Consider the following 241,774-nt stretch of genomic DNA (forward strand, 5'->3'; position numbering starts at 1 on the left):
CAGTGTTATGCATTCAGTGCTTAGTATTTGAAAACATCTGTGTTTTGATGGAAATATGATCTCAATTTTGATTGACCTTTGTAAACCTTCTACACTTCAACTTATTTGGTTTTGTGCAAATTGGGAGATTTATATTTCTTCTTCCTCATCTCCCATATTTAAGTAATTCATTGTTGCTTCTACTTCTTTAGCATCCTTTTTTCTTACCAGTCTCAGCTGTATATCTCCAGAGCAAGCCCCAGTTACACTGTGCATTACCTGCTGCAACACCTTTTACTTGAGCTGTTACTTTAAAAATGCTGTCATTGAAAGCCATTTTCCTGTCCCTCTGTTTGACTCTGGTCTTTCCATCTTTGCAAACTTGCCATCTGCCATCTCATTAGACTTCAGGCACAAAGCATTACACAACCGGTGTATTTGCCTCTCAAATCTTGCAAAGACTCTGAACCTAATCAGATTGTTACTGTCCTTTTTGGGGAAACTGAGGATAAGTGGGCTATCTATGTATTGTGTTACTAGATCAGGTTGCAATAGAGTTGCAAGTCTGTGTTAGTATTTGCAGCTTTATAATTATGTCTCCCACTGTGCGATATCAAAATTGGACTGAGCTGTGGCTGGAATCCAAGTTATGGGGATTAGCATTCCCATGCCCCACAGCTGAAAGGACATTTTTCACTGGATTGTTTAATTTATAGGTAGTAGGATGAGAAAGTGCCCACTGTGGTAATGTAGTTTGATACAGAGCTTCACAATTGTCTGTCTGAATTTGCATACTGATCAAGTATATCCATTTTACCAGGTGACCCCATTCTGTACCAGTGACCCATCTTTATCAGTGCTTCCCAGTCCTCAAAACTGTGTCATCTACAGGCTGTAGCCATGATAATTTTACCTTTTCTCCCAGATAACCAATAATAACAGTAAACAGTAATTAGAGAAAGCAAAAAAAACTTACTAATATTAAACATCACATGTTATAGTTCAAATTAATTGTTTCTTAACCTCTGCAATACTTCCAGTTTTGTGCTAGTCAAAATGCTGCACGATACAGAGTCAGCTGTTGTACAGAAGTGTCAGAAAGAGTACTCCAATCTTGGAGTCTTAGCAAAAGCAACAGTGAGTTAGCAGGTTCTATTTTTGTCATGTTTCTATTGACAGACAATATTTTTAGTACATTTTTTAAATTCTGTATTAATTAAAATGTATCAGTGATTAATTGTGTTAGAATCAATTTCAAGTTGATAAATATGTGATTATCTGGACTGCTCACCTTTTAAGTACATGTTCAACATTAGCTCTGTTTCCAGTTTTCTGAAACTTTTCCAGTGTTCCAACAGTCACTGAAAATCAACAGTTATGGTTCAGATAACTCTGAACTCTCTAGTTCTTTAAAACTTTTAAATGTGAATTATATTGGCCTACTGACTTTTAAAAAAATGTTGTGGGCTTTCTGTCTTTTTTTTTCTTTTTTTCTTTTCCTGGTATTTCTATTATATCCTTGCTTAGGTTTTGCATGAAAGTTGTGCAGTTATCTTCCTGGAATACCTAAATCATCTCAGTTTTTCCTCTGCAGATACAGACCAGAAATAATAACCATATGATGCCTTTTACTAACATTGTACTGTATCTGTGTGGCCATGGTCTATATGGAATATTAGGAACCTATTTTTCCTAATGTATGGAAAATCTTCTTATTGTCCATATCCCTACAGACCATAGATTTCTCCTTAGTGTAGTTGGTTTCTGTACTATTTTTTTAAAGTTTACAATTTCAGTTTATTTTTATTGCTAACAGTTGCTAGCTTCTTCCATTTGTGTATGCATTTTTTAGAGATATAGACATACAGACAGATCTTTGCTGTTGTCACATTTCTCTGAAAATGGCTTTGTTTTCAAATATTTATTGATGACCCTAAAATGTTTTCTACTGCCATTCACATTTTTCTCCTGGGCAGCTGATTCACTGATTTTAGCAACATAAAATTAGCCTTTAAAATGCTGACAGATATATAAATACATGTACTTATATTAGTAGCTTCAGTATCCTTCTGTTCACCTATGAAAATCTCAAATTAGAGTTTCTTGTGGCTTAACTAGTGCTACGTTTTCTTTCAATGTCCAGTTCTTCCTTATCTGTGCAGTGTCTTTAGAATTAAAAAAAAAAAAATATTGTTTTACTAATAATTATTATCAATATTTCTATTTCATTAGTGGTACTTTGAAATTGAAAAGTTGGAAGAATAAACATGGATACATTTTGTTCTCACTAGGAGTGGTTGTAGTCCATTCCCTGCATTTAAACTTCATTATGTTATTCATATGTTTCTCAGACGCAGTGCCCCTGTGATAATACAGCTTTCTAGCCTACACATTATGAACCGGTTCTTAAAATGGTGATCACCGTGCTCACTAGTGTGATTGATATTTATTAACCCCCACACTGTATATTGCTTCGTTTATCCTTTAGGACATTGATTTGTAAGCATTCAATAACTTTGTTGTTGTTGTTGTTGTTTTTAGCTTCTCAGTGACTTGGAAACAAGTAATACCATTTTTTACAAAGACTGAGACTCCCCTTCCGTTTCTTTGCCCCCTTGATTCTTCCTAAATAGTTGAGACTGAGCGTGAAGTGGAAAGTTACAGGTATGCCTGAGTAAACCTTCCAAATTACAGGCTGAGGTCAGGCAAACTCTGAGCAGTATCCTAACAGTTCTTTCAAATGAGAGCAAATAAAGCTTCAGACCTTGTAAAATATTTAAAGCTGTGTGAAACTCAGCAGTTTTTGTTGGCAAGAGTTCTGACTTTGCTCTGGCTGCAGTTTGCATAAGGTTTGCATACACCGAGAATTCAAAGAAAAATGTAAGAGGAAACTCAGCTTAAAGTATTATGTTTTTGATAGAAACCTCAAAGCAAATATTTTTGATGACTTTCACTAAAAATCTGATATTGGCATAAAAATTATTCACACTTTGGTCCAGGTTTTTCAGAAAGTTTAGAATTGTTTTCCCTTTCATGGATGTAAGCAGCAGGAAAAGTGGATGAATCCTATTGAATGGTATTAATTTAGATAATTTGACAGCTCTTAAAATATTGTGGCCTTTTACTTTGAAAATTGTGACTCCACCACCATGCTCATGTGGAGACTCTTCCGTCTCATAGCAGGTCTGAGTTTGATCTGCAGGAAACATAGTATTAAACCCTGGGAAGACTGAATTCATCTGGCCGTGCAAAAGAATAGAGAAGGAAATAGCAGCTTCCTTTAACTTCTCAGTACAACAGCTTTGAATTGGTGAAGAGGTGAAGTTGAAAGATGTGTCTTTAGATTTCAGTTCAAGGAGTTTCATTTATTACAGTAAGTGTGGTGCATGTAAGATCACTAAATTCAGCAATCGCTGAGACAATAGAATAAATCTTCTCAAGCTCATTCATGCAAGACAGATGGAATGAAAATATATAGTTTGTAAATGAGGTAAAAAATATAGCAGTATCCAAAGAGAGACAAAATTAATTGAAGCTTTTTGTCAGTTCTTAGAGCAATAAATGGCTCCTTGTCATGTACTTTCTTGTATTCTCAGATACAAATTCACATCTGCTAGTGATGAAACAATATGGAAATCTGGAGGTGTATATTGCATACAGCTTCCTTGTACACACACTAAAACACATTATCACGAGTCAGGCTTCTTTAGGTTCAGTAAACCAGAGCCTTGAAAAAGCTATGTGTTTCAAAATGTCAGAATAATCATTATTACCTTCTAGCAACAGGTGTGAGAGCAATACAGAATACCTACCCTACCTGCTCTGGTTGGTGTCACAGTCAAAATTTAAGCAGCAGTTCCATCATGACTGTGATGCCTTTTTTTCAGGTTGGAGGTCTCTGGATGCTGGGTGTGGGGCGTGGGGGGCTTTGCAACTAGATTTTTGTTAAGGCTAATTAGAAAAGTGTGGTGATGTAGTAGCAAAATGTCCCTTGAGGTCCAGCAGATAAATTGTTTAAAAATGTTCACATAAATTAGTAAAATGTTCATAAATTAGAGATTAAAACAGTGTTCCATTTATAAACCACTGCATTCTTAACTTCCTGAAGGAAAACCGAAAGGGAAAGCCAGGATGTTTTTCATACAAGAGCATCTACTTCTTAATGTCAAGTAAAATATGTATGACAGAACATTTCAGTGAAGCCCAGAAGTATTTTGTCCTTTCTGGAAAATGTTAACATTAAAGCAAACCAGTTTCTGACATTGAACAGTTAAAAATCAAGTCAGTTCCTCACTTCATTCTTTATTTTCCTGCCCAGTTTACATTCTCTAACTAATCTGGACTTTATAAATTTTAAAAGATATATGTGGAAGTTGGAAAAACACTTGATCAGAAGAATACTGTGAAAACCAATCTTCCTGTAAAAAGAGACGTTCACAGCTGTCTAGTAGCTTGTTATTTGATTTTTAAAAATATTTTCAAATTTCAAGGGGGAAGATTATGGTCAGATGACAAGGAAAACCAGATGGAGTAAATGATTGTAAGTACAAATGCTGTTACCAATCCTGAAACAATTACAGGAGAGCCTAATTTTTTAATGTTTTAAGTGTTTTATAAAGGAAGTGGTCTACACTTGTTCTCAAACTTTATAATTTTTAAGTCTTTTTAAAACAAATTTCTAATTAGAGGTGGATGTCACTGTATTTAGATGTACATATTTTAATTGTATATAATTCATTACATCATATCGATAGATTTTGTCTCTCAGTGGGACAAAATACTACAAAAGTGACAGAAACATAGGAGTAATTTATAAATAATCCTAAACTTCTTGTTATATTTACAGAATTTTCAGGTGAAAGGCCTGTAAAATGGCACAATATTCAATGTGCCAATTTGCAAGAGGTATGGCTTCATCTGGAGGTGCTCAGTCAGGAGGTGATTCTGTGATTCTGATGTAGATGTGACTTCATTCTTTATTCGTGTTACTTCTTACTTTACACTTTTTACAAATTGTCCTTATAGATATCAAATGATAGTTGTCTTGTGAATAGTGGCCATATATTATCTGATTTTCTCCTTTCTGAGCTCTAAAGGACAAAGGCAGTGAAGAAGGAAGTTTTTTACAGAGCCGCATTGAGATTTCTGTGTTTATAATAATTACTTTATAAAGGCTCTTGCCTCCCTTCTCCATAAATGTGCAGTTGATCTTCATCACATTCTTGCTTCTGGCATCATCTCTCATTTAGATCTGTTGTCCGCCTTGGTTCTGCGCTCAGTTGCACCCTCTCATTGTATCTATGCATTGTTCAGGGGTCATTCTAGCAACTACTACTGCATCCTGAAGTCTTCTGTTTCCTCATTATTGTAAATCTCTCTCCTGCTCAGTGACCTTGGACTTCTTGCAGTCAAGGGCTCTGGGTTATATTGCCATTGTCCTCTCTTTCTTTATTTATCTATGTTGTGATGGCTGTCCAAGTGTTCTTAACCTTCCCTTCTCCTTTCCACTTCTTCAGTCTATCCAAAACTACCCTTTCCTCCAGCTACAGTGTTCAAGTCCCTTTCTCTTTTCCTGATATCAGTGGATGGTTTGTTTTCCATATCACTTCAGCTGATTCAAGCTGGTTTTTAAACTCAAAGTTGTCTTTCTGCTCATTTGTGTATGTGGGTAAGTACAGGTGGCAACAACACAAGCAGTTAAGCTGAGTATTCTTCATGCAGAGTTAGGAAATAAGAAATGGTCTTCCATCTAAGCAGAGATCAAACTGTTCAAACTCTTCAAACATTATTTCAGTCTGAGTGGGACTTTTGGTCAAATACTTAAAACCAACTAAATATAGAGCTGTTATTTTAAATTGTGTAGACAAAGAAAATTAGTCCCCAACTATTGTTGGAGCCAATATTGTGTTTTCAAATTTGTGCAAAGGATAAACCGTACAAAACAAAAACTGAACATACTTATTTCTGACAGCTGGCAGTGTTAGTCATGAGCTGAAACCTATTTAGGAACTTAAAGATTGAAGACATCTGCTTATCTAGATGCCTTTTATGAATATTTTACAAGAAACAATGGACTAACAATTAAAACCTAGGCAGTTAAACTTTATTCATGTGTGCTGAAGCTTATTAATATAGAGTTGTAGTACTTTTGATAACTGATTTTGCTTTGTGGTGTAACTTGCACGTTTTGACCTCAAAAAATTAGACACGAAATGTACTTCAAACAGAGTCAAGAAAATGAAAAAAAATTGTTAAAAGTGTCCATGAATCACAAGAAAAGAGTTACACTGAATCTCAAAACTGTTGGAGACTCTAAAGCTGATACATTTTAATGGTTACATGTATATAGCTAGCTACAATACCTATAAGAGAAGGCAGGAACCAGCATACTTCTGGTGCAAACACTGACTTCAAGTATGAATACTTCACAGGGGCAGTGTGAATATTCATGTGATTTTTTAAAATTCCATTTTAAAATTATCTAAATGAAGAGCAGACAGGAAATATCCAAGCTAACAAATACAATTTCACTTTGGAATTTTAAATATCAAATACAACACGCTCTAGAAGATCAAAATCTAGAAGATCAAAATGCTGTCACATTGTGACAGCAGATTTTTAGTAAGTAATTTTTTGTAGAATATTTTCTTAAATTTTCTGTGTGAATGTGGTGATGTAAATTTTCTTCTATTTTGGATTCTCCCCTTTTTAAGTAGATGTAATGGGTTTTGCTTCTTTGTACCCTTTACTTTCAGATCCTCTCATGAAAGAACTTGGGTGAATTAAAGCAATGAAATAAAATAAAAAGCCTTAAAAAAGTGTTGAGGTAAAACCACAATCCTGAAAACTCAAAGCAGAAAAAAAGCACTTAACAGTTGCACATAAAGAAGATAATTAGAAAATAAGTATGCAGGTGTATTATTACCTTTGACCTTTCTACATATTTGAGTTTATCTGAGTATTATAATAAAGCTCAATTTTTAGAGGGATAAATGGGTATGACTTCATTAATTCCCAGGGAAATTTTCCTACCAACATACAGCGTATGTAAGGTATGAAAATTGGAATAGTTAGCTGAATTAAAAAAAAAAAAAACAAACCTGCAAACTATTACTGCCTGTCTTGCACATTGTAGAAGAAAATAAGAACTCCAGATAAACTTTGATTTAAAATTCTCAACTAGTAAACCCTATTACAACATGGTCATGAATGTCAGCAGAAAATTCAAGATTCCCGAGCCATTTTTAAATACAAAATTTGGAAGTTCAAATTGATGAGGAAAGCTGAAGTTACAGTGTCAGTCACTTTATATCATCCCAGATTTTGGCTTTACAAGCAGTTATATTAGGGCTGTAATTCAGCAAACAACTTTAGCGTATGCTTAGGTCTTCTTCACATAAAGGAGATTTAAGCATGAGGTTATGCTGTATATATAGATGCACATCGATTTTAAAACTTTGTCAAATTAGGATGACATGTTGAATTAGAACTAAATCATCATTATTCTCTAATGGTTTCCAAGATTTCATTTAAATTATATTTTTTCTGACTTACATTTTACAAATTATTTTTAGGATGGGTTGATTTTTCTAGTAGTCTGCTAGCAATAACAGTCTTTAATTGCACTGAATAGTAGATTTTCTGTTTTATTTATTTTACACATTTGAGATGAAAAATAAAAAGTCTGACTGGGCTAGAAATATTTTTTATGGTGTAAGACTGCTGTGTATTTATCCACATGCATTCTATGACTTTCAAAAAACTCTGCACAACCTATGCAAAATGATATGTAACATCAACCTGTTTCATACAGAGTAATATCTTTTTTTACTTTATTAGAAAAAAAAGATGACTATGTGTAAATATTTGGCACCTGAACTGCAGTAATTTATAGCACAGACTACTTCCATCTTTCATTTTTGTGATCTGTGTTCAGAAGGTATGTATAGGGGCATTGACAAAACTTTTTCAGAGCTATGGCTTTTTATAATGTTAGTAGATAATGTAAAGTTATATATTTGAGAGTGAGAAGGGAAGTAAGCCTCTAATATTTGCTCCTACTAGATGTCCTGTGTTTAGTATTAATTGTGTAAGAAAGGTTTCTGATCTTACAAACCCTAAACCTGGATTAAAAAACAAAAAAAATACAGTCCCAGTAAATGAGAAAAATATTTTTATTCCACAATGAAATCATAGCTTTAGTTAGCAGTATTAGAATTGACATTTATAACATATCATACTACCTTTTTGAGTTAGACTAAATAAATATAATATTTTCATCAATTATACATTTGGTTGTATGGCAGATGTGCTGATTATTCTTCCCTTGTCTGGAAAAAACCTTAAGGAAGTTGATACGGAGCTGAAACAGGCATAGAGACAAGTAAATTGCCAAATGTAAATTTTTTTGCCAGCAGCTTCCTTAGTCAAGCAAATCAAGTACCATTCTATCAGCACTAAAATCAGACAGCTTAAGACTCTGCTGCCATTTTAAAATTTTCCCTAAGCAAAGACACAGTAGTGGAAAATCCCCAGCTTGGAGGAGGGGATAGAGAAAAAGTAATCATTTACCTATCACCATGTGTGCCTGTAACCAGCACCAGCTTTCCAGGTACTCCAGCCCCCGGTTACAGAATTCAAGTGTGGAAAAGGATCAGAAAAACATGAAATAGAAGATTAGAAATGTGGGTTTGGGTTTTTTTTTTTTTTTTCATAAAAGCTCAGAACTGCAGCATAACTACCTCGTAGCCCTCAACAAACAAGATATTGTTAATTTTTGTGCAAGGAGGGAAACAATGAGGTTACTGTACATGCACCTTTCACTCCCCTCTGTGATGTAGTATTTGGTCCCTCTGAAACAGCTGAGACACAAAGAAAAGCTTTTGGACAAGCATCACTGAGTAAGGTCAGGGCATGACTGATCTCTGTGGCACATTACTGTGACCATGTAGTATAAATACTTAGAAGACCCATCTTGTTAATGCATTGGCTCATTTAGATGGAGGTCCATGCTCCTCTCATGTTCTGAGGCTCAGGTGGTTGCCTTAATCCCAGAGAGCAGAAAGCGATGCAATGCTACACTGAAGCCAAGGAGCGAGACTCCAAGCAGCGCCCATTTCACCACCCTACCCCAGCATTACAGTCCCTTCCCTGTTTTGTTGCTCTATATGTCATACAGGCACCTTCCTCATGTTTCCAAATGTGTAGTTTCCACCTGGTGAGATACTTCATGTCTTTTAGTCTCTGTGCTCTACTAAAATAGATATGATATTGAACAAAAGGGGATACCTTGAGGCAAAATTTCTCTTATCATCATGGTCTCCATTATTTCTGGAATTAAATCCCAATATGTATTTTCTTGAGAGACATTTTACTTCACTGGGTTTATCTTCACTGTGGAGTTCATTAGAATCATAAGGCACATCCCTCTCCATTCACTCAGAAATCTTAACTCTTCTTTCAGCTCAGGGTGAACTGGCTGAGAGCTGAAACCAGCACATCTCACCAGCAGCTGACACAGTTGTTCTGTGGAACAGTTAGTGGATCATTTCAATTTCCATTGCTAGGCCTTCTACCAGTAAGGGCATGAGATCTTCAGTGGTTCACTAGGAAGGATTGTGTCGAATGGTTTGGTTACCTGCAGTGCCAAGAACGTGGGGATTTCTTTCCAGAAGGGAAACTTCTATGCAAAGGAAGGTAGCAGCAGCACAAACAGAGCAGCTCAATGCTTCCAAGTCACAGCCAAACTCAGCTGAAGTAATTGGAGCCATCCATCAGTCTTCTGCTCTGCCGGGCCACCAGAAATCACTGCCTCAGTAGCAGGACTGTTGTTGGTTGCTGAATAGAACTGTTTTATTTTTTTCTTAGCTGCATTAGTCCATAGGCCACTGTATTAACACAGTCACTGACTCAAGTTTGCATTAACGCATGAACTCTGGACTGTGGTTGCTGTGTTCAAATACCAATTGGAGAATTCCTGCACAGCCTGGGCAGCTACAGTGGGGTGTTAGCCACAGCTGGTAAACCCCTTTGCAGCTTCCTCCAGCATACTTAGAGTAAAACCGCAACTGATTTCAGCTTTTGGTAGAGCACTGTAGTGACATGAGTCAGCTGTTCTATGGAACAGCTGTTTCATGAACAGTTCAGCCACCTTCATAGCAGGAATGGGCCAAAACAAAGATGGAGATAACTTTGTCAGCTTTCTTTATTCATTGGTTTGAGGCCCAAGGTAGGCAAGTTAACATGACAAGATAATCTCACTCTTTTAATCACCCTTAACAAGACAGACACAGGGACTGATCTTTTCAAAATATGGCTCCTATTAGCTGCATGAATTTGCAGGCTTGATTGCTGTCCTGAAGACAATATAAGAGCTAAAGAACTGCCAAGATTTATTCTTCAGGCATTTCAAGTTTTACATACACATGGGTACAGTTAGGTTACAGCCTTTGGAAAAGCAAAGTAATTAAAGTGGTACTGATCAGGTGCTTTCCAGGTAAACCCATCCCATTGTATGTTAAGTAGTGTGTTATAGGAAAAATAAAAGCGAAAACAACAACAACAAAAACAAACATGAAAAACAAAACAACAATGACACACACCAAAAAAAAAAAAAAAAAAAAAAGAACCATCAGTAAGCCTGACTTATTACCAGAAGTTGCTGTTTGCTGTTTGCTGTTAGCCATTTCTAAGCGATTTATCAGATCACATTTCCTTCCTTCACAGCATCTCCTTTATGAGGAAAGGCTGAGGGAGCTGGGTTTCTTTAGTTTGGAGAAGAGGAGACTGGGGGGTGACCTCATTAATGTTTATAAATATATAAAGAGTGAGTGTCACAAAGATGAAGACAGGCTCTTCTTGGTGACAACCAATGGTAGGACAAGGGGTAATGGGTTCAAACTGGAACACAAGAGGTTCCACTTAAATTTGAGAAGAAACTTCTTCTCAGTGAGGGTGACAGACACTGGAACAGGCTGCCCAGGGAGGTTGTGGAGTCTCCTTCTCTGGAGACATTCAAAACGTGCCTGGACACCTTCCTGTGTAACCTCACCTGAGTGTTCCTGCTCCGGCTGGGGGATTGGACTCGATGATCTTTGGAGGTCCCTTCCAAGCCCTGACATTCTGTGATTCCCATCACCTCAGTAAATTTAGTCTTACTGATTGGTATGACTATTTAGTTAGTTAATGGCAGAGTGTAAATAAATGAGCACGAGACAGGCTTTGCATCTTTCTCTTTTTCTGATGTGTGTTATGCAGTAGATTCTATTATCAATCAGAGAAGAAATACTTTCCTAAGTTTCTCGGGCATAACCCACAGAGATGTCCTATATAACAAGCAGTGATACAGAAGTCACATAGAAAAAGAGAGAAATGCTTTGTCAGTTTAAGGGTACAAAACAGAATGGCATAAAAAATAGATCAGGTCAGATAAAAGAAGTGTAGTTACTTAAACTTCAACAGTTGATCTAGGAATAATATTAAGTAGGTATTAGAATTCCTAATTCTCAGCTGCAAATTCTTTAAGTTCAATATCTATTTAGATCCTGCAATAACATGTACTAGTCATTTGATATATACACTGACTTCAACAATAAGCTTGAATAAGTCACTATGTGGCATCTTCTGACCTCCATAGTCAGGAAGACAAGTAATCAGCCAATCAATTAAAATTGTTTATTGCTCCTTTGATCTGCAAAGTGTCAATATGCTTCAAAATATATGTAAACTTTTCTGACTGGAAGGAGATATCTCCCTGTCTTCACAGATTTGAGCCCCAAAACAGGTAGGTTAAGTAGGGAATCCCTTCAGTTATGAAAAGACAATCCCACAGTGTATTACAAACTAACATTTGTTACATTTGTGTATGTGCTTGAACAGGAAAAACCGTCACAGGGCTTTTACTTTGAATGAGCTCACTCTATGTGATTGATGTTGTGCCTTCTTATATTTAACCACACGAATCAAGATTTTTCACTATTTGAGGCAGCACAAATAAAACATTGTTTCTAGTAATGTATATTCTACCACAATACAGCTGTATCAACAGTCTTGTATTTCTTTGTTTCTCTATCTTTCACTGGAGAACACAATTACAGAAAAACATGGTGTTATAGATACCCGGGACCCTGGGCAGTAGAAGGCCACAAATCAATACATTAAGCCAGTAGCAGCTAGAAGGAGAACTGAGGTTGCAAATTCCCGGTTCTCAGCAATATAAAGTAGTAAAAGAACGTTATTGAAAAATACACTTTTTGGAGTTAAATTTATATGGAGGTCATGTACCCAAAGTTATGCAATAATCTTATTGTGAAACAGTGAATGATCCTGAATTCAAGCAAGACTTATGAGTAGCAGAAGCATGTAAATTTGGCATCAGTTTCTTCCTGTTGTTCAAATATTTATATTTGAAAAATAATCAGTAGGCTAGAAGGAAACAGGAAAACATTGAAGATGTTACCTTGGCTCTCTTTATCACTGACATTCTCTGGAATAAACAAAGACACTGGAACTACTGATATTATCAAGGAATATATATCATTCACATTTATTAAGTACATTCAGCTTTTTAGTTAAACTTGGGCAATACTCACAGGTAACACTGATTCTCTTTAGAGGAACCTGAGTTTATAGGTAGCATTTAGAACCCAATAAATTTGATTAAATGTGAATGACAGAGGAATGATTAAATGAATAGGAAAAAAAATAGTACAGTGAAAGTAGCACAAATGTAAAACTAGTGAAATAGTAACAGTAGGAGAGGTGCATATGAAATCACATTAAAAATAGCAAAAGGAGGGAATTCTTTAATGAATGAGGTTTTCTAAACGTGTGTAAACCTAGGTTGTAGAGCTTTGTCAGAGAACATAAATAGTTGTACTTCACAATTAACTGATCAATTTTGGTGCCTGTTGATGTCAGAGGGGATTTCTTCAGTGATACCTGAGAGACTTGGACCATTCCCTAAAAGTTAAAACTGACAAATAAAATGGATGGTGTGTATTAATGAATGGCAGAGCATAAAGGGATGAGTGTGGTAACAATCTTTTAATATGAATGAAACACTGCTTAGCAGATGTTATAACATATACTTAGAGCAGGTGTTCTATAATACTTCTTTTCCTAATGATTAATGATTTTACTAATATCAAACCACTTCGCAGTTACTACTTAATGTGATTATGGAGACAACTGAACATTCTTTCCACTTCATATGTGGGATACTGAGACAGGAAGCTGATTCATCAGTGAAGGCCAAGAAGAAACGTCAGAGAGGAGCAGAACATAAAATTGTTTAATTCTCTACAGAAATCTCACTCCACAGGAGTGAGCGAACAAATAAAAATATCCCTCCTTTATGTCTCTTTGAGTTTGCATCTTTTCTTGCCCCTCCATACCCATGGGTATCTTTCATGTAAAGCTGTTCACCTTGCCAACTTCCAAACAGGAAAAAAAAATACTGGGTTAAATGATACCATTGACTACACAACAGTTCAGTAAGGAGGAAAAGAAGGCCTTTGACACTGTCTCCCATCATATACTCCTGCAAAAGCTGGTAGCCCGTGGCTTGGACAAGTGCACTCTACGCTGGGTTAAGAACTGGCTGGAGGGCCGGGCCCAGAGAGTGCTGGTGAATGGGGCTGCATCCAGCTGGCAGCCAGTCACTAGTGGTGTTCCCCAGGGGTCAGTGTTGGGTCCAGTCCTGTTTAACATCTTTATTGACCATTTAGATGAGGGGATTGAGACCATCAGCAGCAAATTTGCTGATGACACCAAGTTGAGAGGGAGTGTCAACCTGCTGGAAGGCAGGAGGGCTCTGCAGAGGGATCTGGATAGACTGGAAAAATGGGCTGATTCCAATGGGATGAAGTTCAATAAGGCCAAATGCCAGGTGCTGCACTTCGGTCACAACAACCCCCTGCAGCGCTACAGGCTGGGCGCAGAGTGGCTGGAGAGCAGTCAGACAGAAAGGGACCTGGGGGTACTAATTGACAGGAAGCTCAACATGAGCAATCAGTGTGCCCAGGTGGCCAAGAAGGCCAACGGTATCCTGTCCTGTATCAAAAATAGCGTGGTCAGCAGGACAAGGGAAGTGATCCTTCCCCTGTACTCTGCATTGGTGAGGCCACACCTGGAGTATTGTGTTCAGTTCTGGGCCCCTCAGTTCAGGAAAGACATTGAAGTGCTGGAGCGGGTCCAGAGAAGAGCAACACGACTGGTGAAGGGACTTGAACATAAGACCTATGGGGAGAGGCTGAGGGAGCTGGGGTTGTTTAGTCTGGAGAAGAGGAGGCTCAGAGGTGACCTCATCACTCTCTGTAACTACCTGAAGGGAAGTTATAGCCAGGTGGGGATTGGTCTCTTCTCCCAGGCAGTCAGCAATAGAACAAGGGGGCACAGGCTTAAACTCTGCCAGGGGAAATTTAGGCTGGATATTAGAAAGAAATTCTTTACAGAGAGAGTGGTCAGGCATTGGAACAGCCTGCCCAGGGAGGTGGTGGACTCACCGTCCCTGGAGATTTTTAAACTGAGATTGGACATGGCACTTAGTGCCATGATCTAGTAAACAGACTAGAGTTGGACCAAGGGTTGAACTCGATGATCTCTGAGGTCTTTTCCAACCCAGTCAATTCTGTGATTCTGTGATTCTGTGATTCTGCTCTGTCTCAGTTGTGCGGCAGAACGTCTTGTTTCCTGTGAAAACCACTGTGCTGTTGTGCAGTGCTGCACGTTCTCCTGAAAAGGCTCTGTGCCCTTCTGGGAGGCTGCGATACACTTCCATCACACCACGAGTCAAGGCCACCTTTCCAGATTTACTCTTCTCCTTTCACTTTTGACCTACAGAGGCATGCAATTGTCTTTAAAGCTAAAAATCAAATGTTAAGGGGAGAAGATACTGAAGATACTTTTTAAAATCTCGGAATATTTGAACAGTTACTCCCTGTTTTTTTCTTTTAGGCAGTGGGAGCTAGCAATACTAGTTGGACTTCCCTTGCTCACACCAATTGGAAGGAAGGTGCAGGCTGTGGTAGTTTATTGTCTGTCTGGGAAGCTGCTAATTCTTTTTTGCTTTTTCTTGTGGTCTTGACTGTCCAGGTTATCTGTGTTAGGGCAAACCCAGTATCATTTGTATTTATAGGCAATCCCCTTTCAATGGGAAGAAGATAACAGTTGATGAGATTACAGCATAGATGAAGAAAGTAATTTTGGATGAGAATGCATTTGAAAAGAAATGCTTCTCTTGCTATGGAAATGTTTCAGATCATTAACATTGATTGGAAAGGAAATACAGCTATGAAAGGAAATACAGATACAGGTTTATCTGTGTGAACTACCATACTCTAAAGGCACTAAAGAAAATTCTAAACAAGCAAATTCATGTAATTAAAACAGCTTAGCCATAGCACAGATCTTTGCTGTTGTTGCCACCTCACTGTAATATACTGGCAAGGCACCATGACATTCCATGTGGACACTCAGAACAGGTTCACAAGGCCAGGGGTTGGCTGTTACTCTTGAAGAAGTTGAATGTTGCACTGACTGTCAGAGGGTAATGAAGATTCATAGAACAGTAACAACAGTTTCTTTTTTTCTATTTAAGAAATCCTAACTACAAACTATGATGTTGGAAAGGTAGTCAGCAGAGATGGGGAAAGGAAAAAAAAAAATAGGAGATTCTCCTATAGCTGTGAAAGCATTCATTTAAATGTGGTATGAAGAACGGTACAAAGGATAAAAGGATACCTTTGGAATACAAGTGTTTAATAGAAAACTGGAAAGTTAATATAATTTAGGCTTTTAATAAGGTGGCTTAGATGATTCCATGTCTGAAAGTATTAGAAGCCATAGTACTTCCCATCATAGAGCTAGCTCTGCTTCAATACTTGTGACTCTGCTTATGATGTCTTTGGTTAGCATTTCCTTTGCCTTGAGGAAAGCTCAACAGTTGAGCTTTCAACTAATACTATGACAGATTGTGAGATACCAAATCCCTGTTTTTCTTACCATTCGTTACACTGCTTACTTTAGTCTTCTGATGATAAATATATCCACAGGCTCACCCTTGTACAACTCACTGCTGCATAACATGTGGTATTTGTTCTGTATGGTCTTCCTGACTAACAGTTGTGACTTTTCCGTAACGTAGCTGTGAACAGAGAGCACATATTTACAGCAGGTGCACACTCCTAGATGGAGCTCTTTCTTTAATTTGGGTTTGCAATGTTGTGTCCAGATGTGACATCGATTAGTCCAGCTTACTTCCTTTGAAGAAGTAAGCCTTTGAGTTCTGAGTACAGATGCACTTCTGCCTCAGAGGAGAGGTGAAAAAGCACAGAGGATGAACCAGGCAAGGAAAAGCTCATATTCTGCTCTCATCGAGGAACCGAAGCTGTTAGCCACAAAAGAGGAGTGGTATGCACACCTAAAGAGACGTAGTGAAAGGGTACAATTTATTTCAACCAGGGAGATGCAGAAAGTACCTGCTTGTGTTCTTAACGGGGTTCTGCATGCATTATTTTCAAAAAGTTATGCGTGATAAACCTTTGGGAATCCTAAATCCTATTTATTTCTTTGGAACCCTTGCCACTTGATGGAGTACGAATTCAGGGCTTTTAGATTATGTGACTTTGTTCTCCGTTGGATTGAAAGTAGACTGAAGCAGTAGTGCTTAGTAGTTGGATTTCAATCCCTGTCCTTGACCTGTCTCCTTTGCTTGTAAACCTGTAGTTTTCATTCGTCATGTCTTGAATTGTTTTTCTCCAAATCCTTTCTTTATTTCAGCACCCTCTTGTTGTTCCTTTCCCTATAGGTGAATCACTTTCGAGGAGGAATGTTTGTGCAGGTGGTTTCATCAGTTGTTTTGTCTCCCTTACCTCTTCCCAATCCACCTTGTTGTTTTACCCTTTTACCTAATTATTATCAGGGTATGCTCAGGTCTTTAGTGGAATTCACCTTATAAATGAAGTCAGGAAATAAATAGTTACAAAATCATAGTATCAGAGGATCCATGTTTTGATTTGAAGCAGAAATAGTTTCTTTACGAGGAAAGACATTTTTTTACTAGCATGTTACTATTCTTGACATCCTGTAGGGAAGTTACACAGCTTCCCAAATTAAAAGAAGTCCAATATTTCATAAAATGCTTCACACAAGTCTAAATCTAGGACTTTATAGAAACCAGATCCTGTTTCAAGGCTGTTATTTTTAGACATATATAAGATAAATGGTTTGTTATTCTGTCCATGAAAGTATAAGAGGCAGGTGCTACCCCATAATACCTCAATGCGGAATTTGTTCCTGCCTCTTGTAAATGCACATGTGATTTATGCTTGGGTCATAGAATGTATCCCTTATTTATTTATCAGTTTATATAATGTATTATTCCTGTATATAGTATCTTCTACACTCTTATTACTATATTGCTAAAAATATGTCTTGTGGCAGAGAGTGCTGTTAGTCCACCCTGGAATGAACATTTTTGCTCAGTTTTAAGTTTTTTATTTGTTCAGTTTCAGGATTAGCTGCTGTTACCTGAGCTGAGCTTCCTGCCGGAACACTCAGCTCTCTATTATACAGAGAGGTAGGTATTCTTTTGACTCAGGACCTTTTCCCATTTGGTTGAATAGTCAATTGACTGGCTGAACTGCCAGTTGCACAATAGGGTATAACACTGGCCAGTTCTCATTTCTCACTAGTTTTACACAAGCAAATGAACTCCATCATTGTTTTCAATGAAGTTAAGTGCAGTTACAGGGAAGCAAAGGGGCAGGGAGGGAGGGGGTGGGAACCACAGTTACATGTTTTACAATGCTGTCTTTTTATTTATCCTCAGTAACTGTGTTTTTTATTATTTGCATTTCTCTGGCAACTTATCTCCAGCCATACTGAGGAACTCTGCAATGACTCTTAATGAATTAAACTGTTCTGGACTATAGTGAAATCTGACAATATCCACTATTCTTATTATTATCTCAGTTTAACCAAAAAAGGAAATGGATAAAACATCTGGGATGAGAAGAGACAAAACTACTTGCCTTTCCATGCTGAACTTGTTCTGCTTCATTTCCTCTGAAAAGAATATAAATGCTTCTCTCTTTCTCCCTGATTTTCTTTTCACTTGCTGATATGTTACACAAAATCCCAAACAAACTCTCAATCCCCACATTTGCCATCAGTCCCAGTGACTCACTTCAGGCTTCCAGAATTTGTATTCTCTCTAACCTTGAACAGCAGCTTTTGCTTCCAGCCCTCGCTTTGTGTATTATCCTCCTTGGCTCTCTGATTTTCCTGGAATAAAGGATAACAAAAAGCCACCATTTGCAACTTAGTTCCTGTTTGTGTTTTTCTAATGATGAAAAACTCACCTGATAAGTTCACAGATTCCACTGTAGCAATGTTAATTACAGTAATTTTAATATACTGTATGACAAACTACCACATAAAAATATATTCATGCAGAGCTACTTCATTTAGGGTCTTGTTTACTCTAAAACACTATGAACTGCCAACTGTGAGTTGTTAGCTACTTGGTCAACTATGAACAAAGTAATATAAAGATGTTGACACTAAAACCAAAACAAAAATAAATTACTCATTGATGGGGAGATTATATCAGCACAGTAGCTATTGTGGGACTTGATGATGTTTCTCTGCTCAGTAAAAGTTTATCCAGAGCAGCAAAATCAGACTTGTGACCTCTCTGTGTCGGCAAAGTCCACCAGCCACTGCAGGATGTGGACAGTGACCTTTCTCTCCTTTGTGCTGAACATTAAGAAACCCTTCAGAGACAGGCAGAGCAGCTGGACTTAAAAGTTGCCACTCCTGTGGTAGCCCTGGCATTTGCATGTTGGGGTCTGCAAAGGAGGGAAGACCTCTTGTGTTTAGTGCCTGCTGATGTGGTACAGCACTGACTGAAATTCAGTTTCCCCTTTCTGGGACCTGCCTGTTTGTTCACTGTACACACTGCCATAGCATACAATGCTGTGTGGCTGTTGCATGTCCTCTGGTGGGATCTGGAGCCTTCAAAGGGGCAGTTGATGGCTCTTTAGCACCTTCTCTGCCCCACTGTGCCTGTCCCCACATACACCGTCAGAGGGTGGTACCAAGGTGCTGTCAGTCACATCCTCCCCTGCACCGGGGCAGGGTGACTTCACCTCCACCAGCTGAGGGGCAAGGGGGATGGGACCCTCGGTTGATTGACAGGGCCCTCAACCGGACCCTGAGTCAATTGACAGGGCCCTCAACAAAGGAGGTGCCAAGAGTGGCTGAAAAGCTTCTGGACAATTTATAATGACCACAGCCAGACCTGACCAGGCTATAAAATGGGGTCCCCACTGAAGAACCACTTGGAGTGGTCTTCTCGGAGCAGCGGGTCTGTGAACTGGAGCCCGCCCCTTAGACTGGGACACCGTCTAAGGAGACTTCCTGGGATTGAGTGCACCTCACCTCCTTGTTTGCTGAGTGGTTGTCTTTCTCTGCTGGTTATATCCTTGAGCGAGCCCTCACCTAACCCAGGTGAGGGATTATTTCTTCTGTGTACCCTCGAGTGAGAAGCCTCTGGTTTTGTTGCTTGTGAGTGAATCCGTGCACACTGAGGAGCCTCATTATTTTTATGTGGTCATACCCCAATAATCTCCTCAACTGGTCTCTGAATCTGTGCTCAACTGTTGTTGAGCACTAAAGAATTTGTATAAACCCCATTTCTAGCCGGTTTATTTGCTATACTTTTCTGACTAGAATAAAGTCTGGTTTGGAACTTGTTTTTTGCCTAAATTGACTTTTGGGGTGCCTCTCTGACAAACGCACTCTTGAAATTACCCCCAAAAGGGAAGGAAATGGAGGGATATAATTATTTATCAGTTACTATGTGTGAAATACTACACTTCCATTCCACAGGGCTTGTCCACGCTGTTTTCAGAATTTCACTTGACTTAGGCTTAAACAGACCACATTTTACTTTGAGTATCAGCTTCATATGAACTCCAAAGGGTTCAGACTCTAAAAATATGGAAATATGAATTCCATATTAGGAAATCTAGTCCACAGGATAAGCCTGGGGAATTTAATGCTGCAGGGAGTCATCAAAAAACAGTGTCTGGATTGTGTATATACGTTTTATTTTTAAAGGACTAGGTAAATAAACTCTATTTAAGCAAGGTAAAAAAGGAAATAAATAACATCTCATGTTTCACATCACAAAGCAGCCTGGTTACCTGCTGCAAGGAAGTAGAGTTTAATAAATTTAAGAGAATTTAATAAGGTTTTGAACTGGTTCTTGTTGAAATCAAAAGTATTTCTCCAGCTTTAATAGAACTTATATGGTTCTGGCTCTTAGATGCCTCAGACCCAAATTTCTATTTCTGTGGAGCATCAGCAGTTGACCATGGCTAGCTAGTTGATTTCATGTATTATATTAACAACAAACGAATCTAGTGCTTTTAAAAAATTACTAAGGAATCACCTTTGAAGTGGAGAAGTGTTTTGCCACCACTCTTGGAAAAATACTGTTTCATTTACTTGGCTGTTTTGTAGTTTTCTGAAATTGAGACTTTTTTTTTAATACCCAGATTTTGAAACGTGGAATTAGATTTGGTCAAGGGCACTATATATTTTTGGCTTGATCGTATTCAAGCTTGACTTAATTGCACCGTTACAAAGGGACCTTATGGCTTATTCCTTTTCCACTACATGAGTAAATGAGGACTGAGTTGAAGAATACATCTGCCTACTTATCATGGGAGCAGTACTACCTATAGCATATTTGAATAACTGAAGTAATACAACTCTTGTACTCAGAAGAGGACTAAGGAATTTCCTCTGAATGTTTTAAGAAGCAAAAGAAGTGAGAAGAGATTGTTCTGCATCTGCTAAAAACTAAGGAGCCCTGACAGCTGGAGCAGCTTTTGCTATTCATTGACTTACAGAATAATAGGTTATATTGCTAAAAGGGGTCATCCTGAACATTTCATGATCTCTTGCATAGCACAGGGAAAGAATTTAACTTATTCTTGCCCTGTGATTCAGGAAGTCGCTTTGTATTTGCAAAGCACCAAAAAAAAAATCAAATAAAAATGCGGTACTATGACACTACAAAACAATTGAATTATTCTTATAGTTCAGTCATTTAATGTGCAAAGAATCAGAAAACAATTGATAATAAATGCTAGTTTTGCCTGAAGTCTGAAGTAATCATCAAAAGTCTCTGTTCTACTGCATGATGATCTGCTGACGGCTCTTGGCAGCCAAGTTGTATGGAAACCCTCACAGGACCACAGAGGGCACTATTCTATCCTTGTTCCAAAATATACGAAGGGTGCAATGGTCTTTATATTGATCACTGTGGTTCTCTTCGGGAATTGCTCCTCTGACATAACGAAGTGGTGAAATATATTTTTTTCTGTCAAATTCATCCATTTGATCTTGTCCTGACAGATAAGTGAGGGCTTGTACTCTGCATATTCTTGTCCTTAAGATTTATTTTCAAGGCATAATTATATTAGTAGGATAGCCACACTCACTATTAATCAGCATTATTTTATTTGAAGCTAAATGAAACCTTGTTGACCCTTAGCATTTACTCAAACGGGTATGTATAATTCTAAGACACTCATCTAACTCAGGCATGCAGCTGCCTTTCTCTTTCCTCTTGAATTCTTTCAGTCAGCTCAGGAAACAATTATTTTCTAGCAGTAGGTTATATAAGTAGAAACAGAAACACTCACTGAAGCTTTAAGAAGGCATTTCCCAGTTGTGCGAAGTGTGCAAAAATACCTGAGGAAGCTTTAACCTGTAGAGGAGTGAAATATATTAATCTATGCAGAAATACGTATTCCTGCAACTGTAAAACTTCCCTACACCTCAGTTATTAAGGGCTCATTCTGTTGTTTTGCACTATGCTACAGAATACAATGCATGTAATACCCCTCACCAGTATTAAAACCTCTGCAGAACACATGATCTGCCTGTGTTCTTTAGATAAGCAAACCTTAGGACAGACATTGCGTTTCATTAAAAATGAAACAGTACATTTATAATTGATTTTCAGAAGCAGTATCTGAAGATAAGGATTATCTGTGAAACTTTCCATTAGCAGCGAAATATATGACTCATATGCTTCTTACACGGTCCCCCACAATATACATCTCTCTAAACTGGAGAGATATGGATTTGACGGGTGGACCGTTTGGTGGATAAGGGATTGGCTTGCAGCCCAGGATGCCGATCGTATCTTGGCCTGCATCAAAAGCAGCGTGTCCAGCAGGTCGAGGGAAGTGATTCTGTCCCTCTGCTCCACTCTGATGAGACCCCACCTGGAGTCCTGTGTCCAGCTCTGGAGCCCTCAGCACAGGAAAGACATGGACCTGTTGGAGAGGGGCCAGAGGAGCCACAGAAATGATCAGAGGGTTGGGACAGCTCTGCTGTGAGTACAGGCTGAGAGAGTTGGGGTTGTTCAGCCTGGAGAAGAGAAGGCTCCAGGGAGACCTTATTGCAGCCTTGCAGTACTTAAAAGGGGCCTCTAAGAAAGATGGAGACAGACTTTTTATTTTAGTAGAGCCTGTAGCAATAGGACAAGGGGTTATGGTTTTAAACTAAAAGAGGAGAGATTCAGGCTGGACATGAGGAAGAAATTTTTTATAATGAGGGTGGTGAAACACTGGCCCAGGTTGCCCAGAGAGGTGGTAGATGCCCCATCTCTGGAGACATTCAAGGTCAGGCTGGATGGGGCTCTGAGCAACCTGATCTAGTTGAAGATGTCCCTGCTCATTGCAGGGGAGTTGGACTAGGTGACCTTTGAAGGTCCCCTCCAACCCAAACTGTTCTATTATTCTACGATTCTTTGAAGATGGAAAGTGCCACTGTTAATAAAACTAAAAGTTAATTTGCTGAGCCACTCATTTCTGATTTCCAGGATGCCTAAGGAAGGTGGATAACCTGGAATGAATGCTTTATTTCAGAACACATTTTGGCTGGTTTTGGCTTTAGAAATGTACGTAGTTGAAAAAGACACATCTGAAAATAGAAGCGGTTTAATAACAAAAAGTGTGCTTTGTTTGTCATCTCATTTTCAAAGTATTAATTTTTATTAGACTTACCACTATCATCGATCAGCTAGTAGAACTTATATTCACTTCACTCAGCTTTGGAAATGTCTTATTGAATCTTGATAGGGTATGCGAACTGAGGAGTGGTGATTAACAGCTTAAGTGTTCCAGGGATGTTCTAGGACACAAACATTTTAGAGTAAAAGCATTTTTGCAGTTAAGTTGATAAACAAAAAAATACCACAATCACTCAAGATAAAGGTTGCAGAGTTCATATCACAGAATCCAGGAAAAGAAAATATGGTCTTTCTAACACCACCACTACTACAACTGATCTTTACTTTCTGTTCCTGTTTCCCTGGTGAAATATATAGATTACTACCTTTGTACACCTTGTTTAATAAATTCCAAAACCCAGTTAATATAGCCACTTTTACTTACTGATGAAGCATAGATGTTGTTGTTTTTCTAACATAAACTTCACAGCCTTAAGGCTAAATGGCTTCTACGTTCTACACCATTTTGAAGTTAAAGGTTGCCTAAGTAAAAGAGTTTGAAATTATGTGGTTAATAATGATAGTATTTAAACAGTTCAAATTATGTGTGAAAGTGTCTGTTCTGTACTAAGATCACTGAAGGAGGAGTTACAGGATTTTTCACTCTGGAGTGGTTCAGATTTTCCAGACTAGAGTAAGGGGACATAACTGATTTGCTTTTCATAGGGAAAATTTTGTTTCAATTCATTTTTTTTTAAATAGCATAGCTTGTCCAAAGACTTCATCCCTGGCCTTTAGTATTAGTGTTCCATTTGAAAATCATCTGAGAAAGCCTTCAGAAGTATTATCTGGGTGAGAAGGCACAAACCTACTGCAAACAGTGTTTTCACTTTAAGACACATTCTTCATAATATTTGTTATTAAACGTAAGTGGCCTGTTAAATTTGTGAAGTTTCTGCTACTCAAAAACAACTTGACATAAAATTCAAAACTTCATGGAGATCTCAAATATTACACAAACTACAACATGAGACTTACATGTGGGTCTTGTAGCTCATTGTGCATCTGTATTTGATTAGAGGTCTGATGGTAATGAGCTCATTTCCTATTCCAGGAGGAAAGAGAGTGCAATACAAACAGAGAAGAGAATGAAAACTCAGTGAAAGAGGAGTGTATTAAGCAGACTCAGATACCAACAGAGAACAGAATACTTGTTAACAGCAAGGCACAAACCAGATATTACTAACTAAAAGCACAGTATTTTATAATCAGTTTCAAAGACTTCTGTTCATTACTGGATTTATTAAATATTCATTTAATTTGTGTTCTAATCAGTTTTCTCTTGGTTTCCCAGATGTTTCTTCCTGATTGCTTTTCATTCTTCTAGTTCCATCTCTGAACTAGCTCCTACAGAAGCCTTTGAGGTGGCTGTTGACATGTCTTGAGGTCAGGCAATGGAGAAGACAGAGGACTGCTTCAAGTTCTTCTCTGGAAGAGCAAACAAGACAGCCCCTGCCCTCATCCTGTCCCACTTAGCACAGCAGGAGTTTTTTCTTCCATTTATCCTTCAGTTTTGTTTCAACAATTACTGGAGGCAGGTTAATTAAATCCAAGTCTGTTGTACATAGCATTAAGTAATGTTAACACTGTACTAGAATATCTATTACAGAAACACTGGAAAGTTGCCAGGGCATTGAATGGAGCTAATTCTGCCATGTGACCTAGAGCTGAACGTACAGTATTTTAATAGCAACATTGCAGCACAGTGTCCACGATCTGATTTTATACTTTGTAATGTCATGATGCTGTTAACATAACAGAAATTAATTGGATGAGGTAGTAGACGAAGAATACCAAAAAATAAATATAGTTTCAGTTCTTTAGTGCAAAATATGTATTACAAATAGATTCAGAAGGGCATATATTCCTTTCACAAGTAAGTACACAAGAAGCACTGCACATGCACATTCACACAGACATACATCTTTGGAAAATGTGCTCTTTTAATAGAGTGCATTCTCCCAAATCTTACATAGTACTACTAGTAAGAACGGACTTTATTTTTATAATGTCTTTCATTTTTGGACTTAAAAGTCCTTGGAGGATGATATAACAAACATAGAGTTAATTCTGAACTGCCTGTTGTCTCTTAGTTTTTAATAAGTTTGATTTGGCAGCTCTGGGCATAAAAAATAGATGCATATGTCATGAATGAGCAACATGCCTCAGAAGTCAGTTCATTTTCCTGAGCTGTTGGTTAGCAGAACACCACATGGCCTCAAACTGTTAAAAATACTTTTGTTTTGCGCTGCATGTTTGTTCTGAAATACCATAGTGGAAACGTAAGTAGCAACTTCGTGCCAAATACATCCCTCTCTAAGTTTCAACAGTCTTCACCAAGCTTTGCACCTCCTCCTAATTCGGTGTCAGGCAGCCATGCTGGGTGACCCAGCAGGGCTCAAAGCTTTTTCCTTTTCCTTCTGTGTAACTGTGCCCAAGTTAGGAGCTAGATCTCACTTACCAGCCCTGAGGCTGCCGTAAACATCCAAGCACTAGTTCTCCCCGTCTGCGTAAGCAGCAACTAGAGCTCGCAGCAACTCACGCCCTCTCACCACCTTTGTGCCTCCTTCACAATTCAAAGACCGTGTGTTTTGCAGCCCCAGCTCTCGCTGCCTTTGTCGTTGGGACACGTGGAAGGACAACATGCCATGAGTACTCACAACGTAACTGGCACACACTCAGTTACCTCACTGAGCTCCCAGCTGTTTGGCTGTTCTGCCACACAACTGCAAGCAGGCAGGCCAAAAGTTCTGACACGCAGACCCCTCTCAAATGCATCACTGGAAGCGATCTGAGAAAAGAAATGTGGGAAGGGGTTAAAAATCAGTAAAATGTGCCACTGCACTAGGCCAAACTGAGCAATGTGAACTGCATTATGGGAAATCAGTAAAGGGCAATGACAAAAGCACTAAGAAAGCTGCTTTGTAAAGTATTTATTCATTGAAACTAGTTGTCGGCTGTTATAAAAATCTCATGTTCATTCTTTTGTTGTTTAGATGTGAAGAACAGAAATGTCGCAGCTGCAGGGTGCCATTATAGACTGTATTTGTTCAGGAGGGTGGGGAGCAAGGTGACAGATATCTTATGAATGATATCATCTCCTAAAAATTTAATAAATGGAGGGTGCTTTGAGCACAGGATAGGTGCCTTTTGGTCAAGTGATTAATATACCTGAAAATGTAAAATGACTGTATTGTGCTTGCTTTATTCATGTTAAGTAAGGAATTATCTGAGATTATATTTGGATAAGTAGGAGTCATGTGAGTGCATCATGCTGACATTAACAAAATCTGTGCTATCCTTGGAGAAAGGAACAGATCTACAAGGGAGAGTGCCAGCGCTGCCAATGACAGCAGGACACATGCAGGCATTTTCAGGGCTTTAACTGAACACTAATTGCAAACATTTGGTTTTGTTTGTTATAACCGAGCATTCACAAAAATGTTAGACTCAAAATTAGATTCTAATGTCTTTGGTCTAGAGTTCATAGTTACTTTGTGTATAAAAGAACCTCGTAGAAGCTTGAAGAAATAAGGAATTTATCTTGTGACCTAGCTAAGACTATGGCACAGCTAACTTCTCTGCTTTTTACTTTTCTCTCAGTCCAAAATTAATTTCACAAGGATATGATGAAAAACTACTTATGGAGAAGCTAACTGTTGGTTAATTTACATTTTCATGAGTGAAATATGTGTGCTTTTTCATTTCCAAACAAATTATTTTGACTTTTTTTTACTTTTAGTTTACAGTTTCAAATGATGTTTTGCACTCGCTTGGCTGTCACAGTGTATTAAAGATTTTATTATTTGAAGGAGTTCTGCAAGGAAAATGAATATGGGATTAACACGAGGATGTGAGAATGGTGATGCCGGATTGGACCACAGCATCCTGTCTCCAGTAGTGTCCAGCAATGGATGCTGAAGCTGAGAACAGGACAAGCCAATGTGATGCTTCCTCAGAATATCCACTCCTTCTCCAGCAGCTGTAGTTAGGAACATCTAATGATCCCAAAAGAATTCTATACAATATATCACATGGAGTGTTTTGACTGTCTGGAGCTTAATGATGAGAAAAGGGTTGAGTGTTTGTTGGTACGAATCAGCGGAAAGGCCAACAAGGCAGATATCATGGTGGCAGTCTGTTATAGACCACCCAACCAGGATGCAGAGGCAGATTAAACATTCTACAGGCAGCTGGGAGAAGTGTCACAAGCACTAGCCCTTGTTCTTGTGGGGGACTTCAGCTAACCAGAGGTCTGTTGGAAATACAACACAGTGGAGAGGAAAAGGCCAAGAAGTTTCTGGAGTGTGTGGAAAAGAACTTCCTGATACAGTTGGTGACAGAGCCAATGAGGGGAGGTGACCCATAGACCTGTGAAGGACTTGTGAGTGATGTGATGGTTGGAGGCCATCTTGGGCACAGCCATCATTAAACTGATAGAGTTTTCTATTCTTGAAGTAGTCAGGAGGGGCCTTAGTAGAACTGCTACCTTGGACTTCTGGATGGCAGTATTTGGCCTGTTTAGAGGCTGGGTTGACCGAGTCCCTTGGGAGGAAGGGCAAAGGAGTCCAGGAAGACTGGACATTCTTCAAGAAGGAAACATTTAAGGTGTAGGAGCAGTCTGTCCCCATGTGCCAAAAGATAAGCTGGCAGGGAAGAAGACTGGCCTGTCTGAATAGAGAGCTTCAGCTGGAACTCAAGAAAAAAAGAGAGTTTATGACCTTTGGAAGAAGAAGCGGGGAACTCAGGAGGACTACAAGAACGTCAGAAGGTTATTGAGGGAGAAAATAAGAGGGACCAAAGCCTGACTAAAGTTGAGCCTGGCTACTGCTCTAAAAGAGAAAAAACTCTGCTTCTGTAAATACATCAGCAACAAGAGGAAGGCTATGGAGAATTTCCATCGTTTATTGGATGCAGGGAGCAACACAACGACAAAGGGTGTTAGGGAGTGGCTTAAAGATAAAGGACATGAATCCATGGAGCAGTTGCACGACCAGAGTTTGTTCTAATAAGAGTTTTGTCCTAATATTTGTTCTAATAAGAGTTCTGTTCTGATAAGTTAGCGGTTTGTTATGATTTAGGAGCTTAGCATAACTAGGCCTCAATGCCTCAATAGGCCTCAGTGGAAACTGCTGGTCATTAGGAGAAATGGCAAGGGCACAGTGACCTTGACAAGTATTGGAAACAACTCTGGCGAGGTGGGAGCTGAGGAGGCGTGAAACACGCGCGGCTAGCTAGCCGCTGGTAGGAGGGTTGTGCAAATGTAACTTTCAGGTCTAAGCCAATCAGCAGGTGACAAGTATGCATAATTACTGTAACCTGTATAAATATGTGTCGTTGACGGCAAAAAAGTTGAACAATGCATTATCACTCACACTGAGTCGACCTAGCTTGTTCCTCCGCCGCTTGCAACTGGTGCCCGAACAGGGACCCTCGACAAAAAGGGACTATTATGATTACAAGAGCAGCAGATGCAGAGAAGCACCGGTAATCGCAGCAACCGGGGGGTCAAGAGCGACTGAACGCTGGTCACACGGCGTGTCGTTCCGAAGACCTGAGCCATCCGAAAGGGGTTCACCGTCTGCAGTGGCTACAACAAAGGGCTGCAACTGGTGCCAGAATAAGGGAGGCATGAGCAACTGGTGCCAGAATCAGGGAGGCATCAGCGATAATTATAGGGTAAGAGTATATTTCATGACGCATATATATGTAAATAGTGTATAAGTGCTGGCGATATGGATCTCGAGGTAGCCCCACATTTATTACAGCGCTTTTTAGAAAAGCGGGGAGTAGGCTGTATCAAGCATTTAGCAGGATCAGTAAAGTAAGGTAAAGTTAAGTAAGGTAAAGTTAATGGTTGTTTTCAGAATCCGGATTCTCTTTTTGATGTTAGTGAATGGCGAAAACTAGGGGATGTGTTATGGGATATGGTTATAGATGATGATAAAGCAGTGCAGAAATTAATGAAACCATGGCGGTAAGTTGCGAACAATATAAAGCGCTATCAGTTAGAAAAGAGTTTAGCCGCAGTCGCAACGGAGCGACTTGGGGGAGAAGGAGGCATACTGACAGGGGCAACACCAGCTAATGATATGTTGTTTGGGAATGACCGCGTCCCAATACCCCCTAGAGGTATGCCAGTTACCGTAACTAAAAAAGTAAAAGCCGAAGTTGCTGGTTCTGGAAGCCTCCCCCCAATCCCTCCGCAGCCATGCACCCCCCCAGCTCCTCCGCCACCGGAAGGGGAGGAGGCAAGTGAGCCTACAGGCGCCATAATGAAGCCGTCGGAGCTGCAAAGGCGGGCCAGAGTAAAACTGATTAATTGGAGAGAAATAATGAAACAAGCAGCCGAAAACGAACAGTATGATATCATTGGGGACCTAACTAGCGCTCTAGCTTTTCCTGTTCAGTTTGAAACAGTTGATGATGACACGCTTCAGGGTTCTTATAGCCCATTGAGCTGGAAGTTGTTGTCTCAACTGCGTAGCACAGTGAATGAGTCTGGGTTGCACGGGGAACCCACAAAACAATTACTAAACTATATCTGGGGGGGAACCCTCCTATGTCAGGAAGATATTAAGGTCATCATGAGGATGGTCATGACCCAGTCTCAATTACTGCTCTGGCAAGCGCATTGGCAGTGCTATTGTGAAATATCAGCGCACCACCCGAGAAATCCAAATGATCCCCTTTATGGAGTAACTGCTGAACAATTAACTGGGACGGGGGGGCGGTTTGTTACTATTGACACCCAACTTCAGTTAGGGCCAGACATTTGTCTTGAAGCCATGCGAACGGCTCAATTAGCAATAGGTGCAGTAAAGACCTCCCCCGCATCGCCATCATACATGGCTATAAAGCAGGGCAGAGAGGAGCCATTTGCGCAGTTTATTGACCACATAACTGCAGCCATAGATCAGGCAGACATACAGGAACGGATGAAACCAGCATTATTAAGGCAGTGTGTTTTAGAGAATACCAATCAAGCCACAAAAGCCATAATACTAACATTGCCAGGAGAACAGATGCTAGATCGTATGAGTAGGGTGCCGGTGGGGCCACAAGCGATGCTAGTGGAGGCAGTGAGGGAACTAGGGAAAGATCTAATACAGGCCCAGCAGCAGGCCTTTGCAGCCCTAGCCCCTTTACATCAGACTGAGAGGCAACCCCGATCTCCCTTGCGCCGAGGGAACAAATGCTTTCGTTGTGGACAAGAAGGACATATTCGTAAAGAGTGCCGTGTTCGACAAGTTTGGTGTGAGAACTGCAGAATGAACAATCATAACACCATAGCCTGCGGGTGGTCAGGAAACGTACAAGCGAGTGCGACGAGCTGCCGCGTGACGACAACAGTGGCGGCTCCCGTTCAGCTGGATGGGACCATGCCCTCAACTCCGCAGCAATGCCAAGCACCAGCTCCCAGGTCCAACCCATTCCTGCCAGCACCTTGCGCCCAGCCACAAAAGGGAGCCTCAGCCTAGACCTGGCAACAGCAGTAGATGTGACATTAATAGATCAGCGCTCGCAAAAGATCCAAACGTGCACTCTGGGACCAGTATTAATTAATGGAAAACCACAAGGCGCACTGCTAATTGGATGTTCATCCAGTGGAATAAAGGGACTTTTTGTTCTACCCACGATAATTGATGCGGACTTTAAAGGGACAATATCTATAGTTGTTCAAACACTACTTCCACCGGTGCATATCCCAATGTGGAGCAAGATTGCCCAGCTATTTCCTCTTCCTCACCTGACCGAGGACATGGAGGCTTTGTCAACTGCAGATAGAGGAACAGCTGGATTTGGGTCTACAGGAGATCTCATTATGCTGACCATGGCTATGAATCGCCGACCAGTGACTACAGCCACCCTGTGTGTGGGAGGCGAACAAATTAGTTTGGAGGTATTACTGGACACTGCGGCCGATCTTGCCATTATCGATAACAACTGCTGGCCTCATCACTGGCCATTGTTACCTATGGCCAGGGGGATTGAAGGAGTTGGCGGTCATTCTTCGGTTTTGCGCAGTAAAGACCACGTACAAGTTGTTATTGAGGGAAGGACCGCGTCTACTTATATTACAGTGATGGCTCTGCCTCAGGGAGTCAACGGACTGATTGGTCATGACGTGCTAGACCAGTTAGGTGTCATTCTCACCACCAATCGACCTTTTTAGCAGCGGCCACTGCAACATGGGCTTTCCCGATCCCACTTTGTTGGTTAACTGATAAACCAGTCTAGGTCAAGCAGTGGCTGTTGAAGAAGGAAAGCCTTGAAGCAGCACATCAGCTCATAAAAGAACAGCTAACGCAAGGACATCTCCAGTTATCTACTAGCCCCTGGAACACACCCATATTTGTTATCCGGAAAAAGTCTGGAAAATTTCGTCTATTACATGATCTCCGTGCTGTAAACACCCAAATGCAAGCTATGGGAGCATTGCAACCCGGTTTGCCCAACCCAGCCATGCTACCTGAACATTGGCATCTTCTGATTGTGGACCTCAAGGACTGTTTTTTCACAATCAGCTTGCATCCAAATGATAGCCAGCGTTTCACATTCACGTTGCCATCTATAAACAGAGAAGCACCTGCGCAACGATTTGAATGGGTGGTTCTCCCGCAAGGAATGAAAAACAGTCCAACGCTATGCCAGCTTTTTGTTGATAATGCTCTGCGCCCCGTGCGGTTTGCTTGGCCCGAAGCAATCATTTACCATTATATGGATGATATATTGATAGCCCAAGAGCATCCTTTTACAAATCAGCAACATCTGTTCTTGTCCCACGCATTACAAAGAGAAGGACTAGTCATTGCGCCCGAAAAAATCCAATCATCAGCCCCGTGGACGTATCTTGGGTGGCGAATCTCTGAATCTCAGGTTCGACCACAAAAATTGGAAATAAAAACTGATATCCGGACATTACATGACGCTCAAAAACTTATGGGTGATTTACAATGGCTACGCCCAGTGGTGGGGATTTCGAATGATGATCTCGAAATCCTTCGACCTCTGCTCCATGGTGTAGATCCAGCTAAGCCCGTGCATTTATCAACTGAACAGCTGCTTACTCTGCAGCAAATTGCTAACCAAATTACTCAGTGTTGGGTCGATTGTCAAAACCCTAAGTTACCAGTGGACTTAACTATCCTCAATGGACCTTCTCAGCTCATTGGTGCATTGACACAATGCAAAAAGAAAAAGGGGGAGAGCGTCCGTGTCCTAGAATGGCTGTACACAAAACTGCAGCCACAGAAGTCAATCCAGCAGAAACTAGAAAATTTAGCGGAACTGATTAGAAAAGCCAGGACACGTATTTTACAAATCACAGGAGCTGAACCAGGAATTATCCGATTACCTATAAAAAAGGACATGCTAGAATGGTGTATTCAAAAATCCGAGGACTTACAAATTAGTTTGCTCTCTACTGCGCAAGAGATTGCAGTGGACTCAGTGAAATCACCAGTGTTAAAATGGATCAGTCAAAATGAGTGGATCATGCCACCAAAAAGAAGTGAGACACCCTTACTGGACGCAGTTACAGCCTTCACAGACGCCAGAAAGAAATCAAAGCGTGCAGCAGTTACCTGGATGGAGGATGGAGTATGGCACCACCATATTTTGTCGGCCGTGCCGGGAGACTCATTACAAACACTGGAGGTAGCCGCGGTCGTCTGGGCTGTCCTCCGATGGCATGATCAGAGTCTTAATGTAGTAACAGACTCATTGTATGTTGCTGGAGTGCTATACAGGATAGAAGATGCTATAATTAAAGATTCCAAAAATCTTCGCTTGAATGAGCTCTTTCGTCAACTTCAATCTGCCCTCCAACAACGTCAGAAACCATATGCAGTCATCCACATAAGGAGTCACATGTGGTCTCAGGGTCTGGGTGAAGGAAACCAGAGAGCAGACCAACTAGTGACGCTCACCATACCCGTAAGTGATTTTGTCAAGGCTCAAGAAGCCCATAATGCCTTTCACCAGAATGCTAAGGGACTGAGAAAACAGTTTAATATCACTATGGATGAAGCAAAAGGGATTGTGAGAGCATGTCCTGAATGTAGTCATCATGGACCAGGTCTAGGCATTGGGGTGAATCCTCGCGGTCTAGGCCCATGCGAGCTCTGGCAAATGGATGTCACTCACATGCCAGAGTTTGGTCAACCTAAGTACCTGCATGTCACTGTAGATACATATAGTCATTTTGTATGGGCAATTCCTCAGACCGGAGAGAAAGCAATACATGTAATCTGACACTTGACGAGCTGTTTTGCAGTAATGGGAGTGCCTCAAAAATTGAAAACAGACAATGGTCCAGCATATACCAGCGAAAAATGAGGAAATTCTGTCAAATGTGGGGGGTTTCACATATCACTGGTATTCCTTACTCTCCGACGGGTCAAACTATTGTAGAGAGGTCTAATCAGACTATAAAGAGGTATTTGCAGAAATTTCGCGACGTTAGAGACATACAGGAAAGAGTCTCTAAGACCTTGTTTGTAATGAACTACCTGTGTATATTTGGGGACTCTGAGGTAGTGCCTGCGAAGTGCCACTCTGGGGTCCCTAGCACCGGTAAACCACACGACATGAAGGTCTACTATCGAGATTTGTCAACAGGGAAATGGGAAGGGCCTGCTGAAGTACAATTTATTGGCAAAGGTTATATGTGTGGGCTAGATGCACTAAGGCAGTTTTGAACAGTCAACTACCGAAAACATCTGAGGGCGAAGAATCCGCACAGTCCGTCAGAGAAAGATGTGGCGACCTCTGTTTGTAATGTTAAATTTGTATATAGTTACCGGGTTTGTGAGTAGGTCCTCGTTTGACCCTTGGGAAAATGTTTGGGTAACCCTTGGGAGAGCCGCAAATAACACTACCTTCTGTGCAAGCTTGGCAACGCCAAGTGCGCCTTTTATTACTTGCTTAGTTGGTGTACCATTGAATGACAGTTCCTATGGCCTCTTCGATCAATCGCTCTCTGAGCATCAGCAGGAATACAAACGCCCCCCCCTAAAAAAGAATGGGCTCCAAGACTTTCTCGACCAACCTGTAGACTGGCAGAAGCTTCCTTATGGTCCTGATCCACAAGAAATTGAATTGGTAGACTCCTTAAATGCTTTCTACTTCATATTCTTTAACAGCTCGAAAACCATCTGTGCAGTAGGAAGTTGGCACTGCAATCTTACCGTGACTCCAGTCTCCCCAATAGGTAATGAGACACAATTGGAGAACTGGTGGTGTCAAAAGGTCCTACATAATAAGAGTCACGCAGTTGGTGTCTCCCATTTCCCTAAACGTCTACTTGTGGGGTGGTTTCTTATTTGTGGCAACCGTGCCTGGAATGGTATACCAGCCCAAATGATGGGAGGTCCATGCACGATTGGTCGACTTAGTCTTGCTTTACCACATCATCACCCAAACAAATCGAACGCAGTGAGATGGAAAAGAGAGCTTGCACAGACCCTTGATAACACCTGTGATGATAACGTACAACTCTGGAATAAATGGGAAGTGATATTTGCGTCCTTCTTTACCCCAGGCGTCGCTGCCGCCCGAGCACATAGAAACTTAGAGACGTTATCTTGTTGGGTAGTGAAACAAGACAACCTTACCAGTAGAGTGCTTTCAGATTTAGCAGAGAGCATGAGTAGTGTGCAACATGCCGTGTTACAAAATCGGATGGCCATTGATTTTTTGCTCCTAGCCCATGGCCATGGATGTGAGGACTTTGACGGTATGTGCTGTATGGATCTAGAAGATAAGTCAGGATCAATTCACAAAGAAATTAAGCAGTTAATAGATCACTCGCAGAAAATCAAAGAAGACGTAGGGCTGTTTGGCCTGGAAGGCCTCACAAAGTGGCTGGGACTGGGAGGATGGATCAAAGGCCTCTTGCAAGGTTTGTTAGTTATTCTGATTGTTATAGTTATTGGGCTTTTGTGTCTAAGTTGTGCCTTATCTTGTATTAAGAGAATGTTTGAGCGCGCGCGCGCATTAGGACAAACTCTTCTCGTACAAAAAGAAAGAGGGGGAATTGTTAGGGAGTGGCTTAAAGATAAAGGACATGAATCCATGGAGCAGTTGCACGACCAGAGTTTGTCCTAATAAGAGTTTTGTCCTAATGTTTGTTCTAATAAGAGTTCTGCTCTGATAAGTTAGTGGTTTGTCATGATTTAGGAGCTTAGCATAACTAGGCCTCAACGCCTCAATAGGCCTCAGTGGAAAATGCTGGTCATTAGGAGGAACAGCAAGGGCACAGTGACCTTGACAAGTATTGTAAACAACTTTGGGGAGGTGGGAGCTGAGGAGGCGCAAAACACGCGCGGCTAGCTAGCGTGTTAGGTAGGAGGGTCGTGCAAATGTAACTTTCAGGTCTAAGCCAATCAGCAGGTGACAAGTATGCATAATTACTGTAACCTGTATAAATATGTGTCGTTGACAGCAATAAAGTTGAACAATGCATTATCACTCACACTAAGTCAACCTAGCTTGTTCCTCCACTGCTCGCAAAAGGGTACTGAAAAGGCTGAGGTACTTACTGCCTTCTTTGCCTCAGTCTTTAATAGTCAGATGAGTTGTGTTATGTGTACTCAGCCCCCTGAGCTGAGAGAATGGGACATGTAGAAAAATGAAGCCCCCATGGGCTGCTACACCACTTGCACACCCACAAGTCTATGGAGCCAGATAGGATCCATCCAAGGGTGCCTAGGGAGCTGGTGTAAGTGCACACCAAGGCACTTTCCAACATTTACCAGCAGTCCTGGCTAACCAAGGAAGCCCCAGTTAGACTGGAAGTTGGCAAATGTGACACCCATCTACAAGAAGGGCCAGAAGAATCATCTGGGGAACTACAGGCCTGTCAGTCTGACCTTGGTGCTGGGGAGGGTTATGAAGGAGATCATCCCAAGTGCTGTCACATTGCACATACAGGACAACCAGGTGATCAGGCCCAGTCAGCATGGGTTTATGATAGGCAGGTCCTGTTTGACCAACCCAACCTCCTTCTCTGACAAGGTAACCCACTTAATGGATGAGAGAAAGACTGTGGATGTTGTGTACCTAGCCTCCAGTAAGGCCTTTGACACTGTTTCCCACAGCATCCATCTGCAAAAACTAGCAGCTCACGGCCTGGATGGATAAAGAACTGGCCAGATGGATGGGCCCAGAGAGTTGTAGTGAATGAAGTCAAATCCAGCTGGCAGCTGGTCACGAGTGGTGTTGCCCAGGGCTCAGTATTGTGGCCAGTTCTGTTTAATCTCTTTATCAATGATCTATATGAGAGGATCGAGTGTGCCCTCAGTAAGTTTGCAGACAACACCAAGTCAGGTGGGAGTGCTGATCTGCTTGATGGTAGGAAGGGTCTACAGAGGGATCTGGGCTGAGGCCAATTGTATGAGTTTCAACAAAGCCAAGTGCCAAGTCCTGCACTGAGGTCACAACAACCCCAGGCAGCACTACAGGCTCAGGGAAGAGTGGCTGGAAAGCTGCCTGGAGGAAAAGGACCTGGGGGTGTTGATTGACAGTGGCTGAACATGAGCCAGAAGTGTGCCCAGGTGGCAAAAAAAGCCAACAGCATCCTCGTTTGTATCAGAACTGGCGTGGTCAGCAGGACCAGGGCAGTGATCTTCCCCCTGTACTCAGCACTGGTGAGGCCCCACCTTGAATCCTGTGTTCACTTTTGGGCCCCTCACCACAGGAAAGACATTGAGGTGATGGAGAGAGTTCAGAGAAGGGCAATGAAGCTGGTGAGGGGTCTGTAGCACAAGTCTGATGAGGAGCAGCTGAGGGAACTGGGGCTGTTCAGCCTGGAGAAAAGGAGGCTGAGGGGAGACCTTATCACTGTCTACAACTACCTGAGAGAAGGTTGTAGTATGGAGGGTGTTGGTCTCTTCTCCCAGGTAGCAAGTGATAGGACAAGAGGAAATGGCCTCATGTTGTGCCAGGGAAGGTTTAGATTGGATATCTGGAAAAAAAAAGTTAACAGAAAGGGTTGTCAGGCATTGGAACAGGATGCTCAGGAAAGTGGTGGAGTCCCTGGAGGTGTTTAAAAGATGCATAGATGAGGTCCTTAGGGACATGGTTTAGTGGTGGACTTGACAGTGGTAACGGTTTGACTTGATAGTCTTGAAGTTATTTTCCAATCTAAATGATTCTGTGATTCTACTGCAGTAGAGATAAAACAGCACACTTCAGCATTTATGCCTACACAGACTGAGGGAAAATTACTCAACATCTGCCTGCTCTTGGACTTCTTGAAGCTTTTTATGTGCAAAATCTGTCACTGGCTGTGGTGAAACTAGATTAGACTGGATGTATGGTTCTCATGAACTTTTACCAAATTACTACCTTTTTGGTTTGAACTAATAGGATTAGAGGCAGTTCAACAACAGGCTTGCAATATAATGGCCTAAAATCGCTCGCACGTGAACTGAAGAATTTCGGACTGTTATCATTTGAGTGAACAACAGGAGACACAGGCCTGGTTTGTTGCGCACTGCACTTGCTACGCAGTGCATGTGGAAGGAGAGGGCCATAACATCTTTTTCTTGGTGACACTACATTTTGTTCATGTCCGCCTGCTTTGCTTGATGTTTCGTCTTCTATTTGAAAATAAAAATCAATACCAAGTGCAGTATAAATGGTGCTAGGCAAAACCTACAGTTCCTTTAGAGGGGAGAACATAGGTCCTTCATGATGAAATCACCGATTAGGGCAGCAGCACCGGGGCTTTCAAAGGCGTCGGCTTTACTGAGTGCACTTCTATGCCGTGCCGCGTGTCGGGCGGCCGGACAAAGGCGCAGGTGGTGGGGCTGGCACAGAGACGCGTTGAAGGGCAACGCGGCGGTCGCACCTGCTGCTCGGTTCCCGCAGGCCGCTGTGCCCCGGGCCCGGCTCCGGCCCGCGCCGCCACCAGCACCGGAGGCAGCTGGCGGCCCTCAGCCGGCCTTGCCCTCACAACCTGCCGAAAGCCTCGAAGGGTCCGTTCCCTCAGTGCCACCGGGCGGCGGGTGGGACCCCGGCGGCCTGAGGAGCGGCAGGGAGCAGCCAGACACCGTCGGCGGCGAGCAGCCGAGCCAGCCCGGGCCGTGCTTTCCCTGCGCCGCCACGGCCGCCAGCCCCGCCCTGCCCGCTGCCTCAGGCGCCGGCCGGCACTAACGCCCCCGCCAGCCGCGGCAGCAGCCAGCCTGCCCCCGCGGACCCTCACGCCCCGACCCACAGAGGGGTTCGCGGGCGGGCCCACCCCTCCCCGCCCGGCACACGGCGCTGCGCCCACTCGCGAGTGAACCCCCCGTGTTCTGTCTGCCCTTGCCGGTGAATACCACGCAAGCCACTCCGACCGCTTCTCCGACCGCCCTCTTATGTTAATCTCCCGGGCTTTACATATCCCCTCCCAACGGCCGGCCCCGCCAAGAGCCTTCCCCGGGCTGTTAGCGCAGCGCCGGGCGCTCTCAGTCCCCGCTGCAGCGCGGCCCGCCGGGCGCTGTCCCGCGGCGGCCCCGGCCGTTGGCGGCGGTTACGGCGCGGCCGTTACCGTTCGGGGGCAGCCGCGAGGGCTGCTCGTTCCCGGGCCTCGCCTGCCCCGTTTTGAAGGCGGGGGGATGGCCTAGGGAGCAGCTGATAAGGCTATATCTCAAGTTTGAGACCCAACTACGGATATTATACATACATATATGTACATCTGAGGGCCTCATAATGAGAAACCAGCCAATTCCCGCTTGCGAAGGGTATACAGGTATACAGCATTCCTATGCAGGTGATGACTTCTCAGTCAAAGCTGGGCACGGTGCGAAGGCTAAGCCTGACCTTCCTGAAAGAAGAGCCTGGCCCAGTGACCCCTGGGCTCTACACCGAGCTGCTCGCCTCCAAGAACGGAATGCCCACGGGCCTTGCAATGGCAAGTTAAATCCCAAGAAGGAATGCTGTACAGGTAGGTTTTGTTGGCTAATATATTTTGCATGTCTCCTCTGTTGCCCCTGCAAGGAAGTGTCTGGGGAAATGGGATGAACACAAAGAATGCACACAGTTGGTAACAGCATTGGGGGTGATGCAGAACAAGAGCTTGGCTGGCTGTAGTTTCTTATTGCAGGCTTTTAGTAGCAATGTGTCAGGAATCTCCAATTTGTATTTTAGCTGAAGAAAAGACATTACCAGATAATGTATATTTGGGGGTTTAGTTGTAGAGCATCCCAAAGTGGTCTCTCTGTGTTTATTAGCCTGTTGACTTCCCTGTCATTTAAACTTTCTGCAGGTTTCCAAAATGTGTGGCCTGACAGCAGGCAGAGACAACGCGTGTGTTCCCGTCCATTCCTGCCCTGCCCCGCGCAGCTGGCACTGAGTGCAAAACTGGCTCAGTCTAGCTCCTCAGAGAGATGCCTGACTACAGGGGTGGGCAGCAAAATCCTTTATCATCTGGGTAGCGAGAAGGGCTAACAACTGCGAATTATTTACATGAGATTGTAATAGTAATGTTTTTTAAGAGCATGCGTAAAGAAACAAGTGCTAATATTAAGGACATTTTGCAGATGATGCCATCAACCACTTCTTGCCATGCAGGGTGATGAGCGAACCCAGAACAGCAAGAGGAAGCATGCACTTTCAAGGTCTAAACCTGACGCTGTGACAGATATAGTTTGGAGTGCCCAAAGTTAATTTATTGGTCAACCAGCCTTTCAATTTGTGCTTAGTGTTGAGCACATATAGTCTAATTTACTTCCATGGCTAAAATTCAAGGATATATGAGTGTTGTTGGATCACAGTCTGATCACTTGTACAGTTCCATTTCTGCACAAAAAACTGAAGTGTTTCTTCTATGCTACTTCATAGAGATTTATGAAATGTAATATCTGTACAATGCCCTACGAATTTTATTGCACTTGCATTGAGCATTTTACAGGCTTTTACGATAGACTAAAAATGCTGAGCACTGGAATGTTGGAAGTCTCTAGTGTTAATAAAACAATTTTTGATTCCCTATTTCAGCATAGTACTGGTGATCTAGTGACACAGTTACTTCTGGAATTGCATCACTGCTAGAATTACATTGTAGTGATGAGACTCCCAAAATATTTTCTTCACTCTAATGTTTGAAATAGAGCCAACTGGGTTTCATTTCTCTCAGAAATGATGTTAAAGTATTGCCGGGACAGAGATTTTTCTGTTGTTTTAATGCCTGTTTATGTGTTGCCACATAAAGATGAGGCTATGCTCTACAGAGATGAATGGGCGGGACATACGCTGTATTTATAAACACTTCTGCAGGCTGTCAGCTTGTTCTTTTTTTGGTTGTTTCTCCATGGATAACGATAAGTATGATAATTTGTAAATCCTATATGCTGTTATATAAATACATCACGGAAGCTGAGAGTAGTAAATGGAATTGTTTGGGTAAAAGAACCCTTTCCACAATGATCAAGAAATCTGTTATTTAGAATGTCTGGCACTAAGAACAGTGACTGAAGAGAGGGTGAACATGCTTCAAAAAATTAGAGCCTGATTCTGCACAACTGTGCCTGGATCAAGAAGCCTGGTTCTCATAACTGGCCTCACTGATGACAGTGAAATTATTGGTGTGGATTATGAACTATTTATATGACAAAGAATGTACAACATTGGCATCTAGCAGTACAGTAAAGCTGTCTAGGACAAATTCTTCCATAAGTTTTATTTTGCAATAGTCAGTTGGATTAAATATTTCCTTTCCTGAGTACAGTGAATGGAAACTCAGTTCTTTGACCATGCACTCTCTGTTGATCCAAAGAGGGATGTGTGAAGTTATTCATCACTGCCCCAAACTCCATTTACAGGATGCTATCTGAACCCAAGATAGGAAACATACACTTCATATTTTATACAGTGTTTAAAGAGCATGCAATGCTGTGTTCAGCAGTCTCTTCATGAGTCACCGAAGGACCTTCACTTCTGTAGCAAGCACAGCCATGCGGCCAAACATCTGTTGTATATGTTTAAGTTCTCTAGAAATAAAATTCTCAAGAATGTTGTTTTTCAAAAATTGAAAGGCTTTGTCCAAAATTTCCTCTCAATATGTTTAAAGTACTTTAATAATGCTGAAATTATTTCTTCTCATAAAACACTTCAGCATGATTTTGGACCCATTATTTAGAACAATTCCTATTGAAGATTTTTGGAAAATCATTATTCATGAGAACTTGCTGCAAACTTATTGATTCACTGACACTTTTCAACAGAGGAATATTGTAAAAGAAAAAATTCAATTAGCTTACAAGTCTGGAACTATGATTAAGGTACTGAACTTGAAAATTTGTTGCCTGTATAGCAACATGCATCTCTGGTACCTCTGCATATGGAAAACTCTTCTGATAAGCATAAGAGATTTGACCATATTAGACTTTCATATGATTTATGACCCTGATGTATTTTCCCATTTGTTTTTATTTACCAGTTAAAAAAAACCCACCATGTAGGTATAATGGATTTCGATGCAAACAATTTAATCAATCTGTCTCACAATGTCTTAGCAAAAAGAAAAAAAAAAAAGAAAAGTAAATTTGCTTGGAAAATCCTGCTGTCCTGGCATTAAAACCGATCTCGATTTTTAAGTGAGTTGTCCTAGAAAGTAGAGATTATACGTCATAAGCAAAAATCAAAAGAGTGAAGGGTAATAAACATGAACCAGAAAGCAGGTTTCCAGGTCCATATTTAGAGCCTTAAATCAGTGACCTGATTTTTTTAAAGATGCTGAGCAGCCAGCTGTGCGCGTGAATTCCACCGGTGCTCTCAACTGCCCAGTGCTTCCACAAACAGACCTGTTAGGATCAGCAATGCAATATTCTTGAAAGCTTTTCCTGTATGTCTTAAAATTGGTCAGTTTGATTAAGTTGGGTGTCTAAAGTACTGGTTTAGGACATCCCCATTTTGGCTTGTGTCATCTTCCTAATTTAAGTTTTGGCAGAGGAAGGCCTGGCGTATGTAGTGAGGTCACTGAGGGACCTAAGATGTTTGCTGGCAGCCTTGTTGCACTCTCGCTTGGCTGTGAACTGACTCTATTTTTATGTTGTGGAGTTCGGTGAGTATTTATAAAACAAAAGCCATGATTCTTCTGTAGGTTTGGCAAATCCTGTTCTTAGACAGAAGATTTTTATGACACTATTCTTTCACCTCTTTTTAGATTAAAATGATCCATCTCTGGAAATACTGACAGATGTCTTTTGGTAGGAAAGAACAGAAATAATATTTAAACATGAGTCCGAAATTGGATAGCAAAGTATTTTGTTATGTTATCCTACTCCATATTTCCATTATATGTTTTTCTCTTCTGCGTGCTATTGCAGTTCTATTATCTAAGTATAGGTAGTTTTCTGTGCTTTCACAGCATATTGAGCAAAAGTCCATCATATTAGTACACAGTTTAATTCTGATGGTCCTTGAGGCAACGTGTTAATGGAGAGATGATCAGCTAGCCTAGTCAAAATAATTATTTTCTTTTTTATGGAACTATACTAATTTCTGGATCTATGCCTTCTACTTACATGCTAGTCCATTGTTACTTTCTTTTTCTTCATGTATATTGCCACAAAATACCAGGCACAATATTTTATTTCAGTGTTTTTTTTCAAGTAATGGCTGTAAACAGCATATATTCATAAATGGAAGAGGCAAAGCTCTCCCTTGCTTTTTTATTTTTTTTTCCCCCTTAATATTTTAGTAATGTAAAACTATCTCTGTGGATGTAAAAAAGTGTTTTCTTCTCAACATCTGTCCCAATGACATGATCCCATTGAGCTAATTTGTCTGCGAAATAAACAAAATGGCAGTGTTATATGCAAGAAATTGGTTTTATTGCTTTACTTTATTTGGTTTGATTTCTGTGACTTGGGAACCAGCAATATAGGCTGTAACAACAGAATTTAGAAGTGTTTCTGATTTGATTTTTGCAATTTATAGCAGTAATATACAAAGCTAGTGAAATTCACAGTATAGCATATCTCAGAGCACAGAAGCTTGCTAATATTGCATCATAGCTTTATCTCTTGACAGGATAAAATTATAACCTGGTTATAAATTTCCATGTAGTAGTTTTTCTGTGTTGTGTAATGCTTACAAGGAGGTTGTGAGGGAAAACTGGATGCAGTTAAGTTTTGTAATTCAATGATATTATTTGGAGATTGTACAATCTTCCAGAATCTTATTCTGTTTGGGAAAATAATGTTTGATTAAGAAGTATTTGGTTGGTTGGGTTTCTTTTTACCACGTAAAGTAAAAATTGTAGTTTCTGTTTTAGAAGTAAAAGTATTCCTATGAAGTGCAATCAGATTGCTACAAAAACCAACGAGGTACAAGTTGTTATTTTAATTTAAGAAATTATGAGAAAAATGTTATTTTTTACAAGTCAGCTTTTGTTATCAGTGTTACATCTTTGCTGGCAGCTATGAACTACTGGGTGGGTTTTTTTCAGATTTTTGTGAAGGATTTAATTTTGTAGCTAAACCAATCTGAAATATCTGTTTGGATGATTGGTAGTTATTTGTAAAGAGTTGTATAAATTATACATAAAGTTGTGGAGATAGTAGAACCTCAGTCAAAATCCACTGGATTGGCATTAGGTCTTTAAAGAAATTCTCTGTATGAAGCTGTTGAAAGAAACAAGAGAGACATGAGAATCCTGCCTCTTAACTGGTCAATGGTACTCAATTGACAATTAGAATAAAAAATGCTTATTGCCAGCTCTGTGGTGGAATATTTTAAGTACAGTTTTTCATATGGCTTTCAGCTAGGCCTAATTTTAAAATCTAATACAAAGAGGAACACTATGTAACGTGTCTAACCTTACATTTTATTAGGCACTAGGTTAATTTACTAAAGTAATTAGAGCTTTATTCAACACTGACTAGCTAGTCCCTGAAGAAGATGTTGTTTAGTCACTAAGCTGGAATTAAAAAACGTGCCTGATGTGTTGCGTAACTCTGATATGACAGAAATCAGTTTTGTAATTAGCTAAAGGGGATCACTTCCCAATGAAATAGATTTGATCAGAACACAAATTTGAATGAGAAAAATCAGTTTCTGTATGTCCTTTCTACAATAGTGCTAAGGCTTGAGGAGAACAATATTATTCACATGTAAGAACTGTGCTGTCATACTCTGATGCCTGCTTTTTAATACTTTAATGCATGTATAAAATCAGTTTGATTTTTAGATTTGATGGATGCTCACAACTTTAACTGGAGTCAGCCATCCTGAGTCATATGGAACATTCTACTGCTATTTCTTATAGATGTAGGTTCTTAACTTTAGTTACAAAAATGTAAAAGTATTTGGTATGAATATGAATTAAAATGTTTTAAGACTTCTGCGAAGTTTGGTAGAGATGAATATGCAACGGAATTTATTTTCTTTTTAATCCAAAAATGTAAAAATTAACTGTTTAAAAGTCAGCTTTTGCTGAAATAATAGATTCCTATGTTATCCTCTTAAAGATTTGAGGGTTTTTTGCTTTGCTTTGGAATGACTGTCAGCCACTTTTAACCTATGACTTCAGGCATATGACCGCATGAACACTGGAGAGAGATTTGAGGTCATATTCTCTCCACTGTGTCCTTAGCTCTCAAAGCTTAAGGATCGTCAATCTGTTCTCTAGGCAGGATGGAACAGGGGTAATAACAACTCTAAAATTTTCAAAACCATCAGTGTCCTGTTTATTTTCTAATCTGTAAATTTTGTGAAGTTTCTACAACTTCAGGAAAAGCAATAGCTATAGAAGTGAAGACTGGAATGTCACAGCAAACTCTGTAGGACCCATACATTCCTCACAGATAATGCTGGCTTTTGGAATACAAATGAAGTTGATGAAAGCAATTTTACATTATTTCTTGCACATCTTTCTGACTAGTGCTTTCTTGGCTTAGGCAGCAGCCAACAATTATTTTTCCATCCCTGGATTTTATTTTGAATGGAACCCTATAAATTTAGCCTTCATCTGGGCATTGAACAACTGTCATTTGCCAGTTGCCCACTTGAACAGTGCTGGGCAGAGCGCTGAGCAGAGTGCTGAAGCCAGGATGTCCATGCTGTAGAGCAGAACACACCGGGCACCAGGCCTGAGACCCGTGTGTGTTCCGTGTCAGGGAGCTCAGGTTGGAGCACGTTTGATTGTGCTTCTGTGCAGGCCAGGAGGCTGGAGCCAGGTGGCCCTGCAGATAAGATCTCAAACAAAGGAACTGCACGTTTCTAATGTGTCTTCTGGGGAGGCGCTTATTTTGAACTCCAAATGCAGCAAACATTAGGCCAAGCCCTTTCTAATTCAGCAGCTTGAAGGGAACTGTGGGGAGGAACAGAGGGTCCAATTTTTGGTGATTATTCACAGGCAGGCAGACAGGTTCTGTCTGGACTCTTGGCTGAGGCTGGTGGATTATTCCAGTCTCTGCAGCCAGAGGCAGACCATTTGGCAGGTTCTTCTGGTAATTCCTTCAACAGCCTATTTTATCCACAAGTACCAGACTGCTGAGGACTGGAGTGGCCCAGTCGCAAACTGGCACTAGCCAGCCGTGTCTGTGTCCCGTTGGTGAGGAGGAGGAGCAGCTCCAGCCCACCCTTTTTCCGTCCTGCCAGCCTTGGCTGCTGCTACTGCTGCTTCCCTGGGACAGTCAGGCACTGCCTGGCTGCATGTCCCCCACTGCTGCTAGGAGACAAGGGTGCAGAAGGGCTTCTTCTCCCAGCACACAGCCACCTACCCTGGCAGACACAGCCTTAGGGCAGAGAATGACAGACAAAAATGCAAAGTTGCTCACCAGTGTTAAAATTATCACATTGACACAATTATGGTAACTCCTTGATGACCTCGTGTTACATCCACAAGTAATTCTGCATTACTTTTTCTGTGGGGATTCATGCTTGAATATCTGAGAAGTTTTAAATGTAATTGGAAATTGATGCAGAGGATACACATTAACACATCATATTTTTTAAACTGTTATGAATGCTCTTTTTGAGTAGTGAACATCTTACTGATGAGCTACACTGAATACTTTTCAGGAATTACAAAAGGTTTTCTTGATTTGGGTAGAAGCAATAAAGAACTGTAAAAATTATAAATAACCATGGCAGCATCAACAGCAGCTGAGTAAATCTACAGATGACAAGTAAGATTTCCCTTTAGCTCAAAAGCAGTTCATGGGATATATCTTTCATATTTACTGCAATATCAAAATATGGGTATTTATCTTTAAGAGGTACCATGGTAGCCTAGCTTCACATATTTCTGTTAGTAATCAACTAGTTACAAAATTTTCTTCAGGAACTTCTGGGTTTTAAAGTATTGCTGGAATTTTGTCGTTTAAATTGTAGTGAATTTTCCTAATTCCTTCAAACTCCCTACAGCGTTTTAGCTCCAGCAAAAGTTAACTCTGTGATAGAAAGTCAGTTCCTTTTTCACAGCAATTCACTCTTAGCTAATTAATTCCATGCTTTAAAGTAGTAAATATACCTTTAAAAATATTGCTAACTACTGAGGCCTGAGAGGTACTGTAGAGAATATGAAGGCATCTGTAACCATGCTTTAATTTTTTTTTCCTTAATTCAATAAGAAGTATATTTTTAAAGGAGACAAGAAAAAAGCCTATTATATTGAATAAATCATATTTCAGTGAACTACTATTGTCTATGTGTGCCACTCCCCTCTAGTGAATAGAAGTGGAATTGCTCCATTTCATGCCATGCCATGGACCCACAGCTGCAACTAGACTATGGAAATTTTCTTCAGCTTTCAGTGACAGAGAGTTACCTTTTTTGGAGCTGAACAATGTGATTATTTTTCTGCTTTTTCTATCAAGGACAAACCAGACCTTCATTGCAAAGCATACCAAATTTGCTAAATTCAGTCCTTTGGACACACATAATGCCCAAGTAAATATAAAATTAACTTCAACAACAGCAAAATGGTATTAGTTATTACTGCTGTGTCTGTATATCACTGGGTTTCAGTAATAGTTTAATGCTTCTTGCCCCTGTTTACATACAGGCAGTTTTTATTTTAATTTAGTAATTTTAACTCCTGCATGATAGGTTGACGTTTGCTTTATTAAAACATTAAGTAATTGATAACAATGCTAGAGTGGTTTGGTCAATGACAGGTGTGCAAGCCAAGATAAAAATATATTCTCATGTGGACATTTTTGTTGAACAGGTAACAGAGGAAGCCAGCATTATAAAAATGGTGTGTACATGATAAATATTCCATCAAATGTCAATTTACAAGATACCAAGTGTGGGATTTCTCTGGCCAAAAACCAGTCATGGAGCTTGGCAGTTACTGTGGTCTGTCTTTATCATCCATGGAGAGAAATACATGCATTTAAGTCTCTATTAATCTCCTAATGTACAGAACTAAAATACATTCATGTTCAGAAGCTGATTGTGTCTATTGACTGCACATTACAAACATCTCAAGCTAGCATGAGGTGAATCCTGTATGCGATAGTCTAAAAAAATTTATGTGTCTGCTTCTTGCTCTTTAATTTTGACATCTATTGGCGAAATAAAGGTGTCATTAATTGATGGTACTGGTGAAAACAGCTTATTTTTTTACACTGACAACCAAAATTATGTCATTAGAGCTGCACAGGCAGTGAAGGTCTCATTCTTAGCAAAGTAAGTAGCCCAAAGAAGTCAGGTAAGACATAGAAGTGAAACCTAAATTAAGAAAAAAATTGATGTGAGGCAGCTGAAATATGTTTCATTAAAAAACAAAACAAAACAAAACAAAAACCCAAACAAATAAAGAACACCACACACAAAACAAAAGAACACAGATCCAAATTTGTTTTCAGTCATACCTAAAAAATGCAGACGTATGCTTCAGAGTAGAATTTGCTATACAGAACTTCATATGCTTATATATCATGCATTGAAACTGACACTAGGCATTCACTTACCTGAAGCCTAAATAACGGGCAGTGTGAGAGGCCAAGTGCAATACATTTTCTTGCTTTCCTTTTGGAATCACTTTGCATTTCACATCCTTGCACTTTTCTGAGAACCAAAGCTGCAGTTCACCCTTGTTCTTAAAGTATGGCAGATATTTGTAAAGGCTAAAAGCATTTATTTTTTCTTTTTTAACTAAAAGAAGTGTAAAAAAATGATGCCAAACCATGCAGCATCTAGTTATGCAAAACTCACTCTAGGATTTGATGACTTTAGCATTTTTTTTTAATTTTATGCACTGTGCTGTACATGACTGCAGCTCTATATTTTCTTCCTTTGTGTAATAATAAAAGGATAAAGTCCTGCTTGTTATTGCACAGCACTTTGAGAACTGTAGTTCAGAAGTGCTATTACAAAATTGTTATTAAAAATTATATTTTCTCTTTTCCAGAAAGATCAGTGATTTCCCAGCCAAAATTTGTTTTTGAAAAGAAGGTCTGTCCTTTGAAGGTAAAAAGCCTTTTTTTTTTTTCCATAATTGATAAAAAATGCTTAGAAATGAGAATTCTGTAGACAATGATCATAAAAGTAATAAAATATTTTCACCCAAGTTAAAACTTGTAATAAATGGTCCCAAAATAGAACAAGGAAGAGTAGAAACTAGAAACAAGACTGCTTTTGATGCATATATGCTGGATTGATATACTTTGTGTCCTGGCCTAGAAGACGGCTGTGCTATTCTCTCTGAACTTTCCACACTTCTTTTTTTTTTTTTTTTTTTCCCAGCGGCCAGCAGAAGACCCAGTTTGCGAAGCTGAAAATGGTAATAAACACTTTGTTGAAACAGTATAAAAATACACTGGGTTATTCACAGCTCTGACTGTTGCCTGTGAAAATAGTATTTAGACCCTTACTTTGTATAAGCAGGGACAAACCCCTGTTGGTAGATTAAGACTATGTGGCTTGTAGAGCCACCTACTATGTCCTAATATATATGTCCCTGTGTTACCTTGAGAATTCTTCCATCTTTCTTACCTCTCATATTTACCAGAAAGCCAAACTCCATAAGTCCTGAAAAGTGGCCAGGTATTTTCTTCACCTGTATGAGTTCGTATCTGCCCTTTTCTATTTGTTTAGGCTACACTATAACGCAACTTCTCATTCTTAAAGTCTTCCAAGCCTATGGGCTATTAACTGATTCTACATGGTTGATTTAGGTTCCCTGACATTAGCAGAAATAAAGAAGATTCTTTGGGCTTTGTGCCAGGTGTTGAAAAGCCTTCTTACCCTTAGGTACTGCCTTAAAGCTGTTCTGTAAGTCATTCCTAGAATTTATTGTGTTTATGGCTTAGTTCTGTATCATAACATTGTGTTGAGAGCTCCTGCCAGTCTGTGCCTGCAGAACATTATATTTACTTTTCTCTAGATTTCCTTAGTTGTTCCAGAAAGCGTGCAAGATCATCATCTTTTACTTTCCAGAAGCCTGACTCTCAGTCTAACACAGGTATGCTGTTTAGCTCCAGTCATGTTTTAAGTACTCTATTTTTTTAAGTAAAAATATCTTAATTTTACATACTTACATAATATTGCGTAAAGTAGTAAAAAATCTGTATATTTCATATCATTTCCTTGAATTGCTCACACAGTCAAGGGAGGAGGAGGGCTGGAAAGAAATTAGATTCCCTGGTTTGTGGAAGAGATCAGTGTTTCCTGGTCAATTCCAGCAGTTTCCAGAAGGGCTTCTCCTTCCAGCCGACCAACAGCTGACCTGTAAGGCCCTTTAGGGACTGTGTATTGCTTCCATAGGAAATGAACACAAGTCACTGAGGCTACTGTGCAGAAGGGCTGATCTGTTTCTTACAGTGTTTATTTGACATATACATGGGGCCAGAGAATTACTTCTGAATTTAGGCATTAATATGCATACACTATATTTCATTTTATCTTGTTATGTGACACACATGAATGTAGCTAAGAGGGTTTAAGATAAGCTAAGTTTGGTTTACTCTGAAAATTATACTGAGATCATGCACAAAAAATCATAGATATGGTAGAAATTTTAGGGTATTCCTATACCAAAAAATAAAGTAGCACGCAGATGGAAGCTTGAGTGACTGACATCTTGATCATCCACACTGCTTAACTGACAGCTCACTCCCTGGTTCTATTTTGAGTCTCTCCAACTGATGGTCTCCAAGACAGAACTGTTACAGAGTGGACTAGCCATAAGCAGTGTGCCTGAGCCAGGCTGTGCCCCTTGGCCTCAGAGACCTCTTCAATTCTCCAGCATGGGCATAACCTAACAGTCTACTTCAGAAAGCGGGTAACTAAGAGATAATAATTTATTCTACTGCCAATGAAGGCATGACATCAAATTGGCTAACCTGAAAATTAATCTTTTTTTCTTTTTTTGTCCAAACAAACAGTAATTTCAGTCTCTTATCCTTTCAGATACAACTCTTATTCAGAAAAGAGGGAGATCATCTTCCTTTTCCATCCTTCCTACCTTCCCTCCGTTCCAGCCAGGTAATTTAAAAACCAACCAACCAACCAACAAACCAAATAAACATTTATGTATAAAAGTCGGTATTAGCTAAAATAAAGAGATGTACAGAAATGCTCTTTCTGCAGGACAGAGCTGGAGTGCATTGCACTAGGCTGGCATCTGGACAGAAGAAAGCAATATCTTAGGAGGAAGACTGTCAGTTCAGTAGAGTGAAACTTTTTTGCATTTGGTGTTAGGGAGTCCTGCAGTGCTGGGGAGAAAGCTTTGAATGATTTGCAAATAAGTGTTTACACAGTGTGGTACAAATTATACTATAAAAAACAGAATGGAGTTCGAGTTACTACATGAATACTTGCAATTTAATGGTGATGGTTCCTATAGGAATATCATTTTCTAGCCTGGGAGCCTAAGCAGTGTCCCTCAGAGTATTTTCCCACTTATTAACAATGGGAACAAAAGAGTGGTGTTGAATCCTGGTTGATGTCTCTTACCAGAGACAGGTCCTTGACAGATATTGGCATAGAGGATTTCTAAACAGTCTTACGAACACTCACATTGTTACAGCAACAAATCACACTCCATCTGCAATGACAAATAGTGATTGTGTGTAGAGTATCAGTTGTGTCATTTTATGGGATGTGGTACATGGTCACTATCACTTTATGGCTCATGTTTGGCATCTTTATTAAAACAGTGAAAGCATCAGTTAGTGCACTGCCATCATTACAGTTACTTATGAAAGCCTCTTCACCAGAACAGAGCGGGGTACATTTATTTATTCCCATGTTCTTGGTCCTAATTTACTCAGCTTAAAAGTGCCTAATACTGGATCAGATAACATTGCCATTTCAATAGCTTTTGCAAACAAGCAGCACCTGGTTTTCAAAGCTGATGAAAGATTTTATGACTTTAAAAGATCCATTAATATCCAAAAGATATCTGTTTGACATAGCCAGAAAACCCATGGTTATTTCTGTGCCTAAGTCCACCCACCTGTAAAATGGAGACAGTGACAGTTACCTTGAAGATCTTGTTTAGATGGATAGGTTGGAATATTGCTAAGGTACTACCAAATTAGAAAGGGGTTACAGAAACATGAATGTAAAGTTTATACATAATTAAACTTTGCTGTTACTCATTATTAAAGTTTGAATTCCTTGTTCTGTAGTAAACAAGAATAACATATTCATGACCTCAGCTCTTCTTCAAAGAAACCCTGACTTGATCAAAAGTACAAATGAAGGTAACTGTCATTGCAATATTTGTTTACTGTAGTTCCACAAAGATGTTCTTAACGGACACAGAAGACACAAAAATGACAACTCTTCTCTATGCTGAGTGATAGGGTAAATATATTTGTGAGGTTCATAAGTTCTTTTTAAGACACTGTAAATATCCTGTGAGTTCTGTTCTGAGCCTCTGTTCTAACTACTTAATTCCTCAGTGGACTGTATATAACCTTGAATAGTGAAATTCCACATTTATGACTGAATAACTGCTCCTGAACAAGGCAATGAAGAACCTTCTTGGTGTCTGCAAGAAGAAGATTAAATTTGAAATATCAGAAGACAGGTCTAACACAAAGCAATAAATATAAAGATATATTTAAATACTTAAATACAAATATACTTTATAAATATAAATATGTATGTACATAATGCATAACGTTTTTATTCTGATAGCATAACAGGGGCTGGTGTCACTGCAGAGTTGTGTATTTTGGAAGGGATTTTTTCAGAATATGTAGATAGTAAACAACAACAAGCATTATTTCAATATGCTATGAAGCTTTCAGTTAAAGAGGCTAGACACATAGGTATGAAATAAATGTGAAGAAAAAGACTATGTTTAAATATTTTGTCTTTGTATTTTGCAAGGATCCTTGTCACAAAGTCAGTTGCGGAATGTCATTAGACCTGCCATTTTACAGCCCCCACAAGCCCTGACCTGTTCTGAAAATCCTGTACTATCTCTAGTGACTAAGAAAGAAACACATGTTCAGGTAAAAAAAAAAATATCATAATTTTACTGGCTAATGTATGTTTAGAGCTCAAATTAAAACAAAACAAAACATTATTGTTTTAAATCAGTTATTTATTCCACTGCTTGATTTTCAAGACAGTTCCTGTACCAGTTTCGGTGGAATCAATGGATCACAGACATGGTGTGAACTGTCAAGCTCAAGCTGACTGTGTTTGGAAAGACATGTCTTCTGTGGACAAATCAGCTTTGAGGGGTCTTTTAGATTTTGTATATTTACAAAGTAACATTTTAGCATTTTGATTAAGGTCACTGGCTTAGTACACAGCTAGAGCAAGCTCTGCCAAGTACACACACACACCCCAGTGACTCTGGACTTGTAGCAGATGTTTATTGCAGAAAATACGTTTGGTCTAACTAATTTGTCTGGTTTTATTATTCCTAGCTATCTGAAGACAGCTATTATTCCTCAGCTGAGAATTCAGAAAGTACTGAAAGAGCAGTGAAGTCATCTACTAGCATGGATCTTTCTAGCTCTAAAATAACGCGGTAAGTTTTTTGTTTATTATATTTCTAGAACATTTTGTCACTGGGCCTATGGCATGCCCTTTTGTCATACACGTCTAACATGGTACCAAGCCAATCCTAGCTACACCCACACAGTGTTCACCGATGTTTTTGGGTGGTGGCAGGATTTGTGGGTGCTAACATGAGCTCCATACACCATAAGAAGTAGACAGCTTCTGGGAATTAATCTTTGTGGGACAGTTTGTTTCTCATTAGCAATGCTCAAGCCAGAAACTATTTGCCATCTCCTGCAGCTTCGGCAGTTCAAAATACACCCTGGTTTTCAAAGTTTACAGTTATTCTTGAGTTGCTTTGGAGAACTCTTTTCTGATTGCGTAGCTGCTGTGTCTCATAAGCGAATACAGAGAAACTCAGGAATTACCAAAATATGCTGGAATTACCAGCATTTTGGACACAGAAGACATGAAGAAAACTGTACAGGACTGATTTGGAAAACAAGGTGAATGCTGCAACTGATGCTCTACTTCCACGCACACGCCAGAATTTCACAGCTAGCTGTGATGACTGCTATAGGGTGGCATCTTTGTGCAGACATGGGCTGACCAGCACGGACCTCAGAATTTCTGCATGAGGAAGCTGACTTCCTTGGACTCCCACATTGTTCCATGCTCTTGCCTCTGTAAATGACTGGAAGATCTCATCCTGGTCCAAAAGGAAGCTATTGCCTCTCTCTGCAGGCTGGCTAATTAGAATGTTCGGTCTGTGGCTAGCTGGCAGGTTATCTTGTGGGTATTAATACTGCTTGCTGGTGGTTGAGGAGGGGCTTTTTACCTGGAAGTTGTGAGCAACAGGAATATACCTGGTATCAGTTAAGGTGAAAGAATGGCAAAATTGTTGAAGTCACAGATGGCATATTTATGATGTTGACTCCTTTACCTCTCCCACTCAAAGAGTCCAGAGAACGTCTTAATTGTGAAGGAGTCTATTCCAGTCTTCTTCACAGCTGTATGGGCCACAGATAAAGGTTCCTGCACACAATATTTGGGATGCACCGTGCCAGGTTCTGAGGAGATTTGGGATTTTTAGATGTACAGACAACTTAGATTCTTAATCCTTATCAACAAGAGTATCACTAGAGGACAGGCATTCACTGTGATTTTGGAAGAGACAGTCTGTCCTTTTCTATCACAATTAATGCTATGATTATGACCTGTGAGGACAACATGGAGCCACACAGCATGCTGGAATTTTAGCAGATTTGGAATGATGGTAATGCACATGATGGAAAAGCTAAAAGGAGGATACCAATGACTTAAAAATCAGTTGGTATTGATATTCATAGTCTATTTACTTCTGTCACCTGCACAATATCTAGGAAAAGATAGGTTACTGGCTTTCTCTTCTGAAGTAGATAGATAATGAAATGCAATGCAGTGTTTCAGTGCTGACAAATTACAAGACTTAAAAGCGTTTATGGTATTTCTTATCCCTTTCTTTTTTTAAAGAGAAATTGCCAATCTGCTTGGGGTATTTGTGCCTTATTAATTCTGTATATTACAATTGTGGTAAATGTTGGTTTATTTGATAAGCTGAAAATTAATTTAAAGACTACTAGGTGCTTACTTCTCTTCTGAGATAGCAGGGGGGCATAAGTGCTATTCTACTTGTCCATATTAAGTGTCTGACGTTCTAAAGTACTTCAGTAAAGTCTTTTTGGCATAGCTATTTGCTCATACATAACTTGACAAGTATTCAAACAAACAGCTATTAAATTCCATATGCTTGCTAAACAATACCAAACACTGCAGCCAGAACTGATCACTACTAAGAAAACAATTTTCTAGATTTGTTTTTAATCATCAATCAAGGTGTAACTATTGACATTTATTTACAAAATAAAATGCAGAAAGCCTAAACAGCAGCAATTGCTCCTGCCTGCGAACATCCCTTTTACTTTCCCTCCTCTTCCACCTCTTATTTTCTATGTGATATGGTTCTATATAGAGATGAATGACAATGGTTTTTAGCCCCCTTCAGTTGCTGCAGCTGTCCATGTGCCAGGAAAACACCAACAGTTCCATTTCCTGAACTGTCTGTAATAATGAACTGAAAAGTAGAAACTTGCAATTTCTTGAGTCTGATTAAAAGCTTGGAAATGAGATTGTATTCTAAGTGACAGAAATGTAATGCTGGGAAAACACAGGCAGCTGGTCATTCATTCAGCTTTGCACAAGTATTTGCTTGGAAAACTGGAAGGGTTCAAGGCCAGCACTGGAACTGGCAGCTAACCAGACCCTTCTGGACACGGAGGAGGACAGTACTGAATCTACTCCCTTTCTGTAGTTCCTTTCCAGTATCTTAACGACATTTCTGCTTCTCCCATTCTTCCTTGTTAGAAGTGATTTCCTGAATTCAGTGCCTCCATTTTGCATCTCCATGGCAATATCATCCGTGGCACACTTTGTTCTTGCCTTGCAGTGACAGAAGAGTATTGAGTTTTTAATAAGACTTTAAGGCTGGCACCTTCAGTTAACTGTCTGGAAGAAGAAAGTTCGTGCACTGATTAGTTTTTCCTTACATTTCTGAAAATAATCAAAACCTGTTTCCCACATTATTTCTTTGAAACAAGGCTTTAGGTTTTGGTTTTTAGCTCCTCAGGAGTGCTATCCTTACCGATTTGCTATTGGTGCAGTCTAGAAGTAGCAGATGAAATTTCAGAATGGAAATTGATCACAGTTCAGTGAATTTTAGTGAGGACTTTTCTTAACGATAAGAAACTCTTTTAAACACGCTTCAGATTCCCTCTTCATGGCCCAAAACACATATGGAAGGCTACAAGGCTGAAAAGAGACAGGTTTTCTGATTTCTCTTTCTTATTTATTCTTAGTCTTAGCAATACATCAGGCATAAGAATGTCAAGGATATTTTTTGTTAAGTGTAAAATGGAGACAGCTTATACTTGAAATTCCTTCATCCTATGTGAGATTTCAAGCACACTCTAGTTGTGAACACAGAAACTAAGTTGATCGGGAAGAGCAGATAATTTGCTGAAGTATGCAGTTTGTGATACAGCATCAGATAATTTTCCTGCCAAGTCATCCTTCTGGAACTGAAAGAGACAAGAATTTGGATAGTTTTGCTGTTGCCAGCAAGAGATGCAGTGATTAAGCTCTACAGAACGTATGAAAAACCTATACGCCGTTTGTCAAAATAACCCTAAAACCCAGCAGCAAGAACAACTTCCACACTGAGAGGTTTACAAGGACTTTTCTAGCAACTTTTATTTAAAAAAAAAAAAAAAAAAAAAGTAGCTATGTATTTAGCAGGTCAAGTCACAACTCATATCAGAATATTCTTGAATGCAATCCACAAGTCTTATATTTTTTACAAGTTGTAAATTGCATCCACCACGTTTTCTTAAATCTTCTTGAGAAGTAAGAGCCTAACTGACAGTAGTTAAACTCAGGGTGGAAATGCAAAAAAAGTGTTTTATCTGGAAAACCTGAGACACTATGAAGAAAAAAGGGACAGAAGAGAAGAAACACTATTGTTGTTTTAATGTAGCTTTTGCCAAAACCAGTCACACTCAAGGAACTCAAGATCCTAAACATAAAATTATTTATCTGCTGTACAAAATTTTCTCCCAAATTTGTATCCCTGAACTATAGTTGGCCAACACAAAAGGCTTCCAAGTATTGAGTTTTCTTCACTTCTTATTTTAAAGGTAGCTATGGAACAGGTAATTGAAAACCAGAAAGAAGATCTTTCTTTCCTGTTTTAGTTATAGCTCATCATACACCAGCTGCTATCATACCTTTACATTTTTGCAGTATTTATGTAAATTGAAAGTATGAGCCTTTCTAAGATGCTAGGTGGATGAGCAAGGAGGCCTTGTAAGGCACTGGAGAGTACCAGTGCTGCATGAACATGAAGGGATAATTGTTAATTGTTGGTAGTCTTTTGGTGGAGCATAAAGAAACAGGCAAACAAAGGTAATTCATTAAAGTTTCTGGAGTAAGACACTTCCCTTAGAAGCAGGAGGCATGTTGTTTTGCTTCTTGTTCTTTGCTTTTAAGGAATGTCCTTGATAGTACTAATGAAACATAATATGATACTCTAATCTCTGTTCCTTTTGTGAAATATTATGCAGAGAATACTTTCAAATTCTCTTGAACAATTTGTCTGATTGCTTAAGTGGTCATTTTTGTTTTTCTTTAATGTAAGATGTGGTAGGGTAAATGCATGAACTTATTTGTATTCTTTACAAAGTTCTAAATAGTTCTAAACCACATTCTTATGTTATTTTGTTCCCACAGAAGTCAGTTGCTGGTGGACAGAAGTGTACAAAACAGCAGCAATTCTGATTTTGTGTTTGGAGAAAACATGGTTGAGAGAGTTTTGGTAAGATTCGTGAATGCTGGCAGACATTTTACCAAGGTTAATGTCCTTATAAATATAATTGTTTTCAGAGACTGATTCTTTTTAGCTCCTCCTGTTCTTTTAAAGATGTGAGTAAATAGGATTCCAAGGACTGTTGATGAGAAAATAACTAAATATTTACTGTAGGAGGGGTAGGCATCCCTATCTTCCCTATTCTAGATAAGTACTCTAATTACTAACTTATACCACTATTCACTTCTTTACTTTTGCTCATTTTTTGACCTGAAAAAGGATTGTTTATATATTCTATGTAAAGTATGACAGTCACAAAATGAGATAAAAGAATGTGGTTCCCACCACTCTAATGGTTTCCATCATAACTGTTAAGAGACTGGAGAAATCAGTATGAGGTGAAAGCTGAACACCCATCCTGGATGCTCTCCATGTTAAACTACATTGTGCAAGCTGTGAGACAGCGTAGTGGATCAAGTCCTGAAGGAAAATCAGACAAAAATGTGGTTCCCAAGCTAAAGACTACACCATTTAAAATGGAATTGAAATGCAGTTTCTAGTAGAAGTAGAAAGAAAATAGTATGCATATCTTAAAGTGTAAAAGTTTGGCAAATGTAGGTCAGGGTTATGACTTCTGACCAGGATTTAGTTATAAGGTAGCATTGAACCGCTGAGCATTGTCAGGAGCCAGAAGCATTTATTTATTAATAGACATGCCTAAGAAACTTTATCTGCAAAAAACTGAAGGTCATGGGAATTTTTAGTTCCTCTGAGGTTAAGTTTGTGGTCTCTGGGAGTTTTAAACTATTTTTCTGGGGCTTAAGTGCTTAAACTGGAAATTAGATGGTAGTTAAACATCTAAGTCCTTCAGTGGATTTAAGTCCTAGTCCAGGATCCATACAAAGAGGCCATTCTTCTTGTGGAACAATGATGTACCCGTTTTAGGACAATAAAATTACTTCCGCTAGAGACTGAAATTGTATCATCAGGGTCAATTTTTACACTGATGATATTACAATTGCTAATCTTCAGCCTAGCATGCATTAAATGATTGAGTGTTCTGTTGGCTAGGAAGTAACATTACCATTTTATTTAAATAGGAATTTTTATTTCCCCTGTTTTTCTCTAGAGTCCTGAAAAGCATCCCAAGCCATGTAATGAAGTTGATTTATACAAAGGAGAAGTAACATCCATGCACATAGAATCTTTTTATGTCAGTCCACAAACAAGTAAGCATAGTTGGCAAACAAGTACAGCTTTATTATTGTGTTTCACTGTGTCTTGGAGGATGTCAAATGAGTGGTGGTCAATAGTTTTCATCTATTCTTAAGTTATCCAGTCAATAGCACACTTGCAGTGTGTACCAAAGTCTGTGTTCCGGTGGCAGCTACAGCTTGATATATGAAATTTGAATTGGACTAACTTGAGAATGAATTACCTAAGTTACTCAGGAAATGACAGTTTTACAGATTATTAGTATTTATTACAGATTATTATTATTTATTATTTGAAAAAAAATGCAGTGAACTTTGTGAATGCCTTTTGGACAATATTTTTGAACAATTGTAAGATGTCTGCTGCTTGTATTTTGTTATTGCACATGTAAATTACTTTGCCACACTTTCATCCTAATTGTAGGATTGCAACTTCTATACAGGCAGATTTCAGGGATTGTTTGTGACTTGAGTGCCAGCTTTTCTATTAGGAAAGCCACGTAAACCTAGGCTGTGAGGGAATCCCAAATTGGCCCATATCTTGAGCCCTCTTGCCAAATTTTGCACCTCCTTTTAGTAGTGCATGTATTGTATCCTCTTAGGTTATATGAACATTCTTACGAGTAAAAAAAACACAAATAAAAGCCTGTGGAAAATTTATATGGATTGTGCAAATATACACAATTCTTTAGCAATTTTGTTCCTCTCAAATCCTGTCCTTTCATGTGACTTTCAAATACTTGTTGTATATATATTACTATTCTGAATGTTGAGACATGTGGTTTTCGTTATTTATTAATCTGCACAGCAATGTGACAGACCGGTCTCATCTAGAAAATCAACTTCTAATTATTCAGGGCTTGTTTCTGCAAGTTGTACCTTGGGGCAAACCCCTGCAACTGCAGAGAATCCTGTTCAATTCAAAATGTGCCTAAACAGGTGAGACATTTTGCAGTATTCCAGCCTTTTTCTTTTTGTGTTCTATTTGCTGCTTTGGTCAAAAACTTACTAATAACACTAAATAATATCAGACACCACAGGAATTACTGAAGTCACAGGCCATCCTCTGTGCTAGTTTTGTTGTCCCGAAAATACATGCTGCACAGAAGGGATTTCCTGTGTGTAGTGTTTTTGTTGTTGTGGTGGTGGTTTTGTGTGTGTGGCCTTGGTTTGGTTTTTATGTTCTAGTTTTGTGTTGTTTTTGTTTTCGTACAGCTTTGTTGAGGAATGCAACAGTTACTGAATCAGCAGCTGCTTTTATTTCCAAGCCAATGGAGAAAATTCTGTTAGATAAAGTTGAAGTTATAACTGGAGAAGAAGCAGAACACAATGTATTACAGGTGTGTATTTCATAAAGCCTTGATAGTGAGCAGTTTTGTTGTTGAAAAGATCTATTACAGATTGCAGCAATCTGAAAATAACCTATTGACATTTAAAGTTTTCACTTTTTTTAAGATATGCTTCTGCTAACCCATTTTTCTGTAGGCTCAAATATTTTATTTTTCATATGATATTTATTAATTTTATAGTCCCTTTCAGTAAGTGACTGCTTCAGAACTCCATTCTACAGCTATATTTTATAAGTATGTACACAGTATACCACCAGTAAATAAAACTTCAAAACTGGAAGTGCTTTAGGATTTTATTTAATGACAACATCTTTTTTGGGAAAAAAAGCAATGTGTTTTCAAAGTAATTAGTTGTATAATTCATCTTAAATATTCATTATCTTTCTGGCCCAGCAGGCCAGAGTCTTGCTATTCTTCAAACTGTTATAGTCTCAGAAAATAGCAGTGATGTACATGATTTTAAAAATCTTAGCATTGAAGTTACATTATTTTATCATTGATTAAATCTTCTGCCTTGTCAGAACATGAAAGTTTTATTCTCTTTGAAGTACTACTCTCCTAGTAGTGGTACGGATATTCTGGGCTGCATCCTTTTTCTAATGTGTGAGGGAGTAAGATTGTAGAACACTTGCAACAAATGCTCCTGTGTTAGTGGATATCACAGATGAAGAGTTAATGAAGATGAAATAATTGAAAAAGTAAACTGGGATTCATGATGAATGTTTTCCATGAGGAGCAGAAAGTTTAGAACAGATCTGGGGGCCATTTTGATTTTAAGTTATAATGGTGACATAGCTCTATAACTGTCTTTCTGTACATGCATACAGGTGTATGGAAAGCAGTATCAAAAGGTTTAAAAACATAAAGCATTAGAACTGATACAATTAACATTGGCTGGCAATTTCCATCCTGTATTTCTCTTTCAGATCAACTGCAAGCTCTTTGTATTTAATAAGCTTTCCTTAACCTGGACTGAAAGAGGCAGAGGATCCCTGAGGCTTAATGACACTTCTAGCAATAAACATGGAATGTTGCAGTCAAGGCTAAGTAAGAATTAAGAACAAAGTAACACATCTGCAAAACACTAAATGACTTGTACTATTGCTGACCAGAAAAATCACAGAATCACAGGATGCTCCGAGTTGGAAGGGACCCACAAGGATGAGAGTCCAACTCCTGTCCCTGCACATGACAACCCCACAGTTCACACCATGTGTCTGAGGACATCGTCCAGTCTTTTCTTGAACACTGTCAGGTTTGGGGCTGTGACACCTCCCTGGGGAGCCTGTTCCAGTGCTCCACCACCCTCTGGGGGAAGAACCTTTTCCTAATGTCCAACTTAAGCCTCCCCTGGCACATCTTCCTGACATTCTCTCGGGTTCTGTCATTGGTCACTAAAGAGAAGAGATAAGCACCTGTCCATCTTCCTCCCCTTGTGAGGAAGCTGTAGCTGTGGTGAGATCTCCCCTCAGTCTCTTCCAGGCTGAACAAACCAAGTAACTTTAGCCGCTCCTCATATAGCTTCCCCTGCAAACCCTTCACCAACTTCATAGCCCTCTTCTGGACACTCTCCCTTAGTTTTATATCCTTTTTACCCCGTGGCGCCCAGACCTGCACACAGTGCTCCAGGTGAGGCCGCACCAGTGCAGAGCAGAGCGGGACAATCACCTCCCTGCGCAGCTGGCAATGCTGTGCTGGATGCACCCAGGACACGGTTGGCCTGTTTATTCCAGAACATTTTAAACCAAGTACCTAGCTTTACTGAACCCAAGTTTCTGAGAGTCTTTTTAACATTGCCTGATAAAGTTAGCTGTGGTATGGATTGAGGCACTGGGCATTTTTCACTCAGTTTGTACACCCACACTTGTGTATGTTGTTATGTTCTGTGTATTTCTACAGCAATGTATTTCTAGCTCAGTCACCAGTCTGACAGTTCACTCTTTTTTTATTCTGCTTTTCTAAAAGCACTGTTTCAAGTCACTTCTGGAATGCTGTTTTTACTCTGCTGTCAATTTTTGTACTGTATTGCACAGTTTCAGCAGATTATTTGCTTTCTGTGGCAAATGTATTGAAAGAAACTAATATATTTTGGTATTTAAAAGAACAATAATTTAAAAAAATCTCACTGTGTCAAGTTTTAAACCAAACTGAAAAGTATAACTAATTAAAATAGTAGTTGTATACATGTGCTAGAGAAAACTGCTGAAGTATAAATAAAGATGGTTCCAATGACTTATCATATAAACCTTCTTATTTTAGTTATGCGAAATCAAGGCAATTTAAGACTGATTCTCAACACTCGACTCTGGGATCAAATGGTTATAAAAAGAGCAAACAGAAAGAGCCTTTGCTTCACTGCAACAGACCAAGAGGACCACTCGGTTCAAGTATTTCTTATTCAGGTAAGCAAGAGATTAAATCCCCACCCAAATCACCATTTCATCTAGGATTTTAAAGACGTGCTGAGACTTTGGCTTTAGCAAATGGCCTTTTATGCTCTGACAGGCTGTGCTTAGCTTATGGTTTTTATTATTAAATAAACTAAAAGTGCTGTCCCTTGGTATTTAAAAAAAATACATATGAAGATGGGATATGGCCTTAGGACAGATATTTCTTTCACATTCCAGTCATATGCAGCACTTACTCTTTCTTAGAGAAGCAACACTGTAAGCATTTCTACACGGGCAGTTACATATTCATAAGCTACTTTGGTACAAGCAGCAGCTTTCTGCCATGGTTTTCAACACAGTGCTTGCAATAATCCATTCAGTGTAGGACCTCCCTTTCTCAATTGAGGAAAATACAGATTTTGCGATGTCACCTTTTGCAAGACAATAGTCTTGGGAATTCTGGTTTTCTTTGTATGGTCTGTTCACTTCATTGGCCCTCAGCATCCAAAAGCATTGTATAAGGCACATGAGAGTTCCTACTTGTTTCTTATATATCTGCTTTATGAAATAATTGTCCCTGACTTTTCTAATTTTTTTTTTTAAATTTTTATTACTATATTTTTGGCCTGTTGTTTTTAGGTTATATTGTCTGTCCCTACTTGCTCTTAAGAGAGCAAATTCTAGGAGTGTACCCTAGTGCATTTATTGTGTGATCTGATGAACAGTTATACCATATTCAGTTTATCCACCACTTTTATACTTTTGAAAACCCTCCTCATCCTTCTCTTCAAACTGAAGACTTTGGAGAGGTGTGGATTTGACGAGTGGACTGTTCAGTGGATGAAGAACTGGCTGGCTGGTCACACCCAGAGAGTAGTGGTCAATGGCATGATGTCTGGATGGATACCAGTAACAAGTGGTGTCCCTCAGGGGTCCAAACTGGGACCAGTACTGTTCAATAACTTCATCAATGAGACAGTGGGATCTAGTGAACCTTCAGCAATTTGTGGATGACACCAAGCTGAGTGGTGCAGTTGACACTCCTGAGGGACAGGATGCCATCCAAAGGGACTTGGACAAGCTTGAGAAGTGGGCCCATATAAACCTCATGATGTTCAGCAAGGCCAAGTGTAAGGTCCTGTACCTGGATCAGGGCACCCCTGGTATCAATCCAGGCTGGGGAATGAAGGGATTGAGAGCAGCCCTGTGGAGAAGCATTTGGGGGTATCAGTGGCTTAAAGATTGGACATGAGTCAGCAATGTGCACTTGCAGCCCAGAAGACCAATAGTATCTTGGGCTGCAACAAAAGAGCTTGGCCAGCAGGTCAAGGGAGGTGATTCTGTCCTTCTGCTCTGCTCTGCCCTGGTGAGATCCCATCTGGAGTCCTGTGTCCAGCTCTGGAGCCCTCAGCACAGGAAAGACATGGACCTGTTGGAGAGGGGCCAGAGAAGCCACAGAAATGATCAGAGAGCTGGAACAGCTCTGCTGTGAGTACAGGCTGAGAGAGTTGGGGTTGTTCAGCCTGGGGAAGGCTTCAGGGAGACCTTATTGCAGCCTTTCAGTACTTAAAAGAAGCCTATAAGAAAGATGGGAACAGACTTTTTAGAAGGGTGTGTTGCGACAGTACAAAGGATTATGGTTTTAAACTAAAAGAGGGGAGATTCAGGCTAGACATGAGGAAGAAATTTCTTACAATGAGGGTGGTAATGTACAGGAACAGGTTGCACAGAGAGGTGGTAGATGCCCCATCTCTGGAAACATTCCAGGCCAGGCTGGACAGGGCTCTGAGCAACCTGATCTAGTTGAAGATGTCCCTGGTCATTGCAGGGACCTATAAAGGTCCCTTCCAACCCAAACTATTCTCTGAATTCTTCGTAAGGTGCTGCATCACACCCTTGCTGACTTTTGGTGCACTTGTTTTTACGTTATTTAATTCTACTGTTGACCAGAATTGAACATAGTACTCGGGACATGGCTGTTAGAAAGTGTTATGCACTGACAAAATGCTGCCTTGTCTACTCAGTACCCTTCTCGATGATGCCTATCTGTTCAACAGTAGCAGCAGAATCCATGGTATCTTTAAACTTTGTAATCACATATATTTTTTGTAGTTAGGTCTAAAAATTCTTATTTATTCTGTAAACCAAAATGAAAGACATATATTAACATTTCAGTATTTTATTACTTCTGGAATAATATTCAGGAATTGTCTAGACTCTAGAGTATCAAATACTCAGTACATACTGAGGCATTCTTCAGGAAAAATAATAATTTTTAAGCTTATGTTTGTTGTAACTACAGAGAAAATAATCTACAGCTACAATATAAAACTCAGACCACTTAAAGAAACCTTACAGTATTTGTATTTATTTCTGAAATGAATTATTAAATGTAAATCTTAAATGTATTCTTTTATTTAAAAGGACGAAATACAGCTCTTTTGAAAACTTCTAAGTCACATTTTCTGTGGAAAATAGAGATTCTTCTCAGTGAGTTTGGACTGTATGCATTTTATATTCTGCAGGCAAGCTCAAAAGACACTGGATGCCTGTATGCAGCAATACATCACCGCCTTGTGGCACTGCGAAGCTCTTCTGAGCAAGAGACAGATGGTAATCAACTAGACACAGAATCAGAAATAGCTTTTCAGCCATTAAACTGTGATAGTGATGATGAAGATGATGAGGAAGTAACTCAAGTGAGCAGCAGTGGATCTGGTAAGCAGAAATTTTCCTGGGAATGCTGTAATCCTTTCAGGGTATTTTCTTGTAAGCAATGAAAATTGTACACTTTTTTTTCCCCATGTTGCGTGCAACTTTTATCTGTTATGCCTGTTCAGGTATAAGAGGGTAATTCCTTTTAGTATTTTAACTTACTACTGTTAAAATGCCAGGTTTTGCCATATCATGTATTTACACATCTTTATAGCAGTGAAATACTCTTTTGACAAAAGGTTGAGGGTTAAGAAATTTTAATATTATCAAGCTTTACCTAAAGGTTTCTTCAGTATATTTCAGTAGAAATAACTATGGGTATTGAGATACTAGTTGTTACTTGGGCAAGTGCAAGCTGAGTCCACTCACATCAGTGCTTAGTTACTAATGGCTTCCACCATAATGTGTTTGCTAAGATATTTATTATGCAGTGGTTAACTTGATTTAGAACACTGATTCTTGACCAGCTGTAACAACTGCCTCACTAGGAAATTTGCAAGTCAAGATTTACACAGCAGTTTTGCCAGCTTTCTTCAACATAAGAAAAATGTAGGCTCCTCAAAGGGAAGAATGCAACTAAAAAAAGATAATTAAGGGCAAGCTGCTGACTTAATCCTACCCAAGAAGTGGTAAATACAGCTCTCGAGGCTGAGGTCACATTTGCAGAAAGCAAGGCAGAAAGAGCTGTCAGGCTTAAAAGCTTTTCTGTCTTAGCTAAAGGCAAGTCACATTTATGGGGTAAAGTCTGTGCTGAACTATAACATTGGATACAGAAGCTGTGAATTATGTTCAATTTTCTAACAGGACTACAGAAGTCTTGTTTGAGTTGTTGCTCATAGCGTTAGTTTCCCTCTGCAACTTAGTAACATACTGTCCTTAAATTATAAACTCTTCCATTTAAAAACTATTCAGTAAGAATCAAATCATGTATGAGTAACAGCTATGAGTGACTGTTTTCTTAAGGAACCAAGTCTTTTTCCTCTTGAGGAAAACAGATTGCAGCTTGCAGTGTTTATTCTTGTTATTAGTTGTGATTTGACTACATTTCAGTAGCATTCAGTGGTCTAAACAAAACATGATGCTCTTATAAAACATTTTCTTGCAAATACCTTTTTTCTGTTTAGGAAATGGGAAAATTCTTAGCTCTGAGAAATCCCTGGATTGCTCCCAGATAATCAAATATTCTCTCTGTAATTCCTAAATAGTCTCTTTTGACTTTAAAAAGAGTTTCTGGTAACTTGAATGCTCTGGATGGAGCTTGATTCCGTTCCAGGACTACTCATGATAAAAACTCTTTGTTCTTTTAGGGTAAAAAAAAGAGGGGGGGGGGGGGGGGGGGGGCGGTGAGCAGGGGAGGGAATATCAAAGCAGTGTAGGAGCACATATTAGCAAGTTAAAGATTTATGTTGATTTGCAGAGACTTCTAATACAAATATTCGGATGGCAGCCAGTGAACAGATTCTGAGATGAGTGTCAGGTGATGTTTTTTCTTGACCTTTCAGTTAGTGTCTTTCATTCCTGTCCAGTTACTGGCAGCAGTTCTAGTAATCCCTTTCAAGGGATTTGCAGTGACTTCTAGGATTTCCTTCTTATCTTAATCACTTCTATTATTCTCAGAGCCATGAGATTTTAATTTTGTATAGATTTCAGATACTGATATCTAAGTCCCACATCACTTGCAGCCATTCTTATCTTATACATGCCTCTCCCTGGAACTCCCATTTCCAAAACAGGAAGAAAAATATACCTGATGGTTTTGGAAAAGGTGAGGTCAGTTATAAATATCAACATAAAAATGTCAATTTGGCTGCAACAGATCAGATCCTGCATATTTAAGCACATTTGTTTAAATCTTTCATTCTTATGCTTTCATTTTTATTAACAGATGTGTGTAAATAACTTCTTATTTTTTTGATGTAACTCAGTTTCAGAGATTGCCTCTCCTTAAGACTACATAAAGGTTAAGAAGCATAAGTTCTCAGCAATTGTTTTATTATAATAAATAGAATTAGAAAGTATGCTTAGATTTTGTTTCATTCCATTCTACCTGTTCTATCTCAAAAACCCCAATGACAGTTCTTTCTTTTCTTAATGTAGACAATTTCTTTCTCATTAAACTCAACTAACACAGTTCCCTAGATTATGCTACATATTTCATGACACTGTAAAGGGCATGAAAAATAGACTAGAACTATCTTTAGTGCCAGAGACTGAAGAATAAAGCAAATATGTTATACACTATAAGTGAAGCATTATGAACATTGAAGTGATTCTATATGTTTGCAAGACATTTTTGCAAGAATTTTTTACACAGAATTCTTCACATCTACAGAATGTTAATGCTGATTAAGGACAGTGTATAAGGTAGTAGATATATTTGTACCATTTTACAAAGTCAGTACAGACATTTATTCCAATATTTTTAAAATTCTTAATCAAATTGCTTTACTTTCAAGTAGTGATGTTAATTTCATAAAGTCCACAAACAATAAGTTGCTGTACCTGATATTTTATCAGATCATATTTCACCAGTTATGGCTTGGATATTTTTACCAACAAATGGCTCTGTAAATCTAAATGGAGAAAAACAGAACAATGCATCTTTAAACAGATTTTGAGAGTAGATAGGATCAATAACTCTCTGTGAAGTATTTATCTTTTCCCACTGACTACAAAGTGAGCTGAGGAGATGAATTTAGACTAGACAGCCAACTTCAAAGCTGACCAAAGTCAAGCAAATCTCCTCTTCTGTTTCTTTCATTGCTAATTCATTTCACTGCTATGTATTGTAACTGTTTGCCTCCATTTGGCTTTGTCTAGCTGAGAAAAGATCAGCGGAATTCTTTATTACACACGTGAAAAATTTTCACCCTAAATAATTTAACGAATAAAACAGTGAAAAACGCTAATATGACAATTTGGGAATGACTGGACCAAGAGTGCTCTCTCTTGAGGGAAGTGCCACTGGCCTCAGACACTTGCATGACTCTCCCATTTTTGCTCTCCTTGGACTTGTAAACCTTAAATCCTTTCCTGTGTGGTAGATCTGCTTCAACAGAGCAGAGACTTCCCCTTAGTCAGGCATATAGAATAGTCTGGTAAGGAAGTATGCTCTCCTTCCTGGTAGACAAGGAATTGCACCAGGTCTGTGTCTGGCGCGCATTCTGCAAGGAGGAACAATGTCAAACTGTTGCCACTACTATCTCTTCCTTTGCTAACAGATCTCAACTGTATGTTTGGGGCTTTCCTGTCTGTTGGAAGACCTGTATCAGGTATCTGTGCAGACAAACTCTTCTGGTCTTGTTTTCTAAGCACCTTGACTACAGGCAGTTACAAATTCGGCATGTGGGAGTACTGAGTGGCACTGCTAATATGCATAAATTCCATATGTAGTTACTGGATAGGCAGTTCTCTGATGTAGACACTGTTCAACTCTTGCAGGGTACTCATATCTTTCCATTAGCAGCAAGAACAAACAGAGAGTCATGCTGCCAGATCATGGGTCTGTTATCGCCTCAACACCTAAGCTTGCCATTGGTAGCAGGTGATCTGCTTAGGCCCATAAGTGACTAAGATGTCTCTGAAAATGTTATTCCTTGGATTTGACACTTCTAAGAGATTTTTCCATGTTTTCTTCATAGCCATAAGGAGATTCTGTCCTTGCTCCAAAATAATGTGTTTTGTTTACATTTAGAAATAAGTGCTGTTTCCATCACGGTCATCAGAAATAGTGGAAGGTCCTTAAAAGTGTTGTAACCCCATTAAGTATTTAGAAAGAACAATTATTCCTTGAGAGACACAGGGCATTTCTTTCACAGGGGAGTAAGAAATGTCAGTTGCAGGGGTGGAATAGCAATAGGCAGGGTGGTTCCTATGATTTCCATCCTTTTCCCTTTACTCATTTTGCATGATTTTTTTTTATTTTTATCCCTGAGCGGGTACACAGAACCTGGGAAAGTACATGAGAGGGACAAGGATGACAGTGTCACTAGGCAAAGAAATGTTCTGTGCACAATATCTTATGCTGCACCTCACTAACAACTTTCTCAAACCTTCTCCTAAGTTCATCCTGATTGAGAGATCCTCTCTTTGCCTGAGGTGCCCTCTCTTCCCTGGCATGGAATTTTATTTTAGAAGCTGTTAGGGTGAATTCAAAGATGCTGGAGTTTAGAACTAGGTAAGTCCCAAGAAGTGTCTCCATACATAGCCATAGAACTTAAGAGAAAACCATAGTGTGCAAAGACATAGTGTGTCCCATACGGGTCCACAAAGAATTGCATAGATTTTGGAGACTACAGGAACTGAGAGCCAGACAGTATCATTTCACAGGTGTGCAACCTTTGTTTTATTTTAGATACATTTTCTAGTCTACTATACATAACACCTCCCATGTTGGCCTTATTAGGACTCTCATCTGCCAGTGTTTGTCAAGATTAAAAATGTTACAAGAGCTTTTTCTGGTTTTAAGTAAAATACTTTTGAAGTTCTTAAAGGAACTACTGTTGAGCAATACCATAGGAACTCCTGAAAAACTGCCATCTGTGTTTGACATTTCTTGTCAATTTAATTTAAATTCTTGACAATTGTTAAGGATTCTAATTCACAAATCTAACACACACACACACACACACACAGAGACACACACATAGCTGATAGTGATTAAAACCGATTAAAAGTTAAGAATTAACTTCTTTGTTGGAGTCCAAGTTTCTGTATTGTTTCTATCAGATATCAGTAATGTCTAAAGCAGAGAAGAAAAGACAACTTCTGATTTTCTTTGAATTCTGACATACAGGACAGAGAGGGGGAAAACAGATTTAATATTCTGACAAATGCAAGGCCTTTCATTTCACCTCTAAGAGGTTTAAAACTTTTTTGTGAGAATATAGCACAGGACAGATGGTAGCAGCAAGTTTTAAGCAGATACTGAGATAGTGATATTAAGGTGTCTTGACGTTAGTCAGTTAAATCTACTTTCTGCAAATGATCAAAGTTGTAGATATTATAACCCCAAACCACCTCTGGTTACTTCATAATGATAAATGAGTTATTTGAAGATACACTGGATTTCTCACAGTTTATTGAGCATCTGTTGTGAAGTGTTAAGACAGTGTTCCCTGTACACAGTGAGATACATTGCCCTCTCTAGACATCTGAGTCCTTAGTGCTTATGTGCTTGTCTTTATTGACACGGGGGGGGTCACAGTCTTCATTCACTATTCACATGCTCAAATATTTGTCAGTAATCCTGTGTTATCTAGTTAGATTTTACCTAAACCACAAACTGATCATATCCAAACTTTAACCTATTGCTTTGGTATTATGAAATGCCAAGTTGTTTCAAAACATGAATACACTCACAAGATTTTGTAAAAATTCCTTTTCAGATCATTCTAGATGGAACCGCGGGCAATCTGTAGTCTGCTCATGACGCCTACCAGAGGTTACAACAGCATGGCTGGGAACTCATCTTCCCAAAATACCTAAGCTGACTCAGGCTGCTGGCAGGAAGAAATCAGGTGCATTTTGCTTTATGACTTTTAACCAAAGATTAACTTTAGGGACAGCTTAAATTTAAAGCATTGAGAAAGAACTTACAATGCAGTTTTGAGGATTCCTGTTGGTCTGCATTGCACTGAGATGGGACTGACATAATGGCTTCCAACATTCAAGAAGTGTTACAAAGGCTTCAGATTTTAGAACTAAATATATGTAGATGCATTATTAAAGTAAGGAATTTTATAATGAATAAATGCTTATTCATCATATTGATGGATAAAACCACATAACCATGAACTAATAATATAAGTGAAAAAATATTTCTTATGTTTCATCTGTTATTTAAAAGATAGATTTGGAAAGAGTTAAATCGGACTTCATTGAAAACATTTATTTAAAACTGTGGTAATGTTCAGCATCCTGTTTGTAAATACATACAAGCAGAATTGGGAGTGGCAGTTTAGCATAACCAAGGCTTATAGAAACCAGCCTTCATAAAAAAGGGGGGTTTTGTTGTTTGTTTTGAAAATATCTGGAGTTGTATATAAGTTATAGAATTTTGTTAAAGTGCAAAGAACCATGATCTGCCTTTACAGCCACAGCACCAGGAGAATTCACCATGAAGAACTGCAAGCCAGTTCTAGAGGGCATATGAGCTTCAATATCTAAAACTGTATCATCTTGCACTCATTAACACCTTTTCAGTTCCACAAAACAAGCACTTGCACTGTTAATGGTCCACTTGACATACACAGATAAATGCATGCACATTATAATTGGATATCTGCATAAAAATTTATCTTAAATGTGGGAGATTATCTATGATTACTTCTGCCTAAACTGTAGCTATCTCTAAACAGCATAATTCCTTGAGAGAGATGAACATTACACATCCTAATATGTGCAATAATCCAAACAGTGCCCAAGATACTCTGTAAAAGTGATTCCACAAACTACTGCCTTCTACCTAACCATTCTCATGAGTACAGACATCATTTATGCTGTGTTTTCTATTCATTCTGTCAAAAGATAAAGAAAACAGTCTGTAATAATTCTGCTGCAAGTCTCTGCTGCCTGTGTGTTGTTGGTTACCAAGTATTATTTCTTTGTCATCCTCATAGCTGAAGAAATGTTCTGAAATATCTTAAGTCCCCTTAATTAAGGGAATTTTAACAAATTCTCAGTCTTGAAACTGCATCACACCTGAAGAGTCAAAATACAATTTAGTTTTCCCATCTGAACACATGTATGAAGTTGGAAAAAAAGCAGCTTCTTCCTGAATTCTCAGAGCCCTGCCAAGATTTAACATCCAGATGAAGCTGAACTAGCATCTGGATCATGCTGAGTCCTAAACAGCCTGCCAAAATTAGCACTTGTCTGACGTTGATTTAGCATCTGCATGACAGTAAGCTTAAGTGGGACTGGATTTTTGCCTTCAGGAAAAGGAGAGTGCTTCACAACAGAGCACCAGTATCAAATATTGGAGCACTGCAATTCTGTTTAACTCTTTAGTATGCTGATAACAAAAATGTTCTTCCCATAAGTAGCTATACATTGTGTCCTTTTCTATCAGCCTCATTCCTGACCACAATAATATGTGCCTCATGAACCTTCATATTTCATTGCTGCAACTGATACTCAGGGACAAAGCTCCATGCTATAAAAACTTCAGCAGTTGTAAACCACATCAGCCCTATGTATTTAGCAACAGGTCATGGTGATAACTTTGCCCTGGAGTTCAGCTGGCTTTGCACTAAATGCAGAGTTTGATTTCAAAGTCTGTCCTGATAATCAAAGCCTTCTCTGAAACATGAATTAAGTACTTGAGTGTCGTGATATCCCTCTAAATTCTACTATACCTGTAAAATCCTTGGCAAATGAAGGAGAGCTCCAGAGCAGGCACAACAGAACTTTTGCAGACACAGGACTTAAACTTTGTCATTTGCTCCCACGCATAAGTAGCAAGGCTTATGATCATTAAAAAATAAACCAACCTTTGATCTGCCTCTTCCCAAAATCGTTACCTGTATACACAAGTATACACACAAAACCACATGACCATGCACACACTCTCAAACATGAAGCAGCATTTTCTAAAAGCTGAGGACGAAAAGAGATGTTTAATTACTTAGAAGAGTTTGGATACTGTGGTAATAGAGAACATGTAAATGCATGTATGTGCAGACCTATTTATAGTATGAACTTTTACTCTTGAGATCATAATACTTTATTTTATTTAGTCTCATTGCACTAAAATGCATTGTTTCTCAAGACTGAAGGCATGTTAACATGTAATATAATAACTTGGTTTTAAAAATGTAAAATTTGTCACTTTATGACAGCCAGAGCAACAATTTCTATGCCTGAAAAAATAAACAATTTTCTTACAGCTGTAATTTCCATCTAACTAGTTGTCTTATTTTGTGTCCCAGTTAATGTTTCCTACAGACAGTTCCTTCCGTGCTGCAGAATTTCAAGCCTGCTTTCCTAAGAAAACAAGAATTAAACAGTTGTGTACTCGGTCCATCTACCTGTCAGTCTGTTCAGTTTCAGAAAAACTGGATGGGAGGTAGAAAGCTCAAAGACAATTTAAGTGCTTAAGGAAAACTGGCAGTTGTTGAGTGACAGAACTCAGAGTAAAGTATCCTTTGAGGAAAAAGTTTCAGGATAAGCTTGGTATTTTCTGTGAGGTTTGTGGGGTTGAGTGGTGCATTCCAAGGTGCAGCATTTTTGGGGGGGAAGGAGAAAGGTAAACCATGGAAGGACTGATAGCTCTAATTACTGTGGCCTGAAGAGGAGTATAGGGCTATGACCCAAATCCCTATGAAACTAGACATCACTAATTTTGCTGTTTGTGGAGCAACCTGTCCTTTTTTTTTTCCCCCCCTCCCACATGACTGTTATTTATTTATTTATAACAATTCCCAGTGATGGATTTATATACATAAGGAAAGCAGAGCTGAAAGCTCTTATGTATTACTGCAGTAATAATTTTTAAAAGGAAGGAAAACAATTCCTCATATAAGGATACACATGCATCTGCTGCTAAGATTATGAGTTTCTGGCAAAATCTACATGGATGGGTTAGCCTAAATGGCTTATTTTATGTCCTGGAGATGTTTGCATCTCTTCCTAAATCTTTCCACTCAGGTTTTCATGTAATCCTCTTTAGTGACCTCTGAATTAGTTTTCGTGAACTGTATGTAGTGTTTGGTAATGTCTCCATTGAATAAAGGAATACAGGGGAAACATTTAGCACATTTGATATTGCTTTCAGTGCGACTGACAGCCTGTACAACACATACAGGGAGAGAAAGAGCATCCTCTTTTCCCTAGCTGGGTTTTAGAGTACTGACCAGTGAGGCATGCTGGCAAGAAAATCTAGAAAGAAGCATACACTGCCTGTTCTACAGCAGCTGTCTGTCTAAAAAGTGGAGTTTGGATTTCTGAGTTGCCTTTCACAAACACTGAAGTTATTCTTACAAAACAATGTGTCTGCAGCTCTTCGAGTATATTCAAATTGCTTCTGAAATGTAGAAGTCAGCTGTGTCAGTCTACTTCAGGGAGGGAGTTTGCATAAGCAAAGACTGGGAAGAAAAGTAAATTTCTGTTAAATAAAACATTCTGATAGAAGCGTGGACAAGAAACCTTGCCCCTTGTCATTAGTTTTGTTTCAATAATTTGAATTCACAAGAATAACTACATTTATTCTTCTTTCTTCTGAAGCATCATCCTCTATTTTTTATTTATGAAGCAAATTATACAACCCAACTATGTAATCATTGATGAGGGTACATACGTTGCAATCAAAATGCAAGCACACATGGATAGAACCTGGGATCAGAAATTCAATTCGACTACAACTGCTAATGTGTTAATCTGCCTGATTTGTAAGATTCTGACATGTCACACAAGTGATATGTTCTCTAAGCATTAGTCTGGAGTTTTCCTCTGCATAATCAGAATTAACAGCTGTGGTCAGCTGGGCTTAAAATCTGAGGACTCAGTTTTGTGAAATGTTACCATGATGGTCTGTTTACCTCCTCCTCTGAGAATGCAACCGGCACTGATAGCATTATCATTTTCAACACAAAGATAGCACTATCATTTTCAGGTATCAGTAGCACTTAGGGACATATAAAAAAAGCCTAAATGATTGGATTAGTTAATTATATTTCTGGTTATTAATTAAATGATCACAAGAAGGCATTACTCACAGACTTCAACAAGGAGTAGAAATGAACAGTTGTCCTAGATTGTAACAGGAGTAGAAGCAATATGTGAATTCTTTTGGATGAAAAAAAGGCTACATTTGGATGCCAACTTATGTAAAACTGTTGGTACAATTGTGCATTGACAGTTTTGCAGCTAGTATAATGACTTAGTAATAATTTAGTGTTTACATAGGAATTTTTCCCGTTACATTATTTTGTAAAACAGAACTGACTATTTTGTTATATAAGCTTTTTCAAAAAGTCCACTATGTAACTTGAAGAACGTAGAGCAAAGGATGCCTGGTTTTCTATGGATTTGTGTCTTGAAGTTTAAGTCATGTATTATCACTCCTTGGTGTCTAAAATGGGCATTACTTATATACTTTTGGTCTCCAGGATCTCATTTTAACTACTGCTTTGTACAATCGAAAAGTTAATAGTTACACAAAATGAGGCATCTCCAGGTTAGCAGAGGAATTAGGTATATTTAATTACTCTCCTGGTAATCTAGTTTGTGGTAGCTTCATTGAAGGCTAAGCTAATTAGCAGAGAGAAAATCCTCCTACCCATCAGTAAAGACTGGATGGAGCTTTTGTATTGTTACACAAGAGGAGGGAAGAGCTGAACAGCTTTAGCTGCTCTCCTGTCCTGTGACTGTCTTAGCAAAGAACTGTAGAAGGGCTGCACTGTCAGGTAAAAGCTGCTGCTTCAATCTCTCTCCAGCCAGAGGCCATGACATCCCCCAGGGAAAAAACACACACAAGGTGAGTAAAGTGTGCATAAATGAGGCATTTAGTGCAGAAGTACTGTCTCTGAAAGCCCCTACCTGAAAAGGCAGTTAAAAACCCCACAGTATTTCTAGATATCTTGCTTACACTATCAAAAAATGATCAATTATTTATTTTTTTTTTTTACGTGGACTTACAAAACAGACTCACATGCATTCACAGCACTGCTGCACAGGTCTTTTCCCAAACCTGCTGCTGCTACCTGTTCTGCACTTCCTCGTCCATTGTTACCGATGTAATAAAGACCAGAACAGTCATGATACGAGACAGACTTCTCAAACTACATTTCTTATCAGATACTCACAAAATGTGGTATGTAGTAATTTTAGAACAACCAACCTGTTGTGTCTTTCTAACTTTTGAAGTCCTTTTCCTCAGAGAAGTTTTAACAACGAAGCCAGCCAGCTTCCCAGCCAGGCGCCTCAATCACAGAATGTCAGAGATTGGAAAAGACCTCCAAATATCATCTAATCCAATCCCCTGCCAGAGCAGGAACACCTGGATGAGGCTACACAGGAAGGTGTCCAGGTGGGTTTTGAATGTCTCCAGAGTAGAAGACTCCACAAGCCTCCCTTAGCAGCCTGTTCCAGTGTCTGCCACCCTCACTGAGAAGTTTCTTCTCAAATTTAAGTAGAACCTCTTGTGTTCCAGTTTGAACCCATGTCCTATCATTGGTTGTCACCAAGAAGAGCCTGGCTCCATCCTTGTGGCACTCACCCTTTACATATTTATAAACATTAATGAGGTCACCCCGCCGTCTCCTCTTCTCCAAACTAAAGAGACCCAGCTCCCTCAGCCTTTCCTCCCTTCATCATCTTTGTTGCCCTACACTGGACTCTCTCCAGCAGTTCCCTGTCCTTCTGGAACTGAGGAGCCTCACCGAGGTCCCCCTCAGGATTTCCACAGTCTGGCAGTACCGATTCCTGGCGCCGCCAGCTCACACACACACACACACACACACACACACACACACACACACACACACACACACAGCCGCCTTCACTCCGCGCAGTGTTACCGCAGGCGGGGGCTGAGCGGCGACCCGGGGGCGCACCCGGCAGCTGCGGACCGGGCACCTCGCGCAGCGCGCCAGCCTACGGGCCTCGCGCCCCGTCCGAGCGCCGGCGCCGCAGAGGGGTGTCGGGAGAAAGGTGCCGCGCGCCCGGCGCATGCGCAGTTCCTACTCCCGATGCGCGGGACAGCGAGCACTCGCCACGCGCTCCCCCCACCTCCCCGTCCTCGGGTCAAGCGCGGTTGGTCGAGCAGAGCGCATGCGCACGCGGCTCCGGGCCCGTCTCGGGAGCGCTCCGCGCCTCTCCTGCCCCGCCCCTGCAAAGGGCGGGTGTCTAACGACGCTCTTCCCTATTGGTGGAGGCGGCGCCTGCGCGCGAGGAGGGGCGGGGCCCGCGGCGCGGCGGTGCCATGTGTGCCGAGCGCTGCCCGGGCGCGGAGTCCGCCTCACAGCGGGGGCAGCGGCCGCCGGGCAGCGCTGCGCTCTCCCGCCCGCAGGCCCCTGCCCCGGGCGGGGAGCGAGCCCGGGCCATGTGCTCCGTGCGAGGCTTCCTCTACGGCTACTTCTGCCTCGCCAGCCGCGCGGCCACCCACCGTGCCCTGCTGCTCTGCCAGAGGGCGGTGGGGACCTCCTCCGCTGTGCCCGGGCTGCCGCTGCTCGGCGGTACCCGCCGGTGCCTCCTCGCCCTCCGCGGGCTGAGTCCCGCCGCCCGCTGGGTGGCGGCAGGGCGTGGGGCGGCGGGGCCCAGGCCGTGCGCGCCGCGGCGGCGGGACAGCAGCGGACTGGGGGCGGCGGGTGGCGGGTTCCGGCCGTCGCGGGTGGCGGTGGTGGTGAAGACGACGCGGTACGAGTTCGAGCAGCAGCGGTACCGCTACGCCGGGCTCTCCGAGGAGGATCTCAAGCAGCTGGTGAGCGGCGGGAGGGGGCGGCGGTCCCAGCCTCCGCGGGCGCAGCCGCCGGTGTGGCGGTGGGTCCGGGAGCAGAGGAGCTTGAGGCGTTCCCGGGGCGGTGCGTGCGCTGCTCACCGGGCCGGGGCGCCCAGAGTGGGCCTGGGGCTTCCCCTCGCCTCGATGCGCGGGGCGGCACCGCGGGCGCGGCCGCTGCCGGGGGGCTCTGCCCGTCCCGCCGCCTCACCGGGCCCCAGAGCTCGACTCTGGGCTGGCGAGTGGCACTGCCGCCGCGGTAGCCCGGGAGGGGCGCTCCTAGCGGCGCCCCTTACCCATTCTCCCTTCATCTGTTGCAAATTACCGAGGGATTTGTGTAGTAAGCGCGTTTGGGTTTTATCCTCGGAGTGATTCCAGCAGCCTTCAGTAAGTTACAGGGTTTTTTCTCTTGCAGCGTGTAATATAAAATGTGTTTAGAGAAGTGCATGCTGAGAAAAGCACTTCGTTGTGAAAATTACCTCTGAGACTTAGAAGGGACTCATTCCCATTTCTCCCGCCCCTTTGCTCTGTCACCTTGCCTTACTTCATTCTCCAGGTATTTTTCTAAAAACTCCTCCAGCTGAGCAGCCAGATCTGTTATTCACATCCGTCTTGCTCCAGTTTTTAGAAAAGCCCATTTATTTGGTCTTTAAGAAACATTCAGCACAAAAACAGGTAGCTGTTCCATCAGTGAAGGTGTGCTAAGGAAAGGAGGTATCTCTGAGTGCTGGTGTACACACCCAGTGACTAGTGTCTTCATCTCCACCAAGCTTAGTGACCCCATCCTGTTCTCCACATCCCTGTGACTGTCTCCTTCCGGTGCTCATCTGCTGCTGGTGGAAATAAAGCCTGGTACCTTACGGAGATACTTTGGTTGCCAGCAGTCCAGGTCATGAGCTCATATTCTTGTCTTTATCCTGAATAAGACCCATTAATTTGTGTCTGTCTGGTCTTTGGTCTCTTACAACTGGAAATGTTGTAGACCTCTACGTGTTTGCAGTGCTTGGGTTAAACTTGAAAGTGTGTGTAACATACATAGCAGGGACAAATGCTGTCATTGCATAGCTTTGCTTTGCAAAGCGCTAGGATAAAAAGTACAGTATCTAAAGCAAGATTGTTCTTAAATTTTTCAGCGTACTTTGGTCATCCATCTCCTGTGGTATTACTGTCCAAACATTTTTACTTCTTTTGTAAAGCTCTAGTCAAATTTTGTATGGCACCAAATTTAACATGTAAACATCAACGCCTGTTCTTATTCTCAGCTACATGTAGGTTCCTGTTGCTGACATGGTGCTTCCTTTCATACGGTAGCTGTGGAAAAGCAACGTATTTCACAGCTAATCTCTAAGACTGGTTTTTGACTTTTTTAAGCTGCTTTTGAAGAAGCTTTTCTTGCTCTTAAGTGTAGAGAACCAGGTTGTCCTTAGTGCACAACTAAAACCAGGAAAAACAGAATGTTTGGTCACCTTTCCCTAACCGCATCTGTACAGGCAGGAATGGGACAGTGAATTACTAAGCAAGCAGTGTCCTCAGCATTGCAGAGTCCTGAAGGTGCTTCTGACTGAGTGTAACAATAGTTGCAGTTCCTCTTCTCACAGGAATGCAAGTTTTGCATTTTTGGTAACCTGTGTCTGTCTGAAGGTGCATTTTCAAAAAAGTGAACGCACATTGTCTGACTGCAATAGGTGCAGAAAAACCTTAGAGCTTGTCCTTTTGGAGGAACTTGCAGGTATAAGATAATTTTCCATATATAGGAGAATGCTAGAATTTTTATTCTAGGACTGGTGGTTTTTAAAATCTAGCTTTCCTGTGGAAATACCTCTGCGTGAGGGCTTGCAGCAATAAAACTCATGATGTTGCCAGGTAGCCTAACTTGCTTGTCTGTGTAGCAATATCAAGTTTGGCTCTTACCATGTCAGTGGGAGTACGAAGATTTGCTCAAGAACACACTGAAAAGCTCTTCCAGAATGTTATCTTTTGAATTGTGAAATAAGAGAGTGAAGGAATTTTCCTTACGGCCCATTTCTGAAATTTTTTAGCTGACCTGTAAAAGTTTCTCTGTTTACATTTTTACATTCTATTGTGACTCTGATCTCTTCCCCCCGCCCCCACCTCAAACTGTGTGAGCTAATGGCAGCCTCAGTAAATAGGTTGGGTGAAGGTTCAGGAAACTCTCACCCTCTCTGCTGTGGGCAGAGATCACTTCTTAGCGGAGTGATTGTTGCAAAGTGTGCCTGGCCCTCTGTGCTGTACTTTGCAGGCAGCTTGGGAAATGCAGTGCCTTTTGCTTCCTGAGGCTGGGTGTGCTCTGTGCTCCCTGTGCCCCTGCTTCTCCTGGGGAAGCTTCAGATGCTGCTCCCAAGGCTGCTGATCCCGGAGAAATGGGGCCAGAAGCTGCCCTTGGACCTGCAGCAAGTCCCTGCTGCTGCCGCCGCCCAGGGTGATGCTGGGTTTATCCTACAGGTTATGAATTGCAGCTGCCGTGCATGGGGACACATGGGGGCTCGGTGGCCAAACAGCTGTGCAGAGGGCAGGGTGGGTGTCCAGGCTTCCAGGACAGTATGCTGTCGGGGCAGTGGCAAAGAGTGAAAGCAAAAGCGCATGGGAGAGGTTTGGGTTGCCTGATGCTGTTAGCTAACCCAGAGGATGGGTTGGTGGGTGGGTGTGTTACATTGCAGGTGCTCAAGCTCTGGTGACCCTGGAGCTGGCTGGTGGTGTGACAGCATGGAGATGTGAGGGGGCCCATACCACAGATCTTCAGGTGTCCAGATGCTAACTATCTGAAATACAGAAGTTCAGTTTCAAGGCAATGTTAGAGGCTTATATTTGAGAAGCTGTACCTGGGCTTGTTTGCCTATTGCTTGCAGTTAGAAGAGATGTTTGCAAGTTCCTAGAAGATGACTGATGTCTCTATTTGGAAGCTTCAAATTTTAGTATAACATAAACAATGATCATCATGGGCTTAAGCAGTTGTGCCTGGTGACCGAAACAGGAGAGCAGACCTGAACATAGCTGTTGCAGTCAATGTGTTCGTGTAATAAGACAGAAAATGCAGAAAGTCACTCAATGCAGAAGTGACACTGCATGTGTGCCTTTGGGCACTCATCCTCATTAAATGAAATTTGTTCCATATTTAAGAAGGCTGAAGATGAATCATTGGTATGCAGCAATAGATATTGAAATATGATACAGATCATAGCATGTATCGTATATATGATATATTCTATAAATCACAGCATACTTAAAGAATCAGAATATCTGAGTATCAAAGTTGGCTGGCTGGTGCTTCTAATGGCAACAGTGGCCCTGAGCAGCTGTGGCCTAAATACTTCTGTGGCCTTGCTTTTGGGCACACCAAGTGACTTGTACTGTACAAATGCTACTAAATGTTGCAGAGTCAAAGCTGCAAGGTCACAATTCACAAATTCTTTCTCTGTGCAAACAGATACCAGGGTGGCGAAGAAGCAGTGTGGGCAGCAGAAGAACAGAGCAGTTGGGGAAGAGATGGAGAGCAAGGGTGAACACTCTTCAAATGAAGAGTGATAGATCTGTGAATGATTAAATCTTTCATTGCATCTCTATGCAGATGTTATACATGCTTGCTCCAGGTGGTTGTTTTTATATATCTTATGGCAGATGCTTACACACAGGTCTTCTAAACCTCTTTATAGCTGTACCTAATCACATCTGACTATTGTAATTAGTATTCTAATTCTGAACTATTTTGAAAATTGTAATTGAGTGCTCTGAATGCTGTTGTCTAGGGGAGGATTTTAGAGTCTTTAGTTCAGAAGGGAGATTAGAGACCTATAAAAATGAGAGATTTCTCTTCTAATACCAGGAAAGGAAATGCCCCCAAATGACCCAGCACTTTAAAAAGAAGTGTTGCATCACTAAATTCTGTGCATCAAATCACACAAGAAATAGTTTTGTTTTCCTTCATGAGATGTAACGAGACTGTGGGATTTCTAACACAGTTACCAGCTTAAAGTTAAATAAAAATATAAGTCATTTTCTTAAGTCCCTACAAACAGTTTGCTTACCACAAATGACAGCAATTTGAGTTTCGTCTGACCTGGTTATTTGGATTGGTGTCTAAATACAGCTGGTTATGAAAACGAAAGATCCAGTCAACTAACAAGGCTGCTGTATGTCCTGACTCTTCATTTAACTCTCAGCAAACCCATGCAGAGCAAGCATTGCTGTTGTCCTTACGTAAGCTAAGAGAGCTGAATATGCCAGTAGCATTAATAGATAAAGCTAATTTCCTGAGTCCTGTTTTTCCTTGATAGCGCAATTGAGATACAGCTGGTGACTTCTCAGTGCTGGAAGGTGTCTAGGGAAGATCAATGATTTAGCTGTCCAAACACACTTCATACGTGGTTTTAATTACCTTTGAAAATGTCTTGTCAGATGAAAAGTTGTTTGTTTTGGTCTTGAACAGGGAAAATTATTCAGTGTGGACCACAGCTGATATTCTGTTGTGGCTGGTTAATGTGCCTTTATTTGGAGTGGAGAGGGAGAAGGAGTTGGAGTTTGGGACAAGTTTTGGCTCTTTTGGACCACTGCAACAAGTTGGTAGGGATGGTCATCTCGGAAGTGTGAAGTTCATGCAGCTTTCTTGAAAACTGGTATGTGCATAGAGAAGAGGTAACCTGTCAGCAGGATGTTGCCTCCTCTAAAAGATGCAGAACATGAACTTCGATGTCCTGAGCAGGGCTGGTCCAGGGGGAGGAGAGCTTCAGCTGGAGCTCCTGCCGCCTGGTGCACCAAAGCAATCCCACAGAACTGTGGAGGATGGGGAAGGGGGGCTGTATGGAGTGTGGAACACCTTTCCCCTGCCTTCCCCCCCAGTTCCTAATTTAAGTGTTTTTAGCACCAGCTGTTACTGATCTGCACGTTAAAGTTGTCGTGTTTGTTAGGAAATTCTCTATTGGGATAAATGTACTATTTTACCTGTAATGTGATAGGTGATTTTTTTTTTTTTTTTTTAATTACCAAAAAAAAATATTCTTAACTACCTTTGACATGAAAGGGTGAAAGATACATTTTTAGTATTGCTTTTGAATTACCTTTCCTAAATACTAGTTTTTCACATTTGGGAATTTCACAGTACCACCCCAAGGTGGGGTCTTGGAAACTAGCCAGGTATTTCATTCTGAGTTTCCTGTTTTAGAGAGCTGTGCTTCAACCCAGGTGTGTGTGATCCACTAGAACTCTAATTACAAAATGTTACCCAAGTATTTTCAAAACACCAGGATTTTTACAGATACAGGGAAGGTAGCAGAAGGAAAAAGTATTATGCAAACTTCAAAGTTCAGCAGAATTCTAATTTTAAAATTAAATCAGATAATTCAGCAGTGTCTTCAAAAATTGTGTTTTGTTTTCTTAAAAAAAACCACAGTTGAGCTATTCTAAAAAGCAGTAAGTACTAGGGTATTTACTCCACGTTCTCTTGTGGATCCAAATGTACAGTGGTACATTTGAAGGTAATATCTTTAAATAGAAACTTATTTAATGAGTGAAGTGGCACTGTGAAGCTTTTTATCCTTCTGATGAATTCAGACTACCCATCTCTGCTTATGTTTTAATGTGAATTATTTCAGTAGATGTTCCAGGGAGCACATAACAGTGCTTAAAAACTGTTAGGACTGTTGTTAGCTGTACCTCACCCTGAAAAGGCGTCATCTCAATCTACTGAATTTGAAGCATTCAGGACAGAGGTTATAGTGCACCAAGGTTATATAAAGGTAAAGACACTTCTTTCAGAAATAAAATTTTTGAGCTAATCCACTGAAAACTTGGATGTAAATGTTTTTCAGGTTACACAATCTGTGTACAGTTGTTCATCTTTACATTTGAAATTGGGTATACTTGAATCAATGTTAAGTAACTTCAGTTCCATCTGTTTTTTAAAAAAGTTCCTCCTAGGTTGTCATTCTGTCGTAAGAGGAGTCTGGAAAATGATGGAAACAAATGGGATGTACTAATTCATTTTTCCACAAGATTTGTTTTTTCCAGCAAGCTATTCTAGTACACTCAGTCATATATAGCAAATAGATGCAAAAGTATGGTGTTCCAGTGTACCTGAATTAAAATTCCTGGACTCTCTCACCAAGCACCTGATAGTATATACAGCTGAAAAAGAGCACTTTTTGGAAGTGATGTTAATAATTGTTTTAAAGTAGTTATCTAGTTGCAATTCATGATATGTTGGTATCCTGCTGAATTAGTGAGAACTGAGTGATTGAATTGCCTGGATTGCACTGAATTTCTAGAAACTTACCAGTGCAAGAAAGTAGTTACAGCTCTGTTTATAGTTAACACAACAATTTGCTCTGCATTAGCCGTTGAATTAAAACCACTATGTGCATTCCTCAGTTGTGGTTAAAAAGACAATATACTTAGATGTGGTAGATGAAGAATTAGAAAACAGTTTGTGGCATTTTTACTTTTGTTTATGTACAGATCAAACTCTTGCCCCAAAGCAGCATTTCTGTAAAGCTTCAGGAACATAGCATTGCTAGTTTCACACTCCACGTGAAGAAATTATTCAAGTCAGCTGCTACAGAAGTGATGTCATACGAAATGCTACAATATACAATCCCCTTGATATTCGTTACTCTACAGCAGATATAGAGGCAGCATTTGAAAGGCTGCCATGGCTGTCTATTGAAAGCTAGGGGTCTAAATTGCTGAAGAAAACAGTGAGGAAAGTGTAAGCAAAAAAATTTCCTAGCTCAAGTGGCACGCTGGGCTTCTACAGCACGAGAGATGACACAGAAAACTGGTAGAAAATGAGCAAAAGGGCAGGAGCAATATTGGAAACAATTCTGAGCAATCAACAGCTGGTTAGTAAATGAGGTAACAGCAGACAGGCAGGAGTGTTGGTCAGATAGGACCAGCCTACTGCCTTGCCTTTGTGGTAGGTATTGACCTACTGCATAGGTTAACCTACCACAGTTTTTTATAAACAAGCCATTAATGGCCTGTGTAATGTCTAATAACCCAGGCTGGGAAGGGAGGCAGAACTGGGCTGAGAGTCTGCAGCTTGTGGTGCAGCAGTGGTTTGTAACTGAAGACTTGATTAATGTTTAAAGCTTTGTAGAGAACGTAAACCTGAGCCTAAGTAGGGCTGATTATCCGTAGGACTTTGTTTTGGGAAGCTGCATGTTTTGCTACTGCTTTAGCTAAGGTAAATGATTATTATTAAAGCCATCCTGTAAACAGTGCTTGTGGATTGCATTTTTCTAACTGTTATCTGAAACCAATCATTTTAAGTCCATTTGGGATCTGCAGGTGCTCAGTGAAACTGATTCTCAGGTTCACTTTGAGAGGGCTTCAGAGCACTCCTGCTAGTCTCAATTACCTGGACCAAAGGTCTCTGAAATAACTGGATGTCCCAAAATGAGTAAATCTGCTAGTACTGCAAACGTGATTTTGCTTAAACCTGCCCTGTTGTTAGCGAAGAAGTTGAGCCGGAGGCTTATCAAATAAAGCATGAATTCACTGACGTCAAGGTTTAAGGACCTTGGTTAACCAAGGTTAAGGAGGATGGAATTTTTCAACAAAAACTAAAATTCAACTGGTGTTTTTTTTCCCAAATGTGGTGACCCTACCATGTCTCTTTTTTTCCTCTAGCAACACCATGCAATATCAGACTTCATGTGAAAGCAAGTAGGAGAGCACACTTCCCCTTCTGAGAAGGTTAATTCAAGAAACTTCTGTGAAAGCAGAATCACAGAATCGTAGAATAGTTTGGGTTGGAAGAGACCTTAAAGATCATATGGTTCCAACACCTATGTCTTGGCAGGGTCACTTTGCACTAGACCAGGTTGCTTAAGCCCCATGCAACCTCACCTTGAACACTCAGCCTGTCCTCACAGCAGAGCTGTTCCAGCCTCTGATCATTTCTGTGGCTCCTCTGGCCCCTCTCCAACAGGTCCATGTCTTTCCTGTGCTGAGGGCTCCAGAGCTGGACACAGGACTCCAGGTGGGGTCTCACCAGAGCAGAGCAGAGGGGCAGAATCACCTTTCTTGGCCTGCTGAACATGCTGCTTTTGATGCAGCTCAAGATACTATTGGCCTTCTGGGTTGGAAGTATGTATTGCCATCTCATGTCCCATCTTTCATCCGCCAGCACCCCCAAGTCCATCTTGGCAGGGCTGCTCTCAATCCCTTCATCCCCCCGCCTGTATTGATACCAGGGGTTGCCCTGATCCAGGTGCAGGACCTTGCACTTGGCCTTGTTGAACATCATGAGGTCCACATGGACCTGCTTTTCAAGCTTGTCCAGGTCCCTCTGGATGGCATCCTGTCCCTCAGGTGTGTCAATTGCACCACTCAGCTTGGTGTCATCTGCAGATTTGCTGTCATATGTATAAATACAGCAGCTGAAGCTCCTAAGTGATAATTGTCATGGTAATTCTCCTCTAGTTAGAAGGAATTACAGGTGGCATGCGGTCCTATACTTGAAGTGAAAGTTGGTGTGATACCCAAACCTGGACATGTGTTGTATTCAGCCACCAAATTCAACTCCCCAGTCAGTTTCAGCTGATGCTGACAAACCCACTGAATGTTCAGGATTGCTGTGGTGGTGCATCAAGGAAATCCTCTTCTGTGGAGCACTTGAAATGTGTCTCTGAAGTGCAGATTTCCACTTGGCAGGTTCTGCCATGGCTAACTGCTCAGTTTATCTTTATCTCTTTTGTCTTCTGCATTTTAAGATTCAGAAGCTAAGTCATGCTTTAATCCTATTTGTTTGTATGTGGGTTACATTACAAATAGGAAAGCTTAGTAAGTGATTTGAGCTCTTAGAAAGTTCAGTGTTTGTCTGACCTGTGAAGAAAACTGGATTTTTTTAACGTGACAGATGAAGATTTAACTTACCTAGTGGTTAACACTAGAATATAAGAAATTTACTTGCATGCAACTATAGGTGCCAGTCTTTGGCACTTAAGCAAATATTGAGTCAGTGTTTCTTATTTGTCAGGGAAGCTGAGGAGTGTATTATTTGAGGCTTGTGCTATATTCAGAGCTTTTCTAGTGTAAGTTCAAAACCTAATGCTTTTGGAATTTTTTATTTTTCCATTTTCCTGTCAAAAAAAATGCTTTTTTCTTTTAAAACTGAGAGAACTAACTTTGTCTATACCTAGGAAGGGGGGCAATTTCTTTGATAGTGCTGTACTCTGCCGAGAAATTATTAGATGTTTTTGTCAATGTCATAGTATTTTCATCTTCATGTTAAACTCCTGTGTTCAGCTGTTGCTTTCTAAATCCATTTGTTTGGTGGTTCTTTCTGTAAAAATTAGCCAGATTGGCAAGCTGTAATCTGTTCTTGTTTCCCTGCTGGGGTGCGTGCGTGGGCGGGCAAGTTCATTGTGGAAAATTAAGAGAGCAATAATTTCTAGATCTGTGTGGTTTTTTGTTTGTTTACGTTTGTTTGTGGGGTTTTTCTGTTGTTTTTTTTTTTTTCTAGTCAGATATTTAACAAGCAACTGATTGGTACACTGAGGCATTAATTCCACCTGATGCAGTGGCACTTTAAGGCAAGATGAAGGTTAGTGCTGTCAATCCAGGATTAGCATAATAAAAATAATATGAATATATGTTTCATATATGCATATGCATATATAGGCAAAATAGATTGGGAAGGTTCTTGTTAATCTTGGTGTACTAAGATGAGATGTAGAAAGTGGTGGATTCACATTTGCATTCTGGACAACATTCACATTACTCTTTTGAGAGAGCATGCTGTTCTATCCTAACGCCTGGGTTAGCAATGCCAGTGAGAATTGGCTGTAGCTTTTCTTTTTCCCATTTGCTAACTCAAGGATCATAATCCAAATATGTGGACAGCAGTGGGTATTTGGGTGTTATTTGGCTTCCTGTTTTTGTTTTTTTTTTTCCATATTTGTGGCTACAAACCATGTCCTCTTTGTGCAGCATGGCTCCTGGAGGGCCAGCATTACCAAAGGACAGTAGACCCAGCGTCCAAACCCACTGGGGTGAGGCTTGCCAGAAGTGAGACATAAGGCTCCAGGAGGAAGGAGCTCTGTGAAAAATTATCCTTTTATCAAAAAAGGATCTGGCCAGAAGATACCAGAACTTTTTTAGGCATTCAGTCTAGACCTTTTGTCCTTCATTCTCCTAAGGAAAAATAGCTCCATTATAGGGCACATTCTGCTCATCTGAGTGTGTTTTCAAGTGCAAGCTCTTCTGGAAGCCTGCTTTGCATCACATCTCTGCTGTGAGGTTTAAGAATGCTGGGACTGTGCCTGAATATATTTTTGGCCAGTTTGTCCCTGTTTTCTTATGCTAATGTACTTATAGCTACAATAGTTCTCTTGTAAATATTAATACATTTTATTTTACATTCTTGTGGGCTGTTGAGGTCAGATTAATAGGCCTACAGTTGCTCTTGTTTCTTCCCACTCTTCGTGAATACTTCTGCTTTTGAGAACTTCCACTAACGCCACCTGTAGCTGACTACCCTTGTGCTCTTATGTGACATTTCCTGCACATTTTAGCCTTATTTTTCTCCTGTTCCAGGAGCCTCAGCAAGTGGGACTTGGCAAACAGCATGCTTCCTGTGTGTTTGCAGACCTAGAGCTGATAACTTCTGTTCATCGGTACTTTTCCTTTGCTCTTACTGATCTTTGCAGATAACTGCTGGAGGGAATTACTCAACCTGCAGTGCGGGGCTCCAGACTTGTGTGTGGCCCCTCACGTAGGCTTTTACAGCTTCCACACCAAGAAATGCCAAGTATTCTGCAGTTTGAAGGTCCTGAGCTCTGTAGGAATAGTGTTTTTATTTTCTCACCGATGTCTAGAGGGTCATTCTGCAGTTTCTGGAAGAATATTGCTAAGTTGAAATGTTGGTATTTTGTAGTATACTCCTTTTACTGACCTGACAGGCTTCTTCCCATTCTTTGTTATTTTTTAAGTTCTCTGTGTTACTAAAGTAAGTTTTGCAGAAGTGTATAGTACTACACCATGACACTTTATTAAGGATTTTTTTCCATTTTATGAGGTTTTCTTCAGTTTCATAGGCCAAACATATCCTCTTATTCCATGGAAGGAAGTGACTTTTAATAAAAAGGCTAGTGGTGAAATTAAGTAGAAGGATTATTTTGGATGAGAACTTTTTGCTGTGAAATGTCAGAGCTCTGTTGTTTCACTTCATTTAAGTCTTAATGAGGATTTTAAAAAACAAAACCCAAAGAAACTACCTTATAGAAAGCTGCTTACATAGGTGTTACCTGACGTTTGGTATCTCTGTTTTTCTTCAGGTAGACTTGGTGCTCAGATCAAATTGTTACTCCATGCAGTTTCAAATGCCAAATAAACTCAATATGTGTGTGTCGCAATAGCTGTTTCTTCACATTTTAGCCAAGAATGGCAATACTTGTTACAAAGACACCTGCTCTGTAAGACTTTTGGACTTGCTTTTGAATGTTTAAAGTGGAGGCTGGCCTGTCAGACCCTTTCCTTTTGGAAGGATGACCATGACAATTGTAAATCAGAGCTTCCTCTGAAGAAAGAAGTATTTGCATGTTGTCTTCATGCAGAAGCTAAAACCAATGGGCCTTTTTGAGGGGTGGGTTGGTAAGACCCAGGCCTGGGTTCACAGGCCTGTCCGATGAGTGGGCTCAGGAGCCAGACTCTCCTGCAATCTGGGGTTTTTTGTACATCACAAGTTCCTCCCAGGCTCTTTGGGGAGGTGATCATGTACACAGCAGCTCAACCATCTGATCTTTGCCTTCAGCTCTTTTAGACCAAAAAGGAGGTGGTGGTCTGTGATTTATCTTGTTCTTTATCCTTGGTGCAGAGCTCTTTTAAGGAGTATTTGTTGTCATTTCCGTGTTCAGGTCCTGGCTGTGAGGCAGGATCAGAGGCAGTAGGCTCACACTGAAACAGAGGAGGGTCTGTTTGAACATTGGGAGACACTTTTTCACTGTGAGGGTGGCTGAGCACAGGGACAGGTTGCCCCCAGACGTGGTGGAGGCTCTGTCTATGAAGGTCTGAAGCTTAAAGACAGGGTCCTAGGCAAGTGGTTCCAGGTGGCCCTGCCTGAGCAGGGGGCTTGGACCAAATGATATCCAGAGGTACCTTCCCACCTTAGCCACTCTGTGGGTCTGTGGCCTCTGGCAACAAGGGCCGTAGGCACTTCTCTGCTTCTTTGGAGCAGTTACACGAAAAGCAGCTGATGATCAGCATTCCTGTTCGATATACTTGACTGTGGTTAGGCTCCGGCAGGCTCTCACTTTGTGGGTGCTTAGATGAATGGACTGGTGAGTTATTTATCTCTGAACTAGAGGGATGAGGCTAGAGATGAGCAGCATGTTTTTAATCTCTGGAGCCTTTTGCAAATTAGGACGATTCATTAACTCCGTAGATGTATCTTCACCATTTAAACTCAAGGCCCTATTTTGTTGCTTAGTGATACCTGCTTGCCTGTTCTAGAGATAAATTCAAAGAGGAGACCTCTACCCATATGATGCTCTGTGGTGCTGCTCTTAGCAAGAGTGGAAGTATCCCTCGAAATTCTTCAGCCAGTCATGAGGATACAGACAGTTTATTTGCTAAGCATCTTCTTCTGCCTTGTGAAGACGTTGTTGAAATACTTTAACACACCTAAGGGAAATGTAAGTTACAGAATAGACACTGTTCCGCACTAGTGACACTACCTGTACCTGTCCTTGCCCGTGAAACGTTATCTGTAGGCTCGCCACTGATATTGGTGACTCAAGGGCCTGAACATGATCATACAGAGATTCATTACACTCTCTTTGTTTTGAGAGTGAAGCTCTTTGACCAAGTTGAAAGATAGCATGCTGACAAGTTAGCCAAATAAATGAGGTACATAAAATGGCAAGAAGGAGTTTTTGGTACCTGTTGTGTGTGGAAATAGCAGCCTGAAAAACGTATGCTGCAGCAGCAATCTGCTTTTCAGGTGCTCGTCTTTCATTCATGGCAGATATTTCTAGAGGAGGCATGAATGGGAACCCTGATTTTAGCAGTACAGTTGATTTTTTTGAGGTTATTTGCTGTGGATTTCTTGTTCTTTCTGATAGTAAAGCAAGGTAAATTTGTGCTTCAAATATATAATTGAAAATCCCTCTTCTAGCAAATTAGACCTATGGTGCTCAGATGTTGCCTGTAGGAGGCAAATACTTTCTTTTCTCCTTTCCACTTACTTTTTTCTGCCCCAAATGGATCATGAGAGGCTGACAGCAGACCCTGCAATGGGCAGAGCTGTAACTGGCCATAGCCCTGCATACTGTTTCCCTCCCCACAGCAGGACAGGAGCACCGTTCAGGTTCCCTGTGCAACACCATGGGCGCTGGAGGAGCGAGATTTGTGCAACCATGGTAGTGGGGAGTAGAAACAAGGAGTGTAGGTCTGTGAGGCAAAGTGATGGCACATAACACCCTGTACCACAGTAAATCAGTATCAACAGGTTTTCTCTGGTTATTTTCTGATCACTCACGTGCTTATCTGTGTGTGGGACTAATCACGGCTGGAAGCCACTTCCATTTCTGCCTGTTGGGTGTTGGTGGCATCCCCGCAAAGTCCAGGAGCCGCTCTGCTGGAGGCAGTTTCCTGATCCCAGCTGTAAGACCACCTAAAGATTTTGTTCTTGCAGGTCAGCTGCTGATTGTAAACACTGTTAACAGGACTATGATGCAGTTCCAGAGCAACCAGTTCCATTCTTTTCTGCAATTCCTTCAGCACTGAATCTTTCTTTTTGCTTAGCTCATGGTTGGATTACTTGACATCAACAGTTTTGGGTGGAGAAAGATTGCATTTGTTGGGCATTGGATTGCAGTTAACTGTAATTGTCATATCTTGCCAGTCCTCCCCGCTTTGCTGTGGAGTTCTGTGGTGTGTGAGTCTTTGTGGAAATGGAATTAGATGTGGCTCTCTGGCACCATTTTCTCTTGGAAGGATGTGCAACAGTGAGTAAAGGCACTTGAGTAAGTTGTTGGAAGTGCTTGTTCAAGGTATCTGGCACAGATTAATTTCTCTACACAAATGCTAGGAGAAGTTCTGGTTTTAACTGGTCAGGGCAAAGGAAGCAATGGCAGTATAATTGGAGAATAACTCATGCTAGAAGGAGCCTCAGGAGTTCATCTAGTCTAGCCTGCTGCTGAAAGCAGGATCACTATTATTATGAGAATGTATTTATAAACTCATTTTGCTTAACATCCCTTCCATGCTCTTCTACTTGCTTAATCTCCATGCAAACTTGTATCGGGCAGTACCAGCCCCACATGAGCACATGATAAGTGAGGTGAAGAATGAGTGCATACAGATGGTGACTGAATTACTTGCACAGAAACCTGTTTCAAAAAAATCCAGTCTTCAGCCAGCAGTCTGATCTGCCTGCTCATAAGAGTCTGTCTATATGAACTGCAAAACATTCATATGGTCTAAAAGGTGTGTGAAGATTTAAATTCTCTGACTTTGAAGAAGAATGATGCTAAAATAGAACTGCTAAATACTGTTTATGTTGTTATTGCTATGAATTTGTTTGAACAATCTGGTTTATAGTCCAGGGGACTGTGTCAAAGGTAGTAGGTAGAATGTCCTTACGCTTTTTTTTGACACAGGGGATGTGTCACCTTTGTCACCACTTGGCAGTCTGCCATTTCAGCTTAAATACAATTAGAAGGTTATTTCTCTAGGTATTTCAAAGATACATGTTTTCTTAATTATTGTTCCTGTTGCATTTTCTGTTGTCCTCTGTAGCACAGTGTTTTTAACTCTTCAGGTAATTAGCTGTTTGTCTATGTGCTTTTAGCACATGATAGGAGTGTAGTTACTATAACTATTTTATGTAGATTTACCTAGGGTTAAATTACTTAACAGATTCAGGGAACACAGAGTGTCTGAAGTGGCACAGAAGACAGTGTAGCATACTTGTTTGCATATTTTTGTAGAGACCTTGAAAGGTCTGTGATTTGTTGGCTGCTGTGGCCATGTAACTCATTTAATGAACCAGTCAGTGTGAGCTGACTGGTATGTATAGAGGTGTAACTAATGGAATTCTTATAAAAGCATGTGTCTCTACTGAGATAAGATACATGGCTTTTTTATAGCTTCAATTTGTGTTACTCAAGAGCATTTGCTGTAGCGATTAACTTCAACAAAATCAATTTATGTCTTGCAGCTTGCCTTGAAGGGATCTAACTATGCTGGCCTGCTGGAGCGGCATCGCATTCATACAAAAAACGTGGAGCATGTTGTAGAGAGTTTACGGTAAGAATGTATGTATGTTGAGATTTTCAGACAAAGTGCAAATATCCATTGATTGCGTAAATCAACAGAAGGAAGCTTTGTGTTACAAACTCTAATAAAACAAATACAGAAAACAGGGTGATACAGATCAACAGTCATCCCTGAAACAATCATAATGTGGACTAGCTCAGTTCAGTTAAGTAACACACCGTGTTATACTTTGAAAACACAAGAAAAAGATATAAAGGCTTTGTGTGACTGTCAAATGCTTATAAGCCAAATAGCACTGTAAATAGTGTCACTAATTACATATCAGTTTTTCAGAAGGATGTGACAGGAAACAATATAGGATACACTCAGGCTTTTTCTGCACTTTGTAGGAACGAGGGGATAGAAGTTCGTCTTGTAAAACGTCGTGAATATAATGAAGAAACAGTTCGGTGGGCAGATGCTATTATATCAGCAGGAGGTACGACTTTATGGAAGGGAAGTATTTGTTTCAGTATGTTTTCATGCGTACTTTTTAAAAAAAATTTGCAGTGCATGAAGCATCTGCACATTTTGAATGTATGCACATTTTGAAAACAAATTGGTCATCTAATTGTCAGAAAATATGACACAATGAAGTGGTTGTGACCGTCCTCTCTACCTCTAGTATTTAAAAGTGTAGCACTGGGAAGTGAATCCCAGTGCATGGCCACTTTGGAAATGTTCAGTATTGTTTTGTGTAAAATAGTATAGACTGTGGAATTTACTATAGTTTTCAAATAAAGAGGATAAAATGCTTTCTGTCATATGATTATACATAGCCCTAAACAATACTCTTTAGCTTTTTGTATGCGAGATGGAGATTAATGTACTACCTTTTCCTGCCCTTGCTCAAACTGTCTTTCTTGCTTCCGCACTTAATTCCAGTGACTGTAGTATCTAGTTGGATGGTACAGGTAAATGTCTTTTGAGCAGTCTCAGAAGCAACTACAGCTAACCTGATTGTTTCTTTTTAACATTGGATTGCAGTAGTTCGTTCAGTTATTTTTGTGATTTGCTGCAAATACTGCAGAGTGTTGCTGGGCTCTGACATAATGCTCAGTCATATGTGGCAATTCAAGTTGACCAGGCTCTGTCTTCTTGAAGCGTCCTAATACACTCCTGTAGAACTCCTCCAAAGAGCTCCTCCAAGCTGGAGATTAAAGTGCTAGTTTGACTGTGGCAACATCTGTCATGGTTATGAGGCAAGCAGCTGGGAAATGATATATCATCAGGGGGTTTCAGAGGTTGTGTCTTGGTGCAAAGACTGATCCAGGTTATTGCTGTCCTTCTGTTTAACGTACAGGACATAATATCAGTAGCTGAAGAAGCCAATGACACTGAAAGAATTCTGTTTCAACATCTTTGTCTAAGACTTCTTTTCCAAGTGTGCTTATTTGGGGCCAAATAAGACCTTTAAATTGTGCCTTCTAGGATGAAAATGGAAATTGAACAAAAGTAATTGTGTTCATATGATTCACAGTAGAATTTAGTATTGTTTCTTGTGTCCCGTGGCTTTGATTAGCAATACTTTATACATTTACTTTCTTAAAGAATTTCTCTTACCAGCTGATAAACATAGAGAAATTTCCATAAATCTCTTTTCAGACTTGCTTCTGCCAAATTCAGTTGCCCAGGCCTGTGTAGCTGTTAGAGAAGTAGTACTTTTTCCAATCACATTTGTCATCTTGAATTCAGTTGTCACTACACCACTTTGAAAGGGGTTAGTAGTTTTGTGGTCCCATTTTATTTCTGTGCAGCTTATGTGACCGATTATTGATACAAAAACATGTAGTGATAATGCTGCAGGAGATGTGAAACTATTTTCTTTTGGGATATCAAAACATGAAGTGAAACTAACTTTGGTTCTGCTTTTTCTGTAGGTGATGGTACAATGTTGTTGGCAGCCAGTAAAGTCTTTGATAAATTTAAACCAGTTATTGGAGTAAATACTGATCCTGAAAGGTAAAAGCACATCTGGGAAAGCTATGCTTTATTGAATATCAGGCACAACATACATCTATTTCCATTATGCATGCCTCTGGCATTTGGCAGCATAAATGTCTTTTTTTTTTGTGGATTGTAGCTATCAAATGAACCTGTTGTTTTATTAGAAAAGTTTCCACAATGAGTTATCCTATCTTGTCTGAGAGGACATTAAGGGGTATTGGATAAGCATGACTGTGTTAAACTGCTACAGCTGTTTTCACACACCAGTGTAACAGCACTTGGAGTTGGTTAACTCATATTACTGACCAGAAGTTTGAGGCTAGAGATGGCAGTATTGAACAGGGACAGGAAAAGGGACTTAACAAAAGGAACTAACAATGTGGTGCCTGAACACAGAGAAACTTGGTTTCTCTATGAAGATGAATCCTATTGGAAATCTGATAGGGCCTCAGATGAAGTTTGCTTTGGTTTCTTCATGTAAACCATGTCATAGCTCGGAGGACGCAGTCTCCTCAGCTGGTTAATGGCATTTAGTTGTCCTATTATAAACTGCACACAAGTTGCATCCACCTAGCTGTGAGATTGATTTGGGCAGGTGGATACAGTGTTTTAGTACTGCCTGGTTGGTATAACCTTCAAAAGGATGACAAGCAAAACTCAGAATTCACCAAGGCTGTGTCTGCTGAGATTCCCAGATACAGATTTCTGCTTTTGATATTACCAGTTAATTTAATCTTAGTAGGTAAGAAAGTGCTGGCCAGAAGTTTTCATTCCTTCTGTGTGTTACTTCCAAAACTTTTCAAATGCTGTGAATAGATGTTCTCAAGCCTGAATAGCAGGGTTCAAATAACAAGTGCCTTCAAGTTATCAAATATCACTCATAAAAGTGGAACAGCATTTAGTCTTCTGGCTTTGACATGAGTTTCGTTTGATCTTAGGCATGTTGGTTACCTGTCTCGTATCACTAATTTGTGTGTAAGTGGAAGAAATTTTCTTTCTAACTTGCAAGGTTTATTAAGCTTGAATTCCTTGCCAAGAACTATGCTGACAGGAACTATATTAGTTACCTACATATTCCTGCAGGATTACTGTCTGGACAGCCAGTTTTTAGAGAAAATGTGGGAGAAAGATCTTACATTTCACACGTACACCCTAGGAGCTGAAAGAGGTGTGTTGTTGCTGATGTGCTGTTATGTAAGAATAGTATAGATTCACAAAGATCAAAACCTAGCTTTGCTTTATGTAACAGAAAGAGGCGTTTGGTTTGGTTTATGTTCTAAAGATGCCAGATCTTAATAGTTATACTGTCCTTTTCATTGTCCTTTTTTTTCTTCCAGATCAGAGGGTCACTTGTGCTTGCCTGTGAGATACACGCATTCGTTCCCTGAAGCACTACAGAAGCTTTATTGTGGTGAGTTCAGGTAGGATTCACTGATCTTTGGTTTTCCAGAATCTGTTATCGTTGTCAAATACATAATGATGTGCAGTTCCTAAGCAACAGATGATGCTTAGTGAAAATCTTAATGCCTCAAATAGTGAATTCTATGTAGATGTTTACCATGTTCAAAAATGAGTTTATGGTCAGGAATGAGATTGGAATAGGAAGTATAAAATTGACTGTCAGTTCCAGTAAAAGGACTTGTTATGACCATCAGTAATGGATTTTATTTTCTGACTTAGCAAATGCATAAATTAAGAACTGCATTGTCATAAAGGCTGTATTGGTTTACATATTTTAACACTCAAATTCGTATGTAGTAGAGCGGTGTGCCATGCTGATAGAAGCTAATGAAGCATATATGGCCAGTGTGTTGCATCTGGGGTTTTGGTGATTAAGGTGGAGTGGCTACCGTTTTGTTAAAAGATTAATGTAAGGCAAAGCTGGTTTTATGCTGAAGATAGCTTGATGTTTTTAATACTAGATATTCTTAAAATAGAATCTTACTTGAATTAAGAAAGAAGCAAGCTGAATTTTAAAGGACAGACTATGCGTAAAACTTCCATAACACCAGGGAAGAGTTTTTAAAGAACTGTTTAAAAAGAGACATTGTTCTGTGGTGTGTTAACATTCCAGAATAATTTTATGATAGTTTATGATGGCAAACCTTCAAACAGAAATAAGCCATGCATGTGAAAATATATTGCAATTGGATTTTATTGATGCTTCTGGCATATTTGATTTGTAGCTTGAAGTGTAACTGTATTTGTTCCAAGTTCTAAAATGAGGTGAATACAGTCATTTGGATTGATTATAGATAGCTGAAGAAGTTTCAATAGGTACTACTATGTGTAAAGGTACTTTCAAGTCACATATTCTGAAACTCAGAAGGCAGAAGCTTTTATCTCTCCATCATGCTAAGTTGCTTAGGTAAAGCTGGTAGGGCTAATGCAGATAACCTCCCTTGGTAATGTGGCACTTCCAGTGTTTTCTTGGGTACCATATTATATTTTTGTTGCTGACACTGCTGTCTTGTTGCTCATGATGGAGCTGAAGGCTTGCCAAAGTGAAACAGAATGGATCTCCCTGCTTATTTTTTCAGAATAATAGGAACTGATATTCCTAAGCAAGGACCTGAGCAGGTGTTTAACTGGGCAGTTCTCAGATTTATTTGGCCCTAAGGAAACTTCAGAATAGGTAGGCAACTGGAAGAGCCCATCTGGAAGAGCTTCTGGTGGCTCAGAGCTCCATAAGGATGGTGAGGTGCCAGAGACTGGAAAAGGGGGGTTGTCTTTTCTCCTTACCCTTGAAGTGTCAGACACTTCAGTGCAGCAGTCTGCCTAGGCACTTCCCTGTAGTCCCATGAAACAAACGTCATCATTGATTTATAAAGGACAAACTGTATCAGACTGTGCATGTTTGTTTTTTGGTGGTAAATCGTTTAACAGGATCTCAGAATAGGAGTATAATAAGGGTACAAATCCCATCAATACCTCCTGTAGGAAAAATTGAAAAATTTGAATGTTGTAACAGCTTAAGGAAGAATGCCTTTTATATCCTTGTCTTTCTTCAGTTTAATTCATCTTAAACATCCTAACGTTCTTACGTTAGGAGAGATACTTAAAGTATGAGGATACTTGTAGCCCTTATGTATAAAAAGGTTTGTTTTTCAAACAAACAATGGTAAAAATACATACATTGCTGTATAGATTCCTGAGAGCTTTTTGTTCTCAAAATCGTCGCATCAGTCATTATTTCCTAAGTTAGGATCCCATGCCTAAAAAGATTAGTTGTTATCTATAATGTTTGTAGACTACTTTTGGCCAATGTCCTCTTATTTCACATATACAAAAAAAAACTTAGGTAGCAAATTCGTAAGTGTAAAGTATTTACATTTTAGTATGATTAACATTCTAAATGCAGAAATGATAGTGGAAGCTATAAAACTTGAAACAGACTTTGAATTTATTTAAGTTTTAATCTTAAGATGCTCTGCTTTGAGAGTGAAGACACTCTGATCCCATCTAATTTTGTAATGAATATTTCAGGTACTGATACCGGCTTCTTTCTTCCCTCTAAGGTGGCAGTGGCGGCAAAGAATCCGACTGTATCTTGAAGGAACTGGTATTAACCCAGCCCCTGTAGATCTGCATGAACAGCAGCTAAGCCAAGAGCAGCACAGCAGGGCTCACATAAATGAAAGATTCCAGGATCAAAGTAAGTTAAAAATCTGACGAGAATGTAATCACTTTGCGATGAGAACTTGGAACAGGAGATAAAGATTTTTAAGAGCTGAAGTATTTCAAGCCTGATTGCTGTATTTGAGAGACACGGAGAGACAGCTCTAATTAGCTGAAGACCCAGATTAAGGTATATTTATTCTGGACTGCACACTTAGAACCAGCTTTCATTATTAACAGTTAATTTAGAGATGGTTTTAAATAGTATCTGCTGGCAAAACACCTGAGCTTTTTTAAAATGCTGTGGTTTTAGGGTATCTGCAGACACTTCGAGTTACCACATGAACATTTTACCATGCATTTAGCTGCTCCACACTAAAAGTTGTGTGTCAGTGTGCACGTGCGCTCTTAACTTGTGCTAAATTTGAGGTAGGTTACTTGAGAATTGAAAAAGCTGGTCTCAGACGGCCAGCAAGCAAATGAGAAATGAGAATCTCTCCCTGGGCAGTTCTTTGGTCATCAGACACCTTGGACTGTTTTATGAGGGCTCGAAGATGCATGGTTCTATCCTTAATCTGTGTCTACCACTGCATTTCCTCACTGGGAAGTCCTTAGGCAACATGAACATTAACAAAATCTCCCTTAATTACCCTGTGGTACAAACTCTAATTCTTGGAACTTCATCAGAACTGTCTGTTAAGTCACTGTCAGTAAATTTGACTAGGCTGTAAGAGGGACTGACGGAAGAGAAGACTTCAGTCTGTCTGATTGCTCAGTGAGTTTTCAGGGCAAGCAATGTCTGAACGTAAGTGCCTTTGCCTTACTGACCCTGATTCAAATATTTGTAGTCTCCAGTAAAGGACATTGACTGGGTACGGACTAATTAATCAGTGAAAAATTGAGTCCTTGAGGAAAGTAGAGCACTAGGTCTAGAAAACAAACCAAGGCAGCAGAGTGTGTCCTCCAATGACTTGTGAATTGTTTTGAAAATCCATGGTTTAGAGCCATGATTCAAAACTGTTATATTCAATATCTGCAGGATCTGACATTTCTGGTCCACATCTTTTACCAGTGAGAGCACTCAATGAAGTCTTCATTGGGGAATCTCTTTCCTCCAGGTATGTTTGATTGTTTGTTGTTGCAGCAAGGCACAATTTACTTAATTTCTTTTTATGACATTGCAATGGGCAATCAATGATGGGATGTCTTTGCTGTCAAATTTCAGTTCTAGTCCTTGAATATATAACACTAATTGTATTGTTGCTGGTTACAAAGAGTATTTTCAGAGACGTAGGTGCAGCGATGTTAATCTCTGGTCTTCTGCTCTCTGTCTGGCCATTCTTTCATCATTCCTGGCTGTTTCCTTTCCTCTTCATCATTTTACTCCTTTCCTGGTTAGTTAGTTGTTAGTTAGTTGTTACGTACCCAAATACCTTCAGTTACTGTCTTTACAGTGGATTGAAGATTTAAACTGCCTTTTCTCCTACATCTCTTCTTAAATATATTTTCATAAGCTTTTAGCATGACCAAGCAGAAATAACTTTTGACATGACTAAATACTCCTTTCCCTACCTCTCTGTCACTAGAGGCAAAGGTATCTGCCTGCCTTTGGCAGAGGCTTTGTTACTGTAGGAAACCATTTATTTCCTTGTAAGAAACCAGTCTCCATCAAACCTTGGTACTGTGTTATCCAGGATACCTTTGACTGTTCTTTCTGTCCTGACTGAAGATCAATCCATTTTTACCAGCCAAATGATAACAAGAAAGATGTGGGAAATGTGACTGGGGCTGCGGGAAAGGTGTTCAAATGTGATCTGTGGTCAGGACTTGGCCAAGTTTTTACTTGTATTTTCTTTTTATTCTGTATCTTTTTTTTTTTTTTAACTTTAGAGAGTAACATATTCTTGTGTTTGTACAGTGCCTGGAACACTGGGGTTGCTGCTGGAAACAGTATTAAATGTTCCATGAGTGCTTTATTCTCCGTCTGGACTGCAGCCTCAGACTGGCAGAAGGAATTAGTCTCAAAAAGATACAAATTTTGCTCTCTACTAAATCAGACCTAATTTTGTCAAGATTGTAAAAAGTTTCTTAAACTTACCATGATAGAGGAACAGAAAGCTGCTTTCCAATGCCTTAGAATAGCCCTTTCCTTCTAAGTGTCACAAACACATTGTGCTTTTTTGTTCCCATGTGTCTGAGAAGTATTGAGGGAAACAATGCCCGTAGGAACAAATCTCTCGTGACAGATTTTCTGTTAGTAGGGCCTTACACTTGAAAACTAAGTAATGATGTCACAGAGATGAATCTTCTGTAAAGTTCAAATACACTCATCTGCTCTGTATTAAGACAAAATTACTCTAGATGCTTCTGCTAAAGTCTTATTCTGCATGTCAGTTAAGAAAACAAGAAAACTGAAAGAAAAAAAACCAAACACCACCACCTTTTATGTGTAGCTTGCAAAAATTATCTCAAACTGAATGAAGCTATGCACCTGTGTTCTTAATTTGCTTCCAGTTCTTTCATCTTCCCATCTTATCAAGAGTAAGTACATAAAATGCTCTTAGTTACCAAGAATCTAAACTATTTGTCACCAAATATTCTTCACCTAAAACACATCAGTAAGCTCCTTTTACTGAGAACAGTGAAACTCAGTTGTGCTGAACACAGTGAATGTGGTGTTTTTCTGAGGGTACCTATTAATCTGAAGACCACGTCATACTGTTTGAATTAGGCGCTATGAGCAACTTCAGTTAATAAATATACACTGGGATGTTCTGAAGCTTAGCGAGAGATACTATTTGGTCTCTCTAGGCCTAGCATTAGGAATCCCCTGATACATAATACCATGCAGAATGATGATTGTGCCCCAAGACTTACTACATTTGAGTTTTAGGAAGAATTTGCCCTGGAGAGAAATGTGAGCCTGCTGACTGTTGTAAATCTAAAACTGTTTGTGAAGAATCACAGTGGATTTTTAATTACTGAAGTGATGAAGAATTCAGCTTGAAGCCATGGTATTACTTACTGGTGTTGGAGTCCCTAACTTCTTAGTGTTCACTGATGTAGTTGTATGAGACCCAGTCACAGCATAAACACAGTTTTTTGGTAGTTCAACAATTATGCAAACAAGGTAATGTATTCGTGGTTTCATTTGTAAGTCCAGCAAACCCTGTTTGTGTACAGAGCTATTCCCAGATGAACCACAGAGGTTTTTGTGCAGAATTTAATTTGAAAAGTAGCTCCAGAAATACTGCTTAAAAGTTTATGCTGCAAATCACTTTTATCCATTGTAAAAGCTGCTATAAAACAGTGAATCAAAAGTGGCTGCCAAATCGGAAACACTGTGCGAAGTGTGTGAAATTGTCATCCAGATTTGAAAGTAGCCCCTCTAAATTTTTATGTGCCTGATAAGGCTATGTGTTCTGTCTTATTCAGGGAGAACTTTAAGTCCTGCAAACCCAGTTTTAAATTCTCGCTTCATAGGGCATCCTATTATGAGATATCAGTTGATGATGGTCCTTGGGAAAAACAGAAGAGTTCAGGGCTTAATGTGTGTACTGGAACAGGATCAAAAGCATGGTGAGTACATGCTCTACATATTGCTGCTTTGATACAAAAAGTCACTTCAGATAAGCTAGGTGAGATGGACCAATTTTGCTTAAGTATTTTGTCCATATTGATACTCTCTTGGGCTATGGGTAACAGTGCATGTCAGTTTTATCCAAATATTCTCACAGTTGGTATGGTTCAGAGCTGTCTTGGGTGTCTGAGAAAAGCAGAGCACCCCTCATTCGTAGGTATGGAGAGAAAAGCTGAGAGGATGAGGAGCTCAGGCATTGGGACAGAAGTTTACCTTAGGTGTAGCTTTTAATGAAAGTGGTTGCATGCCGCATGTGGAGGTGAATGGTTGGGGGTGGCAAGGGGAGGAGATTCTGCCCTGACCTGAACTACTCCTGTTGGTTAAAATGAAACTTCTTAGATGAAGTAGCTCAGAAAACTTCAAAAATCTAAGCTCCAAGAACAATGATAAAACCTGTACTTGCAAACAGTGTTAAATGTTTTCTGGCATACCTACTGTCCATTCTTCTTCCAAGCCTCTTGCTTCTTTCAGACTTCATTGAAATGGCGTGGTCTCCTTGCCAAAATATTCCCACTAGAAAAAGACAGGCATATCTAACTGAAGCTGTGCTAGCTTAATCAAAGGGATAAATTATCTTCAGTTTAAGCAAGCTGCAAGTCTAATAAACTTAGTTTTGAGTTGCAAAAGAGATGTACAGTGAGAGCCTCGCTAGTTGTGCTTATAGTTTAAAGTTGTACAATAGGCCTCGGATCTATGTGGCAAGCTAAGATGAACTAAACCAAGCTTTTAATGAAATTCAAAAATGAATATTCATGCTGTAACCATGGTTACTAGGTTTTACTCTTCATTGTAATTCAGGATTTTGCATTCAGTCAACATAACTTGGTCCTGGAGGCTGCCCAGGATGAAATTGGCAGACTGTTAGGGGAACTTTCCTAGCATTCAGTACCTTGGGAATGTACAGTCTTAGTTCAAAGCTGTTCTTATGCATTTCATTTGCTTATACACTCTGTACTGAGCAATCCCAGAAGCAGGGACCCAACTCCAGGATTGCCCATCTCCATTGCTGGAAGCAGAGTGTGCTGCTGAACTTTTCTAAACCAAGGCTCAGACTCAGCAGAGTCGTCTTCCTTAGCCTGTGGTCTGGGAACTCTCCTGGGATTTCAGACCTCCTTGGCCTGAGAGGCATTTAAATGTCCGAGCTGTTCCTTCAGCTGCCAAAACTTGCATGAAAGAATAGTTGAGAGAGAACAACTTCAAACTGTGCATCTCAGTTTCTTGCTGGTATCTACTCAGGCTTGCAGGTAGGCAACACGTGAAAGAGAAGGAGCCTCGGACAAGCACCATCAGCAGCTCTGAAGTGTGTTATGTGTATGGTGGATGACTGTGGCAGTCTGAGATGTTTTACTGCCATGACAGAAGTGCTGGAGTGAGGATTTTAAGCTGTACAGAGACCTGGGCAGCTGAGATGTTCACGGTGCCGGTGTGCTGAGGCTGTGATTAGTAACTAATTTCTTTTGATCTTAGGCGCAGGAGGGAGGCTTTTATCAGAGTTTAGACTTGGTTCAGATTGAGGTTTTATTTTGACTTGGGCATGCAAATGTGGCAAATGCAAAAGTGCCTGATCTAACTGTTTCTTTTCTATATACACTGATTCTTGTGAGATTCAAGCCCACACCTTAGGATACAGACAAAGAGGCAGAATATTTGTTAAGAAGTGTTGGTTTCATAAATGAGAACTAGCAGAAGAAATTAATTAGCAGGAGATGGATAGAGGAGATAAGAACACACACAGTCTGTAGAATCGTTATGGTTCAGTTTTTCTAATGCAGACTTAAATCAGCAATTATTTGGGTTCTAAGGCAGGAGGATTATTGATAAGGAGACTACATCCTGTGTATCATGCTCTTCTTTCCTGAAGACTTCACTTAATGGATTCTTAAAGTTCAGAAAGCCACAGGTCAAGCCATGAGTAACTTTAAGGGATTTATTTTAAGAAACTGATGTCTGCTCACATCTAATAGCATTCTTTATTTTTTCTTTCTTCCTGTTGTTGGACATAGTTGTTCTTCTATATGCAATGCAAGTTTTGGTTTTGTTTTGTTTTTCTCCCAAGTTGTGTTGCTTATCAAACAAGACTTCTACTTCTCTGTCTAGGTCCTATAATATTAACAAGGTAGCACATCAAGCTGTTGAAGAGATCCTTAAGATAGGTGAGTGAACAGTGTGGCATTACTGGCCAAGTTTATATAAAGATACACCTATCTAATTGAGGCTCTTTCTCTTGGCTCAACAGCTAAAAAGCATGGAGGTTTGAATATGCCATTGAACATGGAACTAGTACAAAAAGGTCAGTGAAAAAGGCAAGATTTCTTTAAGATATCTTAGTTTTGACCAGTTCCTTTTGTTTATATTCTTAATATTTGGCACTGCTATCAGTATTTTAGTGTTCCTGCAATATTAGTAATTCTTACAAAAATTATTTAGGCACATTTGGTGCAAAATGTGTGACTTGATATAAAAGCACTTATTTAGACTTTTGTATGTGCAGATCTTCAAGAGATTTGAGACACTTTAATTGCCTGAAGAGACCTGTTGAGTTTTCATCATGCAATAGAATGGAAAGGAATCGTCTGTGAAGTTAATTTTTTTTTTTTTTTTTTTTTTTGGATGAAGGCAATTAAATTATGGCAAGATTTAGTATTCCCTCTTGGTAGGGAAGCTGCTGTTTCCTGGAGGAATGTGTATTTCTGAGAATAACTAATTTTCTCTGCAAAAAACTAATGGCTGATTTCTCTATTTACAGTAACAAATGATTACAATGAGTCCCTTCTCTACAGTCCAGAAGAACCAAAGATGTTTTTCAGTATTCGAGAACCTATTGTAAACAGAGTTTTCTCAAGTACTCAGCAGCGTGGCTTCTCTTCAAAGTAAGTTTTGGCTGCAGCAGACACTGAAGAGTTGTGCTTATCAATGTTTATAAATACCTCAAGGGTGGGTGTCGAGAGGATGGGACCAGACTCCTTTCAGTGGTGCCCAGTGACAGGATGAGGGGCAGTGGGCACAGAATGAAGCACAGGAGGGTCCATCTGAATATGAGGAGAAACTTCTTTACTTTGATGGTGCCAGAGCCCTGGAACAGGCTGCCCAGAGAGATTCTGGAATCTCCTTCTCTGGAGACATGAAAAATTCACCTGGACACGTTCCTGTGCGATCTGCTCTGGGTGAACCTGCTTTAGCCAGTGGGTTGGACTAGTTGATCTCTAGAGGTCCCTTCCAACCCCACCATTCTGGGATTCTGTGTGTTTGTCAAAGTATAAATAATCCAGGGCTTTTCCTTGAGGTGTTCCAGCATCCAGTTTGTGTTTTGAGGTGCTTGAGTGTTGTTCTTAGAACAACAGGAAGAAAATGTTTCTGTGTTATGTTACGCTTTTTTAATGTTTGAGCCATCCACAATCTTACAGAATAAAAAACTGTCATTGTGCCCAGTTTTGGGTGTGTGCCGTTTCTCTCGGTGTGAGACACAGGCATTGACAAACCGGAGTGAATTCAGGAAAGGGCCACTGAGATGACTAGGGGGTTGAAATACATGGTATATAAAGGAGAGACTCAAAGGGAGCTCTTGTTTAGCCTGGAGGAGGCAAGATGAAGCAGGGTGGACCCAGTTGCTGTCTTCAGCCACTAATGGATGGTTGTAGAGCTGACTGCCTTCAACTCTTTTCAGAGCAGAATATGAGACAACAGCCATGATTTTATAGGATGTAAGATTCTGATTAAAAAAGGAAAATAAAATTACAATGAGAACGGTCTGGCAGTAGAGCAGGTTACCCGGAGATTCTGCTCTCACTGTCCTTGGAGATACTCAAAACTTGACTGAGCAAGGGCCTAGGCAGCCTAACCTGTCTTTAAAGTAAGACCTGCTTTGAGTGAAAGGTTGGACTAGATGCCCTTCCAAACGAAATTATTTGGTAATTCAGTTAGGGCATTTGTGCCAAGGAAGGTTTAGATCAGATATTAGGAGAAATTTCTACCTGGTACATGTTGTCAGGCATTGGAACAGGTTGCCCAGGGAAGTCGTTGAGTCACTATCCCTGGAGGGGTTTAAAAGGCACATAGATGAGGTTCTTAGCTCTTGATACTAGATGTATTCCCATTGCTCTTATTTATCTTATTTATCTTTTCTGAGATAGTAGCTGCCCAGAGAGAAATGGAGGAGTGGAACATGCCTTTATGTTCTTCTGCAGCGTCCAGACTTTGCTGTGTTCTGGTGATGCACTGACCAGTTAAGCTTTGATGGCTGTGTTCCCAAGCTTTTCAAATTTCTTCAAGATGTGTCTTCATGAAAATTTAAAATCACTGGATAATTGCTGATTCAGTTTTGGAGATCAGAACATTGTCTAGACCAGGGACTAAGTCAGAAATTGTCAAGCACATCCATGTGTGAGCAGTCTTACAGCTGCTCTGGCGTAACTGTTAGTTCTCATCCAGCAATATGAAAAAAGTTTGGAGAACTATTTATTTAACAGTGTTCTTACTTTCTGCATATGTGAAAGAATAAGTTCCAGTGCTTGATTTCATTTTCCTTTTAAAGGTAAATGAAGAGGAAGATGGTTAGTAGCAAGTCCTCTAGTTCTGTCTGGACTCTGCTAAGTCTATAAGAACAACTGTTAGGTTGGGGGATTATAGCGCTTGGTACAATATTCTTCTCTTAGGAATGTTGCTGTGTGATTAAGTATTTACTGACCCACGCACATGAATGTCCAAGAACCAATCTTCTTGCTCAGATAAGTGCTTGTGTGAAATACTTTTATTTTTTAAGCTGTTTCTTGAAAACTTTTTCTTATTTTTGCAGAGTGTGTGTCCGTTCCCGTTGTTGGGATGCATGTATGGTTGTAGATGGAGGAACATCTTTTGAGTTCAATGATGGGGCGATAGCATCTATAATGATTGATACAGAGGATGCACTGTGCACTGTTGTGCTGGAAGAATGAAGGAGCCTAGTGTCTTCTGCTGAAACAATTCTGGATCCAGAAAGGGAACTCCTGGGGATAGACAGCACATCACAATGCTGCATTAAGTTGGAAGTTGGCCTTTTTGGATGCAAGAGCATTTGGAGGAAGCTTTTCATTCCTTTGGGTTGGGGATATCTTAGCCTGATATTTAAGCTCTTTTTGCATCTGGTGTAAAAGAAATATATCGGAAGTCTTACCTCTAACTTCAGTGAAAATGGACATTTTAACCTGTAAGGCAAACATGAGAAAAAGCTCTTTTTAAACACAGGTAGATAGGTTAGGTATCAAGGCAGTAGCATTAAATACTGAGATGTACAGTTTTTTAGTAACAGTCTGGGACTGATGTAACTAAACACCTTCATACATAAAACTTTTGTAGAGAAGTTGACTGTCAATCTGGTGATCTGATGCAAGAATATATAGATTTTGGTAAATTCTGATGTTGATGTAATAGAAATGAAAATACAAACCTTTTGTATTCTTTTCAAAAATTTTACAACTTTGTAGTTTCATACAACTTGTGACAATTTTTTTTTTCCTTTTCCAGTATTTTTTCTACTTTGTAGATGTTCATGAAAAGTCTGGTTTAATCATATCTTGAATGAGGTGACTCTTACCTTTTCCCTTTGGCTAGAAAGGGACTTGAAACCCAAGGGTGTTCTTGAGCCCTTTAACATGAATATACAAAGTATAGGAGACACGTTGAAGTAAGATATATTCGTTCACTGAATAAGTTAGCTAGCTAGCAATGTTCAGTCACAATAGTGTATGTAGGTGGCTGTCATTAAGGAAAATATTTGGCCTTATTAAGTTGAATGGTTTGGAATTTTAGGTTCCAAGTTTCTTTGTAATTGAAGAATGCAGTGTGCTGGTAGTTGGAGCACAAGTTAGTACCTGTATGTCTCCCAGTGTTCCAAGTATGAGTCTTTAACTTCCCCACAAAGTTTAAATTTCCAATCTTATGCGGAATTCTACTGATAATTAGTTGGCAACAAGTTAAATTTTACATGCCCGTAATCATGTGTTAGGTAAGCAAGTTGATAGTAGAAAAAAAGGCTCTTGGAGAAGAGGAAGGGACTTTTCAGACAGGTTTTTTTAGAGAAGCTGTGAACTATGACTGCCTTTCACAGTCTGTGCTGATAATTACATAGATGAGAGGGCAGAATTTGACAAAATGAAGGTTCCTGCAGCAGGAACACTTCTGCTACATGACTTGAAACAAATATGTTTTGTCCTGTCTACTACAGATTATTTCCAAAAGTGAGTTTTCTTCCCACTGCTCTTGAATGAAGAGACTTCTTTAACAGATGTTCTCAGGTCTAATGGAAACATTTTCTGGTGTGGCTAATCAGTGTATTTATTGCCAATCAAAAAATGTAAACTGATCTTTATAGGTGAAGGAAGTGGATAAAGCATTTTTCCTTCTGCTACTGAAGTGTTTGTACTCACTATAAACCAGAACTTAGAGGAAATAGATTTAACAAGACCATTCAATTCTAGGAAAATGTGATACTGGTAGAGCTCTTTGAATAAGCTGTCACTGTTTGTGTACATTTCACCTTTTAAGTGTGCTGTAGATTGTTATTTACACTGTCTGCTTGAGTTATCAGGATTGCAGACAAGAAGGGGATAATCAAAGTAACCAAATACTCTTTCAAAACTATGTGCGTTCAGGAACTATCACAATACAGCTCTTAGTGTCTAAAATATCTGCAAAATTGGTATAAAGGTAGAGATGCAAAAGAGTGATCTTTCTTTAGATAGTTGGATGCACAAAGACCAGGCTGTTTTAATTATTCCTAATCCATCTATAACCACTTAAGGATGGTTTATGTGCCTCTGTCTAGTACACTAGTCAAGATGCTGTTAAGATTAAAAAAAACCCACCCAACCCACCAATGCCAGTAAAACTAATTTATGACTTCCTATGACTTTACCACTGTGTTAGATCAGCAGTTTAGGTATTGAAAGTGTCCTTGAAAACCTGCGTAGACAAATTCACAGCAGAAACCCTGTCCCCTACTCGGAGACATTTGTGTGCTGTCATGCTTTCACAGAGACCTATGAGTCTGATCAGGGTACATACCTCTTAAAGAGGCCTGTCATTCCTTATTACAAACATTGAGACTAAAAGACAGTGTTTTCAGGCCCTACAGAGCCAACGTATGATCTGCTTTAGGGCTTAGTAAGAGATTTCACAGTCAAATTCCTAACTTGCTTAGCAAAATGTAAACTTGATCTACTCATGAGTGGCCTCTACTGGTTTTATCTGTATTTAATTGCACTTCTGTTGAAGCATTTACTAGTGAATGCTTGGTTTATAACTAGGATGATTCAGAGATCTGTAATAGATGAACAGTAAACAGCTAGTTAGAATTGTAGGATCCTTTATCACAAGGGATTGCAGTACCGAGAACTTACCTGGTAGACAGTATTCCATGACAGGGCTGTTTTTCTGGTTTAACACTGATTTAGTCTGCCTGAACAGACAGTGAACTCTGCACCTCTTATATAAGCTGAATCAATCCATAGTATTTTCGTTAACTGCCAGTCCACACTGTGTTCTGCTAAACTTGACCTATCATTCTTGGCTTTTTTAAAAAAGTGGTGTTTATACATTATGTAATAAAAATTAAAAACTTAATAGATACATGAAGGTGTCCTGTGCCTTATTTCAGAAGTGTTTAAAGTGCTCAGCTTCTCACTTACTGTGCCGTTTTTTAAAATAGTGGTTTTTAAACTTTAATACTTTAGGTAAAACACAGAGCTTATCTGTGCAGCAGTTTTTGGTATGAGTTGCCTGGAGCTACCAAATGTTTTTTTCAGCTAGGAAAAGGTCAGTGGTACACCCTACCCAGAGGACTTCCATTATGCTACACTACATTATCTATATATTATATTACATATATATTATAATGCATATAATATATATTATTATCCTATATTAGATTGTTATGTTATATTACATTATGCTAACTCACACTATGCTACAGCTGCCATCATAACGAATAGACCTGCAACAGAAATGTTCAGCCCCTTCCAAAACTGAACCTGGTACTAATGTATGGCTAAAGCCATACTACTATCCCAAAGCAGCCTGTTAAATGCTAAATGTATAACACCCTGTCCTCTAAACCACCACTGTTCAGACATTGCTTGGACAAATCTATCTTTTTTTTTTTTTTTTTTTTTAATCTCATGACACAAAAGTGGGACCAAGTCAGTAAGTGTTCTCCAATTCATCAGTCACTTTGTACAATATAGCAATTCCTTAATCTTTATTAAATGCAAGAGAAGTTGTATTGTGTTACATTGTGCAAAGGGAGAAGAAGCATTTACAATAGTGCTGCAAAGATTTTTTTTTTTCTTGAAGCAATTTAAGGCATAAACCGAAGGCTGCAAATTGTGAAGCAGTAGAATATCAAATATCCAGTATCCCCAAACCTCCCATCACTTCTCCACTCCCATCTTTCATAAGATATGTTGTCCATTTACTCCTCTCTAAGGGGCAAAAGCCCATTAGCAACTCAAGTGTTACTTACACTCTGTTTAATAAAAAATGAAACAATTTAGAACAGATTAATGAGATAGTGCTGTGTTTTCTACACTATAGAAAAGTGAATTCAATATAAAACTAATACTCGTACAGCTTTCCACAGTAAGTAATCTGTACAACCAGGGATTTATTCCCGAACTCTTCAGACTGTGATGGTAAACACTACAACTAGGCAACAGCTATACAGTAAAGCTGTAGGGTAACCTAAAACATCTGTGATTAAATTCACCACTTGCTCACTCCATCCATGGGAACAGCTGCACACTCATGCGCTATGCAGGGTGCAAGTTTTGCCCTAGGACTTATCAACTAACACACCTGCTGGAACATTCTGGGTTTATGCATTAGGGCCCAGATCAAAGTTTTATTTAAAGTCATTGCCCATCCCTTTCCTTAGCTTGGTTTTGTTTTATTTTCATTGTTGGTTGGTGTTTATTTTGGCTTGGTTTCATTTTGTTTTGGACAACTACTCAGCTTTCCATCTGACTTTAAAAAAAACCAAACCAACATTAAACAGTAGTGGTCAGTGTTACAGGTACAAGAAGTTAAATGATACAACAAACAAGCTATTCCAAAAGAGAAATTGATGTCAATAGCACCAAAGTATCTCTTCCTTTCAGTGCTCTTATACTGTGGTCCCAGGTTTTTTTTTTTGGTCTGAGATCTAGAAGCATTTGAGCCCTCCTGCAGTATTTCTGCCAACTCATCAGTTGCAGTTTAAAGATATTACTCTTTAAAGGAAATAAGATAATATTTTTAAAAAGTTTTATCTGCTATCAAGCTACAGAAGCTACATAGAGGTTTTGTAATATCTGATCAGAAAACCTAGCACCACACCATGAAACAATTGATAGCCAGCATCTACTTTTACAGATCCTTGTTCTGACTGAGGTTTTCAGATTGTTTCAGATTGTTTCAGATTGTAGATGTTACCTGCTAAACTTCAGTGTAGCTCCTTTATACCACATCTTAACTTGTACAGTACTGAGTTGTCTCTTGTCTGCTTTTATGTAGACATCCCTTCCACAATTTACTGTTTTCAGGTTTGGTGAATTCAGACTCAGTCCTCTGTTCCTCTCCTGAACAGCAGGTAGCTTCTTATCTTACTGTACATCTTGTTCAATTAAGGATTTGAATAGGTTTAATATGATGATTAATTTTGCGTTCTGTAAACTCAGACCAAGACAATTTTTTTAGAACCCCTAATAAGATATCTAGCACCTCTACAAGCTGTTTCAGGAGTTTCATTGCTGGTAAGAGTTAACCAAAAACACCTTTAAGAACACCTTGGAGCAACAAAAGCCCCATCAGAACCTGCAACAGTTGCCAGAGGCTGACACTATTTAATTACCATGACTGTTTCATAATTTTATTTTTTAAAAAAAGCTCTCCTGTAAAAAAAATGACTTAGAGAAAAATTCTGCAATTGCTCATAGATCATCAGATCAGGTCACCTAAAGACTTTAAGTAAAAAAATACTGTAAAAATATTTATGAAACTACATTAAGGCACTAAGAAGTTAGAATGCTTTTTACAAAAACAGTACTATGATTAAAGGTGCTCCAGCACTCTGTTTTGTAAGGAGCTTCACTACATGCAGTGTGTCCATTGCATCCAGAACATTGTACATGATCATAAGCCACTAGGATTTGTCAGTGTCAATCTGCATTTGATACCCCAAATCTCATGGTTCTTTTTACTGCCAACAGTTGGCCTTGCAATAGTTGTAAAATGTGAACAATTGATCTTCATGTCAGGAAGTGTTTCCTTGAGAAGCTGTAGAGAGCTATCAGTCACTATTCCAAATACCTGAAGAGTCTTTAATGTTGGAATTTCACCAAGTTCTCTAGAAGGAGAAAAATAAGAAACTAATCATTAACCTGAACTTTTTTTTTCCAGTCTGTAACCAAACTACATAACTGCATTTCTACTATTTTTTTAGAAGAGAACTACTTAAGCTAAATTCCCCTTCCCACTTCTTAAAAGCACATATTTAATTGAAACTAGTTCTCCGTACTGGTAATTCAGGAAACTGGCTGAATAAAATGCTTCTTGCTGTTTCTCTCAGACACAGTGAAAACAAACTGGTTCCTCCCGTTCCATTTCCCTGGACTTAAATATTTATAGCAAGTGGAAGGAACTGCCTCACATGAAGCTTCAGGCTGTTGTTCAGAGGACACAAGCCCCTAGGTACTATCAGTCTCCAGTTTGCTGGGACATTTTGGAAAGCAGCCAGCCCTGGGTTCGTGATTGCTTCACGTTTTCCCAGTCATCATGTGAACTGTGAATCTGTAAGCAAGTAATGGACAAAATCAAAAGGCAGAGGCACACAAGCTTATGACAGCACACACTGCTACAGAAAACGTTCTTCAGATTCCCATTTTGAGAGTCCTGTTCCTCTCAAAACACCTTGGGGTTGATCATTTACTTAGGATTGACATCCTTCCTGAGAGGATTAAGGTGGATAGCTGCTATACTAATAAAAGGCAGGAAAAACCCACCAAGTAACTAAGCTGTGTTTCAGCGGCAACAATAACTGACACAGCTGCACACAAAAAGCAAAGGAATATAAAGAGATTAGCTAGTCAGCAAGTACTGTCAGCTCTGGTAACTCTTCAAAGGACTACACCTTCCTTGCATAACTGAAAGCCTAAGGTTGATACCGGCCCTGGTCACTGGCAGGACTGGAACCTCCAGCTGCACCTCTCAGCAATGAGCACCAGCAGTATCACGCTATTGAAGGAAGACACGGTGCACACACTGAGCAGCAAGTTCCATGGGCACAGACTGACATCATGGAAACCTTATCTCAGATACCTTTGGTTCCAGTCTGGATTCTCAACGGTACACACTAACAGTCATTTTATCTCAGTTCCTTCTTCCTAATTCCTCATACCAGTCAGTTTTTCAAAACAGTACTTGCAATTTTAAACCTAAAATAAAGCAAGCTTAAATTAACTTACCTTCTGTATGAACAGCGAACTAAAGCCATTTAAAGATTACTTACACTAATGCAGCAGGTGATATCTGGTAACATCGGCTAAGACACAGATGTTCTAGAAAGATGAGTTGATGAAAATACTGGAAGCACTTAGGCTTCAACATCACACTGTCGCTGTACATGAAAGCATATGAAATAGAGGTTTAAGTACAAAGCAGCAGTAAATTTGGTTATTTCCAAAATTCAGACAGAGAAATTTAATGAATATGAACTTCTCATGCCATGAGAATATAATTACTTCACACACTGAGATTTCAAAATATTTTAATTGGCTAGGTCAAAATCAAAATATACCTTTTTTTTTTAAAATGGTTCTATGACCAAGTAACAAATTTGTATCAGAGCTGAACTAAACCCTCTCTAGAATGCTAAGCTCATTAACTGTATGCATCTGAATATTTCATTCCACTCTACCTATTGCCTACAATCACTTGTTAGTTAACAAATCCTATATATATGTACATAATATTTAGGCTAAGGTAATAAATACATCTTCAAGCTAGTTACGTGCTCCAGATTAGGTCATGCCACATAGCATAAAAAGTGTTTTCTGGTTGTGCAATCCTACACAATCATAAATTACTGCTATGTAATTCCTTCACTGCAACAGAGTTTGTAATCCCCTGAACCACAGGGATTTAGGACTAGCTCCACAAGTCTTCTTACCTTAGATCTAAATGGGTGAGGAAAGGACATCTTTCCACCAGCGTTTTAACGTCTGAAAAGAGGTCACATAGAGTCAGTCCATCTTTCAGTAATAAGACAAACATGCTTTATACAGCATACTCACTTCCATATACATTTGTTCATATCTTCTCTACTGGACCCCCACAATTTTGTTAAAAAGATACACATGTAAGATTTAATACAGTCTGCCTACCAAGATACATTACAGGGACTTTTTTAATCCTCAGCAAAACAGATCCATTTTGCCCAAAGAACTGATCATAAAAGTCAAATGCACCAGCAACTTAACAACTGAATAATTCAAACAATACTCATGTAGAAATCTACCAAGACAACAACCAGAAGAAAATTTATGGCCTGTTGTTTTATCCTATAGTGGGATAAAAGCTTGCCATGCTGCTATTTACCTGCCATTTGTAGATTCTGTCTGTATCCACTTAAATTTAATTGGATTACTTTTGAAGTAACATGATTGACTGCTGCTTTGACATGGGTGGCTGTGAAGTCACACCAGGACAAGTTCAACTCCTCCAACCTACACACAAATGAACAAAGAGTTGTTTGGAAGAATAACTGAAATACAGTTTGAGTTCTAATATTATCTATTACAGTTGATACTTTTAAGGCAAAAACTTTTAACATGTCTATTACCAACTTCCTGTATTCATTCCTAAAAATTTCACTACAATTAAGGACTGGAACATGTTGCCCAGCGAGGCTGTGGAATCTGTCTTTGCAGGTTTTCAGGATCCAACAAGAAAGATCCTCATCAGCTTGGCCAGTCCTGAATTTAGGCCCTGCTCTGAACAAAGGGTTAAAGTGACTTCCCAAGTGACTTCCAACTGGAATGATTCAACAAAATCTTAGGAAGTGAAATGGTTCTCTCTCAGGACTGCCAAGGGGAGACACTGTCTTTTCATCTTGCTTCTGGTGCGTGACCTGAATCTGTTACTACTGAACAGATGTTCACATTGAGCAGAAAAAAGGCTATCCTTTATCAGCCTTGGTCAGATGACCAATTAATCCTAATTAGGATAAAATACTTCGTAGTTTCATATAAGCACTGGCCTTAACTCTCTGTGACCTTAACTCTCTTTTATATGCTTGACTACCTATAGCCTATCACCATTCCTGGCTGGGACAAACTGTTTTGTGAAGTTGTTGTAATCAGAGGACAAAGACAAAATGAAGAGCACAAGAGTCTTTAGCTGGCAATCTCTGCGTAAATGAAAAAACAAACAGTTAAGTTGACACTAGCATTCCTAGGATCAGGTTTGCCATCTGCTGTTCACTGTGCACTGTACAGATTGTCATTCTCTAAAGAGCTCATGATCCAAGTAATGAAACCAAGCAATAGAAAGCGTTATCTACCCATGAGAGGCAGAGAAAGATTAGGGCTTTTTCTGTCCATTAACTTGCAACTTGATTAAAAACATGCTTTTGCAGAAGTAAAGATTAAATAGATTGTCCGGCATCTCACAGGAAGTCAGCAGAAAGATCAGGATATAAATCCCAGATTGACTGAGGCTCAGTTCAGCAACTTCCTGCCAGATGGTTTAATTATTTGAGCTGTCAATCTAAACACAGTGCTTCATGAAATAGAAGGTTACTGAAGGACTCTTCTATCATGGATGGAAAGGCACAATGTTTTCTGCCATTCATGCTGTACTCTGCAAAAGGAGCTCTGGGATTCCACTTTTCAGTTTCAAAAAAACCCACCATACTTACACTTCGTGAGGACTACATACTGCTTTCATGAAGAAAATCAAATTTACATTATAATCAAAGGAACGTAAATGGGATTTACTCACTAACAAGACTTCCTTTAAGGATGATTAAGGAAACTCATGAAAAACTACTGGAGTACGTTTGTCCTATTAAAGAAGAAAATAGCTTGATAGGGAGAAACTACCTGACTGTTCAGCTAACAATCAACTGTTAGACATCTAGGAACACAAACAGGCTAATAAAAATGATAGTTAAGACAAGTACAATTGAGATGTCTATGGAAAAAATAAAAAGTATCATTTTTCTCAGAAATGGAACTAAGTAGGAATGGCAAAAACTATTTTTATCTTACATAGAACAGCTGCTCAACATCAGCTCCAGTGCTTCTGCAGAAAACCCTGAGCACCCACAGAGATTCAGTCGGATCAAACTGGGATTCTTAGCTATACTCCTGTAGAGAAGAAAAAAAAAAAGGTCTGATAAAATTTAAATGTTGGAACATTGCTTGCATTGCTAGGATGTGTCATTAAGAGCCAAGACCCCAGCACATAATTATTTGTTAAACAGGCCCCACTGCATCTTTAGCAAAGTGACCAGCCTAAGATTCACTAAGGATCTCAGCTCTGTACTTGCTGCATCACAGTAAAACTTTGAAAGGGATACTTACCTGACACTCCTGAAAAGTTTGCGTATTTATAAACTACTAAGTTTAAAAGGAAACAATTTATTTTCATCTTCTCCTATTATATGCCATTAAACACATACCACAGAATAATAGAATAGTTTAGGCTGGAAGGGACCCTAAAAATTATCTAGTTCCAAATGCCCTGCCATGGGCAGGATCACCTTCCACTAGACTAGGTTGCTCAAAACCCATCCAACCTGACCTTGAACACTTCCAGGGATGGGACATCCACAGTTTCTCTGTGCCAGTGCCTCCCCACCCTCATGATGAAGAATTTCTTCCTTCTATCTAATCTAGATCTCCCCTCTTTCAGTTTAAAGCCATTACCCCTTGACCTATCACTACATGCCCTTGTAAAAAGTCCCTCTCCAGCTTTCTTGTAGGGCCTCTTTAGGTGCTGGAAGGCAGATATAAAGTCTCTCTGGAGCCTTCCCTTCTCCAGACCAAACAACCCCAACTCTCTCAGCCTGTCCTCACAGCAGAGCTGTTCCAGCCCTCTGATCATTTTCACAGCCCTCCTCTGGACATGCTCCAACAGGTCCACATGCCTCTTATGTTGGGAGTCCCAGAGCTGAATGCAGTATTGCAGGTGGGGTCTCACCAGAGTGGAGTAGATGAGGAGAACCATGGCTTATTAGAGGTGACTGTAACTCTACAAAAGATAAAGTAATTACCCCATTTCTAAAGTCACACTTCTGCAAGATGGAGGTTATTCCAGAACAAAACATGCTGTGGGATGAGACTGCAAGCACAGAGGGGTGAGGTGAATCAGGCTCTAAATTGATAAGCTTGGGGGGTGGGGTCCAAAGTGGTGATGCTCACGCAATCATGTCCAACTAGGGAACACGCCAGACCAATCAGAGTAGCGACAAACATTCCTTAGCTGCTCCCAAGGATGAGAACCAGAGGGCCAGCCACCTCAAGGGTACGCACAGCTGCAGATTTTCTGTACCCCTGATGAGGAACCCGCATGCTTGAGTACTTAACTGAAGTGTCTGTACACCAACACGTGTAGCATGGGGAATAAACAGCAAGAATTTGAGATCTATGCATGTTCACAGGACCATGACCTCATTGCTATTAAGGAGACGTGGTGGGACAGTTCACAACTGGAATGCTGCTACGGAGGGCTATGTACTTTTCAGGAAAGGCAGGCCAGCCAGGCAAGGTGGAGGAGTTGCACTTCATGTGAGAGAGCAACTTGAATGTCTTGAACTCCGCCTGCATAGGGGGACAACAAGTGAGTTGAATCTTTATGGGTAAAAATTAAGGGACAAGCTAACAAGAGGGACACTGTTGTGGGAGTTTACTACACGCCACCAGATCAGGAGGAGGAAGCTGTTGAGGCTTTCTACAGACAGCTGGAAGTAACACAGCTAAGCACGCACAGTCCAGGAGGCTCCTACAGATCATTGGCGACAACTTTTTGACACAGATGGTGGTGAAGCCGATGAGGAGAAGCATCTTGCTAGACCTTGTTCTAACAAACCAAGAATAATTAGTTGGAGATGTCAAAATTGGGGGCAGCCTTGGCTGCAGTGACCATGAGATGGTGAAATTCAGGATCCTGTGTGGAGGAAGCATGACAATAAGTAGGACTAAAACCATGGACTTCAGCAGGGCAAACTTTGGCCTCTTCAGGGTTCTGCTTAGAAGAATCCTATGGGTTTGGGCTCTAGAAGGCAGGGGGGTCTGAGAGAGCTGGCTAATATTCAAACATCACTTCATTCAAGCTCAAGACTGATGCATCCCTATGAACAAGAAATCAAGTAAAGAGAGTAAGAGGCCAGCATGGATGAGTAAGGAGCTCCTGTCAAAACTCAGGTGGAAGAAGGATGTTTATGGAATGTGGAAAAAGGGACAGACCACCTGGAAAGAATACAAGGAGACTATTAGAGTGTGCAGGGATGCAGTGATGAAGCCCAAGCTTCACTTGGACTTAAACCTCGCCAGGGATGTCAAAGACAACAAGAAGGGCTTCTTCAAGTACATCAGCAGCGAAAGGAAGGTTAGAGAAAATGTAGGTCCACTGCTGAATGAGGAGGGTGCCCTGGTGACAGACAATACAGAGAAGACAGAGTTACTGAATGCCTTCTTCGCTTCCATCTTTACTGCTAAAACTGACCCTCAGGAATCCCAGACCCTAGAGATACAAGAGGAAGTCTGGCAAAAGGTTCCCTTGCTTGAGGAGAAGCAGGTTAGAGATCATTTACACAAACTGGACATGCACAAACCCATGGGCCCTGATGGGATGCACCAAAGAGTGTGGAGAGAGTTGGCAGATGTTATTGCTAAGTCACACTCCATCATCTTTGAAAGGTCTTGCAGAGCAGGAGAGGTGCCTGGGAACTGGGGGAAAGGCAACATCACTCTAGTCACATCAGTGTAAAGGTCATGGAATAGCTCATTCTGGGCATCATCTCCAAGCATGTGGAGAAAAAGAATTATCAGGAGTAGTCAGCATGGATTCATCAAAGAGAAATCATGTTTGACCAATCTGATAGCCTTCTGTGATGGTATGACTGGCTGATACACAATGGAAGAGCAGTGGATATTGCCTACTTTGACTTCAGAAAGGCTTTTTACACCATCTCTCACAACCTCCTCATAGGAAAGCTCAGGAAGTTCAGGCTAGATGAGTGCACAGTGAGATGGATCATGAACTGGCTGGATGGCGAGCTCAGAGGGTTGTGATCAATGGAACAAGGTCTGTTTGGAGACCTGTAGTTAGTGGGGTTCCCCAGGGGTCAGTACTTGGTTCAGTCCTGTTCAGCGTGTTCATCAATGACCTGGATGAAGAAACTGCGTGCACCCTCAGCAAGATTGCTGATGACACCAAGCTGGGAGGAAGGGCTGACGCACCAGAAGGCTGTGCTGCCATCCAGAGAGACCTGGACAGGCTGGAGGACTGGCCAAGGAAGAACCTGATGAAGTTCAACAAGAGCAAGTGCAGGGTCCTGCACCCGGAGAGGAATAACCCCAGGCACCAGTACAGGTTAGGTGTGGACCTGCTGGAAATCAGCTCTGCAGAGAAGGACTTGGGAGTTATGGTGGACAACAGGTTGACCGTGAGTCAACAATGTGTCTCTGTGGCCAAGAAGGCCAATGGTATCCTAGGGTGCATTATCAAAAGTGTGACCAGCAGGTCGAGGAAGGTTGTCCTCCCCTTCTACTCTGCCCTGGTGATGGTGCATCTGGAGTTCTGTGTCCAGTTCCGGGCTCCCCAGTTTAAGAAGGACAAGGAATTACTGGAGGGAGTCCAGCAGTGGTCTACAAAGATGACGAGGGGCCTACAGCACCTCTCTGATGAGGAGAGACTGAAAGAGCTGGGTCTGTTCAGCCTGGAGAAGAGAAAGCTAAGAGGGGATCTTATCAATGTTTAAAAATATCTCAAGGGTGGTTGTCAAGAAGATGGGACCAGACTCCTTTCAGTAGTGCCCAACAATAGCATGAGGGGCAATGGGTACAGATTGAAGCACAGGAGTTTTCATCTGAATATCAGGAGAAACTTCTTTACTTTGAGGGTGCCAGAGCCCTGGAACAGGCTGCCCAGAGAGGTTGTGGAGTCTCCTTCTCTGGAGACATTCAAAACCACCTGGACACATTCCTGTGTGATCTACTCTAGGTGTAGCTGCTTTAGCAGGTAGGTTGGACTAGATGATCTCTAGAGGTCCCCTCCAACCCCAACCATTGTGTGATTGTGTGAAGACACATGTCCAAATAGCATCCCCCTGAATGCATTTGTTTGAAAGACCAGAGCAGACATGTAGTTGGCCCAACCTGGAAAAACCCTTACACCCGGTGTCTATATTTGTACACAAGGCAACAGAATTCCATCACTGCTGCTAATTAGTACGAAGTTTTCCGATACTTTTAATCTGGTATCAAAAGCCAAACTCTATTGCTTTATTTGTGCCTTTTTTTTGGCTTCTCTGGTGTGAAGAAGGCATCAGAAAGCCCAGAAGTAAAAAGCAGAGACCTATGGTCTCTGGCATGTCTACAACCACCTGATGTGATTGAACAGCAGGTTGACCACACACCTGTTAGTGTCTTTCCAGTTTAACCAAACAACAGTTCATGTGCTTGACAGAATCTAATTTTCCAAACACTCAGTGTGGAGTCCAACAAAGAAGTGAGAAACCACACAGAAGCAAAACAAGCATCTAATGGGAGGGCTGCTGAGACCCTTTAAAATAAAAAGTAAACTGTAACCCAAACACAAAGTTCTCTTTGGAGAACAGAAAATGGAAAATAAAAGTAGATCTGCTGTACAGCTTGCTGTGAGAACAGCCAATGGACACATAAATCCTAGAGAGATGTGCAAGTTCTCAGGCTCCCACTACTTTGGGGAATTAAAAAAAAGCCACCAAGAAACACTCTTCCAGAGGAGTGTTTCCTCCTTGTCTCTTGGAGGACAGAGAGGAAAGAGGCCGCTCACTCAGCCTGCCAGCTAGCTCTGCGGGGTGCCATTTCAAAAGCCTACCACAATAAGCAACTCTCAACTGCATTTGTTTGCCAGCCTTGCACAAAATGATAGCACCAAACAAGAGGTATTTACTGAATATTCCCAAACATGACACTCACTTGATGATGTCATCAGAAAGCACTAGTCCCTCCAAGCTGAGGTTCTGCAGCCTTTCACACCGACAAAGAATACTCTGGAGATCTGCAACAGACACTGTGCAGTTCGACAAATCCATATGTTGAACTTTGAGAGGTCTAAAAAAAGGAGAAAGACTAGTTACTGAAATTGCATTCAAACCCACTCCACAGATTCCCCATACCACAAATAATACACTAAAACAATGCAAAGTTTGAAGAAAAAAATTATACTGTTGTATTCAGCTGCACACTGGACATACTACTAAGCTCACTGGACCTACTGCTAAGCTACCAGCCAAAACTGCACAACCTCTATCTTCAAGAAATTTTCAAGATTCATCATAACAGCTGAAAATATATCCTGCTGGAGTTACAGAATTCTGTTGAGTTTCCCATATTAAAATGCTGGAGATGTTGGCAATTCATGGTTCTACGAGATATAAATTGCAAGTGGATAATAGTTCTTGATATTTTCAAAAATGGCATTAAATTGGTTTTAAATAACTGTCAGGGGTGAATGCAGTTCCTCTTACTTGAAGACCTGCCTAACCACTGATCAGCTGTTCCACACTCCAGAGACAGCACAAATGCTACTACTGGTGGAGACCTTGAAACCAAAGATCAAGAGATACTTGAGATGTAGTTTCAGGATCCAGAACACAAAGAAAAAGCCTTACTTGCTCGTTTTAAACAGCGGATTCCACAAACATGATCTTGGGCAACGGAACACAGTAACACCTGCAGGCAGCAACCGTCCAATCACTCCTGGCAGCAGATTTCTACCAGTCAGATCAAGAGTCTGCCACAGAGATTCATCAAACCTAAGGCACAGAATTTTACTTGTTAGTGAGTTATTAAGGGTCAGCGCTATGAGTACAACCACAGTGTCACTAAAGACTGAGAGGAGGGAAGCCATTTAATAGAACTTTCTAATGTTAAAATGCGAGCTGCATTTGATTATACATACATTTAACCCACATAGAGCACAGATTGAATTACATAGGAATAAACAAGGCGAGAACCAGAACATTTATCAGTCTATTGAAGCAAAGGTTTTCTTATTGCTAAATGATGAGAATACTTACGAAAGATGATGCCATCTCTTGCAAATCTGGGAAACTTTCAACAAATCATACAGGGGCAAATAAGCAAAGATTGCCAAAAGCAATTCATCTGGAAGTGCATCCCAAGAAACACCTTTAAGAAAAGAGGAAACATGTTCTAATTAAAGCTGATCAAATGCCTTGTTTGGCTTGGTTGCTAAAAACACCTCTAGTCTCTGAAGGCTACACTGTTAGCCCACTACTCATCCCCCTTTCAGTTCTTCATTGTAGGCTGAAGACGTTACGGCAATCTTTGCCTTCTTATGTCTAGCATATGCCAAGCTTTTTCCTTAAAACACGCATGCTAAATATGACCCCCCAAGAATTATCTGATCTGAAAGGACGTGGTGTGATCTCAACTTCTCATGAGCAGATAAAAGGCTCCAGAAGGTGTTACCATTCACATGGGGATTTCTGGGTGGATTGTACTGGGGATGGCAGTGCCAATAATCTATATTCATCTGGCAGCTGCAGCCACATTTTGTGAAGAGCCTGGCCCTGCTTGGTATGTGAGCAAAACATCTCCTGGAATGGGCCCCCTGAGCAGAACAACAGATGCAGCTCAAGGCCATGCTGGACCAAGGTGCCACACAAGTCCCCAGCAGCAAGGACTGACACAGGGACATGCAGCACAATCCCCAGGCACACACAGGCGGGCTGGCAGGGCCCAGCAGGAGACGACCATGGCTGACATGGGTCACAGTTCTGGAGCCAGACACATCACCTCTGCTTAAAGGCTTGTATAAAACAGGACTTAACGGCCCAAGCCAGAAAGCGACCAGATTTAGAAGTCATATTCTTCTGGGAGAGAGCAAAAAAAGCAAAGAATATAGTACTAATGACTTGTGATGCCCACTTTCCATCTCTACTGAAGAGCCAATGAAACCTGGACCAGGATGATGGTACCTGACTCTGGCTCTCGGAGCAGCCGAGGCCGGCGCACAATGACAAAGTCTCTTTCCTTCTCCTTCACCTTCTGCCGTTTCTGGGGAGGACAGGGTGACACCAGCAGGTCCTGTGGCGTGTTTTCATTGCCCAGCTTGTCCTTCTTAAGGACAGACACTCCCATGCCAGAGAGAAACTCCGAGGTCTTGCTAGAGTCCCAGTCCCAGGTGAAGCTGGTGGAAACATTGCTGCTGGAGGATGGGATCTCCTGGAGGTGTTTTCTGAGGACACATCAAAACCCACCAGATCTTAAGGTACCCAGACTGACACCGACCACGGGATGGGGCTCCCTGTACTGCAGCATTTCACAGTCACAGGTAACCCACGTCCCCGTGCAGGGCAGTAACTCCAGCTAAAGCCGTGGGTGCCTGGCGCGCATGGAGCGGGCACAGCGGAGCCGTGCGCCCGGCCGGGCGGCTTCACGCTACCAGCCGCCCGAGGACGGAGCGGCGAGGCGAGCAGGGCGCTGACCAAAGAAGCCGATTGCGGCGGCGCAGGCCGCGCAGCGCCGGGGATCCGAACGCGGCCCCGGCACCAGCCGCCGCAGAGGGGCGGGAAGGGGCGGACGGCGGGAAGGCGCGGGGGGTGCGGGGCGGCCCTGGGCGCGCAGCGGGGGCGCCGCCGCCGGCGGGAGGCCCGGGGCCGGTTCCCGCTCCGCCCGCCGCGGGACCCCGCGCACGCTGCGCCTCCCGCCCGGCCTTGGGCGCGCAAGTCCCCGCTGCCAGGCACCTCGGGGGATCCACGCACGCACCCCCGCCCCGAACACCGGGGGGCCCTCAAGAACCCACGCGCGCTTCCCCGGGACCCGTGCGCGCTCCCGGCTACCGGATTCCCACGCACACCCCCGGGCAGAGGGGGAAACCGCGCACGCCTCCGCGAGAGCTCGCGCACAGCCCGGGCCCCACGCGGTTCTCCCCCGGCCCGGCAGCGAGGATGGCGCTGCGGGCGGCGGGCGCTGCCCGTCTCCCCGTACCTGTGCATGGCGGCGGATGCCCCGGGGGCGGCTCCGTGCGGCCCCGCGCTCTGCAGCTCCGCGCCGTCCCGCCGCGCGCGCGGGGCAGCCCCAGCCGGCCGGAAGCCGGTCGGCGCCCGCCGCACAGACTGCCGGGAGTTGTAGTTCGCCGCGCGCGCGTTCACGGAATCCCAGAACGTCAGGGATTGGGAGGGACCCCAAAGATCACGTAGCCCCATCCCTGCCGGAGCAGGAACGCCTGGAGGAGGCTACACAGGAAGGTGTCCAGGCGGGTTTTGAATGTCTCCAGAGTAGGAGACTCCACAACCCCCCTGGGCAGCCTGTTCCAGTGTCTGTCACCCTCACTGAGAAGTTTCTTCTCAAATTTAAGTGGAACCTCTTGTGTTCCGGTTTGAACCCATTACCCCTTGTCCTACCATTGGTTGTCAACGAGAAGAGCCTGGCTCCATCCTCGTGGCACTCACCCTTTACTTATTTATAAACACTAATGAGGTCACCCCTCAGTCTCCTCCAAGCCAAAGAGACCCAGCTCCCTCAGCCTTTCCTCGTAAGGGAGATGCTCCACTCCCTTCATCATCTTTGTTGCCCTGCACTGGACTCTCTCCAGCAGTTCCCTGTCCTGCTGGAACTGAGGGGCCCAGAACTGGACACAATATTCCAGGTGTGGTCTCACCAGGGCAGAGTAGAGGGGCAGGAGAACATCTCTCGATCTACTAACCACCCCCCTTCTAATGCACCCTAGGATGCCATTGGCCTTCCTGGCCACAAGGGCACAGTGCTGGCTCACGGTCATCTACTGCCCACCAGGGCCCCCAGCTCCCCCTCCCCTACGCCGCTCTCCAGTACGTCGTTCTCTAACTTGCACCGGAACCCGGGGCCAGGGTGCCCCCGCGCGGCGGGGCCGTACCCACAGTGCCTTGCGCCGCCTCCGGGGCGGGGCCATGTGACGTCAGCGCCGTGGGGGCTGGCGGGCGGGTGTCGAGGGGCAGATGCCGGCGGCGGCCCCGCTCGGCCTGACGCGGAAGGAGGCGGGAGCGGGCGCCGATTCCTGCGTGGCGATCTGAGACCTCGTGCGGAGGCCGGCGGCAGCGGGGATGGAGCGCGGCGGTGACCCGCGAGGGACCGGCTGCTGAGCGGGGGCCTCTGCCTGCGGTGAGGGAGCGAGGTGGCCCAGCGCACCGGCGGGCGGGGGCGCGGGCCCTGCGGCGGGAGGGCCAGGCCGGGCTGGGCCGCGGCGGAGCCGCAGCGCCGAGTCACGGCGGGGTGAGGGCGGCGGCCTGTGCCAGAGCAGGCCTGGCCGGGCGGGTGCAGCCATGGCCCGGGTCGCGAGTGGGGCGCCCCGGGGGCGTCCCGGGTTCCCTCTTGAGGAGGCGGTGAGGAGGGCTGGGCTGGGGCAGGGTCTGCGGGAGGCCAGGGGAACGGCAGGAATCGGCGTCTTCATGTTTGTGCTCATAGCCGCTATTTTTTTCCGTCCTTCGGGGACTCCAAGCACGTACGTTTAGGACATGCAGGTTGGTGTTGGTTAAGCGTACATAGACCTTGATTCTGAGCCCCTTACAGGGAAGTGGATGTGCAGAGGTTAGCTTCACCAGCTTTAGTGCAGTAGCAGTGTCTGGTTTGGAAGACCAGAATCCGGCTGACAGTGACATTTTACCGTCGAAGGTTTTCCTGCGTTTTTGAAACGCCTTCACTGTGAAGGCCCGAAATTGAGAGACTGCCACTGTATTCTGGTCCTGTCTCTAAGCATGATAGTTTAAAGTCTGCAGTTTGTTTGTACCATGTTTCAGACCTACACCAGGCTTTCTTTCAGTAATGCAGCTCTTCAGGCTTTATCTCCAAAGTACTTGTTTTGAAATTGGTGGGGATGGAAAACTAATTCTGAATACACCTACTACTCCACTCTTAGTCAGCCGGTTGCTTGTGAATGCTGTCCTTTGTTTACAACTTAATGATGGAGAGAACTGCCTATAAAATTTTAGATGGTAATAGAATGCAGGCCAAATTGTACACAGCTATTAAGTCACATATGGACAATGATGTGACTCAAATCAGCATTCATATAATCTTAAAAAAATGTGTTAACTGTTTCCAGCTTTAGCTAAAGTCATGGAAGAGTTGTCTAAAGGCTATTTAAGTGGATAATCACATGAAAGAAAGGTGGTATTTTTAGTTTTAAAAAAACAAGCTGCTTATATTTAACCTGTTCTGCAGCCTCTTTGTTTTCTTTGTCAGTATTTTCACTTTTCTCTGTTAATACATGGGAAATTGAAAGAAGAATTTGCTGAAGGGGATAAAATCCAATTATTTTTTAAAAAGCTCTGGATTACTGAATAGTCTTAAGTTTGTCTTAATGCTACATTAGGGTTGTAATCGTGTGATTGACTGCCCTACTGGTACCTGTGTTCCGTGCTTCCATGACCTGTAAACTTGCCACTTCTGCTTGAGCATACCCAACAGATCCCTACTCAACCACGCAGGTTTCCTGGCTCCCTTCATTGACTTCCTGCGTGTGGGGATGCTCTGATCCTGAGCTTGGAAGAGGCAATCCCTGAATGCCACCCAGCTATCTTGGGCCCCTTTACCTTCAAGCAGCCTTGCCCATGGGATTTCCCCCAGCAATTGCTTGAAAAGGCCAAAGTTAGCCCTGCTAAAGTCCAGGGTTGCAATTCTACTTATTGCCCTGGTCCTACCACACAAGATGCTGAACTCCAACATCTCGTGGTCACTACAACCCAGGCAGCCCTCAACCTTTACTGCTTTGACCAGACTCTCCTTGTTAGTGAGGATGAGATCCAGCAGCGCTCCTCTCCTAGTTGGCTCCTCCACCATTTGCATGAGAAAGTTCTCATCAATGCACTGGAGGAACCTCCTGGACTGTGGCTGGCTGGCTGAATGGTCCTTCCAGCAGACATCAGGGAAGTTAAAATCCCCCACAACAACCAGGGCCTGAGACTGTGAGGCCACTCTCAGCTGCCCATAGAAGGCCTCGTCAACTTCCTCAGCCTGATCTGGTGGCCTGTAATAGACACCTACAACAATATCACCCCTGCCAGCCTGCCCCTTGATCCTGACCCATACACTCTCAACTTGCTCCTCATCCGCTTCTGGGCAGAATTTAGTACATTGTAAGTTCATGATTATTTTCTTACATAGAGAGAGAGCACCTCCACCACCGTGCCTGGCTGGCCTGTCTTTCCTGAAAAGGACATAGCCATCCATGACCACATTCCAGTCATGTGAACTGTCCCACCATGTTTCTGTAATTGCCACTGGATCGTAACCTTCTGATTGAACACAGGATTCTAACTCCTCCTGCTTATTCCCTATGCTGCGTGCATTGGTGTGCTGGCATTTCAGGGAGCATGCCGAGCACACCGATTTCTCTCTAGGGATAAGGGATACAGGAGGCCACCTGGTCCTCATCGGTTCTAGAATGCTGCCCCACTGGGACAAGCCCAGCTTCAACCCCATCCCCCTTCGAGCCTAGTTTAAAGCTCTCCAAATGAGCCCAGCTAATTCCTGCCCCAGCCTCCTTTTACCCCTGCGAGATAAACCTTTCCCGCGTGACACTGTCCGGACTGGAGTCTTATAGATCCAGCCATTATCAAAAAATCCAAAGCCCTGCCTGTAGCACCATCCTTGGAGCCAGTCATTTACAGTCTGAATTTTCCTGTTCCATCCCACATCGTCATTCGAAGATGGAAGGAGTGAAGAGAAGATCACTTGAGCCCCGGAGTCCTGCACCATCCTTCCCAAGGCCTTGAAATCGTTCTTCATTCCCCTCAGACTACAGGAAGCAGCTTCCTCCCCATCTGTCTGGAAGACCAGCAGTGGGTAGTAGTCTGTTGGGTGCACCAGTTTGGGGAGCTCTCTAGTGATATCCTTGATCTGGGCACCAGGTGGACTGCAAACTTCTCTATTAATGAGGGTCAACCCTGCATATTGGGCCCTCTGTTCCTCTCAGGAGGGAATTTCCTATTACAATTACCCTTCTTTCCTTCTTATTGGAGGCAGTCTTGAGTTGTGGAGTCAACTGCCTCTTCCTAAGTGACCTTGCAGGCAGGTCTGGCACCACCTCCTCACCTACCACTTCTTCAAGATCCAGGGCCTCAAACCTGTTATGTAGGGGCACCTGGGGAAGCAAAGCAGGTGGGGAGGGGGGCTGCCCGTGACACCAAACTGGAATACACTTCCATCCCTCATCGTCTTTTCGGTTCCCTACCTCTGCCCGACAGTGATGGGGAAGGGGCTGTTTCGGGACTTCCCCCTCCGCCTGAGGGGGCAGGAGGTCCATCTCCTTTTGGGGGGTACCTCCATGGGGCCTTTCCGACTGGCATGCCAGGATGTTACTCCACCAGTCGATCTCCCTTTCGCACTCCCTGATGGTCCTCAGTCTCTCGACCTCCTCTTTAATTTTCAGCACCATGCTGAGCAGATCTTGCACCTGCTCACACCTCACACAGGTGGAATGCTGGCCTCCCTCCCCCGGCAGCAGCAGGCTCTGGCACTCCCTGCAGCCAGAGACCTGAGCAGCCACAGTTCGGGGCAAAACCTCAGTCTGCGTTGCCAGCTTTAGCTTTAGTTAAAGTCATGAAAGAGTTGTCTAAAGGCTATTTAAGTGGATAATCACATGAGCTGAGTTAGGGCAGCAGTTTAGTATTTTTTGGTTGTCATTAACAGATACAAAACTTGTTTCCCTAAAATTGTTATGCAATCATTTAAATGTTTAATCAGTTTAAAATATTTTCTTCTTTGCAGTATAGTTGAAATTGCAAGTATTAATAAAATATCAAGTAGTATATAGACTGACTGTTGTTTATTGGAAGAAGAAACCTATGCAAATTATGTTTTCTTGATTCATTTCAGAGATAATTTCTCCCAAATAGTGCAATCAGATAACTTCTCTGGTCAGTTTTCTCAGGCAGTTCATGATTATTTTCTTTCTTAACATAGTTTTCTCACTGTGCTGAGACTAAGCAGCTCTTTGTCTGTTGTCTACTTGTTAATACTTACCTTTCCCCAAGCTGCAAGGGTCAGTGTGTAATAAGGAAATAAAACACAAAACGAAATTCCTCCCCAACAACACGCTAAGCAGACTTGGATATGAAAATGGCTGAAGGATTTATTTAGATTATTGCTTTAATTTTTGTTCTTTTTCAAAGATTTCTAAAATATGAATGTAGCCCATTTTGTTGTTTAGAGATGGAAGTATCGGGGGCTTTTATTGTGGGGCAGTTGTGTCAGTCCGAAAAGTTTAATCATGTCTGTAAAGTCAAATCTTACTTCAGGATTCTTAACAGCATAGTTTTGCAGAGGAGGGCATGATTCACAAACTTATCACAGGTGTTGTGGCATACTGTTTTGCTAAGTGAAATGTACTGGAAGAAACAATGGGAACTAGCAGGCTGACAGAATGGTAAAAGTTCATAATTGAACTGGCCATTAATATTTTGATGGAAATGGCAGCTTTTGGTTTATACTTGCCTCTGAGTTGTGCATTCAGATTGAGGTGGGATATACTGTTGCCCAGATGATTTTTTCAACATGCTGTGGCTCTCACTCAATTTTGCCCGGTACTGTCTTTGATATCTCTTTCATAGTTCGGTAACTTTCTTGATGACAGTTTTTTTCAGATGTAATTATGATGTTGAAAATACAGAGTAAGGCAAGGAAATGTCTAGCTGGTTGGTTCTTCAAGTGGTTTACCTAAGTATCCAAGATTTCTAGAAATGTAACTTTTCCAAATTGTTTTGGTTATCTTTATGTGAGAACACCTGAAGAAGAACAACAAAAGTCTATAGTATTCAAGAAATTACAGAGGTACCCAAGATAGGAAAGCCAGAAGCATGATGACTGTCTTTATGACTAGTTTTTAAGCACAGGGAGACCTGCAGACTAGTCTGCTTGCTTTTAGATTCCTGAAAAGAAGTCTGGAACAAAAGCTATTTCTAACCATCTAGAATATAATAGCTGAGTAAAAGACAGCTTTGGTTTGTCAAGGACAGACTGTTGAAATAATCTAACTTATTTCACTGATAGGCCTGCTATATACAAGAGGATCAGCTGATGTCTTGTATTTGGTCTTTAATAGGACTTTTGATTCTGTTTCTCACGATGTTTTTGCTGGGGAAGAACAGTTGGGAACAGCTGCTGTTGTGATTAAGAGGCCAGTCACTTGTCAAGTACTCTTGATTATTTTTTGCAGTTTCCATAATGAAATAATGTACTTACTGAAACTTAAGGCACAAAGCTAGGAGGTATTGCAGATGTTTTTGAGGGTGGTAGTGAAAATCAAAATGCCTTGAAGATTCAGAAGCTTGTGGAAGGGGAAAGGATACAAATGAGTGGTGTGGCTGTGCTTAAGCAGGAGTATCAGCTACACAAATACAGGATAGAGAACAATATTGTGTTTTGTAGAGGGAAGTAATTCAGAGAGCATAATAAGCTGAACACATGAAGGGAGCATCATGCAGGTTATACTTCTGTTTATACATTTCCATAAGGCATGTGAAGCGATGTTTACCCTCAGTTAGGCCTTTTCAGGCACTGGCTGGGACACTGCGTGGGTTATTAGACTGACTGGACCAATTATTAATACATTAGTCTTCAAAATGAACAATCTGCTGGTAAAATGCTTTCTTGGAAAGTCTGAAAATAATAAAACTGTGGTACAGTCTCATCTGGGATTTCTGATTAAAGGGCTATTGGAGTCCACTTCAGTGAGACCAAAGTTCCTTCTTCACAGATACGCACTACTCTTTTTAGCTCTTCCTTAAGAATATAATATTCAAATGTTAAATTAAATGTTAAGCTCTAAGAAAGTGTGTGGTGTTTTGTTCTCTGATGTTTCATTTAGTAACTTGAGTATTTCTTTGCCAGGCAGAGTAGTTTAGTTCATTTGTAATGTAGATTTGTCATGAATGTAGTTAGTCTTGAGGCTGGCAAGGTAATTTAATGCTGTTGATAGCAGGGTGTCTCCAAGAAAATTAAGTATGAACTGACCTCTTTGTAGTGTTTGCGAAGAGTTATTAGCTGAGTTTGGATTCTACAGAGGCTTTCATGTCAGAAATTTGAAATGTATGGCCCTTATGGGGGTTGCCAAACTCTTCCATTCACAAAATGAAAAGCTTACTGATTTTGACTGTGTCTGAAACAAAGCAAGAAAATTGTGAGCCTACACAAGAGCATGTCTTTGTTGTTTTGGTTAAGTTGTGCTTTCGATTGCCAGTGTTTCAGCTTTTGATGATCTTTGTCTTAATCTGTAGCTTCCATATTCTTGAGAAACAGGGTATGCTGATAGATACTCTTCCCTTCAGAGTGAGGAGGAATTTTGTTACTTTTCATCATTGCTTCATAGAAGCATCTTCTAAGCCATTGAACGTTGTCCAGTACAAGAGAAGTCTTCTGAAATAGTTAATTGATCTCAGAATAACATTCTTTAGGGATTCAGGAATTACAGCCAGCTGATACTAGGAAGCCATGTGCTAATCTTGAGGAGCCTGTCTAAATAAAATGAAGAGACAGGATAATTGGTAAGGAAGTTACCTTTCTTTGAGCTGACGGCCAGGATCAGAGGCAAATGCTGCTTGCCACAGGAAGACGCAGTCTTTATTTACTGCAGTAGTATATGTTAATGTCTGATAACAAGTAGTTCTAGTAGCATGGGTCCCAAATATGACTGTCCTGTTAGGCAGGACTTAGTTCATAATGAGAGCTCCTCTCAAGCATTGCATTTCTCACTGTGTCATTTTATTTCCACTTAAGCTCTTTGTGTTGAGAATTAGTTTTAAGTGGCCTCTGTCTAAAATATTTGAACTATAATTTTGAAAACGTATATACCTTATTTCAAAATAACTCTATTTGTCATCAGTCTTATAAGAATTTGGCATCTCATTCTTTATTTTGAGATTAAAATAGGAACCAGGTGAAGAACAAAAAAATGGAGTTTACTTTGATAACTGCAAAGTTGCTTTGGGTTTTGAAAATTAGTTAAGTTATGGAAGGACTAAATTCCTTCTCTATTTTAGCATTCTCAGTACATTTTTATAGTCTTTTTGGAAGTTCCCTTATGGTGTGGAGCATCTGGCACAAAAAATTTTCATGTTTTGATAGCAGCTCTTTAGGTGTGACTGCAGTAAAAAATTGTATAGGTGTGACTACTGTATATATATATATACAGTATACACACCTATTATATTTTTTTTTTTTGTTCACATAGCATAAGGTGTGGCTATAATAGGCACTTAAAGCTACATATGGCAGAAAGCACTGCCTTAACAAAGGTGATAAATAATATTTCTTTTCCATTCATTTTTTCTGTTTTAATTTGCTGCTGTACTATAAACATAAAAGGCACTGTTTTCTGAGGAAACAAGAATGGTACAATACAATAGAGAAGTGATTGAGAAATAGGTTAGATATATCCTACATTCATGATTTATAAATGATCTAGCCAAAATGTACAGGCACATAGTAAGGGGATGCTTTGACCTAACAGAAATGCTAATAATTTGAGAAACGCATTAGATGAAAGGCAGAAGATAAAAAGTGCATATGTGGTCTTTGATAAGAAACAGGAAGGTAACTTGACCTATTTTCAGAATATGGTATGCTCCGCGTAGAACAGCCAGTATGGCGTAAACAGACTCCTACCTCTGTTTGGAAATTAAATGTGAAAGGTGTAAAATGGAGGAAACAATGTGTCAGGGAACAAAACCACAGAATAATTCTCTGTGTGACCTCAATGAAATACTGGCATCACAAACTCTGGAATTTGGTAATGAAAATAAGACACTTTTCACTGCTTCATGCCCTCATACATAACAGATCTGCTTCAGCGATGTACTGAGAGATTAGTAAAGTAAACGGTGCACTTTTACAAATTCTGAAGGGATTTAAAAGTAAATTGAGGGAAATTTTAGTAGTAGCATTTCTAAGTCTCTGAAGTTCCAGTGAAAAGTGAAAGCACTGAAAATACAACTGGGGAAGCCACAGCAAAAGCTATTTCAGTTAAATCAAACCAACTAAAATGGCAGTTTTGTTGGAGAAGCAAATTAACCTGACCAGAGTAATAAACTTGGGGTTTTTATGTGTGAAATGTCTGTGGTAAAACAATGCTTATTAAAAAGGCCAGAAGCCATTTAACTAACAATGTAACAAGTCAGTGAAATTTTCTCTAATATATTTGTGCAGCTTACTGGCCCTCTGCATAATACCATGCCAGTATGAAGACATATGAACTTTCTAGGCATTTCCAGCAGTCCTGACAATAACATAGAGAAACTAAACCCAGAAGGATGAGCAAAGCAAAAACGTGTTGTGGCAAGACTAATCACAAATTAATTGGGACCTTTGTTTCTCTGAGGAAAAATAGAAGAGGGTCAGGAAGATGAATTAGCTAGCATGTTCCCACTTACTACTTTAAATTTCAAACCTAAAAGACGTACATCACGGGTAGACTAACATACACTTTGCTGTGTTTCTATGCTCTGTTAACTGAGCACAGAATTTAAATGCATAGTTGAGGAATGGTCCGTTTTAAAAAGTGCTCATTGGCTTTCCAGATGTGTTTAATTTAAACACATAACCTGTGTCTAAATTAGTTGATTTATTCTAAAAGAAAGAAAAGACCAGAAGAGATTTGCTTTTCAAATTTATACTGGACTTACAAGCTTGGTTTATAGTCTTATTCAATGACAGAGATTTGGTTTCTGGATCTGTTGTATATCAAGAAGATGAAGAGGTATTGTCCTAATTGTTGCTAGAAACAGCAAAATTGGAATGAAATAACATTTTGACTTCTGCAGAGGACTTTAAAACACCATGCTGAAAATCTCATTCTTCATCTGATCAGAGTTCTTGTCATGTGAAGTAAAGTATATTAGTATGTTTAAAAATGTCTGTTAAACAACTCTTTTCTGCATAAATATCTTCCAGAGATTTTAATGTGATTAAATGTCTTTTTTTCTTACAGTTTGGATCTGTGTTCTTAGTGAGCTGGGCTGTGTGGCTGGAGTGAACATTCAATAATGAGTGGTGCAGCTTTGGGCATTGAGATAGTATTTGTCTTTTTTCTGGCCTTATTCCTACTTCATCGGTATGGAGACTTCAAGAAACAGCATAGGCTGGTGATTGTAGCAACGTTATTGGCTTGGTATCTCTGCTTTCTTATTGTATTTATACTGCCTCTGGATGTCAGTACGGTAAGAAATTTGCAAGATTTTCTGCTTAGTTGCGTAAAATGTGTATGGTATTTTTTTTAGTTATAATTACGACAGTATCTTAAACAAGAAATAATTTTTCTGAATAGTATTTTACTGAACTAAACACTTGTTACCTTTTTACATGACAGTGTCTGTGTTTGCAATTAATTTTATTTTTTGTTGATCTTATCAGATAAAAAAATCTGTTTCAAATGCTTTAAAATTTCATTATTTGTTTATAGCAATTTTTTATCTGCTTAGGCACTGCAAGTTTATTTACTTGTCCTGCAGGTTGCATGCTGTTTTGAGAGTTTATTAGTGTAATTGCTCCCGTACGTTAACCTGGAATACAGGAAATGTCTTTAAAAATGGGACTTATGGTATTTAAATAAATGTTATACCTTTTTCTGGTCACTGATATAAGATTAATTGTCTTTTAGACTATTTATAATCGGTGCAAACTTGCTGTTAACTCCAGCCCTGCAGAAAGTAATGGCTCTGATGGTTCTCTTGTTCCAAGGTATCAGCTATATGTTTTCTTCTTTAGCCTGTTTCTAAAGAAGTATTTCTGATTTTCTTTTTTTAAATGGTAGGAGTATAATATATTTTTAAGGCTAATAAGCAAGTGTTTCTTGTGTGATATGATGGTTGAAGATTGTAAGCATACAGGAAGGTGAGGGAGAAGAAGTGAAGACAAGTGCATCTGCATCTATTGATAGTAATTTATACAGTAGTTCTAGCTGATTACCTAATCTTAGGTAAATACACAATTTGAAAACTATTCCATAGCCTTTCAGTTTACCTATAGTTTCAGAACATGCTGGTGGATGTTGTGCTATATGTGACTTGAGTATATCAAATAAAAATATCAATTTAAGTAGTAAGCCAGCAGTTACTGTGGTGGTGCTACTCAGATCTTAAAACTTTGTTTGAAACCTTTGGTCACTCAACATGTAATGCTATGGTAATTTGATAATTTTGAAAATATTTATGTGATGTACATAAAAACTCACCATTCAAGCTTAACTAGGTTGATCTTGGAAAACACCAGTTATTTCTCAATAGATACTCTTATTAAATTGACTTCATTGCCCCTTGACTCACCGTTGTTTCATTACCTAGACAAGTGTGGGTTGAAAAAACCTGAACTGTCATAGTGTGGATGAGCACTTTGTCTTTTGGTCTCTTTAAACTAAAAGGCTCTCATAGCTTTTCTGGTCTTTTGAAGCAAACACTGCCTGTCAGAAAAGTTTTGGCTCAATAAATGAAAGTGCATATAAGCCTGACTAAAACCAGCTGGGTGACAGGAGAAACAAGTAGTATATTTTTTTTACCACTAAATGCTCTGGGTATTAGAGCTGGGTGATGGAGTCCCTAAATATATTTTAAAAACCTGCTACACTCAAGTTGAATGGTCTTCTGTTTACAGAAATGTTTTTATTTGCATGAAAAAAGTATATCCTGCCCAAAGAGAAGACTTGTTACCTTAAATTGCTTAATTGCTTATTTCTCTTGAGTCTTTGAGCTACTGTTTTTTTCTCTAAGAAAGCTGTCTAGTCCAGATACGTTATTTGCAGAGCGGAGAATGATAAATATTTTTAAAGGGTGGTTTGGTTTATTTTCTTCTGAGATGCTTGATGGTTGAGTACGTACTCAAATAGTAGTGTATTACTTCTATGCTATTTTCAAAGACCTTTCTAGATAGGGGAATTTATAGAAAATATTTTTTATACTCTTTTCATTACAACTAACAATAAGTTCTGTACATTGTTGCAGCAAGCAAAAATGTTTCAAACCATGGAGTTATATTCCTGATGGAATTATGCCAATTTTCTGGCGTGTTGTATATTGGACATCGCAGTTTTTAACATGGTAAGTAAGGCAAAAGCCTGTAACAAAGACTATAATATAGATATATATTTTTTCAGTGTAACATCTGAACAGTCATAGCATACTCTTTAAGAATATATGTAACTATTCCACACAGCTACCTAATTATTTGTTAGTGAAATTTCTCTAATAATTACTGTGCTTTATTGAGCATACTTTTTTTTTTTTTTACACCTTTTCAGGTGGCAACCGTGTACTCTTGGTTAACTTCTGTAGTTCAAACTGAGTAATTTACACATAGAGTTGTTTATGGATAGATTATCTGAAAAGTGATTTCAGGCAACAGATCACCAAAATAATTCCACAAAAAAATTGGGTAATTTTTGAGAACTCTTTAAATTATTTCATTTTGTGTGGAATCCTATATAAAGCTATAGATACAGCTACAACAAACACATTGCCCATGCTTTTGGGCTAGATTGATGTGTGGTTTCTAATCAACCTAGCATCAAATAATGATTTTTGTAGCTCAGTCAAGAATATCAGGGTTGATAGCAAGTTCTTCGTTAACAAAGATTTTTCTTATTAAAGTCAGCTTGTTTAATGTTTGCCTTCAGACTAGTAGATGAAGAATAAAACCGTGTAACTGGCTAATTTTATTGGAAGCTTGGGAGTCTTTAGCTTGAACACCCCTATCTCAGTATCCTGCCACTGCTAAACTATTTTTTGTTTTGTTTGGTTTGGCTGATGTGGTTTGGTTTTGTTTGCTTTGCTCCTAGGATTCTGCTACCTTTCATGCAATCATATGCCAGATCAGGAGGATTCTCCATTACTGGAAAAATTAAAACTGCATTGATTGAGAACGCAATTTATTATGGCACTTACTTGCTGATTTTTGGAGCGTTTTTAATATATGTGGCTGTAAACCCAAACTTCAATTTACAATGGTAAGAATAATGTAAGCACTTGGATGAGTTCTTAAGAAATGTCCCAGATGATCTCTTTTGTAGATGAAATGGGTCTTTTTTTAAAACAAACAAACAAACAAAACAATGGAAACAATTTTAGTTAATTATTTTTCTCTAGACAGTTGGAAATTTTTGTTAATTTTTTTTATGGAAAGGGATGTTTTTAATGTTTATAGAAATTTGTCTCTTGGTTTTCTGATTTTGATAAGTAGGGGAGAGGAATCCTCTTACATTTGCAATGCATTGGGTTTTTTATCTCCACAAAAGCATTTGCAAAGTTAGTAGAAACTTTCTCAGTGTTTTCAAAGTAACATCTTTTCAAAAATCTGTGTCAGTATTTCCTGTTTAGTGCTTGTGTCTCCTGTAGATGCTATTTAAAGGCCATAAGGTGATTTAAAAGAATTGGTATTCAGAACATTGCTAACAGTCTTTCATACTATATACAGCAGTAAACACTGTCATGTAGTGCCTAGTTGCTTTCAATTTTCACTTCTGAATGCAAATCCTGTGTTCAGAGGCTTTTTCTTACAGTGACTGGCAGTATGGTATTTTGACCTGATTTTCAATAAGTTTGCTAAATTCGTGTTGTTTCCTAGAGGAACATGCTCCTTTGAGAACAGTTTTGTCTCCACTTCAGAAAGGGGAGAAACATGAGATTGTGGCAGATGATACAAAGTCTGTTCCTGTAAACATGGAAGCCATATTGTTGCATAGATACTTAGAATCATAGGATCATTTAGGTTGCAAAAGACCTTTAAGATCGAGTCCGGTTGTTAACCTAACACTGCCAAGTCCACCACTGAACCATCTCCCTAAGTGCCACATCTATACATCTTTTAAACACTTGCAGGGATGGTGACTCCACCACTTCCCTGGACAGCCTGTTTGACTGCTTAAATACCCCTTCTGTGAAGAAGTTTTTCCTAATATCCAATCTAAACCTTCTCTGGTGCAACTTGAGACCATTTCCTCTTGTCCTGTTGCTCAGTACTTGGGAGACCAACACCCTCCATGCTACAACCTCCTTTCAGGTAGTTGCAAACAGTGATAAGGTCTCCCCTCAGCCTCCTTTTTTCCAGGCTGAACAGCCCCAGTTCCCTCAGCTGCTCCGCATCAGACTTGTGCTCCAGACCCCTCACCAACTTTGTTGCCCTTCTCTGAACCCTCTCCAACACCTCAATACCTTTCCTGTAGTGAGGGACCCAATACTGAACACAAGATTCAAGGTGGGGCCTCACCAGTGCTGAGTACAGGAGGTCAATCACTTCCCCAGTCCTGCCAGCCACACTATTGCTGAGACAAGCCAGGATGCTGTTGGCCTTTTTGGCCACCTGGGCACACTGCTGGCTCATGTTCAGCTTCTGTCGATCAACACCCCCAGATCCTTTTCCACCAGGCAGCTTTCCAGCCACTCTTCCCCAAGCCTGTAGCATTGCGTGGGGTTGTTGTGACCCAAGTGCAAGACTTCAGGGTTGATTTCTTGCAGGTGTGGTACGAGGATGCTGTTTATTTGGGGTGGTTTTGTTTGTTTTTGCTCTTGTTTTTATTCCTTAGGAACCAACTTCAGACTATTGGGATAGCTGCTGCAAACACGTGGGGTCTCTTTCTTCTTGTGTTGCTTTTGGGTTATGGATTGGTGGAAATTCCCCGTTCTCACTGGAATGGAGCCAAGAGGGGTTATCTACTCATGAAGACCTATTTCAAAGCTGCCAAACTAATGACTGAAAAAGCAGATGCAGAGGAGAATTTAGAGGATATTATGGAGGTAAGTAACTAGCTTGCACTATGAAGTGAAGGCTGCTGCTAATCATCTCTGAATTTCCTGGTGTTGGGCACTTGTGGCAAGAAAACATAAATGTTGTGATCTTACTGTGAAGTACCAGTAAATTAAGAGAATCATCGTAGTCTGCCACTTGATGACACTCAATGTCTAAAAATCAAGAGAAGTCGTCCCTGGTGTGAAGAACTTGGCAACTTGGTAGCCATGGCAATTTGGTATCTCCAAGCCTGTCAATGTTTAAGGGGCATTTGGACAATGCCCTTAATATAAATCATATGTTTTCAGTCAGCCCTGAAGTGGTGAGGCAATTGGACTAGATGATCATTGTAGATCACTTCCAACTGAACTATTCTAATCTGTTCTATTCTACAAAACATACCTTGTGCCTTGAACACTCTTCTGTTGTTTAAAAACACAAAGTTTTGGTGGAGGCACCAGTTCTGGAGCCAGGTATTGAGATCCTGTGCTCGCCTGTTCCTCCCGAAGTCTCCCCACGTTACTGGGAGGATTGAGGAAAACACTAACTGATGCTCCTGATTTTCTAGCATTCTTCCCAGGACTCTGAAATCTTTTTGACATTTCATTAAATTTATCCCTGCCCAACTCTCCAGCCTGTTGTAGTAAGCTATTTAGTCTTGTGACATCCCTAATTTAAGTCCCAGGAAGGCAATAAACTTCCCTGAAAAGAGGGTCTTGTACGAGACTGTTGTCTTGTGCTAGATTGTCCTTTAAGTCAGGTAGGGTGACCGACAGATTCTGAGATTATATCATACACAACATAAATACATTATATTGTTAATGTATGATAAAACCTTGTTTCAAGGTTTAGCACTTCATACAACCATAGAATAGAACCATCATAGAATAGTTTGGGTTGGAAGGGACATTCAAAGCTCATCTAGTCCAACCTCCCTGCCATGATTAGAAATATCTTCAACTAGATCAGGTTGCTCAGAGCCCCGTCCAGCCTGGCCTGGAATGTCTCCAGGGTTGAGGCATCTGCCATCTCTCTGGGCAACCTGTTCCAGTATTTTACTACCCTCATTGTAAAAAAATTTCTTCCTTGTGTCTGCCCTGGATTTCCCCTTCTCTAGTTTCAAAACCATCACCCCTTGTCATTAAAAGGTCCTGCTAAAAAGTCTGTCTGATCTTTCTTATAAGCCCCTGTTAAACACTGAACGGCCACAGTAAGGTCTCCTCATAGCCTTCTCTTTTCCAGGCTGAACAACCCCAGCTCTCTCAGCCTGTCCTCACATCAGAGCTGTTCCAGCTCTCTGATCATTTCTGTGGCTCCTCAGGCCCCTCTCCAACAGGTCCATGTCTTTCCTGTGCTGAGGGCTCCAGAGTTGGACACAGGACTCCAGGTGGGGTCTCACTAGAGCGGAGCAGAGGGGCAGAATCACCTTCCTCGACCTGCTGGACACGCTGCTTTTGATGCAGCTCAAGATATGAATGGCTTTCTGGGCTGCAAGCGCACGCTGCTGACTCGTGTCCAATCTTTCATCCACCAGCACCCCCAAATCCTTCTCCGCAGGGCTGCTCTGAATCCCTTCATCCCCCAGCCTGTGTTGTTACCAGGGATTGTCCTGAGCCAGGTGCAGGATGCTGCACTTGGCCTTGTTGAACCTTATGAGGTTCCCATGGGCCCACTTCTCAAGCTTTTCCAGGTCCCTTTGGGTGACATCTTGTCCGTCAGGAGTGTCAATTCACAAACTTTTGTGTCAGTCTTGGTGTCATATGCAAACTTGCCGAAGGTGCGTTCAATCTCAGTATCTATGACATTGATGAAGATATTGAACAGTACTGGTCCTTCACGTTTATTTATCCACTTTTTTTTCCTTTCAGTCTAGAAACAGTTGCACTATACTTTAGAAATTCTGGCCAATATTTTGTTTTCAGCCTTCACAGGAACACTGAAATGTGTGAAAATATTGAAAAATTCGTAAGAATGCCTGTGCTGACTCTGAGAACTTGATTGTAAATATTATGACTGGCTACTGTGTCAAATAAGTCACAACATTTGTCTCTCACCCTCTTTAGTTTAGGCTTTTGTTTTCTTTCCTTATGAGAGATTCCGAAGACACAAGAAAGTGTAATACTTGAGGATGCATCCCAGTTGTTTTTTCCAGTACAAGGCTCTACTTGACAGGTCTGGTTATGTTAGGATTGGTACCCTTAAGACATTCTTGTGGAATTTTGTTTGCTTGTTTGTTTTTCATAATCCCACTACATAATGAAAAGTTCTTTGCCATAGACTAAACAGATCTCTTGTGATCATTCCTTCAGAAGATTCAGAGGGCATCTAGAATTACTGGCATTCCTCTATTAGAACACCCTTTTACATGTTGAAGGACTGTCTATATCCAGTTAGCCTTCTGTGTCACACCACACAAACACAATTCTTTTGTCTACCTAATCATCCTGTTTCACAAGATTTCTAAGCTTTTACAATTATTTCTGTCCTCCAGAGTCTAGAACTGACATAGTTTTTTCTAAGTGCCCTTTGTAACAATAACAAAAAAGCATCAAAAGGATCTCTGGATTGCCAATAGGATGAAAAATAAAACCTAGTTCTCACTAAGCCTGATAAACTGCTAGCGTGAGTTCTGACACAACTTATCTAGCTGTTACCTAACATCTTTTTAGTATTTAAATGCCAAATGGTGTCAGAAATGATCTACGTGCAGATAAATGCGAGGAAGATATAAAATGAAGTAGTGTAAGAAGATATTCATCAAGCTGCTTAAAGCAATAAAAGTGAAACTAAATGAGGTAAGATGGAAGCTCCTCCTCTTTACCTACAACTAAAACAAGGAAGTATTTTTCATTTCAGCATTCATAGAAACCAGTCCTCCAGATCTTCACAGAGTAATGTTTGCACACTAACATCTGTGGGGTTGTTTGTTTTGTTTTGTTTTTTTTAAAGTATAATGTTCCCTATAAATAATACTGCAATTATCTATTATTAGTTGTCTAGTAAAGCTGGGGCTTTTAGGAAGTTCTATTGTTTTTAAGCTCTGATGGTTATCTCTTCCATTGGGAGGGCTGCAACTCTTGTCTGACCCTGTTAAGTTTTTTAATCTTTTTAACATAACGAAACAGCTCTTATATGGTTTTTTTTTCCTCAACAGGAAGTCCGTAAAGTAAGTGAGAGTATCAAGTATAACCACCCTTTGAGAAAATGTGTTGATACAATACTGAAAAAGGTAACAAATTGCTCATCTTCAGCCATAATTGGGAGGGGGTACTTCCGTATCTACTGAATACTTATACGTTGCTTTCTTTTCCTCTTAATGTAAAATCTAATTGGCATCTTCTGAATTTCTGACCAGACTTTGGGTTCAAATTCTTTGTGGAATACTTTCTTATGTTGTATCTAGTTGTCTGCTGTACTTTAACATACATTTAGAAATGTATTTAACATATGTTTTAGAAAGAGAAAGACCTATGCTTAGAGTGAGCTTTTCAGCTGCATGAAATGCCCCAAATATTTACAAATAATTAAGAAGAACACGTTCTGATCCTTTGTCTTCCAGTTAATTTTCCCTTTTCCTTCTAGTGTCCTACTGAGTACCAGGAGAGAATGGTTAGGAACATGGACGATTATGAAGATTTTGATGAAAGACAGAACAATTACCCAAGTGAAAAAAGTTTGGTCAAACTTCACAAGCAGGTATAGTAATAAATGAGAGGATGCCTCACTTATGGTAGTGTAATTAGAATAAATGCTAGTCAGACAAACATTTTTAAATGCACTTTACATGAATTGCTGAATATATTGGGGTTTGGGATTGCTACTTAAAATAAACTTTTCTTAGTGAAAGAAAACACAGAAATTTAATATCCCAAGTGATGTTGTAAAAGTGTTCTTGTTGTGTTGTATCTTCACAGTGTTTTACCTGTGAGTAAACCTTGTATTGATTGATAGACAGTGCATTCTAAAGAAATAGTATTAGAAGTTTGGTATTTACTAAGATTAAAAAAAAAAAAGCGACATATTGGAAAAAGTAATTGCTGCAGATAGATTGTGATGAAAGAACTGTGCAACTCAGCAGTCATGTATATAGTCCTCTTATGATTTATATATTTAGAGAATTAACTGCCTGTGTTTGTGGGTTCCTGCAGGATTCATCTTTGTAACTCTGTAATGTAGACATTTGGAAGGGATTTTGCAAGGTTTTTGTCTCATTTTTTGAAACAAGTATGTTATAACCGTGTGTAACCGTGTTATCTTGGAATTTATTATAGGTAATCTATTCAGTACAGAGACATCGTCGTACACAGGTCCAGTGGCAAATTCTTTTAGAACAAGCATTTTATCTAGAAGATGTGGCAAAAAATGAAACCAGTGCAACTCGACAGTTTGTTCATACCTTTCTTTCCCAGGAACCAGAGAATAAAATTATTCAGTATTTCTACACACCAACTGTTGGTAAGTGCTGTCATGCACATTTTGAATATGTAAAGGAACAAGTGGTGCTGTTTTGTAAGAAGACCCAATTGGTTTATGTAAAATGTTCGGTTACAATAGAGGGAACCAAATATGTATTTTAATGCATTTATATAATGGAATAGCCATCAGGTTTTGATTTATGCATTTGACCATAAGTTTAAGCTTTTTTACAAATTTAATAGCAGTTACATGTTATAGTAGCAATAGCAAACTTTCAGGCCTTACAAGAAGGAAGAAAAATAGCATTAAATTAAACTATCGGATCATGGCTACCTTCTACATTTGTGGGATATTCTTGAGGTGGCACCACTCTTCCAGTAAATCAAAGAGGAAGGGACTCTTCATCTGTCATGTACCAAACATGAGGAGATGCAGCTGCTTGTGCCTCTTTCTAGAAAGTGTCTTCTCCTAATCATGTTTTAAATTCTAACTTGTTGTGTACCAGTAATGAGTTATTTCCAGGGTAGGGCAATATAATTATTGGAATAGCCCTGAAATTAAGTGTGTGACCCAGCCTTGATTTTAAGGGTGTGTGTGCAAGAAATTCATAACACTTTTTATGAGGCAGTTCTGTTTCTGGTTGTGTAATCTTCATTAATCCATTCTGGATGTGTGTGTGTGTTTGTTTTTTCCAGAGTGGTACTGGGAATGTCTTCTACGACCATGGTTTTACAGGGTGCTTGCAGTTGTTTTGGCCACGTTTTCTGTAATTGTTGTGTGGTCAGAGTGCACATTTTTCAGCACAAAACCAGTTTTATCACTGTTTGCAGTTTTCATTCAGCTGGCAGAAAAAACATATAATTATATATACATAGAGGTAAGTTTGAGATAATTGCTCAATAAAAACATATTCATATAGATTTTTATTACAATAATAGTAGACCAGATTGATGTAAAAATATATCTCTGAATAATCTGTCTGTTTTCAGAAGGTCTCTGAAATACATAATACCAAACTTTGTTTCTGTGTCTGCCTTTTGCCACTTCTTACAACTTTGCAATATGCGGATACTCAGTTGAGCTGAGTATGATGTGTAATTTATGAAACATTAGCTTGGAGCTTAGTTTTTTAGACTTTGTGTCTTATCAGCCATGTACGTGACCTCTGTTTACTGAGCGGGAATTTGCTGCTGACCAGAAATCCAGTCACAGGTGTGGGTAGCGTATACGTGCAGAAACTTACCAGTAAAGGAACTGAGCTGAAAATTTCTGATATATTAACAAATTAGGTTGAGTTGAAAACACTATTTCTATCACTTTTTGTGAGAAGAAATGTCAAACCAGTCAGTAATTAAGACAATTACAACAATTTCATTTACATAACAAAAAAAGTAAACACTCCTAGGGTCAGTTGTGTTAGCTTATATGAAGTGCAGAATGTTAGAAGTATCATTCTCAACTTAAACAACTGGAAACTTTTCTCAGAGCTGGTGGTGTTGTCTCATCTCAAAATGAAAAATTAGACTGCAGTCTACCTGTTAGATGTACAAATTATGTCTTGAATAGATTAAAACCTTTAGTAGAGTTCTGCATTCAAATAACTTTATTTTTTTCCCCCTTAGATGGCCTGTTTTCTTACCATCTTTTTCCTAAGTATTTGTGTTTACTCTACCGTCTTCAGGATCCGTGTATTTAACTATTATTACTTAGCTTCACATCATCAGACAGATGCATACAGTCTCCTTTTCAGTGGCATGTGAGTATGTGGCATATACTTTGCAGAGTTTCTGTCAAATAGTCAATTGAAAATGTCCATGAAACCTTCATTTATATTCTTCCATTTATAGACATATGGGTATAAATCCTAATGACCTGTACATGATTATTCTGTGATATATCCAGTTATGATTTTTTAATATTTTTAGTGCAAGAAATTCTTTAAATTGTTGTTGCCACTTGCATTTGTGCAGGTTATTTTGCCGTCTTACTCCACCATTATGCTTGAACTTTTTGGGCTTGACCCATATGGATGCAACAATCTCTCACAAAAAAACTCAGCCAACTGCTTATACATCTGTAAGTACAGAAAATGTGGTTTTGAGGCTTATCTATGGTTTGGAGAGTAGGCAATATATTTTTAAATATTTCCTATAGTAAGATTCAGATATTCAAATCTTTCCAGTACTATTAACTGGGGTAGAAATACTTACTTATAGACCAGGCATTTGGCAATGATTACTAGCTACACAGGTGTCATTGATAGGTCACTTTTTCCATTTTGGTCTCTTTGTCCTAAGAAAGTAGAGTACTACGCTGAAGAGTTCAGATTGTGCTTCATACCCTAATAGCTTTAGCTTCCACCTGCTTTAGCGTATGAGGCGTTGTTACAAGTTGGGAGCAAACCTAACTTGCCATTTGAAACTAGTGAGTTTGGTTTTACTGAACAAGTTTCTCTAGGAAACCGTGTTACATTTCACACCTTTGCTGTTAGCGAGTAGATTTTTAGTGTTGTCCGGGGACTCCTTTCACAGCAGATTGAAAGAGTCACCAGATTTGCACAGGCTCTGGATTAGGTGAGACAACAAGATCTAGCATTTTGGAAACCTCAAAGTGGATACACTGTTAGAGGCAGCCTTTGTATCTGGGCATTTTGGGTCAACTGTCTGCATCAGGTCTGTGATGATAATACTTACCTATGTTTCAGTAACTGTAAAAGACTGTGTATTCGTGTGTTGTGGACTGCAAACAGTGAGGTGGCACAATCTTTATGGATATATTTAGAGTATATCTGATTAGAGATTGTTCTTACTTGCTTGTTTTGGTTTTTTTTTTTTTTCAGATAATGGGATCCATGAGGGTGCTGTCTTTTATTGCAGATGGTTTCTATATATATTACCCAATGCTTGTTGTCATTCTTTGTATTGCCACATACTTTAGGTAAGAGATTTGCAAGACAGAGCCTCCATGTTTCTTTACATTAATAGTATTAGTTTCAGCAATCAGGAAGAGATTCACTTCTCATCTTGCAGCAGTTGAATTGTGACATATTAATAAAAATACAAAACTAAAACAATAATGAAATTACATGTTTTAAGAATATTGATTGTATGAACTCATAACTGCGTTTGAGTTTTTTTCCCTGTTAAACTGCAGTCATAGGTTTTGAGGTCTGATCTGCTCAGACTTTGGAGCCACAAACATTTGGATTTGGCTTTTGCCATTAAAATTACCATGAGGAAGCTATGTTATCAGCAAGGTTTTTCTAATAAGCTAAAAAGCATTAGCAGAAACTTTATGTAGTAAACTTTTCAATAGACATATTGAATAGCAAATAGCAAATCTCTGATCCATTAACAGAACTCCATTTGAAAGCATACTAGTTTAGATCATTTGATCTTGTCTCCCTAAGCCACAGTTTGTTGGAGACTGGAAGGATAATTGCAGAAAACACTGTTCATATAACATATGCTTGCTTTATCCTCATATTTCAAAATGTCTGCTTTTGACCACTGTAAAAGATGAGATACTTTCTGTCTGACTTTGCTCGGCTACATTTATTTTCACTTAATCAGTTTTGCATTACCATTCAATCAGAAGCAATATATGTGTTGTGAGTCATATATTGTAGTTAAATGCCTTGAGTGTCCATTAATACCCTGGTTGCATCCACAGATAGTAAGATGACAAGGAGTCAGTCCTAGGTTTTCACTGCTTATGTTTAGGTTAGGTGACAAAAGTAGAGGTGGAGGAAAATAAAACAAAACCAAAACAAACTAATAAAGAAAACCACAAAACCAAAACAAAGAAAAAAACCCACACACAAAAAGCCCCACTAAAACAAAAAGTAAACAGGAAACCTAATGACAAGAAAATAATTTGTGTGACTTTTTGTCCGTGTTAATCCTGAGTCTAGAATGCCATGGTAAAAAGAAAGAAACTAAAAGAGAAGTTGCTTTGCATGAACTTTAATGCCCTCTGATAATTCCGATAAGTGCAAAACTTAACGTTTAATTAAAATCTACCAAGGAAGGCTGTCTCGCTTGTTTAATCCAACAATCTTAAAGTTCAGATAGTATAGGAAAAAAAACTTTACAGCACAAATATACAGTGAAGCCAAATTTGAACATGATATTGATGCTCCAGTTTGCAGAGAGGAAAACTGTACCAGAAACAGCAGTTCTGTTCTGGTGTGAAGTTGAAAAGGAGAAATTGGGGAAAAGGGGAAATTCGTGATACCTAGTTCCAGGACTGGCTTAAAAAAGATGGAGCAAGCTTGTTACCTGACTGCTGCATAATGGGTATCCAAAGTGGCAGCCAGCATCCCTACAGTGTAAGAGTGTGCCATGCGTTTCTCTTGAGTGAAACCTTAGATCCAGGTGGCTTTCCTGTGTTACTACTGTTAAAAAAACATGGAAGTTATAATAGGCAGAATTTTTATAGTAATCATCTTCTGAAAAAGAAGAGTCAATGAGATATCATAGGTAAAAATTCGGTTATATCTGAGAATATTTCCGGCAGTTGTCTTACCTTAAATCATTTGCACTGCTCTCAGACTACAAACAGTTCTATCTCACTATTTGAATGACGTCATTCCAGCACTTTTCAGTTGGATTTAGGAACCTGTTACTGTTCTGAGTTTTCTGATTTCTCAACTGGTAGAATTATCTGTCTTTTTTCTATATTGCTTTTTTGCTTTAATTTTCCATACATTTCTGAATAATTTGTCTTACATTTTGCAGTATAATATAAACTATAAATTGTAAATTAACAAAGGAAATTGGTTCTCCTGCTTTTACCAGTTTAGGAACTCGGTGTTTGAATCTTTTGGGATTCCAGCAGTTCATGGGGGATAGCGAAATGACCTCTGATTTGATTGATGAGGGAAAAGAGCTAATCAGAAGAGGTAAGTTAGGTCCTCTATCCTAGTTTTCCTACAAAATATAGTATGTTGTTGCATTGAATTTGTATGAAATGTTGCACAAAAAAAAAACCCCAAACATGCAGCTTGTCAGTATTTCAAAAACTGCTGAGGCAGTCTGCTGCACAAAATGCAGTAGACTTACAGCTCTGTGTTTGCTATATAAACAATTATTGACTTCACTGGAATCTGAAACAAAATATCAGGTTTACTTGTGCAGTATCTGAATTTTAGATATTTCTAAAGATTTTACACTTCAAATAAGTGGTACTCCTCTGAAGCCATTGCTGATATAATAATACCTGAGCAGGTACCTGTGTAATCTGGCATAAAGGATACTTAGAACTTAAATTATCTTTACCATCAACAAACTCATTTTAATTTAATTTTTTTTTTTTTTGGTAAATGTGTTGATTGAGCTGTCTGAATTCTGTAATTTTCTTTAGGATTTTTTACTGTTTCAACTAATGGCTGTGTTTTATCATACAAAGCATGCTGTTCTGTAAAGCTGTAATTATATGCTGTTTTGGAGAGCTTCTTGCCTTTTTTTTCCTTAGAGTTATTTTTTATTGAAAGTGTTTCTTGAAAGCTGTTAAAAGCTGTTATGGTTCTTGAGTAAAGGCTTAGATATTAAAATCTCTGGATACAGTGTTATATTATAGAATACTTTTATCCTTCTTTCATAGATGATGAAAAAACAAGACCTAAATTTACTTGAAGTATCAGTATTTCTTTTTTTGGAGAAAGAGGAGTGTCTCTCATTCCCTTAAACAAGAGGTTTCTCTTTCTTTGTTACTGTTATGTTCCACTTCCATCTTAATGGCAGATGTGGACATGAACTATTTGGGCCATATGTTAGCCTTTACAGAACTTCAGTAAGATTTTGGTGCAATAATGCTCAAGTTTCTTCTTAACGTTATACTTTTTCAAACCATTTGTAAGAGGTTTTTGGCTTTGCCAGCTGGTATCCAGATGTTATGCCTTGATGTGAGATATCATCATGATGAATTCATTTTAATGGAAAACTTCATAGTGATAGACAAGCAGCTCTGTCTTTTGCTTTAATTTAATTGTATAAGCCATCTATTTCAATAAGAGTCTTTGCTAGTTAGTTTTGGATTTTCGTTGTTTGTTTAGAAAAATGGTAACGATTTTTCTTGTATATAGCTCAAACTACTTTTTTTTTATTTATAGAGAAAAGAAAACGACAAAGGCAGGAAGAAGGTGAAAACAGAAGAAGGGTATGAGATACTGTTTTAATCAACTGCACTATCTGATAGGGTTTGCCATTGCTATCTAATTCAGTATGTTGTATTTCACCAAAAAAAAAATCTCCAACAATTGATGGAATCAGTTTAATGTTGCAGAATAGTCTTGGCTGAGGGGAAAAACAATTTACTCTTTAGTTTTAAAGGGTAAGAGGATGATTGTGGTCATGCTACTTGGACACTTTTGTTACTCAGTGTTCTGTGAGAACAGTCTATGTCAAAAAGTGCAATAAGCATTAAGCAGGGTCGTCTTATCAGTTTTTTCTGTTGATACTGCTTTTCTTGAAATAACTACAGTTGCAATGTCATCATATTCACTGAAATGAGGACTGTATGCTTCTCCCAAACTTACCTGTTGCTTTGTGTGCTCATTGGAAAGTAATTGGTACAATTTTTTTTTTCAGATGAAGGAATTACGTGTAAGACAGAATTAATACTGTTGACTCTGAGTTACAAACAGAATGTTTGATTCAAATTATACTTTGAGTGCATATTGAAATGCAAGATTTGTAAAGGCAGTCAGTCTGGTTAAGAAAATAATTCAGGCAGCTTCATTTTAAGCAGCTTTAGTTAACTATAAGCTTTAGTTTTCATTAAGTTACAACATTTGGAAATTAGTGTAGAAAGTCACAATCAAAGAGGTAAATTGAAAGGATGCATACAAAAAATGAACAGATTAAAATAAGGGAAAAATATTATCTGCAGAAAAGAAGATAATACTGGGACTGAAAACTCTCTTCTTTTCAAGGTCAGGGATACTTCAATTCTTTATGCAAGCCAGTACTGCATAGTTGTACTGCATAGATATTTCTTCTGATCCTTTCCCCCCATCTCATGATTTTAGAACTTGAACTTATTGTGAAACCAAGTAGTGGCAAATGCATGATGCATTTAGTATACAATAAACTGATCTGACATTAAGCAACAATTTTAATGCAACAGCAAAATCAATTTCAGATGTTACCTGATTTTTGAGTTTGTTAAATACTGTAGTACGTTCATTCTTGAAACTTGTGGGGCTTCAGAGAGTGTTATCTTCTTCTGGATCATGATTAAATGCTTGATCCTGCTGCAGCTTAGAACTGTAACATGTGGTATAGATTAACACAGTAATTTTGAGTATACCAGTTCCTACCAGTCCATGATCTGAGATCTAGATATGCATCTGAAACATATTGAAGTAATTGCAACAATTGGAGAAGTTTCTATTAAGACATGAAGTTGTGGCCTAATAAAAGCATGAGACATTTTCTTCTTCAATATTTCATTGTACTTCATACTAAAATGTGTATGTACTAAAATGTAGTGGAATGGAAACACAACAAAACAACAAGCTTAGAAAACATGGCTTGTCCAATTTATTTTTTTTTTTTCAGTGCTATCTGCATCTGGTTATTTTACCATTCTACCACTAGATGGAAGCAGAAATCCAAAAAAGCAACATTCTCACCATAACTTAGAGCAGTTAAATGAACTTCGTGTGGCAGATGTAATATGTAGTTCTGCAAGTCTTTCTTAAGAACCGTTATGGTAACTGCTTTAGTGAAGGGACATATCTTGAGTTTAAAACAAAACAAAAATTGTTTCCGTGTCAAGAGGACCATTTTCAAAATATTACTTTCATAGTCTGATGCACTTGACCAATTAGCTCTAAATAGTGGGTCTGGAATATTTCTTGATCCTATGTATGCTTTCGTTGTGTATTTTCTCATAACAGCTTGTGTTTTCATTTTGTCATTTTTTCAGGAGTGGAAGGAACGGTATGGAAATAGAGACGATTCCACTAGAAACAGAGTTGTCCACACAGACCAAAAAGAATCCAGCTTCTCAGAGGCCAATACCAATAGACGTAAGCTTTGTGCATTTTGAGCTGAGTTCGCTTTGTTTTTTTAGTATCTTGTGTGTACAACACTGGTTGTGTGAGTAGCTTCAAATAGATTCCTTTTTGTCTTTGATTATGATTATTCCCTTAGATTATTATTCCCTTAGATGATTATGACTATTCCCTTCTGTGGCACAGTACCATCTTGCCCATTAAAGACACCTGAAAAGGGTGCTGTGTGTCTTTCTATCTTCAACACTTCTACTAGCTGAGGCTGGAGATTCTGGCTGGTGTCAATTACTTGATCTTCTTATGGGATACAATGATTGCAATTAGAGTAGCAGTTATCAACAAAGGGAATTTATTTAGGATATGTCTTGTGTCTTGAAGTTGGGAGCTTTAAAGATTTAAATTCACCTCTTCTAGTTGCAAGTGAACTCTCTCAGACTGGAATAATGGAATAATCAAATAAATGACCAACAAATATAAAGCAAATAATCTATCACATGAGCATATAGGTGTTCATTTAATAATGTCTATTAGCAAAACACTCCTTTGTGGATGCTCTAAACCTTGAAAAATTTTGTCACAGTGTTGATGTTTTTTATGTATTCTATGTGCTCCTGTAAACTGACAACAAGTAAGTGAAACTGAAAAAAAGAAGGAAAAAGGGAGAGGAGGAGGGCAGCTTTGAACAGGCTTTTGAGGCAACTCTGGTAGGTTTCCTCCTCCTCTTTACGAAGTTGGAAACCCAAATTTTCAGTGCTAGACTAACTGAAATTATATTAAATTATATTTTAATATTAACCATATAAATATGTATTATTCCAGCACCAAAACAATCTGTAGGTACTAGCCTAGTGAACGAGGCAGAGTGAACTGCAAAATGCCTATATTTCATTACTTCATGAGATTGCCTCGTTGAAAACAAAACCAAAACCCTCCAATTAGATTAGTTAAAGTGGGAGCTTGGGAAAGTGAATGGATAATTTATCAATTTAAAGGTAAAGTTTGCATACAACTTCTTTTTTTCTTTTTTATTTTTTTTTAAATTCTTTGCAAAGTAGATATCATACTATTTAAGGGGCAAAAGGAAAGTTATAGTTAGATTGCTTTGGAGATACAAAAATGAAATAGTACAAATTTGAGTATGTAGCCAGATTTGCTTTAATATTGAATCTACTCCAAATCATCACACTTACACTTTGAATGAGATACTGGCAAATCATTATTATGGTCTTTTATATTTTATGTCTCCACATACTCCAAGGTGTTCATAGAGCAAATGAGTCTTTCCTTCCTTTTACCTATTCAGCACTATCAAAATATACCCGATCCAATGGCAGGACTGAAAGAGATAGAATAGAACTCCTCCAGGATGCAGAACCTTTGGACTTTAATGCAGAGTCGATTAGTGATGACCCTCTTGAATCAGATGCAGGAAGGTGAGGAATCTTTGTTACTTACAATTAAATATACTAATGTCTTCTGTCTTCTGAACTATGGCAGCTATATCAGATGGTATCATAAAAATAGTTCTGAAAACAAAATTTATTGTCTCACCTAGCTCTTTTCATTTCTTTCTTTTCTCCCATGGTATGGGATTTGTTTTAGAGCCAATTGAAACGTGAAGGTTTAATATAATTTTGTGTATTGGCATAATATGAAAAATACTGCATATAAAAACGGAAGTGAAAGAACTGAAGAATGACATGTATATGTACAATAAAAGGTTTTCTATAGTTTCCTGTAAGACTTCAGAAAGCTTACTTGATTTCCCTGTACAAAGACCGTGATAAAGGGCTGCAAGAAATAAATCTGAGTATTACAAGACCAGAAGTTGCAGGAATACACCTGGGGATCCAATCTTGGAACTACTGGAGTAAATTAAAATCTGATCTTATTGAACAAGAAATCCTAGAGTACACAGCCTAGTACATCTGTAATGGAGAATTCTGTGATTCTATGGGTTTGACTGCAACACCAAATTTCCTTAATTGTGAAATAGAGTATAGCTACTAAGCTCTGCTCCTATTTGTAATAAGAAGCAGTAAATTTTATGCGTGCTTTTTTATCTAGGTATTTACAATGTAGAACCATTTAATGAGAAATAATTCTAAATTCCCTTACAAAAAGTTATAGTTTACATTATTTTTCAGCTAAAACCAGCATACCTAATCAAATTAAAAAATCATAAATGACTTATATTGTCAACAAATATTAATAAATGTCACTTCAAAAACATGCAAAGAATGCTGTTAAATGCCACTGCCAGATTTTACAGATTGATTCAGCAATCTTAGTTTGTGTCAACAACTTAACTCCTCTAATGTCACCACATTTCAAAAGTTTGTTCTTTTTAAGCACAAGAGTTTAAAGAGGAACTAGCCTAGCCATTCTCTCAGCTGTTGTCTTCTGTAGAGTGTGAAAGGGGTAGTAGTCTGCAAAAATAGCAATATGCATATATAATTCTTTTGGAGCAAATACTTTTCAAGTACAGTACCTGAAGTCTTCTGGGACCTATAATGAACTATGCAGAGTGGAACATTCTGAACTTTTTATTTAAAAAGAAAATCTGGAGCCACAGAGTTTAGTTGAGCTTTCCTCTGGCAACCTACTTTTCATTTCATAGAGGTAATAAATCAAGAATAATTGCGTATGAAGTCTCAATTCACTTAAAAAGAGCTCATGTTACATTGATTTTTACAACTAGAGCTCCTGCAATAATGACAAACATTCTAGGACAGTAAGAGCACTGTGTGCGTGCGTGTGTGTGCGTGCGTGTCTGTGCGTGTCTGTGTCACTCAAACTATTTTTTGTATTGGATATTTTGGGGATTTTTTTAAAGAGGAAAATTCTGTTCGACAAAAACATTCAACTTCTTTCCTTTGTATCAGGGAAAAAAGTTCGTTAAGGCTCCTGGTATTCATATCACTGTTTTTCTTGGTCACATGAGATTTAATTTAATAACTACTTATGAAATTCTCATGGAAACAGTAATTCAGAGAACTTCAGATCCTGTAATACATTAATACATTGAGAGTGAAGGAGTAAGAGTACAATGAAAGCTGTATGATTTCATGGGTCTTGATTTTTTTTTTTTATTTTATTTTATTTTTTTTTTACTTCCTGTGATACTTTTTCATATTTAAAATTGATTCTGCAGGTACCAGCCTGGTGGAAGATACCTGTCAATGTCTCGAAGCAAAATTTTTGATGATGTCTAAACTCCTCAAAGCTAAAGAAAATTCCTTGGAAATCTATTCCTACTTATTGCTTAGAAAATATTGTATTAATGGTATATTGCTGAACTAGAAAGAACATTTTTGTTTAGAAAAAGAATATGAAGGAACAACTATTTTGGAAATGCACTTGTATGATAACTATACTGCTTATGACAAGAATATGCTTCTTCTATTGTAGATATTGTTGTGCATCAGTGTGGGCTTTTGCGTCATTACCAAAAAGAGAAGACTGTTAATTGAGTTAATAGAGGGTAAACTTAATAAATATACCTTGAACTGTAGCACTGCAAGTTTTAGGAAGGTGATTTTTAGAAGAAGTTTTTTTATATTTTAAGAAATGTTGTGAGGGCATCTTGATGCACCCAAAGTGCAGTTATATCAATTACTGTAGTAAACACTTTATATAATTTTTCTATTTGAACTTAATTCATTTCAGTAGATTTTGGGCTAGGCATAAAGGCTTCTTTTGGCTTTAGTGGTCTTTGAATCAGACCCCATATAAGCAGGAAGATTGAATTGTAGAATCATAGAATAGCTTTTGTTGGAAAGGACGTTCAAAGGTCATCTAGTCCAAGCCTCCTGCAATGAACAGTGACATCTTCAACTAGATCAGGTTGCTCAGAGCCCCATCCAGCCCTAGCCCTGGAATGTTTCCAGGGGATGGGGCATCTACCACCTCTTTGGGCAACCTGTTCCAGTATTTTACCACCCTCATTGTAAAAAATGTCTTCCTTGTGTCTAACCTAATCTTCTTTAGTTTAAAACCATTAACCCATGTCCTTTTGCAACAGGTCCTTGAGCTTGCCTGGGTCCCTCTGGGCCTTCAGGCGTGTCAACTGCACCACTCGGCTTGGTGTCATCAAGTTTTGCTGAAGGTGCACTTGATCTCAGTGTCTGTGTCATTGATGAAGATACTAAACAGTACTGGTCCCAGTACAGAACCCTGAGGGACACCGCTTGTCACCGGTGTCCATCCAGATATTGAGCCCTTGACCACTACTCCCTGGATGCCACCATCCGGCCAGTTCCTCATACACCAAACAGTCCACCTATCAAATCCATATCTCTCCAAATTAGAGAGAAAGTTTTTGTGGGGGACAGTGTCAAAGGCTTTACAGAAGTCCAGGTAGACAACATCAGTAGCCCTTCTTTTGTTGTCTGATGTAGTCACTGTGGCCACTAGGTGGGTCAGGCAGGACTTGTCCTTGGTGAAGCTGTTCTGTCTTGAATCACCTCCGTGTCCTCCACGCGCCTTAGCATAGCTTTTAGGGGGATGTGTTCCATGATCTTCCGAGGCACAGAGGTGAGGTTGACATGTCAGTAGTTTTCAGGGTCCTCCTTTCTACTCTTTTTCAAAACAGGTGCAATGTTGCCCTTTTTCTAGTCTCCAGGGACTTCACCTGTCTGCCAGGACTTCTCAAAAATCATGGCAGGCTGTTCTTCCTAGAATTTGGCAGCATAAATTTTGGAGCAAGATGTATCGGTCAAGAAAGGCTATATTTTTTTCTTTTCTAACTGTATATGCAGATAAATGATTGTAGCATGTTTAAATGGTTGAAATTGATTATGGACCTGAGTTTCACTGTCATATGAGTGAGTCTATGTGCAATAGCAAGAATACATTATTGATTATATGATACCTGCTTAAGATTTTTACACTTGTGATGTTTGAAAATCTTGGCACACTAACGGTTTTTTAAATGTAAAAGAAATATAATGTGAAAATTGAGTTAGATGCTGAAACATTATAATTTGCACACACCTCAGGCACAGCTTCAAATTGTAGATTCTTTCATAAAAGAAGGGAAATACATAGCATGAGTAGATAATGGTAAACACTTTTGATGTTCCAAATGCCCAGGTTGCATTATGTATCTGTTTTTAAGGTGCCTGTATTTTGCAGTAAGTTCTTGCAAAAAGAATAATGCTTATTCAATTGAATGCCATTCAGAAATGCCAATTATAACAGTGTAAAAAAGCTTCACATTAATTTCACTGATGTAGATAAATTTTTAAACTGTAGTTAGTTGAAGGAATTTTCAAGTGTAATCATAAGGTAAAAGATGTGGTCAAATTCTTTTTATTGTTGAAAAATTAATTTAAAACATTGCTTGATTGCAGTTTGTCTTATGTCTTTACCACTTGAAAGTTTTATTATGTGTTGTTGCAAAGTTATGTTGAAAACTGAAAGAGAACATCTTTCTGTCTTAATTTTTTTATCATGCTTAAAAAACAGATATTCCTTAAAGCATCTGGGTATTAGTTGAAGTATATTTTCATTAGAGGTGTTCTACTAATTTTTAAAAATAGTCTTTGTTTTCTGAAGTAATTGTTGATGGGGATCTAACTACCTCCTGTGATTTAGTACATTATGTATTCTAACAGTAGTGGTATTTGTAATATATTGATCTGCCTGTTTTAAAACACTGAATTGTTACTATGAAGGAGAAAAAATACTCTATTTGTATAGAAATAATTATATTAATAAATCAGAAGACATAAAATAATCATCAGTTCTGTTCTTAGGTGAATACACTGAATGACAGCCATGCCTGCATGCATTCACGCTGAAGCAATTTCCAGATCACCTGTAAGAGGGCACTTTTTTAGTTTATTATGTGTATTATAAAAGCTTGATCAAAATCTTATGGCTGTATCAGGGACTGGAAGTCAAGAAAATGAAACTCTTTTTATTCTGTTTGTTCTTTAGCAACTTTATGTTAGCACTTATTAAATTTATTTTAGATATACTTAGAAATGCTATCCTGAATTCAGCCTTTTATAAGTCCTAAGAAATCCATCCACATCAGTGCTCTTAGACTTAATATTTCCTTTTTAAAAAATTATATCTCATTTAATTGCCCAAAATTTTATTTGTGAAAATCTTTGGATGAAATGAGGCTCAAGTTCTTTAGATCTTGAAATGTCATTACAAAGGGGTCTAATTCAGTGCTAATGAAAAAATTATAGAAGGAGTGTTTGATTTTTCTGAATGCTTGTGAAGTATCTTTACCTGGCTCTTGCTGACTTCAGAGAGTTGAACTGAGTTTTCTTGGGGCCTGCTCTTTGCCTCTCAGAAATGAGTGGAATGACTGCAAACATAATTTTCAGTGGAAACTTGGTCAGGATTTCCTATACAAAAGCTAACTAGTCCCTGGTGCAAGTCCTTTGTGCAGTTTTCCTTGGGATACACTAATTAAAGGAGCTGACTGTATAAATTAATGGCAGTGGGATTTCAGTTGCTAACATAGAAATTGAGGTGGGAATCCACTGACCTTTTTTGATGTTGCAGTGGAGTGATGGAGCAACCAATGGCTGCTCTTTGAAAGCATGGGAATTAGAGCTCTGAAAATCTCTCAAGAGGTCATGGAATCACAGAATCATAGAAAAGTTTGGGTTGGAAGGGACCTTTATATGTCCCTGCAATGAGCAGGAACATCTTTAACTAGATCAGGTTGCTCAGAGCCCCATCCAGCCTGGCCTTGAATGTCTCCAGGGATGGGGCATCGACCACCTCTCTGGGCAACCTGTGCCAGTGTCTCAACACCATCACAGTAAAAAGTTTCTTCCTTATATCTAGGCTGAATCTCCCTACTATCAGTTTAAAGTCATTACTTCCTGTCCTGTCACAACAGGCCCTCCAAAAAGTCTGTCCCCGTCTTTCTTATAAGCCCCTTTTAAACACTGAACGGCCACAATAATGTCTCCCTGGAGCCTTCTCTTCTCCAGGCTGAACAACCCCAACTCTCTCAGTCTGTCCTCACAGCAGAGCTGTTCCAGCTCTCTGATCATTTTTGTGGCTCCTCTGGCCCCTCTCCAACAGGTCCATGTCTTTCCTGTGCTGAGGGCTCCAGAGCTGGACACAGGACTCCAGGTGGGGTCTCACCAGAGCAGAGCAGAGGGGCAGAATCACCTCCCCTGACCTGATGGCCACGCTGCTTTTGATTCAGCTCAAGATATGATTGGCTTTCTGGGCTGCAAGTGCACATTGCTGGTTCATATCCAATCTTTCATCCACCAGCACCCCTAAGTCCTTCTCACCAGGGCTGCTCTCAATCCCTTCATCCCCCAGCCTGGATTGATATTGGTGGTTGACCTGACCCAGGTGCAGGACCTTGCACTTGGCCTTGTTGAACCTCATGAGGTTCACATGGACCCACTTCACAAGCTTGTCCATGTCCCTCTGGATGGCATCCTATCCCTCAGGAGTGTCAACTGCACCACTCAGCTTGGTGTCATCTGCAAATTTGCTGAAGGTGCACTTGATCCTAGTGTTTGTGTCATTGATGAAGATACTAAACAGTGCTGATCCCAATACAGAAACCTGAGGGACACCATTTGTCACCAGTGTTAATTGTGATACTGAGCCCTTGATCACTGCCCTCTGGATGCCACCATCCAGCCAATTCCTCATACACCGAACAGTCTACCCGTCAAATCCATATGTTCAATTTAAAGAGAAGAATGTTGTGGGGGACAGTGTTAAAGGCTTTACAGAAATCCAGGTAGATGACATTCATAGCCCTTCACTTGTCCATTGATGTAGTCACTCTATCACAGAAGGCCACTAGGTTGGTCAGACAGGACTTGCCCTTTGTGAAGCTGTGTTGACTGTCTCAAATCACCTCCCTGTTCTTCATGAGCCTTAGCATAGCTTCTGGGAGGATCTGCTTTGTCATCTTCCCAGGTGTCTCCCAACAGGGAAGAGAATCAAAAGGGAAGGGAGAAACTTGGATTGAGATAAACAGTTTAAAAAAATAACAAAATACTAATACACTAGTAGTACATATGTATATATATAAAATAGAAATAAAAGGTACTCAAGGCAATTCCTTATGAACTCTGTGCACAACTGAGCAGCCAGTGCCAGCAAGCCACACCTGGTCCAAACAGCCGATCCCAGAGAGAAAAAAAAGAGAGGAAAAAGGCAGAGAAACCAAGAGGCCTCTGCTGGATGCAAAAGGCCGAGCTCAACATCCCAACTGAAACTCCCCCAGCTCGTTAGCAAGAGCAAGAGATAGCGAAAGAAGCAAAACCAGAAGATCCCAACTCCTAGCTTCCCCTTAAATAATTAGCGTGGCACTAATGGGGTGGAATACTCTCATTGATCAGCCTGGGTGTCAGTTGAGCTCTGCCCCATCCATGCCCACCTTCCTCGGTGCCTCGCACCTGTGGGCAGAGCATTCAGAATGTCCTTGGCTCTCAGACCAGAGCAATTAAAAACATTAACTCTGTGCTGGGGTTTTATCGCTTGTTCTCAAACTAAGTCCAAATAATGACTGTGCTAGCTATGAAAAAGAAACGTTTCTAACTGCACGAAGAAAATTAACCCATTTTCAGTCAAACCAGCACAACAGGCACAGAGGTGAGATTGACAGGTCAGTAGCTCCCAGGGTCCTCCTTTCTACTTTCTTTCAAAATAGGTGTGATGTTTCCTTTTTTCCAGTCTCCAGAAACTTCACCTGACTGCTATGACTTCTCAAATCTCGCAGCTACATCAGCCAATTCCCTCAGGACTCTGAGATGCATCTCATCAGGTCCCATAGACTTACCTATGTTCAGGTTCTTCATGTGATCATGAACCTGATCTTCTCTTATAGTTGGAGGTACTTTGATCCCCCTATCCCTGTGTTTTATTTCATCCAGTCAAGAGGTGTGGGAAGAGAGGCTGCCAGTGAAGACTGAGGCAAAAAGGTTGTTGAATATCTCAGCCTTCTCGTGTCCGTTGTTACCAGTTTGCCAGTCTTGCGCACCAGGGGAGTACACTTTCTTGGACCTCCCTTTTATGGCTGACATACCTGTACAAGCCCTTCTTGTTATTCTTTGCTTCCCTTGCCAAGTTCAGCTCCAGCTGCGCCTTGGCCTTCCTGACCCCATCTCTGCACAACTGGGCAGTGTCCCTGTGCTCTTCCCAGGACACCTGTCCCTGCTTCTGCTGCCTGTGCATTTCCTTCTCGCTCTTTAGTTTGACCAGCAGGTCTTGATTCAGCCATGTCAGTCTCTTGCCTTTGTTTCCCAATTTTTTACACCTGGGGATCGAGAGCTCTTACACTCTGTGGAAAGTGTCCTTAAAGATCTGCCAGCTGTGTTCTGCTCCCTTGTCCCTGAGGGCAGTTTCCCAGGGGTTCTGACTGACTAACTCCCTGAAGAGCTAAAAGCTGGCTTTCCTAAAATTCAGGGTTCTGACTTTACTCTTTGCCTGACCCCCTTCCCTCCCAACAGCAAACTCCGGGAGTGCTGGAGTTCTCTGGATTGCACTTGGAGATCCCTGATGTCACACGCTCCCTGGATGCTGGGTGTTTAAATACAGGGTTGATTAGTGAAGTCAGGTTTCATCCACAGTGGTCATTGCTGACAAGCAGTTGCTCTAATTATGTGCAATTTTTCGGCAAATTAATCTGAAGTGTGTTTTGAAAAGCAATTGTGAGCTCATGTGGGTAAATCTGGAAGATTTTCACAAAAAGAAATATAGAGTTACAAGTATTAAAAAGCATCATGGAACTAATGCCTGCACAACATTTGCTGCGTACTTGAGCTAGTTTTAAACTAATTTGCTTACTGCTTGTACAAATAATGCAGAACTTGTTTGGGGGCTACATGCCAAACGATTTACTCCACTTGAGAGAGGTGGTAGATGCCCCATCCCTGGAGACATTCAAGGCCAGGCTGGATGGGGTTCTGAGCAACCTGATCTAGTTGAAAATGTCCCTGCTCATGGCAGAGGGGTTGGACTGGATGAGCTTTGAAGGTCCCTTCCAACCCAAACTGTTCTGTGATTCTATGACAATTCATAGACAAATTGCAGCAACTTTTTATAAGTTAGTTGCCACTTTAGCTCTAGTTCTAACACTACCACAGCTAAAAAAAATTAAAACTAGCTTTGATATGTTGAAGACATTACTGTACTGTAGGCTAATCATGTTCTTGCATCACATTTGATGCTCCAGCTTAGGTGATTTAAAATACAACTGCTTTGCAAAGTGTGCTTTTGTGAACTGAATGTTGGTTTATTTATTCTGTCAGTATATAGTCGTATTCATTTGCAGCTAAAAAATGTCAATTATTTCTTTTTTTTTTAGTTTCACTTTCTGAATTACTGAGCAGTTAGGGTATGCTGCCATTTCATCATCATTTCTGCAGTTTCCTTTTCAGCTGTGAATACCAAAAAAAAACCCAAAACACCAAAAAACCCACCCAAGTTAAGTACAAATGTTTAAGTATCTTCATGTCAAAGATTTAAACCAGTGAAAATAATCCATGCAAGTTGTAGTGAACTTTGAAAAGTGGGAGTGAAAACAGTAGCTACTTTCATACCGTGTCAGTACTAGATTTCTTTAAAAGTATGAATAGCAAAAAGCTCTAGTCAAACTTACTACTCCTACTAGATTTGTAGTTCTGTTTTTTTCAGGCAGTTACAAATATACATATCCTGATATCTATATTGGGAAATGAGTCCTCTGCACTCTGCTTAGGAAAGGTGCAGCTCTCAGTGATGAAGTGAGGGATTTTTTTAATGAGGGAAGGTAAAGGATATACAACTTTTAGTATGTGCTAATAGTGACACTTTGGAGAAACCATGGTATATTTTATTATTTAGGTACGATAACATGTTAAGAAACAACAAACTTTATACTACTGTAACTTACACTGCTGGATAAAATCATGATGTATAATCTGCCTTTATTTTGCAATCAAAATTGCACTTGTAAAATTGTCTTTGACAGTATTCATGGGGATAGCTGAAAACTGTTGTCTTTTCAGTATTTATTCTTGCTACAACAACTATGATAATAATTTTTACAAAGTATTAAAAATTGATTAGCCTGATTTTCTGTGATTATGGTAATTTGTCTTTTATTGAATTTACTGTGGAATACTGTAAGTGCTATGTGAAAAATACAGTGTTTTGTTCTAGTTTTCATTATTGCTATAATTACTTGCAATCTGAGGGGCATTTACAATACCAAATAGAGATCACTCTACGGAGGAAAACTTTTTATGAGGTTTGTTAAAGAAATGTGACCTATTCATAACAGACAAATAAGTGCATCTTGATTATTAACAAAAACACTACTTAGAGTATGTATTGTCTTCTAGGTTTTAATTGCTCTTTAAAATTCAGAAAATGATTACTTTTTTCAGAGCAGCTTATTTGTGCATCTTATAAACTTTCTGAAACTTTTACGGTCTTTTTCTCTAGTGAGCTCTGCAGGAATATGTGCTGCTTCATGGCAGTTCTCCAGTACTAGCTGTGCCTCTAATTAAGTAGTCTAATCTAAAGCTGAGACACTCCTACACCGTTGGATTATGTTAACAGAAACCCAGCATCCTTAGCATAAAAGCACCTTGAACTAGATCCCTTTCTAAAACATTACTTGCTGTCATTGATTATGTTGTGTTATATTTAGTATCTTCTGTTTCAGTCATATGGGAAGCCCCATCAGGTTTATTCTTTGTTTCTATTAAAATGCACTGGAATGTATTCCTCAGCATGGTTTTGTGCATGTGTGTTTTAGTTGTAATTGGCAGGCAATAATAAGATGCAACTTCAGTTGTTTCTTCAGGATAATGTTGTTATATTTTACATACTCCTGTGAATTGTAATAGTTGCAGACTGATGGCTTAGCCATCACAGTAGAAATTAATTATTTTCTATAGAAATACCTTATATTTCTATAGAGGTATCTGGATGATAAGGGAATGAATTTGTAAGTAGAGGTGTAGTAATAGAAGATGTTTATTTTCCAGTGTTTATCAAGGATAGGTTGTAGGAGTGCTGCTTATGGATAGACTATCTTCTTTTGCCTTATGATGCAAGTATGTATGCATAATACTTAGTTTTGAAATTCAGTGAGTTATAGATTTTTCACTGTAGTGTTCTAAATTATTGTTGTACTGGATGTATTTTTGAAATGTGTGTTAAAATATCTAGTGAAAGAGTTAAGTTGGCATGAAATAAATAATTTCTGCAATACATTTTCCCTGGTGTATTTTACATATTCATGCTTCTCTGAAATATTTTTTATAGTGATCCACTGGAGAAATTTGACCTAAATATTTTTTCCAGATAGAAGTTAAGTTTACTGAAGAGGAATTGTAATTTTACTGTACAATCCCACCTTGCTTTGCTCATCTTTTTACATTTTCTTTAAAGCAGATTAAAAAGGGAAATTGAGAAGCTTGTGTACTTATCACTTTTCTATTCCCTACCTAAAAAAAAAAAAAAAAGGGCAAAAATAAGGTGAAGGAAGAAGAGACAGGTTTGTTGTTTTGTTTTGGTTTTTTTAATTTAAATATTGTCTCTATAGAGCTATAGTGGCAGAGTATGGTTTTAGTTTTCTTTTTGCACTGATAAAGTGACATTTTTCTTGAGAGGTACAGAAATATCTTCTGGATATCATTAATCGAAAAACCATACCCTGGAGTAATTAATCTTTTTAGCACATCATAATATTTGTAACAACTAAGACTAGGTGATTCCTGTATTTGATTATTTATTGTCTCCTATAGTTAATCTGCAACTGCTGTTTTAAGTGGGTTGCTGGAAACATTTTGGATGCTCAAGACCAGCCTGTGCTATCGCTGCAGTAGAAGTGCACAGTGAATGAATGATGCATAACACAATGAATGAATGATGCATGCAGATGTTAAGAAAGATTAGTAACAGAAAGGGCAGTGGACCAAACTGAGACATCTATCATCATCATCCTGTGGATGGCACTTTCTCTATTTACAAGAGAAGAGGTAGGAGAAGCAGAATGATCTTCTCTGTATGTTTGAAATTTCTTTCCAGAGACTGGTTATTGAAGTGAATCACTCCCAGCATAGTCAAGCAGCCACACTCTTCAGACTTGCTGTGAGAAGTAGCTACTGTAAGCCTGACTGTACATAGTTCAGAGGATGGGAGTTATCCTGCATTAGATATTAGTTTTCCATTATTCATTGTCAGATTTTTATTTGCCCAGAGAGCAATATAAATTTTGTTGTTTAATAGTCAACAGTTGCTAATGCAACTAGCATACATGTTCAGTGAGTTTTAAGTCTTCTGAAAAAGCATTTGACTGACTGAATTATCAGAGTTGTGAATTAACCTTGTTCTGTCCCACTCACTTCAGCTCTGCCTGCATGGTGCCATGGTGTGCCTGCTGCAGCCTGCTGCCTGTTCATCCTGCTCTCTGCATACTGTAGTACAGATCTTAACCCTTCCTCTGCATAAACATCCTATATTTTTTGCTCCATCTTGTTATGCGTTAGTTCATTATACACCATTGCCTTCAGGATTTTTTGAGAGCTTTATGAAGAAGCCAAAGTTGTTCAGGGCCTGACTTGGACAGAAGACACATCTTTCCTTCCCTTCTTAGGGAATATGACCCGAACTGCGAAGAAAGATGCTGCTCATAAACAGAGGTCAGGTATTGGAGTGTTTTATGAATGTGCGTTATGCTCTCAGGTTCCTTCCACCACACAGTGTTTTGAGTCACCCAGTCAACATGAGAGCAAAGGTGTAACTGAGGCAGTACCTAGACGTGCTCTGTGGAAATCTAGGCCTTTGAAACCTAAGCAACACTTATAGTTAAACAATTCACTGTCAAATGAAATAATTTCCAATGCTTAGGAAAGGACATCTATTCTGAGTAAACTTCACAAAGGCTGCATGCTGCTGGGAATTTTTCTTGTGTGTTCCATGTTCCTCTTATCTCCCAGAGGCTGGCTCCTTCCATAAGCACTAGTACTCCTGTAAAAACATCATGCTTTTTATTTTGGAAGAATTTGCTGGTTTAGAGTCTGTGGGAATCAAGAAGAAGATGCAAAAGTAGTGTGCTGCTGTGACATATTTCAATGAGCAAGCAACAGCTTTCAAGCCCTGGTTTCACAAAAGCCTAGCAAGTCTATTGTAAGAGGCTAGGATCAGTGGCAGCCAGTGTGACACAGTGTCACCCCATTCAGAGGGTGCGCAGGGGACTTGTTTGTGTCACACCGTGTGTGGAAAGGACTGAGGCAAAGTGAACCCAGGGCAGAGAGAGAGGGGACGAGGGAAGTGGGTTGAGGGGCAAAGCAACGCGAGAGACTGAGTAGTGGTGATGAGGAGGATGTGATCTCTGTGTGCTCCTGGTGCAAGTTTACACCTTTTCCTGCTCACAGCCTCACCTCAAATTTTCTGTAGGAAATCTGATAACAACATGCCAATGGCTGGTACCTAAGGTCTAAGAATACGTAGTTTTGACTGCAGAGCAGCCGTAAGAGCCTGTGTTGGGCTCAGCATTGTGCAAACACTCTGTAGAATTTGCCTCTCTTATATATCAGGCATCTAACCTGAGCTTGAAGTTGAGAGTCCCTACACAAAGAGAAAACGAGGGAGTGAGTTTGGGCAGAGACTGAGAACTGCGCAAGTGTGGTGCAATTCAGGGCACCAAAATAAAATAAAGACGTGTCTTGTGTTATTGCCTCTCACAGACAGTTCAGTGGTGGCTAAGGAGGACATAGTTGGAGTCAGGCTTTCTGGACTGCTGTTTAAAACATCTTTCTGTATCAGCTCCAACTTGTGAGGTCTGAACAATAGACGTTGCAGAGGCTGTGGCTGCAGTGCTTGAGCAGGCTTGAACACTGCTGGGTAGCAGGTGTGTCCCAGGGTACCCACTGAGGTGGGAGCTCCCTGCTGAAGGGGTAACAGCATGAACTTCGGTCAGTGTTCCCTTTTGTCAGTTCTGAGTGATTTGGAACAAATTTTGAGGTAGAAACCTTAAAGACTGTTCTAAAAAATGGGATGGACTTCCTGTTTAAGCAGACATCTGTTGAAATGCTGCAGCAGTATAATCAGAAGTTCAGTCACCATTTATCAGGAACAAAAATTACTGTTGAGCCTTAGGGGTTAAGACCACAATACTGCTCTCATTTAAATGAAGATCTTTGTCACTAGCAATATCAGACCATGTCTTATGTGGTTATTTCTCTGGGAACTGTTACAGAGATTGTCTGAATGCTCTAGTATATTTGAATAAAGAAGAAATACGGAACCAATCTTTAGATCAGCTATATATACTTGCTGTTGGAGTCCACAGCTAGTCAGTCCACCTGAGATATCCAACTGTGATTTGGATATCAGTTGAGGAAAATTATTAAGAGGCAGCAACTAATACAACAGTCTGGCAGTTTGAGCCCATCAGCCGTCAGGCAAGGTGACAGTTCCATTTACTTTGGGGCAGATAGGCCAAACCGGTACTCCTCCAGAAGAGAAGGTTCCTTAACAAGACTGAAAGGAACTGGCCCACTGTCACAGCTAAAAAGAAAACAAACAAACATCAAACAAACAAACACCAACAAAACACAACAAGCAAACAAAACACAAACACACACACACAAAACAAAACAAAACAACAAACAACACCACCAACAACAAACTTTTTACTTCGGCTATGAGGTCTGTTAGCACTTGCAGAGACCAATAGAACAGGATGGCAAGTGAAACGATTCTTCAGTTCTAACAGTACCAGCGTTGGATTCAAGCAGTTATTTCCTTGGATGCTGTCACGGAGGCACCCCGAGGTTAGTTTAAGGGACAACAGGGTCCAAAACAACTTTTATTAAACCAGTGAGAAACAGGGTTTTAGCACTCCAAAAGTGACTTAAATAAAGGTTTGGATATCAGTTGAGGAAAATTATTAAGGGGCAGCAACTAATACAACAGGCGGTCCACAGAGCGCATGCATGTGGCTTCACCAAAACAATGCCGGAGCCGTCTCTGAGTCCGGGAGGAGTACACACTTGTCTGTACACAGTGTGGGATTATTTTAAAGAGATACAAATACTCGTCGTGAGTATGGAAAGTGTACACTTGCGATTCTGCGAGGGTAAATTTATAATACACTCGCAATCCTGTGAGGGTTAATACACGTGCAAATGTGCACAGAATATTACACGTGCTTATGTGGAAGCACGGGAGGAAAATACACTTGTGATTGTGCGAGGAAATAATTTATACACGTGCTTGTATTGAGCACGGAAAGTTACACATGCAAATGTGCACGGAAAGTACACGTGCTTGTATTAAGCACGGAAAGTACGCGTGCAAATGTGCACAGAAAGTTACACGTGCTTACGTGGAAGCACAGGAGCAAAATACACCCGCGATTCTGCGAGGATTAATTTTACATGCGCTCATATTGAGCACGGAAAGTTACACGTGCAAATGTGCACGGAAAGTATAAATACACTCGCAATTCTGCGAGGGTTAAGTTTTACTCACACCCGTGGCGGCGAGGTGAGCAGAGTCTCCATCCCGGGGGGGGGTCTCTGCCACAGCATCTTGCTCGTGCTCCGAGAGACCCGCAACAATGGGCGGAGTCTCAACGAGAGTCCCGTTTTTATTGGCTGATCAGATCTGACTGTAGGCATTCCAGAAGCTTCTCTGCACCCCCACACTGGCTGTGGGTGCCCCTGAAGCCTCCAAACATCCCCCACACTGTCCGCAGGTGCCCAGCCGCTCAGTGGCGCCTCGGCACTCCCTTCTCCTAATGGCCCTGGCCAGGGTGCTCTGGGGCCAAAAAAACCAAGCTGTTAGCCTCAAGTAGCAGAGAGAGAGGGAGATGTGCCCACTCCTTCCATGATGAAGGAGGGAGGGGGAGAGAGGGGGTTTTGCATCCTGCCACAGATGCTTACACTCTTGAGATATTTTTTCATATCTCTACTGCTTTAAAATTAAGAGCTTCAACAGTTTCTGCTGTCTGCCACCTTGGCTTCTGCCACTCAATCAGGAAGGACAGGGCAGCAACTGTTAACCTATGTAGATTGAGAGAATTGATATGTCTTTAAAAAAAACCAAAACAAATCCAAAACCCAAAACCAACAAAAAAACCAAACCAACCAAACAAACAAACCAACCATATTCTGTATAGTCAGATTTGTGTTGAATTTTGTTTTTCTTTCTTTGCTGATATTTTCAAATTAGTCTGTTCCCAACTTTTGGCTATTAGTGATCAGAGAGGCACAAAACTCTTCTTCACACGACTCCAGAAATCCATAGCTGTGTGGGGATGAAATATCAAGACACAACACATAGGACTGTCCATCTCAGTCTGTATCCTGCTAGCAGTAGGGAACTCTGCTACAGAGCACACCTTAATTTTTCTACAGCAGTGCAGGAGGGATTAAGAGCATCAACCATGTTATGCCAAATTTCTCCTTCAAGGAATTGAGTTCTTTGAGTATAATACTGGTATGCCAGATGATTCATGCAACTCAGGTAAGGGGCTGAACATCTATTTGTATGTGAGGAAAAGCAAGACTGTCTAATGGGGTGCTATTGGTACTGAGCATTTTAATTGCTACTTCCTCACCAGTTTTAGAGATTGTGAATTCTTTAAATTTTAATGCTTTAGATGTTAACAAATATAGTTAACTTTTCAATTGGTCCTGTTGAAAAGAATAACAAAGCGTATTAAAAAAAAAAATCAAGTGCACACTAATACTTCTGGATTGAAAAAGAAAATCCTTGATCCTTGGTACCACTGAAATCCATACTTATAAGATTTGCTTACTTTCAAAGCATTCTTAAACAGAAGGAGCATATACCTTGTTTCACAACATCCCTGTCAGCTATATGTATGACTGTCCGCTTGAAACCCGCGTCCTCCCATCCCACACCACAGCACACTCTTCTGGGCTGCTTGCAGCTTTGCTTGTGAGGTCTGGAAGCCATAGGTTGCTTTTCCAGAGGCCAGAGTTAAGGTGAACATTGTGGTGCCTCGAGTAGCCTCAGGATTCAAGTGCGGCAAAGCTCTGCCTCCCAGGAAACCATGGGCAGTGTGAAAAACTCTAGACAACAGACTGTGCTGGTAGGCAAAAATCTATTTATAAAATCTATCTACATATCTAGCTAGCCAGCTAGTAACACCAGCCAAGGCACTTGACAAGAAGCTCATTTGTCATAGCTCCAAACTCATCAAATCGCTGAGCTTAGTGTAATGACCCATTCATCTTCCTCATCAACAGAAGAGCCTGTCCCCAGAGTAGCCTCCCACATTTTGCCTCCCACATGGTGAAACGAGAGAGAATTTCCACTGAATTACTTTTGCAGCCTTATTTCATTATTTAAAGCCTAGTATTTACAAAGCCACTGTCTGGAGCTGTGAGGAATGTGAATGGGATTTGCAGATAATCGAAGATGGATTGTTATTAACTGCCTGTAAAGAGAAATCACGAAGACTGTGTACCTGGCCTCCACAAACCTGTTCGTTTTGCTGTCAAATCCTTTCTTAAGTTCATCAGCATAGTGCTGGCCACCACAGTACTTGGTACCTTGGTAGGAATTGGACTTCTCCTATTTTAAGCCATATGATATTTATGTTTTCAAAGAGAAGACATTTTTAACATATTGCTTTTAACTCAGCTTGTTTCTTTTTCCTTTGGATTCATGAGTCAAAAATGAACCTTTATTTCAAAGGAATAAGGAATGAGTAACATTTGCTTTTTCACAGCTCTGGGGCAAAAGGAGACAGAGAGTTCACGGTTCATACTGATCTAGATCCCAGTTGTGACAATGACAGTCAGAGAACAGCTAGATGTCAGGCACCAAACCTCTCAGAAAGATCCACTGGCCAAGGGTATGTCTCTGTGCTTTCATCCTCCCAATTTACCTTACTTTGTCCCTAAGAAACAGGCATTGATTTGTGCCATGTAACCACAAACCCTCCAGGATAAGCTTGGAGCCTCAAATTTTCCAGAGGTCCAGGGCCCCATGTTTTTCTTCTGGCTAGAGGAGGTCTGGTGATAGTATCACTGGGGTGATAGTGCAGTTCACAGAATCACAGAATGTCAGGGATTGGAAGGGACCTCAAAAGATCATCCAGTCCAATCCCCCAGCCAGAGCAGGAACACCTAGATGAGGTTACACAGGAAGGTGTCCAGGTGGGTTTTGAATGTCTCCAGGGAAGGACCCAGAACTGGACACAATATTCCAGGTGTGGTCTCACCAGGGCAGAGTAGAGGGGGAGGAGAACCTCTCTTACCTACTAACCCCCCTTCTAGTACACCCCAGGATGCCATTGGCCTTGCTGGCCACAAGGGCACAGTGCTGGCTCATGGTCATCCTGTTGTCCACCAGGACCCCCAGGTCCCTTTCCCCTACGCTGCTCTCCAACAGGTCGTTCCCCAACTTATATTGGAACCTGGGGCTGTTCCTGCCCAGATGAAATACTCGACACTTGCCCTTGTTATGTTTCATTAAATTTTTCCTCACCCAACTCTCCAGCCTGTCCAGGTCTCTCTGGATGGCAGCACAGCCTTCTGGCATGTCAGCTGCTCCTCCCAGCTTGGTGTCATCAGCAAACTTGCTGACAGTGCACTCTATTCCCTCATCCAAGTCATTTATGAATATATTGAATAATACTGGCCCCAGTTCTGACCCTTGAGGCACTCCACTAGATACTGGCCTCCAGCTAGACTCAGCCCCATTGACCACAACTCTCTGGCTTCTTTCCTTCAGCCAGTTCCCAGTCCACCTCACTACTCGATCGTCCAGACCACACTTCCTCTATTTAACAGGGAAAACACTGTGGGAGACTGTGTCAAATGCTTTACTGAAATCAAGATGGACCACATCCACTGCGTTGCCATCATCTAGCCACCGGTTATGTTAGGAGAATTTACTTGGCATTTGTGTCAAAACATTGCTGAAAGCAGCCAAAGCAGTCTCTAGGACTCTAGCTCCCACGTTCTTTCTTGATGCTACGTGCCACGTTGGTGATGGCTGGACAGGGCTGGGCCAGGTCACACTGTGCGGGTAGGGAGTGACACCAGGTGACATCAGAGGAAGAGCTGGACTGGCACAGCAAAGGTGCCACTCGGTAGAGCTTCCTTTGCTTAAGGACATTGTGGAGAGTGACCGGCCATGAACCGCAGCATAGCACTGCAGCTCCTGTCCTTGGCAGCAGCAACTGGCAGTGGACTAAATGCACCATCACTAGAGCCCACATAATATTCACAGTAGAAATATAATTGTGATTCACATTATTCTTGTAATATTCTATTTTGAGAATTGTTTAGTTACTTTTTGTTGTTACTATATGAGCTGATTTTTTTTTTTCTCTTGGCATCATCAAACCAGCCATCTTTGGTGATATCCAGATCCTATGACTGTTTGTACAAAAGCTTGTGAGGCTTCATCCATCAGAGAATAGTGACTTCCTCCTGTAGATAACAAACATGCCAGATTATGAAATGTCTGGGTAGATAATGTCAACAAATTCTTGTTAGCATTATCTGGCTTCAAATGCAGGAACAAAGCAGTATTAGTGGTCTGGGTGCTTTTTCGTATGGCCGAGCTACATTTTTCACTAGCATAGATCCATTTGAGACAATTTGATGAAAGAGGACAAGTCTTCAAGCACAAAAACTAGTTTACAAACACTTAAATGCTGATTCATGCCAGTATCCCAGACTTTATGCTGTGTAAACGACCACTTCCCTGCTTGTGGTTTGTACTGTTGCAGGGTCCCCATCAACATCAGTGTTGCAATGGAGCTACACAGTGAGACACAGAGTGAGAACATTGGCTGCTGTAAATGGTCATGTCCCGGGTGACTAACTTCAGGGAGAAGTGGGGACGCTGGATGTTTCATCTCCATTGCATCTAACTACATGTTAGATGCCAAAGTTCTAAAATCATCAGGAACTTTGGTAAGGAGTGAATTTACAACTTGACTGGTGAAGAAGGTCTCAAAACAAAGGAGGGTCTGTAACATGTTACAACTTGGCCTGTGGAGTTAGAAAAGTTTTGGGAATTCCGTTACCATTTCTGCAGCATTGTGTGGGCCTACTTCTCAGCATTTCCCTGTTGGATGTCCTCTCCAGCATGTGTCTGCAGAACTGTGACACCATACAATGCTTCTTGGTCCCTTCTTACACAAGCCATCTAGATGTGTACTGCACTGTGCAAGGTGGGGTGATGAATTGCTTGGAAGCTGTGGTCTCCTGCTGGCACTCCCACCCAACCCACAGCTGGACAAGAGCCCCTGGGTTATGGAAGAAAAGCTTGTGTGCATTTTGGGGGAGGTTAACGTGGATTTTTTTTTTCTTTTTTTTTTTTTTCTAGCATTTTTTAAACTAGAGGGTAGACAAAAGGAGAACAAAGCTTGCTGGTGTGAGGGAAAGGAAATGCCACAGCTGGGGCATATTTCATTATGGGTTGGATGGGGCGGGTCTTTGCTGCAAGATCTGAGTAGCTGATGCCAAATCTGCTGGGCATAACCAACACATGCTTACACCTCTATTTAAAATCATTCATGGTGATATGCTAAACTGCGATCAAGGGTAAAGTGCATGGTATATGCAAAGACAAAGACAACACCACCCTGCAGCCATTATGGAGAGAGACTTCGCCTGCCTAACTTCCCAGTTAAGAAAAAACTCACCATCCCATTCAAGCAAAATACTTGGAAATGGACAAAGCAATCTCACTGTCAGGACAGACCTCAGCTCTGCGGATCTGAAAATAACTGCACACAACATAACAGTAAAACTTCCCATTAAGGCGTCTGGCAGCTGGCAACATGCATAGCAGACCTTGGAAAGAGCAGGACTGGTGTTACTGAGTGCCTTCTGGCCGCTCACGGGGAGCGCAGTTTGAAGAAGCTCCCATGCTCATCTTTCCTCCCTTCTATTATGCTCAAGGTCTTGTTTATGTGCAAAAAGAAAGAACAACTTACATGTAAGTAAAGCCAAGAATTCATTGTTAATTGAAACACTAAGAGTCTATTAATATTATTGCTAGTCCAAATCTAATTGTTACAGAATTGAGAATAATAATAATGCAGTTAAAATACTTCAATACAGGGAAAGGTGTCAAAAATAATACAATTAAAATTGTAACACACACATGTCCTAGTATTTTATCCATTTTCTGGGGATTATGTTGTTCCCTTCTGCTGTTCCTCTGGGTCTTAAAGTCAGCATCTTCAGCCTGAAGAATGACCTAGCACTGTAAATCTTCAGCTTCTGGTGTCCTTTGTTGTATCATGCCGATGCTCTAGGATCTACTTGAGGTCGTTTGTCTGTGTTTCCTAACATGCATTTACATTTTCCTCTTTTTTTCACTGGTGTGCAGCTCCATGTTGCAGCTGAATTTGCTGTATGTAGTGTGTTTCACATATGTTAGAGGCTATTTTTTTTTTTCTCTTTGCTACCACTAAAACTAGTTTTATCCATTTCCAGGTCTACATTCCCTAACTGACCACTGATGAGGAGCTATGGGGTCACCAATCCAAGCCTGTGCCCCAGCTTTTATCATTTCACATCGGTATTGCTCTGCATGGCATCCTGTGTCTCTGCTTCTCAAGGCCTCTGCAATTGTTAACAGTCTCGTATTTCTCAAACCTGCATGGCATTAGTCATAAATACCTTATTATACATAGACTTGCTAATTTTACTGCTGTCTATATAAAACTGCACCATGCATATACAAACAAAATGAAAACTAATTACTATAGGCAGCTAGTCAGTTAGAGAAATTGCTGTCACAGGAAGAAATAAAAGAAAGGTACAAGTAGATCAAGCAAAGTTCAGGCAAAGTTGAGGCAAAGCAAGTGTGGCAGGCCCTCATCCTGAAGCTCTACAAACTCCCTACAAAGCTGGTGGGCTGTTGATAGCAGGGGCAATGCCAGGTTACAGGCTGCATTTCTTGTCTGCCTCTCAGGGAATGAGACTTGCTATGGTGTTGAGTCCTTCTTTATATTTTTATGATGCACTACATCTTCTGCAAGTCCACACCTCTTGAGTGTTCACTGATAAAAGAAACTATGCAGAGTTTCAAAGTTTTAGAGATCAGGAACAGCTCTTGTTTTGTTGTTTGGTTGGTTGGTTGGTTTGGTTGTGTTTTGTTTCGTTTTCTTTTCAGCTTCCCATCCTGCACCAAATTAAACTTTCAGCGTACGAACACATATTTCAGGACCTTTCCTACCACTGGTACTATGCTGCCAAACTGGAGTCAAAGGTTGAAATTGCTTGTGTCAAAGGCATGAGGAAAACTTGCTTGTAATATAATCCTCTCACCACTATAACATTTTCATTGCAGTGGTTTGCAATACACAGGAGGTAGTATACAGATGAAACTTGTTTTAAATGTATTCCTGTTAAAGTAAGCTCTGTTTGGCTGAAGCCTTTAATGCCATTGTAACAGAGAGACACAAAAAATTATAGAAAGACAACTCTAATTTGATTTAAAAAATCTGCCTGGTAGGAGAAAAGAGCCTGTAGGATTGAGATCCTGTGCAGCTACTGAAAGGAATTACCTATATTTCATTCCACGTTAAAAAGCATGAAACAAATGAACAGACAAACAACCTCAGAATTTTAAAAGTAGGGTAGACATTTCGTTTTGTTTTGTTTTAATTTTGCATGTGGAATGGTAAAGAAGAAAGAGGAGCATCTCAGTGTTCCATAATTTCAACGATGGCTGGCTGGTGATGTGCAGTAAGATCCATGCCAGAACCAGAGCACTTTGGGTTTATCAGAAGTGGACATTATGATTTACCTGAAACGGTGTTGCAGAAAGCTTTTTCACCAGAAACTTCAAATGTGTTTTTGTCTTCATTTACAGTGAAAAGCAAACACAGGATTGCATCTGAAAGGGAAAGGTGTGTTTCTCCTTTTCACCTGCCAGCAGATTTTCTCCCCCAGTCACCACTAAGCAAAAGAGTCGTAAGGATGTGATTTTTGCTAAAATGGAAATGGGCTCAGAGCTACAAGGGCTGCAGCATCTGAGCCTGTTATTTAGATCTTGCTGATATCTGAAAAGCACTAAGTTTGCTCTCAAACCCCAGAGAAAGTAGGGTTTGGCAGTTTCTCCCCATCATCCTTTACCAAGCCGCGGGAGTTCACAAGCCCAAGCTGGAGTCTCCTGTGTCGGGGGTCTGCTTCCTCCAGTAATGAAAACCATATCCAGACTGGATGGTGGAGGATGACGTTGGAAAATATAATCCCAGAGCTAAACTATTAGATGCCAGGAGGTAGTGGAGAAGAAATCTGTCTTCATTTTAATTCCATATACATGCTTTGTGAAAGCTGTGGGCTCAGATCAGGACTCAAGGCTGTGATGGCAGATTGCCCAAGAATGTCTGCGAGAGCCTCACGCTCCTGGGAGCTTCAGTAGAACCAGACACCAAGCTCCCTTGGGCTTGCCTTGAGGCTGTTGAAGGCACCTGTGCGTGATTAGGGAGGGAATTGCAGGGACTTTCATCTTAAGATACAGTCTTCCCTGTAGGCCAAAAATTTAGAGGCTTATGAAAGTGCTTATGTTAAGCAGATTTAATTCCACCAAGGCTAAAGAGCAGCATCCTTGGAAAGCCATGTCTAATAACCTAGCCTGGAATTACAAACCCATGTCTGACTCCTACCCCAGGCAAATAAGAAGAAACCAGTAAAAGAAGAGTGCACTTAGACTTTTAATTCCTTCTGTTCTCCTGGAGTGTGTACATCTGTGCTATGTGGGCACTTTAGGTGGCTGCCAGGTGTGCTGCTTTCAGCTAGAAAGTATTAGGGCCTCTCCGTGCCTCTCCTTTTCCACAGGGTTTGGTCACCAGTCCCAGCAAACCTGGGTTAAAGCCCTTGTCACCAGATTGGGAGGCCTGCTGGCAGAGACACCCTTTCTGGACTTTACCAGTTGCATCACCTCTTGCCTTCTAGTTCTCACCCATGAGGATGCCCCAAAATCTGAATGGCTGCTTGCGCCACCACATGTGACCCACAGGATGTGACAACTCAGCGCCTCTGGTATTTGTTGCTGTGAGGTTTTTCACAAGGGCCAAAGGTGTGAATGGGTTCAAAGAGGGGCTAGATAAAGTCATGGAGAATTACTCTGTATGTGGTACCTCTAGCTCAGGAAGCCAAGAAATACCTGGATGCTGGAAGGGGGATGGTGGAGAGAACTCTACAGGCATGCTCAGTGCTTCTGCCCCAATGGCAACTGCTAGTCACTGTGGGATTAAGAAACTGGGCCAGGAGATGTTTGGGCTGACCCAAACAAATTATTTTTTGACTTTAAATGTTCTTATGATGCTGTAAAACCTATAGCAGGGGCAGCTAGAGGGTGATTCAGTTGCCTAAATGCCAGTATCTGATATCATTGACTGTTCTGCCATCCCTTCAGCTCCTCTCCCAGGAGAGCTCAGGTAAGTCCTGCATGCCTCTCTGCAGGTACCTGGGGTGTCCTGGGTGGCTAAAATGGCCCTACATATGCATGGCTGGACTCTCATTGTTTCAGAGAGCAGGTCAGAGTTGGGTGAGGGAGCCCTTTTTGAACAATGGTACTTCCAAGGAGTCAAATGTTCAGGTTCTGGTGATCACAAGCCACAAGGTTTCGGGCACTGCATCATTAGGAGAGGGTAAATGCCAGTACTTTGCATTACTCTGCTTTGATATCTAACTCCGGGTCTTTAGTCTGTTAACTCATCCCTGCACTGAAGTAACAATTGCAGACACACAAACTCCTCAGGCTGACAGGTGAAACATTCCCCTCACTGGCAGCTAATGCAACTTCTCTCTGCAGCACCCAGCGCCTCCTGCAGCCAACACCTTGCCCATGTCCTACAAGAAAGAGCCTCTGCTCTCTCCTGTACAACTGCCGGCATTGCTTTTCCTCCTCCTTTTTCCCTCCTGCCAAATGACACCTGTGCAATCCCATATACCTGTGAACATCCACAGTGTAGAGGACCTGGAGATTTGTCAAGAAATGATCAAGAATTCCCATGTTGGCCTGTGCCCAGAGCAGAGTCTTCACAAGCAAGCTTCTTTCCTCAGCCTGTGCCAGCCCTTTGTCCTCCTCTCTGGTTTTGGCTGCCTTTTCTGTGCCCTCTTCACTGAGAACACATTGTTCTCGTTTTTGCTGCAGCACGCTGCAGGCTGCTTTCCCGTTCCTTCTTACCTCCTCCCCTCTGCAAACATCCAGCGCAGCTTTTCAGCATCAAAAGGTATTTGATCCTACTAAATGCTGGGTCCATTTAGCTATTTTATTTTCTGGAGGAAAGAGAGACAGGGAAGTTTCCCATGCATGTCAGACCTTCATAGCTTTGAGCACAGAAGTTACTTGCATTAGACCTTCATTGCATTGTTTGACTGTGATTGACAGAAGCTCAATATTTTTGAAAAATGTGAGAGAATAAAACCCCAAAATTAAGTTTTTTCCACATTGTGTAAAATCTTTAAAACTTAAACTTTCATTATTTCAAGGCACAAAGTAAGAATAATTGATTTTTTGTAAATATTTATTGGTAAACTTCTTAAAAAGCAGAAGTATCTAGTGTTCAAATTTTTCATTCTCTAACTGAAAACATATTTGTGGTAGATTGGCAAGGAAAAAAAAAAAACACAACTATTTCAAAACAACTGCTCTCTTTTCTGGAATATTCCTGATCTCAAACCACCTTAAATTTCATGTCACACAACAGATGTAGTGTTAAAAAATGTAAATGTTTCTGCTTCCCCGAAAAGGTAAGACAGGACGAGGTAAAGGTAAGGAATGTCGAAGATGGGGCAGAGGGATCTGTCAGGCAGGGGACAAGCCAAGGGTCACTGCGATGGGTCAGACCCACTTGGAGAGACCGTCCTCAGCACGCAGGTTGGATGTGACCCCCCACCCCTTCAGAAAGAGTTCAGTAGCATGGGCTGCGTGTGCCAGCTGGTCTCAGCTCTGGAAAGCAATTAATTTCAGATGGATAACTACAAACTACTCAGGGAGACAGCATTTTTGGATATAAAAGTACTTCATTTGGATTGGAAGTTCAATTTAATTGGATTATAGCTTGGTTTAAAATGGGAATACTTTTCCCTTGACAATGTTACTTACTATGGTGGTTTCTTTTTTGGTGTATGTGAAATTTTCTCAATTTTAATGGCAGAAAACAAAACAAAACAAAACAAAGAAAACCCAAAACAAACCAAAACCCAAAACCAACCAAACAAAAAATCCAAAATGACAACAACAACAACAACAAAACAACAAAGGTTTATCCTGTAAAATTAGTCTTCTTTGGTATATAGTGTTCTAATACTTCATGGTGGGCTGGTTTGGTTTGGTTTGGGGGTTTTGAAGTTTGTTTTTTTGGTTTCTTTGTTTCGGTGGGGTTCTTTGGTTGGTTGGTTGGTTTTTTACTTATTAATTTAGTTATACTGAAAATTAAACACCATGCTGATTCCCCTATCAAGTACAAGTGGGCGTGCTCACACCTACTCTTCTCACTGCTGCAGTTCTAGGCAGTGATGGTCACAGGCAGCACATGAAGAAACAATGCTAGTGTATGTGAAATCTACGTCAAAATACCCAGTGGCCTCTCTCTTTTCTTTGAGGTCCTTTTTATAATGCTTACAAGGCATTTCTTCTGCCTTACCTTCTGCCTAAATTCAACAAGAAATCTGAACTTTTAGGAACCTAAACTGACAAGATTTCAATCTCTGTCATGAGTATGCACCTCACATTAGATCTCATAGATTTTTTTCTCAGTAGATTCAGTCCAGTGCTGAACCACAAACTGAACAGACTGTTCAGGCTGTTCAGACTGAAGAAAACCAAAAAGCAAACAGCTATGTATTCAGTGCTAGTTAGAAAATGAGGAGGAAAAATTCCAGAGTTCTGATGAAATCTCTATCACCTTTATGAAAAACTATGAATTAACTAATCTCTGCTTACATCTTTGTGCACAGTAACAAAGCAGGTACAATGAAATAAACTTAATCACAGCCTGATGCAATCTGAGACACCTCAAAGCACATTAATAATTGTTCAGATCTCTAACTCATTAACCAGCTCAGACATGGCACAGTCAAGTTCTCAGGAGTGTGTGGGAGGTAGACTGAACACCCATATGTGTTTGTGTGTGCCTGTCCTCACTGGCAAAGGGCAGAAAACGCAGCAGAAGGCAGCCAAGTATCCAGATGTTAAATTAACTTATTATTTTGCTTTAAAGAGCTCATCCTTGCTGTTCCAATCTACATGGATGCCTCTGAAATCAATGCAAATTCTGCATCTGAAGAACTGCTTTACTCAGGTGAGATGCTGGATTTCAAGGACTGAGTTGTTGTTCAGTGAAAATTATTTCTCCAGTCTTCAGTGTCTCTGTTCTGCCTTTGCAGGGTGTGCTGGCAGACGGCTGGGGCTGCTCCTCCTGCACTGGCAGCCCAGCTCATATTCAGAGACCCTTATCTCTTTTGCATTCCCAGGTGGCCTCTGGAGATCAATTCACAAAACAAAGATAGCAGCTGGGGGGATGTTACATTGTCACAAAGTCAATATTTTTGAATCACTGAATGATTAAATAAGCATTGTTTCCTGCTTGTGCATTAAGGTACAATCAAATGCCAGATGAGAGATATGAAGCGTCTACAAAGTCTTGCACAATCTACGGTTTGGTACCAGGAAGTACCTGTTGATGAAAGATAAGCAGCACACCAGGATGCAAATGTCATTACTCTAGTAATTGCCTAAAATAATTTTATGCTCTTCTGAGGAAACGATGCACTTATTCATTCTTTGCTCAGTGTTTTATCCATGGGTAGAACTGAGCTCCCTCCCCATTTCTTATGTGCTCTGGTGCAGACTTGTAGGAGCTGCTGCTGGCACCAGACATGATCCTGTGTGTTACGCTTGTTGCTGCCAGAGGGGGCCAGCAAGCGTAACACAGGCCATTTTTTACCCCTGAGGAGTCTATGGATGCACCGATTTCTTCTCCGTGTGTTACACTATGTCACAGCTAACATTTGTGACCTTCTGCAGAAGGAGTTGTTAATAACTGTATCCAAGCAGACAGCAATGTTTCCGTGTCAACCTTTTCAGTTTTCTTCTTGCTGCAAATAAGCACAATCTCAGCATCTCCCAGAGGATCTCACCACCAGCGGGTGTTCAAAATGGCAATTAGTCAGAAGGGAAAAAAAAAATAGGCCGGCAATGCGTTTGTGTTTTTTTTGTTTGGTTTGGTTTTTGTGGGTTTTTCGTTTGTTTGTTTTGTGAAACAATCAACAGTCTTTTACCGATTTTTTCCTGTTGTGTTTTGAGTAAAGGATTGAACCTGCAAGTTTTTTCAACCCTATGAACTATGGAGCAAAGAAACATGTTATCAAAACATTGCCATAGCCAAAGCTGGCATGGCAGTGCTGCACCCTGCTGCAGATATCTGCAGGCATCTCGGTGAGGGGCAGCAGGAGGTGTCTCCCACACTTACACCCCAGCCATGAGGAGAGGGAAGGCATTGATTTTGAAAGAGGTTAAGTAAAAGGACTCTCACAACCCAGCAGCAATCGCCCAGGGAAGCGGTGTAATTGCAGGCTGGGCCAGCCGCAGCCACCAGTGTCACCTTGGAGACCGGCTGGTAAACTCTGGGCCTCCCAAAAAAGGCGGGGGCCAAGGCAGCCGGGTGTGTAAACAGGCAAAACGAGATGGACAACGAAGTTCTGCAGCCAGCCTGCGGCCTGAACCTGTAAGAACCCGTGAGTGGGAAGGCAGGTGGGACACGGTGCCGTCCCAGCCCCCTGACACTTCTCAAGTCCTGGGTGGAAACCCTGGGTGCAGGATAGCATCACAGGTAAAGGATTTTCTCTCTTTTTTGCTAGGTCTCGGTGAGCTTCTCCAGTCAGTTGAGCTTGTGGTTCAGCCAAGAGTTAGGTATTTTTATATGCATATCTCCTGATATAAACATTTTGCAAAATTTATTTATTTCCTTATTCAAAATAGCAAGAGCGGTGCTGCTCCACCTGCTAGAAGGAACTGGATGATGGTGGGGATGGTGAAGAAGCAAAGGGGAAGCTGTTACAGAGGGATCGGTGGGGCTGGGAATCCAGATTTTTAAGGAGGGGTTTGGGTAATTACCAAATACTTGCACAGTTTTCGTGCTCTTAATAATTCAATGAATTTATTAGGAATAAACCAAATGTGTGTAATTGGTTTAGGCCACTTAATCTGTTCCCAGACTCAAAGACCTTTTGCTCGGGGGTGGTGTGTGACTCATGCCTTCGGCTGGGATGGGGCCTTTCAGGAGCCTGTGATAATCCAGGGCCTAATATGAGTGTCTCTCTGCCACAGTGGGGTGATTTTTCGGGATTTACACAGGAGGATCTTGGGCTCAGCTGAAGAATAATATATAAATGAATGGTGCTAATCTTAGATTAAATCTGACTCTTTCCAGTTTTAAGCCTGAGGCTTAAGAGGGATATAAGGACTGCTGTTGCAGTTGTTGGTTGGAAAAAAAACAAACCAAAATTTCATGTTTGTACTCATTAAGAGGAAACGCATTCATTTCTGTTCAGCCTGCACAACACAGCATTGCCCCTAGAAACAAACAATGCTGAGAAGGTGAGGTATTGTAATTGCTCACGGGCCAGGATGTTATGCAAAACAGAACACTCTAGCCGTCAGAGTTAAATTAACCAGCCCCTTTTTCATTTCACCTCAGGAGACACCTGATGATCTTGGAAGAGATATAAGAATTAAAAACATGCAAAATTATATTTATAACCTTTCCTTGCTTTATTAATGGTTACTAATGCAAAACACATTTGTAAGGTATACAGAGAACTGTCATTATTCAGCAAATCCTGAGTGTATCTTTAATTACCTCACATTATCCAAACGGGCAAAAGCAAAATGAGAGGAGAGAGCATGTGAATCGCTGTGTTTCCTCCCTCCTTTCTCTGATTCAGAATCTGCTTTCTTACAATGCAGTACAGTCTTTTTGCAGCAGGATTTATCCTTAGCTTAAACCAGCAGCCAACAGAAACAGGGAAGTAGTAGTCTTGTCACTACAGACCAGGCTTGCATGTAGTAGGGTTTATATTTAAAACTGCTTTTCCATATTCCTTGAACATATAGAAAAGATTCTCAAATGCATACTGCTGTGTGACACGGGAAGCCAGGCCATGTTAAGAGGCTTTACTGTAATGTGTAAGTGCCATCACTTTACAGACTTTAATTGCTGAGTTTTATATAGCAACATAATGTTGCTGATTTTGTTATTGAACATTACAGAGAATGGAGATTTGCAAAGAGCAGCAGAAATATTTACTATTGGTGTTTTTAACCAGGATACATGGGGAAAAATTGCAATATCTCTGCTTATGACCTTAGGAGATGATTAGAGTGCTCTGTCCCACTTCAAAAGGAACACTTTAAAAAACAGGAAAGTTCAGGAGCAACAGCAGAATTATCTGACTTCTGGAAACTCAGTTTGTAGCAAGAGTCCTAAGCTCTGTCTAATCACTTAGCCAAAGAGGTTTTAAAAGGGACCTTCAAGTGTATGCATCTGGACAGGTTTGTAATGGGTAGCTCTTTCATCTAGTAAAATAAAGCAAATCAGCATCTAATGATGGGACAAATTCAGACTAGAAACAAATAACATGTTTTAGAAAGAAAATTATTCAATACCTGAACAATTTAGCCTAGAGACAGTGAGTTCTTAGCTAGAAATGTCTGTAGGTGTATAAGCTAAATTTGTATTTATTGCAGAGATAACTGAGGATTGGGCAGTTTCAGTGGGTTTTATTGAGGTACAGGAGATCATAATAGATATCATATCAGATGATCCCTCCCTAGCCTCAATTCATGAATCTTGCTGCAATGATTGTTTGGGTGTATCGCAGTATACTGGTGATGCTGCCACTGAACCCAATAATGTACAGTGCTATGCAAGCATTATACACTCTATATATAGGTGCACAGTCATTATATATCTAAATAATCTATAGTACATAATTATATAATGTAAATACAATTTTGCACTGTGTTCATGTAACCTCACTGTATTTTATGTTCTTGCCAGCTAAACATTTACCCTTGTGGACAGAAAACTTTTTTAGTTGCTTATCTCACATAGCTGTAAGGTCTTCCTGGTCACTCGTTAATGAGTTCCCAGAACTCTGCTCATTCTGGCTGAAGCAAAAGACGATATGGTCTCTTCTCAATAAGCTAGTACTGAAACCATTTGGGGGGAAAAAAACATTTTATTTTTCTGTTTTTCCAAGTCCAGCTGCTGTTGTCTGAAGGGGCTGCAAAAGTCAGCACACGTGACATTGACAGCTGCTGCAGCCAGTGCTCTGTAGACAGTAGCAGAGTAGTTAAGATGTTTAATTCCACGTTTCTCTGAATGGTTCAATTCACACTTTTGCACATGCAATGACAATGAGATTGGAAGTGCAACGTGCACTGGTGATGTCTCACAGGGCCGCCCATCTTCTTCATCTCCACAGTGCACCCTCAGCAGAGCACCAGGTGCCCTGCGAGTCATGAGCTTTGCTGTAACTCAGCCCAGTCCCTCTGTGGCTCCTTCATGCCTTGGTCCTGTGATGCTTTGAAGGCTGAAGAATATTTTGGGGATCTTTGTGATCTGCAGACCCAGCAGCCACACTAGGGAGCAGCAGTCCTGGTCCTGACCGTGTGCCCAGGAGCTAGGATTCAACATGTCCCTAAAATGTCAGTGTGGGCATCAGCAGCCACAATGCCCTCAGCGTTAGGCACAAATAGTCTCTGCAGGAGAAGGAGCAACATTCCACTAGCCCACGCATGCTGTGCGTCCACAGGCTGGTTTTCCCACCTTTTATTCCACTTCCTCTGAGGAAAACTGGAAGGCTTCTGTGACTGTTGGCAGTGTCCTGAAGAACTGGGGTGCTAAATGCTGTGCATGTTTAAGGTATTTGTTCTGCAATTGTGTTAAAGTAGCACAAGGTATCATCTGTAGGCAGGTCAGGTCTTGGGGTGGTCACTGTTGCTCAGACATGTAATGGGAGAAAGCCTTCCTCTGGAGAATTAGGACCACAGTGGAACAACAGCAGACACAAGGAAAAGGTCCTCACCCAGGACAATTTTTGCTGTCACAGGTTTACCTGTGAGCAAATGCTGACTGCAGACCTAGCCAGGCTGAGAAGGCTCAGTGGGGCTGCTGAGGTGTGGAGGCAGCGGTGTGTTTGTGTTTCACAGTGTTTCACTGTAGGCACAAATTCTTACCCACATTTTCATATTTGCATCTGGGTTAATCACATGGTAGTTGACTCAGCTCCTCCTTCAGGGTTGGTGGCCCATGTTAGCCATTTCCCCTGCTGATAAAAGGATATAACGAAAAGGAAGCGGAGGGTCAAATGAATCTTTGTGTGAGAGTGGCAAGCACCTTGCAAGTAAGGGATTTGGGATGCTCAATATACTAAGGCAAGTTTCAGTGCTCTGTCTTGTGTATGTGAATCCATGGTGTATGAGCACTTTGGTCTTCCAGATGCCAGGCACAGCAAGGCACGATCGAGAGATGGCAATCCAGGCCAAAAGAAATCTGTCCAAAACCACCGACCCCGTGGAAAGACTTCGCTTGCAGTGTTTAGCAAAGGGATCTGCAGGCATCAAAGGACTTGGCAGGTGGGTCTAGAAAGTCAAATCAATTATTCAGGCTGATAGTTATAGCTGCAAGAGGCTCACAGTCTAAACAGGGACCAGAACTTGAGTTTCCTGGTTCCAGTGCAAATGCCACAACCCACAGTGCCTGGGCTTGGGGCTTCTGTGTTTTGGGAGATAGGACTGACCTGCTTGAAGGACAGAAGATCCTGAATCCCTCAGATGAATGTGAGTCCTTGAGACCCAGAACAACTCCTGCCAGGGAGAGAAGTGGAACATAAAGCATATCTCACTCTTTGGTATTTTCTGTAAGTATCTCAATACTGAGCATCTTTTGCTTCCTTTCCTTTGGGATGTGACTCCCTGTGTATAGTGGTCTGCTAGATGCCCAGTTTATGGGGAGCATCTAGACTCCTTCAGCAGTCAGCCCAAGCTGGACGTCTAGGAAAGGGGAGCTGCATCATGCCTTGAAACCCCTCCTGAGCTCTATTAACCCCAGGTGGATCCCAGCTGACCAGGTGAAACTTCATCTCCTTTTAGATGGCTCAATATGTAATGGATAAGAAGACTCCTTCAGTTAAGGCAGCCATCACCTCATGTAACTTCATCTGTGTCACATTCAGACACCCAATCTAAGCAAGTCATGTCTGCTATCAGTTGGTGTGGTGTTTATTGCTTGTTTGTTTATTTTACCTCAGAAGACTGTACAAAAAGGAAATGTTATCTCAGTAAGGTGCCCTTGCGCTCTGGCACTGTGCTAAGCCACTACAGCGTTCTCCAGATTTTCCTATGCATTCTCCTCAAACTGCACATTTTCCACAGAGTGTTTCGAATTATGGATGATGACAACAGCAGGACCCTGGATTTCAAAGAGTTTGTGAAAGGATTAAATGATTATGCTGTGATGATAGACAAAGAAGAAGCACAAGAGATTTTCCGGATATTTGATAAAGATGGCAGTGGAACAATTGATTTTGATGAATTTCTTGTTACACTGAGAGTAAGTCTGTGGGTTTATGTTATTACTGCACTAAATTGAGAAAAAGCCTTGATTCATTATTAGCTGATCACAAAACACAGCACTTTTAGTGCCTAGTAATTGGCAAAGTCTACAGCTCTATTTAAAAAGCCGGTAACTCTTGAGAAGTTAAATTACTCTACTTCCACCTAAGTATGCTAAAGGAGAAAATTACCCTAAACACCATCTCTGTGGATAAGAGAGCTAAGAAGCCAACAAATCTCTGGAATTCATTGGCAAAGCTAAGGCTCCTCACAAATATAAAAGAATAGTTGCAAATAAATGAAATAAATGGATTTTTTTTAAATGAATTGCCACCTTGATTTAGATGCCTACATACCTATATTGCATTCCAGGTACCGATGTGGTTCAGCCCAGTAGTCTCACTTCTTCGTCCATCATTTTATGATGCATCTCTGTAAAACATGAACTAATCCAGTGGTGGCTTTCTCTAACTAGCCACAGTGTGCCTGATTTTGGTTGGAGCCTCTTTGCTCTGCTGAAGTCTGAACAATTAAGAGAGAAAATAATTGGTGCTTTGAGTAACTAGTAATTTCTTGTTAGAAAATATTTTAAATGGTAGAATAGAAAAGTGTTCTAGGTAGCATTTTGTCTTTTATTATCCATTTACCATTGTATTGATAGACAGTGAGTAATGTTGATCACACTGCTTTTTTGGGGGATATATTGCCCTTCCTTGCTCACGGACAGTGTAGACTGTCAGCAATTTGTTGTCCCAAGTGTGTTGAAATAGGTTTACTATTAACGACAGCAGTTACGTGAATTTAGAACTGGGAAAATAGCTGGCAGAAATAAAATTATTCTGTTAATATTTCTTTACAGCCTCCCATGTCAAATGCAAGAAAAGAGATCATCATGCAAGCATTTAGGAAGTTAGATAAGACTGGAGATGGTGTCATAACAATAGAAGACTTACGGGGGGTGTATAATGCAAAGCATCATCCCAAATACCAAAATGGAGACTGGACAGAAGATCAAGTTTTTAAGGCCTTTCTGGATAATTTTGATTCACCCTATGACAAAGATGGGAAGGTGAGTGGAACATCTAATGTCAAGCCATGAAATCACCATTTGATTCGGCATTCGACTTAAATTATTAAATGTGAGAGTGACTGCAGTACCAAACATGCAGTTGCATCACATTTACGGGGGACAGTAGAATGTGTAAAATGAATGCATAGCCTCTGTTTAGGCCTGTTCATGGAGCTTGATTACGCATTTGAATGGAAAGGGGCTCTGCAGTAGCTGCAAGTGTAGATGTGAGATTGCATTTTCAGGCTTGTAGCCTAAATGCTTTACTTTCATAGGTCATTGTATTTATATCTTCAGACTAGCCCACATGATTGCTGCTTTTCAAGATCCACATAAACTGGAGGATATTTCACTTCGTAGGAGAATAAATACCAGGATCCAGGTCAAAAGCAAGTTCTGTAGTATGTGAAACACTTAACAGTTAGCGCTTCTCCAGTGTGTGTAGTTACTGAGACATTTGATTCGGAAGTCAGTCTGTAATAGAGATAGATTCATCCACAGAGCATTGGAGGGAGGCTGGAGTTGGGACAGCTGCCACCAGCCAAGTGTCCTAAGGAGCCACTGGCTGAGGCAGGGCTGGGAGCCCTTCCTGCCCCCAGCCTTCACTCACTTCTGCAGGTGCAAAGCCTGGGCACCTTGTGTGATGGAGTTCTTACGCATCTGCTTTGTCACCACCTTTGAGCCAAGCATGCTTTGTTTCCCCTTGTTATATGTCTCCAAACTTCTTTGGTTTGAACTTACATGTGTTTGACCAACTCAGAGCAATTGTGGATCTCCACTGTCCACATGCTGACATTTTGAGTCCAAGCTGTTGATGATAACAACCTAGATAAGGTTTCATCAGTGCTTTGTGGGATGTCTTTTGCACTTCTGAGGTTGTATCTGGGTTTTCATGGCTACACTACACTGGTGACTCCTACTACACCCAGATCCTCCACTTAATTTTTTTTCCAACAGGCACACTCTCAGTTTGTAGGGAAGTAATGGTTTTTATTTCACTTGGGCATAACTTTGCACTAGATAGAGCTGAATTTCTTCCCATCGCCTGTTGTGTCATAGTCAGAATTACCAGTTGTCCCCTTCCTCCTCTGCAGCATTGGTGACGCCTAGCAAACCTCAAGCAAAATGTTCCTGCCTTTTGTGCTGAGGTCATACTTGAACACATTAAATGAGTCTCCGGAATGATTCTCCACACGTTCAGTGCCTTGTACTTCATAAACACTGCAGTCTTTGAGCTTATAGAGAAGTTATTCTGAGCACCCACCTTTTGTTTGGCAATCCTGACATTAGCCCACCCAATTGCAGTTTCTTCCGAGAACTGCCTGTGACTTTCCTGTGCCTGAATCAGAGCTCATTAATGACACTCCTGTGAGCTGAACACTTAAAATATTTTTAGCAGAAATGTCTCAAGACGAAGCATCTCCTGGAAAGTTCTTCTTCACCATGATCCTGCAGGGTGCCTCTGAAATACACAGGGTCAGTGATGCTTGTAACCTGTTCCTTATGGCAGGACAGTCAACAGTGTTCAGTTCTCCCCCTTGTCAAGTTTTACTTAGCTCTCAAATGCACAATGCAGCAGGAGCGAACATTTTTCCATTTTTCTATGTGATGTTTATTCAAAGAATGACCTGTACATTTCAAGAGTTAAGGCTTCACAAGAGATATGCATGGTTTGTATCTACTAATCTGTTTTTTTTTTTTTAATGGTGGTTTAAAAAGTGATTCAAGCTCAAAATACCCATGAACAATATCACAAGCTCTTAGGTATTTGAAATAATGTTTGCTTCCTTAAGTGAGACCCATTTAGAGCAGTGATATTTTCTCTCTAGTGAATGGATATAAAGCTCCAGGCTGTCTTTGTGCTGCATCGGAAAATCCATCCACTTTTATTAATAATAATGCAAAGTACCAGATTATAGCATCCCTGGTAAAAAAATGCATTAAAACACACGTCTTCTTGGGCAGGACTGTTTATAAATACAGTTCCTGGTAAGGCTAGTTTACGTCTGCATGCTTCATCCAAGTGTTCCTGGAGGACAAGAGCTCTTATTTCTAGCAAAGAAGTCAACTTACGCAAATTTTCAATGTCTTCATTCTTTCTGTTGGATTCCTTTTCACTAGCAACAACATGAAATAGTGCGTATTAAGTTTCATTTAGAGTTCTTTTCAATGTGTTAAAAAAATAAAGCTTCATTTTGATATTTTAAATCCTTCTGTCTCAGGTCACAACGGAAGAATTCATGAACTACTATGCAGGAGTCAGCGCTTCCATAGACACAGATGTCTATTTTATCGTCATGATGAAGAATGCTTGGAAACTCTGATCATATGATTAAAGGAGCAAGACTTTGCTTCCACCTTTTGTAGGTTCTCATGATTAAGTGTATGCACAACACTGCACTCATTTTCCATAATAACAGCTTCCAGTAACTGTGCCAATTACAGTAAATCTGCAGAAGTAATTCCCCGTATGGTTTGGTAGGCTCAGCCTCCGGGTATATGAGCATCATCAGAGAGCAGATCTGGCATCTATCCACTCTGCAGATCTGTCCCTTTTCTCCCTCTGTCCCTGACATGTCTTGTCTTTTCTGAGACAAGCTGTCTCTTTCTTCTCAGGCAACTGCAGTAGGTCCCTGTGGCTCCTGAACATATCTCCTCCTCCTGTGTTAGATACAGCTCTGTTCAACAGAGGATGCAGGAGGAGGAAACAGAAATATTCTGGAAGGGTGGTGGTCTGAGACAGAGGGTCACGTAGCCCTCTCCCCTGCAGCACTGTAGCACTTGGTTTCTTTGGTCTCACTTGTGGGATGGAACAACTGCTCAGCTTCCTGCTGTGAACATGTGATTTCCCAGTGCCAGGAGGCTAAAGGTAGAAGGAGAGACACAGACCAAAATAAATGCAAAACCTTCTTTAAATTCCTTTTTTTCTCCCTGGCTTACAACTCACCATACAGACATCTTTCCTGTGTGTGCCTTGTTTCAAACCTCTGTGAACCTGCATATAGCTTTTTTCCCCACTTTGATTTGTTTTGGTTTTTCTTTCTTTTTTTTTGTACTGTGAGATCATCTCACTAATATTTTTCTTTAAAGGTCATACATGTACAGTATTTCTTCTCACTGTTCCTGGAACTTTTACTGATCTGATAGCTGTTGCGTGTACACTCCTACACCAAACGTTGTGTAATGGTTTTTGTATTTATATGGGTTTATGACCAAGCTATGACTTCAGGGAACTTTCTGGGAACTCCAGAACTTTTAACTATCCTGTCATTTTCTGTTTCTCATGCTGAAAAAAGGATGGGAACGTGCCCTCCTGGTCACACCAATGAGGCTGTCTTTGTCCTTTCGCGGTACAGAGAGTGGGGAAATTGTGCACAAAAGAGACTGGAGGAAATTAAGAACAAGAAAAAAAAAGAAGCTGGGGGGACAGGCGAGGGAGGTGCTCTCTTATTAATCCTGCCTTGATTCCTTTTCCTTTTGTCATCTTTTTGCTTCTCTCACACCGTTGTGCTGCTCTCCCAGACTGAGATGCTGCTGCTGTAGTGAAGAGCAAATGGCTTCTGTATGGCAGCATCTGCTCTGTGTCAGGCTGGCAGCCAAGTGAAAGCAGTATAGGCTTATAGATGGGACTTTCAAAAGAGCTTGACTGATAAAGCTTTACGAGGAAGGTGGTACAACACGGGCACAGGATGCCAAGAGAGGTGGTAGATGCCCCATCCCTGGAAACATTCAAGACCAGGCTGGACAGGGCTCTGAGCAACCTGATCTAGTTGAAGGTGTCTCTGCTCATTGCAGGGGGTTGGGCTTGATGACCTTTAAAGGTGCTTTCCAACCCAAACCATTCCATGAAATGTCAGTTCTTATTTAGCCTGGGTTGCTAACATTTCAAACACTGAAGTCCTGAGTGCTTGCTGTCTTTGCAAGTTCTGCTTTTGTTTTGTCCAGCCATGATCTCAGTACAAGCAATAGCTGTTTGCAGTTCTGTATTCCAGACTGTGCAAAGTCAATTATTTGATCTGAAAGCCTCCAGAAACTTGCATACTGGCTGACGCTGGAAACTGGTTGAAAGAGTCTTTTTATGATTGCCAACAATCATAAGAGGAGGCTTTACTTACCATCATGCTACTGAAGTGCCAGCCTGCCTTATATTAAAAACAAACTTACTGTCAAATATTGGCTGTACATGTCCTGGCAGCTTGAGTAAAATCCATTTATTTTTCATTTATTAATCCGCTCCACAACAGGGTGTCATGTTATCTCTCAGTTTCAAATAAAAAGTAATGTGAATGGACTGCAGGAATTGCAAAATGAAAAAACTATTTCCTCCTGACACATTATCTCCTGTCTTCAGACCCCACAGCGATCTGTTGAGCCGACATTTAATCACGTGCAGCAGAAGATTTGATCTGAATAACTGCAACCAGTTTTTCTTTTCAGTGCTAACACTTTCCAATTTTACTTAATCCTGAATGCAATGTACCTTTTCAGAAGGGAGGAGTGGTACTGCACGCAACTACGCTTTTCTAAAACCAGTAGAAGCTTTGTCACCAATGTCCAGGAGCCTCAGCTGGAGCCTGTGAGGGCTGGGGAAAGCTCAGTGCTCCAGGGTGAAATTTCTGCACTGAGCTTGAATAACGGAGTTTTGTGTGGGGACCTGAAGGATGTGACCCAGGGGAGCTCCAGCCTTCTCATCCTGCTGGGAAAGCTCAGTGCCCACCCTGCAGGTGGGAGCTGCAGCCGATACAGCCCTGCTGCCCCCAGAGCGGCTCCTGGCTCCTCGGCTCTGCCTGTATGCAGACCTCATTGCTCACTGGATACGCTTCTCAGCATTGGAAGAACATTCTTCACGATGTACTAATTTCAAAATTTTTACAGACCGTGTTTTCAAGGGTTGGTTTCAGATTCCTTTGAAGTAGGTGGCAAAGTTTCCTTTCACTTCCATGGGAACAGAGTTGCTCCTGGAGCAATCTGAGTAAAAACTGGTAACTGCAGAAAAGGTATAGCACTTTCAGGAAAAAGAAATAATGTGAGAAAGAATGACCTGCGTTTTTTTTCACTTGTAATCATATGCTGTGGAACATGAATTGGAATCTGTGCTGTAGAAAATGTTATTTGATCAATATGTGTGCAAATTCATGGAACAGACACAGGCGTCGCATCAACTGCTAGATAGCAAAATCTCTACTAGATGTGCAGCCATAATGACACACTGGGAACACAAATCTGAGATTCAGCTAGTGGAAGCACTTTGCTGAAGTTAAAGGCAAGTTAAAGGTATTTGAACCAGACATGAAGGAATATCAGGGCTAACAGCAGGTGCCCAGAGCTGCCCTTTAGCACTTCACTGTCCCTTCCTCCTGAGGCTGCTGCATTGTGTTCTGGGAGAGCCAAAACTGAAGCTCAAGCACCCATGTTCAGCTGCAGGCTGCTGTGTGCTGGTTACAGACCCAGCAGATGCTGGAGATAGGTGGTGATGCAGGCTGTCCTGCCAGTCTGTGGTTGCACAGCGCACACGGCAGATGCTGGGAGATAGGTGGCAATGCACATGAGTGTATCTGGTGCTAGCATCAAGATTGTCAGATCTTGGTCGGTGCTTCATGTTCAAAGAATTATTTCTTTTTTTTTTTTCTGATTGTGCAACAGAAGCTAAACAGGATGACATAAACCATAGGAACATCTGAGTCTGCAGAGCTGTGGGCCAATACCAGAGGAGAAGGTTTTGCCTGCACCTTGAGCTACAGCTCGCCTTGTGGCACAGCGCCTTGTCAGGGCTGAGCTCTGCCACGCAGCGCCTAGAGTGTGCTCCAAAAATACTGGTGGCACCCTGTGACCCCCCACAGAGGGAAAAGACTCCCTTATACCTCCCCCAAACTCTGCTCTGATGTCAACCTAAGCCATCAGAACATCACTGTAACTGCCTCTCGAAAGAGCACAAGGCGTGGGGACAGAGGGGCAAGGGACAGCCTCTGCCTCTGGCGTGTTCCCTGGGGATAGGTGGCAATTCTGTAGCATCCTTCACTGCATTTTAGTCTTGCCCCTTGGTTTGCCTTTGTGGCTTCACGTTTTTGTCCTGAAAGGGAAATTTTTGGCTCAATATAGTTCAGAACAGTTGTTTGGCTCATGGTCTCTCCCACAGCATAAAATTCTGGTTCAAGCAACTGAGTTTTCACGCAAGCCCTGCTCACTGGCGTATATTATAGAAATTAGACCACAAGGTATTATTGAAATTAGACCACTGATCTGATTAATTTTGTTGGTCTCCTGGCACAAAGCTGTCTCTGCAGAGGCAGATGGAAGCAGCTGAGGTTTTTGCAGATGAAACCACCTGCGCACATCGCCATGTGAAAGCCAACTTCCCTTATGTAACAGCTTTTACACGGTGCTGCCTCAGACCTCTGTAGCCACCCAGAGCCAGGATCCCAACCTCTGTGGCTGCTGGCTGGCCAAAGCAGCAAGCCTGGTGATTTTGATTATTTTTGCCTGCCAGCTCCTGTCCTTGGCACCCAGAGCCGCAGCAGCAGCATGCTCAAATTTCCCTGCTGAAACAGATAGCGCTGAGAGCAACCTGTGCTGCCAGTGACTGGCAACTTCCTATGACTTTTGCTGTGATTAGAGCCCTTCCCATTTCTCTAGTATTCCTTTCTCATGACCAGCTCAGGAGGAAGGGATGAGCAGAAAGTGCGTTTCCTAGTGAGATGTACTTAACACCAAGTCCTCTGGTGGCTGAGTGCAGCTTTCGTGTTTGAAGCAGCCTTGATATTTGGAAAAACCCCCAGCAACAGTGGTTTGCCCCAGCTGAGTTTAAAGTGCCCATGATCTCAAAACAAACCTTGGTTTTGGCTCTAGCACCTCTCCAGCTCTCAGGCCAGCAGAGGCTGCAGCAGGCAGGAGCACCATAAGGTGCAAAAGCTTCAGCTCTCTGGTTTGCAGTCGACCCCAGATGCGGCAGCCCTGTCTCTGCCAAAACCTGGACCCAGGCTTCCTCCTGGTTTTCAGCATTGATGCTGATCCCAATGGGAGCTGCAGCTGAAGAATGGGGATAGGATCCAGGCTTTTTGAATGTCTTGGGAAGTAGGAAAAATGAGAAAGAAAGGAAGTGCAGCATTTTGTGAAGGTTAACTCAAGCCCAGTTTTCTGTGGGAAAGCAGACATTGTGGTAATATGCGATCAGTGTTTGTTTTCCAGGGATAAATCTGATTTTTTTTTTTTTTTTAAAACATCATATTTTTACCAAAAGCTGCATTTTTTTTTTATTCTTTATGTTCAATTGATACTTCAACATTCAAAATGTACTCTTAGGGGTTTATTTGTTTGTTCTATTTTATGTACATTTTTGGGGCGAGGAGCAGATTGCTTTAGAGAAACTCTGACTTTGTGGCCTAGATTTATTCCTTTAGATATTTCCATCAATGCAGTTCTACTTAGTTTCTCATTTTCTTTTGCTTCACTAACCTTTGGGGCCTTTAACATTCACTTGGTGATGATGCTAATGTTGGACTAATCTGATTTAATTGTGACATCTAAGTTATGTGACAATACTTACCAATAACCAGAATAACTTTTCTCAGAACAATTTTTCGAGGACATAGCAAGAAGCAATGCAAGAAACTCAACCCATTTACCTCAGTGTCACTGGGCCAATAGCTGTGTGAGAGCTTGCTGCAGCAACACGTCATAATGTCAGATTAGGACAGTGTGACCTAAAAATCAGACTCCTCTGGAAGATGCAAAAGAATAAGTTGCAAAAACATGGAGATGTGTTACATAAATGGATTGCTTTGAGCCACAGTAGTAAACACTGTTTTTATCATTCCTAGATCACAAAAGATGAATTTTTGAACTACTACCCTGGAGTTAGTGCTTCCGTGGACAGTGATGCCCACTTCATTTTAATGATGAAGAAATCCTGGAAATTCTGACTTCTGCTTACAATTGCCCCAACTTCTTTGGGATCAGAGACTATAAAGAAGTGAAACACTGTGTAGTTTGTTGTGCGTTTATTTTCTTTTTTCGGACAGTTCCTGTCAGAACAATGTTTTCAGAGCTGCACGTTTCGAAGACACGAACAAGTGTCTCAGAACTGGACTCTGACATGCAGTGTTATGTTTCAACAAGTGACACCTAAAAGCCAAGGAACAGCCAGGCGTGCTGATATCTGGGCTTGGCATGTGAGCAAAGGGATGGGTTAGTCAGTATAAATTAGCAAATGCATTTCCTGGCACCATCAGCTGTTTTCATGTGTGTCTGTACATTAGATTTGTTTTGCCAGTGTCCTGGGATTGTCCACAATGTCCACAGAATTGCTAATTTGTGAGGCTTCATGAGCCAACTAATAGGGAACTGTGTGACCCTAAAATAATTCTTCGCAGAGATGGTATGTCTCTTTTGTGTCGCAACACCCGCAACCAAAGAGATAAATAGTTTGAGCCAAAAGCATATTAACTAAAAAAACTGCTGCTCTTCACCCCAGGGTTGCAACACTGCTGTACAAATTCAGACCTTCAAGTCAATAAACACTTTTACTAAGAAGCCTAATAGGGGCTGAACTCCTGCTCTGCAGAAATACCCTGCCAGCATCACCAGGTCCCTTCCTGCCAGAAGGGATGGCTTTGTGGTCAGCTTGTGCCCACCTAAAATGGCTCCGCATTCAGGTTTCTACCAGCCCACTGACACACACATATTTTTTTGTGTGTTTTATCAGCCTGTCTAATGAACATGCACAAGAGGAGATTTGGTAAACAAACTAATAAATTCAACAGGGGACAAGTATTGCCTTGAGAGGTAATTAACATTTTTCAGCATCATTAAAATTAGACTGTGACTCAGTGTTATAACTGGCAAAAGACTTATTTAGCGCTTGTGTGCCACTAGGAGATGTTTGCATAGTGCAAATGAGCTGCACATATATGAGGGGAGAAACAAAGATGGGAGAGTGGCTGTGTTGTACAACAAGTGCAGAAGAGGCAGCAGGGCCTGGTGGATATGTGCAGAAAGAGGAGCTCATAGCTCCAGGCACAGTGTCATAAAGCAGCTGCATAGAAACCAAGGTCACTGAGCTTTTTGTGTGTGCGCAGCTCAGTATGAGCACAGGAGGCAGAAAGTGCGGAGGAGGAAGGTTATGCTAAACTAAAGAAGATGGATGGAGAATGTGAAAGCTGAGTTATCACCCTGTGTGGGTGTTGAGTTAGACGGGAATTTGTGAACAGCTATGGGGGAAAACCATCTTGTAGATTAAGGAAACTACTCGGTCCTGACCCAGAGAAGTGTTGTTGAGACATAGTTTTGGCTGTCTCTTCATACATGTAATATGCATCTAAAAGCTGGCCACGGACCATAAATGCTTGTGGACCGTCTTGTTTTCGTGCATATTTGGATTTCTTTTTTTCCAAAAGGAAGCTGAAAGTTGGTAGATCTGTATGCAACAATTGAAATTATGTTGATGGCTGTGAAATCACATATAATGTTCAAGTGTGCTGGCACTGAGACTGTTCAAATATTGAAACTCAACACCTGCAAAATAGTCAGCGACCAATTTCTCCAAAAGATTTAGCTCCCACAGTTCAGGGCAGATTGTTAAAGCTGAAGCTGCTAGCCTCTGTGCACTTCAGAGCAGCCTAATTGTCAAACGCAGTTATCTCAGTGGACCTTAACACTTCCAAAAGTTTGGCCTGACAGGACCTGACTGAACACTGCTGCAATGACCTAGTTACTGGCATTGGCTTGGTAGAAGTTGGATGTGGTTCAATGAACAGGTTTCGTAGCCAAGCCTGGGACCCAGGGTCCTTCAGAAACCTTAATGTTACCCTTTAACCCTCCTCAATTTGGTTGCTTTCCTGGAAAGATACTCTTCTAGGTAGGTTTCATCATGTGTCAGGTGCATGTGGGGAATAAAGTAACCCCCATGTCTGCCATGAGTTAACCTATATCCTACACTAAGAAAAGCTACATTGGAATGAACATAATTAAGAAAAGCCTGCTTTGTTTTCTATCAGTTGCATATCAGTTGCATATTCAGCAGTGTATTATGAAGTGCCATCTCTGAGGACACTATATAGAGGACTTTGCCTTGCTGTATGCATACCTACACTCTCGCAAGCCTGAGATTTTCTGGTGCTCTTGGTGTGGACTCACAACCACACAGAGAGGCTTAGGCAAAACTGTTGGCTTGCCTGAGCAAGTACAAACCATTGACAGGAAATCAGCTTCACTCTCCTGGTCCCCAGAGGTGTCACCTCTCTGTTTTCTGGATAACAAGGTCTGGATGGCAATTGGAGTCTGTGCAATCTGCTCTGGTGAACCTGCTTTAGCAGATGGTTTGGACTACATGGTCTCCAGAGGTCTCTTCCAACCCCAACCATTCTGTGATTCTGTGATTTTGTGATTCTGTGGAGTGAGGGTGAACAAAGGCATGTCCAGTCCAAAACACAGGGACTGGAGTTGAAGAGAGGCTTCCCTGGTTCGCAGGGTGGAGGTCATGAAGGGAGGGTGATGCTTGCTGTTATCCTGCAGTGTTTTCAGACCTCTGAGCTGTCTGGATTAATTTGGAATTTATCCTGCTTGAAGCTAGGTAGAGCCCATGGGGTTATCCTAAATCTAGTAAGGGCAGAATAAGTCCTATCCTGTTAGATGTGTTTTAGAAGACTAAACAGCATAAATAGGTCACACAAATAGCCATGTCCTTTTAATACAGTAAAAACTTTATAAAACCAAGATTACATGCTTCTATTTAAATAAGATATAAGACATATAAAATAGAATGGATGTTTAAACATTAGCAGCTATGCAAAAATATGAGTACTGCATAGGAAAAATATAACTATTCCAGAGTGATCAAACTAAATAAACATCAGGTTTCTAATACTTTTCCTGTATTAAAGAGTAAACATAAGATTTCTACTACATTTCCTGTGTTGAAGAGTAGTATATCTTCCTCAGCAAACAGAAAGACGATTACAAATGGGTACCTTACTGCTTAAATAGTGCAAATAGACCTTTGTGATATCCCTTTTCATCCTTAAAATTGTGTGTATAAGTTCGAAACAAGCATAGCACATACTGTACAGGATTTTTCTGCTGTGCTTTTGCTTCTTCCTCTATCCCCCTTTTGTTTGTCACTGTGTTACTGGAAGACGATGTTTTTCCAGCACAGTCTGTCTGCATCTACAGTCGCACTGTACGAGTCAGCACAGTGTAAGCGTTAACAGCAGCTCTTTTAAAAAAAATAATAATAAAAATACATGCATTATAAAGCAAATAAATGTCCAGGACATTCATATTTTTCTGCTGCATTAATAAATTTTTGATTTGGTGAGAAACAGCAATAAAAGCTATGCTATAAAATGGAAAGCCTTGAGCCAAATCCTCATCCCATTTACACGCAGGGACCGCAAGGTTGTCACCATTTGAAGGTTTCCCTGGTGTCAGGCAGAGATGGGTAAGGTGGACTGCTGTCTCGGGAGTGTTGTTTTTCTCCAGCAGGCTACATCAAATGCAGCGACATCTCAGTGATTATTACCAGTCACAACGAATTTGAGAAGCTCTGAGAATGAGATAGGACTCTTTTCACACATAGACTCTGGGAACAGGAATACATTTCAGTAAAGGGAACTTTCAAGCAGCTGGAGGAACTGAGACTGCACAGTGAGGTGAACCCCAATCCCAGAGCGCAGCAAAGTGGTTTGGATTTCCCATGGCCCCATCACGGGGCTGTCGTGCAACCATGCGGCTGTAGCAGCTTTATCTCCAAGCACGTGCTCTGTAATGTGCAGCATCCCAGAAGGACTAAGTGGTTCAGCCATCTCTGTGTGGCAGCACATGGGGAGTCCCTTAGAGCTGGGCACAGAGTCCATAGAAAGGTCAATGGGAAGTGACAGGATGTCTTCCTCTGTCATAATGTGGAAATAAAAAAACCACAACTATTTCCAGGCAATTTACGAACTACTTTAAAAAACCCATACGGTTCTCATTGGCAGGATCCATGACACTTGATTCATCTTCCTAGGTCTGATGTTGCATGTGAAAATTGCCTGGCCAAACTCAAAGTATTCTCATGCAGCCACAACTATTGGGAATAATGCTAGTAAACACACATTGCCCACTCAGCCTTTTTGTCTTCGAAAGAACTTGCTTGCTGTACTATATCTTGCATAAGAGCTGCAGAAAAAGACATCATCATGTATCTTACAGCCCCAATTCACTTTGTAGGAAGAGACATCAGTTTTGTTTTGTTTTCCTACCTAAACATTACTAGTACATGAAATACTGAAGATATTCACTATATAGCAATAGCAGAAGTACCTGTGGATCATAAAATTGGCTCAGAGGCAGATCTTCACCAAGAGCAAAAAGTAGTGGCAGGGTTTTGCTTTATTTTAGTTTCTTTCAAAACAAAAACAAAAATAGTCTGAGAAAACATCTTCTTGAAGTGAGTCCATATGCCCTTTTTCCTGAGGGGCTCAGCAAAATCCCTTTGTGGTGACCAAGTGCCTGAATCCTCAGGCTATTAATGCTTGATAGCAACAATCTTTTACTGACATTTTGCAAACTTGGACTTCCACTGACTGCAAAGGAATTTCTCTTGCCCTACCGCTGTTTGGAAGATAATAGATTCAATTTAACTTCAATTTGTTGCTGTATTTCTTACTTAGGCATTAGCAGGAACTTAATTCTGCATCCAAGAGGTTAACAGAAGCATTTATTAATTTTTACAAGTCATGCTGTGATCCTCAGCTGGGCTGCGCAGTGTCATTGCTCTGGATTAATCAGATCTGAAGATTAAAATCAGGTTGAATTGATTTTCATTTCTCTTGCAGTGGAGATTGCTACTGGTATACTGAGAGCTAGAAGTTGGGCCACTTATCACTGACGGGTGGGAGAACCCACTTCCTTGCAGGTATGGCCTTGCACTGCGAGCAGAGTGCAGTGGTGGAGGTGGGAACCCACTAACACAGGACATAGGAAAACAGAAGGGGTCAGTGTCCTGCCTGTGTTCAAGGAAAAAATGCTACGCTGTCATTCTTGTCAGGTTTACTGAATTTTGTAGAAGCTAGACATTGTGACATAGGCTTCCTCGTTGTTCGGTGACCTCATTTCACCAGTTGGCAGCATTTGGGTTACGGTGTCACCATTTAGGGGCTCTGGTCCAGGCTGGCCAGAGGGATCCGAGAAAGGAGCAGAGGAATGGTTGAAACCATCATCGTGCAGGGGCACCCCACTGCTGTGGCACACCTCGTATGTGCTGGAGCTGCAGTTTCCTTCAGTGACTGCAGTCTGGCATGTGCCCAGGAGCCTGTGCAGAGCTTCACTTGGCCAGATTCCTCCGTAAGTCACAGGCAGGTTTGGATTGCTTTTGTCTGTCATCGCAGGGATCATCTTCAGGTCTGATCCACTCCTAAATTTTTCAGGAAGGTTTGTCTCTGGCGCATTTGATGGTGGCAGAAAAGTTTCTTGTTCAGTTTTTGCTTGAATGTCGTCCACTTTATGGATATGAACATAACCAAAATTCTCTGGGTTAAAGCTTATATCAAAATTCTGCATGACAAAGGGAACAGTACGGTCAGTTAGCAGTGTGTATTATATTAACCGAAGAGGTACTTTGATAATTCATTTGACTTTAGAAGGGTATTTATCTTTAACTCTGAAAGTAACCCTCAGCAGGCTGAACAATAGGTTAGCAGAGAATGAATTATCACATAGCTTAAAGTCCTTTTCCATATTAATCTGAATCTATCCAGTGGCCTGCTGAAGCCAGCACCACTAGAGAGTGTTTTACCTCTACACAGTGTGGTGGGAACTGGTGCTTCAGAGACTTTTCTGAGCCACACATCTATTGCACAACTGCTATTTCATAGGAATTAGTGTGCCAAGCCAGGCAGTTCCTTTAAGTTTTACCTTCCTAATTTAACAGTTAGGAAAGTAAAAGTTTGTCATGACTTCCTGAAACACATGAGGAATACCTGCACTGGGGGGCCTTGTGGCAGGAAAGTCCTCTTAGACCTCTTGTTAAATTAAGAACATGCTAATAATGTACCAACAGGAGACAACAGCACTGATGAGTGTCTTGGTGGAAAAGTACACAAGACACACAGTATTAAGGCAGCAGGTTAATTCCACACCTTACAGTTTGTAACCTTCGTCCATCTGCCTTTTATGTGGCAGAGTAGTTCATGTGCCATACATGGGTGTCACCAGAGATGTTTGCAAAGTTTCATAGAATCATCTAAGTATCTTGGTTGGAAAGGACCTCTGTTGTCCAGCTGATCCAAACTTCTGCTGAAGCAGGACCTGGACTGGGTTATACAGGGCCCTATCAAGCCAAACCTTGAACATTTCCGGCAAGGGAGAACGTACCTTTCCTCTGGGAAATCCACTCAATGTTTAATTGTTCTCACGGAGGAAGATTTTTTCTTATACGCAGATGAAGTCTGCCCTGAAGCATCACGTCTGTTGTCTCTGGTCCTATCACCTTGCAACCTTGTGAGGAGAGCACCTTCCCCTTCCCTCTACCTACACTTAAGGTATTGGAAGGTTGTGATTTGTACTCCCCTCCCCAAGCTTCCTCTTTCCTGTAAACAAACTCAATTCCTTCAGCCTTTCTTCATATATAATTTCTTAGCCCTTGTAATTACTTTGCATAATACAAAGCTCAGGCACTAGCATCTGCCTGTGCAGATGTGGGCTGTCTTCAGTGAAACATAGAAGTCATTTCTGAAAGATGTCGCAGTTCATGCAGCATTTACTGTCTCTCATGAGTGTTAGTTTTGTTCCCAATAGTCATACTTGGGTGAAAGTGACAGTGAGAGTACATACATTTTTTGGCTTCTTGCATAGTTGCTCCAGCGTTTTTTTATGATCAGGAAGGTTTGGCCACACAGCAGGCTTGATCCTCAAAGAGCAATAGTAGACAAAATGCAGTTGGTGGAACAACAGCAAAAGACAGACATGTTGAGGTGTCAGAGGTTTGTATTGCATCATTCCTACTCATTCTCACAAAGCCCTAGAACTGGCTTGCATTACGCGCAATATCAATGAAGAAGTATCAGAATAAAACAATGACAGGAGGAGTAGAGGAGTTACAAAGGTCACTGAAAAGTCATCACTCCTTTGAGACCACAAATTGTCACAGTTAGAGGAAGAATCTTCACCAAGTACTGGAAAAGCAGCAAATTGTGCTGACAAAGACCTCATTTGCACCTAGCTGTGTTAATTGGGTTTTGCATGAAAAAAACAGTTTCTGCAAGTGAAAAAACATGCTGTGGTTTAAGTGCAAATTTGCTGATATTTGCCTCTGCATGTTTATATTAGTCAAAGAACTGCATATTGTCCCACTCCTTGGCCAGCTACCTGTGCTTCAGATATCTATATTGTATCTTTGTCCCACAGGTCTCATTTTCCTGCCTTAATTAGAAAAGTTCTCGTGTTGTGTGGCTGGAAACTCTCAGCTATGATGCATCTAGAGAATATTGCCTGGCTGACATTCAACGTTGCAGTGATATAAACACAGCTATAGATGTATATAAATCTACATTTTATGTGTCTGTATATGTGGACATATATACACATATGTAAAAACTCCTTTTTGAAAGGGAAATCTCTGGGTTCAAAAACTTTCACTATCTAAAAGCCTGTTTTTTCAGCAGTTTTATGTACACAGAACTTCTAGCAAAGCTAGAGAACTGCAGGTGTTCAGCTACAGTAAAAAGCAAGAGGTAAAAATCTCAAGCCACAGCTATACTTTCAAATAAAATAGCACCAGGGAGCATTCCCTGACAGAAGACTCAACTCTCTGAAATGTTAGTTATTAAAATTGTTTTGGGTGTGGTTTCTCTAGGGCCAACTAACACATTCCCAAGCAATCCCCATGTATAATTCAGGTGCTGGCACAGCCCAAATGTTGTTCCCAAAAAGCAACTCACTTGCAGCCATCTCTCTGGATGTTAGTGGAGCTGGATGTCATGGATGGGCTGCTCTGAATGTCACCAAACAGCCCTGGGCATTCTGCCTTGTGAGGGGTTCAGCTCCTACAGTTAAACTTGGGACTTTTTCACTTCAGATGCTTTTTTTGCCAAATTATCTATGTATCTCTTCATTTTCTTCAGCTTGTCAAGTATCTATTCTATACATGAATATATAGCTATGTATTTTAAAACATATTTACAGCTATCCATCTACTGCTGTGTAGCCAATATATGAGGAGAAACCAATGCAAACAAAGGAGTACCTGTGTAAAAAATGTATGTTTAGTCCCACCTCTGCCGTGACTGTTTTGGTGGGGATGCAGAGCCTGGTTTTGCCACACAGCTGGATGTGGACCAGGCTGGGCTGGTGGCTGATGCCATCAAGCCCTTGTTGCAGAGAGCTCTGCCTCACTGCTTCCAAAAATGCTGCAGAGCAAACAGCCTGCTGACACAGACAATGAAAGGGAAAGAGGCAATCTCCACAGTACACTGTTTCCACACCTCCTGGGACTCAACTAAAAGCCACAGGTTGCTTTCTTTTCTGGATCGTGTCTGAAGCTTTTGAGTCAAAGTTTCCTCTAGTGAGACACTGACTGTATTTCATGGTGCCTGCAGCTCCCCAGAGGACCCAGTGTTTCGAGCCCAAGACTAAAGTCTGTTTGAAGTGGCAGGTCAGCTTCTGCCTGCCAACACACTCTCTTGTATTGCCCGCTTCTACTCTTTGCCTGCCTTGGGCTTCATATAGAGGACCAGAGAAGGGAAGAAAATAGCTCACAAGTATAACAAAGAAAACAGTAAGACTGTCAATTCTGCCAGAACAGAACTGTCTTCCAGCACTTTTTTCTGATAGTAAGAGACTTAAATTACCTGTTTTCCCAAAAAGTTCCAATCAGGACAATCATGACAACAGACAGCATGAATCCCAGGATGGAGAGTATAACCAGAACCACATTACTGTCTAAAGAAAAACAAGGAACATCAGGCAATGCATGTAAATACCTTGCTCTTAAGACACTGTAACCCTAATGTCTCTTCAGGCAATAAATAAGGAATTAATGACAAACATTGCACTTTTCTATCACTGGACTGGTGCAGTGTTCCATTTCTCCTGCCTCTATTTGCTGTGTCCTTAAAGGAGCACTGAAGTGACTTAGAACAAACACATGTAATGCTAAAGTGCCCCTGGGGACTGAAGGGACCCCAAGGACCAGAAGGATTGTTTGTGTTTACAAGTGCAATGGTGAGGTTTTATCCTATATAGTATTTGTGTTTCAAGTGCCAGGTTTGCATGCAAATCCAGGGCCCTGAAATGTGTCTTATTTCACTGCTCTTTGTGCCTTACCTGAAACCTTCAGTGTAAACTGGTCCTTCTCCCTGCACATCATTTGGCAGAAAGGAGTGAGTCAGCCTCCACCTCCCTTTGCACACCCCTCATGCCCTTACAGCAACACTTAATCTCATTTTATTGCTCTTGAGTGAGATTTAACCTCATGGGAATAGCCAGCCCCAGAACAGAGCAATACAGCCACATCCTGGGTCATCTCCGCTGGGCTGCCCAGTGCCCATGAGGGCTGACCCTGCTGTGGCCGTGGGCTCTTCCCTCCTCAATGCTTTTGTCACGGCTGCTGCTGGGGTTGGCCAGGGAGTCAAGAGCTCCCATCTCTGCTTTTTCTAGGTAGAAAGAAGTAGTTTCTGCCCTTACAGCTCTCCATGAAGTTCTGCTCCCTTGTGGTCCTGAAGCTCTTGGAAGCACTCCATTCACTCCATGTGCCCTTAAAAAAATCTCCATTGGGTTGCGAACGTACTTTCACCTCATATGATGCATCATTTTCGAGGTTTTTCCCCAGTAATTTTACCTGAAGATATGGTGACTCTATTGTCTAAACAGACACAAAAAATCCAATTATTTTTCCAGAAGACACAGGAAAATATTTTAGTTTCAGCAAAATGCACGAGATCAGGTGCATCTCAGCAGTACTGTGCTGTTTATTCCTTCTCTTCGCTTATGATGATCTCTAGGTGGTCATCACAATGTCAGTTTAGTTTAGCAGCTGGGTAGTCCAGGCAACATCGAGAAGAGAGACTAACTCTGGGTAAAATTCTTTAGGAAACAGCTGGAAGTATTAACTGTGCTTTGCTGCTGTTAACAACACAGTGGGAAACATATACTTCCCTGGGAAGGCCCAGAAGAGAGAGGGGAAAAAAATATATTTGTATGGCACAAAAAGACAGCTTCTGAAAGAGCAGTTACAGGAAAGAAGCTGAAATCCCACAGTGCAGCTCTGGCATTCTTTATCTGTATGTGTTTTGTTGTCTGAATAATTTTCTTTTTGTAATTATGGTTCTCCTGTGTTCCCTCTGTAAAAATCAGGTATAGTCCATGCTTTCAAACCACCTTCATCTGGACCAGTGTTTGCAAGCCTGTTCTTGCGACAGGGGACACTGGGGTTCCAGCAGCTGTGCAGCCCAGACCAGATCCAGCTCACAGGCAGCGGCAGCCCAAAACATGGTGTGGGTGTGGGAGAGCTGCTGGACTGTACCTGAAGCCTGGAGAGGCTCGGTGAAAGAGGGACATGAAGAAACCGTCGCTAAATTTTAAAAAAGGGCTCATATGATCTACTGACTGATGAACACAGAAAATAAGAGTGAAGAGCAAGCCATCCAAGCACTGAGGATGGCTCTGTATGCCTATTAACCTTATGTCTTCTCTTCCCACTGTAAACCCCAAATGAATGAAAGTTAATTAGCCCAGGGAGGTGTCTAACAGGCATGGATGCTGTCAGTCTGGAATTGTTTCAACTGATGAAATTTCCAAATGCCAAATATTGCACCCTCCTGAGTTTTCAGCTGGAGAAATGTAAAAATGCAGATTTGAGGGTTTTTACATGATAATGGGATGTCTGATAATGTTAAATTTCAGAAATTAGTGTAAACTCACCAATACATCATCACTTACCTTCCAAGTGCCTTCTTCCTGCCGATAGGCTATTTGATGTATCAACTTGTCCTGTAAGTATTTCTTCCATGAGTGTGGTGTGCTATAATGAATGAGATATTCATTTGCCTCCTTTTGGTATGTGATATTTACATTGAATGGTACTTCAGGCTTAACTGCAAATGATAACAAATCAGGATATAACAGGAGTAGAATTATGTTACTACAAAATAAACAGGTTTTTAAAAGTAAAAAAAAAGTCCCCTTCAAGTTACAGCCCCTGTGAGGTGACCTACCTTGACCAAGATATGGCCTGAGCTGGGCAAGCCTTACGCTAAGCTCCAGCTCATCCTTGCACCTTGGTCCTGAGAAGGGCTTTGTGTTGATCTGCTGGAGCTGCAGTGTGACCAGCAGTGACAGTGCTTCCTAGGGATGTGACTTTGAGTCTTGGGAAGCAATTCCTGAGTGTGTTCATCCCTGCAGGAGCACTGTTTGAAGACTTGAGAGTCAGTCTCTCTAACAAGTGCTCTCAGAGAGACCCCACGGCAAAACCCATTGCTGCTCTGGGAGGAAGGCACTAGGGAGCAAACTGGGTATGGGTACAATTGCTGCTGACCATCATGGCAGTGATGGGGCAGATGGAGCAGACAAAGGAATAAAGCATGAGAATGTTAGATACAGCAGAGAAGGTTGTGGCTCCAGGACATGGCTATGAATCCACACCTGACCCAGTCTGCAGAAGCAGACTGTGTCAAATGACCATCTGTGCAAGTACATCAAGTCCAAAATGCAGCCCTCAGGACCATCCCCAAGCCCTTCCTGAGCTGCATGTGCCTGAGGTCTGCAGAGACTTGTGTCTGTGCCGCTGAGGCTTCCTGAATGTGCCATGTAAAGTACATCAGCTCTTGCAGGAAGAGAGAACTCAAACCTCTCTCCTCTCAGGAAAATGCTTATAGCCAGAAAATATTCTGACTGCTCCTTCTGCAACCCTCAAATACTTAAATCTTCCATGCAGAACCTGTACTTTCTAGAGGAGATAGCACCAGAGATGGTCCAAGCTGGTCCATAATCTGAGAGGTAATGTAAGATTATTACAGAACTGTTGGGCTGAGGCAGAAAGGTTTTGTAAGAGAGACATGTCACAGTGCCTGTTGCCAAAGGAAGGCAAAACAATGTGGCACCAGAGCAGAACGGAACTGTCCTACATGGGCTTCTCTGCAGCCCTCAAATGAGACCAGCTCCAAAAAGGGGTAAATCCTAAGGAGCCCCTCTTCTCCTGAGTCCCCTATTTCTTCGCTCAGATAGGTCCCAAATGTGACTTTGATGAGCCTAGTCATGGGCTTCTGGTAACTCTCATGTGCAGCAGGATGCCTCATTCAGACAACAGGCTCCACCAAGAAGCAAGGTGTGAAAAAGTGAAATCTTGCTACCTTGTGGTCCCTGTGCTATTGAGCTCACACTAGACTTGGGGTGGTCAGTCCTGAAACTGTGCAGTCCCTTGTAAGAGATGAACAATGTGTCCCTGCTTGACAATTCAGCCACAGTCAGCCACAGCTACTTCGGTCATGTGCATGATTTGGTCTAACACTGTCCAGACCTGGGCAGTGTTACAATAAACCAGAATTCAGCTTCTCATTTTGAATGAACATTGATCATGTTTGGCTTTGAAGCAAGGGGAGCACTACACTCTGCTAACATCCCAATCCAGGCTCCATGCCCTGCTAGGACACCATTTTATACTGACTGTTCTTCAGACTGACACTTAGGCTTTGTGCTGGGCTATTTTTTTTCCCAGTAACCCCTGTGTATTAAAAATATCCAAATATTAAGTGTCTTACCCATGTCAGTGACAACCAGACTCCTGCAGACCCTTCTCTTCGTCTCAGAGTCCATGCAAATGTCTTTATTTGAGAGTATATCAGTGAATTGTAAGAAATATGCATCTTCCCGTTTCTCCATATTGAAGCACACGTAATTACTGTCTTCCTTGTTACTGTTGACCGAAGTGACACAATATTAGTTTCTTCTCAGTCTTACTATAACATAGCAAAAGATGAATCCTGGTTGCTCATTTCACATTAACTGAAATGAGACTCCATGTGAAATAAGAAAAAATGCTGTTCAAATAGAGTTTAAAAGATTGATAGTGTTTTTCCTTGTGATCTTTGAGTACAATAATAAAATTATGTGAGTCACAGTAAGAGTCCTGGAGCTCTCTGAGAAAAAAACGCAGTTATTAAATTTGGTATATATTTATGTTAAAAACCTTTGTATCATTAAAAATTATCTTGCTTCTGTCATTTTTAAATATAGGGCAATAGGTTTGGTTGCTCGCTGGAGACAAAGAGAAGTGGAACATCTGTATGAGGAAAGGCTGAGGGAGCTGGGTCTCTTTAGTTTGGAGAAGAGGAGACTGAGGGGTGACCTCATTAGTGTTTGTAAATATATAAAGGGTGAGCGTCACAAGGATGGAGCCAGGCTCTTCTCAGTGACAACCAATGGTAGGACAAGGGGTAATGGGTTCAAACTGGAAAACAGGAGGTTCCACTTAAATATGAGAAGAAACTTCTTCACAGTGAGGGTATCAGAACACTGGAACAGACTGCCCAGGGGAGTTATGGAGTCTCCTTCTCTGGAGACATTTAAAACCCACCTGGACACATTCCTGTGTAACCTCATCCAGGTGTTCCTGCTCTGGCAGGGGTATTGAATTAGATGATCTTTTGAGGTCCCTTCCAATCCCTGACATCCTGTGATTCTGTGAAATTTATTATTGACTGAACTAGTAACACGTACAGGGTCAACAGTAGGCCAGGCCATGAAGGCACAGTTTCAAAGGTGGAAATGCATCTGTGTGTTTCACCATCTGTGTGACTCAAGTATTTGAGGACTGTCATAAAATTTCAGTCAAAATCCAGAATAAACCCCACAAAACCAGAAAAATTCTAATAAACTAAGTGGAAAAAATGAAGTAGTGATTAGAATAAGAAGAAGAAAAAAAACCCCACACTTATTTTGCTGGTTGCAGTAGAACTTTCAGTTTCAGAAAAAAAGGCAAAGGGAAAAGCAGAACTGTGCTAAAGAAACCGTGCTAAAGAACTGTGCTAAATCTGAGCTTCTTCAGCTAGGTCAGTCAGTTTGAATAAAAAGGTGGAAAAGAGTTTCAAGGCCTCGATGAGAAGCAGAGGTGGCTGATAGGTTTGGTAACTATCGGGGTTTTTGTATACTCATTTTGATGTGTTTTTTGCATGTCTGTGTATGCAATGACAATTGCTTAATTTTTGTCTTGACGTAGATAAAGGCATTTTCCCTTCAGTAGTAACTAGCCTTCTTGCCGAAGAATTTTCTGTGGAAAGGATCTGCCTCTTTGAAAACATTTTTACTTTTCACTTGATAAAGGCTGAGATGGTGGGGATCTTGTTTGTTTGTATTTTGTTTGTTTTTCCCTGATTGTTTGTTTTGAAATATCATTTAATTAAAAAGAAAATGCTTTCAGTTCATGCTGGGCAACAGGAGTATTGATCAGGACTATTGGAGGCATTATAATGACCTTTACAGACACTTCCAGATGATTTTTTTTTCTTATTAGGGAGCTATATTCTGTTTCACTAAACCGTTCTTCTTTGCTGAATATAGTATTCAAACTTGGTAACACACTCTGAAACAGAATTTTGTCTAGCTTTTCTGCTGTGTTTCCCAGCATGCGGCAGCATGACTCACTAGTACTTAGCATTTTGCTTCCCAGTTTACCAAAGGACAGACTGACAGCACTTACCACAGGGCCAGAGTGTAGTTAGTGTTGTCAGGAGGCAACTCGATAAAATTGCAGGTCAGGCTGCTATAGGAATCCTTAAATTCCAACTGGCTGAAGCAGGTGATGTCAAAATTGTCTGGTTCATCATCTCCAAAAGTCCCTAAGGAAAGATTTGCACTGAATAAAACCAGTGAGTGTATTTGATTTGCAGCTCCATTGTACAGCATGTTGCCTCTTCGCATGGTTGCCCGAAAGGAAGAGGATCAACCCACCGGTTTTGTAAGAAGCAAAGAAAGTTTGTTCAAAATGAAATTAAAAGCCACTTTCATCTTTCAAGGTTGCTCTCCGTGCATGCCAGTGAAGCCCACTCACTTACCACACATAAAGGTACATTCTGCATCATCTGTCTGCGAAATATAAAAAGGCATAGTGTCGCAGATGGTTTGTTCAGATGAGATATCCTATGTCTGTTCTTTTGTATTAATCACAGGCAAAAAGGGGTGCTGATGTCAACCTGGAAATTTCTGTTAAAACATCCATTATCAAGTGCAAAGCAGTGAAAATACATTGTCCAGTCTGCAATGTAATTGCTTCTAAGTTTGAGACAGGGACAGGTGAATTCTCATTTTAGAAGTTATGGGAGAACTTTATACGAAAATAAAAGCAGGACCTACTCCATGTGAAAATAATCTCAGGACTTTATCAAACAGGTTCTCCTATTAGGAACCACAAAATAATGCTCTCCTTGAGCATGCAAGGGGAGGAAGACACATTCTTGATGCCTGTTTAAAAGCAGAATATCAAGTCAAGGACCAAAAAACTCCTGAAAATAGACAGAACAGAAACACATACTGAAGGATATGCTCAGCACAGTTAATGCCAGAGGTGTCTGCAGCAGAAGCTGCAGGCTAATTAATGTTTGCTCAAGAGCAAAGGCTAGATTCAACAAGAGTTATTTTAATGGGAATTTCAGCTCAGGACAGCCTGAAAGTACACCAAACACCTCGTAGCTCCGAAGCAGCAGACCCACAGCTGAGGATGTACACTTGGCAGTTGCCATTGCTTCATCTGCATCACATCCAGCCATGTTGCAGACAGCTGAGAGCTGTGTCCTTCTGCCTCTGCCCTGCCCATGCCTGTGCTGTGAAGGTCTGGCCTCTCACCAGGCTCCTGGGAAGACTGGAAAATTATATGGTTGGTTTTAGGACAGCAAGAGTATTTTGGTGTTACAAGGTAATTAAGCCCCATTTTGATTGTATTGCAAAGTTTTCTGAAATGTCACAAACTTGGGCCCAGGAGGTAAAGCTCAGACTTTCTGCCAGAGTGTGTGGCTTCCTGCAAATTTGCTTTGATGACTCATAAAACAACTGCGATTTGATTAAGAGCATATGTCTCAAGTCCTACACTTGGTTTGTATGAGGTCAGTGAGGCAAAAACTGATGCTTCTGAGAGGAGTCCTCCCTTCAGAAACTTCCAGTTCAGCCTCATTCCATGAAATCTCACCCACTGTAGCTGAGCAGACAGGGAAAGGGTTATTGCCATGAACCCCTGAGCAGATCCTAAGGGCAGAAATGCCTCTATTCCCTTTTAGCAGTGATTAAGAGTAGCCATGATGACACATAACCCTCTTCCCTGTGTCCAGGGACTACTCTTGATCCCCTGCTTGCTCCTCTCCTACGCACTCCTCAGATGTGCCCTGGCGATGTGGCTACCTGCTGCCACGAGAACAAGACCTTGGCTGCTCCAGGGATATCAGTGACTCACACTAACAAACAGTGTGGGGAAATGCCTGTGGAAACATTTCCAATGGAAAATCCCTCCCAGAGAAAATGAAGGTCATCCATGCTGGTACACAGGTCAATCAGATCTCTGAGAGTGACCAGATACTTGGATACCATGATTCATTGTCCTGCCAGTAATGCTGTATGATCCCTGGCCTATCCTTCCAGCATGCAGGGAGACCCAGACCCTGTCTGGAATGGGAGCACATCCAAAGATCCAAAACAGTCATGGTTTGACAGTGGAGAGAAAGCAAGGGAGAGGTTTTTTTGATTGCTTTAAAATGTAAGTAAAAGAGCATCAACCCCCAGGGATACTATCAGTGGTGCTTCTTCCTGACCTCGGAGCCAAGTTGCATCTTGATTCAGGTTTTGAAAAAGAGAAGAAATTCAGAAGTAATTCAGGAACATAAAGAAACATGCAAAAGCAGCACAGATAGGGGCTAGGAAGGGGACCACTGCCACCAGCACCCATGGTGGGCAGCAGGAGGGACAGGAGCATCTGATGTTGCAGGAATCCAGAACCCAGAGGCAGATCTATCACTCAAGCTAAGATTGAGTGGCTGTTTGCCACCATGCGCAACTGCTGCTACAAAGCAGATACCCATCTTCCCTTCCCACCACAGCTCTGGCAGTATTTGTCCCAATAGAAGCCCAGAACTCCCTGGCAGATGATAAAATGCATCACCTACCAGCGCTGCTGCTTTGAGGGGCTAACCTGTGCAGCACAGACACAGACAAAGCAGATGCTCTGTTCGACCATCACATTTAAGAGGGAGACACAGGTCAGCGCAACTCCAGAACAAGCAATTTCACACAGGTCAGAGTCTTCACCAACACAGCCCTGAGCCAACTGGGCAGACACATATGTACAGAAATGTATATTACATAAAGCTACATACTTGTGGGTAAAAGTGTGTGCACATAGATATATGTATATTCAAAATTCCAGGGATAACAAGTAAGCTGAACTGAATTTACATAAAATGGAAAAAGTCCAGATTTTACATAGATAGGTACACCAAACAGCTCACATGCACAGGCACATCACATTTTATGCATCTCTAAGAATTTACTTGCAAATGCCAGGAGATGATTGGCTTATTTATACTCATAGCTCCTTTAAGATAACATTAAACTTATGAATTAAAATGACTGATCTTCCTTTATATAAGAGAGACTGCTTGGTGGTCTTTGTATAGAAAAACCACATACACCAGATTTTGCATTAACACACAAAACAGATAATCATCGTATTAATAGAATATGAGAAAAAAAAACCTTACAGCTGTCTGCAACTGCTTTGCTGAAAGGTGACAGAAATTTTAATTCATTCTCTATCAAGCTGACTGCAAAGTGAAAAGAAAGAAAAAAGTTTTGTCTTGCAGTTCAAACGGCCATTTAATGTTTAACCAGCACGGTGCAACTTTGGTGCCAGACTGGAAGGAAATCTGACTTTACCTCTTTGACACTGCACTTTCAAATGATTATGTGGTTCCTTATTCATGGAAATAACATCTCAACCATAGAGTATATGATAATTAAACCTCATGAATGGTGTTAAGTAAGCAATCTGAAATGCATTTTCTGGTATGGTTCCTCCATGAGCTGACAGTAATTTTTTTGTCTGACATAAATATGCATGTAGCCTCAGTTACACTTCTTCCCAAAACCTTAGAACCACCATACACGAATGTGTTTGCTATGTAAAGGGTTTTGATGACTCAAAAATGACTCACACTGGTAAGGACTCCTTATGCAATAAAAGAATTACAAGATAATACCTTTTTCCTTGAGAAGCCCAGACCAGGCAGAGCCTGGTCCTGCTGAAATCAAGGCGAGGTTTGAGATGGGGTGATTCTAGTGGGAAAAGTCTGCTCTTATAACTACAGCTATGGCAGGTCCTTCACAGAAATGGTTGTCTCTTGGGTCTGGACAACACCTAGCAGGATGGTTCAAATCACAGCAGGGACCTTATGAGCCTTTACCAAGAGAAGAGTGTTCCCAGAGGTTATGGACGTGTTTGAGCTTTATGATCTAAGCCACCAGAACTAACCACAACATGTGAAACCAAAGGCACCAGCAAGCACCTGCAGCATCAGGGACCAAATGTCCAAAGTCACTGAAGTGACCATCTCCATGGACAGTGTGAAATCTCTAGTGCTGATCTGATCCAGGCAGAACTCATTTTAATCACAACAGTTTTGATGTGGGTTAGACAAATCATGCAATTCTGGGTGGGAGGGCCACTGAAGACAGGCATCCTGCCCATGAGGCCACGCAGTCTGTGGCCTCCTGCTCCCCCTGCCCACATCCTCCTGTGCCTCCACGGCTGCCCTTTCTTAGCTCTGCTTGTATCTGTCTTAGGGCTTTCAGGGTTTTCCACCATCTGTGCGTGGCTGGGAGACAGAGCTGAGGAGGCAGTGTGCTGCCCTGAAAAGGTGATGAAACCAAGTGCCGCAGTGAGCTTTTCCATCCTCTGCCCAGCAGAAGGGTGAGAGCTCATGCCTGTGTCAGCCAGTGGCACTTTGCCAGGAGGCAGAGTGAGTCGGAAAGGCAAAGGGTAAAAGCCAAACATCCATCATGGGTCATTTTACCCTGGACTGTTTAATTTGTTGGCCAAACCCACAAGACTCATAAAGAAATCATAAAAGCTGCTAATTGCTCAATGGGGATTTTGTGAATTGGTTTGTCTTTAATTCTAAGCAAAAGGTTAATTATTGTTTACTGGAAGTTAGTGACAAGACAAAGAAGGGTTCAGTCATATATGCTTCTGGGAAACCCTGAAGATTTCAGTGACACGAGATAAATCACTAGCATTGACTATTCACCACCATAGCTGCTCACCAAAGCTGGTTCTAAACAGCTGTAGATTGTATAAAAAAAGGCAAACAGAAAAACACAGGGTTGTTAGATGCAGCTCTGAGCCACTCCCTGTTTTCTTCTAACTAAAAAACTTACACACATGCTTTCCATGTATGTATGCATATATGTGTACATACATACATGTATAAGACAGGACAAACAGGGGAAAACGAGATTCCCTATCTGTAAGATACCATAGGAACACAGCCATTGTCTTCCTAAAACCCAGAAATTCTTTTGCTTCCAAGCAATGAAGCCCTAAAACTGTCAGCAACTGAGTGACTGCCCATGTCCTTCAGGCACAGTGCAATGAGGTCTGTCACTGCTGTTTGTTTAGTATTAGACAAGTAAGAGTTTAACAGATTGGAGACTGAATCTCTAAATCCAATTTTTCAGTTTGCTTTTGAGAAAAGGGACAGCAGACTAAAACAATGGTTTTATTGCTGCTCTTTATGTTTTGATTTTTTAATTTTGATGCTGCTAAGTAATTTTGACTTGTCTACATGAGACAATGAACTGTGCAATAAGCATGAATTTAAACTGTTGAATTGATTTATAGTGACTTGGTGAATAAGGGATGAATGCTCTTAGTCATGGTCTGCGAGAACACCCTGGCTGAGCTGCTGCTTCAGGCATAGTACAATGGAGATCGGGACTATTCCCAGATATAACTTAATAAGCAATTTCTTAGAGACAAAGAGAAAAAAAACCCACCAAACTTTAGAAGTGGAACAGCTTGGGCCAAGTTTGAGATACATTTAAATATTTTATTTGGAAGAAACTGCCAACAGCAAGAGAAGTCAGAACCTCACCTCTCTCTGATGGCAGCTCAGAGTGACCATGGACTGCCGAAAAGGGACACAGCTTCCCCCCTCCCAGGATGAGCACTCCTCATATGAGCATTAGATACAACAAGAGGGTTAACAGGTCTGGGCTCGCATGTCATCTGCATACAGCTATGGTCTCCCACATTTCATAAGGATTTGGATATTACAAGGACAGCAGACTTGGGAATTAAATTAAATATCTATCCTCCAGTTCCACATTCACCTCAGGTACTGGCACTAAAAGAAAGTGACTGGAAGCTAAAACAATAACACATTTAACCCAGCAGTTGCATGTAGAGCTCTTAACTCATGTTTTTCAAGATCATACACAAGTGGAAAGATGAACATTAAATGACTCACCATCACCATCTACTGAGGTGCAACCACTTTCGCCAAAAGTGGTGTGAAGAAACAAGACGAAAATGCTCAACACTGTACTCGTCCGTGTCATCCTGAGTACGCTGCATGTGTGCAGTATGTGTGTGCAAGAAACCCACACTCACTCACTTTATACTAGAGGCGGAACAAACCCATGATAAAGAGACCGCAGGCAAGGGGAAATGTAAACATGCCGACAAGGATGACTAGTGGCAGAGAGCAGGAAGCCAGCATAAAGATATTTTCAGAGCTTTTACTTTGAAACATGCTTCCCACTTCAAAACTAAGGACCTTCTGGATCAGGCTTGTTGGCACATTGGACCAAATCTGGTCAAGTCCAGTGAGTAAGGAGTGTGTTTCGTGCACGATGTTCTTCTCTTGGCTAGTGGGACATTGTTGCCGATTTCCCCGAGAATGTGGTTTACTCCTCTCATCCATTTTCATCTCAGTGAAGACAGACAGATCTAAGGGAGAAAAATCTTCCAACTGTGAAACACTAAATGTAATTGCTGTTATTTATTCTTTAAGCATTGGTGTCAAAAGCAGCGTGTCCAGCAGGTCAAGGAAGGTGATTCTATCCCTCTGCTCTGCTCTAGTGAGACCCCACCTGGAGTCCTGTGTCCAGCTCTGGAGCCCTCAGCACAGGAAAGACATGGACCTGTTGGAGAGGGGCCTGAGGAGCCACAAAAATGATCAGAGGGCTGGAACAGCTCTGCTGTGAGGACAGGCTGAAGAAGAGAAGGCTTCAGGAAGACCTTCTTGAGGCCTTTCAATATATAAAGGGGGCTTTTAATCAAGGCCTGAAATGACGGGAGAAGGGGCAATGGGGTTTAAACTGAAAGAAGGTAAATTTAGATTGGACATGAGGAAAGAATTTTTTAGGATGAAGGTAGTGAGAGTCTGGAACAGGTTGCCCAGAGAGCTGGGGGCTCCATCACTGAAAGTCTTAAAGGTAAGGCTGGATGGGGCTGTGAGCAACCTTAGTGAAAGATGTTCCTGCCCACAGCAGGGGAGATGGACTGGATAAGCTCTAAAGGTTCCTTTCAACCCAAACCATTCTATGAGTCTATGAAGTCCCACATACAGAAATGCTGACCCAGAAAAAAAACCTGCGATTTGAAAGATTAATCCTGCAAAATCTAGCTCCTGAGAACAACGTGATACCTCTCTACATTTTTTCAGGTCTTGGGCAAAGCAGAGTCAGAAAGACAAAGATGTGTTAAATATTTCCTTTGCACACTTTCTGTGGCTGTATACACCAACCCACACTGGAGCATAATGCAAGGCCATGTGCATGCGTGACTGATGTGGGTAACTACAAGTGAGCTGCAGACCCGAAAGCAAAGAGCAGGCTTTGGCACTGCACCGCCTGCACCAAAAAAAGCTTTATGTCAGAGGTGTAAAGGAAACGGAGGGCAAAGTTGGTAACAGAAGAATGATGACACTATAATAAGGAGGCTCAATATACAAGCCACAGTAACTTTTTCATTTGCAAGGAAATAATTTAAACCACTCACCAAAATGATGAAAGCTCAGCCCTTATGTCTAGAGAGCTGTCCATCTTGCCAGGATGTCAAGAACTGTCCTCTGGTGTCACTTGCTGCTCTGTGCAGGGGGCAGGAGGCAGCCAAGGGGGTGTTTCTGGGCTCCCTTGCCCTATTTTAGTGGGAAGAAATGGCCTCCATTCCACAAGAGCTCAGTGAGGCTGCCTGGGAGATGGAAGTCTACTGTGCCTGTGTCAAGTTCCTCTCGTGGTAGAACCCTGAGGCTGCCCACCAAAGCATTCTCTGGAGGCGTACTAAGTCTAGGTAGACACAGAAAAATGGGTTTGGATTCATTGGTCAAAATATAGGCATTTACAGTGTATACATCAGAGTTTCTCATGCTTTACTCCTGTCTAGCCAGCGAATAGCATGATTTGTCTCATCCTAGCATTCAAAACATGAAATCTAAACGCCTAAATAAATTTATTTCTCTCCATTTAATACAAAAAGAGTTCAAGGTGAGGCTGAGTTTAGATGGTTGCTTGGCAGACCTCTGTGGTACCTCCCACCCATGCACAGGGGAGAGGCCTGCCAGGCCACAGCAGCCACCCACAGAAAGCAGAGCAGGACCGGGACATGGGGCCAAGGAGCCAGTGGAGATGGTGGTGCCATGGCCTGACCAGACCGCTTGACTGCCCCATTCACACAATATCCCTTCAAGAAACACCCTCTTTGAGAGTTCTGAATTGGCTGGGGGGCCTTCAGGAGCAGAGAGTCCTCATCCCTCTCTCCTATGCTTGATTCAAGCTCACTGAAGCCAAACTTGAATCAATGCAATTGAATGCCCATGACTTCACATCCCTAAGGTCTACCTCTGGCTTGGTTGACAAAAGTATAAAGATTTAAGCACCTGGCTTAATAATATTCCACATCATATTATTCTAGAAACCTTCAGGCTAATTTCTACCTCATTTTCAGTCAGAAATATCAATAAAGGAGGTCTCTCCTGTGCAAACTGATCGCTACCTGGAAATGACACCTTCTCACTTTAAATTTGTCTGTTTATAATTGAGTGGGCTATCCCTTTGATTTCTTTTTTTTCTTTTTTTCCTGTTTCAGCTGGAGCAAACTAAAAGAAAAAGACTCTTCAGACATAATATTTTGGTTGAACCTGAACAATCTTATTATCAGAGATGTGCTGCTCAGGGGATTTCCATGTTGTCATAGCTGCATTTTGTCTTGGTGGGGAAACAAGGGACCACAATGAAAAGAAGAAAACTAGTATAGAGAAAAACTGTGAAGCAAAAGTACATTTTCTTTTAATTCTGGGCCTCTGTTTCAGAAGTTGTTTGATTTCCAACAGGTATTTGAGTCCCTCAGTCTCACCTGGTTGCCTTTGTCTAATGTCCTGGAGGAAATCAAATTTATGAGAATCTAAATCTTAGGGCAGCTGAAGTGTTAGTACCCAGGAGTGGCTGAAAGAAGACTGGATTACTTTTCATTGGCAATAAATTTACACTACTTCTGCCTCCTAATTCAGGGTTATACACACACACACACACACCACCACCACCAACAACAAAGAAAGTAAGAGTTTTGATGGTCCAGCAAAAACATACCTGTGCTTCATTGCTCTGCCAGCCCTCTTTGGGCTTTGGGTTCTAACCCTCTGTTTTGGAGATTCTGAGTCACCTTAGACTCCCTTACATTTTTGGCCGTCAACAAAGTCAAGGTTACACTCCCTGTGACTGGGGAAATCAATTTTTCCAGTGCCCTATGGTTCAAAAGTGTATGCTGTCCATGTGGTGTATCACCTCCTCAGTTACTTCCCACTGACTGCTCCATGGCATCTGACGTCTTCTTGGGTTATCATTTGTGTTGCACTTATTGAAAATTACTAACCAAACAAGTTATCTACAAATCAGCGTTTGTGTTTGCTTCTTATGCTGTTTGTTCACTTGTTTTTTACTCTTCTGAGGACAAAAAAAATCTGGTTTTATTCTGGTTTGGCTCCAAAAAATGGAAAACGCTTCTGCAGGTATGCTAGATTTAAGTCTGCCATCAGTATCTGCTTAGAAAGATGAAGTTGGTAGATCCATGCTTCTACCAGCTATGCTTTTCAAACATGCCAGTTCAGAGAGATTCTAGAGCATCTGTGGGAGCCAAGTGAAGCAGGCTCTCCAGACACATCTTAGTGTGCAGCACTGGAGACAGGTCCTGTAGGCAGTGACAGTCAGAAGATACAGGTGTCCTTGTGTTTGAGGAGCTCATCTGGTGTGTCGTGGATAAACCCATGGCCCAGCCTGGGACTGGGAGGGAACTTTTCTCGTCTGGCAGCAGCTGTTGGGCTTCTTGGCTCTTTCTTTGACATAGGGGTTCCTCTGTTCCTCGGGCTATAAATAAGTTATTATATCACAGAACAAGGGTGCCAGTCCCTTTGCCTGTCCTCTCTTCACTGCTCCTCAAAGATGTGGAGAGATGGAGGAGAGAATGGCACAACTTCCCTTTCCTTCTATGGACCACGGGTGCAGATTAAAGAAAGCTTTTTAGCACCTACTTAGGTCCATTCTCCTTCAGTACAGTGTTTAATTTGTGCATAACTTTAACTTGCTTCTAAATCTCACTAGGTCAAAGCTCCAATTAAAAGAATACCTTAAACACCTTTAAAAAAATCAGCCATAGGATGCTTAGATTATTGACAGAAAGACAAACTGAGGGATTCATGCAGCTCTGAAGTAATAAAACAGAACCACATTACAACATGTATTACCTGTACACAGAGGCTTTTTATTTAGATTTTTTTTTTTTTTAATCAGATATACTAGGAAGCAGAAATCTTCCATTCAGCTTCAGGTGCAAGGAGGATGACTTCTACATAAAAAAAAAGGGGATTCAGAATCTTCTTTTTTGTTGCTTCCTGAGGTTTCTTTCTCTGATCTGCTTTGAAAATTCGGTTCCACGTATCTTCTCCCTGATAGAGACATCTCTTGACAGCTCATCAGCTGAAGGACTTCATATTAGCCTCAGGCTGCTCTAAGAAGTGTTTTACTGGCTCAAGAAAAGGTGCATATGGAAGAGTCAGTATCGCTTAGGACATCATTGTCAGAGACAGCAAAGCCTTGGGTGGAAAGAGAGTGAGACAGCATAAGAGTAGACACAGATGTTACTCAGATAAGAAAGCAGAATGAAACCCTGGCATTAAATGGAGTTACTCTGGAGGGTATTGTCCTTCCTTTATCACCAAATTACATTAATTGCAAAGTACAAGAGCAACACGGAACTGAAGAGACATAGTTTGTCACCACATGGTACTGAAAAAAAGGAGCCATATGTAACAGAGCAGAAGTTTTTGTCTGTTTCTTTGAGCTTTCTTTGTTTTCAAGGTTTGACACTTAAAATTACTGTTTTAAACTTCCTCCCCCGAGACTCATAGATTGGCATGATATTAATAAGACCTGTTATATTGAGGGAAAAATATAGAGAAGTTAGAGAAACATTGCCAGATGAAGGTTGAAGCAGAACAGACTGTTGTGCACTTTTGTCAGGTGTTTAGTTACTATGAGATCAGACCTAAACACAGCTGGGCTTAAAGATGAGAACGGTATTATCTTCCTAGCTAACAAATACAGCAACAGTAGTAACAAGAACAGTCATATTAATACTTACACTTTTTTTTGCTTGCTAGTTTTTCAGTCTTTAGAGAGAATTCAGTATCATGTTTTCAGCTATTCTCCAAAGTGAGTTGAGTTAAAGTATAGTTAAAGAAATGAAAGCTTACATTGTCTTCACATTATTTTTGGGGTCGTAAAGAAACATATTGAATACTGCAAGACATATTACTTGCTCATGAGCTCCAACAGGAGAGCACAAGTCACCATGCTTGCTCAATGACACTTTTCACACATAATGCTGGGGCAAAACCCTGCCTTTTTGGTAACAATAAAGCATTTTGAGCATGTATTTTAATTCTTCAAAATACTTCAATCTAACTGCTGCAACTTTCATGTTAAATATGTTTGAATCTTCTTTCTCTTTAAAGGATTTTGTTTTAAAATTTCCGTTAGTTTAAAAATCAGTATTACTAAAACCTGATTTGGTTTCTGTTGAATAAATTGTTTAAGAATCTGTCCACTGAAGCTGTGGCTCATTTTGGTTATTTAATATTCAGCCACATAGTTCCTGTATGCTTACTCCATTCAAAAAAATAAAAGCCAAAGGGACCTAGAAGGCACCACTTCTGATGCATGATTAGTCCATGCTTTTCTAAGCTCCAGATGAAAAGTGGATGTAGGCCACAGCAAAAAGGATGAAGTGTAGGAGCGAACAGAAACAACATGATGACATGTCCTTGAAAACAGAAGAAAACTTGGAGGAACAAGTCCTGATGGAAACTATCTTGAGAGAGTTAAGGTTGATGGCATGCACTAAAGAATGTGAGGAACCTGAAACTGCATTTGTAAAACTTATGTTTAATGTACTCTGGGTGCGGGACTCCACCACCACCAGTTAAGTGGGAAGGTGGGGAAGAAGGTCTGCACCCAGCAGGCAGTGCTGGCATGAGAACCGCAGCACTGCATGGCTTCTCCCCTTCCCTCCCACTCGGGCAGGCACAAGACCCATGTCTGACTAGAATGGTGTTTAAGTACTGCCAGTACTTTTGGTAATAGCTGTTGCAGTCATGGAAGTGGATAAAAGTGGAAGCTTAAACTTCAGGGAAAAAAGCCAGCCTGGAGCGTGGATAGTGTGGCAGAGCCGGGGTGGGATGGGAAGGACCATGGCCACCATGCTGAGTGCCCTGACATGGTGCTGGCCTTCCCAACATTTGTCACCTATTCCATTTCTGTGGCTTTTGTGCTGCAGCCCTTGAACACTGACCCCACACTAGCCAAGTCCTCACCCCTGCATGTGAAGAGAGGGATGAGCCCTCAGGGTGAGTCAAGTCCTCCAGTGACAGGCTTTTAGGAGGACAATGGGTTTCTAACTCAAGGCTTGTGCTGTTTAGATGGATATGAAGTGGACTTGGGTGGTAAGTCAGGTGGATCGGGCTGCTGGAGGCAACCTTAAAAATTACCATGGATTCCCTTTGCTTCTACTTACACATCTAATTACATATCCACCTTCCAGTGACTTAACGAGCAACACTGAAAAACCAACTACAACCCTGCTGACCATTAGCTATAGGGATAACAGAATTTATTGGTTAAAGTTAATGTGACTGAATGTAGCTTCATCAGCAAGGCTGAACTCATTAAAATATTTTTAAAGACTCTTAAAAAAAGAAGCAACTTACGTGAACAAGGACCAGATAAATGTTAGATAACAAAAGGTCACGAAAGAGCGTAATAATTTAAATGTATTTACATTTAACTATATTTTGAAATCTCTTTCCTGGTATGAAACCTACTTAGAAGTAGAGGAACTGAGAAAAACATACAAGAAAATGAAATTGCAGCTGAAAAAGATATATTGTAAACAGACATCATTTAAGCTAACAAAAATATATATCATTCATGTAATTTGGCTCAATACAAATTTTGTGCACTGAGGTGTTCATCTATTTAAAATGAGTAAGATCTTTGTCATCTCAATATTTTAAATAGGAGTGATGTTTGAGATACCATCAAATTGAGACATTTCATGCCAGAAAACCACAGGAAAATATGTGATCAACCTGAAAGTTTATCCTTCACTTTATATATTAATGTTGGGGTGGTAAAATCTCTGTAACAGGGGAGACACATTAACACTTTTTGTCCCCATTCATTATGCCTGCTTAGTGAGAGAAAAAGAAATATGCAGATAAGACACTAATTGCAGAGGGATATATGCTAACACCGATGGGACCCCAACTGGCATGCAGATTTGTCCTTATCTTGTCATTGCAGTGAGCATTTAAAAACCATCCAGTGATGGTTCTGCATTTTTCACATCTAGAAATGGAGAAACTCCATCAAGTTTCAAACACTGTACAGTGTAGCATAGGACCCTTTCTCCAGGCTCACCCTCAGCCCAGCTACTGGCAACAGGCTCCACTCTTCCCTCCATGTCCTTCAGAAAGTCTCTTTCTTTTAACCTGCATTAACGCCTGCTGCTGTCTGCTGTGCCTGCCTGTATTCCTGTTGCAAAGTCCCGTTTGCTGGCTCAGTTCGACTCCTGCCATCCCTTGCTGTGCCCGTACTCCCTCACTCACCCCAAGGGAAAGATTCTTACCTGTGCCACATTTTTTTGTTTCAGTTTTAAATCGCTCATTACCCACCCTGATCAAAGCAAACTGAATATGATTGGCTTTTTTTCTCTGGAGGATTAAACTGGTCTGTGTTAAAATGCAGAAAAAAGAAAGGTGACATGGGATGGGAATCTAGAGAATGGTGTCTGCACAGTGGAAACCTTCAGGTGTCGGGTACATCAGGAGGGCACAGCAGAAGACTGTTTTACACATTATATTATTATTATTATTATTATTATTATTATTGTTGTTGTTGTTGTTGTTGTTGTTTTCTCCATGGCAATTCTTTTTGAGGGATTGCTGTGTCAGTATAAAGTTTAATGTGTAGCAGTATGTACTAACAAGACTTTCCATCTCTCGTTTGCTTTACACTGAGGCATATTAGCAGAAAAACCAAAGAAATAAAGGTAATTTCATCATAGCAATATGTAGAAGATGTAAGAAAGAATATTATTATCTTCTTCTGCATCAGTGAGAATTTCATCCTACCTGAAGTGGAGAACTAAGTGAAGAGTATAGCCAAAAAAATTCCTCCAAAATATGCTGAGCTTTCAGTGTAATACGTAAACCGAATCCTCTGATCCAGCAATATTATCAGTTCACAGTCCAGTGAAGATTAGAGGTACAGGCACCACATCACGTGTTATACATGTTGGTATAAAATCTGGATACTTATTGCACTATTAGCGCACAGTTCTGATTCACCTAATTTACTGTAATGGGAGGTGATCTTAGAGGGACTCTTTGTCAACATGACTGTATAACCAGTGCAGTACAGCCGTAGATAGATCTGAAGTATCTCTAACCTGTGTTTTATTGCTAACTGTGAGCATAACCGGAGGTTTTAGAAGGTAGAACAGACTAACATGATGATGTGGTCAGTCCTGCAGTACAATGCTTTCCAAAGGATATCACTCTCTCATTTCCTTATCAGTTTTATTTCTGACACCTGAATTATTACATTTGGTCTTCTCAAAATCTAAAGCAGAGGAGGAACCCTGACACCCTTGAAATTAGCTCTCCTTATCATTCAAGTTGTACATTTAAACTTATCTAAATCTGACTTTCACTGGGCAGATCTTGCCTGCTTTTGTTTACAAAAATTAATTATCAGAAATCCTTTCCCATGCAGATGATTGTAGTCAACCATGAAATTGTAATTTTATCATGTGTTTGAACAACTAAACTAAATGTAGGGATTTAAAGTTCTCACTCAGTAAAACAGGTCTTTCTGACACAAAATTGTCCTTCAGCTATTCTCTGAAGTGCTCAGAACCAAACTCAATACTGTCGTAAGGGTCTCACTCATGCCTGCATGCAAGGATATTTGGATCATTGCAGTTGTCCACGTTCTTGTACTTAAAAATTCTGGATCACAACAGTTGATTTAGCTGCTGCATTTACTGGTATCGCTCACTGAATTACATGGCCACAGTCTCACCTAACTTCATTTTGGAGCTATTACTTCCCTGTGCTTAGACCTCTACCCAATAAAAGGGATGAGATAGTGCTAACATTGTGCAGATGATGTGCAAAAGCTGACTTCTGGGAATGTGAGGCTGATGTTGAGTGCACCTATTTTGGTCAGGCACACTTGGGACTCTAATTACTCGATCTGATGAGGTTGTTACTTACCTTGCTCACATGCCTTACCTGCAAGATGTAGTCAGCCCCACAGCTGCTTGCTCTGCCTAACTGGGCTGCTCGTCATGGGTGGATGCCATCACAGTCAGAAAAAAGTTTCATTGGGAAGTACATTACCCTATGTGGTTTCAATGAATAAAGCAAGGGTCATCATGCTTTTGAATTTCAGCACTATGGTTTAAGAGAGACCTTGCCTACGTGGAGAGAGTAGAAGAGCAAAAGTGAAAGAAGGGGAGGAAATCATACTACATGGGGAGGAGTGGAAAGGCAACTCTTGGTGCCTGCAGGGGCAGCATGAGCAGGACGAGGTGACCTGCAGTAGGAGGGCTCATCCATCTTATGCTCTCCTGAATGACCAGCATGGTGTTTGTGGAGAGGTTTGCCAGGTTCTGTGTAATGTCAGCATCACATAAACAGGAGTAAGCATCTCAGAGAGAAGAAAGACAAAAGGCCTGACTGGTTTTGGGGCCTCTGCACATGGACAGGGTGCTGAACATATTGCTCTGAATTTATGCCTTTTGTAATTTAGGGGGTCATGGCACCTACAGTATTACAGGGCTTTTTCATTGCTATAGGTGCAGCATAGACCAAGGAGATTTTTGTTTGGTATTTACCGCATTGAACCATATAAGCTCCACTGGCAAGAGTTCTTTGCAGTCAGCAGAGCCACATGCACTGCTGGAGGAGCCACTGCCTGCAGACCCCCAGGGAGGCTCCATAGTTCCCCTTTATTCCCAGCTCCTGCAGCAGTTCCCTTCTTAAATTCTGCTTTGCATGGCACCAGCTGTTGCTTTCTGCCACTACACAGGCTGATTTCTCTCCACTAAAATGCATACAAGAAAGTTAGGTATATGCTGGCTCTTAATGCCTACCACATGTATGGATTAACATCACATTCTGCTGTCTGGACTTCTGGGAATGGCACTGAGTTTTGTGTGTAAGGCACAATTTTTATCTTAGCTTTCATTCCGCAGTGAATTATATGCAAGGAGTGTTGCTTTAGAACTCCAAGCAAAAATGTCAAAGCCAAGCTATAAATTGATCACAGTTCCATGAACATGTGCCAAGACCCTACATGAAAGTGAAGCAATACTGGTGAAAAACAATGAACGTGGATTGTTTACAGGTTACGGAGGTTGCCCAACCTTTTAGTGGCCTCAGCCTGAGGTGGAGTTTGTAACAAAACACAAAAACAGACATACCTCCCCTGGTTTCACTTTTCAAGGCAAACACTTCAAGCCCAGCTTCAGCACAGCCAGGGTATAATTGCCGCAGGAGCAATCAGCTTCAAGATGTTTGTGTTCACAACTAGAATGTTCTGTAAACCTACACTAAATCGCCTCCGCTTGAAAAAGAAAGAAGAAAAAACAGGGAGGGAAACAAAAATTTGAATACTGAGCAGCCAAAGAGAAAAAACAAACCACAACAGAGGCCAGCTGCTGAAATGCACATTTGTTGCAACCTGAGATTCAGCTAGGAAAGTGATCAGCAAGATACTAAGTGCAAGTATGGCAGAAAACAAAAAGATGGTTCTGCCTGTGGACTTCTGGATAGGGCGGTGGTACTTTGGTTGTCCACTATTTCTTCCTCTGGTCAAGCCCAAAGAGAGTTTGTGAAGTGCCAACTTCTTTTCTCAAGGAGACAGCAATGAAAAACAGGTGAGATTTGATGGTTTGGGATCTATGCTCTCCACTTGCCACAACATAGCTGGCTAGAGGAGCTGAGCCAGTTCAGAGAGGGAAACTGCCCACATCTTGGCATAGAAAGAGAGCAGGTTTCTGCCCCTGCAAGGAATGGGGCAGGCCAGGGACTGAAGTGACACACAAGGACACAGTGACAATGGGCCCTTCCACCCTGACCCAAGGCTAGCCAGAACGCACACGTCTGAGCCCCTCAGTGTTTGCAAACTGCCCTAGTAAGCTTATAACTAAGGTAAAATGAATACACTAAACACCAACGTGCAACACCAGCATTCAGATATTCCGCATGTCATGGCATATATCATCCCTCATTCACAGAAACTATGCTGTACAGCCAGACCTTCACTTAGGCAAACCAAGGTCATATTTAGCATTTGCATTGTCTTCCTTGAATGTTACCGTTCTCTGAATGCTTCATTTTCCTTTCAGCCTCAGATGCAGTAGATTTTACTAAGCTTTCCTGCACAGACTCAGCCACACTCAAAGGAAAGCCAAGAGAAATTTCAGCTGCTGGATTATCACTATTGAGAAACAGGAGTGTACTGTGAGATCCTCCACAACGACAAAGACACCACTCAGTGTTTTAAAATCTTATGTTAATATGTACACTGTAACGTTATGATTGCACATGCAAACTTCATCACATTTATAACAAAACCGAAAATTTTTAGTGCTTCCCAATGCTTCATTTGTTAGCTTCTCCCACTGACCCCTTATTTTGCATGCTAAATCTCTCAGCATTTGTGTATGCTTATGTGAAGTGAACTTTGCAGGGATAAGAGATTTGCGTCACAAATGGTACTGAAATCATAACTTTGCACTTTCTCAGCTGTTACACTTAAATTTCTCAGCCCTCTCATTATTGTAGAGACATAAAATTCAAAGTGGAATCTTCCAGTTTAGCTCCCACTCTAGGAAAATGATTTCAAAGTAACAGAGTAAAAGAGGGAAAAATAATTTCCATGGGATTTGTGCTTCTCAGCCACTGGAGAGCTTTTGAAAATCCCATTATAAGCTTTTTGTTACCTAATACTTGGCTTGATTTCTCACTGCTTAACACCCTACATTGATTTATTTGGTCATTACGAATATTTGATACTATATTTGCCTAAAATGGGTTTCTATGCCTGACTTTGAGGAGCTGTTTTGGAAAGGACTGTCCATTTTTTCTTCCACAGAATAGTATTTACAAGGCTGCTGTCCACAATAATGTTCTTTCCATTTTACAGCCCCTTTGCCTAATGATGGGGCTACATGGGGCAGTTTTATTGATTACTGTGGCTTGTCATTCAGCAGTTACAGGAAAATGCATATATAACATTTTGGAGTGGTTTTATGTTGACTCACTCAGGACTTAGACTATGTATGAGAAGAACTGATTTCCTCCTAGTAAGAATTCAGACAGGAATTGACAACAGGTAGGAATGGACATTAGTTTGAAGTGCTAACATTGCTAAGTACAGTTTTAAAGGCATGCAGGATACAAAAGAGGTTGCAGTTATCCCACATTAGCATTCCCCTTTTCAGGGCAGGCTGGCCATGTAGGCTCTCTGTGTCTGTTGCAGTAATCTTCAGCCCCACAGCAAGGAGGACATAGACATCATCACAAACATGTTTTGTAAAAGCAAAGTGAAAACAAGTTATTTACAGCACACTGATTTGGGGCTATCAACAACAAAACCCACAAAACAATTTTTAAGATAAGCAAATATTAACTTTATCTCACAAAGAGGAAACTCACCCAGCAATGTGAACTGTGAATCTTGTCAGCATCTTTTAGCAGCCTTTTTTGTCCACCAAATTAAATTACCTGAAAAAGATCGGAAATTTGGAAAAGGAATTGAGCACAGAACACAGTTAGTTAGGAAAACACATTTGAAAAAATACCAATTTTTTACCAGAACTGCTTGATCTGGAGTGCTTTTTATTTCTGCTCTACTGGAGACTTAATGAAGGCAACCTCGTTAGCAGTAACTATTGGCTGAAGGCACTAAATGAGTGAATACGGATTTCCAGTGAAGTCACGGTAGCTGTCAAACTGAGTTTGGGAAAGTCAGGATTTTAGCCAACCACAATGTTACATCATGGACCATGATTTTGTACTTAGAAAGTAGTAACAATAACAAAACCTTTCATTTCTGCTCCATTCTGAAACTACCGAAAGTCTGTATCAATAAAAAGTAACTTCTTAATCTTGAGAGATTTTGATTTGAACTTTTATGCCAGCTTCACTTTATTTTCTCTAAATTTGTTCACTCGTGTAAAACCATGATGTAAACTCTGGTTTTATTTATTTATTCATATGTAGCTGAGCACAGTAACAAGGGACATAGGGTGGGAAATGCACCATGCATCAGAACAGGACGCATGAATGTGCTGATTCTGCCACAAATACACAGTTTTGAGTCTGTAGGGGTGTCAATCTCATTTTTACCAGGGGCCACATCAGCCTCGTGGGCCAAATGTTATTTTAGGACCGTATAAATGTAGGAGTAGTTACATTTATACGGTCCTAAAATAACATTCGGCCCTTTGAAGGCAACCGCAACGCTGATGTGGTCCCCAGTGAAAATGAGGTTGACACCCCTGCTATGTAGGTATCTATATAAGTATCTTGAATCTGTCCTGGGCACCTTTTCTATCTAACAGTGGTTTACACTGTCACAGAAGTGGTATTTTAACAAACACATGCAGAATCTTGAAGTTTCCTGAAAACTGACTCATGTGCACATACAAATGAGAAAATGGTGTTCAGATAGGAAGCTATTAAAAATGATGTTTTCCTGTTTACATAGCAGAGCAAATACTTGTAGATTGAAAAGTTTTTTATAGTTTCCCATTCTCCAAACAAATACAGAAATTCATATTCCCATGTTTTGTTCCATGTCTTCTTTTAAACTCACTACCTAATAGACTGTTGTGTAAAAATATCTTTTTATGGAAGAAAAAAAAAAAAAAAAGGTACTTGTGAAAAAAACATTGACCAATGTAGATTTTTAATTTATCCTGAAGATGTACAAATGGTTCACTTATATGTGGGTGTGACGTGACACTTTTGCCTGTGGTTTATGTGCTAGAACTGTTTCATCAAATGAGCCACTAGCATGCAGACAACCTGTTGTTGGTTGTATGTGTTGGGAATGAATTATTGTGGTCTGTGTGTTTCTCATAGCTCAGCACTCTACAGTTACTTCATCGTATAAATCTCTGTCTTCAGAAGTTGCACTTCTCACAAATGAAAATGGAAAAACCTAATGCAAAGTCCCTTCCCTTCCCTTCCCTGTGACACACCCTGTGAAGAGACGGAGATACTTACCCTTTGTCACTGCATGGAGGCAAGAATCTATGCAGAAAAAAAATTTAAAAGTTCCTAATTAATGCTATTGATTCTGAATTTGAGAAGCTCACAAGGTCATGTATAAGAGGCTGAAGGTGTTCCCTAGTGCTGCGATAGCCTGACAAAGGATGTCTTTGACATCTTTTTAGATTGTAGGAAAAAAAACCCTAACCTGATATGGAACTTCCTGAGGGTATTTAAAACATGTGTTACAATCAAATATGTAAATTATTATGTATGAGTCACTGCTGCTGTGGCAATTACTGAGTCATTAGTTTCATTTGTTTTGGGTGTCTGAAAATTTTCCTAAGCCCTTCACTTTTACAGAAGCATGGCAATCAATTTATTGCAAGAACAAGAACTGGCCACAGTAAGACAATGTCTGATTTAGGTCAGCTTGTATTTGTGAGTGTGTTAGAAGTGCAACCTACTCAGATCAAATTAGGTCAGCCCACAGTGTCCTGCTTATTGAAATACGTCTCTAGAACATGGCATACAAAATCTGTTGAAACATTAACTGAGAAAGCCAGAGCAACTTGGAGTGTGCCATCTTCTGTTTCAGATCGTTGTACCTACATTTGGCCCTTATAAATGGAAGTGAGAAAACATACCATCAACTTACCTTTCTTTAGACAGCATAATTATGTATCTCCTCTTCCAATACCATTAACCTGTTTATTTTCATTGTATGTCTGGTTGAATATAATTGCTTAATCAGCCAGATGAAAATCAGCAAGGGTATTCTACAACATACATTCTGCTTGCACAGTAAATCCAGCAACATTGCATTTTCTTCAACTTTAATTTTATAAAACATTCCAGTCTTTCTAAGTGTTAATTTTTCATGCTCATACATGCTTTGGCTAATGAGGAGCAATGTGATAACATACATTGGTACTTTGTTTTTAGTCACACAGCTTCTTCACTAAGCCCTTAAACATGATGGTTTTGTTTCCTTAAACTTATGTAACATATGCTTACTGAGTATTTATGTTTTACCATATGTTCCTTTACTGATTAACATCTCTCTAATAATTCAATACTACTAGAATAAAACTGATTTAGTATCTTGCAACTGCAGCTTAACTTCTACCCTAAAAAGATCTTTAAGCTTATAAACACATGGATGCACACAAGATCAGTATTCTCAGCACTTCACTACAGAAAATGCGGCATTCCTTACATGAGGGTAAACTATTTAAAGTGTAAAAGCTTTATGTCTGTAATAGAAATTAACAAAACTTACAGCCATTCTTCCCAAAAACATTCCTGGCCTCTGTTTTGTGTATGCTACACTCACCTGAACTAAAAGTCTTCTAGAGAGCAATAGTCTAACACAGCTATATCGATTAACAAACCATAGTTACAGTATTATCCTGAAAAGCTCTTGTAAAATATTTTTCAAAATAATGTGCAACTCCTGTCAAACAAATCCGATTAAACTTGATCTAATTTAAAAATTTGCAAACCCATGTGACGTAAGATTGAGTCTGTAGATTGAAAAGGACCAATGAATAATGCGGATCTGAAAACCTGATTTACAATGCCTGAGTACATTTAACAGCATAGACTGTTGTCTAACTCTGAGAGTGCTTAGACCACTCAGATGCTTACATAAAACTAACATGAAGGAGAGCTCACTGTTTCGGAACTAAGCCTCCAAGGGCATTGATGTGATCAAGACCAACTCTAGCACTCACAGGCAATGAACTGAATCTCTAGAAGGCAGCACATTTCCCAAATCCCTCCAAGTCCAAGAAAAGTGTAGCTGTTGTCAACAGCACATTTTAAAGAAAACTGCATCTGTGTTTCACAGTAATATGTGCTCACTAATTTTCTAAGGGGAGCAGTAAGCTTTAAACCTTTGTAATATCTTTGTTTACATTTGGCCTTTTCTTCTTTAAAAACAGATCAAAAGCCTTTGTTAGCGATTTAGTGAGGAGATAAAAAGTGATGGAAGAATTGTGAATCTTAAAGTAACACCTGATTTCTAGATAGGTTTAACATAAGTTAAACTGTAAAGTCTGGCCCAATACTTGGGATGCTTGATTCCAAAATGTGAACCCAGTTAATATGGAGTAAAGTCCATACAGACATATGGGGAGAGATGTCAGAACTTTTATTTCTTTTTTCTTTTTAAAAGAAAGATTTAAAAAACATCTGGTCATTGTATCTGGCTTCCAAAAAGAAGCATTTCAGCCTAGAGCACAAGGCATAACGAAGTCCAGGCACTGAAGTGTGAAGTTAGAATTCAATCTGAACAAGACATGCACAATTTTAGAAATGAGAGTAATAATTAGAATAAATTGATGTCTGATATTCTAAACTCTCTGTCTCCTAATCCCTTGCAATCATAGGCTTTTTTTGGGACAAATCTTAGGATGAAGTTTCTTGCAATCAAAGGTAAAATGTCCAGATGAAAACTTTGTTTAGTTTGAAATCAGTAACAAAGAGTCCACTGATTTTAGTAGAGACAAAAATTCACACTATGAATATAAATGCTCCAAAACAAACTGATGGCAGGAAAAAATCTTTGATTTTATCTGAGTACCAGCTCTTCTCTTTTTTTTTTTTTTTTTTTTTTTTTGAGTTTGTCCTCATTTTGTTCCTTACCTTACCATTGTTTTTGTTGTTTGTATGTTCAGATGTGGGTAGTGGTAGAGAAGAGGAAACTTGTTTCTTACTTCTAATTCATCTGTTTCTAAGAACCTACCCTAGCCCTTCCTTTGCTCAGCTTTGGATCTTTTAATGAGTCTTGCATGTTAACTATTTCAGCTCACAATCGAGCAGGAGAAGAAGTAACAGGAATATTTTTCTCTTTTTTCTTAGCACCAGAGTGAAGAAGGATCAATTGTAAGTAGGATAGTTTGCCCGGGGAAGAGAGAAAGCTGTGCTGGTGTCACGTAGTTTATGCAATTCAGATAGTGAGAGGTAAAAATGTGCCATGGGCTAAGCTTCAGAGGACTCATCTAATTCAACAAACTTTAAAGGAAGTGGTGAGGGAGAAAAAAAGCCAAATAGGTTGAGGTACTGAAAACATATTTCTTTTAAAGTAAAAGCTAATTGTTGCTTGAAGTGTTAAGCAGAAAACATAAAGAGATTTATGTTCATATAAAAAAAATAAGGGAAAAAAACAATCAATCAACCAACCAAACAAAAAACCTCCCATGGAATTTTCAAGATCCTGTTGATATGGAACAAAGCAGAAACCTTCTATTTCCTGCTCACTTTCCAATGGAAGAATGGAAAAGATAAGAAGCATTTTTCAGAAAGTTGATTTTTTTATTTCCTAAGGATGTATGCATGCTGCAGAACACATTATGAAGTTCGGATACTCTAAATTTAGCCATGGCACTACAGGAAATTACCAGCCTCTGTTTGTTTTAGCAAGACTCTTTCCAGTGCCTGAGCTAGCTAATTAACTTGCTGCCAGCTTTGACACCTCTATATTACATTTTACTTGACAAAGACACATATCCTTATTGCAGAACCCTAACCACAAGACCATCCTTCTTCCCTTTCAGGTTTCCTCCCAGAAACAATGTGAATGACATGCCTATTTAAAAACAGATGCTGGTTTCATTGTGTCACTATTAATCATCATGAGGCTAAAAAGGAAAACGTGATGCTAAATCAATTGCAACATGTACTACCTGGACTTCAGGTCTCATGGTAATCAAGGTTTTGTTGTGTGTTTAATCTAGTCCTCAGTACACAGGACTTTGAATTCCAGGTCATTTCAGCACATGCACTTTTTAAAATACTGAATCACAGAATTATAGAATCATTTCTGTCAGAAGAGACCCTCAAGATTGAGTGCAACCATAACCTAGTTCTAGCACTAAACCATGTCCCTAAGTGCCACATCTACATGTCTTTCAAATACCTCCAGGGACAGTCACTCAACTGCTTCTCTGGGCAGCCTATTCCAATACGTGAGAACCCCTTCAGTGAAGAATTTTTTCCTAATATCCAGTCTTAACCTTCCCTGATGCAACTTGAGACCATTTCCTCTTGTCGTATCCTTTGCTACTTGTGAAAAGAGACCAACACCCTCCCTGCTACAACCTCCTTTCAGGTAGTTGTAGACAGTGATAAGGTCTTCCCTCAGCCTCCTTTTTTCAGACTAAACAGCCCCAGTTCCCTCAGCTGCTCCTCATCACACTTGTGCTCCAGTCCCTTCACTGGCTTCATTGTTCTCCTCTGAACTTGCTCCAGCACCTCAATGTCTTTCTTATAATGGAGGGCCCAAAGCTGAACATGGTATTCAAGGCGGGGCCTCACCAGTGCTGTGTACAGGGAGAAATTCACTTCCCTAGTCCTGCTGGCAACACAATTCTTGATGAATGCCAGCATGCCATTGGCCTTTTTGGCCACCTGGGCATACTACTGGCTCATATTCAGCTGGCTGTTGATCAACACCCCCAGGTTCTTTTTCACCAGGCAGCTTTCCAGCCACTCTTCCCTGAGCCTGTAGGGTTGCACGGGTTTGTTGTGACCCAAATGCAAGATCTGGCACTTGGCCTTGTTAAACCTCATACAACTGGCCTCAGTCCAGTGATCCAGCCAGTCCAGATGCCTATGTAGACCCTTCCTACCCTCCAGCAATTCAACACTCCCACCCAACTTGGTGTCATCTGCAGACTTACTGAGGGTGTGAGGGTGCACTAAATTCCCTCGTCCAGATCATTGATAAAGAGATTAAGCAGAACAGGCCCCAATACTGAGTCCTGGGGAACACCACTTGTGAGCTGGTTTTGACTCCATTCACCACAACTCTTTGGGCCAAACCATCCAGCCAGTTCTTTATCCATCACAGAGTACACCCATCCAGGCCATGAGCTGCCAGCTTCTCCAGGAGAATGCTGTGGAATGCAGCATCAAAATGATTTGATTTTTGTACTGCACTGGTTTAGCTGGGATTGAGTTTTCTTCATAGTAGTTAGACTACTTTTTTTAGTAGCTAGTACAGTCTTTTGTTTCAGATTTAATATGAGAATAATGTGATAGCACACTGAATTTCCCATGCTTTGCCTGGGAAGAGTTAACTTCTTTCTTTACAGTAGGTAAGCTTTGTTTTGGAGTTAATATGGAAAGAATATGAGAATTCGCTGATGTTTTGGATGTTGCCAAGGAGACAAAGGTCTTTTGCAACTTTCCAGCTGCAGGTGGAAATAGCAACTGAGAGGGGCACAGACAGGACAGTACCTAGATTAGAATCAAGGTTGGTCAATGAAATATTCCCTCCCATCAGTGTCAGGCTCAGTATACAGCTGGAGGCAGATTTGGCAGCTCATTAGTTTGTTAGGCTGATGTTTTGCACTTTTTTGGCATTTTGCCTTTTTGCTTTCTTACTGAGATAGCTGTTTAAGACTTGGGGGCTCTCCTTTCCAGGACTGGCTGTTCAGCATGATCATGTTTCAGTACATACTGCTGACTGGATCTCCACTTTGGATTTTCACCGAATCTTCCAGGATTTGCTATACAGGACTGGAGTTTGCGAGCAATTGCCTTGTGCGTCACTTACTATATAGATATATATTTATATTTATTATTATTATTTGGTTTATGTTTTTTTTGTTTTGTCTTCATGTCTTATTAAACTGTTCTTATCTCAACTCTTGAGTTTCTCCCTTCCCTTTTGATTTTATTCCCATCCCACTTTGGGTGGTGATTGAGCAAGCGGCTGGTGCTTGATTGCTGACTGGGGTTAAAACACAATGTTACATACTGTTATTGCTATTAACCAATTAAAAATGCCTGATAAAGATCCTACACTAACATAATTAACTGTTCTCTAGAAATAGCAATGTTTCTACAAGACCAACTGTAACCAAGACCTGCTCCTAAATCTACCTTCTTATAGCTATAATATCCATGAAGTTCTGCAGTACATCAGATTGTGAGTTCAACAGTTATAATGCTGTAAATTAAAATTAAAAAAAAATCAAGCTGAGCACAGAATGTCATTTGCTGGAAGAAGCACTGATTCATAGTTAAACAGGATGTAACTAAACTTTAGAAGAAAATGTACTCTTAATTGTAATTAGCAAATGAAGTTTTAGCTTTCTTTATGTATGTATGTGTACACATACGTATGTCTATATGTATACGTATGTGTATGTGTGCACATATATACATACACATACTTATGCCTATATTTATGTGTACATGTGCTCATATATACATATACATCTGGATGTACATACACATATTGGAAAGAAAGAAAAGATGAGCTACTGCTACGAAAGAGAGAGAAAACAAAGTCTTTGCCTAAATTGAACTGTGAAGTGAGCATAGTAACATCCTTTGTTACCAAATGGTACTGCTGCTAATTTCTAATTAACAGGTATGATATTGATACTGCAAGTACAGGTTTTTCTGAAAGTACAAATAATCACTTGTGTTATTGTAACGTAGCAAGGCCATGGGCCAAACATCTGTTAGGCTTTGAGCTACTAAGTCAAAGCTCTGCTGTTATGAAGTGTAAGGATGTCTGAAGATGTTGCTACTGAAGCCATGAGAGTGAGAAATCTTGAATGTAAAGTGATTACAGAAGACAAAGGAAATGAAATTCAAAGCGTTTCAGAGAATCTTTAAATGAAGAATAGAATATTCAAAGGTCAGGAAATTCCCCCTACATTTACCTTTATAATATGAATGCTTCCAAACAAAACTAAGCTAGTGATGTTTTATTTCTATTTCCTTTGTTATAACTGCATTGAATCAATTTCAATATATATAAACTGATAGTAAATGGCATAACACATAAATGGCAAAGTCTAGGGTGAAATCTGACACACACTTAAAAGTCACAGTGGAAGATGTAATTTCTACTTAACAATGGTGCTGGCTGGAGGTAGTCAAGGTCATTCCTATTGATCTCAGTAATGAAAGGGTTATTCAGTTTTTCATTCTTCTTATCATCATTCTCATAAGACAAGCAAAAATGCTGGACATTTTTCTCAAACATTTTCATCTTCAAGAGAACTAATTATTAAGAACCATTTAGTTATGCTTGTGTGGCATCATTGAAGTGAAGTGTGGCATCATTGAAGTGAATTATTTGACATGGCAGAAGAGAAAATGATTAGTTTAAGATCATAGAGTAATTCAGGAAAGAATCTCCAGAGTCGTCTATTTCACCTTCTTGTTCAAGCAGTATCAGCATGAGGTCAGAACAGTTTGCTCAGGGCATTATGCAGTCATGTCTTGAAAACCTCCAAGGACACAGACTGCACAAGCTCTCTAGGCAACCTGTTCCACTGCTGAAATGTTCTCATGGGGAATTAACTTTCTCTTACATCTGCGTAGAAACAGTCACGTTTCAAATGGTGTCCATTGTCTCTGGTCCTCCTGCCATACACCACAGCAAATAACCTGACTCCATTTTCTTGATAACTGTGTCACAGGTATTGTAAAACTGCTGTTAGATTCCCCAAAGAATGTGCTTCTCCAGGCTGAACAAGCTCATTTCCTTCAGCATCTCCTCGCCCGGCAAGTGTTCAAGCTCCCAGCCCTCTTGGGTGGCCCTCCACTGAACCCACTGCCATCTGTCAATGTCTTTCTGGTACTGGGAGGCCCAAAACTGGGCATTCTAGTCATAATGAATGCTGATTGCTGGAGGATAATGTCTTTCCTCAATCTACTAGCTATGCTCCTGCCAATATAGGCCAAGATGCTGTTGGTCTTTTCTGCCATGGCAAACTGCTGGCTTATGATCTGCTTGCTGTCCACCAAGATCCCCAGATCCTTTTCAGCATGGCTGCTCCCCAACTGGAAAACTCCCAGCATTTATCATTGTGAGAGGTTACTCCTTCCATAGATGCAGGTTTTTGCATCTTTCCCTGAATTTGCAGGGATATCCTATGATGAGATGTCAAAATGCAGAATATTCGTTACACATAATACTTAAAAAGAAAAAATAATTCCCGCTGCCAGGGAAAATTTTGAATGAAACAAAATTTATTTTCTACTTACAAATGAGCATATTTGTTATAGAATCTGTTAGAAGTAACAAAAGCAGCATCAAAGCAAGTAATTTGTATTTATAAAGTGAACAATATTAAGTACTTTGAAATGTTCTGACTCCTGGTGGTTAATTTCATAATATTGCAAATAAGTTTGTGCAGATTGTATCTGTCATTGTGTGTTCCTTTCAATGTTTTGGAGAACTTCTCTTTGGCAGTCTTCAATCATTAAGAAAATTCAGCATAGCTAAGAGGCTTCTCAGAAAGTGGTTTCCTTCACTTATGAAGAATTCAAAAATAAACGATGGATGAACCTCATGTGCAGTGGAAATTTTGATGTATGGACCACAAAGCAGACTCAAGGAACCTTTCTTGCTATCATGGTGGGAACGTGACATCACATAGCTACATTTTAAACCCCCTAAAACTACTGCCTTTGAAAGTGTTCCTGTTACTTCTAAATTTTTGAATCTTCCTAAGAACCTAATGAAATTAAACAAGGGCAAGTGCAGGGTCCTGCACCTGGGGAGGAATAACCCCAGGCACCAGTACAGATTAAGGGTGGAACTGCTGGAAAGCAGCACTGCAGAGAAGGACCTGGGAGTTTTGGTGAACAAGAGGCTGATCATGAGTCAACAACATGCCCTGGTGGCCAAGAAGGTCACTTGTGTCCTAGAGTACTTAGAGAGAGTGGGACCAGCAGGTCAAGGGAGGTGATCCTCCCCCTTTGACTCTGCCCTGGTGAGGCCGCATTTGGAGTTCTGTGTCCAGTTCTGGGCTCCTCAGTTTAAGCAGGACAAGTAATTACTGGAGGGAGTCCAGCAGTGGGCTACGAAGATGACAAAGGGCCTACAGCACCTCTCATATAAGGAGAGACTGAGAGAGCTGGGTCTGTTCAGCCTGGAGAAGAGAAGGCTGAGAGGCCATCTCATCAATGTTTATCAATATTCCAAGAGTGGGTGTCAAGAGGATGGGACCAGACTCCTTTCAGTGGTGCCCAACAATAGGATGAAGGGCAATGGGTACAGGCTGAAGAGCAGGAGTTTCCATCTGAATATGAGGAAAAGCTTCTTTACTCTGAGGGTGCCAGAGCACTGGAACAGGCTGCCCAGAGAAGTTGTGGAGTCTCCTTCTCTGGAAACATTTAAAACCCGCCTGGACACATTCCTGTGCAATCTGCTCTAGGTGACCCTGCTTTAGCAGGTGGTTTGGACGAGATGATCTCCAGATGATGTCCCTTCCAACCCCAACCACGTGACTTCTGTGATTCCTGTACTAGACTCTGCTTCCTGAGGTCTGTGTCTGGAGGGATTCTACATATGTAATGGAACAGGTCACCCCCCTGAAAGGCTAGTATGGAATCTATGTAGAGAGATTTTATGCAAGTCAATAAAATTCTAGGGGACTTCCTAATTCAGCAGTACTTTTCGGTTTGTTGGGCTTTTTTGCAGGGATGGAATACAAGTAATTTTAATTGTGATAAGAATATTGTTAATGCAAACTCCCTCATATATTTTCTAAGGCAAACTGTCCACGGCATTTTCTACACAGCATACAGAATGCCTGTAGGCGAATTAAGTTAAGGAGCAGGGGAAATATAACATTAAGAGACAGCATGCTGTGAAAAATGGATCAGACATTTTGCATACAATTAATGGGAAATTGAACTAATTTTTCAGTTTATGTTTTTAGTTAAGTGTTTTAATTTAGAAAGTGCAGTTACTTCTTGTTGTAGTCTTGTTTCCCATCACATACTGGATTTAAAAGCATCATCTATCTTGATTTTCCTGTGACGAGGAAATTGCAACATTTAGCAAGTTTCTTCAACAGTTAATCTACTTCCCTGTGAAAAATATGCATGTCACTTGGAAGCCTAAGGTTCCATCTTGCTTGCCTTTGCCTACCAGAATGAAGATACCCTACCTGGATTCTTGTAAACTGATATCTGCCCTCCCTTAAATTTTTCTTTTTATGAAGTATGAAGACTGAGTTCCTTGAATTTTCTGGTAAAAAACATGAATTCCTATCATTCTTGTAGTTCTTCTCTGAATACTTTCCAGTTTTCAACAACCTGCTTGAAGTATGGATACAAAAACTGAACATGATATGACTGTAACTCCACTGCCAAGTCTAAAGACAAATTTACTCAGCATTTCCTGTTCATAAATACAAGGACCTCTTTCATGTCTGGGCCCCAGCATTAGGCTGGGAACTCGAAGTCTATTGAATAACTGTCGTGATACTCAATTACAGGCACACAGTAACTGCTAATAAAAATAAGTTGTTACTGCCAGGCCACACATTCTTTGCTTTTTAAATTATGCCTTTACTTTCACCATATAGAAATATGTAGTTTGACACTTCACCATGCAATCCAGTTCACTTTTTACTATTTGACATTGCTGCACTATTTACACTAATTTTCAAACTTCATCAGTAATAATTGTATGTTACATTCTAGGCCACTGATAACATATAAAAACAGTGTATGACAAAGCAGTAGCCCTTGAAGAACCTTACCTACACAGCAATTTACGATTTCAAGTAGATGAAATTCCCTTTTACGTCATCCAGATTTATGGATTGTAGGCAAGCGTCTCTGAAAACAATACCTTTTTCTTTTCATGTGAAGAATTTCAGTATGCAAAGTCAGAATTCAATACTTAGAAATTAAAACTCACATTTATTCAAGAAACTAAATATGAAAAAAAAAAAAAATTAAAGATTCCAAAGCATGCAAAAGGCAGAGAACTGTATTGTAATTTTTTCTGTCTATGTAATGCTTTCACAAGCAAAGAAGACCCAGAATCTTGCATGAAAATATATATGTAATGTTTCAAGAATATTTGGGATTAAATTTTCACTGTGCTGTACATGCTACAAGAAGAAATTATTCTGGTAACAAAGCAGATTAATTTGTATGCATCATAAAGTCTGTTGTCATAAGTAAAAGGAGGATGTTGAGGTTTTATCATGGTTTGCAGGGGCACGACAAAGTTACATCTGTTTCTAAGATAGTTCTTAGCTACAATGTGCCGGTGTGGTTAGCACGAAATATGTAGAGTGAAGAGACACAACATTATTTGCCTGAAGTGATAAGCTTACTGGGTTCTATTCTGAGCTTTGTGTATCACATACAGAGGCTTTGATCTTCTACCGCTAGATTACCAACTTTCCTTTCAAAATTTGTCTGTCTTTAATCAACAAGGAAACAAATCTGCCATTATTGACATAAGGATGTTTTAAAATCTGACAAAATGTTTATTATTTTATCATGATAAAAAACATAATTTATTTTACAGGGAGGTCTGCTAGTCATTGTCTAACTATAAGTATACCAATGTCTTTTTTTTTTTTATGCTGCTATTGCTTATTTGATACATATTTGTATCAAGCAGTTTAGAAACCTTGCTAGGAACATCAACACATGTTATGCAAGTACTATGCTATGTCATGCACAGTTAGCTGAAAAGTAATAAAGATACGTTGAAAATGTAAAAGTATTCCATGTAGATAGCACTTCCCAACAAAAGGCAAAGATTTGTGGTTTCCTAGGAGTTAGCTGACTTCAATTTGTATTCTCAGAGAGCATCATACATTTGAGTACTTTGCTGAATCAAATCAGGGAAATATGCTTGTTGTAATTGTTGTTTATATGTTTGTTGTAATTGTTACAAAGGTACTGCCATATTCAGAAAAAAATAAACTAGAATGGCAGGGGGCAGCTATGGGTAGGCATCTTGGAAGTATTTGCTTAATACTTCTCTTTCTAAGCTAGTAAGATTATGTTGATCACGCAAGCCATTTGCCTCTCTCTTGTGTAGTTGATAGAGTGGGAATTAGAAGGGATACTGAGTTCAGGCAGTCACAGCTACCTACT

At 40.7% G+C, this 241,774-nt stretch overlaps 6 protein-coding genes across 8 annotated transcripts; 4 read left to right on the forward strand and 2 right to left on the reverse strand.

Moving 5' to 3' along the window:
• Positions 1-38,773: 38,773 nt before the first annotated feature.
• Positions 38,774-72,917, forward strand: RANBP3L (RAN binding protein 3 like; the record flags this gene model as incomplete). Its single annotated transcript, XM_080362526.1, has 16 exons — positions 38,774-39,008; positions 48,429-48,487; positions 48,764-48,800; positions 49,404-49,481; positions 50,429-50,503; positions 51,652-51,726; positions 52,361-52,485; positions 52,909-53,012; positions 57,308-57,392; positions 58,513-58,612; positions 59,786-59,937; positions 60,873-60,993; positions 62,206-62,348; positions 64,862-65,054; positions 71,470-71,533; positions 72,893-72,917. 16 exons carry the CDS (start codon positions 38,774-38,776, stop codon positions 72,915-72,917), a joined length of 1,671 nt encoding a protein of 556 aa, XP_080218652.1.
• Positions 72,918-77,094: 4,177 nt separating this feature from the next.
• On the forward strand, positions 77,095-109,490 carry NADK2 (NAD kinase 2, mitochondrial; the record flags this gene model as incomplete). Its single annotated transcript, XM_080362658.1, has 12 exons — positions 77,095-77,472; positions 92,663-92,751; positions 93,111-93,199; positions 94,641-94,722; positions 96,045-96,128; positions 98,226-98,362; positions 99,365-99,443; positions 101,809-101,904; positions 104,063-104,118; positions 104,202-104,255; positions 104,712-104,835; positions 106,758-109,490. The coding sequence occupies 12 exons, from the start codon at positions 77,095-77,097 to the stop codon at positions 106,894-106,896; spliced, it is 1,407 nt and encodes a 468-aa protein (XP_080218784.1). The 3' UTR covers positions 106,897-109,490.
• Positions 109,491-110,320: 830 nt separating this feature from the next.
• SKP2 (S-phase kinase associated protein 2) lies at positions 110,321-124,369 on the reverse strand. Its single transcript, XM_080362659.1, has 10 exons — positions 124,198-124,369; positions 123,186-123,445; positions 122,262-122,373; positions 121,854-121,997; positions 121,159-121,293; positions 116,242-116,340; positions 114,569-114,696; positions 114,141-114,192; positions 113,481-113,588; positions 110,321-112,319 (listed from the first exon to the last, which is right to left on the reverse strand). Exons 1-10 carry the CDS (start codon positions 124,203-124,205, stop codon positions 112,106-112,108), a joined length of 1,260 nt encoding a protein of 419 aa, XP_080218785.1. The 5' UTR covers positions 124,206-124,369; the 3' UTR covers positions 110,321-112,105.
• An 841-nt stretch (positions 124,370-125,210) lies between these two features.
• On the forward strand, positions 125,211-157,126 carry LMBRD2 (LMBR1 domain containing 2). 3 transcript variants are annotated; one of them, XM_080363040.1, is made up of 18 exons: positions 125,211-125,349; positions 134,171-134,399; positions 134,840-134,919; positions 136,176-136,271; positions 137,009-137,176; positions 138,752-138,962; positions 142,109-142,183; positions 142,537-142,650; positions 143,226-143,409; positions 144,066-144,247; positions 144,993-145,126; positions 145,341-145,446; positions 146,210-146,307; positions 148,170-148,273; positions 149,483-149,529; positions 151,303-151,405; positions 152,694-152,823; positions 154,545-157,126. In XM_080363040.1, the coding sequence occupies exons 2-18, from the start codon at positions 134,226-134,228 to the stop codon at positions 154,603-154,605; spliced, it is 2,067 nt and encodes a 688-aa protein (XP_080219166.1). In that variant the 5' UTR covers positions 125,211-125,349; positions 134,171-134,225; the 3' UTR covers positions 154,606-157,126. The 3 variants fall into 3 exon arrangements, with proteins under 3 accessions (XP_080219166.1, XP_080219168.1, XP_080219167.1); XM_080363042.1 differs by lacking the exon at positions 154,545-157,126 and adding an exon at positions 152,020-152,094 and having other exon boundaries at positions 152,694-152,825; XM_080363041.1 differs by lacking the exon at positions 152,694-152,823.
• A 27,730-nt stretch (positions 157,127-184,856) lies between these two features.
• CAPSL (calcyphosine like) lies at positions 184,857-189,364 on the forward strand (the record flags this gene model as incomplete). The annotated part of the gene is made up of 4 exons (XM_080362382.1): positions 184,857-184,993; positions 185,792-185,969; positions 186,831-187,040; positions 189,263-189,364. 4 exons carry the CDS (start codon positions 184,857-184,859, stop codon positions 189,362-189,364), a joined length of 627 nt encoding a protein of 208 aa, XP_080218508.1.
• A 10,242-nt stretch (positions 189,365-199,606) lies between these two features.
• IL7R (interleukin 7 receptor) lies at positions 199,607-215,606 on the reverse strand (the record flags this gene model as incomplete). The annotated part of the gene is made up of 8 exons (XM_080362787.1): positions 199,607-200,570; positions 201,849-201,924; positions 203,864-203,954; positions 204,699-204,876; positions 205,953-206,107; positions 207,770-207,924; positions 209,707-209,845; positions 215,516-215,606. 8 exons carry the CDS (start codon positions 215,604-215,606, stop codon positions 200,067-200,069), a joined length of 1,389 nt encoding a protein of 462 aa, XP_080218913.1. The 3' UTR covers positions 199,607-200,066.
• Between the last annotated feature and the right edge of the window lie 26,168 nt (positions 215,607-241,774).

This window comes from Nesoenas mayeri (genome assembly GCF_963082525.1).
Source record: "Nesoenas mayeri genome assembly, chromosome: Z".
NCBI classification, from domain to species: domain Eukaryota; kingdom Metazoa; phylum Chordata; class Aves; order Columbiformes; family Columbidae; genus Nesoenas; species Nesoenas mayeri.

What these genes read in the sequence shown, in the direction of transcription:
- SKP2 (XM_080362659.1), bottom strand. An exon ending in ATGTTGAGCAGCTGTTCTAT is followed by an intron (nt 114,697 to 116,241) that starts GTAAGATAAAAA and finishes ATTTGTGTGTAG; the next exon opens with GTTGGAGGAGTTGAACTTGT. An exon ending in CTCACCCATTTAGATCTAAG is followed by an intron (nt 113,589 to 114,140) that starts GTAAGAAGACTT and finishes TTTCATGTACAG; the next exon opens with CGACAGTGTGATGTTGAAGC.
- LMBRD2 (XM_080363040.1), top strand. Translation starts at nt 134,226, where the DNA reads ATGAGTGGTGCAGCTTTGGGCATTGAGATAGTATTTGTCTTTTTTCTG. An exon ending in TGTATTGCCACATACTTTAG is followed by an intron (nt 146,308 to 148,169) that starts GTAAGAGATTTG and finishes TGCTTTTACCAG; the next exon opens with TTTAGGAACTCGGTGTTTGA. An exon ending in AAGGTGAAAACAGAAGAAGG is followed by an intron (nt 149,530 to 151,302) that starts GTATGAGATACT and finishes TCATTTTTTCAG; the next exon opens with GAGTGGAAGGAACGGTATGG.